The sequence below is a fragment of the Magallana gigas genome, chromosome 6, assembly GCF_963853765.1.
Source record: "Magallana gigas chromosome 6, xbMagGiga1.1, whole genome shotgun sequence".
NCBI classification, from domain to species: Eukaryota; Metazoa; Mollusca; class Bivalvia; order Ostreida; family Ostreidae; genus Magallana; species Magallana gigas.
Genome location: NC_088858.1, coordinates 14,264,597 through 14,552,954, shown reverse-complemented (window position 1 = coordinate 14,552,954; position 288,358 = coordinate 14,264,597). Strand labels below are relative to the sequence as shown.

Below are 288,358 nucleotides of genomic sequence, written 5' to 3'. Positions count from 1 at the left end.
GGGGGTTGGGAAGGTGTCAAATTAACAAATTTTGGAAGCAAAATAAACAAAAACGAAAAAGATACCCGCTCTAGTTTTTGTAAATAATATTTAATATTAATATGTTTTAAAATTTGCATTTGATCTATTTTTTTCTTTGCCTGCAATTTTTGAGAGACTTTTAAAAATACAGGGTGAAAATTGAAATATCAAAATTTAGAAATTTTGGCCATCTTTGAGCCACCAGCTTTAAAATGAACAAGGACATTGAGATTTTTTTTCTCTTGTATCATGTACATCTATATTTCATAATTTGTACTATGTATATTATGTGTGAAATATCTTGAAAATTTATAAATGAGCCTGTCCTGTGACTTTGAGTTTACCTTATTTTCCAACTCAAAAACTGTGTATTTGGGCCCTAAACGAATGAAATTGGTTACCATGGCAACCAAGGTAATGGGCATCATTTTGATGGTGGATAATGTCATACCTTATGAGTATCAATCACCTGAGAAAGTGTCATGAAAATCTGAGATCATGCGTGCCATGACACTATAGTAAAATTTTGGTTTTTACAGAGAATTGATGTTAATATGTGTGACCGTTGGACCGAACGCAGATTTAACACAGTGCAGTTTGATTTATGTATGATTAAATCTATTTAAAACGCACACAGTAGGATCCGCCTCCATGGTTGCCTACTCATACCATTCGTCAAAGTTAAACTAAACGTCGCGTGCTCAGTCTACATTATGACGTCATATTTCAGACGTAAAACGTTCAAGGTTTGTCTTCGGAAATAGCCGATACTGCCTGTAATTTTCTTTTCACAGCAGGAATGGGTCAATATAAGGCCAATAAACAAAAATTAAGAAATATCATAGTTAGATTTAATTTAGGAACGAAGAAAAACTGATTTTAAAAACCAGTATTGTAAAGCACATGTATTTAGAAGTACGTGTATAAACTTGTGTGACGAATCAGGTCGTACCAATTAAATAAAATAGGGTAGTACAGGGTATTTCCATGGTAATAGCCTGTTCCCCCTTGGAAGTAAAAATGGAATGTCTCGAGGCTATATAAACAGCGGTAGTCGGCAGAATCAGGGAGTGTGATCACTGCAGCCAGACTGAGAAGATCTCTAGGAGCATAGAGTAAGTAAAGGATACGTAGGGCTGAAGAAGCTATATAGTATAGGTTGCGCCAGTTGATCAACCACCGCAGCTTTGACACTTGGCAATACAGGCTGAATAAGCCTGTACACCAGTGTCAAAGGGAGCTGGGGAAATCAACTGGTTAGAGACCTCAGGTCAGTAGCCAGAACCCTTGGTAAGGCCAATTGTCTGGGGGCATTGGTAAAGGGGTAGTTTGGTAGCCCGGGCTAATGGACGGGGGAAATCGGACTAAGTTTAACAAGGGGAAACTGGTGGTTGATTTGGGCTTAGGTAAATCCATGTGAAATTAATATTTGATTAAGTGCGAATCGTCGTAAATATCTTGATTAAGTAAATTTATTAAAGTAATCAACGTAAATATATTGATTCAGTTCGTTTTTAGCCTGAAAGACAACAGGCCAATTTAGCCTATGATAAAATGCTCTGCAGAATCCCGGGTGTAACCGGGTACGTGTCCCAATAAATAATAGCAACCGCTCGGCTGGACACACGTTACACTTGAAACCAATTTATTTAAACAATACCCCAAAAAAATGCAGAGAGAAAAACGACAGAACATTTTCTAATATGAAAGGACTATGTGCGGTTTGGTCAATATCTGCCCCCGATTTTAACCAATTTTTAAATAGCGTCGTATAAAAATAAAATCTTCACAAATCATTGTATAGAGGATGTATAGAGGATGCCTATAACTTAAATCTTGATTTTAGTCACCATTGCTCATTGTATCTATGACGTCACCTAAATGACCTAATTCCCGCAAATTTGCAAACAAATGAAAATATTCTCATGTTTGCCCTATATTTAGCATTCGGAAGTATAGAGCGCAGGTCTGCTAAAGTGCGACATTATACTAAAAAATTGTACTTGAGCAAGCCTGCGTTCGATGTTTCCGAGTCGAAAAACCATCGGAAAACACCCATATTTTGCTACAAAACATCAATTTATCAAAATAATGCAATCCTCATGACGTCATTTCTACATTATGACGTCACTGTGGTGATAACCTTTTACACCTTTATTTCCAATATGGTTTTAAATATCTTTCACCTAATTTTTAAAGCTCTTTCTAAAACTTTGTTTTTGGGGGCAAAAAATGCATAAAACCGCACATAGTCCTTTGACTTTTATTTGACAGAAAGGCAAAATAAAATCCAGAATTGGATTTTGTGTGGCATTAAGGGACAGGTATGACCTCTATCCAGCCGAGGACGCTAGAGCAGCGGCCCCACCGGCGAGTAAAGCAAGGAAAAGGACCCCACTCCCTAAGATTGGAAGAATGGCTCCGATGTTTCCTGGCTTTTTACTAGTGGTAATGACCGGCATTTTGGTCGAAGGTGATGTTTCTGGAAGAAGAACAAATTATACTAATTATATACTAAATTCACGATAAAATGAACTTAAGTTACATGTACATGTATATATATACTTACTATATGTATATAAAAATAATAGACTCGAATTGTTTGCCTCTAATAACGAAAACCGGAAGAGTACTCATCTTCCGTCTTATGTTTCATAGATTTTAAACATCATTGGTACTTGAAGATCACCAATATGTTTTTATTTTTTCTCGATTAAGTTTCACTAATTAATAATCAATAAAAATTCCTAAAAAAAAATTCCGGAAATCATCTAGATTTTTTGATTTGCATTACATTCTCGCTAAACCACGGGAGACTCATCACGGTGTTCATATATGAGAAGACAGAAATTTATATATTTATTTGTTATTTTATAATTTCTCTCATAAGAAATCATAAATATATATAAAAAGAATATATCGCAAATTTCCAATAAAGATTTACACATATTTATTATTGTTTCTGAGTTTATCCACTAAAGGCAAAGAAATATTTGGTTCCATGCAAAAAATTCACATGATCATATTTCTAATGAGAATGTAGATAGATAATGAAGATAAATGTAGATAAAAAAAAACAAAAAACTTATCAGAATTTATATAAATCATCTGAAATAAATGTAACTAAAAATGAATTAACCTTTTTCAATAATTTAAATATTCCTAGAATATCTGAACAAGAGACAAAGAAATGTGAAGGTGAAATTAAGGAATCAGAATGTCTTAAAATTCTATCCGACTTCAAACTTAATAAAACCCCAGGAACCGATGGCTTTCAGGTAGAGTTTTATAAATATTTTTGGAGTGATATTAAAGACTTAGTTCTTGAAAATATAAATTTCTCCATTAAAAAAAAGTGTATGTCATATGATCAAAGAAAGGGTGTCATCACTCTAGTACCCAAAAAGGATAAAGACAGAACTAATTTAAAAAACTGGAGGCCTATATCCCTTCTAAATTTTGACTATAAATTAGTGGCAAAGGTGTTAGCTAACAGAATCATTGACAGTTTACCAAAATTAATTGATCCTGATCAAACAGGTTATATAAAAGAAAGGTTTATTGGTGAAAATATTAGAACTATTTCAGACCTTATTGCATATACAAATTTGAAAAATATCCCAGGCTTGATTTTACTAGTAGACTTTGAAAAAGCTTTTGATACAGTTGAGTGGTATTACTTAGAAAAATTTCTTAGTATATTTGGGTTTGGAAATAGTTTTAAGTCTTGGGTCAAAATTTTATATACTGATATTTCTAGCTGTATAATTAATGATGGATACACCTCAAATTTTTTCAATTTAAGTAGAGGAGTAAGACAAGGCTGCCCTCTATCACCATACGTATTCGTATTATGTGTAGAAATTTTAGCAATAGCAATAAGACAAAATAAAAACATAAGAGGTATCAAAATAGGTGAAACTGAATTTAAAATCAGTCAACTTGCTGATGATACAACTTGTTTTCTTAGTGATGAAGAGTCAGGTTATGAAGTTCTCAACATTATGCAAAGGTTTTATAAATTATCTGGACTAAAAATAAATTTGAATAAAACAGAAGCAATCTGGATAGGATCAAAAAGAAATTATAAACCAGGCACTCTGCCAGTAAAATGGTCCAGAGGGGAATTTTTCTCCTTAGGTGTTTGGTTCAATAGTGAAAATGAAAATAACGCCTTCGACAAAAATTTAAAAACCAAATAAGAGGATTTAAAAGTAACCCTTAATCTCTGGAAAACGCGCAATCTATCACTTTTAGGGAAAATTTTAATCGTGAAAACATTAGCGTTGTCAAAACTTGTATTCCTAGCCTCTGTCATTCCAATACCAGAAAACATAATTAATGTAGGACAAAAAGAAATAAATAAATTTATATGGAATTCGGAGATCCCTAAAATAAAATATACTATTAGCTGTCAAAAGTTAGCTGATGGTGGACTAAAACCTCCAAAATTTTGAAATTCAAGTTAAATCACTTCAAATAAATTGGATCAAAAGATTTTTTAGTGAGAGGGATGCAAAATGGAAAAAATTAATTAATGCTTTTTTTTAGTAAAATAGAAATTACTGATCTTCTCTTAACAAGATGTAGTCTGCCAAGTTTTCCAGCTAAGTTACCTACCTTTTATTACAATATAATTACTTCATGGAAAATATTTAGAAATTGTATGAATGAAATCAGCATAAACCCACCCATTTTTACAGAATGCTTGTGGTTTAACAATTTTATATGCATCGACAATAAATCAATATTTTTTTTCTGAATGGTATAAAAATGGTATAATGTTTTTAAAAGATATTATTAACAATGATGGTTCTCTCTTAACCTTAGATGAGTTTTACGAAAAATTTAAATTTAAACCCTCTTTTCTTCAATACAACAGTCTTCTTTCCTCTATCCCAAATAACTGGAAAAAACATGTCAAAGACAAAACACATCCTCCCCATAGCGAAGGGAATATAATGCACTCCTTGTCTGTTCAAGGAAAACTTATACCATTAAGTGAATTAAAATGTAAAGATGCATATTGGATTTTAATTAACAGTTGTAAGGAAATTACTCTCTGTATCCAAAAATGGTCAGATATATTTGCAGTAGAAATTCCAGTCTCTGATAATAAAAAGATATTTAATTTACCTTTTCAGTGTTGCACAATCTCTTCAGCTCAAAATATTACACAGAATCATAGTACATAACAAGTCGCTTTTTAATATGAAATTGATTCCAAGTCCGAACTGTAACACAGACAACTGTAATGAAATTGACACTATACATCATAGATATTTCCAATGTAAAACCATACAAATTTTCTGGAAAGATCTAATATATTGGTGGCAACAACATATAGAAAATGTCAATCACTTAACAATGCAAGATGTCATATTTGGTATCTACAAAGTAAAAAATGTTCCACTAAATTATTGAATTTTACTTGGAAAATGCTTTATACATCTAATTCATTCAAAATCTCTTGGCAAACAAATTGAGTTCATTGCTTTTAAAAATTTTCTAAGAAACAAACTTCATGCGAAAGAAAATTATCTTTGTTCGAAGAATCAAATGCTCATTTTTTACGAATTATGGCAGCCAATATTAGTTAACTTATAAACTGTAGTCTTTCAGTATTATATGGATTGTCTGGATTGTTTGAAGATTGCTGATTAATGCTTTCTACCATGTTAAAAACTAAGAAGCACGTATATTTTAGATCCATGTTAATATTTTAGCTCCATGTCCAAGGTACTCGTATATTGATCTGTTTCCATGCTATTTATCATTTATTCTATTGTGAAACGTTTTGAATTATGTTCTAAAATATATGTACCATAATTGTTGAGCCAATAAAATATTCACTCACAAAAAAAAAAAAAAAAAAAAAAAGTTTCGCTGATTAATAATCAATAAAAATTCCTAAAAAAAAAAATTTCCAGAAATCATCAAGATTTTTTGATTTGCATTGCATTCTCGCTAAACCACGGGAGACTCATCATGGTGTTCATATATGAGAAGACAGAAATTTATATATTTATTTGTTATTTTATAATTTCTCTCATAAGAAATCATAAATATATATAAAAAGAATATATCGCAAATTTCCAATAAAGATTTACACATATTTGTATTATTGTTTCTGAGTTTATCCATGCAAATGTGATATTATGGAAACATAGACTAAAGGCAAAGAAATATTTGGTTCCATGCAAAAAATTCACATGATCATATTTCTAATGAGAATGTAGATAGAATGTTCGCCGTTGCATCTTTGCACTTTTACTCCTTCTCCGCCGCGCCTTCGCAACTTCGCACTCTCGCATCTTCGCCCTCTAGGCGAAAGTGCAAAGGTCGAAGTAGCCCCATCGGAACAACATACAGAATGGTCTTTGAGAAGAAACATTTCAACAAAACCCCGGACTTTTAGTAGTTGTGTAAAACAGAAATGTGACATAGGCATAGGCCTGTTTATTATCAATACTTCATTATTCATTTAATATCGGGCAATTCAGTCATTGCTTATGGAAATCAACAAAGCTTGTTTGGCTCTAGAGCTGTTTTACATGTAACAAGATCCTAGACTTCGGGTAGTTGTGTCAAACAGAAACATGTGACATAGCCCTCTCTATTTCATTGACGGCCATCCAATGTTGGTTCATTAAATTCCGCGACTACGTAATGTGTGTATATTTCGCTAGAGAAAAACAATACTTCCAATTTAGTTTGATGCAAAAAGTTGAATTTTAATTATTGAGAAAACCCAAGGTCTGGTTGAAAATACTCTATATACTAATTCTTCCTTGTGCAATAGTCACCCATGGGTATTATACCCAGTGAGGGCTAGGAATATAGGGATTGTTTTTACCTTCACAATTGGGTCCGTAGTAGCCAATGTAGCATTCACAAGCGGCTCTAATTCGTTCATATTCATCCACAATCACACTGCATTGCCCGTTCACCCCACAGTCATTCTCAAAATTGTCGAACGGACTGCAAAAACCCAGATCTGAAGTAACAACAAATTCCTATATTATACTACACCAAAAAAATCACATCTTGAATGATATCCTATTGCAAATTCTTTATTACAATTTGTTTTCCCTCGGACTGAAATGTCACATTTTCATTGGATTAAACATGGCACATGATTGCCTCATATATCTCTATGTAGGTTCTGTGAGGATTAATATTAGGCAATATGGCCGTCATTGGCCGCCGCCTCACCTATTCATCTCGATATTTCATATTATTTAACACAGAAATCGTGTTTATAGTAAGTCATTAAAATATTTAGAGTAGTGGCCCTTTGGAATTATTTTTTAAATTAGAGTAGTTGCCCTTTGAATATTGACGTCACATTGTTGTGTCTGGAGCAGAACAAAATGGCAGCGTCTAAATTTGCTCAAATCTCTGCAGAAGTTTAAAATTGAATAGCAACAAAACATTGTAAGTAATATGGCTGAAGCAAAGATTTTTTTAAGCGTATTTGAAAGGTGGTATTGATAATTTTGAAGAGTTTAAATGAGTTTAATTGGACGAAATGTAAGGCATCTTGTACATGGCTTTGCGTATATCACCGCTATTTGTGAATGAATATGACGCTTGATAGTCCTCGGGAAAACAAAACACTTATTAGGTTAGTTACTGACTCACTATGGAAATATATTGGGTTGATCAATCTCATAGACGGCTCGGCTTCGCCTCGCCATCTATGAGATTGATCAACCCAATAATATTTCCGTAGTGAGTCAGTAACTAACCTAATAAGTAATAGTATTTGTTTTAGTTTAGGTAAACAGAATTCAAATAAACCGTTTGCCCCCCCCCCCCCCCCCTCAAAAAACGGACATGGGTGATTTAATAAGTTCAACTTACAATAAACAATAATATTCATATTGATAATAAAAAAAGGTCCACACTTATGAGATCGGTTAGTAAATTAATTTAGTTTTAGGGAATAACATTTCATATAGTATTGATATTTCGTCGCTATCAATTACGTACCTGCGCAAATGGTTACGGTTTGGCCATCAGATTGAAATGGCAAATCCACGGCGTCGAAACCATCGTTACATTTACACTTCTTCACTTGTTCAGCAATACCAGGAATAACTTCACATTCAGAATTGTCGGGGCAATTACTATTATCCTGGCATGATTTAAAATACTCCTCTACCGCAAAGGAGTACTTTACTTGGATGGAACCTACAACGCAAAGCAAAACCCATTGTAGTATTTGCATGGTTGGATTACTTTCTTTTCTCGGCTTGCAAATCTATAATATACGATGCGTTAGTAGTGTGAAGATAGGGAGCGTCTGATGAAGTACATGTACATGAAATGTGCAACGAAAGAAATTACACATAATTATATATATATATAAGTGACTACATGTATGCGCACGCAGTTCCGGGTGTTGCTAAAACGCGGTTCGGACGGAAAACGGACAAGAACTATGACGTTTATCGCTTAAATATTGTATAGATTTGACACAAACTTTTACTTTGTAACATTTAATATCTTATGAATGATTATTATCAAAATGTTGCTTAATTATTTTATATCATTCCTACGAATGTCTATCATCTAAACCATTCATATAATAGTGTTGTGTTGTGCATGTACTATGCCTAAATAGTAGTCAGGGTTTGAGACATATAGTGCATGAGCCGGAGGAAAAATCACGGAATGCACGAAATAATCATGATGATGTCAGCCTCAAATTCCCAAAGGAAACGATTTGGCTATTTCTTTTAGCTAGCGTAGTGATGTACATTAACAGTAATGTAGTGAATTAACTTACTTGTTACAATCAATTTATCAATTTGTTAAAAGAAAGATATACATGTAAATGGAACAATAAAATGCTTTCTTTGATAATACATGCGGGTTATGAATTAAGGTAAGGAGCATTGCGTTATTCCGCACCGAAGAAAAATTACATTGTTTAAACACCGGTATATAAATTTAAACTCGCACACTTACACGTTCAAATGCTTACTTTCTCCGATTAAGTGATAATAAACTTAAAACTGTGTAAAGAAAGAAAAAGTTGAAACTTATGTTTCTTCGCCATCAATGAGGTACAAAACAGAAATATTTATAAAATATGCAAATACAAAGTCAGGTAAAGATGAGCATGTAAAACGAGATATACATGTATCTCATGGACTTTTGACAAACGAAGATACAGTACCTGGCCATAATACAGTACGCAAAATGGCCGCCGTAAAATCAAAACAAATATACACAAATTTCCTTTCTTGATTTTTCGGTTGTTGTAGAGTAACAAGTTTTGACAGTCACACGCATCCATACATTAGCGTCATAACTGACGTCACTTGCAATAAGGGTTCCACTAGTCTATTCTTAGAATAAAAAATACGTCATACAAAATGGCTCCCAGAGGGAAAGACCTATCAACAGAGCAAAAGCAGACGATTGTTAGTATGAGTAAAAATGGATTAAGTAGCCGGAAAATTTCAGAGTTGATTGGAATTAGCCCAAATACTGTGCAGAAGGTGCTAAACGGAATTCTGATAGAGGTTCAGTGGAAAACAAGGAAAGATCGGGAAGGAAGAGATTGGTGTCGGACAGGGGGGATCGTGTTTTGGAAAGATTGGTTAAGAAAAACCGGCGACAGACTTTGTCAGATTTAACCAGTGTTTTTAATGATTCTGTACCCGAACAAGTTTCTAGCAGAGCAGTTCGACGTAGATTGAAGGAGCAGTGTTATCAGCGATGCTCTGTTTCCAAGAAAATAACGATATCAAAGAACAATCGTCAATCCCGAGTTTCCTGGTCTCGGTCTAAATTAGCTTGGACAGTTGAAGAAAACTGGTCTAAAGTCATCTTTAGCGATGAAATGAAAGTTGTTTTGGGCAAGGACAAGAAAGTTCATGTTTGGAGGAAACCTGGAGAGCGATTTCAACCCGCTTGTCTTGGTATGTACAGCAGTCACTCCCCCCACTCTGGCATATCAGCCATGTTTTGGGGCTGTTTATCATACAATGGTGTGGGAACTTTGACCGAAGTTGAGGGGAATATTAATTCCGAGAAGTATATTTCTGTTTTGGATAACAATTTGTGGCCAATTGTTGCGAAAGAATTCAGTGACAGTCCGTGGATGTTGCAAGAAGATAACTGCCCCGTACATCAGTCTAGACAGACGGTTGCATGGAAAGATGAAAATAATATAGATACACTTACATGGCCAAGTCAATCACCAGATATTAACATTATTGAAAATGTATGGAGAACAATTAAGATTCGATTAGAACACCGCTTACATGAAATCAAAAATAGACAGGACTTGATTCGCGTTGTTAAAGAAATATGGGCCTCGATCACTTCCGACACTATAAAAAGTCTGTATACGTCAATTCCTAAAAGATTAAGGGCTGTAATAAAGGCAAAAGGATATATTACCAAGTACTGATAAGGTAAGAGAAATTTTCTTTAATTCATGTGAAAAAATAACAAACAAATCTTCAAAATGTGAAAAAGTTTTACTGACATGGCGGCCATTTTGCGTACTGTATTATGGCCAGGTACTTTTCATACAATATAAAGAGTGTTATTTCACTGGAGAGAAATGCATGAACGTATGTTAAATTTTATTCTTTTTCTTTCTTTTTTTTGAGGAGGGGGGGGGGGGTTCAACATGTGACTTCAGTACATATACATACTATGTATATACATAAATGTGACATGCGAAGGGTTCACCTAGTAAAAGACATCCATCAAGCAATATTAAGAAAAGTTGGCAAACCAATCGCAGAAAAATAAACAAGTCAGAAAAATCACCGGAGATAGATGTTAAACTGTGATACGTGTAGCATATCATACAGGTACATGTATGACTAAAGGGTATGTAATTAATCATCCTAGGATGATCACGTCAACACCGGTAGGGGACGTGTATTGCTTATGCAATACTCTCAGAATGCTTGTTATAAAATGACAGATGTCTATGGACCCAGTTTAACGATACTGAGTAGAACTCGTCCCATATGCATATACCCGCTTCGTAGCAAATAAAGAAATATATCGCACTGTATTAATTTTCATTTGATTGGTCTCAAATACCTACAATGTTGCTCTTTTATAATCCAATTTTACCACATTAACTGTTTTTGCAACGAAATCACTGCCACTTTTAACATCACGTTTGAAAGTTCGTTGTTTACGGTCGCCATGTTAAATGCGGTGCTACCGTTCTGGCGAGCGCAGCGCAGTAAAGAATTACACATACCTTGCATCATTGTCAACTTAGTGTGAATTTTTAAGAGAATATTGCTCTACAATTAGTATGCCAAAAGTACTAATTTTAATGATTATGATACATACAGCGCAACCTCCCCCCCCCCCCCCCCCCCCCCACACCCTGAGAGAGAGAGAGAGAGAGAGAGAGAGAGAGAGAGAGAGAGAGAGAGAGAGAGAGAGAGAGAGAGAGAGAGAGAGAGAGAGAGAGAGAGCGGTCCCTGTTTATAGGTGTGTAGTTTCCCACTTAGTTTTAAAATAAATGGTCTGACTTTATGCAATATCTACATAATTTTTTTAACTGTTTATTTTTTTCATTTTATTCCTTTTTATTTAGTTCAAAATGTCCTATTGTTTATTTCCTCACTACTCATAAACTTACTGTACATGTACATGCATGCACAATTACCTTAAAAATGGATCGATATGACAGTAAAGTATGGCTTTTGCTAGTGTATATTTATAGGTATCGCAGTCTATACTGAAATAGCTAGTACACTCATTACAGATGTTTGTTTTGCCTCGGACAAGAATGTCGCGACGTCATTGGATGAAAAGCGTCACGTGGCTGCCTTACAAATTTCTTTAAAAGGCAAGCGTCAAAATTTATAGCGCAACATGGCGGACGTAACGTTATTTGAACTGATTTTCTACACAAACGTTTCTTTACATATCAAACTTTAGGTCCTCGACAAAACAAAACACTTATTAGGTTTGTTACTGACTGTTTAAAGAAATTTGTGGGGTCGGTAAAGTCCATAGAAGGCTCGGCTCCGCCTCGCCTTCTATGGACTTTACCGACCCCACAAATTTCTTTAAACAGTCAGTAACAAACCTAATAAGTAATATTGATCCACCTCTAAATTTATCGCGTGAAATATAGGACGAGAGCTCTGTGACGTCATCCATGACATTATTGGTTTGAACATATTTTATTGTATATATAATATACAAAGGGTTCGAACACTTTTAGTTCTTTCAACTTACTAGGTTCTCACCCAATCACAAGTAATTTGCAATTGTCATAAAACATGGTACATGTATATTTACAAATATACAGTCGCACCTGCTGTTACGGCCACCTGTAATCAGCGGCCACTCGCCATTAGCGGCCAGTTTCAATCCCGTCCGGTTAGTTTTCCACTATTTTTTAACCCATTTAAGCAGCCACCTGTCTAACGCAGCCAGCGGCCAGTGTATTTAGGTCCCGTGCTTTCAACACGCCTGTTTTCAACGGCCATATTTGTTGAACCGCCATTTTGTGTTTTGTCATATGACTTCAGTCTAGCAGTCACGTGACCTCGTATCCAATAGAGAAGCCAAACATAAACAGCTGATAATGAGTTAAAGACCAATAATTGCGTTTGTAGTTTGAAATCTGCTAAGATTTAATGAGATAATTAAATTGTTGATTAAACACCCGCGTTATTCAATTTGTATGCACACACCGTTGCAGTTATGAGACCACATCTTCCAAAAAATAATGATTCAATGCTTAAATATTGAAAAAAATGGTAAAGAACAAAATAGTATACTTATGTAAATCTGCGAGAATTGATGCTAAAGTTCTGCACAGCTGTGAAAATTCTAACATAAGTTTTATAATCTAGGTTGTCATTACCCCATAGTAAAGTATGCGAATCTATAATACCTAAATTTTGTATTTGGAATAGTTCATTAAATAAGGTATTCCTTGCATTAGAAAATAGTTTGCAAACAAATAAAAAATGATATACATCTTCTTTCTTTCCACATATGCAATTTGGAGAATCAACAATATTTCTTATGTGTAAATCATAATTTAGTAAACAATTGTGTCTTAATTTTGTATGAATGATGTTAGCTACTCTTTTACCATGAAGAAAATATTTTGGAATTTTTGAATCACTGCTATTATAAGAGATGCTTCTTTGAAACTAGCAGATGGATGTTGATTTTTTAATATCCGAATTTAGTGAGTTCCATTTGCCTATAGCATCTGGAATAAATGATTTTTTATATGTATCATACTTAACTCTAGGAGGTATATAATTGTCTTCATAACGAGTATTGTAGCGAGAATTATCTTTCCTATAAATGTTAGCAATATCACTAAGATATTGTGGTACAAGATCGTAATGAATTTTGTACATAATCGTCAGTTTAGCTATTTCCCTTCTTTTAGATAGAGAGTCCCAACCCGTTTCGAAATACAATGATTCCCTTGAGGCCAAAGTTGGAAGTCCCGTGACAATTCTTGCAGCGTGTAGCTGTACTTTCTCTAACTTTTCAATTTCAACAGAAGCATATTCTAATATTGGCCTTACAAAAGTTATATATAATTTTGATAGTCTCTGCCTAAAGTAAATGTAAGTTTCTTAAGTAGTCTTAATTTTTTACAAGCGATGTTCACTATATCATTGATGTACACAGACCACTTCAAATCATCAGAGAGCGTTAGACCTAGATGTTTATGACAAGAAACAATATTTAACTGACAATCTTGAAAAAACAGTTCTGGGGTTACACTACGTTTTGATTTGCTAAAAAATACAACTTTGGTTTTATTAGGATTAAATTTAAGTAACCAATCATTGGACCATTTTTCTAATATTCTAAGGTCATGATTTAACACATTTTTGACATTTCTTAAGCTTTTATCCGCATACTGGATTGAATTATCATCTGCGTATAATCTACAAAAGGACAACATATTTTGTGCAACATCATTGACATAAATTAAAAACAAAAGGGACCCAAGTACATGTACAGATCCTTGTAGCACTCCAGCATTAACACTTAAGCTGGATGATAATAAATCTTTATACATCACTTTTTGAGATCTGTTACACAAATAGCTGCTAAACCATTGAAAAAGATTGCCACAAATACCGTAAGTTTGTAATTTAAAAAGAAGCCCTTCATGCCAAACTCTGTCAAAGGCTTTTGATATATCACAAAAAATAATGCAACATGATTTACCCTTATCAATATTCTTAACAATGCTATGATATGTCTCAATTAAGTGGTACACTGTTGAATGACCGGGTAAAAAACCGGCTTGGTATTCATAAAACAATTTGCTACTATGGAAATAATTATAAACATGTTTGAAAACAATTCTTTCCATTATTTTACTTACACAGCTTAGTAAAGAAACAGGTCTATAATTACATGCGAGTGATGGGTCCTCTTTTTTAAAAAGAGGTAGAACATGGGCCATTTTCCAGCTATTAGGAAATGATCGTTCTAAAAGAGACTTATTAAAAAGTAAACATAAAGGCTTGCATATTGTAAACATAGTTGATTTTAACATTTTGTGACTAATACTATCAGGTCCAATAGCTTTGTTGACTGGCAAAACAGATATAATGTCAGTCACTTCAAACTCTTCAATAAAAATGTTGTCTAAAGTTTCATCACATTGTAAGTACAATTCTGGTAAAACCTGACCGGTGGTCAGAATATTCGATATAGATGAAAAATATTTGTTAAGCACTTCTGTCTTATCAACATCAGAAAACGCTGTTTTAACATTATTTTTATCATATGTGTATTGTAAAGTTGGAATTTCACTGGTTGTTTTTGTTTGGAAAACGTCTTTAAGAAGTTTCCAGTATATGATTTTTAAGATTTCTTAAAATATTTTATGCATATTGATGATTTCTGTTAAGTTCGCGAGAGTTATCTTTCCTGCGGTATTGTCAAAGTTATACAGCATCTTCATATATGGACACAAAATCAACGTCGCCGGAGGTAACCAATGAATTTATTCCGCGGTAAAATCATTTTAATAGCGTGGGTTCTCACTTCTTTCAGGACGCCGATAGCTAAGCATTGAAAAATTTCAAAGCGATCTATAAAGCGGTAAGGTTTATATTTTTGTTTTATTTTACTGATGGAGCCCAATTAAGTACTTATATTGGGTCATTCTATTGTACGCCGCTTTCAACAATTCCTAGTAAGTAATGAGGATGTTAGGTACTGTGAGGATCTTGGTCTAAGAGCAAATCATAGGATATTTTATAGAGGAGTGGGAGGTCGCACTATTTCGGGCATTCTCCGCGAGGATGCGAGTTTCATTGAAAAAGTAAAACCTCGTAACATAATTCTAATTGTTGGGGGCAATGATGTTCGACGTGCGACGTCTTCCGAAGAATTGGCAGCAAATATTGAATCTCTTGTATCGGTACTGCACTATAGATTTGGAGTCGCTCAGATCCATGTGTGTAAATTGTTGCCACGATTTAAGCAATGTTTTGATTACAACAGTACTGTGGATGAAGTAAATATCCTTCTCAAATCTTCTCTGCACAGATTTGAATTCGCTTCATTTTGGGAGCATAATGACCTCTTCCCTTCGCCTAAGTTCAAGGCGTGTGACCATAAATTTCTTTTTGACGGCGTCCACCTCAATAAACAAGGCAACGTTCATCTCTATAGAAGTTTGCGCGGACTTATTTTGTCTAGAATGCGTTAAAGTTTCGGGCGATTATCTCTTGTAATTTCAAAGTAATCATATATATATATGTAGATCTACATACATATTTAGTATTATTTTATTTCTTTGTAATAAGCAAGGAATGGAATTCCGTATTTGATATCCATCACATAGTTTTATCATAATTTACTTGTGTTTTCCTGTAAATTTTCAAACTTTTATTGCCTCACTGAGGCAGATCTCATTGCACTGGAATAAGCATAATTTACAAGTGTTTTCATTATAATTTTCATATGTATTTTTTGCCTCTCCGAGGCGGATCTCATTGCACTGGAATCATCACAATTTATTGGTGTTTTCCAGAGATAGTTCATATTTGTATAGCCTCCCTGAGGCGGATCTCATTGCACTGGAATCAATACAATTTACATTGCGTTTTCCCGAGATTTTTCATTTTTATTTGTTGCTCCCTGAGGCGGATCTCATTGCACTGGAATCAACGCAATTTACTTGTGTTTAACACAAATTTATTTGTGTTTTCCTTACATATTTAATTTTTTGTTCTTAACTCACAGAGGTTTATTTTATTACAATACAATGTATTTACCACAATTTTATATGCATGCGGTGTTAGTGGATTTTAATTTTAAATCTACTTTTCATTTATGCTTTCCTTAGGTTTGTCATTTAATAGCGAGCGAAGCGAGCTCTAAGAACCAGTGTGCGCGAGAAAAAGAACGAGCTAAACCTACAGTTCATCAAACAAAATTTTTTGTCTACGCCCATAATGCTCTCTAATCCCAAACAAAAACTTTACGTAAGAAATCATATCAAAATCACTTAAAAATCATATCAAACTCACAAATTCATTATTTTGTTCTATGGTTTAGACAGGATCCATTAAATGAATGATACCAAAATCATAGGTGACAAATAAGGAAGTATGATCCTGATGTGGTTTGTTTTTTGGTTTTGAGTTTGCTATGATTTTCTTGTGATTCTGGTATGTGCTATTACCTTAGAAGGCAACAGAGCATGCGTTTGAAATGATTCGTTAATCTGTTAATTGCCAGATAAACTGACCACTTAAAATTAAGATTTCTGCATAACAGGAAGTTGAGTTGCAAATTTTGAATGTTCATCTTGGAGCCTAAATGTGATGTACATGTCAGGAAAATTTGTTAATGTTGGAAGTTTTTTGGGGGAATATATTCTTATTCACTTGAGGTAAATAATATCTAATTATAATGCATGAATGTACATGCATGTATCATTAGTTCAGACCGAGAGCTACAGACCTGCAGCTAGGTTTTGAAATGCATACGTAATATTTTAATTTGTACAATTCATGTAATAATTGCTAGAAGAGTTTGAAATAACAGTATAATTGTCATCTAAATTATGGAAGACTTTGATCATGTGTTCTAATTCAGATTATATTGGCTTAACAATACAGTTCATGTGACATATATGTATACTATTTTTCATATTTGGTAATTGACAATGTATTTCAAATATTAAAAGACTAGTATATAATTGTCTGTAGCAAATTATAAATGAAGTGGTCATTTTTTTCTTTAAGAAATTATTGTATAATTGTCCTTTAACAGGTCATATAAGGATCATGGTTTTGATACGAGTTGTTATTTACAACAGATCATACCAGGACCATGGTTTTGATATGAGTTGTTATAAGTCTGTCCCAAGTTATTGCTTCCGTCAATTTTTGATGATTTTTAATAAAAATACACATACCTGTGAAAGAAATACAATTGAAATCGATGAAAGGGAATATATCCAAGATATCTTCATTGAACAATTATCCCTTTTCACTCATAAAATTTCACAGGAACGAAAACAAGTTTCTTACGGAGATTTGTAATGGGAAATGTTTACATCTTTTCTCCATTCGGATTTACACACCGGCCATTGATATGATCCCGTAGGCTATTTTTTCTGTTTGGGATGTTTTCACCCGTGGTGCTATGCCAAAAATGGCCGACTTTTAACTCGTAATTTACGGGGACTTGAAGTTTGAAGACACGTTTTGAGTACCGCATATGCTTTGGCGATACTCAAAAGATTTGTTCGAGAAACGTAAACATCATGAATGACGTCACAGTGCACTCGCACTATATTTCCCGCGATAAATTTAGAGGTGGATCAAACATCTGTAATGCGTGTACTATAAAAGAATAGCTATTTCAGTATAGACTGCGATACCTGCCTCATTGACGTATGATTTGTTTTTATTTTTTATGCAAGGTATGTGTAATTCTTGCTGCGCTCGCTAGAACGGTAGCATCGTAAAACATATTATTCAATAAACTACACAATAATTTAAAAAAAAAAAATTAAGTATTCCGGAATTTTCATGTTTTATCATATATTTTCCGATTCTATTCAGACCGGATGTTGACAATGGTTTACTAACCAATATCAGTGGAAAATTTTAGTTATCGTCATCAAGAATAAGTATGCCACCAAAAAGAACAAGCCAAGCTCGCGCAAAACCATCAACTGTCTCAAAACAAAAGAAACACAGGACATCAATGAACTTGGAAGTGGTGTCGCCAGCTGTATCCCCCGATGTACTGGAAACCATTACAGGATTTACAGTCAAGTCGTACACAGACCAACTCGTATACAGGTCAACTCGTATACAAAATTTTCCCCATAAAAAAACCAAAAGTCAACTCGTATACAAAAATTTCCGCATAAAAAACTAAAAGTCAACTCGTATACAAAATTTATTAGTGGATTTATTACATTCATATACTGAATGAAATATTGATATGAAAAATTCAAATTCAAATTCAGCTCCAATATTAATTAGTTTAATTAACCAGTATGTCTTTTTTAAGTAGGCAATAGATTGCTACCCGTATAGCCTATCTGTCTATTTAATTTTTTATTGAATATTACAAAAGTCACATATATATGTAATTACTTAAAGAAATTTCATATGTTACTTTTATATTCACTTTTCATTTTTCACTCATTATATAAATAAACAAATTTTTAACTTATAACAGTTCATTGACAGGAAACACACATGTGTCGTACCATGTTGAAAGAAGTTTGGGAAATGACATATAAATACAATCATATACAATGAATATAAATACATTTATGTTCATTCATATCTTAGATATGTACATGATTATATTGTCTTAATATGTCCACTCACTTACTGCACATTGCACATTTGTATATAATTTTATATGTATTATAATTTGCATTCCGATGAGTTGTAAAGCTCAAGGATAATAAATTGAATTGAATTGAATTGAATTGAAAAAGTGGAAAGTTGGATATATTTTTTTCAAACAAAATAATGAGGGGTATCTTAATTAGCCTTTGAGAAGTCATCCGTTTGGAGAAGCAAGAAACACCGCGCTTGTTGTTTTAACAATTATTGTTTTGATGTGTAGAATTAATTACCAGTGGCGGATCCAGCACCGGCGCGCCGGGCGCGCGCCCCCCCCCGTTTGATTTTTTTTTTTTTTTTTTGTGGATGATTTTTTTCTGATCATATAAAGTCATGCTTTACTTTAATATTAAATTCAATTTGTAAAATTAAAAATACAAAGATTTATAATTTGTAGGCATATTCATGTAGAAGTGTTATTTCATTCGATATAGTTTAGTAATTAAAGAAAAAATAGAAACGGCTCAACTTGTGTACGAGTGGACTTCTTGTGTAAGACTCGGTTTATGTACGACTGACTTTCGGCTGCAGCGTCTGCAAATTGAACATGGATAACATGGAAAATTTTGAATTACTTCGGCGGTCTGTCCTAGATCGTGACAAAAGTCAGTGTCAAGTCATTCATGCACAACTTATCAACGGTATTCGAGATATCATTAGAGATTGTCCCAAAATAGAAATGCTTCAGAGATTGAAAGAAGACACGCTGGCAAATGCACTTATTCCTGATGATAATTTGTGTTACGAAGCTAAAAAGGTTCCCGGTGACGGGAATTGTTTGTACAACTGCGTTTCCATCTTCATAACAGGTAATTTGTTTTAAAATTAATATTTATTAAAATCTGAAAACTTGCTATAGAAAATGAAATAATTAGAAGTGTTTGGAAATGAAATTAAACAAGTAAAAGCAAATTTTAGGCTAGATCTCCTGATCATTTTTTAGAAGCAAAACTTTTAATACCAGTACTATCAATTTATAATATCATATATATTTTTATAAGTTCAAAATGTGTGGCTTAAAAATTACCAGTGTTAAAAAATGCTTGAATTTTGATTGAGTTTCGACAGGACACAGTGCACTGTAAATATTGCTTTAACTACACATATAAAACATAAATAAATAATGCAGTCATAAATATTTAGAAAAAAATCATTTAATTTTGTTTAGGCGATACGAGTCTTTCCTGGAAGATAAGGATTATTGTTGGTAGAGAATCTAAATTAAAAAACTGTCTATCATTTGCAAAGTTGGATATGACTCGCATTACTAGCCTTTCTTTCCGGATAGGCATGGCGTTGCACTGTGTTGACATTGGCATGAGTGACAGCAAAATTAGACTGTTAGGTCGATGGAAATCAGATGCATTCAAAAGTTATATTAGACCAGTTAATCTAGTTTTGAGAGAGCAAAGACTGACTGTGAACTTATGGATATACACGGTTATTCAGGAACATTTATATGTATATTTCTTGATAACTTATAATGCGTTAAAATAATTTGAAATATAATTTGTTATTTTCATGTCAAAGCTTTGAATGGGCTGGACATATGTATGTTCCTACCTATGATTACTATATATTACAAGTATTAGGTTACATTGTACATCTTTTTAGGTGGGGCATATGTATATCCTTACCCATGCATGAATAGTATTTGTATGTGTTTGCATGTGTTTGCATGTATATGGGACTAAGGTTTGTAAGGCATATGAATATCCTGGCAAATATTAGTCCATTTTAAAAGTATAGGAATGCACTTTGCCACTTAAAATTTTCTCCCTCCCTCCTTGGGGTCTGAACTTGATTTAATTAGAATTAATCAAGTACATGGCGCTTTCAGACCACAAGGATTATGTTTTTCATAAATTATCTAATCAATCACATCATTGATTACATCAGTAATGGGAGTTATGGATTATTTAAAATTTAGTTGTAAAATATTATGGGTAAAGAATTAAATATTCATAATTTTATGATTAATTTGATGAACTTATTAATTATTGTTATATAATCATCTATTGTCATTTTCCTAATTATTTCAAACCAAATTTGGTTAACAATAAAGTCACAAAAGTGGCAGAGTGCAACATACCTATGTGTTATGTGATGTTTTACTGTACAAAGATGAAGGGCTCAGGTGGTTCAATTTCGAGCGGATGGAGGTTAATTATTTCATGAGTGAGAAATAATGCTATATGCAGTAATGGTCTATTTTGAAAATTATCAATGATGGATAAATGATTTTTAAGATTTCTTAAAATATTTTATGCATATTGATGATTTCTGTTAAGCTCGCGAGAGTTATCTTTCCTGCGGTATAGTCAAAGTTATACAGCATCTTCATATATGGACACAAAATCAACGTCGCCGGAGGTAACCAATGAATTTATTCCGCGGTAAAATCTTGGGAGCGTCATTTTAATAGCGTGGGTTCTCACTTCTTTCAGGACGCCGATAGCTAAGCATTGAAAAATTTCAAAGCGATCTATAAACCACCTCCACCCCTCCACCTTCCTTTTTTATGAACATGTTTATAAAAACGAAAAATTCTTGTGTATTTTCTTTTTTCTTTATTAAGCATGGCGCTTTCAGACCACAATGATTGTGTTTTTCATAAATTATCTAATCAATCACATCATTGATTACATCAGTAATGGGAGTTATGGATTATTTAAAATTTAGTTGTAAAATATTATGGGTAAAGAATTAAATATTCATAATTTTATGATTAATTTGATGAACTTATTAATTGTTGTTATATAATCATCTATTGTCATTTTCCTGATTATTTCAAACCAAATTTGGTTAACAATAAAGTCACAAAAGTGGCAGAGTGCAACATACCTATGTGTTATGTGATGTTTTACTGTACAAAGATGAAGGGCTCAGGTGGTTCAATTTCGAGCGGATAGAGGTTAATTATTTCATGAGTGAGAAATAATGCTATATGCAGTAATGGTCTATTTTGAAAATTATCAATGATGGATAAAATTTGTTATTGCTTTTACTGGAGTCATCAATAAAAGTTTCAATGTTGTCGTAGTAGTTAGAAAATGCTTGCTTTTTCATGTTGTTAACTTGATTTCGAACTTTTTTATACTTTGACCAGTCACAGATTTTGTTAGTTTTCATTTCAATGTTACGTAGACGATCCCGAATCCTAATTGTTTTACGTAGAGTAGAATCGAACCATGGCTTATCCTTAGGTCGAACAGTAATAGTTTTCTCTGGAAGGCACTCACGTACGCATTTGAGGAAATGAATGGTAAAATTTTCAGCAGCGACAGAGACGTTACTGGCTTCAGATATAAGAGTTGACCAGCTACTATCCTTAATCAAAAGATTTAACCTATCAAAGTCAGCACTTTTGTAATCCCAAATTTTACGTTTGTACGCCCGCTTTAAATTATACTTCAGGACAAGCGAGATATGTGTAGCTTTATGGTCGCTAAGAGTAGAGTCAATTTCAATAGTGCCTGCTTCGCCTACTTGAGTATCTATTGTTGTGAGAATAGGGTCTATAAGTGTGCGTGTCGTGCTGGAAATTCGTGTAGGTTCGTGGATTTTGTTAATTAAACAATAGTTGGACATAACATCGACAATTGGATGTGACTGTGGAATATTTAGAAAATCAACATTTAAATCTCCAACTATGACTATTTTGTCGGATACTTCCCCAACTTTATCTAAAGACCATAAAAAAATTTGTCCAAAATCTATTGTCAGCGTGAGGAGGACGATATATGCAACAGAGGAAAAAGTTACAGGTATGGATTACGATTTCTATCCACAAACATTCTATCCCGACTGGTTCGTATTCAGAGCGTCTATGTACTTGAATGATGTTTGAAACATATATCATAACCCCATCCCCGTAACAGTTTCTGTCTTTTCTATAAATAGTATCAAAACTGTCAAGTGAAAGACTATCGTTCGACACAGTGTCGTGAGATGAGTTTCGGTTAAGCATAAAATGTCGAAATCATGAACCAAAGTATTAAGATGGGCAATTTTGTGTCTGATGCTTCTAATATTAAGGTGAATTATGTCAAGGACATTGTCAGTCATTGGTCCAGGGTTGACCTCAATGTCGCCGGATATCATCAAAATAAATATGAAAAATTGTAGGTAAAAATTGATTAAAACTGCGTTATCCCTAATACGTATTGCAGAATTTGTGATGGTGATGACACAAGATTTGAATATTGAATACATTTTCGAAAACTTAGAAAGAAAAGTGGCGGTCTTTGACAAACATCTGCATGAAAAATAGAAAGAGCCGATTGCAGCACGGTATTGCTCAATGGAGTTAGCCATTGTCAAAATGTTTGGATTTGAAAAATACCGGGTAACATAAGCGGCTGCAATCGGCAGAAAATAATAATGCCTTATAGAAAAATAGTGCCAAATAGAAAAATAGTGCCGGATAGAAAAATTACGCTAAGAAATTAAACATTGAAATTACAGAACATGTACTATGACAATTGGTAACATATTGTTCAAGTAAAGTCTCAGAAAAAAATACAACAAAACAAAAATAAATCGTACACATGTGAAGGTAAACATGGAATACAAAAAAACAAGGAAGTGGAAACGAAACAACTACGTTGGGAACACTCTCCATTTGGAGAAGTACAAAACCGTAATTAGTAAATGAAAAATAACAAAATATATGTACAAAATGTACATGTATGCAGACAGAGAAGTTGCATGAAATATTAAAAGAGTTAATTTGTGTGAATATGAAGAGAGAAGTTATGATGGATAATAGTTAGATTTATATAAATTTGCTTATGTTTTATTTTACTGAATTATAGTGACATATAAATAATGGTACATTGTATGTTTAAACAGGTGTGCTATCTTTAGTTTATTAAGAGGTAGTTTTATAAGAAAATAACACCGAGTTCACTTTCACAAAAGGAGTGGAGAAGATAGAAGTCAGTGTAGTCCATCAGATATCGTCCCGAATGTCGTGCCCGAATTGAACCAGCTCTGATTCCTCGCGAATGTGATATACTTTGCCATTGATGTCTTTGACCGATATTTTTACCGTTCGATGACCACACCTTACTTAGTCGACCGCGACGACACAGTTGTCTGTATAAATGCATCAGTCTGTCTCGGAATTTTGTTAGGTCTTCGTTGATCCTGACGTTCTTCGTGTCGTTGTGGAAACGCAGTTTTTTCAGATCCTTTAGGATTCCAAATTTCGTGTCAACAGATTTCAGTCTCGCAATAATCTGTCGGGGCCCGTTTCGCGGTTTTCCAACTCAGTGGGAATTTATGATGTCGTCTGCAGGTCTGGAGAGAGTTCGATCCCGGCCTTGGTTGTGACATCGATAATTTTGGCTTTCGTGTCTTCAGCTGAGGATTCAGGAATGCCCGAGATTCGGATCAGAGGTCTTCTTCCGTATTGTTCTAGTTCATCCAACTGCATTTTGAGTTGCTTGTTTTCATCACGTAGTTTATCAACCTGGATTCTCTATATTAGAGAGCATTATGGGACGAAGACAAAAATTTTGTTTGATGAACTGTAGGTTTAGCTCGTTCTTTTTCCCACGCACACTGGTTCGTAGGGCTCGCCAGCGCTCGCTATAACTATTAAAATAATATGTAAACGGTGTGCCCGTTTGACCGAGCGCAGATTTAACACAGTGCAGTTTGATTTTTGTAGAATTTATTTGAAACGCACACCGTAGGATCCGCCTGGTTGCCTACTCAAATCATAAGCCAAAGTTAAACTAAACGTTGCGTGCTCAGTCTACATTATGACGTCATATTTCAGACGTAAAACGTTCAAGTTTTGTCTTCGGAAATAGCCGAAGAGAGTTACGTGATTCCGAATTTTTTTAATTTCCTCTTTCATTGTTTATCAATTTAATTCATATGAATATGCCGCTGTAATAAAATTGAATACTTTATTTAGTATATAAAAGATCTGTTCCTTGATGTTAATGTTTTTATTTTCCATCTGATAATTTGATAAGACATACATAGAACAAGTCGTGTTTCTTGATTGAAGCACTATTGATCTTATCTGGTTTCCTTTTTAATTTCTTTTAATTCGAATTACCTTCTATTGAAACACTGGAACTTATTTGATCGAGTTTAGGGGCAACAAACATCGATAAGTACTGATCCATCAATGATCGAACTAACTTTTTAAAAACAAAATGGCTGCCAAGATGGCGGCGCCCAGGGCTGGACGAATTTTTTTTTGGCCTTAGTACCCATGATTCAACTTTCATTTTTCACTGATTTTCTTATATATACGTGTTACCATTAATCCTCGCTGCGCTCGGTAATATGTAAACGGTGTGACCGTTGGACCAAGCGCAGAATTAACACAATTTAATGCAGTTTGATTTTTGTAGAATAAAATTTATTTGAAACGCACACAGTAGGATACGCTTGGTTGCCAACTCAAATGATTATAGCTAAAGTTAAACTAAACGTCGCGTGCTCAGTCTACATTATGACGTCATGTATCAGACGTAAAACGTACGTTTTGTCTTCGGAAATAGCCGAAGAGAGTTACGTTATTCCGAACTTTTTTTATTTCTTCTTTCATTGTTTATCCATTTTATTCATATGAATGCCGCAGTAATAAAATTGAATACTTTATTCAGTATCTAATAGATCAGTTCGTTTTTATTTTCCAACTGATAATTTGATAAGACATACATAGAACTAGTCGTGTTTCTAGATTGAAGCACTGTTGAAACTTATCTGGTGTCCTCTTTAATTTCTTTTCAATCAAATTACCTTCTATTGAAACACTGGAACATTTTAATCGAGTTTAGGGGCAATAAACATCGATAAGTACCAGTCAATCAATGATCGAACTAACTTTTAAAAAACAAAATGGCTGCCAATATGGCGGCGCCCAGGGCTGGAAGAAAATTTTTTTTGGCCTTAGTACCCCTGATTCAACTTTCATTTTTCACTGATTTTCTTATATATACGTGTTACCATTAATCCTCGCTTCGCGAGGCGGGCTTCGCCCGCCTCTCGCTGCGCTCGGTATAAATGCCCCGGTAATAGCGAGCGCAGCGAGGCGGCGCGAAGCGCCGCTCGCGTAGCGAGCTCCATAGACAACGTGTACGAACGGAGGAAATTCGAGTTGAAATCTGCACATTGTTCAAAGAAAATTTTATGAGGCCACGTGAAAACGTTCTACTATCCCAGTGATCCTTTGCGGTGCATAGCAACATGGTGGAACAGGAAGCGTTTCTGAGGAAAATTCTTACCTGTAAATCGCATACATCATTTGCATTTAACAATAAATAATCCTTTTAAAAACATTAAAGTAAACAACACATATGCTTACGTAAAAAACTGTACCTATGACGTCATTTCCTTCCCCGAATTTGTCCGACAATTTACGAAAACTGTCGAGCGCAAAAAGCTAAGTATGACGTCACAGTGATCTCGCGTTTTATATTAGAGGTGGATCAAGCATCTGTACTGAATGTAACGTGTAGGAAGTACTCAGTAGGGAGTCACCAATACTGATACTTCGCTCGCTATTAACAGTGACTCTTTGGCTGATTAGTTTTGTTTTGATGATTTTTTTTTTGCTCAGTAAAACCACACACATGCAAAATTTATTGTCATATTGATCCAATCATTGTATATACGTTAGGTAGGTGACAAAAATTATTAAAAAAGAAAAGTCTAATCGTTATTAGATCTACGTGTAGCCACGTCATTTTAAAATGAATAAATAAAAGAAAAAAATTAAACTGTTAAAATATCTACATGTATTTGTTATAGTTGCATATGTGCATGGTCAATCGCGGCAAACCTTTCAATAATATTGGATATCACACACTAAAAAGAGGGGGAGGGCACATATGTCTACAACGCTTATATAGCGTACAAAAATTAAAAAGATTAAAAACAAAATTGATGTCACAGAGGAAAATAATTAAAACACCGGTAACAACAAGGAACAAAATGAGAAATAACACAGACACACAATTTATTGATTTTAATGATCATTATTAAAAGGTAAAGAAAAGATAAAAAAAAATTGAAAAACCGGCTTTGTGTTTACGGTTCCTTGCGGTGGTAAAAGTTTTCGAGACAAAGCCAAAGTTTTTTGGTTTAGTTAAGTCCACGGGTTACATTTAACAATGATGACAGATGTATGGCTCCTTCTGCGCTCGCCCCAACGGTCACACCGTAAAACATATTAAAATTAATTACTTTATTCAGTATCTAAAAGATCAGTTTCTAGATGTTATTGTTTTTATTTTCCATCTGATAATTTGATAAGACATACATAGACCAAGTCGTGTTTCTTGGTTGAAGCACAACTCAATCTTATCAGGTGTCGTCTTTTATTTCTTTTCATTCAAATTCAGGCACGTAGCATCAGGGGGGGCCAGGGGGGGCCTGCCCCCCCCCCCCCCCCCCCCCCCCACTTTTTCTCGCAGCAACAAATTTTTTGAAATTTACATATAAAAAATGGAATTATCATTGAGTTGGCCCCCCCACTTTTTTGGGAGTATGTAAAAAATTGATTTGAAAATAAGGAAATGAGTAGTGAAATTGAAGTTATATAGTAAGCCAGCCCCCCCCCCCCCCCCCCCACCCACGGATTAGGATTTTGAAGATTTTGGGAAACATAGCATTTTCCTTTTTTTTTTTTTTTTTTTTTTTTTTTTTTTTTTGCTTGTCAAGATTTTTTGGATGAGTCTGCCCCCCCCCCCCCCCCACTTTCAAAAACGATGCTACGTGCCTGAAATTACCTTCTTTTGAAACACTTCAACATTTTAATTGAGTTTAGGGGCAATAAACATCGATAAGTACCAGTCAATCAATGTTTGAACTAACTTTTTGAAAACAAAATGGCTGCCAATATGGCGGCGCCCAGGGCTGGAAGAAATTTTTTTTGGCCTTAGTACCCCTGATTCAACTTTTTTTTTTTTTTTATCATTTTTCACTGATTTTCTCATATATACGTGTAACCATTAATCCTCGCTTCGCGAGGCGGGCTTCGCCCGCCTCTCGCTGCGCTCGGTATAAACTTCTATATTTATCAGTATAAACATTAAAAATGGAAAAATAAAATTTGAAAATTTTAAGTCAAATCGTGTCCAAGTCCCTTTAAAAGCCAACTGCACAAGAAAAAATTGTCATTATTTACATCTGTGCTTGAAATGTGGTCAGGGTCACCCATCTGTAAACTGCTGGCAAGGCCAATTGAAACAATTTTCCAAGGTCCCTTCTATGCTACAGACCCATTCGTCAACTCCCTCACATTCATTTCGCCCAAGACTCTACAGGCCAAATAGACAATAAAGTATACATGGTCTTTGGGAATTAGGCCTTTCCCCAATCAATTAAGACAAATTACAATACTGGCTTTCATTGTACCCCAACCCTTTGATTGCGCATGAATTATTACTTGGATTTAGACATGGGTTTTCATTACAGTATACTGGTCCTCGCATTGCATTATCCTGTAAAAAATTGGTATCGGCCACTGAGCATCAGAATCATCTCTTAACAAAATTACTGAAAGAAATACAACTAGGTCGGATCTTGGGGCCTTTAAAAAAATTTCCCATTTCAAATCTTCATTGTAGTCCTGTTGGGGTTGTACCAAAAAAGCAAGGGGGTGGAGAATGATTATGAATTTATCATCACCAGCTCATTGACAATTAGGCATTAGTTAATGTTTTCAACAATAAGACATCAAAGAATGAAAAAGTGATGTCACTAGTAAGATATCTCGTTTTGATTTGCTTGCAGTTTAATAGGGGTGTGCAATATTATCGATATATCGGTATATTGCAATATTAAACCAAACGATAATATATCGCAATATATTTTTCCAATACCGGTATTTACGATATTCTAACCGGAAGTGTCTAATATACGCTCAATATGGTGTTGAAGCTGAATTCCGAACCAGTAATTATTTACTTTTCTTGTTTGGATTAATTACAGTGCATAAAAAATCGAGACTGAAAAAAAAACGACCAATATATAACGTGGTATTCACTGCATTCTTAAGTTACAGTCACATACAAGTTACTATATAACACTTTTCCGGAATACATGTCGAAACATTTTGCGGTGTAGAATAGTTGTTTAAAATGGCGGACGAGCACAACGCAGACCAAAGTACTGATATTCCTGAATCGGAATATACTTTTATAAAGAATAACAAATTATAACACATACTAATGTGTGTCATGTTTTTTTCTCGCATCTAGTCAAAAAACTGGTCATGTACTTATGTGTTCTTTTACAGTGCACTAATACAATAGATACGTACATGTATTTTGTTTCCACTTATTTAATGTTATGTAATGAGATTGAAGAGTTGTTATTTAACTTTGATTTTAATGATGAAAACATATAAATTAAACTAGTCTTTAAAAACCTTTACGAGAAAAAAAGAAGGAAAATAATATATTGCAATATTTATCGCAATATGCAACCAAATATCGCAATATGATTTTTCTGGCAATACCCACCGCTACAGTTTAATATTCAGGTTAGAGCTGAACATGTACCTGGTTCAAAAAATCAAATTGCTGACTCCGTTTCTCGTTTTCAGTGGAAGAAGTTTCCAGACCTTGCGCCTTGAGCAGACCCTTATCCTTGTCAAGTTCCCACAAAATTTTACCAACTTTTGTTGACCATGTCGAAAAGTTAGTTCAATCAAGATTATCAACTAATACCACAAATGCATATGAAAAAGCAGTTCAAGCTTTTCAGTTGTTTTGGGCACAATTTAGTTTGCAGCATAATTGGCCACCTACAGTTGATCAGTTAATAAATTTTTTGGCATATCTTTTTGCAAGAAATTTAAGTTATTCTACTGCCAAGTCATAATTGGCAGGCCTGAGTTTTTTCTTGCAGTTGCATGGGTATCATAATACAGTTAAGGCCTTTATTGTTCAAAAAATGATGACTGGTTTTACACGGCAAAATCCTACACAAGATATCAGAAGTCCCATTACATACTCAATGTTGAGTAAAATATTGAGCGCTTTAATACCTAATTTGACAAAATCGTTGTATGAAAGTCACTTGTTCGGTGCTGCTTTTTCCCTAGCATTTTTAGCTCACCGAGACGAAGTCGGGGGGAGCTTATGCTATACCCTCGGCGTCGGCGTCGGCGTCGGCGTCCGGACCTGGTTAAAGTTTTTGTTGCAGGTCCTGTATCTAACTTATTACTTGTCCTATCTTCACCAAACTTGCATGAATGATGCATCTGGACCTACTAATGGACTTGAGAGACTTGGATGCTGAATCTGGGCCATGAATTTCAGATGCTGGAGGAGGTTAAGGTGTTTGGAGCAGGTTAAAGTTTTTGTTGCAGGTGCCCTTTGATAGCCATTTCTAAGTTACTACTGGTCCAAACTTCACCAAACTTGCATAGATGGTGTGTCTTATGATACTGATGCACCTGACAGGCTTGAATGCTGAATCTGAGCCATAGGTTTCGGATGCTGGATGAGGTTAAGGTTTTTAGAGCTGGTTAAAGTTTTTGGAGCAGGTGCCCTCTGATGATTATATCTTATTTACTACTGGTCCTTACTTCACCAAACTTGCATGGATGGTGTGTCTTATGATACTTTTGCACCTGACAGGCTTGAATGCTGAATCTGAGCCGAAGGTTTCGGATGCTAGATGAAGTTAGGTTTTTCGAGCAGGTTAAAGTTTTTGTTGCAGGTGCCCTTTGATAGCCATTTCTAAGTTACTACTGGTCCCAACTTCACCAAACTTGCATAGATGGTGCGTCTTATGATACTGATGCACCTGACAGGCTTGAATGCTGAATCTGAGCCATAGGTTTCGGATGCTGGATGAGGTTAAGGTTTTAAGAGCTGGTTAAAGTTTTTAGAGCAGGTGCCCTCTGATGATCATATCTTAGTTATTACTGGTCCTAACTTTACCAAACTTACATGGATGGTGTGTCTTATGATACTGATGCACCTGACAGGCTTGAATGCTGAATCTGAGCCATAGGTTTCGGATGCTGGATGAGGTTTAGTTTTTTTGGAACAGGTCACATGTTTAATATATGTAGGTAATAGCACTATTTCAAACTTGCATATATGATCTAACTATAATATAAATGAATGGCAGAGGTAGCTTCAGATGCAGAGCCTGATCTCCATTATCAAGGATGCTAAAAAATATATCTTAGTTATTTCTGGTCCTAACTTCACCAAACTTGCAAGGATGGTGCGTCTTACGATACTGATGCACCTGACAGGCATGAATGCTGAATCTGAGCCATAGGTTTCGGATGCTGGATGAGGTTAAGGTTTTAAGAGCTGGTTAAAGTTTTTAGAGCAGGTGCCCTCTGATGATTATATCTTAGTTATTACTGGTCCTTACATCACCAAACTTGCAGGGATGATGCATCTCATGATACTGATGCATCTGACAGGCTTGAATGCTGAATCTGAGCCATAGGTTTCGGATGCTGGATGAGGTTTAGTTTTTTGGAACAGGTTACATGTTTTATAGATAATAGCTTGCATAATTGATTTAACTATAATATAAATGAATTGCAGAGGTAGCTTCAGATGCAGAGCCTGATCTCCATTATCAAGGATGCTAAAAATTCTCCTACCTCACTCAAACCTGCTTGATAGATGTGTTTGTTGTTAAATGATTTAACATGATTCCTATGATATAGTATTCTATGATATGATACACTATTGTTTTATATGATACAATGTAATATCATACATTATATTGTAAAAAGTTATATGATATGATATGATATTGTATCAATTTTTTTGTACATTATTATATGATATTGTATTATGATATTGTTATGTATAGTATTGTATATTATTATACAATATTGTAGAATATGATATTGTATAATATATTATTTTATCGAATGATATTGTTTCATATTATATTGCAATATATGATATTGTATCATATGATACGATATTGTATATTATAATTATAGCATATCGTATGATACAATATTGTATAATATGATATTGGTTTATATAATATATTGTTATATAATACATGAAATTGTATTATATGATATTATAAGATATCATATAATATGATATTGTATAATATGATATTGTATCATATGATATGATATTGTATAAAATGATATTGTATTATATAATATCGTACTGTATCAGATGATATTGTATCATATGATATGAAACAATGTTTTATCAAATTATATTGTATCATATGATACAATATTGTGTATCAAATATGGTACAATATCATACAATACAAAATTATACTATATTATACAATAAAATATCATATGTTACAATATTGTGATGTATTATGTGATATGATATAGTATCAAATAATGCTATATTGTATTTATATTAGATATTATGATATTGTATTATGTGATTAAATACAATAATGTATAACACGATACAATGTCATATTATATGTTACAAAATCATATTGCATCAATATTTATTACAGTATTATATTGTATTAAATGATATATATTGTAAGTATCATTGGATGCAATATCATATTTTATATTATTGTATTGATAAACATTGTATCTTATAATAATGTATGAAATGAACATAGGATTATCATACAATTTTTTTACATATGATATACGATATTGTGTCAAAACAGTATCCATGAATATCCAAGATCATTAACTATGATTTTCATATCATATGATAAAGGTGGTTTTAAAGGTGATGCCTCATAATGTTGATGCCTCGTCTCGGTGAGCTTTGTAATCTGTGATTACCTATGTTTTTGGTATGTTCAGAGTTGGGGAGATAACACTGACTCGGCACAGTTCTGTTGAGAAAATACTGCAGTTATCAGATACATACATTGATTCAGATACAATTCACTTGTTTTTAAGATATTCCAAGACTGATCAGTTTGGTAGTGGTACAACTATTACCATCACGAAATCCCAAGAATCAAATGTATGCTTTCAGTTTCTTAACTCTTACTTGCAGTGTAGGCCAAGCCAATTAGGTCCACTTTTTTGTCATATTAATGCCAAACCCTTAACATCATTTCAATTTTCTAGCATTTTACAAAAGTGCCTGAACTTTTTACAAGTTGATACAAAAACATTCAAATCCCATTCTTTTAGAATAGGTGCTGCAACTCATTTGTATATGGCAGGTATATCTGAAAGTCAAATACAGAATAGGGGAAGATGGCAATCTAATGCATACAAACGTTATCTTAGTCCAGAATTAGTTTAATAAATAGGACAACAAATTGTGACAGATGGTTACAACATTTACAATGTACAGTGTTCCTTATTAAGTTTCAGAATACATTTGGATTGTTGGCGTCTTCCATAGTAAAGAGGGCCAGAGAACATATCTCCCAAGATCCTGAATTCAATACAAACTTAAGTACAGACATGAGTATCATTTGGAAATGTGTTTCAGGCCTGATGGTGTAACCTCTTGTCGTCTATCCAAGAATTGCAAGTTAAGTACCCAGTGCCGAAACTTTTAGTCATTCATTGTGGGGGGGAATGACATAGCAGATATATATTTCATTGTCAGGTCTACAAAAGTTCATTAAACGTACCTTAAGGGAAATTTTTGAAATCTTCCCCACTACACGCAAATTTTACCTAGGTCTTGTTGGAGGCATGCTATCTCAAACATCTCTGCAGAAATTTCGAGAAAACGCATTAACAGCTCAATTGCTACATTTGTGCTTAATCATGGTGGGGCATCGATTAAATATCTAGAAATTTCAGCCTTTCACCCCACCTTAATTTTGCCGGATGGGGTGCATCTTACAAATTTAGGCAATTTTCATTATTTAACAACATTACAGAATGCTTTAAAACAGTTTATTCAAAATGGTTCAAACAAATTCCCTAGTTTATAACTCTATGAATATATCATTTTCACAAGTTGGTTAAGCTTCTGTAATTGGTAATTTTTCTTTACTTGAGGCATAGTATCATGCATAAATTTGGTTTGTGGATTGGCATGGTCATTGAATTTGTTGCAAATTGGGTATTTTTATTGTACAAGGGTGTACACACCAAGTCGTCAGACCTCTGATTTGGAGGTCGTTGTTAGAGTTTATCTGAATCTGGCACTTGCTATTATTTGATAATATATACCCAGTAGTTGTCTAGTTGGCATTTTTTTAAAAGAGTGGGCAGGTTGTCGAGTGGAGTAGAGCGAATAAATTTAGTAGAGTTGGTAAAAAATTGGTTAGTCACATAGTTATTGAGTTGGTATTTCTCATTATGCTGGGATATTCTGAGTTGGCAAGTACTAGTATCCAATTTAAAGACAATTTTCAATTTTGATTTTGCCGATTTGGCAAGTCTCCGATTTGGAGGCAACGTTAGTATTTCACATTTTGGCAGGTCTCCGATTTGGGGGCAATATTTTTTTATTTTTTTTTTGTTGTTGCCGATTTGCCAGGTCTCCGATTTGGAGGCAATTTTTAATTTTGCCGAATTGGCATGTCTCCGATTTGGAGGCAAATTTGAAAATTTCTTCAGGAATGGCATATCACATGTTAAGAAAGTGTAATTTTCCTCATTCCTGTCAAAATGCGGCCGCTCAGTTGGCGGTAGGATTTCTAGAAAATCCATTTGGCACAATTTTTACAGTAAAACATTTGCGGTCGGATACTGTTATTTCTAGGTCCGACTGCACTTATATAAACCTTTTGTGCTATTTTACCATTAACACTTGTTTACTTAATCAAAACATTGTTAAGTGCTTTATTTTGGTTAATTTTTGGATAAAGTGGAGCACATAGATGCTAACCTGTTTCCTTTTAAAATGCTCATGTTCAATTTTTAAGACCGAGATTAATTCTAATTAATCCCATAATGTGGCATCTCTGTGTTTTGCTTTTAAGCAATAGTCTTTTTGTAATAATCAAGTTTATCCCTTAAAGATAAACAATGTTATGTAGAAAGACTTTGATTTTTTTAATGATTAAAATCCGGAATATTTGTGTCCCTTCAAACTGTTTTTGACCTTTATTTATCAAAACCTTTATACGCTTGCGCATACTCATCTACTTCCTTTTTCCGCTGTATCGGAAATCAAAACCCACCCTTCCCTACCCCAAATTTTGAATTTTAACTAATTTCAACCATGTTTGTTTCAAATGCTCTGTTTCTGCTTGTGTCTTTTTATGTTTCAGAAATATGCAGAAAAAAGCCATCGTCATGACTCAATTCAGAACAAGCCTGGGTATGAGGAATTGATATGTAGCACAATTTTGACAGTAACACATTTGCAGTCGGATACTGTTATTTCCAGGTCCGACTGCACTTATATAAACCTTTTGTGCTATTTTACCATTATATAAATAGTACCTGTTTGGGAGGGTAACAGTTGAAATTGACACCCCAAGAAAACCATTGTCAACCGACGCGAAGCGTCGGTTGACAATGGTTTTTGTGGGGTGTCGATTTCAACTGTTATCCTCCCAAACAGACACTATTTATTTTATTATACTGAAAGTCAATTTTAAAGAAAACTTAAATGCTTTTCTATAGGAATGACTTGAATTCTACTGCGAACCTTACGCGCATCATTTACGCGCATTGTCGGTTGACAATGGTTTTCTCGGGGTGTCAATTTCAACTGTTACCCTCCCAAAGAGGCACTATTTATATAATGTTACCGGTTGCTAAGTGTGTTGCTAACGCTGAGGGTAATAGAACGGATTATTAACTGCGTCTAAACCAATCAGATTTCAGTATTTAACATGAAAGTATAATAAAAACACTTGTTTACTTAATCAAAATATTGTTATCTAATAAAAGTCATGACATTTCTGCCACCCATGTGTTACGTGCTCTATTTTGGTTAATTTTTGGATAAAGTGAAGCACATAGATGCTAACCTGTTTCCATTTAAAATGCTCATGTTCAATTTTTAAGACTGAGATTAATTCTAATTAATCCCATAATGTGGCATCTCTGTGTTTTGCTTTTAAGCAATAGTCTTTTCGTAATAACCTCAGGAGCCTGTCAACAGAACAGGGGTCTCGCCAATTGAAAACACGCGCAGCTATTTTTTAAATGAATAACTGACAATATTCTATAATCTGATCCTGCATTTCTTCTTACATCAATGACATTTTTCGAAATTAAATGTATCATCTCTTAAGAAATGATTAGTATATATACATATATATATATATGTGTGTGTGTGTGCCGGTATTAGCAATTTCTTTACCGCCATGTTTAAATTTACTGCAGAAAATATATATGCACGTTTTGAAAAATTCGCAAAATTTGCGTTATCCTCCCTCATTAAGTACGACATCGCATTAAACAAACGTAACAACGAGAGACAATTGAATAAGAACTAGCTTGCCAATCGTTGTGAAATAGATAAGTTCAAATTTGATAAAACATCTTTTAAAAAACATCGCTTCTGATTAAAACTAAAGAGAGTGTTCTTCTTGTTGATACGGACCTGTTTCATTAATGTTGAATTATCATGTTCAAAACTTAAGAAATATAAGGAAAATAAATACCTGATTTTAACGTCATTGTATAGACACGGCATATGTGAGAATTTAATCATCGTAAATATAATCCTATACGGGATTAAAGTAAAAAACACATTCCTTCTTTTTTAAAGGATATTGTGTTAATGTTTCCAATAGAATAAAAGAAAATTGATGCATAAAACGAACTTTGAAACCGCGTCACGCGAGATAGTTGCTAATACATGTATGTCTCAGGCTGTAAATAAAAGCATATAAAGTACATGTTAACAATCTTAAAAGTGGAACGGAAATCGATATGCTTTTTGTAAAGACAGAAACCAATACCGGTCCTATATATAGGTCAATTCTTTTGTTACATGCAAATGATCCGTTCCTAACGGGCAATACACTTTAAAGATGAAGTTTTGTTTTACTCCATCACTAGATGTTTAATCTAAGTCAATTTATAACAAAGAAATATTGTTATGAAAGTATCTTTGAAAGGTATACCGGGTATATATGAGAGTATGTGAGTTAAAGCTCTCTGTATATTTAGAAAGGTTCATTATAAAACTTATCAAAAAGATAACAATTACCAGTATATTGTGTGGAAGAGTGTTAAATAACTACTTTTAAAAAGACTTGAATTATTGACGTCACTAAGATGGTCAGACCGGACGTTAATTTCCTTTTACACGCTGTCGGCATTACTGAAATAAAAAAGATAATTGAAATTCTGACCGGAAGTAATGTGTGATGTTAGCTCGATTAAAACGATTTTTGGTTCCACGTTGCTTTAAATTTGGTATACATTAAAGGTTCTTTTGTCGTTTGCAAAGTAAGTGCAAAAACAACGTTAATAAGATGAAGTCGACTCCCAATGACTGTTAATGATTTATTTATGAAAACTATTTTCATTGTTATACTTAAGAAGGTTTATTTTCAGCATTTGATCTTTGTATAAGCACAGAGATCGTTTCTTATTACATACTTGCATAAGGATCTATCAACAACTCTTAAAAACACTTTTCGATGTTTGTTTAGATACATGTAGGGATAATAACATCAGCTTTTGGAAATAAAAACACTACAATAAGACAAACAAAGTTTATGACGTAATACACTACAGGATTGCAACAAATATGATTCTCTTTAAATAATTGCATTTTATCACATAGGTTTGGTATCCAGAATACAATTTTGCGTTTTTCTGTAAACGTTTAGGTAACAGCTTTTCAGACACGTTAGTTTTCCTCTCGGCAAAGTGTTGCATGATGAATAGCACAGTAAAAGTCTGTCACGTGATTGTTTAACACATTGCATCTCCGAATCACAATCACCACGTGTTGTCATAACAACGAGTGAAATTGAGAGGAAGGTCAAGCAAAGGGCAGTAAATCTAAACATCTGAAATATAGAAATACCAGTGGTATAACTAAAGACAATTTACGAAACATTGATGCATATTTATTTAATATATTCGACAATTTGGGTTTTGTCTAATCCGAAACATAAAACTCAATGTTTCAGTAACAAAATCTTTGACTAGATAATTCAATGCTAGCACATTCTGCTGATTTAGGTGGACCTCCTCTAGGAATTTTGGGACTTCTATTTAAACAAAAAAATTTTTTTGCTTGTTTTATTTTGCTGGTAGGTCTTTTAAAAAATGCACCATGAAACTTCAATACACTTCAAAAAGCTCGTTAAGTTAAAAGAGGACGCTTCAAATGTATAATTCAATTACATAACAGCTGATTTCCTGCCTCAAAATTCTAACAAAAAAACGTGTCAACAGTCCTTTCAAAGTAAACGTTGATAAAAAGAAACAATAAATTTTAATTTAATTGTATGCATGAAGTTAATTTTTAAAAACTTTTTAAAGACATGTTTGTTTAGATCCAGTACATTATAGATTTTTCAGTATATTATATAGAAATATTAATATCATTAAATACGATTTACCATAAAGATAAGAACAAAATCATCACAGGTATGTGATCATGCTGCGAAAAATTCAGGTATGACCATTATAGAATCTTATCTGAACTAAACTAATAATATATAGATTTTTTGTAAAAACATCTAGTAAATGGTTTTGCATACTCACCTTTCTGAGCTCAAGTTCAAACATTAATGATAATTTTGTCGACAATACTATAGAAATAAGAGGCATTAATAATCACAACACGTGTTAACACGTGTCGCAGGTGCATCTATGTCGCGAATATTGTAACTTGACAATGTGCTCAGAGCTATATGAGCTAATTAGCCGTTGTTGTAAAATCTGGCTTTGGGTACAATGGTGATTTTGTGTAACTCTAACCATCAGGATTGCAGAGTACACTCGTTTTCTAAATGAAAATATAAATGATATAAGTACATGGTTAAGGAAAGTTTGCTTATTAATTATGAAATTATTAACTGTACATTTCTGCTCTTTCCTTGCAACTTTTTTTTAAAAAGTTAATGAATGGAATGAAATATAACGTTTACTAGATTTTGACCCGTGCGTGCATATCGGACATTTACGAAATGGATATATCGACACATTCATATTGCAAGGTACTTTTGAAATAAACAATGAATGTGAATATGATTATTTTGTTTTTTTAAACTGTTGCATAACGGATAGGTAAAACTAATCATAACACTTGAAAATAAGTCTGCAGCTGCGCAGTTCAATTGCTGTTCTGAGTGATAAAAAAGGCATTGTCCTGTTCTTGTATGCATACTTTTTACACAAAATGACATGTAGGAATATTTATTGCTTTTATATCTTTTGGCAACAATTTTGGACAATTCGGGCAGAAACAGGATTAACAATCTAACTTTAAAAAATACGTTACAGTTGCATCAATACATGTAAGATATGTCTAAATTTATTTGCCAGTGTTTGACTAATTATGATTTGTTCATCTGCATTACATTAACTCTCTCTCTCTCTCTCTCATTCATTAATTAGGCAATTAAACATCTTATAAGATCTCTCTCTCTCTCTCTCTCTCTCTCTCTCTCTCTCTCTCTCTCTCTCTCTCTCTCATGTCATTCATTGTAGTTCATTGTAACACCTTAATTAGAGGTCTATGTTTGTGGCTTTCGTGGGTACCCCTTGTACATGAATTTACATCCCATGAACGTATAAACATTTATTTGTTTAGTATTTATTTACAAAATAGAACTTGTTACCGACAAAATTATGTCCCTAAGAACCAAAAAATTTTGGCTACCCACGAACATTGACCCCCCCCCCTCCCTCCCACGAATAAAAATGATCCCACGGTATTTTGTTTTTTCTTTTCTGATCCTTCTGTCTTACATAAATATTGATTCTGTTATGCATCCATGAAATTTTAATACTGTATATATTGATGACATTTAGAATTATTACTTATGCACAGACCAATACATGCTTAAAATTAAAACATAATTATCAGTTAGTTGACTAAATATAATAGCTCTGCAAAAAAATATCAACTGATTGCCTGATTTTCATTAGTTTAATAAATTTTATAGAGTAGTGCTCTGTCAACAATTTATATGCCACCTGCGGTGTGATACCGGTATCAAATAAATCAATTGTGGTGAGAACTGAATAATTTACAACAGACTAAAAATTGCGTTTGGGATATGATAACTTATAGAAAAAGATTCCTTATTTTGGAGTTTAAGGATTAAAAAGGTTTATGTTGGGGAATATGAGATTTTAATTTTATGTGGACAGTTTATAAAACAGCTGCATGCCAATGACCTATCGTGTCCTAAGTCGAGTCTAGATCTCTTAATATTTGACCATTTTAAATGTCAATAGGTCCTATTAAAAAAATTAACTATCGAAAATCGTGAATAAGAAGACACAAAAGTAAAAGATTTGTTATTGAATATGACATATGTCGGTGAAATGCAATGCTTAATATAAAACTGTTATCATATTTCTATTTGTTAAAGTGGCATACAATTCTATTTTGTTTTTAATGGTACACTATAATTGGCCATCAGTCTTTTTTTTGGAGTGGGGAGGGATGAGGGGAGGGGGGTACCGGAGTCAAAATGGTTAAGAGTTTAAAAAAGCTATCTTATAGTTAAGACGCCCCGTTCTTATGAAGAGATGACAAGCAACCTGGAATATTTAAAGGGTGCTTATGATGCCTCCTTAAATAGGTCAAATGGTTTTTAAAGATCAAAATTGGGGTCGTAAGATTTCTGATAACACCGTTGGGTTTATCACTGGACTGTGTCTATTACGGACAAGGTATCAACGATGTCTTTCGTGAATATTTACGTTACCAACCGACGCTTGGAATGAAATTCAAGTGTACTTTGAGCGAGAAAAGGCTTTAATTTGGTGTGTTGTGTGTCGTGGTTTTTTTGCGCCTAAAAGTTCCCCTTCCTTACGTTGCAGAGAAATCGATAAGCATTCACAGTGTCTGAAGTACACACGTATTGTGTTCCTTTTTCCACGTGGTTTAAAACTCAAGTACTCGGCATGAGTCCTTAGATGTGAAAATTGCAATGCAGCGATCATCGTTCTGGGTGCCGAGTTCTTTATGGTACTCTATAGTCTATAACAGCTCATAATCCTGCCACTCGAATGGGCGGCGACATCTGTCGTCATGTTTACCTCTTAACTGTGCATACATCAAGGGAAAGTTTATTACCCTGATTGGCAAAGGACTGATGTTTTTTAGGATGCACCATTACGAAATCAATGTGGCCCTTTGGATTTTTTTCACGTGCGAAATGTTGGGATTTCAATGTTTTGTTATCATAGATTGTCATTCTAAGGTAACTTTCTCTCTCTCCCTCTGTCTGTCTGTCTGTCTGTCTGTCTCTCCCTCTGTATGTCTGTCTCTCTGTCTGTCTGTCTCTCTGTCTGTCTGTCTGTCTCTCTCTCTCTCTCTCTCTCTCTCTCTCTCTCTCTCTCTCTCTCTCTCTCTCTTCTTTCTCTCTCTCTTGTATAGAAAAACAGAATATCCTTAAAAAGGTCGAATATGTATATTTTTACATTGAGGCTAATAAAGAAATAATGCTTTTTTATTTTTCCACCAGACTGTGAAGTGCACTGGATACAGAGGAATGTCAGGTAACATGCAAATTCAACAAATGACAACCTTGAACCTTTACCAACACTATTTAGATTTATTAGAGTTCAAATAAAAACAAAACTGAGATGGTTATTTTTATAACAATTATGAATATATGGTATTAACTCTCTTTTTAGATCTTCGAAATTGTTTAGCAGAATCCAAATCTAGTGTTTGAGGACTAAGAATATTATTAATGCTGTTAATTAAACTACAGTGAGGACCAAAATTAATACTCTTAAGAGTGAGTTGTGGAAGCTATCGTATGGGGATTTTTTCAGATTGTTCGTTGGCCATCTTGGAGAGAGAGTTTCCTCTAATGTTTGGAGATAACGGAAACTTACTTTGGCCCAGCAGACCCACCAATTTCCGAAATAGTTCCACGAACCTGGCGGAGAGAAGTCTTGTTCTAAGCTGGGAACCGCCACTAGACAGTAAATACATTTATTCCACTTTTTTCTGCGATTCTTGCGTACATAAGTACAATAAATTAAAAACACACACACACACACACACACACACACACACACACACACACACACACATGCACGCACGCAAAAACATGTAATGTATTATGTGTATAATCACCCACATACGATTTTAATTTTTCTGATGTTTTTCTTTTCGAACTCTGAAAACGGTCATGGAACATGAAAGCAATAAAAAGTGAGGTAAATTAATATAATGATATGGAGAAAACGTATAAACAAATTAAGACAGTGGCCCGAAATAATATTCAAACCTAGCATTGTCTTCTAGGTGTATGCCTGCCATTTAGACAGTTTACATTTGAGGACTATTGCATTGCTAATGACGTCTATAGATTTGAAGGTTTTATAGAAAGAAAAGATTGAAAGCAAACATAAACGCAGTGGACAAAGCAAAAGAAATGCAAGAACGAAGGCACTTAATCTCTTAGAAACACCAAACATACATTTAGTGTTCATTTTTTTTAAATCGTTATTCGCAATGAGATTTGGCCTTTAATGGATTCTTAACGAACATAGAATAGTTCGTAATTCTGTATTGGAGAATGGACGGACAAGGAAGTCGTTGCAAGGTACTGATCCTAAGGGAAAAACAATTCTAAAATGCGTATCAACAAAAGTTTAATTCAACGACACATTTGTTCATTTGCGGGTTCTACGTCTTTATAGGACCCGAATTGCACTTTTCCGTGTAAGATTATTTCAATGTCGGTTGTTATGACAACGAAATAGTTATTAAATTGATTTTACTGTCCAAGTGAATGACAAATGATACGATAAGGTAATGTCGCCTACCTTAGTTTTTAAAACCTTTTTAGTAGATTAATCCTATCTTATGTTTGTTAATTTTTATTTAAACATTAAAGCATTTTGTTTTAAGAAGAAGTAGCCTTGACGACAACGTCGAATCAACATTATTACTACTCCATATATTTAGACAAAACGAATATTCAATTTGTACAGGTCTTTATCAATAATAAACAAAATCTCTTTTTGATTATTATGATTATTATTATTGATGATTAAGTGGGTTTTACATGTATACTTTCCTCTAATTAAGGCAGCATCCGTGATGTGCGAGGTTTCTTTATCACAATACACGGCGTGGATGGACTGGCAAGTGGGCTACATCAGTGTATTGTAATACAGCTAAACCAATCCCTGAGTACAACTCACTACAAGGTTAGTCTCACTCTGCAAGATGGTTTCTATAGTGACATTAAAGATGAAATTTCCGCTTTACAACTGATTTCAAATGTATACTTAATTGGCATTGCAGCATTTCTTTCAGAACATAAATGTCAATTGTTTTTCTTTCTTTTTCTTTTCGGCAATATGACGCATGGAAGCATTTTATTTCACATCTATATTTCACCTCTATTCTTTTAAATTCATTTTGTTAATTTAGATGTTTATGATATCATTGATTTTAAAAGTTTAATGGATATTCCTTATGTTTTGTAGACTGAGTTTTCAGTAACGTATCATCCATTGTTTGAGTCCTCCATTTATGACTTCCGGATTAGCTCTCTTCCAAAGATCGACTTGAATTTCAGTTCTGCCGAAGGTACCATGGGAAACCTTATTCGGATAAAAATAGGGAAAACTACAGGTAGTCAAACACAAAACGATAGATTGGACGTCGACAATTATAGTATTTAAACAATTAATGAGGATACACATGTAGTTGAAAGAAGGGTCGCTGTCTATTTTTAGACAAAAACTCGCCTGCTGATTGGACGACTCCAGTGGTCTGCCAGTCAGATGGTACATCTATCACAGCGGTGTTTCGCTGGCCACCGAGACGATTCATGATGTCACTCATGGACGTCACAATTTTACAATTATTTGAAAACCGCTCTCATTTTCGGAACAATTCAACCAGGATTGTTTTATCAGTTAGTGTGTTGATATCACAACAATTTTAGAAAATTTTAAAATCAGTAAAATTTCTTCAACAATTATTGATAGCCGGTGATTTAAATTCTCCAATTTTAGATTGTATGATCGAATATTCTTTCTTTAAAAACTTAATTTAGGTATTTGATTGTTTGATGTATCTTCTAAAATGTTCATTCTGTCTTTTATGAGTATTTCTTTTCTTCATTATTTACATCTCTAACAGGAGGACCAGTATGGACAATTACACAAACTTCAGTGGGTAAGTTTTTATCCAAGTTAGTCTTCTTACACAAAATTAACATGTACAAGTAATCACTTTCTAAGCAGATCAAACTTTGTTTTCTAGAACTATAGCAGTCTCCTTGAACCAGTAGACCAAAGGATTATGATAATGGTATTTACCTTATTTTTATTGAATTTTGTAATTGATTTTTTTTTATATTTTTGATTATAAATACGAATGTAAATACTGGTATTGCATTGTGCCGTGAATAAGACTTCGACAATTTATTAATATTTATATTCATGCATCAATAGAGACTTCTAGAAAATGTGAAAGAAAGTACATGTACCTCTTAACTAATTGTATTAATTATTATATGAAGATCAGTCCAGTTGATATGGTCAAGGGCCTAGGACAATGTGTGTGTTATAACGCCGACTTTCTTTGCTTGGGTGTATGTAAACAGTCTTCGTGCGAGTTGGTCATCGAGCACCCAACACAAGGTATATTTTCTCGTGTCATTTGCATCTACCTCATGAACGTATCATCGTATGTGGTTGGTCTGATGACATTGTTCGATTCCAGACGATGACAGAAATATTTCGTTAAAAATTCAAAGTAGTATAATAACATTCAGTGTAGCAACTGATTCTTTGCTTTGACCGGTCAAACGTTCTGGTATATAAGATAAAGTCTAAGGTCTTCTTTATCAGGTGATGCCGGGACGGTAAAAACAGTCAATGCTTTAACGCATTGAGCCCTGAGATCTGAAGTCTAATAATTAAAATAAAGTCTAAATATGAATGAAAAATCTGAATGGGCGTAAAACAGCAAACAAACAAATCAATCGTCCTTTCCAAGAATTGTATAAATTTAATAGAACTGCTACTACTTATATTTTGATGTTTTTACCTCCGTTTTCGGAAAAATGAAGAGAAAATAGTACAGAATGTCTTAATAAAATCACTGTACCTGAATGTCCGCATAGTTATATGAAACAAACTCAGGATTATTATGTGAAAATCCATTCTGCAAGTGCACGTAAACGAGGGACATTGTATAAATGTACTAATGCGGACATACAGATGATGCTTGAAAAAAAAGTACTAATTCATTATAATAAATTTTTACCACACCCCTGAAAAAAGTTTTATATAGGTAACCAGAATTTGATTTGGTTTAAAGCTTCTATTCAAAATGTATATGCACGTAAGGATTTGCAAAAAGTAACTTGAATAACTGTAAGATCACACAAGGATCAACGTTTACTTTTTTTTCAATTTGTAGAATCTGCTGGACAGTCTGGAAGTTCGTATAGTAAAGATTTCAAAGAGGGAGATCCTGATCCCGATTCAAAAACCCTTCTCCCTGATCACATCGTTGCCATATGTATCTCTCTGGCTCTGCTGGCCATTTCTGTGACGTCAGGAATTACACTGTTCTTTTTTCGTAAACACGTCAAATTTAGAAGCCACCAACAAAACCTTAGTTAGTATCTACAGTATAGTCAAATGAACTCCGCTCCTAGACTATGAAATCTGAGTTATCATTTACCATACATAAATTGTCCATGTGTATTATTTCAGCAGAGTCGGACATGCATCCGAACAACCAAAAAGCCTCGGAAACTCTGACTTCTCCGGAAGTAGTACTTAATTTGGGCCATTCTCGACATCATCCGGATGTCTCTCGCTCACCAGATTGCAGTGATCCCTTTATCAAACCTTCTCCAGAATTAGACGAAGCAAGTCTAACGCTCAGCGAACAAATGCTTCAAATCAACGAGAACTATCTAAATACTGTTCGTCGAACCGGAAGTCAGATGTCTTTGTTCGCGGAAAAAATTAGTCTTGGTGGAAAAAGCGTTTGATCCAAGGTAATCATTAAAAGTACACGTACCTGTTCGATGTAATCTATTTTGCAATTGAGTCACCAATCATCGGACAAGAAAATTCCCTGTTTCTTTTACGATTTTTTGTATGTTAAAAAAAAACACCTGGAAATACATACGCATGATGTATAATAAGCGAAAAAAAGAGATATATTTGCAAAATCAGACTAAAAGACATAGGTGTAGCACCGTGATTTTCGTAGATTTTAAAAATATTATACGGATTGTGTCATACATGTATGATGATAAGTTTGTTGTGTAAAGATTAAAAAGTTAAGTTGCTTTGAATTTGTTGTGTTAAGATTAAAAAGTTAAGTTGATTTGAATATGCCTAGCACTTCAATGTAAATTAATGATCGGTTACTTGTTCGAGCTTTGTGTACGGAATATTACCCACAATCACAATTTTGTTCAGATCTGACTGTATCTATAACGGGGCTAATTGATGCGACTGTTAATTTTGGGGCAAATTTTGGCATATTATGAATGTTTTAACATATTTAATTCCACCATGTTCCCAGCAATGTCAAATACGATGCCAATATAAAAATAGTACAAAACTTTCAAACTTCTTGGAATATTTAAGGTTTTAAAAGAACAGGTACGCCGACAGATGGATTTTGAGGGGGTTCAATTTAGAGTTACTCTCTTTTTATAGAGTTAAAAGAATAGGTATGCCGACATAAAGATTTTGAAGGGGGGGGGGGGGGGGGGGGGCCAAGGCCAATCGTTCATAAAACAAATTTAAAAATTCGTTTTATTGATGTATTTTGAAAATGTTGATTGTTGACCTCTATGAAATCTGTCATCCGGGCTACCTTTAAGTTCAGGTGATATCACTGTGCGAGTGACCCATTATTATCGTTGAAACTATATTTGGTTGACATGTTTCGATATATTTGTTTCAGTTCCTCTTTTATTCCCATTAAGAAGACAATTACTAAAGGAGTATAAAACATCAGATGGGCTGTATTACATCTTATTACCTTTATTAGTTCCAAACTTATTTATTTAGATTATTAATTCCTTTTGCCTCTTTCGTGTATTTGAAACCTAATCGTTTGTTCTCTGATATTAACTTTTGAAGATGTTGGCACATGCGCAAGCAGCCCTAACATGAGACGATGAATACGTGAAATCAAATAAATTCGGAGTATTAATTTACCTGGTATAGTTTCCCCAGCTGTTTTACATGAAATTAATTTTCATTCTACAGTTGCAGATGGTTCTACGTTTGATGTCAATGACGAACACCCAGTAAAATTAGGTTACTTGCAGAACACCCATGTTCTTTAACCTGACCTCGGTCGATTGGCGCAGCTGTTGGGAAAAATAATCAGGGCATCTCAAGCTCCTGGGGGAAGTATCGAGTCCTCTCCATGCAGTGTCCGTGTGCTGACGGGAAATTTCACAGATAGAGATGCGACAGTGACAGAGCTAGATATATCAGAAAGCAGCGTGAAAGTTTTATAATTAATATCTATTACTGCTGCTTTTCTTCATACATGAGTCGATTGTTCGGAAAAATTTGTTTAAATAATAAGACTTAGTTATAATAGATAAGCGTTTGTTTTTCATTACTTGCACATATGATAGAGATTTAAAAATGTAATAAATTGGTCTCATATGTTACTGATGCGGCTTTTTTTAAGCACGTGGACAAGATGTGCATATTATGAAATTCAAACTTTGGTGCTTAATATCTAGGCAGTGGGGTCGGTAGCAAATTGAAAGGGAGGGGGACAAACGGCCAAAAAGTGTGTAGGGGGGGGGGGGGGGGGGTTCGGTCATGGTTATGTTTAACTTTGCCAATAAACCCCCCTCCCCCCCCCCCCCCCCCCCCCCCCCTCCTCCATCTGTTCCGATGCCTATGTTAGATGTATACATATACCAAGGAATATTTCTAAGGTGGTTTTGAAAACCTGATAAAATTCCTTTTATTGAGATTAGACTTTATCAATATATTCATCAAAACATTCATTTAAAAAGTATATATGTGGAATTTACCACAAAAGGACGTATTTTCCTCTTTTGAAGAACATCATTTTCGAATAAAATCTTACAAAACGTTATAAAAAAGATTTGTAGGAAAAAATCTGCCGAAACCTATTGAGTCGAAACATGATTTTTATATCATTTACATGTAATTTCCAGTGTAAACTACTGGAAAAGAGATTACTCTGTAATATTATTCAAGATTTTCCTGAGATAAATATAAAAAAAACTATATTTAATTTTTAAAAAACTTCTTTAAAATCTAAAATGCATTAATCTGCTATATAATTGGATGTCAACTTTGATTCAATTAACTATTAATAATTAAGAATTTTATCATCGTTCCTTAATGTCGCTTGTGTAATTCTGGAGTTGACTTTGAGTGGATTATTTCTTGATCAACCGAAACTATCTATATTGATGGACTGTACTCAAAGTTGGAAGTACATGTAGCTGTAGTACCTTTAGTCGTTTAGATATAAGGTAAATTGACTACTCCTATTCCCAGAATACACATTCTTCACATTTAACACAAAGAATGACAAAATTATGTATGTTGCATGCACATTGATACTGTGGGTGTATTTGTTTGACCGATTAGAGAGCTGCAAGAGTAATGATTATCCTAATTATCTCGTTTGCAGTATGGAGATTTTTGGTATATCTCCATTGTCTACATTCCAAATAGCAGGTAGACAAAGAAGATCTGCTGGAGATAATCAGGGTCAGTTCTGGAGGTAGTACACCTTAAGTGTTACCAAAATATGTAATTAACGGGAGCCAATCAAATTTTGCATAACAATGTTAGTAAAAACAAAATATAAAAATATCTTATCATGAAATATTATTTATTGAATAATGTAATATTATAGTAATAATAGTAACAGTGCATGCACTTAAAAATACTTCTTTGTATCAAATACTTTCTCAAAAAGGTGTAAATGCTCGACAATATATTGTATATTATTATCATAATATTTTTAATATAGGAATAATAATCCTCCGTTTCCTGTTAAATGTACAAAGTTATAAAATTAATATTTTCTACCAAGCTTGTGTCTGTTAGCTGAAGATGAATAGAGTACAATTCTTTACAGGATAAATATATGTTAAGTCAATGAGCTTCAACAATTTAACATGCTAATGAACTTGGTGATAAAATGAGTTTGGATACACCAGAAAGCAAAAGTCATTTCTTTTTTAAAAAAGTAATTAAGCTAAACATACACCATACAATTACATTTATTTATAAACCAGCTATAGTGAATATTGGTCATTTGTAAACACACATAAAAATCAACTGTAGGATGGTGTGAAACAAGAGTTAGAAAATGTACTACTGTACACAACATCATAAAGCACTTGCATGAGTAAATAATGTACACTGTACGTAAAGCAAATAAATGTACATAAATATTCCAATCAACAAATGTACGCTTAAAGCTCTTATTAAATTCCACTGATGAAATTCTGTACAAGACCAGCATTAACACTTGTTCCAATCTCTGAGATTTAGGAATTCTTCTGAGGAATCTTGATTACAACCTGAAAATAAATGTATTTGTAAGTATACAGATAAATGGACAAAAAAGCATGTGAATTTGAAATGCATGAAGTTTTCTAATGTTTAGGAATAAATGTTTGTAGAGAATTCTGCAGTGTCATTCTATTCATGATGTATACATATAACTATGCAGTTGATGTTAATTGTCATTAATCTTAATTTCGACCAATCTATTGATTCTGATATTCTCTCTACAAAAAATTTCTTCTCATCTCCAGAATATTCACTATAGCTGGTTTATATATAATGTAATTGTACAGTATATGTTTAGCGCAATTAATTTTAAAGACGTTAAAGAAATGATTTTTGCTTTCTAGAGGACTTACGGATTTGACTTCTGAGTATGCCTCCAATCCATACTCTCCCAGCTCTCTACCGTTACCAGACATTTTGTATCCACCAAAAGGCATGCTGGCATCAAACACGTCAAAACAGTTCACCCTGTAACAGAATTTACAATTACCTACAATACAGTGTGAGCAATATGAGTCAAATACTTAACATAATTTTAAAACCTTCTATTAAGCTTTTCCTCTCTTAGACTTGTGTCAGTATTACATTTTGAAATTTAAAATGAACAAATCATTAAAAGGGTTTAGTCTTTGTCAACTTTTGTTTTCTCTAAAGGGTGTTGTCAATGAATATACATGTAATTAATATTTATTGATAAATAAGTATACAATTTTTATAAAGGCATGGTTAATCTTTAAATACAAAGTGCAGAACAAAGTATCACCAAGACATCTTCTATTCAAGTGTTTACAGTTGGTGGTGTTTTGGCCTTGACCTCCCTTTTTATTACCCCAATACTTACAGTTGGTGATGTTTTCACGTTGACTCTCTCTATCTACTATCCATAAATTTACAGTCAGTGATGAATTGGCATGGACTTCATCATTTTCTATAAACAGATTTACAGTACCTGATGTTTTGACTTTGACCTCTCTTTCTACCATCCCTGTATTAACAGTTTGTGATACTTTGACCTTCATCTCTCTGTCTAATATCCCTGTATTTGGTGATGTTTTGACCTTGACCTCTTTCTACTATCCCTGTATTTGGTGATATTTTGACCTTGACGTCTCGATATACTATCCCTGTATTTGGTGATGTTTTATCCTTGACCTCTTTCTACTATCCCTGTATTTGGTGATGTTTTGACCTTGACTTCTCTATCTACTATCCCTGTATTTGGTGATGTTTTGACCTTGACCTCTCTATCTACTATCCCTTTATTTGGTGATGTTTTGACCTTGACCTCTTTCTACTATCCCTGTATTTGGTGATGTTTTGACCTTGACCTCTTTCTACTATCCCTGTATTTGGTGATGTTTTGACCTTGACCTCTTTATCTACTATACCTGTATTTGGTGATGTTTTGACCTTGACCTCTCTATCTACTATCCCTTTATTTGGTGTTGTTTTGACCTACCAGACTGTGCCAGCCCTCAAGGTGTTAGAGAGGTGTAGTGCTTTCTCAAGGTCCTTGGTTTGAACAGCAGCAGCTAGTCCATAGATTGTCTTGTGACATCTCTCAATCAGTTCATCCATGTCCTTGAACTTCAAAATGGTCTGCACCGGGCCAAAAATCTTCAAAGAAAGACATGAAACCAAATAATCACCTACATGTATAAATCAACAGTTTTCTGATCTACATGCATCAACAGTTTTCTGACCTGTAGGCATTTTTATTTACTATTCATTACACCATCATGTATACTTACAACATTGATATCATTGCTACATGTCTCTCTGTTAAAAAGTTAAACCTTGAGAATCTAGACATGATTATGGTATTCTGGAAAATACATCATATTTATTTAATTCAAGTTTACCTCTTCTTGAGCAATTTTCATTTCATCCTTCACATCTGCAAAGACTGTGGGTTCAATGAAGTAGCCCTTGTCCCCCATCTTGTTGCCCCCTGCCACAAGTTTGGCACCTTGTTCTTTTCCACTCTTGATGTACGACATGATTTTATCTGTTTGCTCTTGGTCCACCTGGGATCATACAAAATTATCGTTGTTTCTAATTAAGTTTCTAGTCATCATCAAATTCCAAATACTTTTACTTATAGACTATTGTCATTTTATTTTGTGTACAAAATTATTCATTGAAACAACTAAAACAGTAATAAAATATATGTTATTTACTGTTATTTTGAATTTTATTGCTAAAACATAGAGTGATATTAAATGTGCATAGGTGTTTCTCCAAACATGTTATCTTGGGTTCTATAAATTGTAAACTTAGTACATATACAAGTTTGTGAAACAGGGCTATTCTAACAGTAAAAGTGAAAGCATTTTGCAAGTCCCTACCTGGGGTCCCTGTTCATTGGTCAAATCAAAAGGATTTCCTACAGTCCTTTTCTTTGCCCTCTCTGCACTCCTCTCCACAAACTCGTCGTAGATTTTCTCCTCAACAAAAGTACGGGAACCAGCACAACAACACTGTCCTTGATTGAAATACAGGGCAAAGTGGGATGTTTCAACAGCCTGTTCCACTGAAATAGAGAGGAAAATAATAGTCAGACATTGCTATGTATTCAGTCACAATATACGGCTAAATATGAAGGAGATTTCTATGTCTTTATTCAATGAAATGAGAGAATCAAGTTAGATTTTTTTCAGGTCTTCAATAATTGAAAGTAAGACATTTCTATGTTTCATTTAATGACATAATCAGACATTTCTATCATGTAGCTTATTTAAAAATTAAAAACAATTTCTTTAAAATAGGAGACATTTTTTAAAAAAAATTGACAACTAATTAATTAATATATCCATTATACTTGATGCACCCTGTATTATTTTTAACCTTCCTCTATGCTTATAACATGCATCAACATATTGCAAGCTTCCCATGCATTGCACTGTCTGAGTTTTGTCTACATGCTATCCATATGTCTATACTTACAATTTTGTCTGCATACTATCCAGTAAGAGATACATGTATGTCTATACTTACTATCTAATTAGTCACTATCTAGTCAAAGAATCATCTATACTTACTATTTTGTCTACAGACTATCCAGTCAGAGATCTGTCTATACTTACTATTTTGTCTACAGACTATCCAGTCAGAGATTTGTCTATACTACCTATTTAGTCAGTCATTATCGCGTCAGAGATCTGTTTATACTTACTATTTTGTCTACATACTATCCAGTGAGTCAGAGATCTGTTTATACTTACTATTTTGTATACAAACTATCCAGTCAGACATCAGTTTATACTTACTATTTTGTCTACATACTACCCAGTCAGAGATCTGTCTATACTTACTATTTTGTCTACAGACTATCCAGTCAGAGATCTGTCTATACTTACTATTTTGTCTCCATCCTATCCAGTAAGAGACCTGTCTATACTACCTATTTAGTTAGTCATTATCGCGTCAGAGATCGGTTTATACTTACTATTTAGTCTACAAACTATCCAGTCAGAGATCTGTCTATACTTACTATTTTGTCTACATACTATTCAGTCAGAGATCTGTTTATATTTACTATTTTGTATACAAACTATCCAGTCAGAGATCAGTTTATACTTACTATTTTGTCTACATACTATCCAGTCAGAGATCAGTTTATACTTACTATTTTGTCTACAGACTATCCAGTCAGAGATCTGTCTATACTACCTATCTAATCAGTCATTATCCAGTCAGAGATCTGTCTATACTTACTATTTTGTCTACAGACTATCCAGTCAGAGATCTGTCTATTCTTACTATTTTGTCTACATACTATCCAGTCAGATATCCCTCTATACTTACTATTTTGTCTACAAACTATCCAGTCAGAGATCTGTCTATACTTACTATTTTGTCTACATACTATCCAGTCAGAGATCTGTCTATACTTACTATTTTGTCTACATACTATCCAGTCAGAGATCTGTATACACTTACTATCAGCATCAGCCAGAACAATATTGGGACTTTTCCCTCCGAGTTCAAGGGTCACTCTTTTCAGGTTGGACTGGGCAGCTGCCTGAGCTACAATTTGTCCAACCTGTCATAAATGAATCATTTTATACTGATATACATCATTTGAAGCACATATCATACCCATCATATAAAATAGCTAGACATAATTGAAATGGTGACCATCTCCAGTCTTATAATAAAGTCTGAGCATTGAGATAGGTTGATCACTATAGGCCTCCGGCATAATCTGGCCCAAATACGTTCCAATATTTATCACTATTACATCTTTGATTTTAGGTATAATGAATATCTCCAAATAATTGATTCATCATGATATTAATGTCAAATATACATTACTTCAATTAAGTACAACAAACAAATAATATCAGTATAAGTCAAACATGCTTCACTAATGGGTTTAGTTATTCAATGTGGGTTTTATCATACTGTAGTCAGAGGTCACTAATGGAGGTTTGAGTCATGTGACCACATAAGTGTAGAAAGTAGACAGCGATATTGGGTTTTTGAAATAAAATTTTCAGTATTACTAGCGCTGTTCAAATCAATACCTGGTACACTGTTTCGAGATTTGATTACAACTAATCATTTACATGCCTCACAGTTTTTTTTATTGGAAGACCGACATTTCAAAGACCACAAAATAATGAGTTATAACTTTATCATATACTTGGACACCTGGAGTTTACACACGCATTATTGTTTTTTGTATTGAAGACTGACATTTCAAAGACTACAAAATAATGAGTTTTAATTTTATCATACATCTGGACACATGGAGTTTATAAATGCATTATTGTTTTTTGTATTAAATGCTGTCATTTCAAAGGATACAAAATAATGAGTTTTAATTTCATCATATATCTGAACACCTGGAGTTTATACATTCATCATTGTTTTTCGTATTAAAGACTGACGTTTCAAAGACCACAAAAATTATGATTTTTAACATCATTAAACTCTTAGACACCTCGTTGTGCGCATAGAGGACTTACAGTACTTTATAGGAATCCATGTCTTATCAAGAACATCATTAAGTGAACTCTATCTTATTATCTACCTGTATACAATGAACTCTTTGATCACCAATCTGATTACAGTCAGCTGATCTGATACATGTTACCTATTGCTCTTGAACATCTGAATCAACTTGCTTGGAGGTCACATTCAAATGACCTTTTAATAAACCAATCAAATTGTAAGTGGTGAAATTCTGAAAGCAAAATCTGAGCTAATATTAGCATTCAAGGTGGCCACTTCATAAAGAAAAGTACTTACTTTCAGGAACATGTATCATTATGCTACATAAGCATACTATTCAAGTTTTTGTTACTGCAGACATTTAAACATTTCACTGAAAAAGCTTGAAATGAAACAGGCATCTTGTTATTGTTACTTTTACCCACAGTATTCAAGAAACATAAATTTCAATTTTTCGAAAAAGATTATGACCTTTTATTTAAAAATAATTAGATTATTCGAATGTGACATCTACGCAAATTAATTGAGACGTCTGAGAGCAACATCAGACAGCTGAGATGAATCAAATTGTGTGACCACCTGTATACAATGAACTCTGTGACCCCTTACCTCTGTGGAGCCAGTGAAAGCCAGCTTGTCGACATCCATGTGACTGGCGATAGCCCCTCCTGCAGTGGGGCCATACCCTGGGATGATGTTAATAACACCGGGAGGGAATCCAGCCTTTAAAAATAAAATAAAATTAAAGTTCTAAAATGCATATACATGTAGCATGTTTCATCAGTATCTGGTATTATTTAGCAATGCAATTTATTCATCTGGCCAGGTGAGCTATGTAATTTGTACCTATCTGGCTAGATGAGAAATGTATTGTATACCTCTCTAGCCAGGTGACCTTTCTGGCCAAGTGAGCAATGTTTTGACAATTGTTTATCAAAGTTCTAAAATGCACATACATGTAGCATGTTTCATCAATATCTGATATTATTTAGCAGTGCAATATATACATCTGGCAAGGTGAGTAATGTAATTTGTACATTTCTGGCCAGGTGAGAAATATAATGTATACCTCTCTAGCCAGGTGAGCGATGTAGAGGGCGGTGAGAGGAGTCTGCTCTGCGACCTTCATAACAACCACATTACCACAGGCCAGGGCAGGGCCCAGCTTCCAGGCCTGCATCAGCAGAGGGAAGTTCCACTGTAAACAGTACACAAAAGATATATATCTGCAATTTGGATAGTACAGATCTTTATCAACATCTTAATTCGAAAATTGAAATAGCACATCTTCAGAAGAAAATACATATTCAGGTACATCTTTGAAGTGAATTCTACTATCATGGAATAATTTCAGTCTTTCTGTATTCAGATTATCATATATATTCCTGTATTGATAAAAGCAAGACCAAACATACCGGGATGATCTGTCCACAAACTCCTACCGGTTCACGTCTGGTGTAAGCAAAGAAGTCTCCAGCTGAAAACCACAAATGAATCAAATACAGTAATATAGTCTTTAAAAAGTCTACTGGCAGTGCTTGCCAGTAATCAACTCATTTTTTCAATATTTTAACAAAAGTACCAATAAAAGGTTTATTGTCTCAAATAATTAATTTAAGAGTAGAGTTGTAGAAAAAATGTTTTGGAATGAGTTAATAATAATTTCCTTACCCACTGGCACAGTCTTGCCCTCGATTTTATCAGCCCAGCCGGCGTAGTAGCGGTAACATTTGATGACCAGGTTAAGATCCGCGTTAAAGGCCACATGATAAGGTTTACCATTGTCAAGTGTTTCCAAAGACTAATCAAAATACATTAGGATTTCCATGTATGAAATGTCACACTTGCTATTTGCAGGCATTCTAAAATCAATTTTGTTATAGTATGGCCAGAAAACACAGCTGAGACAAGACCTCAAAGTTATCATATTTTGATCTTCTGACAGCTTAACATTTTGAACCCTATAGCCTTTTTCTCCTGTTCTTTTTAATTTTTTGGTACCATGAAATCAATGAATTACAGAAAACATTAAAACAAGAGGGCTAATGCTGTTATATTTACATCTACCAAGTATTATTCCCTCTATTTCTTACGGAAACTTATAGTTAATTCATAGCTCTATAGAAACAGCCAGATTGAAATCTACATGCCCCGTTTATTGATTGGTCGAAATCTACAGCGGCTGAAACTGACAAGAAAGTGACAGGACCAAACTTGACACACCCAGTTTATCGATTGGTCGAGACCTACAACTACCTAGGAAAAATCACGGACTGCACGAAATAATCATGACGACGTCAGACTCAAAGTCTCACAGGAGACGATTTGGCTGTTTCTTTAAGTTAATGTACTTACGTACATTAACAGTAATTTAGTGAATTTTACTTACTTTTCATAATCAATTTATCAATTGGCTAAAATAAAGATGTTAATATAAACAATAAAATGCTTTATTTGATGATACATTTGGGTAATGAAGGTAGCGATCATTGCAGGAAAAATTTACATAACCCGCGTTACCGGGTTATGTATTTTTTCTGCAATGTCGCTACCTTCATTTCCCGAATGAATCACCAAAGAAAGCATTTTATTGTTTAAATAACACCCATGGAATTTTTCATGCAGAATTTTAACCTCTGTGACAGTACAGTTTATTTTTTTTATTTCAATGAACTTGGGGTACTACACAAATTAATACACACTGTAATGTAGACTCTGTCTCTCTCTATCAGGTCTGCCAGCTTATTGAGAAGAACACCTCTTTCTGAAGCATCCATTCGTCGCCATGGTGATCCCAATCGGAAAGCATCTTGGGCTGCCTTCACTGCTAGGTCTACATCTTTCTATAATTTAGTAAAAGATACACATATATATGTTCTGTTGTTGTACTGTTGGTACCAGTGATAACAATAGGTGTGGCCATAGCATCTTACATGTAAACGATAGTACATAATTATTTCAAAATAAAAATTAATACAAAGGTGGCTCACTATTATGCAATCATGTATTTTGTTGGCTCAGAGAAATAACATATAGACTCAGAGCACCGTTGTTTATTCTAAAAAAAATATCATGATGCCATTTTCTCTTTTTCACTTATATTAATACAATATATGTATTGCAGCTTTTTGATCACTGTGAGAATAAAGTACTATTTATATCTGATAGGAAAGAGAGCAACTCCTTAATATCACTCAGGAAACAGAGCAACTCACTAACAAAAATCTGTGCACTCAAGAAACAAAGCAATTCAGTCTATCAGACAGGAAACTTCAATAGCAATTTAATTTACACTGCTATCACACTTTTCATCCTTAAAATTTCAGTTTTGTTGTTTCAGTTTCATTTGATGTCTTATTTATATCTTATTTGGTCAATATAGTGAACAAACAAAAAACCAAGTAATTTATCTTGGTATTTAAGGAATAAAGGAAAGGAAAATCAATATTTCACGGTATCAAAATATTATATATGACACCGGTACATATTTACATAAAATCTGAAAAAAAAACTGTTGTTAAAGTAATTCATTGCTATTTAGTTGGATTTTCCAATGAATAAATTAGAACATGGACCAATGAATCATTTGAGAGCTGGGAGGAGACGAATTTTTCCCCATGAAATCATAATGCTATTTTGTTTGTATTTAGTTCATTTCCCTCAATGTATGAGGACCAAAAATGCTTGTTGGAGCATACAAAACAGTTACCATGATATCAATTTAAATCCCAAACATTCAAATACAAGTCTAAAGCTGGATAAAGGAAATCATTTACTGAACATTCATTGAACTGATGTTCTGAAAATCTTGCAGTTCTTCCATTTAAATGCTGTGGTGTGTAAATTCCCCTCCCCAAATATTTCATACAATGGTGGACTAGAGAGATATTCATAGCAAACATGGATTTAAATAAAAATAATCTCATGAAAGAATAGCTGCTCAGCCATGCAAACAGAGATCTCAAATTTTTAGAATTGAATTTTTAAAAAACATTATGTGCCAAATATGTGTCAAATTTTAAATTCCATATACATGTAACATTAAGTAGTTAAATAGTTGGCATGTGTTCCAAACTCAAACAACCTTGCATCTTATAAATGAGTTGCAACTTTATTTTTGCTATATTTGTCTTTAATACTTCTGTTAAAGTATCACTTTGTGTATTTTATGCCAGTCAAATACATGCACCAATTATGTTCATGGAATTTTAATTAAAGAGGGTCGGTTTATTATTTGGTATTTCTGAGAACTATATTCAATTTAATCTGATTAAAATCAAATCCTCGAAGCTGCTGTTTATATGATATATCACTAGATGTCATATAAATGGGAGCATCGAAGATCTCTTCTTTGCTAGCCAAGGGTTTCTGATCCGCATCGCTTCTCACGAACATGCAACGGTCTGGATCAGAAACCCTTGGCTAGCTAAGATGTGAGGACCTGGCTTTAGGACTGACCTTCAATTTTTCTTCAAGATGTGTGAAATGCAACATCAAACATAATATTTCTTCCAAGATGAAATTCTGTAATTATTGTGGATTAAAAGTTACCGTAGTAAATAGGTTCATGCAAATTCAAAGAAAGAATACTCTGTGGAGGGGATTGATATGATTTTACAACACATCTACCAATGCCATTATTTTCACACTTAGAGTTTGATCAACAAACCAGTTTCCAGCTTTGTTCCTTTTTTGTCCTCATATATCCTCTAAACCCACACTATATATAAGCAAATGGCACTAGTATGTTTCTTGATTAAATGTATAACAAATTAAGGTAAATTTAGGAACATAAAAACACTTTGGTTTGGAATAATTGATGGTTCATCCAATGCTGATTGCAAGAAATAATCAATATTGGATACTCCTAACAGGATCAGCGATTAAAGTAATTATTCTAGCATTCAATTTGACAGCTTTCTCTAGGTCTTCTCACACATCAACTACAGAATTATATCAAGTAGACTAAAATCTAGTTATCTGGAAAAATTCTGTTTGTCAGCTAGTTCATGCATCAATCAACCGAATTTAAGCTGAAAATGACTATGAGCAGTATTATGCATTTTTTGCTCCATAAATTGAAGTTTTTTTTTAAAAAAGCTTTAAAAATAAGGTGAATGATAGTTGAAATCATATTGAAAATAAGTGTAAAAGGTTATTACCACAGTCTTATTTTGATAAACTTGTTTTGTAGCAAAATATGGGTGTTTTCCCGTGATTTTTCGACTGGGAAACATTGAGCACAGGCTTGCTCAAGTACCATTTTTTAGAATGATGTGTATAATTATATGAAGAAAAATATATGTTAAAATCCTACTTCAGCAGACCTGTGCACTATACTTCCAAATGAAAAATATATAAAAAAAAAATAAAAATGACAATACATGTATTTTCATTTGTTTGCAAAATTGTGGGAATTGGATCATTTAGGTGACATCATAAATAAACAGCGAATGAGCAATGATGTCAGACTAAAATCAAAATTCAATTGATAGGCATTTTTGTACAATGATTCATGAAAATTTGTTTTTTATATGATACTTTTTAAGAATTGGTTAAAATTTGGGCAGATATTTGCTGACCACACCAAATATAGTTCTTTGTCAAAATGTTAAAGATTTTGAATATTTCAAAAACTTGAAAGTGACATTTTATATCAAGAGTAGCATGCAAATATCACCATAGCCATGCACAATTAAATGTGAAACTATCTTTTCCTTATACTCATAGTTTAAAATGTTTCCTTCTCGAAGGAAAAAGGAAATGAAACAAATATAAAAATCTCAAACAAAAATCTGTATTAACCATCAAAATCCTTCCAACAGGTCTGTACAGTGAGTGTTTAAGCTGTTAATGACACAGTCATGATTATTAATGACCCTTGACAAAAAGCCTCAGCATTGTGTTCTGTTGAGTTTTTGTAAACAACACCTTAGCTGTCTGCTTAGTGAATGGAGGCAATGAAATGGATATAAAAAACAGAGGGCATTGGCCAATTTCTCTGCTTTGATGTAAATGAAATAAAGTTGAAGATCCACATAGTAAGAAAACGTCCGGATCCTCACCTTATCTCCTTCAGCGACCTGACAGATGACCTCCCCTGTTGCTGGGTTAATCGTTGGGAACGTCTTCCCCGACTGACTGTCTACGAAATCATTGTTGATGAAAACCTGTGGAGAGAACACAACAGATGCAATAAACGGATGCAAAACGAGAGAAACATACCATACCTATCATAGGTCAACCCTCCTTAGGTCACGTACCACTTAGGAATTCTTTAGATCCACTTGAATTAAGAGCCTTCCCTCTTAAATATGACTTATAATTACCTGATGGTCAAGTTTCATTTCTCTTGTTGATCAGTTTACAATGATTTTCAATTAATTATTATCGGGGGAGATCATTATATTCCTGTATTGTAATATAATGAAATATTATTTTTGTGATTACCCCCTTTTGCATTATTGATTAGTGTATTATATACATATATAATGTACAAATAAATATAAATATATATATACATGTATACATGCATGTATAACCTTTCAATGTCATTTTAATAAATGACATTTCATAAAACTTTTGTTTAATTGTGCTGTTAAATATAAAGCAGTGTTGTGATTATAACTATAAGGCTATTCTATTTAAATATTCGAAGAAATCAAATTTCACATCAAAATGTATTACATAAAATTACCTTATGGTTATTTTTCATTTCTTTTATTAATCCTGATACTGCAATGAATTTAATCTTACAATGAATTTAAGTGGCATTTGCAACTGCATTTTTAAAAATTTACCCATTTTTTCTTTTCTTTTATATTTACATCCACTAAGTATTATTCCCTCTATTTCTTACGGAAACTTATAGTTAATTCATAACTTTATAGAAACAGCCAGGCTGAAATCTACACGCCCCATTAATCGATTGGTCGAAATCTACAGTGGCTGAAACTGACAGGACTGAAATTGACATCCCCTGTTTATCGATTGGTCGAAACCTACAACGTCCCAAGAAAAATCAGGACTGCATGAAAGAAGCATGATGATGTCAGACTCAAAGTCTCACAGGAGACGTTTAATTTGGCTGTTTCTTTTAGCTAACGTACTCATGTAATTTAACAGCAATTTAGTGAATTTTACTAACTTTTCATAATTCATTAATTAGTTAAAAGAAAGATGTTAATATAAACAATAAAATGCTTTCCTTGATGATTTATTGGGGTTATGAAGGTAGCGATCATTGCAGAAAAAATTAACACAACCCACTAACACGGGTTATGTATTTTTTCTGCAATGTCGCTCATGCGCGGATCTGGAGGGGGGTCCAGACCCCCCCTGCAAAATTCAAATTTCTTTAAATTACATTGTAAAATTACCAAAAATATGCCTCGGACCCCCTTCCCCTAGCAAACTCAAATAACCGTTGGACCCCCCCCCCCCCCCCCCCCCCGGAAAAAAAATTTCTGGATCCGCGCATTTTGCTACCTTCATATCCAGAATGAATCACCAAAGAAAGTATTTTATTTTATTAAATAAGCATCAAGGGCCCTCAAAAGGATGAATATGGTATTCTGAGCCTATATATACATGTTAATCTGGGTTCTACATAAAGATCTCGATATGGTCAATGGCCACCAACATGATAGTCTTCACCCCATGCCATTACCTGTCCGTGTATCCTATACATCCAGACACTATTCAGCTGCAGCTTTACCCCTAAATGTGACACATCACATATACTCTCTATATGTTTGTTTCATGTCAGTTTCATGAAATTACATTTAAATCTCCATTCCAGTGTGTAGAATGAAAGTTGGTTATATGAACTTTCTAATGCATATGTATAATCCTATATAAATGCATGACCCAACCCTACCCCCACCAAAAAATGAATTATCCAACATTGATTAACATTTGATCCCTAATATGTTACAAAGGCTCATATTATCATGCAACATTAAAAATACAAGATATTTTTTAATTATATATCATTGATAAAGATGTTTCTGTGTGATAATACTGTACATGAATGAAATGCAGGTGCTATAACACTGACATTGTACATGTTGTATGGACTGCACTACCTGTATAAAACTTTATTGTTGCTGTGCATGTGTTTAATGGTCTGGTTCATAATGCACCCTGACTTGCATGAATGCATGAATCAATGATTATTTACCAAAAAACATTGAGTTTAGCTCATTTGGAATTTTGTCAGTGAAGCATGCCAAACAGTTCTATTAATTCCTTAGCAAATTTGTGGCAGCCCTTTTAATTACAAAACAGGTGTAACTGTTACAAATTCATCATTTATTTCATTTTGTATGTTACTTATGAAATTGCTAGTACCGAAGATATAAAACAGAAATTACTGTAGAAGCAGAAATATTTGTTGAGGATTTAATTTCGTTATTTATGTTGGCAATATAAATCAACGTAATTAAATCTATGACGAATTTTTAACCCAAGTATTTATAAATGCAAAGAGATTACGATATGATGAAATTAAAAGCCAATGCAATCTTATTTGGTTTAAAAACAACGAAATTTTGACCCAACGAAAATATATGCTTCTACAGTACTCACCAAATCACATACATTGGGTATAAATGAAAGGACAGTTAAACTAGTTTCATCAGTTAAAGACTGACATTTCAATTTATGCTTGTTGATTTTTCTCATTAGAAACATTTTTAAATTTTATCAACTTAATCCTGCAGTGACTATGTCGACGCTCCCGGATGTTAGCTCTTCATGCATTCTTAGTTCTTGATATCATTATAAGACCATAATGAATGATATATTGTGCATGACTCAAATATGCATGCAGTCTGCATAATTTTGTTTTTCTTTGTTGTTCTTTATATTCAATAATTTGACAATTTATAATGTAATATGTTATCAGCATGCATTTTAAATCAATAAACCATTTTCAGTAAACAAATACATATATGGCACTACCAGTATACATGCATATATAATTCTGCATACTTAAAATTGTGAATATATATGCCAGAAAATTTCATGGTCACTGAAATAATGTTCTTTTGTGCTACGGGACAATATGAATTCTATTTTAAATATAAACGTGTACAGTTTAGGACAACAACATAAAACAAAAAGGTAGTTCTATTGATATGTAAAAGCAGTCTTTGTCAGCGGCGTAGCGTGACCCAAATATAAGTGTAGGCAAAAATTGAAGCCAAATGCTTCACTGATGCGCGAAGTGCGGACGGGGGTAGGTGTGGGAGGGGGTACCCCCCTCCCGCAGGGGGGGGTGGGTTAGGGGGGCCTCCCCCTAGAAATTTTTTTAAAAAGGACGCAGAAATACCACTTTTGAGAGTAAAAAATTGTTAGTTTCAACAAATTAGTTATGAGGGTTTTTATGGAACATTATGTAAATTTAAAATATTTTATTTCCTATTCTCAGTCACTACATTCAATTCGTAATAAAAGCAAACCAAACTTATATTTTTCGTTATTGAAATATACACCGCATCATTAACTATATTCTGCATGTTTTTGTAAACAAAACCAACAACCGTACTATTTCTATATCAACTTCTTTATAAGTCATAACTGATACGCCACATGTACATATATTACTAGGAGTAATAAGTTATTAGTGATAAAAAAAAATAATTCTTGTTTAGCTTTTCGTGGGTTCCAGGCACGGTTTACAGCAATCGCATGCATGCAAAAAAAACCCCGTCGATTGATATTACATATATGACAATTACTGCTTTCGATTTGTTTTATGATTTTTTAACTAATCAAAGTTAATGTCAACTTTGTTTCAAATCAAAAATTGTACACAAATTTTAAAATTTGCTTTACAAAATTATGTGTAGGCAATTGCCTTTTTGCCTCATAGTACGCTACGCCACTGTTTGTTAAACATTGTATTGATCAATAGGGAAGTTAGTATATGCATTGTAATTATATTCAAAACTGCGCAGTATTCACTACATACACGAGTTATGATCACTGATCATTAATATCTGTGGTTTTTGTTGAAAATCACCGTCTTAAATTGTATGTGCGTTTTGAAAAACTGTGAAAGTCTACTGAAATCTACATAATATCTGTACCAAGTAGCTACTTTTCTCGCACCTGTTTACAATTTTAAAAAAATAATAGACGATCCTATTGGTCTGTTACCCCTATTGTGTACATATTTTGCAATCTTTGCACAATATGCTGTATGCCACTTAGACCAAACATTAACAAGTAAATACTTTTAAAAAAAATTTCTATTCAACAGTGTTCAAGGTATGACTTTGCACGAATTACACGGAGATTTACTGCAGCTCTAAATTTGACCTACCTTATTGTATTTGATTTCGGGGTTCTTAATTGGCTGGGGAAGCGATGACATGCAGGCAACATTGTTTCTGAGAGCAGCGGAGAGTGCCCTAAACTTAAGTCCACATCTGAATAACGCCATGTCAAATTTCTTACAGGTGCTTTCCTAAAGTACTGTCAATTCCCCAATCTCCCCTCACAGCAGATAAGACAGTATTCACAGTATTGTGAATAAAAAAAAAATAGGTCGAGAGTACGGTGGCCTCCAAGTGCTATATTTCAATTGCGTAGTACATTTAGCTAAAATGCAAATTCTGCATTTAAATCTAACTTGATGTACAATGTACTACACTACTACACCATTTGCACGGTTCGGTTCGATTCACTTTTTGCACGGCACGGTTCGTTTCTTGCAAATTCGGTTCGCTTCTTGCACGGTACGCTTTGCTAAAATTAGCGGCACGCTAAATGTGAAGGGTTTGCGCGCTGGCCAGAATGCTTTGATTTTTTTCCGATATTTTTTTTTTTATTTTGCCCGATTGACTTTAATAAGATGGTGATTTAGACAAGCATTTTTCTCTTTTAATATAATGTAGTATTTCAATTTAATGAAAATTTGAACTTCTCTATATACCCCGTTTTTGGTACGTCGCGTGAAACGTATCGGAATCCGGTGAGCGAATGGGATGTTTAATTTTGATTAAATTAGTACTATCTGTATTTTATTCATAATTTTTTTATAAAAAGGTTATTATTGCTTAAAGATACTAGTATTCAAGTTCTGTAAATACTTCTAGAACCATTTGAACAAGACCTTGGACTTTCGGTTGGACGTAGCTATCTATTCCTTGAGTCAAAACAAGTAAAAAATGACGTGGTTTCAAGCGAAATATACACCGATTGCGTAGTGCCAGACAAATCTTGTTGATTTCACAGATCTATGGCTGAGAGGCCTGCAATGAAATAGACAGGCCTACGTCACAACGCTGTTTCACACAACTACCCAAAGTCCAAGCTCTTGTTAAAATGGTTCTACTGCTAAAAAATCGCCTTGACTCTATTCCGATGGTTTTCGGCGAGTGGTTTTACAATACCTATTAACAATTCTGGTACAATACCAGAGTCGTATATAGAACCATTTTAACATGACCTTGGACTTTCAGCAGGGCGTAACTATTTATTCCTTGCGTCAAAACAAGTTAAAAATGGTTTGGTTTCAAGCGAAATATGCATCGATTGCGAAATCTTAGCTCAAACGCCATACAAAGCTTGTCAGATTTCAAAGAGCCATGGCTGAGTGGCTAGCAATGCAGCACATTGCTGTTTGACACAACTACCAAAAGTCCAAGCTCTTGTTAAAACGGTTCTAAGATTAAACAGTTTTTCATACTTAGGTAAGAATTAAAATGGAGATGGTAGCACTTATATGTTCATTGTCAATGCGATCACTACCAGGTGATTTAGAATCATTTTAACAAGAGCTTGGACTTTGGGTATATTTCCCTTGAAACCAGCGTCATTTTAATTTGTTTTGACGCAAGAAATAAATCGTTACATCCTACAGAAAGTCCAAGCTCTTGTTAAAACGGTTCTAAGATTAAACAGTTTTTCATACTTAGGTAAGAATTAAAATGGAGATGGTAGCACTTATATGTTCATTGTCAATGCGATCACTACCAGGTGATTTAGAACCATTTTAACAAGAGCTTAGACTTTGGGTATATTTCCCTTGAAACCAGTGTCATTTTAACTTGTTTTGACGCAAGAAATAGATCGTTACAACCTACTGAAAGTCTAAGGTCTTGTTAAATGGTTCTGTTATTTTTAAGTTCACACAAACTGTAAAGAAGGTCCATATCCGCTTCCCTACGTTACAGGCGCTTTTAACAATTGTATTTTTTATTAAATTTTTATTCTTTCAAAATGCATTATAGTTAAAACAAAAACGTGTCACGTGACGACCAAGGAAGTAAAGAAAAAGAGTTTATTATGGAAGGCCATCTTCGCTAGGCAAGAGTTTCTGATCCGCACCGCTCCTCACTGACGTAAGAAGGGGTGCGGATCAGAAACCCTTGGCTAGCGAAGATAATGAAGACACATTACGCAATTAATTTATATAATGGAGTCAGTATTTAGTTGACGTTATATAAGTCTGAAAATTTGTATACGTTGGGTCTAATACTTATAGATTGATACATGTACATGTAGATATACAGTGAATAAACTACATGAATTTCACGAGTTTATGAAAAACTAACCATTTTGCAGATTGCGGAATTTGTTTGCTAATTTCTACAGATCTGACAAAATCTTCCGTTTTTTATTGTCTTCCACTCCATTTCTCCCAGTCTCAACATGGAGACGGTTTCAAATGCAGTATTCAATTAAACCAAACTAAACCTCCGTCCTATTTTTGCTTCGGCAAGAGACGACTTAACATCATACAAACAAAACTTAAACATAACTGTATCTTAAACTTCGACTTTTTCAGAACAAATATTATTGAAAGCCCTAATTGCCAGTGTGGATTTTACCAAAAGATTCTTATCATTTGTTTTTGGATGTAAGAATTATACCAATGCACGAAATGAATTGTTTTCAAACCTTTTGAATTTAAATCAAACTAAACATTATTAATTGTCATTTACTTATGCGGGGAGATGAATCTCTGAGTGTCAATTTAAACCAACGTATATTTTTTTTTAGCTTTCCAAAGATTTATCAGAGATTGTGGTAGATTCTTCTAATTTCAGTCTTACAGCCTAGACCAAATTCAAACAGAACTGTATTTTAATACATGTACGTTTGTTTAATAATTTAAATACTTAATTAACACCCATTTCTCTGTACTTTCCATTCTAAACTACTATACAGTTGTAAATTGTTATACTTGGTAAGAACCTCGTGAGTTGTAAGAACTTGTGTTCGAACCTTTTGTATATGTTTATCCAATAAATATGTTGAAACCATCAAACGACGGTTGCTTGTTGTTTTTAATCTAACTGATATTGTTTTAACTTTTATATGACGTTAATATTTGTACAATTTTCAAATTCCGTTTTAAATAGGTATCTCCGATTTGACCTCCTTGACATCCCGAAAACTTGCTTGATCGTGCATAATCATCGATCATTCGCTAAATTAATGCCAAAAGATTGAATTGAATAGAAACTCTGACACGTTTTTGATATCGCATGTATACCTGATTCACACACAAATTAACAAATTCATATGAAACCAAATTAAGTTACCTCTCTTACCTCATATAGTTGAGGCCACTTTTAGACTTTATTAAAAAAATAACTATTAATATATATATATATTAGTTTACAGCTTAAAGGGGCATGGTCACGATTTTGGTCAAAAATTATTTTTTCGATTTTAATGTTTACAATTCTTCAGTAAGGCATTTTTAATAGGCAACCAAAATTTGGGTGTCATTTGATGAGTCATAAGCGAGTTACAGAGCTCACAATTCATTGCTCTGTAAACAAAGCGTTTGCTTACATTTTGAATGTTGAAGTAAAAATTCTAGTTTTAAAACTAAAATGAATGTGTTAATCGTTAGGAACTGTTTATTTATGCTTAATATGAATAATAAGATAGACAAACCAGCTTTGAAAAGATTTTTTACTGGTATATTGAACGTATGTAAACAAAAACAGGGCACGAGCCTTGTTTACATGACGAAGAATTGTAAGCCCTGTATCTTGCTTAGAACTAAACGACTGGCACCCAAATTTCATTTTGATCATTAAAAAATGCATTCCTAAAGCAATGCAAATAATAAAAAAAGAAAAATGAATTTGACCAAAATCGTGACCATGCCCCTTTAAAAAGGCCGTGGCAATTTTTAGGCTATAACGTAACAGCTCTGTGTAAAGATATAGGAAAATAATAAAAGATGGGGGAATACGACAGTGCAAATGCCCATTTGGTTTAATTGTAACCTATTCTCTCTAATTAAATCTAATTGATGGTATGAATATTACAATACAAGTTTGCAAAAGCACAACTTCTAACTATACAATGTAATACGTTTTGAATGTTTTAACAAACAATAAAAAAAAACCACAGGTTGTGTGTTCGATACCACAAAAACTTTTGAATTTAAAAACCCTAGCTCCATCGTGTTACCTATTGTCTGGTGTTTTATTTTTTAATAAACATCACTTTATGCATTACAAATTAAATTCAAAAACTTTCATGACAAAGGAAATTACAAATGATTATATATCTGGTGTTGTTACCAGTGAGCCATTTCAGTCACAACTAACCCCAGTGTTTATATGCTATATGTGACTTCGACCACGATTTTACGGACTTGTATTATTTTTCTAAAACGTTCAATTGTTGGTATACAAAATGACATTTTTAAAGAAAGTGGGCCATCTCTTCACGTTTTTGTTAATTGAAATCGGGTTGATTTCCTTTAAATCTTGTATGGACTATCACAAAAATATGGAGCTCAGACCCACTCTAAAAAAGGAAATGCATTGAAGTTCTAAAAATGACACTATTTGGGAGGTTTTGATGCGCATACGCCATTTTAAATCAACCTATTCCAAGTATTTAATATTTCTAAAAGTTATAAATCGATGTTATGATAAATATACATTGTTTTCAATAACTTCGACAAAAAATACGACATTTGTTGATATTTTAATTTTATAGTATCTTATGTATCCTCATATATCTTATTATTAGGGTCTTCCGCCATCCTCTTCATTAAGGACAAGATTGGACAAAATTTTGAGAATTCTGTAGATTCATAACTTAATTCCCAGGTCATCAAAATTTAGATTTTTTTGTTGGTATAATTTAATTTAACACGTGTTAAAATCATGTCTCTCAGAAGAATAACTCTCGAGTTGTTGTCAGTATATATTTCCTATAATGATTTTAAATCCTCGTTGTGTCTTAGCTGGCCACTGGGTATCATGATTTGATGAAAATTGAATCTATTAAAATTAAAGTTATGATGTTACATGTTTCATGCTTCTTGAGAAAAACAGATTTTAAATCATTGTACCCTTATTCCATTTCTTTTTTCAACTTTAGTTGGTTTGGTTTGAACATATTTTATTGCATAAACATATATAAATGGTTCGAACACAAGTTCTTACAACTTACGAGGTTCTTCAAGCATAACAATTTACAACTGTAAAGTAGTTTAGAATGAAAAATACATAGAAATGGATATAATTACTAATGAAGTTAAATTATTGAACAAGCGTACATGTATTAAAAACAGTTCTGTTTGAATTTGGTCTCGACAGTAAGACTGAAATTACGAGAATCTACCACAAGCATTGATAAATCTTTGAACAGCTAAAAAATACGTTGGTTTAAATTGACTTTCGGAGATTCATCTCCCCACAAAAGTAAATGAAAATTAACAATGTTAATTTGATTTAAATTAAAAAGGTTTGAAAACAATTCATTTCGTGTATTGGTATAATTCTTACATCCAAAAAACTAATTATAAGAATCTTCTGGTAATCCACACTGCACTGGCAATTAGGGCTTTCAATAATACTTTTTTTCTGAAAAGGTCGAAGTTTAAGATACAGTTATGTCTAATTTTTGTGTGTATGATGTTAAGTTGTCTCTTGCAGAAGCAAAAATAGGACGGAGGTTTAGTTTGGTTTAATTGAATACTGCTTTTATTGAAACAAATTTCAATAAACATAATTACATGTATATGATCGTCAGATATTGACACTAATTTTAATAAAAACATACAAGTTTATTCCTGATGAGTTCAAATAATGCAACCACTATATAAAGGAATAACACAACATTAATGCTGCCATTGAGTGCGCCAAAAAACCTAGCATCTCTTAAAGCAAACATAAATTCTAGAGAAAATTTTTAAAAACTTCGTTTAAGCGATGTCAGTCTTTACATATAATAAAAAAAAATTAATTACAACTTCATTTGAAACACTCATTTTAATTATAAATAACAAATTGTAATTATATCGCTTTATATATGTTTTCAGAGGCACTTGTTGGCATTGAACTCAGACAGTACAGAAATAGATCGAAGCTGCACTAGAGGGACCCAAATTAACCTTTCACCATCGCTGCCTCTCTGATAATGAATGGAATTCTACGATACGTTTATTTACGTTTATATGTCGGAAACACAAAGAAATCATATCAAAATAAATAATAATAAACATATAGAGAGAATAAATGTCAAAATTTACGGAAATTTTTTAACATATTCGACTACCATACAGTACAATAGTTTAGGTTTTTTTTTATTTCGACTGATTCAAAGTAACACACATGTACAATATCAATTCATCATATTTACTAGAACAAGTGTGCTATGTCGTAATTAGTTAAAGTCATCGCCATTGGATATCTACAATTGAGAAAACAAGTAATCAAGACAAGCACAATTCACTCGTCTGTTCGAATGATTTTCTTCGCTGCATTTACGCACCCTACCCCCCCCCCCCCACACCATTACCCTATGACTTTTATACTGTGATTGCACATATGCAAATCAGTACAAAAGGAATGTAAACAAACAGTGATGTATTTAATTGTGCTTACTAAAATGAAATTAAAAAACATTATTCAAAAAAAGGAATTGAGGTCAAAACAATATCTAAATAGATTGCATGGTATTATTGATCTAGGCAGGCCAGCGCTTTGTCACTCAAACATGTTTTTATTTGTTTGGGTGGTGCAAATAAAAACATGTTTTGTTTTCTTTAATGTTTCTTGAGTATCAAAAACAGTAGTTATTAGAACCATTTTAATAAGACCTTGGACTTTCAGTAGGACGCAGCTATCTATTTCTTGCGTCAAAACAAGTTTAAAATGACGCGGTTTCAAGCGAAGTATGTAACTATTGCGTTGTTTTAGCTCAAACACCAGACGAATCTTGTTGATTTCAAGGGGCCATGGCAGAGTGGACAGCAGCAATGAAATAGACAGGCCTACGTCACAGTGCTGTTTGACACAACTACCCAAAGTCCAAGCTCTTGTTAAAATGGTTCTAAATAGACTAAAATATAGAACCTTAACTTTTACTATTATAGAACTGCCAAAAATGTTAACGCGGATTTATAACAAAATCTGCAAAATTTAGTACGAATTTCCTCTGTTTGGCTAAAAGTCTATTTTTGTTTGAGCATAATTCCAGTATAAAGTAAAAATGTCGAATGTTTTGTCAATAATGATTCATTTCATTGATACTTTTTCTGTTTAGAACAAATTTTATTCATTACATTGAACTTTATAACAATGCGAATTTGAGAACTCAAACCCTGAGTAAACAACACCCTTAAGAACGGGTTATGAGTAAGGATTAACCACCGACATAGGTTAATTTCAAGTACATTATTTAATTGATTACTGGAAGAAGGCCCAATTACCCCTCATCTTTCCTTCCAAAACATATGATATTTAGCAAAATGGAGTAAATGTTTAAGAACGGAAAAAGAAATACATTTTCTTGTCAGATAAGTGTAGTAATAATGAAAAAATCCCATAAACCCCCTTTTCAAATTCTAATCAAATAATCCACTTCTTTGTTTAAAAAAGTTACATTGAAAAATATTAAACTAAAAATTCATAAACCTTAAGTAAGCTTTAGAGTGTGTTTTTTTTTCTCTCGCACTGATGTTATAAAAGATCATACTGCTTTTGATAAACATAACTAAGTTAAACGTATCCTTTTCTTTCACATCATGTTTGTTTATAAGAACATGCAATTCAGGCCAGTTGAAATATGTTATACATTCATCTCTATTATCAATATATTAAAATCTTTATCGATTCTGGCATAGCCCAATGTACCAGATAACTTAAATTGAATCATATTGCACATACAGAAAGGGAAAAGGCAATGCAGTGCATGTCATGTTTGGATAATTCAAATCTCCTGAGATGTTCTTTATGTGTAAATTGTCAAACTACGTAAGATTGTAAAAAAAAAATTTAAAAAATCCCAATCTAGAAACTGTTTATCAATTTAGATGAGAATATATTGTGTTCTTTCCTAAATATATCCCACTGAGCTAAACAAAGTCAAAACAACACTTTATTGTATATAAGGGTATCAATAATTTTGACCAACTCTGAACAATTTTTGTTCAAAGGACGATATCAACATATTTAAAAACAAATTTATTTTTTTCGAAGTATGTTGACTTGGTCCAAAAATTAGATCTAACGCACTCTGAAAAACATTTTTAAAGTGCGTTGTAACATTGTATATGAGATATTTGTGAATATTTATTAAATAGCGCCTCTATTTCTCTTTATTGGTCCAATAAATACTACAAATATAATGTAAAACATGTAGGACTCGGTTTGACGATTGTGACCTGAGCGTAGCCTGGCCACAATAATATTATAATATTAACCTGACAGATTACCTTAAAGTGCACTCGTGTATCTAACGTAAACCAAATGCAGAAAGTGTTTATGATAAATGCAAATATACTTATTTTTTCTACAAGCCAAAGTTTGACAGTTCCCGCCAAAATTTTACAGACGTTCAAGAAGTTACGATAAAACTACAGAAAGCTGTCAAACTCAAAGTAATATTTCTCTTCAGCAAGAATATATAATAAATGAAGTTCGTGATATCGTAAACACACGGTAAGTATATGCACCACAGACGACGATTCATGCTGAATAAAATGCTCGTTTGTATGTTCACACAAAGAAATGGAGTTCCATGTGTGTGGCATCAGCTCAATGAATTCTGTATCATAGCATTCAAAAGATACCGCGAAATTGCAACGTCGATGGTTTACATGCACACATACTGCAAAAAATACAATAATGGAAAATTTGAGACAACATTGGAGAAATTGCATGAAAAATTGAGAACTCGACCATAAACTACAGGTATATTGCACACATGCTATTTTGTCAACTTGAAACACTTTTAAAATCACGTTCGAATGTTAGAGTCAAACCAAAATATTTATTCGTTAGTGTGTAGCAAAAGTGCTTCACATTTGTTTCAAGTTCATTTTCTGCGCAGACTTTAGGGAACCATAAAACACACGAAAAAACAAAACTCATAATTCAGCAATTTTTAATCCGAACTTTAATTTACTTTTATGCTACTTGAGATTCGTCCGAAATCCCGCACTCAAGTACACGACACAGCAAAGAACATGGATCTAAGGACAGTGAGCATTGTCATTTATTAGGTTTGGTGGCATTAACAGCGCTGGGCACTAATCAGCACGCTGTACAAGACACCAGGTTTGAATATTACTGATTACATCTAGTTAATTAAATGTGATTAATTAGGTGTCCCAAAATCGGTCAGGAATCAATGTACTTTTTCTTTTGATGGTGACCGTAGCTACCTGATTAGATTTGATAAAAATTCATTTTTATATCTAATTTCTTTAGATTATTTGTGTAGAGGAGTAGTGTACTTGTAAAAATATTTTTCGAAAAAATCTAATGCATTTGTGAACCAAAAAAAGTGTCCTGGCTTCTTTCCACCTTTAGCACATGATGACCATTATGTTGATAGATGTGAAAACGTTATGTACACTGAGGGTATTTTAGGGAAGGGGATTTAAGGTCGAAATAGAAAAATTATATGATATTACATTCATTTATAAAAATACCATTTCTTAATGTCATTGCTATGTTAGCCCCCATTGTTCTTCGTTTAGTCGCGGTAAACATTCGGCGATAGTTTCGCGGCTTTGACTTCGCCATTGGCTAAGGTCTCCCCACATGTTTCTATAATGGTAGTCGTGACCCTCGTTAATTCACACCTTGTTTCAAATGAAACGTTACACGTGTAATCGACGTTGACAGCGCATGAAAAACGTTTGATGTTTGCGCAGATTTGGGTGCTGTCATTTGGAGGAATACGACTTCCGCTCCGGGCGGATTTTCCGCTTACCTCCCGGGAAGCCTGGGCGATGACCACGTGATCAAGGGAACTGTCACTTTGACTTTGTGTTTGATCGTTCATTTCGCGTTCACAATATCATTCTAATTATAAAATTGAAACCTGTGTTGTTGTTTTTTTGTTCAAAGTATTATAGTCCTCTTAAAGGCCAATGATAAGGTAAGTTTTAATCTCTTGTTCTTAATTATTGTGTATGTTTCAAATGAACTGGAAATGCACGTTCGCAAAGTCAATTTGTTTTTTGAAATTGTGTCCATAAAACTATAAAACATGCTAACCAGTTCAGAGAAAAGACAAACTTATTGAAAATCTTTGTTCTGTTTGTAATGAATTAGTCAGACACACATAAGTTAAACGTCTCTCATTTCCAGTGTTACGAATATTCAATTAATTAAAACCAACATTGCTTTTCATCATTCTTTTCTCTGTAAGATAACTGCACCTTTCTAATGAAGGATGATACCTTTTTATGCTTGACATACTTTTATGTCCATGTTAACTATTTTGGACTCCCTTGTAACAATTTGGAAAACTTCACAATACATGTACCAAAAAGTGTCCCGCTTGACGCATGAGTAACACGAATGTCTACACTTCCACTAGATTTGTGATAGAAAGCGATGAAAAATGCGTTGCTCTGTAAAGCCTTGCTATGTAGACCACACATCCGAGCAAACATTTTCCTGTTGTCGTATGTACATGGATGTGTTGGTACCAAAAAAAAAAAACCAATTGAAAATTTAATGTTTGGTGTGCTAATAGTAACATGTACTTTCACTTCTGGGCCAGCATCGTCTCCGCAAAATATGGCATTTTTAACTATGCCATCACGTAAATTACTGACTCACCCCCCCCCCCCCCAAAAAAAAGAAAAAAGAAAGAAAGCAAACTGCATTAAGGCATAAAAAAGATATTTACTGCGAGTGCCACAACTGTCAGAAATACACCTTCAGTCGTTGTCGTTTCGATAAAACCATTTTAACAAGACCTTGGACTTTAAATGGGACGTAGTTCTTTATTTTTTGCGTCCTATAAAAGCTAAAAATGACGCGGTTTCAAGCGAAATATCCGACGATTGCATAGTCTTATCTCGAAAGCCAGGCATATCTTGTTGATTTCAAGAGCCATGGCTGAGTAGCTTGCAATGAAATAGACATGCCTACGTCACATTGCTGTTTGACACAACTACCCAAAGTCCAGGCATTTATTAATATGGATCTATCACAGACAAGAACTTATAAACCAACTAAACCCCATCTGAGTTAGAATCAGTTTCTATAGTTAAATAATGTTTTTAAAAAGACTGGAACGAAATAGAAATAAATCTAGGATTTGTGTCAGTATGTGATAGTCTTCATACTAAAAAAACCTTGTATCCTCCAGATCAGATGCTGAGAAGTGTAATTGTCTTAGGTGCTACTTGTACAACGTACATGTTCATGTAAATGTTAATTCACTCATTAGAACAACAACCTTTTAGGAATGTTCATCTTGTTTGTGTAATTTCAGTGTTTGTACGATTCAAGTTTTGAGGAAACTGTGTTTTTTGTGTTTTCTGAGGTCGCACAATGTCTTTGCCATTGCATCTCATGTTGTTTGACAAGTGTTTAATTTCTTGTTAATTAGATTGTACATGTAGCTGCAACGATGTAAGCTTTTTATTTAATCTGACTCAAATGGGGGAGATGGCTACGTTATTGCAGCTTAACAAATAAATTGATTCCAACTCTTCATTGATGCTTAGACTGATTCTGACAAAATGCCTTTCGGTTTGGTTGAAATATTTGTTGATAATAGTACTTTTATCAACATTTTTATAAACTGCGTGAACTGTTGTAATTTTTATTGTCACTTCAACAAAGCTGTATATTTGTTAAAAATTCAAACGTTTTTCCTTTTTGATATATTCGTATAAAGTAACTTTCATGTAGTACAAAATACATAGACCAAGGTTTTCCAAACATAATTTATCAAAGCTTTGCTATGGTGTTTTTTCTTATATGCAAAATGCGTTTATGATTGCAATAGAAAAAAAATTGTTCATAGCTGGTTAGAAATTATAAAACTCTGTTTACATCTGATCAAGTGTAATATGATACATCATCATTATGGATGGATTTCTGAGCACTAAATACATGTACGTTTGATGCATGACTCTCATTCAATATTGTTTGAATAAGATTTACTGTGCAAACAAATGTTTATGGAAGTTAACATCAGGGAGTTATAGTGTTTGACTATTTCTGCAAATTGGGAACCTACTGTATATGATTTACAAATTGACTCTTATAATAATGTCTCATTATTTATAACAATTGTTTGCGCTAGGTGCTAGCTATTTCAAGAAACCAATTCTCCAAAATAGCCTACATTTTCCCCACTTGTTTCTTTTTTTAACAGAAAAGTTGAAAAATAAAAACCCACACAATAAAAACTAGAGAGGATTGAGATTACGAAATAAATTTGATCAATTGGCGCTCTCCATAACTCAGGAAAACGTTGGTTTTTCAAGGTACCACAGTCTCCTTATTTCCCAAGGATATCCTTAAAGTAAAAATAATCTGACATACACAATACAGCGAGTGTAAGACCCTAAAGCATTAGGATCGAGTGATCGATTGGGCTCATCTGTCATCTAATTCATCATTTTATATCAATAAAGCCAATATTCTGCTGATTCTAGTAAAGTTCAATTAAATAAAAAAAAACCCACACCGAACGCTATGAATAATTATGAATGAAATATCGATAGTTGTGACGAAGTACAATTATTAAAGAGTGCGTTTGATAAACATGCAGTGCAAAATAATAATTAAACAAAATGATCATGACGTATGCAAAACGGGCCTTGATAAAGAACATGCAGGTGTAGATGTTTGAGCAAAATGTCTGTCATTCACTGTCTGTAAACAGTCATAATCAGAATGAATTGATTCAAGGAAAATTTGGGAATCTTTTTTTTGCTTTTGTTAAAAAGGGAACGTTAATGTCTTAGTTATTTCAGTTTTGTTTTTATTTATGTTCTGCATGATTTTTAGTAAAATTGTTTTGTTTTTTTTGTCAACCAAGACTTTTCAAATTTATTTCATTTTCAGAAATGTCTTGAATGTCATAAAGTTTCTAGACAAATTACCAGCTATATATATAGTCAGAGCAGATGATAACAGCTAAACAATTTTAATTTAAAACAAAGTATTTAAATATTTACTTTGAGATGCTAAATCTTTTTCTTTTGTAGATTGAAAATTGCTTCAAGTCTTTTTTCATATAAATTTCCAAATAAAGTTTGTAAATATTCACACAACACAAGTTGACAGGTACACTAGCACTTAATTAATCTGTGGTCTATACTTCAACTTACTGTTTTGATAATTCGACCATGCTAAAAAGATATATCGTTCATGTTGCCTGCACAGTGTATGTGGCATTTGTCAAATATATAAACCAACTTCGCGCGTCAAAGGAGTTAATTAATCTTAAGCTGTTGAAAAATATTAAATTACACAGCTTATTTAAAAATGTAAAATATTCTTCATTCCGAAAAAAATAATAAAATTAAATGGCTTTATTTCATCTTTAAAGGGGCATGTTTACGATTTTGGTCAAACGTATTTTCCGATTTTAATGTTTACGATGCTTCAGTATGGCATTTTTAATAGGCAACCAAAATTTGAGTGTCTTTTGTTGAGTTATAAGCGAGTTACAGAGCTTACAATTCTTTACTATGAAAACAAAAAAATTGTTTACATTTTGAATGCTGAGGGTAAAATTCCAGTTTCAGACCAAAAATGAATGTGTTAGACGTTAGGAACTGTTTATTTACGCTTAAAATAAAAAAAAATAGACAAATCAGCTTAATTTTTTTTATTTGCATCAGTATTGAACAAATGTAAACAAAAGCAGGGTACGAGCCTTGTTTACATGACAAAGAAAAGTGAGCCCTGTATCGTGCTTATAACTCTACGACTGACTCTCAAATTTCATTTGCTCATTAGAAATGCATTCTTAAAGTATTGTAAATAATATAATCAGAAAAATGGACTGTTTCCACAGACCATGCCCATTTAAATTAATTATAAACATTGCAGGATGGGGGAGGGGTCCAGTTGGCTTTAAAGGATGAGATTAGGAAACATGTTATATTTTAAGGGCTACTTTAAAAGCATGAGTTTTTTCTTCATAGAAAGATAAAACTACGCCGTACAGTATAAGGTTCCTCGTCGTCTAATAAATCAATTGAAGCGTCATGCCAGTTCCTGAGAGGCAAAGAATCTGAACTATTAAAGATTAAAAAGAATACGAATACAAATCTTTATTTAACAATGCTACAACGAAATCTGATCATGAAGTATAATTATGTTTTGATGATCACAATTCTAAATATTTTTGATTGGATCTTGGGTAGACTTTGCAATAGACAGAATCTGTCATCTATAGATAAAGGAACGTAGTAACCTGAAATACACACAAGTCAGGTAACAATAAGTGATAATTTTCAATACATGCACAAGAATTTTATTGTGTCTTCATTCATATATACATATAAAACACATATATCATTGTACATGTATTAAGTGGACTTGTACATGTATTAAGTGGACATTACAATTGTCATAAGTGGGGATCTTACATTTGGAGTGTCTGTCCTTCGAAAGGTATTGACCGCCATGGTGATTCAAACATATTTTTAGTATCCATGGGATTATGACTAGGAAATAAGGAATAGATCAGCAATGAGTTTTCGGTGTAACGAGAGACTTAAATCATTTGTCGGGTTGTCGAGGATGTCATTTGTTATTACATTGGTATTTAGCAAGGGGCAGTGTTATGAGTTTGCCTAAACATGGATGACACATAGTGTGTCATTCATTGTTTGATGATCGCATAAAGAATTACTTAGTGTAGAAACATACAAGCATAAAAAACTACACAAACAAAAAACATGTAAAATATCAGCTTACCATACCGATATGTCCCGCTTAAATTGTTTTGTTTGTTAGTTCTAAGTTACAATGAAGTTATATTAGTATTCAGTTTGTAAAACAGTAGAAAGACAGAAGAATCGGCTTTTAACAGACTGTTGATTGATATCAATATATAATTATATATATGTAGTTATCTATTATTTCAAATGAATACAAGTATATGTCGAGCACTTTTGTTTCATCTACTGAAGGTTCTGTTGTTTTCCCTGTGTTTGAAGCCTTATACTTGAATGTGCCAATGTATTATGGAAAGGTTTTGCTTAGTAGGCTTCGCATGTTATCCAATCAATTTGACTATCAATAAGATATGCTTAAAATAAAAAAAAATCTACATTATCTTTATTAACAGTAAGGATAAAATTCAGTTATATTTAAATGACCAATTACATCGTTCTTATCAAATTGAGGAAATATCTTTTAAAAAACTTTTATTTAAAAGTTTTAAGTTCATTTTTTTTAAATATCGGTTTTTGGTAAAAGACAGCACGAGACAAAAGTAATACGAGGCATAATGGCCCCGACATTAGCACACTGAAAACAAACTTATCAAGGTCTCCTAATTGTTTTGGCCTGCTAATTAATAATAAATTACCTGTGCGACAGTAACTCTTCCTAAATGCTGTGTTCCTATTGTTTCAATGATCAGCTGTTTGACAAGGAAACTGACCATGAAATGATATTTTAATTTACAAAACCCATTCTCTTTATGAATAAAAAACAGGTGGGTAAACCCCTCGATGTCGGTCTAATTTATTATTCACCAATGGTATTCGATGTGCTGATTCTACAGTAGATATAGCATTAAAATCTAATTTCAGAAAAATAAGGATTAAGGTCAATTTTTTTTTTTGGGGGGGGGGGGGGCACTTAAATGACGAGAAAATGTATTATATGTATGTTCATATCAACTTGGCTATTTACAAACATTTTCTTGTGCCAAAAACTGAGTTTATTTGCCTCTATTTTTCGGTTGTTGAAATAGTATAACTGTATAAAAATTATTAATTGCAGTTAAACAGTTCCAGATAACTTTAAAAACTACATGTTATAGCAAATATAAGAGCGTTTTACAAATTGACTGATAGGCATATACAAGAGTTTGTTGCAGATGCTTTGATACAAGTTGTATAATCTTTATGTTTTATGACCCAGTTCTAAGAACAGATCGCATGTGACGGATGAAAAATTAGGTTACAATGATATGCACAAAGCAAATCCGAACATCACAAAGTCATGTGTAAAATGACCATTCATCTACTCTCCGTATATACAGTTATATTTATCACGCAGCGTCATTTTTAGATACAAGGGCCATCTTTGTTCGAAACGAAGGGGATTTTGTGGTAGCTTGCAAAATACCCCGTTACAAATTTTCTATTTCATCCTGTGACGTATTTTTTTTCGAATATAGGCGATGTGTCTTCTGACGTAGCAAAAACTTCAACCAATTGTTGTGACATTGCTCTTTTTTTCGTTTATCTCTTGACACTTTATCAAGGTGATCATTAATTACGGAATTCAGTCAGTTAGTGTATATAAATAACCTGCTTCTCTTAATTAAACAGAAGTTAACAACTGGATATCTTCTGAAACATATGCAAGTATGTGATCATTTTTTATTTTTGCATTGAAATAACCTTAATTGACGAATAAACTTTATAAAAGTAATCAGCATTTTAAAAATATAAATAAAACATTCACAACAGGTGTAAATATATAATAAATTTCGTGGTAATTATTTGCACTAGAAGAAAAAAAAAATCACCAAAGTGTTTTTATTTCTTATTATATCTATATCCAGGCCTACACGTGCCACAGCGCGTGTCTAATTGTCAAACATTTGCTCAAAAAATTAAATTTAAAAAATGTATAAAGTTTTGGTTTTTTTTAATTTTGCGTAACAAAATTTCAATCCCTCTTTAAGGACCATGTACGCTCGCTATAGTTTTGTGACATTTATTTGTCGTACAAAAAAACTCGACCACAGTTGTCTCTTTAGTATGCATGATGCGTTCGTCAGGTTTGTAGTCCAACCTTTTTTCTGCCGTCAAGGTGTGGATTAATAAAAGGACAGGTAGATGGCAGATCAATAGTTGCCGATCAGCCCCGAGAGTCAGGCCACACTCCGCTCTTTCTCTGACTGCATACAATGTCTTAATAGGAAACTTGCTCTCCCCGCGATCTTTCTTTTCACCAGCCGTGGTTTAACTACATTTTGTATACTGTTAATTTAATACCCATCAAAATAGAAATCGTCCAAACAAATCAGGTAAAAGAAAATAGTAATTCTTTATTTAATCATTTTGCTTCACTTTTTTAAAAATGCTTTTTAGCTTTTAAGAGGACATTAGCGCCAATGCATTTTGTGTCTTTTTTTTTCAGAATGGACTCAAAGTACTTCCGCTATTTCGTGTTATTATTGGGATACTTCTCCTGCGTAAACTTTACTGTCACCGGGACCCACCAGACTTACCACAACATTCTTAGGAGGATCAACCCATTCCAAAGAATGTGCCTCTGTAACCGGTGGACGCGGAGACTCCAATTAGACCGAATGATTCTAGAATTGTACCCTGGACTGTTCAATACACAGAAGAGTCTCCGCTTTATGCCCGTGGTCAAGCCCGTGGGTGAAGGGTCACATGTACATGGCACGGGTTCCTATGTAGGAAATACTGTCGGAAATCTAAACGGGAAACCGGAAACACAGTCCTGTTGTGGAACGTAAGTGATTTCCGGATTTTTTTCTTTCCACATTTTCCATTACAATGTAGTTCCAGAAATTGATATATTTAGTGGGAGATAATTTAGCTTTCAATGACATGGAATATAGTTATTAATTACTTATCATTTAATTTTTTTTTCTTGTCGGCATTCAAATGTCAATTATTGCAAAATCATGACATTGTTCAACTGATGATACATTTGGGTGTATCTGTAACTTCCTTTTCGCGCATTTTAAATTAAATTACTAATCTCAAAACCCCTTTGTTTATGGTATGTTCAATAACAGACCACAAACATGAATAATACATATGTAAACAACAAAGTCAATTGAACAGGATGATCCTACAAATTTCATTTTACGCTTTTTCCGCGAAAGATTGCGCATTTGTTTACCAAATATCTCTTTTTAAAAACCTAGAGGAAGAGGTCGTGAGTAATTACAGCAAATTCTTGCTCCTCCGACATCTCTTCCTGTGACTGCTTCACCGCAACATCTGTTTAATTGGAAAACAGTACAACTTGTAGTCGTAGTTGTAAGATCTCGCAAAGTCTTGAAACGCAAAAAAAAAATTTACCTTGTCTGATATGTAATCTACACCCATGGAAAGAATGATTCACATTTAAATGTAGAGAGAGAGAGAGAGAGAGAGAGAGAGAGAGAGAGAGAGAGAGAGAGAGAGAGAGAGAGAGAGAGAGAGAGAAATGGTGTTTGGTGTAATTAATATCAATATGTAATTTTTTAAAAAGAATGAAAGGCATAGCATAAGTGATAATGAAATTATTTACAATGACAAACCATGAGATTTATACCATTCAAATGTAAAATATACTTCAAGTAAAAAAGAGTGTAACTTTCTAGATGCTGCTAAGACTAGTATCTTTGCCTACTTTAAATTTGACATTACAAATCGCACATTTGTTGACTGTGCACTTAAACATCCATTAAACATTCTTGAGTTAGATTCCAAAGTATTGTTGACCGCGAATCATTGTTATTTCAGTGCGAATTCTCTTTTTTTAGAACGTCACAGTTTTAGGATTAATTAAGATCCTATACTAACTAATAAAAAACCCTGGGTTCACTCGATGACACAAGTAATTAAAATCTCGACCTGTCCTACCTACATTATTTATTGATCAAATTTTCAAGAATAAAAAATGCAGAAGGGCAATTTCCTTTCCAGTTTATAGCTCCCTGTAGGTATTCATTACAGCCATAAATGAGACCCGTCAGGATTTTTTATATTTTAATTTCTCTAGACCTGCTCCATTCTAAATTGTCCTATTTTAGTCATTTATTTACTCCAAAATCTGTCAACAGAAAGCGTAAAGTGCATGAAATAAATAAATTTAATTATACTTGTTTATTCATTATTATCAAATACATGTAAATTATGATTCCTTAAATAAACTGCTTGATATATTTAGTTGTATGCAAATGCCGTCCTCTACATAAATTTATTTATGTCGTGGTCAAAATTCATGCAGTATATCAAGAATCTAGAAATGTTTTGTAAAGGAAATCCCCGCCTCCCCCCCACCCCCCCCCCCCACACTTCTTGTATTTGATTTTTTTTTTAAATTAACTGGAATTGATAATAACAATGAACTACATATACATGTACTACTAAATTATAAAGCCATACTTATATATACATTAAATGTATTGTTCTTATCTTTTTCTTTATCAAAGCTCCGATTATGTTGTGTGCATGATAAGAAAAAATGTTTATACTGAATCAACAAATACATTTATATGTAAATTTGCCATATTGTTCAAAATGTCTAAATTAATACATTTACCCCTTAATTTAGTACGGACTGATCATGAAGTTTTATTCCTTAATTCGAAACTATTCTTGAAATTAAGTTTAATATAATATTTTTATTAAAAATTTAGCAATGCATAGAATGATTTACAATTGAATAGTTTGAAATCATCAGCTTTAAATCATTTGTTATGCGTTTGATACTCAGCTATTTTTGCTGAAAGTCAAATCTTTAAATTCGATTGACGCGTGCTTCTGTGTTTAAATTTAGCGTATAATGCAAATCCCGTGAAAGAATGTCTTTGAAGAACCTTGATATGTAGTAAGAATTTATATAAAACAAGTGACCAGGCTGACCTAACACTAAATGACCCGTTGATTTACTGGGACATATGTACTGAAATTCAGCAGTCTGATACAAACTTAAGGTACATTACCATCTCATTAGGTGCGGTCTGCATGCTGATCAGGGCGACTGGCATGCCACCTTCAATATTAATGCCGTGTATTGTCCTTAAACTCCCTGTTATTGAAATGTTCAAACATTATTGCTTCCTTTGATATTATTTTTTGCCTCTTAAAAACAGTCATTTTTTCCCAACGATTTGTTACCCCTCCCTCTTTTTAGATAACTTAATTTTTAAAGTTCTGTTTTGTTTTGAATAATCAGCATTTGATGTGATCAATCGTCAAAAGAAATTATTCATTTCAACTTTATTCACAATATTTAATCGATACGATGTTGAAAAGAAATAAAGATATTGCTGCTTTTATCATAATAAACTAGAATTTAATATAGAAACAACCACAATATATTATTGTTTGAATAAATGTGCGTTCAATTTTGATTGATTATAACGCTAAAACACAAGTAATGTTTTCCGCATTTCAACAATGTGCTTTCTGTTTTCGAATTGACTAAAATATTTTTCGAGATCTAAAACCTTTTAGTGGGTGTTTTTTCACTGTCGTCGCCAAGATATTTTAAAAATAGAACTATGGATGTTGTACATGTACATTTATATGGATATATTTCCACTGATAACATTTTTTTCCTCATTAAAAAGAAGTGTTAAAGAATAAAGAATGAATATATTTCTGTATTATTTTGTAGAAATTATGCATATGAGATACTCAACAAAACCAAGGAGAGTGGACGAGAGCTTAGGGTGGTTCACTTTGATCATCAATACCAGTTTGTGCCCGTCGGCCGCTGCGAGTAAGTATCCGAACACATTTTTAACACCAATATGTACAATTTTGATAGACAGCTTACACTTTTTTTTTAGTATATGATTACTTAATTTGATGCAATGTTCATTATTTCAGATCTACCACGCCCGGGCAGTGCGGTCGAGGATCGTGTTTACAAATGTACAGACATTACTGGATGCTAGTGTGGGATGACGACTTGTCTCATTTCCCGCCAGTCAAATTCATCCCCGTGGAAATTCCATCCCACTGCGAGTGTGTAAATGTAGGAAAAGCACAGAAAACATAGAGCCGCAAATACTAACAACCCAGCTTTCAACATGACCAATGGTCATGTGTTCGAAGCCAACAGACTGTCCAATAGTGTGACTATGTTAGCAAAATTCTGACCAATAGTGTGCTAGTATTTGTCATCATTGACGACGTACTAGAAGACAGCGGGACAGGCTTCACTGCAATAAACCCACGAAATGTGATTACTCTGCACTTTAACTCTTCCGAGATAACAAGAGTCTACCGTTCATATTTTGACCTTTACTTTTTTGTTGTGGTGAACTTCCTGGCGCATGTCAATTCACTTGAACATTTCCGTCGGCTGCTAACCATGAATGGTAGTTTTTTTTAATGATTTTATGAGGAGAGTTGCGTTCTTAGGCTGTATTTGTGATCAGAAATTACGACATGACGTTTTCTCTACACAAGTCCGTGCCTGAAAAATGAATCTGAATAATTTAGTATTTTTCCCCCAGTGACAATAATTTATTTTGTTGGGCGTTTATCATCAATGTCTTTATCTACGAAGTTTTGTCGATTCATTCCTTGTCGATAAATCTGGCTGTGTTGTCATTTAACAGGAGTTTGGCGTGTCGACAAAATAATTACACATTCAAATCACTCTGCCATCAACATTTTCGTTTGATGAATAGCAAATGTAAGATAAGTTTCATTGCATCAATGTGCGTATTTCTTTCTTTCTTCTTCTTCTTCTTATTTTTTTTAGTTTAATGTTAATATATATACATGTACTAATTCTACACCTGATGTATGTAATGATATGTTTCTTTTTTGCGCTGGGTGCTTAAGCACCATTTTTTATGCTTATAATGCTATTTACATAGTTTATTATATATAATAAACTTGTGATGTTCAAATTTATATGAAAAACATGTTACTCTACGATGAAAAAACACAATAAAATGCTAAATAAATGGTTGAACATAAAATAGCACGCCTAGTCATTTGTAAAAGAAATAAAAAATGCATCAATATCCGTTTTAGTTGCAGCATGTAAGTCAAGCAATATTTGTTTTTGATAAACAGAAATATAAAACTGAAAATTGGCCATTCATCAGAAAATATTTAAAAAGAGGTGGGGGGGGGGGGGGGAGGGAGAGGTAAAATCACAACCCGAACGTAACACAAATTTTTGCAATTCCAAATATTGACAAATTTTTGCAATTCCAAATATTGACAAATTATGTAAATAGTCTTTTATGGAATTTCGTTTAATTTAATTAATACTAGTTTTTTTTCGACACAGGAGTAAAACACAAATTCTTTGGTTTCGTAGATCACATAAATCATTGATATTACGATTTCTTGACGATTTTTGACGTGTTCGTAATGTTTTCAAATACGAGAGCTACAACATTCCTTGTAGCCATTAAAATTCCTAAAATATTACTGCTTACATTGATTAACCATAAATATTTCAGGGAACTACCTTTCCTTTAATTGTTTTTACTACTTCCTTCCAAAAGTGTTTACACAGCAAGTTACAAATGTTAGCTATGCGGACTAAACTGTGGGTTTTTTTTCAATTCTTTCAAATTATCATATATTTATTAATTTATATTATAATGTTTAATGATATATTAGTATAATCTATATTAATTGATTTAAAATAATCATGTGATATTCTAAATACTGACTATTAAATATCAGATTTATCAAACTGAAAGTTTACAAAGTAAATACAATGGAGAGAAGAAGTTTTAAAGAAATTCAATTGTCACATTTTAAAAGTCAAATCAAAATCAGGAGTTATCTTTTAAAAAACCGCCCAAATTTTCATTTTCGAAAGGATGACTGTTCTACTAGTAATCAGAATGGGTAAAATAGGACCGATGTAGAAATGTTAATTAGCAATGACATATAGAATTGATATTATTGAATTGTTTACATGTATATTTCGAATTTCATATTTGTATTATTAAGTGCTTAATTGATTGATTGTTTGATTGCATGAACAAAAATAGAATGCCATGATTTCGTTTGCTCTCTATTTGTTTGAATTAAAATGTTCAAAATTTATGTAGAACTTATGCTGTTATGCTTTATATTCAAATATTTAAAATGCCAAAAATACAAACATATCATTTGAAATGTACTTTCACTCTACATGTATATTCCATACAATTGCGTTCATAACTTTATAAATGCGATTGTTCCCATCATAAAATTTTAGGGAAGTTAAAACAACTTGAAACAACAATGGCATCATGAGCTACAACATTAGCTATGATAAATAGAATGTGCCAAACGAAGAACTATAGTTCATATTACTAAAATACGTTGTTAAATGTTTAAATTATTTTTTCGAATTGTTGATATTCTTATAGTTGGTCCTCTAAATCAGCAATTGAATAGTAAAAAGCAAAAACATAACCAATATATATATAAGACTGTTACCGAGCAAACATGTTTGCACCAATTCAGGCGTTTTTGTAATTTTTAAACAAATGAAATGCTTTCGTTGTTTCTCACTAAAAGCAGAATAATTAACTTGATTTGGAACATCCATGAAAAGAATACCGATTATGGATATCGATACAACGTCTTAATTATTTCTTCGTACATGTCACCATACATTGCACTCAAAGTCCGTTCATGATAAGATAACAAGACAATCGTGTCAATGTGTCGATGATAACTGAACATTACCCGGTGTAATACCTAAACAAGGAATTAAAAGGATGTCGAGCGAATTCACTCTTTGTCCAGCGTGTGGCAAAATGTTTGAGGAGCCAGTAACGCTCGCCTGCTTTCACACGTACTGTTTTCAATGTGTGTCTAAACCAAACGAAAAATATGTCTGTTCTATTTGTAACTTTGAGCAAAATGGTAGCGGGGTCAATACGGACAGTTTCACTCAAACATTTTGTGATGTCATTCGGACGGAGAGAAAACTAAAAGATGCTTGTTTTGGCTGTGCCGAGAATTGTGCTGCCAACTACTGCTTTAATTGTCAGGACTCCTATTGTTCGAAATGCTCAAAAAGTCACCAGGAAGGTGTCGGCAACACACATGAACTCGTATCGTTTGCGTCTGTTCTTGAACATGGCTTCGAAAAGAGAAAATCTATCTCGCCTCTTTGCCAGTTCCATGGTTTGAGCCTCGCTCAGTTTTGCATGACGTGCAAGAGACTTGCGTGTGGTGATTGCGTGATTTCGGAACACAAGGGTCATTGGTGTCTACCCTGTCAAAAAGCATTAACCCAGTCAGCGGGTGACATTAAGACAACCTCGAAATTTCTAAGACGTTTTCATGCTGAGTATCATAAACAGTGTCTCCTCGTACTGGATTATTTAGAAAAAGAGAAAGACCGAATCAAAAACGAAATAAGAAACCTATTCTTAGAGATTCGACAAATTTTGGAAAAGAGAGAAAAGACTTTGATTCAGAGTGTTGACGAAGTATTTGACGAAGAAAAGAAACGTTTAAAAGAGAGAGAAAGGGTTTCTTCTCGAATGTGCTCTTCGGCGGCAGCTGCAAGCACAAAACTCACATTCATCAACAAGTACGGTACCGCGACCGAAATGTTGGCATATCATTCCAGAATCAAAGAAAGCAAGCTGTCGGCATATTGTGCGACTCATGTGCAACTTCTCCCAAAAGCTGTCGTGAATCAATCATCTTCGCTGATTTCCGAAATCGATGGTCTTCTAGAGAGGTTGAACTGCACCATCTCTCACCAAAAGGGAGACTATGTGAAGCGATTACTAAACAGGTAAAGACCCAACGCCTGCAATCCATCAAGCTATCAAAATTATGAATGACACATCTATTCGTTCTCATCAAAATGAATGGGTTTATTTCAAAATGTAAATTATTTTCAATTTAATTCATGAAAAAAAAATCACATTCACATTTCACGATTTTGAACATATATAAGGAGTAGTTCAATATAGTAATTCATGACCGAATTTTAAGAAAATACATGTATACAGAATATCAAATGTAGTATTAGTACTCTATATGTATGAGAATGTGAATAGTTTTTAACAGTTAATAGCGTATTGCATCAATCCCGTACTATCTTTAACAGCGATACCTCTCAGTCGGATCAAATGGTCTTGGAGATTGTCTGGTGTTTGTATCTCTAGCATCCCCTTTGTGGCTGGCACAACTTGCTTCGCGACAAGGCGTGACATAACACTGTATGTGACTACCTTTTTCATTTCAGTTGCAGTGTTCAACTGAACGATACTTGCGCTTTCAAAGGCGAGGCCCAGTGATGCATCATGGTAGAAACCCATTCGATTTCCCGTCAATCATACTCGATCGTCTGCTTGTCGTCAATGGTCGACGGATAAATCCGTTCCTGGAATGGCTAATGGAATCTGAAGAATCAACAGACCCGTTGACGGACGGTGTTCTCATATGGGGTCCACCATTCATTGGCTCAACCGTCTTGACTCGAGGGGACGCTATTTTTGGCGAGCGACATTTTGATTTGAAGAAAGACACAATGAACACTAGAATAAGCGTTGCCGTAGCACCACAAGCACATCCTATTCCAATTCCTAACATCAGCTGATCTGAAGAAAACAAAAAAAGTACCTATAACTTCTATATATAGTAAACTGAACCAATAATGAATTGTTTTCTATTACAGTTAAATTTCATTTTGCAAGAGGAAGATATGGCGATTTAGGAGTCGCATTGCACTTTCTAAGTTTTGCCTCTGATAGAAAGGTTATTCATAGTACACAGGGTTACTCTTAGACCTTGTTCTAGAACTTGAAATCTTATATAGATGATTAAACCAAGCGGAAAGTCGACACGTATTTTACTATCAAAAGAAAAATACCTACTATAGCACTATTGCATTATAATTCTGTAGTTCAATGTCGTCATTCAATTTTTAATAACCTTCAGTTGGAATTGTAAACAAACTTCGATCATTATTTTGTAGGGGTTTACTTTTTTATCATATCTTATTTTTCTTTCAAAAACATCAATTGTTAACGCAGATGTCGATTGAACAACACATTTATATTTTCTGAAAACAGATTACGAAACAAAGATTGATTGATGCTTTTTCTATTCATGTTATATATGCAAATCATAACGGGTCATCAAATAATGTATTGATTTGACTCGATCATTAATTGACTAAAATCTTACTATCACATTGCAATATATTTCATTTAAGTTTTTTTTTTTTAAATTCTCAACAAGCTACCGGTATATCAATCATGCCAATCATTGAACCATATACCTAAAGCGTTCACCCCGACACACTGAAATCACAATTAAAAAAACACTATAATTCATCACACATTACATATATATATATATAGAAATTTAATTCCAATTCCAACAAATTCAAACCATCTTGTACCATCCCCTTAGTTATGTTTAATGAATAATTAAGTTAAATGATAAACTTTGTAAACACGTTTTTGTACATGCATGAAAACATTAAGTTATACTGGTGAATCAGAATTAAAATGTTCGTCGTCATGATGCATTTGGACTTTTTTAATCCCTTTATAATTAAAGACACTTCCAAAATATGTAAAATTATACTAATGCAGATAAAGCAACTTGTCTGACTTCTTTTGAGAAAATAAATATAATGTTTCGGAAATACAATTAAATCATAGCAGGTAAAATGATGCTTCATGGGTCCATATTTTATTGGATTGGTAGTACAATATAAGTAATACAAAAGAAGTTCAACAGTCAAAATCTGATGGTATTTACTGTTTAACACCCGGGACTTTGGATTTATACATTCATATTTTAATTATGACCTCGAAAAATCATGACGATTTTTTCACGCTCGGATCTTTTGTAAACAGTTTGCAATGCAACGCGCGACAACGTAGCTATATCCTGTGGTTACGCCGAGTTCTTTGAAAGCTAACCCTTAACATAATCGAATTACATGGATTATTATTGCTGAACAGATTAAATCCTATAAGATTTTTCATTAAAGTCTAAGAAGATTTTTGTGCCCAGTACACAAAATCCTCTGGGTTTTCCCATTCATTTATTTTTATTGTTTGTACTATTGAATTTCAAATTTTGCCATTCAGGATTATATTTTACATACACATAAATACGTTGCATTTTTATAAATCGCTAATTATCTATAACGTAGATACAATGTATATTCATCTAATTTTTTATGATTTATTATGGTTGGCTACTAGTGAATTTTATATCTACAGTGTATATACAAAATGTTTTATAACTACAGTGTATACACAAACTATAATATTGCACAACATCATAGAATTCTTACCAAAGTTACCACCATTCTCTAAAATATTAGGCATGAAGCATTTTAGTAAATGAACATGAAAGTGAAGAGTATTTAAGGCATGAATAAGATTCCATCTCCAAAATGATTATTACTGTAATGAAATAAGTATTGTTAAACCGTGCGATAGAATAATTGTTCGTAAAAATAGGTAAGCTAGTACGTAATAGTTAAGGTTGTTTACCATCTGATGACGTCAGTGGATTTGATGACACAGCTTCCTCCACCTGGATGAATTTGATGAGGTACCCGGTAAAGCTCACCGAGCCATCGGATTTAAACTTGAGCAGGAAGCTGGTGCCGTTACTGAGGTAAGTTCCGGTGATGCCGCTTGGGTAGCGGGAACAAACCGCGGCTATTTTAGTGTTTTCACACACATAGTCACCTTTAGAAATACACATATCATATTTTAAGAATCAGGCATTTATAATCCTCAAATGTTATTGCAGTTGATAGTCGCTATTAATGTTAATAACCTATTTTCTATAAAAAATCTTTTTAGCAGGCTGGTATTTACTTTCTGATTAGTTCATACTCTCCTGCAAAATATAGGATTTATAGTATATCAAACACTTTATCGTATATTTAAAAATCCTAACTTTTGATGTACTTGTATATATATGCACTTACTAGCTATTGCTGAATAGTAAATGTTAAACCTACCATCATAAATTTCTAAGGAATCAAAAGCACAGTTAGCGGAAGTCTCGATGTCGCTGTAAATGATCTCCACCTGTACCCGTCCGGCCGGAACCGTCAGGACCCATCGACAATTAGAGCTCCTACAACAACAACAATAAAAGCCTCACCCTGAGAACGCCGTCAACTGTTCATGGAACACGCCGATGGGGCTCTACTATCACGGTTCATCAGAGAAAAGAAATTAATTTCCGAAGGTTTAGTCAAAGTTTTAAGCAAAAAGAAACTGAACTGGAACACTTACACGTCATAAAGACTTGGGAAACTTGGTGACGTCACATACTGTGGGGATGTGGTCGGCGTCATTGTTTGTTCCGATGTACATCCTGTTCCGGCTAATAATCAACAACAAGCCAATTATTATCTTAAATAAATAGCGATGCTGATATTAAAACTTAAAATACTCATCGAAGCAAATATAATTATAATGGTATAATAAATTCAAGATCAAAGGCTTATTTTAAATTCCGAATGAAGAAAAGAGAAACAAATAATTTACACAAGTCCGTCGCTGAAAAATAGGCAGCTTCAAAGCCCACCGATTGGTTGACAGCGTCAGACGTAAATCTTAGCGTCATATATTGACCCGTTGACGTCACGATCTTGTCAGAGGCACCACTGCCACAAATGTTGGATTTTAAAGCGGTTCCGGATACAGTATTTCCTATTAAGATTAAATACAAGTAAATTTTTCTAACATCTTTGTTATTGAATATAGTAAGACACTGTTTCTTAATTTTAAGCATACATGTAGTAACTTTATATTTTGCAAGTACATGCATCTACAAAATATATTTCAACTTCAAGTAACTTGTTTATTTTGGGTTCTTCTGTGCCATTTTAGTTTCATTAACTATTACATCCAATCATTTATTTTCTTCATTTCACCAGTATTTTGATTTATTCCTTTAAAAAAATGTTATAAATGAAGATCATATATCATTTAGCTATAATATTAATGATTTTGTGGTTCCGAGTATTTTTGACCTTTATTTTCTTTATCTTTAATACAGCCTGACAAGTATAGGTTTGCGCATATGTAGTTTATCATGTTGAATAACCAGTGTTTAGGACATACCTTTAGTGGTTTTCTGACATGGACTAGTCCTTAGCAGAAGATATTTGTTTTTCAAATTACGTCATACCTTTTTAGACCTGGGCCACGTAAGTCATATGTTTGCACTATGGATATGGGTAATGAGTGGAAAAATTATTTTTACTTTTTGAATTGTTGTTGAATAAAATGACTGGCATGCTTTGATTTATGTAATATTTTTATCAGAATGTTATTATGTACCAATTATTAAACCTCCACAAGGTTATACTTCTAGTGTTGTGATTGACGTGTTGCAAGAAAATATCACGTGAATTTCATATTTTAAAGCATTATAATAGAAAGCAGGTGTAAAAAATACAACATTAACGTGACATAGGCAACACATTTAGCAAAATATCTTGTAGAAATATTATATTTGAAATTAAATACCGGTAAACTATTGTTTGCATGTTTCATATGGCAATAAAAAGAATTATGTTGATTAATTAAAACAAACAAGTTTTAAGTTAGAAAAAAAAATTAACAATTACATAAGCCTGATTAAAAAAAGTATTATGCAATGAATTTAAAATTTAAAAAATATACTGTATCTAGTATGAAGTATTGTGAGACGGTTGTTTTATTGTCTATGAACGCTTTGTAATTAAAGGTACACAATCATCCTCTTGTTAATTTTAATTATGCTTGAAGCCGTGTATCAACTGTCAGTGTGGTAATAGTTACTACTTTAGTCTTTTAAACCTCTATTGCATGCCTTGTTAAATACTTTCTCGCTTCAAATTTCATATCTATAAAAGTGTAAAAGCAAAAATGGCAACATAATCCCATATATCGTATCTGACTAACACATCAATTAATAAGTAATAAACTCTCTCTCTCTCTCTCTCTCTCTCTCTCTCTCTCTCTCTCTCTCTCTCTCTCTCTCTCTCTCTCTCTCTCGTCGGTTCAAAAACAAATGTTTTCGCGGAGCTTAAAAAAACTGGCAACTGAAATGTCAACACACAATTTCTCATGTGAATGATAATTTGTCATCAAGTGTTACAGCTGGTGTCACTTTAAAAAGAATAGGTAAGATTTCTGAAAATGGGAGGCCTGATTGTCAGTATCAAGGTCATTGCACACCTACTTGTTGACTAACATGTTATGTATTTCAAGGTTATGGGACACACGTTACCTCTCGGTATCGTGTTACCTCTCAGTTAAGTTTTACCCGTCGGTAACGAGTTACCTGTCAGTAACGTGTTACATGTCAGAAACATGTTACCTCTCAGTAACGTGTTACCTCTCAGTAAAGTGTTACCTGTCGGTAACGAGTTACCTGTCGGTAACGAGTTACCTGTCAGTAACATGTTACATGTCAGTAACGTGTTACCTCTCAGTAACGTGTTACCTCTTATAGTAAAGTGTTACCTGTCAGTAACGTGTAACCTCTCAGTAAAAAGTTACCTATCGATAACGTGTAACCTCTCAGTAAAGTGTTACCTGTCCGTAACGTGTTACCTCTCAGTAACAAGTTACCTCTAGGTTACGTCCTCTTACCATCGAAGATGTTGATGTTGTCCCCACTGCAAGCCACGTTGTAGTTCTTCAGATAAAGGATGACTTTGTAGCTTGCATCATTGCTATCAATGATCCACTGACAATCTAAATTACTAAATAAAAAAAAACAATTAAAGTTCCTAATTAGTTGATTTTTCATGTCTTGAAAGTATTTTGTTTATGGTGAAACGAATTTTATTTCTCATCGTCTGTTGTCCACTGTCAAATGATGTTGTTTTATTTCTACTGTTTACTTTGTTTCTTATTGTTGAATTGTTGAGATGTTGTTGGGTTTTTTAAGAAATGCTAATTTTCGGGTGCTCTCTGCTTTTTACCTGCTGTAGGTCCCCGCCCCATTGTTGTAGTCCGGTGAAGTGAAGTACTGAATACTCTGACCAGCCGTCAGAGTCTGCGCCGATCCACTGCATTGAGAGAACACTGAAACACCGAAACATTCCGAATGGGTTAAGGTTTCTTTCCTCTCAATATGTCCTCACACTATTACAGGAAAATGTGAAGTTTATTTCCAGCCACTGTATCTTTATAATATGATCAAAAGAATAGGCAAATTGGATAATGTATGTATAATTATATCAACGCCTTATTTTAGGACTTGATTTTTTTTAAAATTGAAATTGTCATGAAATTTGAAATTATAGCATTTTATTTGTTTGTATAGAAAATTATAGAAATACATTATTCAATACTTTAATTACAGTTATTTTATAGTTATGACAACTTTTATAAAGTGAATATAGCTGTAAAGAAAACGAGCAATTGATACTATTAGTCCAACATATATGTCTACGTTCAGATTTTCAAAGCTTATTCTTGTACAAGGTAGCCACTGCGTAGTAAAGTTGGAAATTTGGAGTTGTAAAGTTGGAGTTTTCAACAAAGAAATATTATTTCCAAAATTATTTCAACCACACTTGATAGCACCATCAAAAAGCTATGGTTACATTTACAAGCGCTATTTTGGTTCTTTTTTGGCAATAAAACCACCGAGCATTTTGACCTTACCATAACCAAAGAGGTTCAGGAGAAAAAGGCCGACGATTATTTCACATTTGCTGTAATTGAGGCTAAAGGACATCTGTGATCTGAAAAAAAAATACAACCAAAAAAATTGTAAAAATAAAATTACAAGCAAGATAATTGTTACAATGCTACTGAATAATGTAGAACATCCCACGTTCATTGTTTAGGTACAAAAAGCATGTGTTCACCGACTTTTGTTTACTAAATACTACTGATCATAACTTCACATGAGACAGGCTCATTTGCGCTGTTTTTATGACGTTACAAGATTTGGGTTTGCCGACCGTACATTAACTTTTTGCACTTACATTTTTCCCTGACATCGGCATATCGGAAATTTAGTTTTTGTAAATTCGATATATTACTTGCAGATAGGGTATATTACTTGCAGATAGGGTAAGGAAAATGTCCTATCTGCGTAAAATTCAATGTTTAATTTCATAAGATTGACAAACACCATTTAGATAAGGTCGTTAATTTGCTCTTCAAAAATAAAACCTTTAATCATGCGGTGTTACGCTTTTAGAAGGCTTTGACGAAGTGTCATGCCAAAGAAAGAGTATAGAAAAAGCCACAGTGTATCAAACGTTTCCATTAAAGGAATAACTATAAATGATATTTCAAATAATTTTTGTCCAGGAATAATTGATATATGCACGTGTTCAACCAGTATAATGTACATTTTCTATTTACTATTTGAAACTTTCACATTTATTTGTCTTGCCGTCGGTGTGACAGATTTCCACTTAAATTTTAAATACTAGTAGTTAAGACCAATGCATTGACCTTAACCTCTGGTTACGACCCGATACTTTGACCTTTGCTAAATATCACAAACACTTCTGGTTTGATTTAATTTTGCGCAGAGGTTTTTGATTGTTTGAAGTTGCTGATGGAATTGACATGACACTCATGGAATAGAAAAATTATATCAAATTAACATTTTCTTCGGATTGCTTAATATTTAAAACGATGTCGAGGACAAAATAATCGGCAAATTTTAAGTGAGTACAACCTGTCTTAGAGACAATGCAGCCATCAGTATTCCATCGGCTGTAGCTGTTGTCTCAATGATCATTTTGGCCTTGTTAAGTTTTATTTCTTTTTAAACAATCACTAAAGATTAATATCACTCACGAAAAAATTGCTAATCATATTAAGCACGCGCATAAAAATACAAATTTAATGTTTTGTCAACGTTTCGTTGCGGGTAATTGATTTCAATCGATGTTGACTAATTTTATCTGTGCTTTTGATGAAAAGACATGTCAGTTACGAAATGTTCAAAATACAACCTATTTTTAATTATTTCGTTATTTTCAAGTTATTTTTTTTCATCAGTGTGAACACTTGAAGTTTTGTTGAGTGTGTCATGATATGCAACGCCTTTTACTTTTGTTTATGAATAGACTTTATACACCGAACGGACAAGGGCAGATTGTTGTTGCATATAATTCTTTTAAAGTCAGCAAACGCAGAAAACCATGCACTATTCCTATATGTTTACATAGCAAAATGAAGTTTTTAACAAGGTATGACATGTGGTCTGTTATTTTTTACATTTCTTTGAACGAATTTTTCACTGTCACAAAAAATCCTGATAGAAATGTTACAAAATTAATTTGAAATTTGTCAAAATGACCAAACTTCATAAAGAATTGCGAAACATTTTTTTCTAGGTAAAATTCATTAATTTTTTCAAGTTAACAAATGATCAACTTCGATTTTTTCAGTGCATATGTGATTTAATATCAAATGACCAACTAAAAGCCCATCGATCAAATATGACAGGGGTCAAAAGGTTTGAATCCCACAAAACGAATTTGACACGGGCTATTTTTATTTGATAGAGAGGTGTACATAGACCAATTGAACATGAATCAATTTTCGTCTGGCATTCATCGCTGTATTTAAATTAGAAGCCATATTGCCATCTTCAGTTCTTTTGAGGTTTTTTAAAAATACGGTCCATAATCCCGTATCATTAACCTTCATTGTGAGTGTGAGATTTTAATTAACCCGTGTGGTTTTACCTTAACGTGACCCTCATGTCGGTTAAGAGAATGATTTCTATATCGTGACAGAATTTGTTATAAATCAGCGACATTAGTGAGGGGCAGGGTCAGTAGAACCCGCTTCAGAGGCAGTCTGATGCATAAGCATGCATTTGAATTATGCAATATGATACAGGGGAATAAACAGGAATTTTAGGTTCATCATTACTGCTATATAGGTGCAGGCAAATCAAATACACATTTTTGTCTGATATAAGAATTAAAATTTAAAAAATATAAACAAAATTAAAGTGAAGATTTTAATTTAAATCTTCATTCATTAATTGCTTCAATACCAGCTGGCAAATAATTAGACTTTCTTTAAAAATGGCATTGGAAAGCAAAGTGCAAATTGAATGTCATTTCAACTTCTACGCCAAAAGCACATCGAATTTTTATCTTTTTTTAATTGTAAAACATTTCTAATATATATGAAATGCAATTTTAATTTCTATTTTGAATTTCAAGCATTGACATATGCTAATTTCCGGGGAAAAAATAAATATCAAATTTCATAACGTGTTCATTGTATTATTACAGTCCATATTAAGTAATATTTTAAATCAAAGAGGATAAAAACACAGCGTGCGTCAATCTGTAAAGTGTTGAAAAATTTAGCGAAGGCCACTGATAAATCTTATTACATCGAGAGGATTCTACTAATCTTAATAGCATTGGCTTTAGCATTTTATCCCCTTGTACTTGTTCAGTTTATGCAATGATGTCTGAGATCGTTGTTAGATCATCCCCGTTTTAATTTATATGAATGCGAAACCAGTTTCAATACGGTATTTATCGTCAATTGAATTGTCTTTTTAAAAACTGCTTGTAAAATTTGATTGATTTGTATGGATTAATTAAGTATGTTTGTTTTAAAATCATTGCGTAGTTACGGTGACTGAGGTGTCACACCCATTGTGTGGTGCCATGCCCAGTTGACGCTGTCGAGTAAATTTTGTGGCGTTATTTGTGTACAATTGTACGTATCAGTTTCAGTTTGTGGTGTCAGAATCGTTCAGCGCTGTTGATTTCATTCACGCTTTGTGGTGTCTTTTGAGCATCGATGATTTTCTCTTTAGTGTCTTTCGAATATGTTGTGTGGTTTTTTAGTGTGTAACTTTTAGACTCATTTTTTGTGGTGTCTTTTGAGTATGTCAGACTCATTTGTGTTGTCTTATGAGTATATCAGACTCGTTTTGTGGTGTTCGTTTTTGTGTTTGTCAGACTATTCGCAGGGCAAAGACATCAGTCCTATTCCTTCGGCACAACAAAAATTAAAAATATTTCTGATAGAGAAATCAATGAAAGAGTAAATTTTACGTTTACACAATATTTTCGTGTTCAAAAACTATATGTATTTTATTTGCATCTAAGAGGGAAAAAAACCTTTAATTTTCATGTCATCTTAATCTGCTTTGCCATTTGTCACTTTTAGATTCACTGTGTGCAGTCTATCTCATTCCATGTCAAAAGTCCTGGAATGGTTTTATTAAGACTTTGTGTGAGGTTTAGTATAATTTGCTTTTCGATGTCAGAGTTTTTAATTGGTGCCATTATTTTTCTCCCTCTCTAGTCCCTTTTTGGTGGGATCGTGTCATTTCTTTGATGTATGAGTATGTTGATCTTGCATGTCAACCAAAAGTTATTAACATTAACTGTCAGTTAACTGTTCAATATCAACTGAAATTCGTACATGCATAGTAAAACTCGGTTTGTTCAAACGCGGATCTAGGGATCTAAAACAAATGATATTTAAGTATATATAATATAAACTATTGACACAAAGAAAACTTTAAAACCCATAATATTAAGACATGATGGTGTCAGATGTATTAAGTCTTAAAGAGGCTGGGTGGCCAATAAACTTCCCATCAGTTGATCACCCTCCCTTATCTTTTTACAGAGCTCTTCTTCTAAAGGAGGAAATATTGTCTAAAATTTGCCGCAACCATTCAGCCATCTTAAAGTCTTAAACACAAGTACTACAAGAATTATCACAGTCCGCTATGGAGAACGTACCATATTTGTGATATAATATTATGTACACGCAATGTAAATTCATATATGTATAAAAACAGGAGCAATATACCAGCCAACAATTTTCGTTAACGAATACAGTGAACTGTATAATTTACTAAGATTATAAGATATACATAATTATATGTATTGTTAACAATGACCCAATTTTATTAAAATGGAGAGAACTAATATAAGCTATTGTTTGCCTGCTGTTCAATCCATATTCATTTATATACCTCTCTGTATATTTCTGAATAAAATACTTCCTAAACTAAACTAAAGTTATCAAAACTTCATCACTATAACCAGTAAAAGCTAAATGAGTGAAATTGCAATTTACTACTAAAATTACAAGAAACGATAAATATAGTTTAAAAACTTCGGTTAGTCATATTTTGGTGGGAAAAGCAAGTTAAAGGATTAAGAGGCCCTGATTGTCGTCCTTTACAAAAACTGGTTTATTATATATTCCCTAGAAATTGTTTTTCTAAAAAATAATGATTTACAATAGTCTTATATATCATATTCAAGGTTTTGCAGCAATATCAGAAAAACAGGTTTTTGCAGCGAAATAAAATTCTGAAAATTTCAGCTAATATTGCAATAAGATAAAACACCGTTATTGGTTATTATTATTTTTTTAAATTTACTTCCAGAAAATGTATTTCAAAGGAAACAATTTTCATACACAGGAAATGGATTTTGCAAATCTTGACCCAGTGATGGGAACCTGTGAAGTGAACATTTAAATACGTGTAGATTGGAAATTGCTGATAATTTCATCAATCTATCATCAAGGAGGCTTGCAAAACTCGAAAAGGCTAAGTTCGAAAAGGCTAAGTTTCTTTCTGAAACTAAGATTGAAAATACCTAAAGGGAGACAATCCCTAAGACTGACCATGTTTGTAACTTTGTGCTTGTATCAAGAGAAGAAAACTCTGCTTAATCTTATAAAAGTTGTCTCAGAATTGATGCATACCTTATAGCGCACATCCAGAAATCACAATCGAGTTTTTTCCAGTCAAAGAGATCATCTACCATTCACGCCATAGAATACGAATATCCAACTCTCAGACAGCAACTGAAGAAATGTCATGAAGTATAAACCCATTTTCAGAATCGTTCAATCAAAGAAATTCCCAATGAAACCAACATCTGGTCCCTGTTCAGTTCTTAGAGTACAAAGCAAAGAAAAAACAAGCATCCTTTTAATTGTAGACCGGTGTCCACTGATATAGCTTAAACCCAACGGTCAACAAATTGTATTCAGCCATAAGAATCTTAAAGTATCAATTTATTGCCAATTTCGTGATTTTAAATATTATGAAGTATGGAATGATCTAAAACACTTGTTTTCAATGAGGAAATATTGGTTCTACGGTTTAACGCTTAGAGAGGAATAAGAAAACAAATTCATGTAGCGAAATTTCGCCGATCATTATAAGGCGTGATTTTTAAATACCGCAGAACAATTTGTTTTTGTATTTGCTATTAGAACGTTTAGGGGTGCTACTTCAGGACATAGATCAACATACCTGGAATAATTCCTCGAACGTGTTTTTCCTTTCGTCATGAGAACCAGATTACAAGACAAAGTTTTGTTGACGTAACGAAGTGCTTTTCTGAATCAGTTTCGAATATTTATAGTAATTTGTTTGGGTTGTTCCGGGCAGTACAACTCTCACTTATTACTGGATTGTAAGAGGTGATATGGATACATGTATTTGTTGAAATAGATATACCAGTATTGTTATCTAAGGGATTACTTTTATTAATGTGCAATTATCAACACTACATGAAGGCGTTAAACATTGACACTTGAAAACTAAATTTGTCTATTAATATTGACATTTTTATTTTTGAATATCGTAAGTTCAAAAAAGTCTTTTAAATTCCTGCTGTCTGATAACTTGAAGATTATTTCTATCCATTTCTTTACTTTACTTAATTAGAATTTCAACAGTTTTCACATGTGGGTTGTTTTCGGGGGTATGGGGTGTAAGTTTTGTCAACTTGTTTCAACCACAAATTACAAAATATATATTATGCTACTAAATGTATATTATTACTCCGGATCGGTATGATAGTAAAATACAGCGTTACTTCGTATGACTGGGGTAATTATTGCAACAGGGACATTAAGTCAAATACACCAACAAAAGAATGACATGTATTAACAACCGTTGCAACAGCAAAAGATAAAACAACAGCAAAAGACAACACAGGGGCAGGCGATGAATTATTAATCAAAGTACTGAGAGTACTGAAAGACGGGGTCTTGAAATTGTCCTGGATTTCCTCGAATATGCTTCCAAAATTTATGAGTTTGAATTAGCTGTTACAATCTATGTCAATTCGGCTTTTTTGCTATTGTCTGATACTTTGTCTAAATTTTACTCAATCCCGGCCTTCATAATTGTAGAAAATTGACACAACGGTATATTATGTAAAATAAGACCCAAAGGAAAATTTTTAAAAATTACTACTAACCGGGAAAATCAAACAATTATATCAAAGTAGATAATTTTAATCATTAGATTTATTCAATTTTGTGATCCAAGGGAAAATCCACAAGTCGGACGGTATCCATAGTAAAAGTTTTAAGAAAACCCCGAAAACTCTAAAACTGCTGAATTAACAAACAAAGTGAACATTTGTATACCGATAACAAACACAGGCACCTGACGTTAGAAATATTTTTTTTACAATAAGATTCCAAGAACTTTGACAATAAAAAGATTTGTCACGGTCGCCATTTTGATTTTTAAGACCGACTTATCTGACACGATTTTCTTCATTTGCGATTCATGCAAAATTAATAGGTACATGTAAAAATAAATCCGTTCGCCACGTACTACTTTTTTGTGTAAACTCGTGCATCACCTACACGAATTACGATACAACCGTTCCTTTAATTAAAAATCATACTCCGAAAATCAGAGACATAAATAACAGATTGTCAACTCCGCCGTGTAAATGTTACGAGGCCAACCTTACTTTGAGAACTACAAGTGCAACAGCAATCTTGTATAAGTCATTAAATTTGAACCTGATAGTGAACATGGACATGAATCTGTAAATATTTTAAGCATGTTTTATTTATGAAATATTTACAAAAACTCTTTATTTAGTTTTTAAATTACTTTTTTAAAACTTATTATTGACTTTTCACAAAGTAATGGTAATGCATTACTTTACTCATGTAATGGCAATATAATGCATTACTTCAAGAAAATTAAGTATATAATGGTAATGTAATGCCCTAATTCATGAAGTAATGGTAATGTAATGCATTATTTTACAATGTAATTCACCCCAAGCCTGATTCCAACTAAGCCGGAAAACATGAACATTAACATTTAACTTGGTTCTTCAATCGATAAGATTGCATATATTATATGATGTATAAGTCTTCCAAAATGTATAATCTATTATAGATTTTGCTTACAATGCATTGTTTAAAATTTAAATTCAGTTTAATCAACTAAAGAGCCAACGAACGAGAAGGCAAATTCAGACTTGTTTTTATTTTCTTTGTACAAAATTCCTTTAGAGACGAACAGCAGTCATACCGCAAGTAGACTGGAAGCCAATGAAACACATACCTAATTTGTAAAACATCTGTGTATAACCCGTCCCGATTTTAACTTCGGCTTGCGCATGAAGTTTGGTAGTATTATGGTGAAAGATTGTCAAAATAAAATTCACAACTTTTCAAAAATGGCACATTGCGTTTGGGAACTTTAATTTCGATTTATTTACCATCAACCTCTTCTATTGATAAATGAGCTCTTACACCAACTGAATCATCAACGGCGCTGTGCATTCAGTTACGTAACTTATTCCACATTTGAACCCGAGCAAGAATATTTTGATCGATAAAACTATTTGTTTATTTTCTAAATAGAATTTTGTTTATACACAGAGGACTTAAAAAGATTTAATGCGTGTTTTTACAATACATATTTACTGAAATGCACGAAAACTTTCTGCACTATTTTCTTACGCGTAGACTCAATTCATGTGTTCTACGCGTGCCTTCCGGTTTGAGGCTTCGGCTGACAGTAAACTAATAGACGGGGTCACGTGACCCCGTCTAAAAATGGTCAAACAGAAAAGGGTATGCAACATCACCAATAACTAGAGCATCAACATCTGTCAAAAAGTTAAACTTCAGTAGCAAGTGCATGCAATCATACAAGACAACATTGCCAACAATTTAAGTACCAACAAGGAGTATGCAAAACGTGTTACTTTAAAAACAAATGCACCCCTATAAAGCAATATCACTATCTGATCAAACATCAACAGTAGCCCAAAAGGGTAACATCAAAAGCAAAATCAATTATCACTGTTAATTGGAAGTATTTAACAATAAGTGCGTACATGCATTGCCAAGATATGTGTACCATATAAATATGACTATACAATATCTTTGGATCAATGGACCATTTTTATAATTCTACAATTAATGAGTCTATGTGATGAACAGCTTTGATGCACATGTAACTATTTTCTACGACAAAAGCTTCTGCTTTCTATTGACATGCATATGCTGTGTGGGCTCCTAATATGTTGTCAGTTTCAAACTTTGTCCTATTTCTTTGTAATGCTCTTAACACTTCTTGGCTGTTTTTTAACAAATACAGCATTACCGGAGACGCATACTGAATGCACGGGTGATGACCTAACCGAACTTAATTAATCCTAGCTGTCCAGTTGCATGGGACAGTTAAGGTCTTTAGACAATATTGTTTGCTCTTCCTTTGCTGGCAATTATCTATCATCATCATTTGAAATCAACAACAAAGGCTGATTTGGTACAAATAAGAAAGGATGGGTAGTCGTTTGCAACAATGTTTTGTCTACATGTACAGTTTATTCAGATGGCTCTGATCAAAGTTTGCTGAGATTAGATCATAGCTTACGGTAACTCACATTTCGCTTATTTTTTTTTTTTTTTGGTTTATTGATAAATTAAAGGTTATAGAATAAATCGCTCATTACTATACAAAGCATTTCTCTCCTTAAAATAAAATAATTTATAAACTTGACATCTATGTCAAAGTTTTTCTTCTTATACGCAATTCTAATTAAAACAATCAGCTCAAAGTTATAACAATGCTCGAATGGAAATCTCATTCAGTTACTTCTAATCGTTTTATTACATTAGTACATTGACTATATTTTGTACATACATATGTATATATTAGTTTAAGAAATCTCTATCTTAACCCAATTCCTATCAATCCTCTCACGTCTGATTTAAATAATGCAATACGTATTTTGATTGAACGTTAAGTAAAATATATCTCACTTCCAAGTTTTCTAAACCAAGTATCGGAGCGCGTTCGTGTAAAGGCATATTATTATCAGAAACTCCATGTACAAGATTGTAGAAGAATGGCTGAAATGTATATGATCCTTTTCGTTTTAGAACGCCTTTCTCATCACTAAAAGTCATGCAGAATGATTAGAACAATTTCTTCTTTTGCCAACCAAATGTTGTAACATTGTCCTCTGTGTAACAGAGAAGACCAAAAATATTGGTAGATAATACAAAAATGGGCACGCATTTTTTACTGCAGACCTCCAACTCTAAGCAAATATATTCTTGTAACAGCTTACATACAACTACGTTACGTATTACACAGGGTTGAAGTTCATTTCTGCGTCATTATAAGCTCATTGCTATATGTTTTCTATGGAAACCAGATACTATAACCTTTGACATATACAAAGAGTGCATGGTGAAGACATTTCGCAATGCTACAAACTAAATTCAGTGCATAGCATTTAGTTACAAAATATATAATAGTAATATGCATGCTTGATCAATACTGCATTATTTGCATGTATATATATGTAGCAATGCTATTTACCTATCAAATATACTTTATATAAATCTTTCGAGAGTCAAAAACCTATTATTTGGCGTGTTTTGTCTTATTTCCAAATTAATATCGCTTTATAATTTTCTTTAATAGCCAATTCTAACAATATCTTACAAGACTAACCTTTTTTCAGTCGCCAGAAAAATGCAAATTTTCGTTACGTTTTTAGTACCATTTAGAAATCCGTTAGGTCACATACAAACGTGTATAACATCCACAGAATCCATCATAGAAACGTGCGTATTGGCGCAAAGTTTCACAGGCTTCAGATTGTGCGATCCCAAGATTAAGGCAGTAGTGACCTAAGGATTAAGATTAAATCTGGCAAAAAGAACAGATTAAAGACCATGTAAATACATAACAATCAAATAAATAGGCTTGAGTGTGTCGTAATTGACACACGGGGAAAGTGTGAACGAAGAGTACTGGGTATCTGCATCACGAGAGCAGATTTGAATGCATTTGTATTGTTTATTTATTTGCGCAACAATAAGAAGACGTGTTTTAAGGTCTTTTTCTACTTAGTTGTTAAGAGTAAAAGGTAGTAATAATAGTTTGCTAAGATGGGCATTATAAAATGTAAAAAGAGATTCGACTAATGCTCTTAAAAGTAGATAAATCTTTGCGTTATAATTTAACACCCGAAAGACTAAACATTGGCAGACCAAATCAACTATGTGTACATGTATACCTCTCCCAACCCAAACGAAAAGGAATGAAAAAAGCCCCTCCCCAAAAAACCACAGCAGATGTATGAAAAGATACTAGGAGCCAGAGACTTTCATTCTTTGTAATGCATGTTCACAAGTTTGCATAATGGCTTTTTTGGTAGAACAGACGACAATGAGAAACTCTCTTTTTAAAAAAGGGGCCGTGATCAGTCACCCTTCGGCTAATGATGGGTCGGTATAAATGGAGGGGATTGTTCTTGTAGTGGAAAGATCACGAACACGACTGATTTCTGAAGTCCAACTATTTTAATAGCTGGCATTAACTGTTTACATTGACTGACACAATGCTCATTCTTTATGTGTGTTCGGTGTTTTAAGTTTGTTTTTTTTTAAAGTGGGAAGGGAGAAAATAAAATGAAATATTTGTTCTATTTATTGTGTTTGTAGAGTCAACAGATAATGATCGACGTGTGACAAAGGGAATACTTTAACAGAACAGGTCAATTTCACTGCAAAAAGCTGCATTAGATAATTTGGATTTTAATTGCAGTTGTAGGTCTTTCTAGTAAAATACCTTTGATTTATCAAGATATTCAAGCATAGCAGGTGCGTCATACTCTTGGAATGAAAAATGTTGAGTGAAATACAAACTTAAACAAAGTAATTTAAGCCGTGACAAAACCTTGACACAAATTGTGTCTAATTATCTCTCTCTCTCTCTCTCTCTCTCTCTCTCTCTCTCTCTCTCTCTCTCTCTCAATTGGCAAATATATATATATGTATGTGCATAAACAACATTTAAGTAAATAATGTATCAAATAAAATACAATATAAAACCTCATGTATCTTGGCCATTGATCAATTACATCTTTAGTTCTGAACGAATAAAATTTACAAACGTGCATACTTTGTTAAAAAAAATAAATTTCATAAATAAGTTCAGTGTAAATGTCAAAACATTGTCATTTAAACATAAAGTTTGTGATTTCTGTGAGGATTTCAATGGGAATGGATCACGATTTATTCTGCTTGTTAATAATGATTTTGTTTAATCAAACTTAAAACAATAATGAAAGCATTGTGTATAGAGAGTCAAAATAGAACCGCTTTATCATTTTCGGTTCGAAATGATTATGCTTGTCAAAAATGATTTATGAAAACATACATTTGCTATAATTGAAATTCAGGATTTTATTCAAGAGATATTATATGCGAATTCCTGTTAAAAAGGGGATTTGCAAACTTACATTTTCCTTGATTTTGTTACTTATATAAAAAAACAACTGAAAAAAATATTGAAAATATTTTGAAACTTTACACACCATTTATTTGAACTTAGTGTGAAATTGGCATTCGTCAATAAATTATTTGAATTTTAACGGGTCAAAATATAGCGTGAAATACGGTTTAAAAATCACTTGGATTAATTTTTCTTTCATAGTGCGGTTTGGATAAGGATTAATCTTGTTCGAGTTCTGGACTTTTATAATTAGTCTGAAAAAAAATATCGCTAATCATTGAACCCGTGTACCGGTGTTTATGACTCAGACAGCTGAGTTGTCTCAAGTGGTCTCTGCTAGCAGTCCCCTAATCTACTGCACCCCAGACAGAGACATTATGCACCGTTTCTACTGACCAGTGAAATTAAGGTTACCTTTAATGTATGAAATTTCAACATACAATGTATTGTCTATACGCTCTAGTTTATTGACATGGAATTATTAAAAACGTAATAAATGCAACAGCAATATAGCATAACGGCCTCTATTTTCTTTATATCTCCATGCATGATATATCTTGTAATATGATTTAGGATCAAGTGTTCAGTGGGCAAAAAAAAAAACCAAATCAAGATTAGGTGATAGTTTTGGAACCAAATACTCTTGATTTCACTTACAGCAGATTTTTTTTTTTAGTGAAGGGGGGGGGGGGGGGGGGTTAAACCCAACAATGCTTAATTAATAGTCTATTCTGATATTTAAATTCAAAACAAGAGTGACTAGTTAATTTTTTTTTTATATCGACTGCACACATTTTGAGAGAGAGAGAGAGAGAGAGAGAGAGAGAGAGAGAGAGAGAGAGAGAGAGAGAGAGAGAGAGAGAGAATAATCTTTAACTATATTCTACATGCAGTTAAAGTTTTAAAGTTTTAATATCAACTACACGCACAAATTTTTAGAGAGAGAGAGAGAGAGAGAGAGAGAGAGAGAGAGAGAGAGAGAGAGAGAGAGAGAGAGAGAGAGTTTTTACCTTAAACTACATTCTACATCCTTGGTTCATGATAACATTCTTTTACACGTGTTCGTTGACATGGATTTCATTTCAGTATTACACTACTTCTAAATCTGTATTACAATTATTGAACCTTAACCATGTACAATGTACGTGAAATCGTGGGCAAAATTTCACCACTTTTTGTAGAAGAACAATGGGCATGATCTTTAAAACGGTAAATAATTGGTGGAGATTTTTTTCTTTTTAAAAGAACAATGGCATCGATAAGTGGGGAAGATAAAAAATACAAGAAAAGAGGGTAAGAGTATTCGGGAAGAATGGAATTTTCTTATCCCTAGATTGGATGAAATTTAGACACAGATTGACTATCTAGTCTGATAGAACCTATTGTTGTCAGTGGTGTTGGTCACACGAGTAATTGGCGTTTTCCAATCATTTAAAAGAAAATTTTAACACAGTTTAAACTTCAATCTTATCATTTGTAATTCAAGTATAGAAATATTAAAACATGTGTTAAGGTCATTATGCATAATGTGTACTGAACTGATATTCAAAGTTAACAGATAATTTGCCAATTTTTTTTTTTACAAAAGTTTTCCCTAGATTAATTCCATATTTTACGATTATATATGCATCGATATTAATCATTGATTTAAAAAAAAAATAAATCTAAGCTAACCACAAAAGCGTATTTATATAGTATATGCATTTTGTCTTTTATCTGATTATCTGGGACGAAAAACATCAATAATAAAATGATCTATCTGGGACGGAAAACGTCAATAATAAAATGATCGGGTTCGACATTCTTAAAAGATGTAACCCAAATATACACAAGACAGTTGAAAAACCTGAAGACAGGTATCTTATTCTTTTTCGGGGTTTTTAATCCCTTCTTTTCTTTCAGCTACGAATTATAACTTCTTATTTTTGTACTTTGAATTAGCATTACATTATAAATGCTTTGATCTTTGCTAAATCAATTACATGCAGCATACCAAGGGTAGACCAAACTATTTGAATATGGATAACATCTCAAGTTTTATCGCAATTTTTACCATAACATTGTCTCTTTGTCAGTTTTCTGATGGACCCCAAGGAAGTTAAATCAGCATTGAAAAATGCTAGAGAATGTATAAAGAATAAAGACTACAAAGAGGCTCTGAGACATTGCAAAGTAAGTGATAGAAAACAGAAATTAAATCACTTTACTTTGTGTTGAGTATTGTGGTGATTAGAAACCCAGTGTATAATTATTTAAAAAGAAGTATATGAAGAAGTTGATTCTATTTAAGGATGGTTCGAAATATGTTTTATTTTTAAAACTGAAATGGAGATCAGTGTGAAAGGGGTCGGACCGTCCAATTGACATTTACATAATTATAAAAACTTTCCCCCAAAATTCAAACACCCAAGATATATTTAAATCATTATAATTTCTTTTTGTTTGTTAGGGAGTTTTGGCACAGGACAAGAGCAATTACAATGCCTTTGTATTTGTGGGGGTGGCTGCTGATGGGCTTGAACAGGCCGATCAGGCTGTGAAGGCATACAGACGAGCCACAGAGGTTGATCCAGAACAACCACTCGCATGGCAGGTTAGTTATGGTTAGTTTGTAACAATATCATCTAAGAAGGATAAAGGCAGAGGTTTCCAAAATGAATGATGTCCAGACTTTTTTCAAACAATGAATTTACAAAAACTGTGAAGAATAAGGTAGCTCACACTTATGTTTAATATAGTTTTCAGTTTAATTACATTTTAACTGTTTACCCCTTAATGCCACCTTTTGACGCATAGGCCATATCCTTAACACTCTACCCTGGGCTACCCTTAGAGTGTTTTCAGATGAACTGAAAACAGCTGGTGTGTGTTTTTGACTAGACTTATTAAAAGTCTTAGCAAATCAAACACATAGAAAATTATATATCAATGGATTTGTAATAAATTAAATTTTTAATATTCATTGAAATTTTTTTTATTTAAGTCACTATTAAAACAATTCAGATGCTAACAGGTATATGAAAATAAAACTGAGTGTTCTACATTAAAGCTTTATAAAGAATAATCTCACTACAGATACTTGATAAACATATTTTAAACTGTATGTATTACAAATAATTATAAAATAATTTTTGTAGAAAGATTCCATTGTCATCATGGAATTCGTTTTTTGATTAAATAATTTAATGTACCTGTGGTTGACTTTTCAATTCATGTCTATCGTTTTCAGACTTATATTTACGATTTTTTCCAATAAATGGTGTAAGAGGATTTGATAAATCTAACATGTTAACAAAATAAGTGTGTTAACTTTTTGAAAATTCAAATTTACCGGTATATTCGTGTATTTAGGGGTTGCAGGTAATGCACACCTTGTGTTCCGTTTTCTGTAAATACACAGATTTTTCCACAAAATTTTGCATGAATTTGACATCTGGCTTTCATTATTCAATCTCACTACCAATAAATCTAGAAAATTCTGCCTCTAAACTTGATTATTAACATAAAGTGTAAACATGTGCGATGCCCGCATCGTAGTCCGCCATCTTTGTTTATTGTAGTAATGCATCACGCCACCATACACAGGTAAATCACGTGATATCTTTATTTAGAATGAGTGAACAACCATCCGTATACATGGCCAGGTGTATACCAGTCAATGTTTATAATAAGCAACAGGTGTTGAGGGGTTTAATTAAGAGCTGTATATAGGGTGCGTCAAAAGTCGTCATTAAGGATATGGCCAGGGTCGTCAAAACGCGTCATTAAGGGTTAAAGGATAGAAACCTCTAAGGGGAAAAGAGTTAAAAGCTTGTCTTTTTCATAATTATACTGAAGTGGAAAACACCATGCAGTACTATATATGACATTCCATATTAATTGTTACACAATGTTCAGGGTCTGAGCGGTTTCTATGAGAAGCACCCATCCTCTGAAAATGACAAGGAACTATTGCAGGTCTATAAAAAACTCAGAGGACTTTGTGAAAAGTAAGTCCCAAAATCCCAAAACCTTATACTCATCTACCCATATATTTTGAATTGTCTATTGGCTCTTCATTTGCAGTCTACCAAATTGATGACAATGTGTTTTTTTTTAAATACATAATTCTAATTCTTGAATTATGATCTTTTTTGACAGAGACAGTGATAAGAAAATTGAGATTACAAAGAAGCTTGTTCATCTACACATTAAGCTTGGGGAGGTTGTTGAGGTACGTATCCTGTGTGAATTTTTTTCGCTGCAAATCATTTTGTACAGTTGACTATGGAACCTCAGTCTTAGTTTGTCCTACAGGGTGTAGATCTGTACATCAAATTGTTATCCGAGGTGTCAGATGACTCCATTAAATGTAGTCTACAGACAGAGTTATTGTCCTTGCTGTCCAGATTGCCTTCCTTAACACAAGATCAAGAACAACTGGTTAGTAATATAAGCTGCTGAACTGCTTTAATTTTATTTTTGTAAATTATTTGAAGAAAAGGTCATATTAATTAATTGAACTCAGAATACAAATGTTGATAAAACTAATTGCATGTAAGCAACAACAAATTTTATGCTTTTTCAATGTGACCATTATTCTGATAATTAATGTCAATGGGTATTTCAGCTGGTAGATATGGTTGAAAGTGTTCTGAAGATGGACTCACCACTAGAGGAGGGGGTTGTTGGGCTCTACTTGGATGTTCTTATGAAGGTAAAATTATATTTTGCATACTTGCTGTAATTTCAGGGTTCTCATTACGGTAACTTAAGAATCTCTATAAGGGACACAGCAAAATTATTTAGGATGCAATATATTGATGCAAAATATATCAGGATTGGTCCCCCCTACACATTTAATGGAATGCACACAAGTGTACTAGATGTGGCAATTAGTCATGTTTCCAACAATAGTCATGTTTGCTTACCTTTGATATGGTTTAACCTTTCTAATTTTGCTTTAATCTTAAAAGATAGGCAGAAAGGATTTTTGTGTCCAATATTTTTTATTTTTTACATTGTAGAAAAATGATGCACCCAGGTTGGAAAAGTGTTGCCAGCTTGTTTGTAAAAAGTATCCATCAATGAAGTATCCACTTGAAGTCAACATACTGTTATATATGGATAAAGCCTTAGGTGAGTAATCTTACATGTTCTCTTGAAAAAAAATTGGTAATTTAAATTAAAAGAAAGCGAAGTTTACAATTTGATACAAACACTTTTTACTCACACAGGTTCTGAGTCCCTTCTGCCTATAATGGAGGCTGCTCTTTCTGATTTGATGACAAGACTTGCAGAGTTAGACAGTGCGAGTCAGATACTTACAGCTGCTCAGGGTTTTGAGTCCCTCTGTAACAAAGAACTGATCAAGGCTAGGGACAGCTTCCTCAAAGGTATCACATCAGTTTTTCTGGTATTTTTTTTCTTCTATAAATTAATGTACGGACATTGTGATTCTCAACAAGATATTTTATAACGATGGCTGTTTTTTAATAAATTTATATGTACCATGGTTAAATGAGCTTTGGTTAAAATTGGTAGCTTCTATGATAAGAGTGAATTTCATGGAAGTGAGTAGCTAATTGTGTTTATACAGCATTTCTTTTACCTACTCAGAGAATGTTAAATAAATATGAAACTTGTGTCTCTTTCTTTGATTTGTCACTTGGGTATGTTATGTTTTCTAACAGTTTGTAGAGACTTTTGAATTACTGTGTTTCTAATTTCAAACGCGTTTTTCAGGTTTTAAGTGAGAGTAGCTGTAGTATTTGCTCTTTGTTTCAGTGCTACCAGACCTGGAGACCACAGTCTGTGTTCAGTATTACCTGTCACTCACCTACTATCTGCTACATAAGCTGACAGACGCTGAATCTACAGTCAAACAGTGTAAGTACATGTACAACAATATTACTGTCAGAGTTCTGATACCCTGTAACAAACAAATCTACAAAATAACTTAGGAAATTGGACTTGGTTGAGTATTGCATCTCTGTGTAAAAAAAAAGTGTAATATATTCAGATAGAGCATTGATACATGTATTAAATGGTAGATAATTAAGTAAAAGGTCCAGTACAAAAATTCTTCTTATCTAATTTGTAAAATGTATTATAAATAATTTTTTTGATTTTCTTTAAAGCGAGTGTCTTTTTTGGCAGGTGTCCTAACTCTGGGGAAGAAGACGAGACGTCTGACCGTTGCCAGTGGTGCTGTATCCAGGGCAGTCAATGTTCTAAAAGCCAGGATCCTCCTTCGCACGGGGACCCCCAGCTCCCTGCAGACTGCCCTAACCCTCACCCAGGAGGTAAGGCGGTCAAAGAAATGACTGTGTAGCCAGACTGCATTTCTATTTAGGTCTTTCCACCTTTCAGGTGAAAGACCTTTTGTTTTTCTTATGTTTTTAGGTCTTTCCACCTTTCAGGTGAAAGACCTTTTGTTTTTCTTCTGTTTTTTATTTTTTTTCTTCTCTTTTTTTCCAGGGACAGCTTTTTTGTTTTAGGAAATATTGAAGCAATTTTTTCTTTATGTGATTGACCATTAAAAGTTATGGTACCAAATGACCCTTTGCTCGATCCCTCCCAGAACTTACAAAGTGATTGCCCTTTGTGTACGAAGTGATTGTTATCGCTACTCCTCTGAAACCATAAGGCATAGAGACTTGAAACTTTTACTAACGTCTGTAGTTCACTTAGACGCTCTTTCAATCTATTCATACCGAAAGGTTCCGAGACCCCCTTCTATCAGTTATTGCCCCTGAAAGTATTTCAATTTCCATAAAATCACTTCCAACTTTTTTACTATTTGTCACAGAGACTTCGGACCACTTGGGATGGAAGCGTCTTCCATGGCCGATCAAAATGACGTAAGGGTCAAAGGTCAAGGTCATCTGAAAATCTGTGTATTCATGAGTTTTCGTATCTCTTTTGTTTAGGGTGATATAGAGAAATTTGATCAAGGATGTAGTAGGACGTCTTAAGACATTTCAAAATGTAGCCCTTCAGCTCCCATCTTGTAATAGTTAGTGAGTAATTGCCCCTTTTGTACGAAATGCTTGTTATCGCTACTCCTCTGAAACCATAACAGGCAGAGACTTGAAACGTTTACCAATGTCTTCATTACACTTAGAAGTTTCTTCAATCTATTGATCCCAAAAGGGTCCAACGTCCCTTTCTGGCAGTAATTCCCCTTTCAATTTCATTGATTTCACAAACACATTAGAAATAAACAACCCCCCCCCCCTTTTCTTATATTAATGTTTGACCTTGACCTTTGACCTTGACCTTTGACCTTGACCTTTGACCTCTTAGGACTGGTGTGTTATAAGTATCTGCAACATCTGTAATATCAGATTCATTTATATGTACGAATAGCTCTTTTAAACACAAATTCACCCCCCCCCCCCCTTTTTATTTTTAGGTTTGACCTTGACCTTTGACCTGACCTTGACCTTTGACCTTGACCTTAAAGGACTGATGCGTTACAAGTATATTTAACATATACATTTCAGATTCATTTATATATGCAATAAGCTCTTTAAAACAACCAACACCCCCCCCCCCCCCTTATTTTTAGGTTTGACCTTGACCTTTGACCTTTGACCTGACCTTGATCTTTGACCTCTTAGAACTAATGAGTAATAAGTGTATGCAACATATATATCAGATTCAGTTATATGAACAATTTGCCCCCCCCCCCTTCTTTTATACAAGGATTGAATTCTTATATGAACATGACCCTCGTTATTTGAACTTGAAATTTAATATTCCTTTTTAAAATAAAACCTAAAAAAGTGTTACAACCGTTTGTCAGAATTTTTTAAAAAGGTGAAACACTGCCTGCCATTTGACTCCAGACCGCGTTTTAGACTACGCCTCCAAATAAAAATTCCAGCTCCAGTAAAACTCTGTAGAACTTGGCGAAAATTCATGGGACTGTTACTCACACCTGAATCTAATTGCCTGCCAAATTTCAAACGAAATGAACCCTATTGAAGAAAGTTATCTACCTCAGCGGCATCGAACCATCATCCCGAGAAACGAAATTTCAACGCTTCGATATTTGTATCTAATAAATTCACGCTCAAATTTCACTGAAAATCTGTGTTTACATTTCTATCGGCAACCTGTGACGACTTGTGTTGAAGTGCAACGAAAGATAACTCTTCCTTCCCAGACCCCGATTTTAGATGAATTAAATTTACATTTTCTTTCAGTTTGTTTATTTCCCGACTTGGCTGAAATACATGACTGGCCTCAATTCAGTTCCGATTTTCCGTACTTGTAATCCACGAATGCATGACAGTTAATCGATTTCTAAGCACGTGCATTTCAAATCACAGGGAGAATTCGCATCAGCTGAGCAAAAGTGACGTTCCCACACCTTCAAATACCCGCCGGCGACCAGAGTTTGACCTGGCCTGTTGATTTCTTAGTCAACGCTATCCGGCCACATTGTTTACAAGCAGCACTGATTTTTATGAATGAACTGGTGAACAAATACTGCCCTCCCAACCAATCGCTAAGCCCCTATCTATTCTAAAGGTTCCTCAGCGTTGGGTATCAATTTTAGATGGACAGAAGAACGCTTCATCTCTTCTTTCTATCATCATCCAAATTCACTACACAACTCAACAAGTTTTACCTTCGATCAGATAACAAGCGAAATAGCGTAGTGGCAACACTCTCGCCTACGAATCTAAGGGTACTCGGATCGATACCACTGTGCGGAACCCCTTTTTTTTTTTACTTTTTTTTTCTTCGTAAATTGATTTTTCTCTAATTACTCAATAATGATCAACATTTTCGGGAATTTTTTTGAATCATTATGGAAGGTGGAAAGGCCTCTAATTGTTCCGTGAACAATTAGTCTACTAGTGTAGAAACTAGCCTTACTTTTATTAGGTCTTTCCACCTTTCAGGTGAAAGACCTTTTGTTAGGTCTTTCCACCTTTCAGGTGAAAGACCTATTGTATTTCTTATGTTTTTTATTAGGTCTTTCCACCTTTCAGGTGAAAGACCTTTTGTTTTCTTTATGTTTTTTATTCTTATTATTTTTCTTTTCTATTTTCAAAGGGACACCTTTTTTATTATAAGACATATTGAAACAATTTTTTCTTTATGTAATTGACCATTTAAAGTTATAATACCAAATGACCCTGATCCTGATAACCCCCAGAACTTACAAAGTTATAGCCCTTGTTTACGAAATGCTTGTTATCGCTACTCCTCTGAAACCATAAGAGATAGATACTTAAAACTTTTACCAATGTCTTCAGTACACTTAGAGGGTTCTTCAATCTACTAATACCGAATGGATCTGAGAACCCCTTCTATCAGTTATTGCCCCTGAAAGTATTTGAATTTCCATAAAACCACTTCCAACTTTTTTATTACTTATCATAGAGACTTCGGACCACTTGGGATGGAAGCGTCTACCTTGGCCGAACAAAATAACATAAAAGTCAAAGGTCAATGTCATTTAGAAATCTGTTAATTAATGAGTTTTTCGATCTCTTTTGTTAAGGGTGGTAGAGAAAAACGTTTTCATGGGTGTATTAGGACATCTTAAAACATTTTAAAATATAGCCCCTCGGCTCATACCTTTGAATAAACACAAAGTTATTGCCCCTATTGTACGAAATGTTTGATATCACTACTCCTCTGAAGCCATAAGAGATAGAGACTTGAAACTTTTACTGATGTCTTCAGTACACATAGACGGTTCTTCAATCTATTCATACCGAAAGGATCTGAGGTCCACATCTAGAAGTTATTGCCCCTGAAAGTATTTACATTTCCATAAAATCACTTCAAAATTTTTTATTACTTATCATAGAGACTTCGGACCACTTGGGATGGAAGCATCTACCTTGGCCAAACAAAATAACATAAAGGTCAAAGGTCAAGGTCATTTGAAAATCTTTTAATTAATGAGTTTTTGTATCTCTTTTGTTTAAGATGGTAGAGAAAAACTTTTTCATGGATGTAGAAGGACATCTTAAGACATTTCAAAATATAACCCTTTGACCCTTACCATGTAACAATTATAGAGTTATTGCCCCTATTGTACAAAATGCTTGTTATCGCTACTCCTCATTAACCATTAGAGATAGAGACTTGAAACTTTTACTAATGTATTCAGTATACTTAGACGCTTCTCCAATCTATTCATACCGACAGGGTCCAAAGTCCCTTTCTAGCAGTTATTGCCCCTGAAGGTTTCGAACATTCAATAAAGAAACACAAATAACTTTTGAATCAATAATCATAGATACATCGGACCATTTGGTTTTGAAGCGTCTACCTTGTCAGATGAAAATGACATGAAGGTCAAAGGTCAAGGTCAAGCATTAAAAAGTTGCAAACTTAATCGTTTGACACTTTTTTTTATGAAGTAACGCAGAAAAAATAATTTATTCTATTGAAGCAATCTTATTTCAAACATAGAAAACAAAGAGGTGGAAAGACCTCTAATTGTTCGAGAACAATTAGTCTACTAGTTATTAGGTCTTTCCACCTTTCAGGTGAAAGACCTTTTGTTTTTCTTATGTTTTTTATTATTAGGTCTTTCCACCTTTCAGGTGAAAGACCTTTTGTTTTTCTTATGTTTTTTATTATTATTTTTCTCCTCTATTTTCCACGGGAAAACTTTTTTATTTCAAGAGATATTGAAACAAATTTTTCTTTATGTGATTGAACATTAAAAGTTATGGTACCAAATGACCCTGTGTCTAATGACCCCAAGAACTTAAAAAGTTATTGCCCTTGTATACGAAAAGCTTGTTATCGCTACTCCTCTGAAACCATAAGAGATAGAGACTTGAAACTTTTACTAACGTCTGTAGTTCACTTAGACGCTCTTTCAATCTATTCATACCGAAAGGTTCCGAGACCCCCTTCTATCAGTTATTGCCCCTGAAAGTATTTCAATTTCCATAAAATCACTTCTAACTTTTTTACTATTTGTCATAGAGACTTTGGACCACTTGCGATGGAAGCGTCTCCCTTGGCCGATCAAAATGACGTAAAGGTCAAAGGTCAAGGTCATCTGAAAACCTGTGTATTCATGAGTTTTCGTATCTCTTTTGTTTAGGGTGATATAGAGAAATTTGATCAAGGATGTAGTAGGACGTCTTAAGACATTTCAAAATGTAGCCCTTCAGCTCCCGTCTTGTAATAGTTAGTGAGTAATTGCCCCTTTTGTTCGAAATGCTTGTTATCGCTACTCCTCTGAAACCAAAACAGGTAGAGACTTGAAACGTTTACCAATGTCTTCATTACACTTAGAAGTTTCTTCAATCTATTGATCCCAAAAGGGTCCAACGTCCCTTTCTGGCAGTAATTCCCCTTTCAATTTCATTGATTTCACAAACACATTAGAAATAAACACACACACCCCCCCTTTTTTTATGAGTGACCTTGACCTTTGACCTTGACCTTTGACCTTGACCTTTGACCTCTTAGGACTGGTGTGTTATAAGTATCTGCAACATCTATCATATCAGATTCATTTATATGTACGAATAGCTCTTTCAAACACAAATTCACCCCCCCCCCTTTTATTTTTAGGTTTGACCTTGACCTTTGACCTGACCTTGACCTTTGACCTTGACCTTAAAGGACTGATGCGTTACAAGTATATTTAACATATACATTTCAGATTCATTTATATGTGCAATAAGCTCTTTAAACCCCCCCCCCCCTTATTTTTAGGTTTGACCTTGACCCTTGACCTTGACCTTTGACCTGACCTTTGACCTCTTAGAACTAATGAGTAATAAGTGTATGCAACATATATATCAGGTTCAGTTATATGAACAATTTGCCCCCCCCCCCCTTTCTTTTATACAAGGATTGATTTCTTATATGAACATGACCCTCGGTATTTGAACTTGAAATTTGATATTCCTTTTTAAAATAAAACCTTAAAAAAGTGTTACAACTGTTTGTCAGAATTTTTTAAAAAGGTGAAACACTGCCTGCCATTTGACTCCAGACCGCGTTTTAGACTACGCCTCCAAATAAAAATTCCAGCTCCAGTAAAACTCTGTAGAACTTGGCGAAAATTCATGGGACTGTTCCTCACACCTGAATCTAATTGCCTGCCAAATTTCAAACGAAATGAACCCTATTGAAGAAAGTTATCCACCTCAGCGGCATCGAACCATGGTCCCGAGAAACGAAATTTCAACGCTTCGATATTTGTATCTAATAAATTCACGCTCAAATTTCACTGAAAATCTTTGTTTACATTTCTATCGGCAACCTGTGACGACTTGTGTTGAAGTGCAACGAAAGATAACTCTTCCTTCCCAGACCCCGATTTTAGATGAATTAAATTTACATTTTCTTTCAGTTTGTTTATTTCCCGACTTGGCTGAAATACATGACTGGCCTTAATTCAGTTCCGATTTTCCGTACTTGTAATCCACGAATGCATGACAGTTAGTAGATTTATAAGCACGTGCATTTCAAATCACAGGGAGAATTCGCATCAGCTGAGCAAAAGTGACGTTCCCACACCTTCAAATACCCGCCGGCGACCAGAGTTTGACCTGACCTGTTGATTTCTTAGTCAACGCTATCCGGCCACATTGTTTACAAGCAGCACTGATTTTTATGAATAAACTGGTGAACAAATACTGCCCTCCCAACCAATCGCTAAGCCCCTATCTATTCTAAAGGTTCCTCAGCGTTGGGTATCAATTTTAGATGGACAGAAGAACGCTTCCTCTCTTCTTTCTATCCTCATCCAAATTCACTACACAACTCAACAAATTTTACCTTCGATCAGATAACAAGCGAAATAGCGTAGTGGCAACACTCTCGCCTAGGAATCTAAGGGTACTCGGATCGATACCACTGTGCGGAACCGATTTTTTTTTTTTCCTTTTTTTTTTTTCGTAAATTGATTTTTTTCTAATTTCTCAATAATTATCAACATTTTCGGGAATTTTTTTGAATCATTATGGAAGGTGGAAAGGCCTCTAATTGTTCCGTGAACAATTAGTCTACTAGTTAGGTCTTTCCACCTTTCAGGTGAAAGACCTTTTGTTTTTCTTATGTTTTTTATTATTATTCTTATTTTTTTTCTTCTCTTTTTTTCCAGGGACAGCTTTTTTATTTCAAGAGATATTGAAACAATTTTTTCTTTATGTGATTGGCCATTAAAAGTTATGGTACCAAATGACCCTTTGCTTGATAACTCCCAGAACTTACAAAGTTATTGCCCTTGTGTACGAAAAGCTTGTTATCGCTACTCCTCTGAAACCATTAGAGATAGAGACTTGGAACTTTTACCAATGTCTTCAGTACACTTAGAGGGTTCTTCAATCTACTAACACCGAAAGGATCCGAGACCCCCTTCTAGTAGTTATTGCCCCTGAAAGTATTTGAATTTCCATAAAATCCCTTCCAACTTTTTTATTATTTATCATAGAGACTTCGGACCACTTGGGATGGAAGCGTCTTCCTTGGCCAAACAAAATTACATAAAGGTCAAAGGTCAAGGTCATCTGAAATTCTCTTAATTAATGAGTTTTTAGATCTCTTTTGTTTAGTGTAGTAAAGAAAAACTTTTTCATGGATGTAATAGGACATCTTAAGACATTTTAAAATATATCCCCTTGGCTCTTTCTTTTAAATAGTAACAGAGTTATTGCCCCTTTTGTACGAAAAGCTTGTTATCGCTACTCCTCTGAAACCATAAGAGATAGAAACTTGGAACTTTTACCAATGTCTTTAGTACACTTAGAGGGTTTTTCAATCTATTCATACCGAAATGATCTGAGCCCCCCTTCTAGTAGTTATTGCCCCTGAAAGTATTTACATTTCCATAAAATCACTTCCAACTTTTTTATTACTTATCATAGAGACTTTGGACCACTTGGGATGGAAGCGTCTACCATGGCCGAACAAAATGACATCAAGGTCAAAGGTCAAGGTCATCTGGAAGTCTCTTAATTAATGTGTTTTTGTATCTCTTTTGTTTAGGATGGTAGAGAAAAACTTTCTCATGGATGTAGTAAGACATCGTAAGACATTTCAAAATATCACCCTTTGACCCTTACCATGTAACAATTATAGAGTTATTGCCCCTATTGTACAAAATGCTTGTTGTTGCTACTTCTTATTAACCGTTAGAGATAGAGACTTGAAACTTTTACTAATGTATTCAGTATACTTAGACGCTTCTTCAATCTATTCATACCGATAGGGTCCAAAGTCCCTTTCATGCAGTTATTGCCCCTGAAAGTTTTGAACATTCAATAAAAAACACAAATAACTTTTGAATCAATAATCATAGATACATCGGACCACTTGGTATTGAAGCGTCTACCTTGTCAGATGAAAATGACATAAAGGTCAAAGGTCAAGGTCAAGCAATAAAAAAATTGTAAACTTAATCGTTTGACACTTGTTTTATGAAGTAACGCAGAAAAAATACGTTATTCTATTGAAGCAATCTTATTTCAAACATAAAAAAAACAATGAGGTGGAAAGACCTCTAATTGTTCGAGAACAATTAGTCTACTAGTTATTCTTATTTTTTTTCTTCTCTTTTTTTCCAGGGACAGCTTTTTTATTTCAAGAGATATTGAAACAATTTTTTCTTTATGTGATTGGCCATTAAAAGTTATGGTACCAAATGACCCTTTGCTTGATAACTCCCAGAACTTACAAAGTTATTGCCCTTGTGTACGAAAAGCTTGTTATCGCTACTCCTCTGAAACCATTAGAGATAGAGACTTGGAACTTTTACCAATGTCTTCAGTACACTTTGAGGGTTCTTCAATCTACTAACACCGAAAGGATCCGAGACCCCCTTCTAGTAGTTATTGCCCCTGAAAGTATTTGAATTTCCATAAAATCCCTTCCAACTTTTTTATTATTTATCATAGAGACTTCGGACCACTTGGGATGGAAGTGTCTTCCTTGGCCAAACAAAATGACATAAAGGTCAAAGGTCAAGGTCATCTGAAAATCTCTTAATTAATGAGTTTGTAGATCTCTTTTGTTTAGTGTAGTAAAGAAAAACTTTTTCATGAATGTAATAGGACATCTTAAGACATTTTAAAATATATCCCCTTGGCTCTTTCTTTTAAATAGTTACAGAGTTATTGCCCCTTTTGTACGAAAAGCTTGTTATCGCTACTCCTCTGAAACCATAAGAGATAGAAACTTGGAACTTTTACCAATGTCTTTAGTACACTTAGAGGGTTTTCCAATCTATTCATACCAAAATGATCTGAGCCCCCCTTCTAGTAGTTATTGCCCCTGAAAGTATTTACATTTCTATAAAATCACTTCCAACTTTTTTATTACTTATTATACAGACTTCGGACCACTTGGGATAGAAGCGTCTACCTTGGATGAACAAAATAATATAAAGGTCAAAGAACAAGGTCATTTGGAAATCTCTTAATAATGAGTTTGTAGATCTCTAATGTTTAGGATGGTAGAGAAAAACTTTTTCATGGATGTAGTAGGACATCTTAAGACATTTCAAAATATAACCCTTTGACCCTTACCATGTAACAATTATAGAGTTATTGCCCCTATTGTACAAAATGCTTGTTATCGCTACTCCTAATTAACCGTTGGAGATAGAGACTTAAAACTTTTACTAATGTATTCAGTATATTGAGACGCTTCTTCAATATATTCATACCGACAGGGTCCAAAGTCCCTTTTCTAGCAGTTATTGCCCCTGAAAGTTTCGAACATTCAATAAAAAACACAAAAAACTTTTGAATCAATAATCATAGATACATCGGACCACTTGGTATTGAAGCATCTACCTTGTCCGATGAAAATGACATAAAGGTCAAAGGTCAAGGTTAAGCAATAAAAAATTGCAAACCTCATCGTTTAACACTTTTTTTATGAAGTAACGCAGAAAAAATAATTTATTCTATTGAAGTAATCTTATTTCAAACATAAAAAAATAATGAGGTGGAAAGACCTCTAATTGTTCGAGAACAATTAGTCTACTAGTTCTTATTTTTTTTCTTCTCTTTTTTTCCAGGGACAGCTTTTTTATTTCAAGAGATATTGAAACAATTTTTTCTTTATGTTATTGGCCATTAAAAGTTATAGTACCAAATGACCCTTTGCTTGATAACTCCCAGAACTTACAAAGTTATTGCCCTTGTGTACGAAAAGCTTGTTATCGCTACTCCTCTGAAACCATAAGAGATACAGACTTGGAACTTTTACCAATGTCTTTAGTACACTTAGAGGGTTCTTCAATCTACTAATACCGAAAGGATCCGAGACCCCCTTCTATCAGTTATTGCCCCTGAAAGTATTTGAATTTCCATAAAATCACTTGCAACTTTTTTATTATTTATCATAGAGACTTCGGACCACTTGGGATGGAAGCGTCTACCTTGGCCAAACAAAATGACATAAAGGTCAAAGGTCAAGGTCATTAGGAAATCTGTTAATTAATGAGTTTTCGTATCTCTTTTGTTAAGGGGGGGTAGAGAAAAACTTTTTCATGGATGTAATAGAACATCTTAAGACATTTTAAAATATAGCCCCTTGGCTTATACCTTTGAATATTTACAGAGTTATTGCCCCTATTGTACGAAATGCTTGTTATCACTACTCCTCTGAAACCATAAGAGATAAAAACTTGGAACTTTTACCAATGTCTTCAGTACACTTAGAGAATTCTTCAAACTATTCATACCGAAAGGATCTGAGCCCCCCTTCTAGTAGTTATTGCCCCTGAAAGTGTTAACATTTCTATAAAATCACTTCCAACTTTTTTATTATTTGTCATAGAAACTTCGGACCACTTGGGATGGAAGCGTCTACCTTGGCCGAACAAAATGACATAAAGTTTAAAGGTCAAGGTCATTTGGAAATCTCCTAATTAATGAGTTTATATATCTCTTTTGTTTAGTGTGTTAGAGAAAAACTTTTTCATGGATGTAATAGGACATCTTAAGACATTTTTAAAATATAGCCCCTTGGCTCCTTCCTGTAAAGAGTTACAGAGTTATTGCCCCTATTGTACAAAATGCTTGTTATCGCTACTCCTCATTAACCGTAAGAGATAGAGACTTGAAACTTTTACCAATGTCTTCAGTACACTTAGAGGGTTCTTCAATCTATTCATACCGAAAGGATCTGAGGCCCCCTTCTAGTACTTATTGCCCCTGAAAGTATTTATATTTCCATAAAATCACTTCCAACTTTTTTATTACTTATCATAGAGACTTCGGACCACTTGGGATGGAAGCGTTTACCTTGGCCGAACAAAATGACATAAATTTCAAAGGTCAAGGTCATTTGGAAATCTCTTAATTAATGAGTTTTTGTATCTCTTTTGTTTAGGATGGTAGAGAAAAACTTTTTCATGGATGTAGTAGGACATCTTAAGACATTTCAAAATATAACCCTTTGACCCTTACCATGTAACAATTATAGAGTTATTGCCCCTATTGTACAAAATGCTTGTTATCGCTACTCCTCATTAACCATTAGAGATAGAGACTTGAAACTTTTACTAATGTATTCAGTATACTTAGACGCTTCTTCAATCTATTCATACCGACAGGGTCCAAAGTCCCTTTCTAGCAGTTATTGCCCCTGAAAGTTTCGAACATTCAATAAAGAAATACAAATAACTTTTGAATCAATAATCATAGATACATCGGACCACTTGGTATTGAAGCGTCTACCTTGTCAGATGAAAATGACATGAAGGTCAAAGGTCAAGGTCAAGCAATTAAATATTGCAAACTTAATCGTTTGACACTTTTTTTTATGAAGTTACGCAGAAAAAAATACTTTATTTTATTGAAGCAATCATATTTCAAACATAGAAAACAATGAGGTGGAAAGACCTCTAATTGTTCGAGAACAATTAGTCTACTAGTTTTTCTTCTGTTTTTTATTTTTTTTCTTCTCTTTTTTTCCAGGGACAGCTTTTTTGTTTTAGGAAATATTGAAGCAATTTTTTCTTTATGTGATTGACCATTAAAAGTTATGGTACCAAATGACCCTTTGCTCGATCCCTCCCAGAACTTACAAAGTGATTGCCCTTTGTGTACGAAGTGATTGTTATCGCTACTCCTCTGAAACCATAAGGCATAGAGACTTGAAACTTTTACTAACGTCTGTAGTTCACTTAGACGCTCTTTCAATCTATTCATACCGAAAGGTTCCGAGACCCCCTTCTATCAGTTATTGCCCCTGAAAGTATTTCAATTTCCATAAAATCACTTCCAACTTTTTTACTATTTGTCACAGAGACTTCGGACCACTTGGGATGGAAGCGTCTTCCATGGCCGATCAAAATGACGTAAGGGTCAAAGGTCAAGGTCATCTGAAAATCTGTGTATTCATGAGTTTTCGTATCTCTTTTGTTTAGGGTGATATAGAGAAATTTGATCAAGGATGTAGTAGGACGTCTTAAGACATTTCAAAATGTAGCCCTTCAGCTCCCATCTTGTAATAGTTAGTGAGTAATTGCCCCTTTTGTACGAAATGCTTGTTATCGCTACTCCTCTGAAACCATAACAGGCAGAGACTTGAAACGTTTACCACTGTCTTCATTACACTTAGAAGTTTCTTCAATCTATTGATCCCAAAAGGGTCCAACGTCCCTTTCTGGCAGTAATTCCCCTTTCAATTTCATTGATTTCACAAACACATTAGAAATAAACAACCCCCCCCCCCTTTTCTTATATTAATGTTTGACCTTGACCTTTGACCTTGACCTTTGACCTTGACCTTTGACCTCTTAGGACTGGTGTGTTATAAGTATCTGCAACATCTGTAATATCAGATTCATTTATATGTACGAATAGCTCTTTTAAACACAAATTCACCCCCCCCCCCTTTTTATTTTTAGGTTTGACCTTGACCTTTGACCTGACCTTGACCTTTGACCTTGACCTTAAAGGACTGATGCGTTACAAGTATATTTAACATATACATTTCAGATTCATTTATATATGCAATAAGCTCTTTAAAACAACCAACACCCCCCCCCCTTATTTTTAGGTTTGACCTTGACCTTTGACCTTTGACCTGACCTTGATCTTTGACCTCTTAGAACTAATGAGTAATAAGTGTATGCAACATATATATCAGATTCAGTTATATGAACAATTTGCCCCCCCCCCCCCTTCTTTTATACAAGGATTGAATTCTTATATGAACATGACCCTCGTTATTTGAACTTGAAATTTAATATTCCTTTTTAAAATAAAACCTAAAAAAGTGTTACAACCGTTTGTCAGAATTTTTTAAAAAGGTGAAACACTGCCTGCCATTTGACTCCAGACCGCGTTTTAGACTACGCCTCCAAATAAAAATTCCAGCTCCAGTAAAACTCTGTAGAACTTGGCGAAAATTCATGGGACTGTTACTCACACCTGAATCTAATTGCCTGCCAAATTTCAAACGAAATGAACCCTATTGAAGAAAGTTATCTACCTCAGCGGCATCGAACCATCATCCCGAGAAACGAAATTTCAACGCTTCGATATTTGTATCTAATAAATTCACGCTCAAATTTCACTGAAAATCTGTGTTTACATTTCTATCGGCAACCTGTGACGACTTGTGTTGAAGTGCAACGAAAGATAACTCTTCCTTCCCAGACCCCGATTTTAGATGAATTAAATTTACATTTTCTTTCAGTTTGTTTATTTCCCGACTTGGCTGAAATACATGACTGGCCTCAATTCAGTTCCGATTTTCCGTACTTGTAATCCACGAATGCATGACAGTTAATCGATTTCTAAGCACGTGCATTTCAAATCACAGGGAGAATTCGCATCAGCTGAGCAAAAGTGACGTTCCCACACCTTCAAATACCCGCCGGCGACCAGAGTTTGACCTGGCCTGTTGATTTCTTAGTCAACGCTATCCGGCCACATTGTTTACAAGCAGCACTGATTTTTATGAATGAACTGGTGAACAAATACTGCCCTCCCAACCAATCGCTAAGCCCCTATCTATTCTAAAGGTTCCTCAGCGTTGGGTATCAATTTTAGATGGACAGAAGAACGCTTCATCTCTTCTTTCTATCATCATCCAAATTCACTACACAACTCAACAAGTTTTACCTTCGATCAGATAACAAGCGAAATAGCGTAGTGGCAACACTCTCGCCTACGAATCTAAGGGTACTCGGATCGATACCACTGTGCGGAACCCCTTTTTTTTTTTACTTTTTTTTTCTTCGTAAATTGATTTTTCTCTAATTACTCAATAATGATCAACATTTTCGGGAATTTTTTTGAATCATTATGGAAGGTGGAAAGGCCTCTAATTGTTCCGTGAACAATTAGTCTACTAGTTAGGTCTTTCCACCTTTCAGGTGAAAGACCTTTTGTTTTTCTTATGTTTTTTATTATTATTCTTATTTTTTTTCTTCTCTTTTTTTCCAGGGACAGCTTTTTTATTTCAAGAGATATTGAAACAATTTTTTCTTTATGTGATTGGCCATTAAAAGTTATGGTACCAAATGACCCTTTGCTTGATAACTCCCAGAACTTACAAAGTTATTGCCCTTGTGTACGAAAAGCTTGTTATCGCTACTCCTCTGAAACCATTAGAGATAGAGACTTGAAACTTTTACCAATGTCTTCAGTACACTTAGAGGGTTCTTCAATCCACTAACACCGAAAGGATCCGAGACCCCCTTCTAGTAGTTATTGCCCCTGAAAGTAGTTGAATTTCCATAAAATCCCTTCCAACTTTTTTATTATTTATCATAGAGACTTCGGACTACTTGGGATGGAAGCGTCTACCTTGGCCGAACAAAATTACATAAAGGTCAAAGGTCAAGGTCATCTGAAAATCTCTTAATTAATGAGTTTTTAGATCTCTTTTGTTTAGTGTAGTAAAGAAAAACTTTTTCATGGATGTAATAGGACATCTTAAGACATTTTAAAATATATCCCCTTGGCTCTTTCTTTTAAATAGTTACAGAGTTATTGCCCCTTTTGTACGAAAAGCTTGTTATCGCTACTCCTCTGAAACCATAAGAGATAGAAACTTGGAACTTTTACCAATGTCTTTAGTACACTTAGAGGGTTTTTCAATCTATTCATACCGAAATGATCTGAGCCCCCCTGCTAGTAGTTATTGCCCCTGAAAGTTTTTACATTTCTATAAAATCACTTCCAACTTTTTTATTACTTATCATACAGACTTCAGACCACTTTGGATTGAAGCGTCTACCTTAGATGAACCAAATGATATAAAGGTCAAAGGTCAAGGTCATTTGGAAATCTCTTAATTAATGAGTTTTTAGATCTCTAATGTTTAGGATGGTAGAGAAAAACTTTTTCATGGATGTAGTAGGACATCTTAAGACATTTCAAAATATAACCCTTTGACCCTTACCATGTAACAATTATAGAGTTATTGCCCCTATTGTACAAAATGCTTGTTATCGCTACTCCTAATTAACCGTTGGAAATAGATGCTTGAAACTTTTACTAAAGTATTCAGTATATTGAGACGCTTCTTCAGTCTATTCTTACCGGCAGGGTCCAAAGTCCCGTTCTAGCAGTTATTGCCCCTGAAAGTTTCGAACATTCAATAAAAAACACAAAAAACTTTTGAATCAATAATCATATATACATCGGACCACTTGGTATTGAAGCGTCTACCTTGTCAGATGAAAATGACATAAAGGTCAAAGGTCAAGGTTAAGCAAAAAAAAAAAATTGCAAACTTAATCGTTGAACACTTTTTTATGAAGTAACGCAGAAAAAATAATTTATTCTATTGAAGCAATCTTATTTCAAACATAAAAAACAATGAAGTGGAAAGACCTCTAATTGTTCGAGAACAATTAGTCTACTAGTTTATTATTTTTTTTCTTCTCTTTTTTTCCAGGGACAGCTTTTTTGTTTTAAGAGATATTGAAGCAATGTTTTCTTTATGTGATTGGCCATTAAAAGTTATGGTACCAAATGACCCTTTGCTCGATTACTCCCAGAACTTACAAAGTTATTGCCCTTGTGTACGAAAAGCTTGTTATCGCTACTCCTCTGAAACCATAAGAGATAGAAACTTGGAACTTTTACCAATGTCTTCAGTACACTTAGAGGTTTCTCCAATCTATTCATACCGAAAGGATTTGAGGCCCCTTTCTAGTAGTTATTGCCCCTGAAAGTATTTACATTTCTATAAAAGCACTTCCAACCTTTTTATTATTTGTCATAGAGACTTCGGACCACTTGGGATTGAAGCGTCTACCTTAGCCGAACAAAATAACATAAAGGTTAAAGGTCAAGGTCATTTGGAAATCTCTTAATTAATGAGTTTTTAGATCTCTTTTGTTTAGGGAGGTAGAGAAAAACTTTTTCATGGATGAAGTAGGACATCGTAAGACATTTTAAAATATAACCCTTTGACCCTTTCCATATTACAATTATAGAGTTATTGCCCCTATTGTACAAAACGCTTGTTATCGCTACTCCTCATTAACCGTTAAAGATAGAGACTTGAAACTTTTACTAATGTATTCAGTACACTTAGACGCTTCTTCAATCTATTCATACCGACAGGGTCCAAAGTCTCTTTCTAGCTGCTATTGGCCCTAAAAATTTCGAACATTCAATAAAAACACAAATAACTTTTGAATCAATAATCATAGATACATCGGATCACTTGGTATTGAATCGTCTACCTTGTCAGATCAAAATGACATAAAGGTCAAAGGTCAAGGTCAAGCAATAAAAATTTGCAAACTTAATCGTTTGACACTTTTATATGAAGTAATGCAGAAAAAATACTTCATTGTATTGAATCAATCTTATTTTAAACATAAAACAATGAGGTGGAAAGACCTCTAATTGTTCGAGAACAATTAGTCTACTAGTTTATTACTGTTTTGCATTTGTCAAGAACAAACATGTATAGAAACAATCAAATATACAGATTGAACAACATTCATAAATTAAAAAAAATTTAATACAAGTATCATCAGTTCAGTCCTTTTTGTGGTTCATTTTAACACTTTAGGAGAAAATTTTAAAAATATGTTTACTTTATAAATGCAGTTTGACAGGAAACAGAAATAATTCCTCAATTTCTGTCTTTTAGCTGTGTACAGAAATATCAAGTCCAACAGTTTTATCTCTGCAAGGGCATATTTTGCTGAAGTTGAACAGAGTAGAGGAAACAGAGGTAAGCCTGATTTTATATGAATTGGAATACATTGTATTGTTAGGGATTTTATAATTCTTCTTTTAACATGCAGTAAGTCATAAACACATTCTCTAGCATAAGAAATTGACATGAAATGCTTTACATAACTGGTCCATAAACTTAAAATGTCTAGTTTGTTTTCAATACAGAAAATGTGATTTATATACATTCTCTGTTTTAAAACTACACAAATATTATTATTATTATTATGACATTTATATAGCGCGAAATATAATAAAATTACTCTAAAGCGCTTTACATAATAAGTTAAAACTACACAATGAGCATACACAAATAAAATTGAGTTATTATAGGCATATAAATCTATAAAAAGAGGTTTACATATAGAAAATAGGCTAAACAGTTTTTAAAATATTCATAAAACATTTTCAGCACAGATTAAAGACTGACGATCTATTTAAACTGATAAAAGGGTCAATTATAAGACGCTAATTTAAAAAGATGTGTCTTGAGTGACTTTTTAAAACTGGTCAGATTTTCTTCGAGTCTTAAAACTGCGGGAAGACTGTTCCAGAGTTCAGCTGCACTGACATCGAAATGCCGATATTTGTATACTATATGTCTATATTTCTTTTCCATAGGAGATAATTGGTAAGCTGGATGATGGTGAGAATAGAATGGCCTTGGAGGGACATGTCAAGTTTTATCAGGCAGAATTCACCAAGTCAGCTGTCATGTAGGTGTTACTTATTTTAATATTAACATTTGTTGTGACTCTGATATTTTGTGACAAAGCTCACTCTTACCGGTACGTTATAATGTTAGTTGACATTGGTTGTAGATTTTGTGAGCTGATGAAGAAGGTCAGTACAAGCAGTGAGTACCACCTGATGTATGCCAAGTCTCTGTGGTACGACAACAGTTCACTGTCAAACAACCTCCAAACATGCTACACTGCTCTACTAAAGGTAAGCAAATCATCTATAGTATATGTGAAAATTTCATGGTAATTCAGAAACCTATCAAATCTGCCATTTTGAATCCACCATTTTCTTTCAATTCATGAGAATATAAAATTCATAACTGTCAGAAAAAAGCAAGATTTTAAAATCTGAGATGGATGCTTCTTTTGATTTTGTTTGCAGATATTAATTCTTGTTTGATTAGAAACTTACAGTATTGTACAACTTCTTTTATTAACTTTTACTGTTCATGTACATTTGTAGTCTGCCAAACTCGACCCCTACAGCAGTGAGCCGTTTGAGTACTTGGGGAGGTTTTACACTGAGATACAAAAAGACAAGGGGAAAGGAAAGCGCTGCTATCAGAAAGCGTTCGACCTGGACAGGAATAATGATAAAGCTGGCGAGGCACTATGTGATCTAATGACTGAACTGGGGGAAGAGGTGAAGAAATACTTTTTAAAATATTGTGGGGCCTTGTTGGCATTCAGAATGTGTGTGTACATGTATGGATTTATATTTATATAAATACTCTTTATTTTGTAGGAGGATGCCTATCAATTGTTATTGTCTGTGACAAGCAGTGCTAGTGCTGGATGGTAAGTGCTCTTTCGTTAGTCTACTGATATTTCCATGTTATTCATTAATGATATGTACATGTATGTAACTATGTTTTCATTATCATCAAGTTTACAAGATTAGTTTTCTCTCTATTGACAGCTGTAAGTGGGCGTGGCTGAGGTTGGGTCTTCACCAGGTCAAACATGACACAATATCAGCGGCCATCTCCAGCTTCCAGTCGGCTCTGAGGGCCGATCCTAAAGACCCGTAAGTCTTATCTCAAAAACAGATGCAGTTAACAAGTCTACACAGGGATTATGATTTGTAGGACTGTAATTGATGCATAGTTTTTCTTTTCAGGCATGTGTTTGAGTGTTTGGCTGAGGCCTACTATAAGAGAGGAAGCTACAATGCTGCCCTCAAGGCCTTCATAAAAGCTTCAGAGGTAAAATATCAAGTTAGAAAATATTATTGTAAAATGATATGATGTTCTCCGTTATTTTGAACTATTTTATTAAAATATATATTTAATTAATAACCAACAAATTTGAAGGATTCTAATGAAGGATTTTAACTTAATCCATCAATACAGTAACAGAGGTATAAATTTTGAGAAATCATTGATTTTTTTATTTGTTTTCAATGAAATGTTTACACAAAGTAGATATACCGGTAATCCTTTTTTGTTTCAGTTGAATCCGAAATCTTTGTACAGTCTGTTCATGTAAGTGGTTTGCTATGAGCTTTAAATGATAGTTAACAAATTGGTTGACTTCTTAACATGTTTAAGACATTTGGTCTTGTCACAAGTTCATAACATCACACCAGAATGACATGTATATTGGCATTCCAGGATTGCTTGCATTAAGCAGACCTTAAGGGTGCTGAGTGAGGCTGTAGATGATTACAAGCAGATACTGGAGGGCTCGCCCAATTACGTACCAGCTCTGAAAGGTGACAGCAATAGATATAAAAAATATACAGTCTAAAGCTACATTGAGTATATTTTAATTTAAAAGGATGGACGATGAAGCTTATTTCTATATAGATATAGAGTTAAGAGGATAAATCTTAGATTTTACGTACATACCTGTTTTGTGTTTTTCCTAGGTCTCGGGGAGACGTATGTACTGCAGGCCAAGCATCACCTCTCTCAGGGCTTTAATGGGCGTGCCAAGCTGAACTGTCAGGATGCTCTTCAATGTCTTACTAGGTACATGTATCTGATTCATTTACTTATAAACTCTAACTTTGTTTAGATGATCATTTCTAAACTCTGTAAAAATATTGCTAGAGTTGTTGTTCTTGACTTAACAGTAGTGTCACACCTTTACTGCTACTTTGCAGACTTGTGAAATATATTAAATTATGTTGTGTTTTTGTTTTTACAGTATCATAATTTTGTGCAAGTATTTTTGAGAGTTTTTGAAATACAGTAAAACTTTACTGTTATGCTGCTATTTTATAGTATATGCACTGTAATCTACAGAGTTATATACATGTAATGCTTGTACTACAGTAAAACTAAAAGTTTTTATATTGTGCTGTTTTATAACAGTATATTGTAAAATACATGTAACTGTAAACCTTGGTGCTTTAACTTACAGGGCAGTGTGCCACAGGCCTGATTTGTCCTGCCTCTGGAAGTTGATGGGTGACTCCTGCACAATCATTCACCCCCTCCCAACAAAAAACTTCAGGTCAGTAGCATCAGTGAACAAGTGGTGTTGGTTCCAAAAGTACACATACTGTATTAACCTGTATGCAAAGTACAGTATTATCATACAATATGTTCTGGGAAAGTAAAGATGACAGCTCTGCGCTCTTTTGCAGTTTTGTAGTGCCTGAAAATTTGTACAAATCCAAAGACTCAGAAAACAGTTGTGAACTCAACTTACAACAGACTCTACAGCTTGGAGCCAGGTAGAAAACATTTCAACAAATATAATGTATACTGTTTTTTAAGAATGCTCATCAGATCAGATAGGAATACCAGGTATGTTTTCTCTCTCTAATGAATAGGTGCTATGGGAGAGCTCTAAAGCTGTTACCGGAATGTGCTCAGCTGTGGCATGATCTGGGGTTCAATCTGTATCAGCAGAGCCTGCACTCGGAGGATGAGAATGCAGTGGGTGTGGCCGAGAAGTCAGCAGAGGCCCTTAAGAAGGGGTTGTCCCTGGAGCCTGCCAATCATCAGATCTGGAACACACTCGGTCTTGTTTATTGTCACTCGGGTGAGATATTAGAAGAAATAAATGATTATATTATAACATCTCCCTCCCACCGCATGAGAAGAATACCCAAAAACGTAAACATGTAGATGAAAGACGATTTCATGCGTTTAATTTTCTCTTACCAGGTCTGAATAAACCATCACTTGGGCAGCACTGTTTTATCAAGTCTATACAAGCAGAATCTGAAGTAAGTTGATGTAAGATATATGGCAATTTTAATTTATTTCTTTATAATATCTATATTTAATTGCAATTTTTTTCCCTTTGATGAGTGAGTTTTATCTGTTTCTAGAATGTGGTAGCATGGACAAACCTAGCAACACTTTATCTTGAAAAAGGAAACATACAGGTAAATCTGCTTTTTATCTATAGTGTGCACTGACATGCATGGACTGTGAATTTGGAAAAACTTAACTCAAACATCAATATGTCACTGTGGAGGAATGTGTCTGCAGAGCAGATCAATCATGTATTTATTTGTATGGTTAATGCTTCACTGTCTGGTAATAATACACAGGTCTGGAGAAGGCATATGGTGCCAGTCTGTTTGTTAGAAGGGAGGAAATGTTTGTCAGCTGTTTAAAGTTGTATTTGAGAGCTTCAATATATTGTGTTTTTGTTTCAGTTAGCTCATGAAGCTTTCAAAAAGGCCCAGAGTTTGGACCCAAACTATGTGTCCTGTTGGATTGGTCAGGTTTGTAGAACTTGATACACATTGTAGTTTTCTATGATCACAGTACAAGACATTTTATTTTTAAAATACTGGTACCTGACTGTTTCTACTCTGTAATCCCAGGATCAGTGGCCAAAAGGGCAAAGCATATATTTTCCATAAAGATTGAATTATATTCTTTTATCAAAATTACATGTACATGTAATATGAGAGACCCAGGATACATGCATTTAAAATGTTCTATAAGATAATAATGCTTTTAGAAAAAAAATTGTTTTAGATTCCATAGTAAGAATTTTTGAATTAGAGGAAGTCATTCATACCATTGCTGACAGTCATTGATTTTTTTTATTGTAGGCCATGATTGCAGAAACAGTGGGAGATGATGATGCTATGGATTTGTTCCGACACACTACAGAGTTATCTCCCCATGTTTGTATATTTAAATCTCATTGAGTACCTCCCACTTTCATCTTCTAATTTTTATGAATTATATAAAATAAACCCCAGTACCAAGAGTTGATGTCTTCCCCTACAGGTTGAGGGTTCCATGGGGTACGCCCACTGGGTGTGTACCTTACTCAAGGACAAAGCCAAGCACAGCACGGAGATGTACCGCTACGCCATTCACCAGATGGCGGCCATTCCGGCCGCCTCCGACGCTCTGGCCAGATATCTGGGTAAAAACCGTCTATAGTGTTCATGTTCTTATAGCCATAATATGATGATTGTTTTCTATAATGCAACCTTAAGTTTTATAGGAAATAAAGTTATTGTGTGATTGTGTGTTTCGATAGACCTTGTGAAGACAAACCCTTGTGCATACAACATGTATGGGCTGCTGATGGAACAACAGGAACTTTACAGATCAGCAAAGACGGCCTTCATCAGGTATCACATTTACATCTAGTTTACACTGTCATCTTACATATCTGTAACAAATATTTTACTCAATAATTTTAGATGATGTTGATGCTAAAATTGTGATAAATTTATTTGATAAATTAAATGGATGTTTATGGAAGGTCTTGTGGATGATTTTTCACCTCTGTTTTACAGGTCTATTAATCTACTGGAGCCGAGTGACATTCTCCTGAACCACGTCAAACTCAACCTGGCCAGAGTACTGTGGTAGGTCCTTTGTTTCTGATGGAAACTGATAACCTCCACTCAAAAAGAGTTTTTTATCGTCTGTCGGTTTTCTTTCATCATGCTATTTTGAAACTACTGGAACATGTACCATATTTTTGTCCAATCTACGTTGTTTAAATAGTTACAATGTAACAGGAATTGATGATGTTTCTTTGGGTTGTTTAAATAGTTACAATGTAACAGGAATTGATGATGTTTCTTTGGATATTAATAGCAAACTCGGGGACTACTCTGGTGCGGTAACTCTGTACACAAAGTTTGGAGAACTGGACTCTCTGCAGGATCTGTGTCACATGGGCCTAGCCTTCTACAAGTCTCAGCAGTACACAGAGAGCTACCAAGGTCTCTATCACATGATCCTAATGTCCAGGAGTGAAAGTTTTGTTTTATCCTATAGATACAGCGTTTTGTCATGATATATGATATTGTTTTTGGTTTTTCAAAGTGGTACTGAATTTTGACAGCTTATGACAAAGCCCTAGAGGTCAGCACCAATGACACAGATAGTTCACAGATTCACGCTGCTTTGGGGATGGTGGCTTATAAGTTTGGAGACATAGATGGAGCCAAAGCTTCTCTCTTTCAAAGGTTGGAAATTTTAATCTTATATTTGGTCATTTATTATAAAATATTTTACAAAAAATGATATGTCTAATAGGGTTTATAACATGATGATGAACATTTTAAAAAGAATTACCTTTAATCAAATAGATTGAAAGGTTTTTGGATTTTCAATCTTTAATCCTGCCAATATTTGTATATTGAAACAGTTCCCAGCTGCAGCCTGCCTCTCGCCATGGACTTGAGGCTCTTTGTGCCCTTGGTCTGAAGTCTCGCGATGTGACCTTGACCCATGCTGTCCTTCAGGAACTGGTCGGGACAGAGATGGACAACTCTGGAATATATTTCACTGTCCTTCAACATGGTCTTCTAGAAGAAAACTGGGAGCTTGCAAAATCATTCCTAGAAAAATGTATCCACTGGTTTCCAGATAAATATAAACTCTGGAGGCTTTTATCAAGGTTACAGCTCAGACATCACCATGGTAACAAACCCTCCACTGCAGCGATGTGTATGCAGGCAGCGATGAGTCTGGAGCCCAAGTGTCAGGTTAAAACCATTCAGACTCTGTTTGATAATTTGATTGATTTTTGAAACCCTAACACTATATAAGACACTTTCATAATGTGAAATACAGTTAATGTCTTGTTCCATATATTATTTTTTGGTTCAGCAAGAAATGCATTTACCGATATTCCTTGCTTTTCATTACTATTCTTCAGTAGTTTCTAGACTTTTTGTTAGAAATATGGATCTCAAACACAATTCAATTTTTACTCTGTAGGAATTGATGACAGAGGTCGCCATGGGACAACTACTGGACGGCAAACATGTGTCAAAGGACACCAAAAATAACGCCTTACTGAGTGCACAAAGAGCATTGCTCATCAACCCAGGTCAGCTGTCTGTATATGTACATCTAAGATGGAAAAGATCCTGAAATTTTCAAACAAGACATTTATTTTTGTGTTTGATGTTTACAGTAAAAATGTATGTAATACATGTACATGGAATTTTGTTTTAGGTAAATTAGGCAACTGGTGCTCTCTGGTCTCCTCTGTTCACTGTCAATCAGAGCTGGAGGCGGAGTCTGAGCGAGTTCAGGCTCTCCACAAGATAGAGGCCCGCTACTTGACATGGCTGATGTCAGCAGAAGGTACTTGCAGAAAGCAACTTTTATGGTCGAGACAACCTTTATCAGTAGGCCAGAAAATCTATGCAAAGTTTTAAATAACATCAATATAGTGAAATTTTCCTTGCCAGGAAACAGTCTTTAATGTATTAAAGATTTGTTTAATAAAAAATTAGACCATGAAAATAAGCTATCAGAAACCAGTACTGATAATGTGAAATAATGCCAACACAAATAAAAGTTGGTTTAGAGTAGTTTTTAAATAATCAGATGTTTTGTTTGGTAATGATTTTGGATATACATATAGCTTATATAGACTTTTGCCTTGTCACCATAGAGTTATCCGAAGACTTGAGAACTTGGTGTGTAAAACAGCTGACTGCTGCTCAGTTACTCTCAGGGGAAAGAACTCTGGTAAGAATCTGGATTAACTATGCTAAAAAGAGAAATGAAGATATTATACATAGTATATATTTGTATGTGAATTGAATGACAGACATATTTTATGTCTTATTTTAATTTTTTAGGAATCTCTAAGTGGTGAATTGAAGGAATATATTGCAAATCTACTTCAAGATAAATCATTGTAAGTGGAACAATTGAAGAGATTTTAAATACTATTCATCTACTTGTACTTACATCTTATCTTTTTAAAAGGTTAATAATTATCAGCTTTATTTAAACTCCATGTTTTTGTACCGTTATATCTTATTTCTGACCTTAACCTTTACAGACAATCCAGTGATGTACAACATGTCTTCAGTCTGTACAAGACTCTGCTGGTGAGTATTTAGATACATATGTCACTCAAACAGTAACTCCTCCCATTGGCCTAATGAAAACTATTATTTCATTTACTTTTCAATCTGATCTGCATATTAATCTAATTTAATTGTGGTTGATTGATATAAGATGGAGCACATTTATCTCAAGACTTAATTCTTCGTTGTTTAAATGAAAGCATAGAGTTGTTGTATACGATACATAACTCAGACTTTAGATCCCTGGTACACTCTCTTAGTCTTCCTTTCAGAATGATGGAGGAAATGATGAGGTTACCAAGAGCTTCTCCAGACTGACAGATGACCTGATAAAGAAGACCTCTTCACCAGACCCCCTCATAATGCTGATGAGAGCTATCATCCTTATGAAGACTAACCCAAAGTAGGTTATTACAACCAAGAAGTTGTTTTCTGGCTTCGAAGAACTTAATGGTTTTTGGTTGGTATATTAAATTAAAATATGGTAGTTAGAGCTTACTCTTTGCGGAAGATTCTGCATACCCAATCTCAACGTTTTAGGAGTGAATTTTTTTTTTTTGGGGGGGGGGGTGAATATTCCATAGCACTTACTACTGTACCATTTATATATTTTTTTTCATCAAATCTTCACAAACTAAGGGGAATATCAAATATCATTATAAAGAATCAACTTCTAAGGATTTGACATCAGCAGATCTAACTTATTACTGTCCTCGGGTCAAAATGACAGGTCAGAATGACCTGTCTGGTTATCAGGTTGAAATGATCTTTACTACTCATTAGGTTAAAATGCTGTTACTGGTTGTTTAGGGGAAGGTCATTGAAAGTCCTTTAGATTGCCATAATATACATGTATATACAATTATCAACATGTGAAATTCCAGGTTCCCTTCAGGTTTTCATTCAACATTTACTTTATCTATTGCATTTTATGATATTAGACTAAAAGCGTTTTTATTTCATAACGAAAGTTCAAAACTTAAACAAAATGAACAAAATTTGATATTCAGTACTAAAAGTTGTCTTTAATTTAAAACTAATCTAGATAACAATGTTCCTGTTACAGACTGGCCAAGCATCGACTGGTGGATGTTCTGTTGGCCGTCCGGTCGGAGCGCCCCCAGCCTCTCCTCCTCCGCTCCGTCTCCCGGAGATGTCTGCTCAGCATCCTGCGGGAAAGTCCAGACAAAGACTCAGAACTCATCCAGGTACTGGTATCATCCAAGGTCAAAGTTCTACCTTCTCCAGAATTTAATTTAATACTTCATTGTATGGTATTTTGAGTTGATGAAATTCTGTTTTATATAGATTTATCAATACATGTACATGTATTTTATTGTGAATCAGATACTACAGTAGTATGTAGAATTTATGCATTGTTATATTGTCATTAATAATGTACATTGATAGATCTGAGCAGAAGGGAGAGCCTATAGAAACTGTTTCTCATTGACATTTTCATATTGTATATCCTTTACTTTTAATTTTATAGCTGATTCTGACAGAGGCAGAAAATGATGGCGATGATGAAACAGTGAACTTTTGTCAGCAGTTTATCAAAGACGCTTGAAGATCATTGTACAAGACTGTTACGAAACTGTTCACACCTCCCATTATAAAGAACTTCATTTCTTTATAACTATTCTTTGACCGGGTCATTGAAAAAGTTCAGTGATATTTGTATAATATTAAACAAATACCACATATTTGTATTATTTATCAAAAAAGTAAATAAAACCTTTAAGAAAACAACGCACGGTCATTTTCATTTGGTACACACCGTTAACAAATCGTAAGTCGGTTTATTTAACCAATCTTTTGTTTTACTTGCGATACTGGGGGTGATTTTCCTTATGTCAGCCCAAGGAACTATTGGCTCATTATTACTAGTGCATAAACCTAAAATGGTAGAGATAAGACAAATGAAGAGAGATAAGTTTCTACCAGCGGAGGCTGATATTGCAGACGGCTGTCCAGCTTGAGCAAACAAAGCTGCAGATTTAAATACACAGCCAGGGGAGAGCGGAAACTCGCGTCGCACTAGACTTTTGTGATTGGAACATATGGGCAATAGCCGATTAATCTCTCCTAGTGAGGGTATATTCAAAATGATTCAGTTAGCGGTGGGTCAGTTTCCATAGTGCACGCGGGGCTCTCTAACCCTCGCGCAGGGAATGTTCACACAAGACTATCGCTGTCGTTAGAAGACGCCTATAGAAATGGGGTATTACGTTGATTAACCGGGCCCTTATCATCAAAGATTTGTTGGAATTCCGTCACTCTATTCACCGAGAGCCGAATAAAAAGATTATTGCTTGACATTCCTAATTTATGTCTATTAGTTGTTGCCAGAAATAATGCCCAAGATTTCGTTTTATTGACGGCTTGTTCGGAGTTCTCGGAGAATTGAAGTGCTTACGGCCACAAAAAAGATCTCCCCAAACCACAGAAGGTAAATTAAATTGTTGTCTTCTTAATCATCCTTGGTAGTAGGAATTGGTCGAAGTAGAATAGTTCCGTAAAAGCTCTTTTAAAAACCGAGAAAATTAAGCTTTTTTTAATTAAATGTCTAATGACGTCACATCGTGTGTTCGTCATGATTAATATCTTGAAAATTGGACGATTACAATCTTTCTTAAGAAACAAACTGTTACGTTGTTCTTGTTAAAACTATAGGACCATAGAAATGGATCGGAAGTTATACGGTAACCGTACACTTTCTCCTTTGTTTCAGACCACCACGAATCGACCATTTGTCTTATGCCTTGTTTCCCTACGACAATTAGCACGACAGGGCTTGAAATTGCACGTGAAAGCCGTCTGCATAGATAGCATCTAGAAATGTCGTACGAAATGACATTTTTGAGCACCTTGATGAGAGAAGGTAAATTTTTAGGCGAGGTTTTTATCATTAAATGTAGCTACATTTAACGGAACGCTAATCATTGAGACAGTAATTCCCCCACACCGACTAAGGCCTACATTTACAACACTACCATTAGAATAACAAGTTTATTAAAAGTTAAGTGAAAGTCGCCATCAAATGCAGTTATGTATATTAGTAAAGTACACTTCAGATTTTATAGACTTCGTTGAAATGCGACACTGCTCTTCATACTTTATTAAACTATTAATGTAGCCTTTTATTATCCCTATAATAAAGATAACTCGAATCTGTAAGGATGTAATAAAAGTCTTGAAAAAGAAAATTACACCGAATATATAGTACATATAATTCAAATTCCACCAAACCGATCTCATACCAGCTGTAGTGGATTTCAGAAGGTACGTTTCTTTTTCAAAAATTTCAAAATTTTACATTTGTGAAAAAATCCAAAAAAATAATTTTGTAGATGAAGTCGGTGACAACAACTTCTATATAGTATTTCTGTTGTTTGTCTAGGTAATACACCACATGGGTGTATATTTGAATTTCTTGTGAGGAATTATTCTTGTGAAAAGAGGTTTGAAAACAGATCTGCAGACTTTACCGCTCTTGTATACATGCGAAATCCCAGAGGACAAAGGTTTCATTTATTTCTCTTCGGAATTTGAGCAGGTTCTTCGAGCTTTGGGGTTTAAAAATCGACCATTGATGGCTCTGAAGGGTACAGCAAAAATTAGGAATATGACACCTGTTGTCAAGGGTGTAGAGAAGGGCGATATAGAATAAGTCTACAGAAAGTATGCTAACACAGCATTGCAGCGGTGCTGATAATTATGTAAAACAAACAAAGAAATCGTCTTACAGAATAGCTATTCAAGACTTGTTTAGTTTTCACTAGAGGTGTCTAACCGGTGATGACTAAGATTGATAGCAGGGTAGTTTTTTATGGAAATGATAGCGGTGTTTAAATTCTCCTTATTCTTTGTAGATGTGTGTTTTGCTTGTATTCCGGTTTTGAAAGAATTAATTTGCTTATATTGTGAAATACAATGTGTAGAATTCATCACAGGGGGCGAATTTAGTGCATGTCCTCAACCAAGACCCTTACATCCAAACTGGCATATCCTACTCCGGTGTACATATTGCGCAGTATGTATTGTTAATACAATTTTATATTTCATCTCAGGTGTTTAATTATAACAGGGACAACTTCGTAATTTGGCTGGTCACCAGGTTTTCAATGTTCCAATGTAGCTCTGATTTTGCTTTGCAACCGCAGACCAATACACTATTGCTCCATCGCCCTTTAGGTTAATATATATATATACGCACCCCATTCTGGTTCAATAGAGAGGGAGAAAAAAGCCCATAAATCCAATCAGGGCATTCGTCTGAGATTACAAAAATCAAAGGAAGGAGAATTATAGATGAAATTTGATCTTTGTACAATTAAATGGCCGTTTGATACAGTAAGGCTATGAGGCAGGCACGGGCCCCTGGTCCTTTATATGCCACACGGGCGATCAATATCGCAGTGTTACAAACGGCGCCAATGGACCGAATAATATAAGGTATTCTTCACAAGATAAGACTCCTATCCAGCGCCAGATCGACATGTTAATCGCTTTAATTATCTGGCCCGTGATGTTAATTCTAGAAGTGTAGCAGAAAATCGTTCTTTAAAAGGAATTTTATTCAGAGATGATAAAAATACCTCGATTCCAAGAGGGTAAGTATTTACAAAATGCTAATTTTTTGCATATGTTAGTGGTAGTTTTTTCGTGGATGTTCGATTAGTTGTCTGCTAAACGTTATACTGGAAAACTGTAAGTATTTTTGTTGAACTTGTTTCTTCATTCCTTTATGTCATATTTTAAATTACTTTTGATTTTTTTAATGATAAAATGTCTCAACTGGTTTTTTTAAATAGTACTACACGTACCGATAACATCCGGTTATATGCTTTATGTATTGCGTTGATCCGAGCCATGGAAGTGTTTTAATGATTTGATTCATTGATAAAGAAGAATATGTGAAAATGTACCTGTATTGCGATCAGATGGTTGTGTAAAAAATGACTCTTCCTAACGATAAGGCACCTAAAAATTGTTAAATCGTTAAAAAAAAATCTCAGAATTACAATCTATGGATAAAACCAGTCTTGTATGAAATTGATGACTTCAATTTTTATGGTGCATAGACTTATCTAAGGAGCAAATGCGATTGCTGATGGAGTTTAAGGCGGCATTATCTGTCAAAAATTGATTTGATGGAAATTGCTGCAGCATATTTATTTCTTTTAATGATAGCCGTAATGAATGAACTCAACGCTCAACCAATTTTTACCCACAAAGACTGCAGCTACATATTTGTTTTCGTTGTCTTAATTACTTCAAGCCTGCAAGCTAATAACTGTACCTTTTGTATTTCTTTACAATTAAAAAATGCAGATTTTAGAGTTACATTTAGTTTTGTAGTATTGTTAATTATTGGTTGCTAGCCAATAATTGTTCCTTATATATTCTTAACACTAGAGGTGGTTATTTAAAGTATCGTTATCAAGGTTCTCTTTGTATTTTAGCGAAAGAAATTTTTTCATAGGTCATTAATAATATACCGGTATATCCCTATACAACTCTAAGATTTTGGTGGAAACGGTTGCCATCTTTTTTATACTGTCCACGCTTCTGCGCTTACGATTAGTTCACATGGATGTATATGGAAACATATCTGCTAGAGATGTAGTGCTGAAACACTAAACACAGGGTCTTTCTTGCATCAACAAGACACAAAGGGCTATTGTGGTACCACAAAGCTTCATTGATTTCATTTCTCCCCTAAAGACTTTGGGAAAAAAACGAAATGAATAATCGGGAAATTAATATTTGATGCAACATCCTGTCGATATTTTCCGTTACGAGAGTTCCTTGTAACATGCAAATATTTGTTTCTGCAATGTGGTGTTACTTTGTTGCTATCATTAATGCTAACATTATGGCTGATTTATCATTTGTAGGGGTTTAAAAAACATTTTGTTGGATGAAATCTTTATGAGAACCAAATCGATGAAAATAAATGCCAGTCGAGAGGTGTCCTTCGTTTATTTTTATTCTTTTTTTTTTAATTTTTTTTTTTTTTTTTTTTTAGGTTTTTTCATTATTGCGATCCCTCCTTGTTCATAATTCTTCGTAAAGGTTAGCATCAGACACTTCAAAGCTTTAACATAACAATTAGGTTGCGCAGAGAAATACAGTTTCAAAATGTTAATCCATCCTCCCTGTGCTTATCAAAATATATAAGAGCAAAAAATGAATACTTTGAAAATTCATGACATATGCATTAGTGGGTTTGGTGACACTTTTCATGAAACCTTTTTCCCTTTTCGATTTGTGTAAACGCGCTAATTGTCATTACAAATTAGATTTTGCACGCAAGCAATCGGCATCTACTTATACTGGTCAGCCAGTAAAGGATTTTAGTCCAAATATAGAACTATAAGAAGCAAACGGTAAAAAATGCATAATTTCTATTTTTTAATTTTTGTTTCCTTTATTTGTGAGTACTAGTATCATGTAGCATTGCAGCAAATATTGTACGATTGAAATAAGTTAATTATGAAGGTTATAAATTTCCGGAGTTAAAGAGTAGGTCACAGAATAGGGAATAGGAAAAAAATTGTGAAAATCCATTGAGTAAAAGAAACTTCCTTTTCTTCTAATCCATTTCATCAGGCGACCATTTAGACCCATAGGCCTTTTGTTTTTCTTTGTCGACCATATCCAAATACTTTTATTAACCCCTGCAGCTCCACTTTTCTTTGTTACTTTTAATGAATTAATCCAGCGACGCAACCTTCAGACTTAATCCTTGAAGATTTTAATTACAGATGTGCTTTAAATCGACAGGTTTTTCCAGCTTCATATTGTAACCAAAAGTTAATCTCCGAGGGTTGACTGTATTTATAAATCAAAGGTGTTCTAAAGAACAACGCGGATGGCGTTGTTCTGTAAAAGAATAACATTAACAAATCCGGTTTGATTTATAAGACGGCTTAACTTGTGGCATTTGCGAAACCCTAATGAAAGTAGAAACTGTAGTGAGAAGCAAGCGAGGGGTTCTTGGTGATTTTCAATTGCAAGGTTGCTGTGCTGCCGTCTGCTTTTATTTTCTAAGTGCTCCTGTGTGTTGCGCAGTATTACAGGTGGTAATGTAACTACTTGCATACCTTTTGACGCTGGCAAATCGTTAATGTGTGCTATTTGTGACGACTGAGACTTCAAAGAGCAAACATGACCTTATTGATTGCGGTATTGAACATCCATGAGTTCCTCAGCAAGGCCCGACAACGTCTCCCATTCCATTGACACCGCTGTATCCTCACGCGACACGGGGCTTTATCCAGTCTGCGAGTGATACCCCGAACTCTCCCATTCACGGCATTGTCGTGAACCATTTTCATTTAAAGGACCCCATCAAGGCCCACATTGTGCAAGTGTTTGCTTATGGACTTATCTGTAGAAAATCTTTCTTTTAAACGGATATAATAATCTCCCAAGATAGATCTAGGCGGTGCGAGTGTCAACAAGGTTTTTGGGACTCATGTACACTTCTAATAAATTCCGTATAAGCAAGCGGTTAATATCATTGTATCGCCTCTATACACCAATATAAGATCAGGATATCTTTTGTGCACGGTCTGTAAAACAGCATTAATGATTTGAACGATGGAATAATTGAGATTCAATGGAATAGATTTATAGTTCTCACGGCGGACAGGAAACTAAGACACGCAATATATTCTGAAGAAATGAAAGGAGAAAGGGGCTTCAGAAGAGGTAAGACCTCCAGCTTTCACTCCCAAAGAAAACCTCAGGTAGAAGGGACTCTACGCAATGTGTCCTTTGTAAGGTCTTTGGTGGTGTTTCGTTTTCAATTAGTGAACTAAAGGCAGAAAATCCTGTCCTTTTCGTTTTGCATTTGGGTTTTATAATTGAGGCAAAATATTGTTGAATTTTTAATGATTCTATAGATTTTATAATTACGTTTCTGCTCTTGGTGAGCATGGTTTATTTATTATCTATTTAATATGGCTAGATCGAATTCTATATTCATTGCAACTATAGGACTAGTTTGTTACATTGCTCTCTCTCTCTCTCTCTCTCTCTCTCTCTCTCTCTCTCTCTCTCTCTCTCTCTCTCTCTCTCTCTCTCTCTCTCTGAGAGTTATTGTCGTGCTCCAAGCTTTAAGCTAACTAAAGGAAAAAAAACCCCACGGTTATAACAAAACCAAAGAGGGATCAGAAATTACAACACCTATCTATAGGCGGCGCAATAAGTTTAACAATTTAAACCGCAGTCTTTTGTACCAAGGAACATTGCCTAATTCAGATGACATCAAAGATTTAATATTCGTATCTATTTCAAAGTACAGATAAAATGTTTATCTCTTTGTAATATTCAGACACCGCGGTATCGCTGAATTGTTTGTTTAATCTGCTACCTGTATTTGACCAGATGTTAAATGTCATATTACGGTTCAGACCCGTTTTTATAATATTCAGGAGGCGCTGAATGCATTCGCGGGCCGGAGCCAATACACAAACCTCAGTCAGAAGGAGAGTTTCAATAGGGCTCTTTCATGGGGATTTTCTCTTTCAATCAAGAAATTACAGCTGCGAAACTCCTTTCCGCGAATAGAATCAATGACAATATATTAAAAATGTTTAATCCATTTAGAGGAATAGGGATTGTGAAGTACACAGGTTCCTATGGTTTTCAACAAACATTCACGCTAGAAATGAAGTAAATTTGTCAATTGAATTTCATAGGAGCGATTATTGCTTCTGTCATTATTAAATAGCTGTTTTATTGCATTTCGTCCCTTTAAACATTGAATTGCTTCGGCAAATAAAGTATGTGGCGTTTTTATGATTAGTCAAACACTCGACTTGTCTGTGAGTTTTATATTTAGATAAGTAATAAAAATGAACAATGGATGTTGATCGGTTTCTTTTTTTATCCATTAAGGTCTCGATATCTGAGCAGCAGTGCATTCTAATTGGCCGTGAAGTAGTACCGAGTCAATGCGCCAGTGTAACTTATACCAAACATATACTCTCCTCCCTAAGTAAATAATGGTCCCTAAGTCTGGTCCTAGCACTGTCAATGTTTTGTTTTGGTTTAACTCCAAGGAACCAGGAGCAAGGTGCTTGTAAATAGAAAGGAGTGGTCTGGACTTCTAAGAGTTGAAGCGAACTTAAAATCTTGTTGCTAAACAAAGTATTATTTTCTATTCTGGTGTTTACAACACGTTTCATAGGATCGCTCATACTCGTCATGTAAATCACTCTCTTGAATCTCATTAGATCTGTCCCTCATAGACCCGATCGCCGGCTCTACAAGACTTAAGCCCAAGTTTTTAAAAAGGTTTAGTCCAGATTACCGCGACCAAAGCACGTCGAAAAAAATACGGTGACATTCATGAATCAAATATTCTGACCCCAGTACATGACGGGTGATAAGGAATATTAAAGAAAGCACTTAAAGTTCGACGGGATCGAGTGCTCTGATCTCTTTATTAATCATCAAAGTCAATACATGTTTATTGATTAAAAATATGGCGTGTTACGACACAAAAAAAGCTTTTTAAACTGGAATACAACCCGATAGAGCTATAACTTCTCAGATGTTGTCCACGGCTCTTTTCTAAACCTTAATCTGAAAACAAGTTAAATTACTTCCTTTTCTGGTATATTGGTCTTGCTCCCAAATCGCCTCCAAAATTAACCTTATTAATTAACGTTGATGTTATCGGGAAAAATAATAAAGGATTAGAATATTTGAAAGCTAACGATAACTTCCTCGAGCGTTAGAGATATATCATCTCTAAAAAAAAATAAGCCATACTGTCAAAGCTTGCCATCCCCTTGATTTGTTTGGGATTTCAAAATAAGCTGATTTTCTAATCCTAAATCTCAACAATCTGACTAATGTATTATCTGTGTAGATATTTATATAATCTATCAACTATGTAAATTTTAACGACCGTCGTTATATAGAGTCTGTTGTTTGTTTGGGGACCTGTGGTTCAAGAGAAGTCGGAAATTGCAATAAATGCAAGGGTCTTAAAGTAGTCAATGCCCTGTCTTTATTGGGTGTCTGTTTGTATTATTCCATGTCTGAAAGTGTCTTGGCGAATAATGAACGCGAATTTATATTGCTAAAAGCCAGATATACAAACTTTTCAAGACGCCAATAGAGGAAAAGTTGCTTAAACAATTTCACAAAGCAAAAACTTTTCATTTCAAAGGTACATTTGTGTCAACAAAATGATTCAGAATAGAAGAGGCCTTACGGATAATCTGAGTCGGGATTCCAATTAAAAGTCGTAGGACACTTGAGATATTTCAATATTTACCCATTTAATGGCAATGTTAATTACTGAATAGTCACAGTGCGAGGGTGTCGTAAGAATTCATGTACTTACTGGTCACCATTACACTCAAATACAGCGCAGGCAAAATCAATTACTATCCTTCTGTGTTTGCAGAAGAGAGTAGATCTGAGTAAACGGGCCGTATGTATAGATGAGAAGTCCTCATTGTCAAGGTCTGATTTCTGATGGTGTTTTGATTTCGACACAAGACAGATAATGAAAAGGTTCTGTCTGCAACGTGCACAAAGCCGGGTCGCTGTTCTTCTGACTTTCTCTTTTGTTTTCTGGATGTCATGGCAGTTGCCATTGTACATAGTCAGTTGAATTCTCTGTAATGACAATATAAACCGATTCTGTGGAATTTATAATTGCGGCCATACGCCATGGAGATGGCATCAAGTTCAGGTATGTTTTGTTGGGGAAGTAGTGAATATCGTTATAGGGCTTAATAAAATTCTTCTTATTAAATTACCCGTCGTTGATGTATTGGATGTAGATGAAGGCTTGTCAAGGCAATAAAGCGGCGATATACATTCCAATTTATATCAATCCAAGCCACGATTCATCAATATTGAAGTGTAAGCTACTTAAGGCCACGGCGATGTTTGCGCTTTCATTATGGAATGTTTTCTTTTTTCTTTAATCAGGGCAATCAAAACTGTTTCATTTCACGTTTTTGCAGGTGCCCGGCCTCGCTCTCGCGCAAGGAGGTCGGATTTGGACCGGCTCTGTGATTCCCCTCCCCGCGCTCCCTCCGCCCTCCCGGATCGTCTGGTGAAGAGTCCGACATTTATCAGCGAGAAGACGTATAAACCGTACAGCAGTAAGCGACCCTCCACATCCCGGACGTACCTCAGCTCGCTGTCCAACAACCATGTGGACATAGACGTCCGTGACCCCGGGGTGAAGGTCAAACAGGAGAAATCCTCCCTCATGGACCAGGAGCCTGCGTTTGTTGACGTCACGAAAGACGTTCCGGGTTTGACCGTCTGGCGGTTGGAGGTATTAATTATACTACTGTTTTCTCTCATAATTTGACCCTATCAGTGGTTACAATTCGAAATTTAGAAATGATCGATTTCTGACTCACTTGTTTTTGTTTAATATGTTCTTACAGGGACGTATATACGTCACTGTTTATTAAAAAATCGTCAATTGTGCAAATTTTGATGTTGTTATAAAGTAAATCATGTATTACATGTATATATAACTTGAATATTCAGTTTGATCGAAATGAGCTTTACAAGCTACCCTTTGGTATACATCTAAAGAATGAATTACATGTATAAGGTGCATTGAGTAAACTGTTATATATTTTCTCCTTGTCACAGGGAAAATCACGACTTATTCAGACAGAGGAACGAGATATCGGATTCTTCCACGAGGGTGCTACTTACATCGTATTGCAGGTAAGCCGATTCGTCAGAAAAATATTTAGAATTCCCAATTCAACAGAACTGAAAAAAAAAGTTGGAAGCAGATTTATTTCGGTTTGTGACAGTACAATATAGTATATACATGGAATACTTCGTTGTAATTTTTGAAATAAGAATTATGTATCGGATTTGTGACACCATAAAAGAATATCAATATATCTAATGATGTTGTAATATTTTATTGATGCATTTGATATAATAACAGGCGTTTGTGTGATACCAAAAGAACGTACAATGCGTTTTAAGACAGTACAATTAAACATATAAATCACTGGTTTGACATTATAACAGGACATGTCGTACACTGTTGAGACATTACAAAAGAACGTTAGAACAAGATACACTGTACGTGTTGTTTTGACATTACAATAGCACAGGTAGTACAATTAAAATTACATATAAATGACAGTAAATAAAATACTATTGTTGCATAGTACTAGTAGTTATAAATGTAATACATGTACGATATTGTGACATGATGGTAGAGAATTTATAGAATGGGGTCATAATTTTTTTGGATATGGATATAAGACAAAATAATATGATATAAATATGATACATGCAATGTTTTGTTATAATAGTGCTTGTGATACGGTGTAATGGCCGAACAGTAGTACATGTTATATACGATATCTAAACTCAACCTTTCAGATCAATGAGGATGGCGACGCCTCGCTACATTACTGGATCGGTGCTTTTGCGAATGAGGTACTTCTAGCTGATTCTAATTCTTTACGTAATAAGAATAAAGATATTGGTCTGCAAACATTCAACTTTCTAGCAATTCTTCATGTAAAGAGACTTTTAATCTGTAATCATTTTCTTAAAAACAGGACCACAAAACAGTTATAGAAGAAAAAGCCCATGAACTGGATAGAATAGTGACACACGCGGCTATATTCTCAAGAGAGGTAGGTTTCCAAATTCAATGATAATGCAAACAGTCAAACCCAAGGCATGCTTTTGTCATTTGATTGGTTTGCGCTCATCATTTTGAATGATTTAAATCTTACATTACAAAGAGTTGTGATTGTAGCATCATTATAAAATAACTCTTTTGTTCGTTGTCAGAGTCAGTACCACGAATCCTCGTGCTTCATGCGACTTTTCCCGGACGGCATTGTGTAAGTTAAATATTATCTGTGAATACTCACCTTTCAATTTGAGTTTCAATTCCTTCCAACAGCATCAAATGATCAATTTTTTCTATCAATTATAGATACATTGAATCAAAGCCCAAGACTACCGTTAGTCGCGCCAGTGTTTATGCCAAGAGAATGTACCGGATCACGGGCCGGAAGTACATCAGAGCCGCATGCGTAAGAAGCAATTAATTCCATTTAACTGAAATCCTTCAAAAATCTATCTCTGATTTCATAATAGTTGAACTCATTCTTATCTCTGTCAACAGTCAGAACCTTCCTTAGAGGTGTTGGATTCCGAAGCCGCCTGCATTTTGGACGGATTTCCCCGGATGTACGTCTGGATTGGTCGCCATTGTAACTACGCACTCAGAAATAAGGTGCAATTCCTATACAAAACTAGACCTTATCAGTTTTACAATATACATGTACAAGCTTTTGAACAATTTACTTAAGATTTTGTCATTCTTTCTTAACGTTGCAACTAAGTTTAAATATGTCTCTTGTAGGCAATCCACGTTGCAAAGAGAATCCGGAATTTGCAGCGTGAAGGCATTTCGCACATCATTGTCGTAGGTGAGAATACGGCGGCTAGCCTTGCAAAAGCTTTGTTACACTTTAAATTTATATAAATAGACAAATCTGGTTGTTAAAAAACTCAAAATGAGTTATGGTAAAATTGTAGACGAAAAAGACGACGTGATGAATGAAGCTTTCAAAAAGAAGCTCCACAACAACACTCAATTCTCTGAGCAGACCCAGTGCTGTAGACCAGGGGATGTGGACCCCGAGAATGCCGACAGGAGAATGCACAGGTAAAGAGGACAAAAATATTGATCATTATTCTATCACTTGTACCCAATTTACAATAAGTTGGGTTATTAAATAAGGTTGAACCTTTTGTTTATCCAGAGTAAGCGGCGATCACGTGATGTACAACATGCCGGAAGCTGCCAAACCCCCGTTTTACCAGAGATACTTAGTCCAGCGGGTAAGTAGTCCAGTAGAACAGTTATATAAGATATCGCACGATTCTTAGTCAGATTGCATCATCTGATTGATTCCTGAAAACTAGGCCAATTTTCTGACACGGGATTGATATTCTAATTGATTAGGACTGTTACCTGATGGACCGAGGTGCCCGACTTCCGTTATATGTTTGGGTCGGATCCCAGGCTCACGAAAACGAAATACTCTACGCAATTAAAAGGGGAAAGGTAAATTCAATTAAGCTGATTACATTGTTCGACGAATTCATTGAATTATGATAATGATTCAGTTACTAGTATATAACAAGTAGCTAAAGGTGAAAATTAATCCATTGTTCCGTCCCTTTTTTTCTTTTAGACATTTTGCCAACACAAACAGTATCCGGAAGTTATTCCCATATGTAGAATAGCTGACGATTCTGAACTCAACGATTTTAAAAAGAACTTCTATGATTGGCGGGAAAAAGATACAAAACACAGACAACTAAAGAAATTGTACAGCATAGGAAATATTGGTGAGCCATCAGCTAAATCATGATAAAATTCGACAAAACCTTCTTACCTAATATACACACCTTCCTTGTTTTGAGTTTTAGTTTAACCCGTTTTCATCATTATGAATTTTCGATTGACACAGAGCGTGCACTGTTTTCCCGCCGAGACCAACGAACGGTTGCCAAGAAAAACGAACTGTGGTCGTCTGACACGCTACCAGACGGCGAAGACGAAACCGAGGTAGGTCAAGGTCATCTCGCAAATGGTGAATTACGACTGATTGCTAAAACACTGTGAGATTTACGGAATTTTGCAATGGAAAGATGATTCGTTTTATTCTATGATTGTTATGAATGTAAAATTATGAAAACCCCATCGACCTAGCTTAAAAAGAAAGACAACTCATGATTGGCAATGTTAATTACTCAATAATTTGGGTTTTACAACTATTTTTGTAGATTTGGAAGATAGATGGAGACAAGATGATAAAAATGGACAATGACCAACATGGGATATTTAACAATGGTAACAGTTACATCGTCCTCCATCGTATTCGAACCGGCAGCTTCACACAACAAGTGCTGTACTACTGGCTGGTAAGTTTTTTTTTCCAAATATCTATAAATCAAAAGCATGTGTACCCCTGTTGTTTCTTCTACTTGTTATGAAATTGTGGCGTTCACGTCGTATTTTCTGAACACCTTTTCAGGGTTCAAAGCTTGAGAACGATAACCAGGACAGTGTTCTAGATTTGGTGCTATCCATGAACAAGACATTGAACAACCAATGCATTGTGGTAAGTTCAATTCATAATGTTCGATTCATTTTGATTAATAACATTTATGAAAAGCATTAATTACTTGCTTGTTTTACTACTGACATTTAAGCTACAATTGCAAACTCTTTTTGGTCACAGATTCGAGTGTTTGATGGACGAGAGCCGCCTCACTTAATGTCTGTTCTTGGAAACTGTTTGATTATTGTAAGTTTTATACCAAGAAAATTCAAAAAAAAAGTTTTACTTTTGCTTTGTATCGACTTAAAGAGAATGATCTGGAACCTTGTTGTTTCAGTATGACAAGGAACTAGAAGATAGCCCGGATGTACAAAGTAGTCGGATGTTTTGCATACGTGAACACGATCCAGAGAACTGTAGTATGAGAGTACAACAGGTGAAGTAGACGCTTGAACACGTCAGATGTTGCTTAACTAGGATATATTATTATTATATAACGCGTAAAATTTAGATAACAAAGTAATTTCAGATTTTATAAACTAGATCTTTAGAAATATGTAGGAAATGATACATAAATGTATTCAGATGCCTTCTGTGCCGTTAAAGCAAAATGTAAGAAAGATTTTGCATACAGTCATTAAAAGTCTTGTTTTTGGTATATACAAGTGTACTAGTATTTTACATTTTTGGTAATATTGCATCCATAGAAATCATAGCCATAAACTTTTCATTTACTGTAAGACTTGTGTTAAAGACCCCTATTTTTGCTCCCTCTTTGACACTTGTGTACTATCGCCAACAGGTGCCTGTGACCCCGTCCTCTCTGAACTCCTCGGCAGCCTTCGTCCTCCACACCCCCTCACAGGAGTGCTTCCTGTGGTACGGACAGGTATGGGTATTTCTGATCTAGTTCAAGTAATATTATTGCAATAAAAGTTTTAAACTGCAATATACCTTCCATAATTCTCATGAGCTACTTTTATTTTCGTTTTCTTTAGAAATCTCGCGGTTCTGAGAGGGAATACGCTAAACAAATGATAGGATATATTTCTCCACTAAGGTAAGATATCATCTCGATTTTAATAACCGGCAGAAGATTTTGTAATTATCTGCGTAAGTGTAGATTAGACACAGTTTTCACCGTTTTCGTCACTTGGTATTTCAGTAAATACGATTACTCCATAATAACAGAGGGCAAAGAGAGTAAATATTTCTGGAACCTGATTGGTCAAAAGCAGAAATATCCACTGGACTTCCATATTGAGGTAAATTGAATTGATATACATGTACATATTCGAACAGTACCACATTCAGTATAAACTGGTGGACAAGATAAAAATGTTGTATTATATTTCAGATCTTGGATCGAAGACTCCCAAGACTTATAGTATGCTGTTTAAACAAGGACCACGTTTCCTTTAATTCCATTGAAAATTTCCAACAAGAGGTACAAACAAAGTTCTAAATAGATGGAAATATCTCTTTCCAATCCATCTTCTCAGTCTCTCCTGCGTCCTGTCAAATTGTACACAGAGTGTTTTTGTTGTAGGACCTGTGTGAGAACGAGATCTTCCTCCTGGACTTGTACGATCAGATCTATGTATGGACAGGATCAGAGGTCGTGGAGAGTATGCAGAGACAAACGCCAGTCTGCCTTAAGGTATAGAGCCACTTATAGTTAACCTTATTATAGGCCTTTAGTTTACTTTAGACGTACTTCAAACTAGTATATGGGTGAACCTAACGCTCTAGATTATTAACCAACCCGCGAGCTGAATATTCACGTTTGGTTAAAACTTCAAATGCGCTTGAGTAGATTTCATTTGAAGATTATTTATCATTAAAATAAGGTATGGAACTGTTCAACTGATATTTAAAGAAAGTCATACACAATATAGAAATGCATGGTCAGTTGTGAGCATCATATGTTTCGTTTCTATTGGAAGATCGAGTGATCTCCGAGTTCAGAGTGATCCATTGAAGCGGCTAATAATCTTTCTTTTTTGATGTGTTACAGTAGATTACTCAAAAAAGTAAATATAAAGTCAAGTTGAGCCAGTGTTTAAAATGTCTTTTACTGCATGCAAATAATATTTTCTGTTTCTTCTGGATACAAAATTACTAAGATCACACAAATTCCTTTTTAATCTACAAGGAAAAGGTATTCCACTGGCACATTTAACATTAAAGCTAATATAGCGTACATTTATTTCAGCGTTATATTGCCACCGACCCTGCTGGAAGAGCAGACGAAACCATTAGTGTCTGGTTTTTGACGCAGAATAACGAACCCGATTCATTCACCAAGTTCTTCCCCTACTGGACAAGTGATGGAATATCGGTAATTGTCTCCCCTCGTTTTGTTTCAAAGCAATGAAAAGCTTTTTTTGGTTACACAGTGAGTAAGAAAACAATTATAATTAGTTATATTAGAAATTTTTGGGTCCAATTTTTTTGTACATTCTTGCGCTGAATACAAGGCAATTATATGGCAAAAACATCATGTCATAAATTTTAGTAATAATCTATTTTATTTCATAGGGGGAAAAGTCGTATGAACTTTCTCGGAAACTGATTCGACAAGAGAATATGAAGGTTGACATAGATAGAGAGGTATGTAATGATAAGTCATAAGTCGATTTACACGTATTTTTGAATCAAATTCTAGTTCATAATGTATGGCTCTCCGTCATTTACATAATTTTAAAGTGACACAAATCACGTGAAAGCCATTTATTTGAAGATCAATTACATTCTGAATACAAATGTTTCAGTACACATGTAAAAAGTTTAAAAGTTATATTACCTCCTCATTTTTTCGTAAATTAATACCAATGACATCAGCCATTTGTGTAACAATGTTGAAAAGCGATTAATGCTACTGTGTGGTACTGTGGCGCTTGTACACGGTAAAACGCTCAAGGAGAACCCTGTATTGTATTTACTAAACCTAGCAATTGATACGATAATTGTGTTCATTTAGATGGTGGATCGGACCTATGTTGGGAGGACCAAGTACTCGTACAAGGACTTGCTGAAGAGGGAACTTCCAGAAGACGTGGACCCCCAACACAAAGAGGTTAGAGAAATATTTGAAAAAAAAAATAGAAATTATAATTAACGTCACCAGTAGCCCCATTTTAATGGTTGAATAAAATGTTTTGGACTCATTTTACTTTTCAGCATAACCTTTCCGAGAAACAATTCAAAGAAGCAGTGAAATATCCACGTGACCAGTTTTACCGACTCCCTCTGTGGAAACAAGAACAATTGTTTAAGTCTGCTCGACTAGGACACACAGGGACTTCAGAAAATCCGTACAGGTTACGAATAGAAAGCCCCGAAAACCACAACCAGTGAACAAACTACCGACCCCACTCCAGCTAGTTTTCCTTTTTTACTTGTTTATTTATTTTATTTACAGAACCTGTTGTTGTTGATTTAGAATTGACAAAATATATTTCCAAAAAAAGAGAAAAAAATGTGTTTGTTTTATTATTTTTTTTTTAGAAAATCTGAGTAGAGGTGTGCACGTATTTGATTGAATTCAAATATAGAATAACAAAAATGTAATCGGGTTTAATGCCTGGCTGGATCTAAGTATCGATTTTTTCTTCTTACTATGTAAGTTTCAGTGTAATCTATTGCGATATCTACATAACTTAAAAATGCCTATGAATATCCAAAGGGTGATCCAAAAGTAATGTCACATACACTTCTCATGGACTCTGAATGATAGAATATATATATATATATATATATATATATATATATATATATATATATATATATATATATATATATATATATATATATATATATATATATATATATAAAGTTTTGCCCAATCTAGTTTTAATTTTAACTAAAAAGATAATTAAATTTCGTTGAATAAATAAAGAGATATAAATGGTCAAAACATATAAATACGTGACATCGCCGCGTAACAGAATAACGTCGCCAGCGTACGGCGACTATGTTTACACCACGCTCTTTAAATAGAACCATTTTAACAAGAGCTTGGACTTTGGTAGTTGTGTCAAACAGCGATGTTACGTAAGCCTGTCTATTTCATTGTTGGCCACTCAGCCATGGCTCTTTAAAATCAACAAGATTTGTCTGGCTTTTGAGCTAAGACTACACAATCGGTGCATATTTCGTTTGAAACCGCGTCATTTTTAACATGTTTTGACGCAGGAAATAGATAGCGAGCTCCTACTGAAAGTCCAAGGTCTTGTTAAAATGGCTCTATATTGTTTTCAGCATTTACTATCCTTATACGTTGAAAATTTCAGATACGAATTGTTATCACTTAACGCTGATTTTTTTTTATGATTTTGTCGCATCTGGGAAATTATTGTAACAGCCACCATTTATTGTTTTTGCTCTTGATATTGGTATCAAACAGAGATGTCAATAAGAAAAGAAGACAAAAAGTTTCCGTCTTTTTTATTTTCTCAAATTCATCATGCTATACATGGTTTGATTCTCTTGCTTTCTTTTCCTATTGGGCCAAGAAATCTAAATTGTACATATTTAAGTAATGAACAGCTTTTTTGCTAAAATGAGAGAAAACGAAAAAAAGTCTGTCCATTAATAGCCGCAGGTCTTTAATGCTATACTGGAGAAAAAGACGGAACCATTTGATTGGTAGACACCATTTTGAAAAGCACATTGATAAACTTAAAATCTTCACTTTGATTTAAGATTCATGGAAGTGAGGTAGGATTATTCCGTACTGAAGAATTCTAAAGCAATGCTCGGTATAATCTGTACAATGGTCTGGCCGTCACAAAATCTCCAAAAAACACTTCTATATATAATGTTCCTAAGTAATGCATGTTCCACAAAAAACAACACATTCCGAAATTCGTCGATATAGCTGACAGGTTTGTGACACATCTTGACCGATTTATGGCCGGGGCGCCGTCCGAGAGGACACCACAAGGTCTCTGTCAATCGGATGCCACTCATAAACCCGGAAACCAAGGGGCGGCTTGTACAAAGGAAACATCGACAACAGGTGTGCAGGTACATGTCAAACTACCTGCAACAACATGAACATCCCGCTCGAAACAATGTCTCAAAGATATCCAAATTCATTTCCACTCCCTCTTTTCCTTTTGTATCGTTTGATCTGTAGGATAAAATAATATCCGCATGGCCTTGCATTCCCGCCAATTTGTCAAAGGGCTTTCATCTCGCAAAGGTCTCCAAAAAAACAAAGCACTGATTAATCGTTGGAAGAACCAATTGTATCGGAGTAAGTTGTAATAAGCGCGCTCAAGGCCCGGATTCTAGCTTTGGTAGTCGCTGATAAACGGAGAAGCCAATCACGCAGAAGATGAAGAGAAACATGGAGACGGTGATGATCGTGAATCTCCGTGCACAGGCTTCATCAGAGATCACGTTCTCCAACTGCTTAGAGACCCTTCTACAGCAGCGCCCAAATCCAGCATGAATGGGCACATTTAGCTCCTCGCTCACATTCAACAACCGTGAGCAGCATGTCCCTCTACAAATCTGGAACGATCCGATGGAATCCCTTCTTAAGGGAGGAGATCTTGGTCCCCGTTTCGAAGAATTGGGTTTGCTAAATGCAGGCGGTTGCCCATTTGTAACTACGGAGGAACGTCTCCTGTTACTAAACTGCTGCAACACGTCCTCACCCGCCATCCCTATGCTCGATCGTCTGCGATTTAGTAAATTGTCGTCTGCGCTGTTGAGATTGACACTAGAGCGACGACGCTGGAGAAGAATGTTGGGATTCCTCATATTTGCGCGACCGTCTGTCTCAAAGCGCTGTCGCGTGCGTGTGTAAAAGAGCGAATACGGACGGGACCCCTGTCAATTACGGATCTCCCAACAAAAAAAACCTCAGACTTATCTGTCAATGACTGGACAATATCAGCTAACTGACTCGGTAACACCTTACCGCCATAGAAATACATGCCGCATATGGATTTTATTGTCCATGCATCACCTATCATCATATCTGCATTGCTCAATAAACATAAATCTTGAAATCCTCGAAAACAACCCAGGAAATGGATAATTACAATGGAAGTCTTCATATACTTGCATTTGCACTTAAAACACGCGCCTGAAGTTAGTTTAACGCTGCAATTATACGATGAAAGGTTCCATACGGTTTTGAAGTCGTAACGACCATATAACTAACGGGCAAATAAAAGCAACGCCATAAGAACCGGAAAATATTATCTTTGATATTTTTTTCGATTTCTGTATAAATCACTCAGACGTACATCATTACTTAATCCCAGTGACGTACGTAGTGAAAGTATAAGGGTTTTACCAAGGTTTCGTATTCAATGGTTTTTGTTTGAATCAATGGAACTTGTAACTGAAGACTGTTCGTACTTATTCTTTTATAGTTTTGTTTACTTCCCGTTAGTTTATTTATGTGTTCAAAATTTTGTGAAACAAAGAACATTTTTGAAAAACAATAAAAAAGGTGTAGTGCTTATTATTTCTAAACCAACCGAAGAAAGATGTTAACATAATCTTTCACGAAAATTTTTTGTCGGGTTGCAAAGGAAATACAGAGCGCGGGTGCAAATGAAAAAAATTATCCGCATTGTTTACTGATGCATTCTTCAAAGAAAAGAAACTGTTCTATACACATAGGTTCTTTAATGTTTTAGCAACTACTACATGTAGTATGTCAAATCTTATAATTTACGGGCGCAATTTTAATATTTACCCCTTTGAGGAGGCTGGTAGGTAAAAAAAAATTAGCAATCAAATCTACTTTAAATTTTTATTAGGTTTTATTAAGTAAAGATAAAATATACTTTAGCTTTAAATTTGAAGTTTTCTAAATCTAGCTGTTTACAGACCTCTTCTTTTTAAGGAGATCAATATAGTATAAAGATGGTCACGGCCATCCAGTTCTCTTGAATTTGACTTCCTCTTGGAAAGGTTATATAGACGCATTTTTGCACATTATTTTTATTCAAAATTATTTAGCTGAGTTGACTGATTGAGAAAAAACTGTAATGCTTAGATATATATGAAATAAAAGCGTCGTTTTACAGTGTCCATATATAGAATGTAATCAATCAGATGAGCAGCTTAAAAACAAGATTTAACAGCGAACATGTAAATTAAAGTTTAATTTATTATTTGAATAAATGTATCAATTGTGCATATAAAACATGCAGTTTTTCAACAACAACAACAACAACAAAAAATGGTTTGAACGTTAATTTTTTATAATGAAAAATATTTATGCATTGGCTGTGTGTTGTTCAAACACATGGGATAATAAAAAAAATGTACCCAAGATATGTGCTATAAAATTCTTATTTTTCTTAATTCACAAAATATACTTTATTCTTTGATAAAATGAAAAACAAATCACGATAAAAATCACCAGGCCCAGTACTATAGAGAACACGGTGAATCTCCACGTGGAATCCTGATAGGAACGAGACGGTGACGTAGGTAGGGTCAGGGTGACCTCTCTTTCGTCCGTGACGTCACCGAACACCGAGGAACGCCGACGTGAAATGTTCAGCTTTTCCTGAATTTGATGTCTCTTGAACGTAGAAGAAGAACTGGAGCGACGGGAACGCCACATGATACTTGTAGCTGTAAGTACAAAATGTCGAGTAAAATAGCAGGATATTCCACATGATACTTGTAGCTGTAAATACAAGATGTCGAGTAAAATAGCAGAGTAAACCACATGATACTTGTAGCTGTAAATACAGTATATGGAGTAAAATTGCAGGGTATACCACATGATACTTGTTGCTGTAAATACAAGATGTCGAGTAAAGTAGCAGGGTATACCACATGAAATTTGAAGCTGTAAATACAAGATGTCGAGTAAAATAGCAGGGTATACCATGATACTTGTAGCTGTAAATACAAGATGTCGAGTAAAATAGCAGGGTATGCCACATGAAACTTGTAGCTGTAAATACAAGATGTCGAGTAAAATAGCAGGGTATACCACATAATTTTTGTAGCTGTAAATACAAGTTGTCGAGTTAAATAGCAGGGTATATACCAGATGATACTTGTAGCTGTAAATACAAGATGTCGAGTAAAATAACAGGGTATACCGCATGATAGCTTTAAAAACATTACATCAGGACACCACATGGCAACTCTAAATACACCACGTGAAAAAGCACAGATAAATACAACACAAAACAACACGTGAAATAGCATAGGAAACAACTTAGCAGCTAGAGGTAAATACATCATAACATTTGAAATAAGGAGGAAAAAACATCACAGCTACAGTTGTAAATCGCCACACAAACTGCAAATTTTAGCAGCAAAGGAGATTGTATTCCTGCTAATATCAAGACTAACGATTGTTCCTTTCAGAGCTGCCCTGCAAGACATACGGAAATCGCGTGCATTTAAAAAAAAGTGTTACCATTGTATATGAAATATTAAAATAAAGTTTTGTAGAGAAAAAATAAATAAATAATACCCGTATTATATGTGTGTAAAGAGGAGCGTAATTCCACTTTAACTCTTTAAAATGTCTATGATATGAAGTATTAAGAGGCATTTCGCGCAAATCCCGTATTTTGAATTAATTTAGATTATCAGATAAACATTGTACAGGTGATATAAGTGAACATCGCCTTATTCTAAAACCCAGATATGAAATAGATTTGGAAAGGCGCAATTTTTTTTATTGAACAACTGATAACCTCAACATGAAATGTATCGGTCTTGCACGTAGCATTACAACGTTCAGCATGGTTATAATACATTATTATTTGATCGTTTGAAACATGACAACAATAACAACGACAACTGAGCATCAACATTACACAAAATACTGCAGTAATTATTCGATATGTTGCATTTGCATGGGAATAGAAAGTTTGTCAAAATTTAAAGGGTGATAAAACTGATCATTTTACAATATCAATTGACGTATAATTTTGAATTAGTTTATCTCAAACACACTCATATCCACGGCTATATGGAGGGTATATTCCCCTATCAAATTACATGTATTGAATATTTTTGAGAACGATTTATGAATTATGTAGGACAATCTCTTGCGCCAGCTGCCACGGTTCAAAGATCGTTATGTTGTTAAGTGAAAGAAAACTGCCGTGAGATATATACAAACATCAGTTTATTGAAATTGAAAGCTTGGTCAATCAAGAAAATAAATATACGTGAGATGATCACAAACAAGCAAGAAAAAACTCTTTTAAACGAACATTCATTCATTGGCAGTTGTAACCGAAATATTAAAAAAAACTCAATTAATGGGTCATATAACGACATGTCCTGCTTATTAAGATTTGATTAAGCAATAGTAATTAATAAAGCCTTACCATGTGTTTTCACGAGCTTGCAGTTTACAATGGACCCCCTCGGATGCTGGTCTTCAGTTGATCAGACATGGTGAAATGATGTGATTGTCCTTTTTTCCTACATCCGCTTTTTGTTATTGTTAATCCCAATCCAGCTTCACAAGCATCAGTTGTACAGTATCGATTAATTCACCGCAAAAACCATTCAACCGTGACATCGTATTCTCTAATCGCTATTTTGCATCATCTATTTTTTTCTCAAGCGCAGAGATTGTTTTCACATTCCATTATATATTCATATCCTCTAACATGTTCCGGAGCTACTGATTTGCCGGTTGTTTTTTATTTTGGTATTTATAATTGCTTTTCCTTGTGAAGTGCTTAAATCTGAGTGCAATCAGAATAAACTCTCGACTAGATTCTCATTTCTACAGGCTATTTCGAAAGGATGAGATTTGTATCTTATCATAAATTCTTAATGCCGTCTATCCCTTAGCAATGTTCGATAACTCTAAATATTTATTTCAAAGAATAAACAGATAGACAAACTGATCAAGCGGTACCGCGAGGGTCAGCATATTCTCTACTGATTTCGGACTGGTGCCGGGCTTACAAACCTTGCCCTGGGCGTCCATCTAGGTGCCCTGTATTTTGACGTCATCATTAATGTTGCCCGAGAGACAACTCACGTTTCACGTTGATATCACTGACGTTCTAACGTTATTTTACCGAAATCAGTTAATTGAAAAGTATTTTATTCAAGTACATATAAATGCATTGAAAATGATTGAATTGCAGGCAATATGCCGTAACGTTTTTTCCTCCTATTAAATACGTTATAATAAATGATAAATAAATAAGCTAATTAATGATAACACAAGCGCACCCAGGGGGTAACTTTTATTACGATAATGCTAACATTTTAGATGAGACACCGGCGCTTGATTAGTCGAAATTTGTTTTAGATTCCAGCATCGAATCTACATTTTTCTGCTGACTCAGCAACATTTAAAGGGACATGATCAAGATTTTGGTCCAAAATTATATTTCCATTCTTAATGTTTCCAATGCTTCAGTAAAATATATTTATAATATGCAACCAAAATTTGAGTGTCATTCGTCGTGTTAAAAACGAGATACAGAGCTCACAATTCTCTGTCATGCAAACAAAGTTTTTGTTCACATTTTCAATATGAAATTAAAAACTTAATTTTTAGACCTAAAATAAAAATGATAAACGCTTGGAACTATTTACAGATGTATTTAATATGCTTGTATCGAATTAGAAGAGAGACATCAGCATAAAAAAGAATTTTTACCCGTGAACTGTATCTGCAGTCATTGTAACAATTCTACTACTGATTACTAATTTTACGCGAGTATTTTAAAATTACTCGATTCAACTGTTCTGCATCAAATTGCGAGAATACTAAATCGCGAACGCAAAATTTTCATCATATTATCATATTGTTTCAACTGTCCAAATAAAAGCTAGATGTTAAAGACTGCGATAAATGCCTTTCGCGATTATTACGCGGATATTAATTCCTAACGTTTAAAAGGTACCCACAGTATCTACCTAGCCATCTCTCAATGTACGTGTTTATAATTATATGATATTTAAAAGAAAACCATCGATTCTATGTGGAGGCATCCTACATAAAATGGTACATTTAATACTCTTGTTTTAACCAATATTCTTTTTGAGTTATCGTTCTTGTTACTATGATCGCATTCTATGCTAGAGGAACTCGTACGTTATGAAGTTCGTAATATTCAGAGTTTGAGTGTAGAAGGGTGTTACAGGGATTATTATTTCTGACTTTTCGTGGATTTATATTGTATATACTCGACACTTGTTTTCCAGTTAAGATATCTACTTTTTCTAACTGGAACCAATTAAGTATGAAGGATTAGGAATGAGTAGTGAATGTTATTATACAAATTAAATGCCCCCCCCCCCCCCCAATCCGATTTAGGAAATTTGTGGTCTTTAAACGAGTGCATGAATTTGAAAAGAGTTCTTATATTAAAATTACCATTTGTTTTCTATGAGACGTCACACACAGACCAACACACCCACCTCAGCTACAGTTCTCCTAAAAACAAATGATAATTCAAATTTGGGTTATACTAGTATCAGATTTGAACTTTGGTTTCCAATTAAATATGCAAAGGCTTATATGAATTCCATGGACTATGATCAACCGCTAAAAGGCCATATATTAAATTTCACTGAAGGTTGAGCTTTGGTTCTTCTATAATGCTCTGACGAGCGGATCGGACGATTAGCCATAACAAGACCATTGTCTAATTGCAGGGCTCCATTCCACGCTCAAGTTGTTTTGATTTCCGTGTCTCGCTTTGAACTATGGGATCGATGAGAGTTCCTAATCACTTTAGCCGCGGAGCGATGCGTTACTACGGACCTGTCACAATCAATAGCAGAAAAATGTCTCCTTCCGCCAGGGATTATAGGGTTAAGGTACGGTCAACGACGGGATCTAGTCAGCTTAGACCCTACACCCCCACCTCGCGTATGGTCTCTATCAGTCTATAATAATGATAGCATTAAATTTACGCGGACTTTTATGAGCTTTTTACTGTTTCATGAGAATTAACAAAATTGTGTTGATTTGAAAATCATAAGACACTATGATAATACATATAATGCATTTTGCAAATAAAATCAGTTGATGCATTAAAGCTATAAGTTGATTTTAAAATATTTGATATAATTGGTTTTTTTTAAATTTCTTCAGAACGTTTACCCTCTTCTTTCTTTTCATATTTAACCATTATATAAAAAGCTAACTTGTTATCTATTATAAAAATCAGACAATGTTACAAATCACTATGATGGTGTTTCGTATTTTTCTTTAACTTGACATGTGACAAATTTTGACACTTTCAAATAACATAATTATTTAGAAACGATGTTTTTATTATGTTTACATTAAAAGTCTTATGGGGTCGACTTTACTTTATTATCAAAACCGATTTGGTTTGACTTTTCCTATAGCGTCACGATCATTTCTGTCAGCTACGTCATGCATAAATTATACACCCTGCCGGTGTGAAAACTATATGATTGGTTAACTCCTATTTTTAGGCCGAGTTATCAGTATACGCTTATGCAATGCCAGAGCTGAAGGATTTCTCAGAACAGTTTATTTCCCCCCAATATTATTCATTCAAAATCGACTATCCTGTATGTTTAAATTCTGTGCTAAACTCTCTCTCTCTCTCTCTCTCTCTCTCTCTCTCTCTCTCTCTCTCTGTGTAAACGGGCGTTAAACCATAGCCTCAAGCTACGGTCCAGAGTACGGCGTTATAAAAAATATAATATTTAAAAGTTGCATGTGCTAAGCGTTCATTTCATTTAAATACCGTAAATGTATAATGCACATGTATTACCTACTAACTTGCCAGTCAAAGTGATAGGTATGAATTCCTCGATTTCTACACCTTTCGATCGGCAATCGACAGTCAATAAAAGTATTGAACGATGGTGTGAAAGAACGAGACGGAAGTGGAGAGTGCAAGGAGGTTTGTACATGTGCGTCTTCATTAGGCAAGTGTCCGATTCGTTTCTCTTCTGTTGCCCTATCACTTTCGGTGTAAATATATATACTAAAATATCCACAAACCATTTACTGCAGATTTCTTTATTTTACCTGTCTCTGAACCCCCGATCACCCGCTCCATACATGAACACTAGTTTGTTTACATACATAAAAAAATACAGTTCTTGATCCGCTTTCCGAGTACGGTTAAAGGTTGTTTAATAGGAGAAAGTTTGGGGCGGGTAAAGCTACAATTATTAACAGTAGTAAACTAAATGAAGAACTATTTAAATGGATTATTTGCACAAAATGTGGTACGGTATGATGTAAATATTTTTAAAAAGTAGTGTTATTTTTATACGCGGCAAATTGCCGTAAAGTTTTTTTGTACATGTAAGTATTGTATGCACTGTAGCTTTATATTTTCTAACCCAAAATTTATACACAGAGCTACAGCTATATATGTTATGTACCGTATGTATTGTTTTATCACAAGTGTACACTTTCGAAAAATAGCCCAATTTCGACAGTCACGAGTACCCATGTGAATTTTTCATTCTCTGATATGTTGTTGTTCTGTCCGTGCATAATTTAGTCTTAGTTAACCAGCAGCCAATCAGCGGTAAGCTGAATCCACCAATAAAAAAACTGTGGTTAAGGTGCGGTTATTGTTTATGTATGACGTAGCTGAAAAAGTTGAACGCGACGCGATCGGAAAAGTCAAACCAAATCGGTTTTAGTAATACATGTACATGTATCTCGTTTCTAGGCTGAAATGCCCTTTAAATTCAAAATTCCCTTTAAATCCCCCTAACGTTTTCATGGGATCTCTATCGGACATTTAAAATTGCCGGTTAATTTCTTTCCCCAGTGTCGGGTTCGAATCCGACCAGACCAATCGGATTAGTTTTCTTCCATTTATAAATCAAACCAATATCTATAACACCATCGTTTAGATTTTTTTAATACAGCTGTTAGAAAGAAAGTTATATTAAATAATACTACTGCGTTGTAATTAATTTTTCTTTGGTGTCTGTAATTGAATTATCGTCTTTTGTTTTACAGCTCTAAATGATATCAAACAGAGTTTGAGTTCCAAGTTTCGCTGATTTCCCGGCATAGTTTCCGTGACCAGAAATACACCGCCATAAAATTACACTTCACACGCATTTCAATGTATTATTATTACACGTAAACGACCGGTCAATTTCGGCGGAAAAGACATAAAAAATAATAAGTGGATTTTCTGACAAGGAAATTGCAAAATTCAGCAGTCTTAAAAGAGTTGAATTTCAGCATGTGTGAGATTTATCAATGTTGTTCGCTTAATCTCGTCATCATTAAAACTACACTCCATGCCAAGCGAACGTTGGAGAGAAACTTCAAGATAACTCTCTTGAACCCGATTGTCGTTACTAACGGCGATATTTCAAAGTTGCTCGGTCCGATTTTATTGCAATTAAAAGTGTTATTACTTAAACAATAAAAAGCTTTCTTTGGTGATTCATGCTGGATATGAAGGTAGCGATATTGCAGAAAAAATAGAACCATTTTAACAAGGCCTTGGACTTTCAGTAGGACGTAACTGTCTATTTCTTGCGTCAAAACAAGTTAAAAATGACGCTGGCTTCAGGTTAAATACACACCGATTGAGTAGTCTTAGCTCAAAAGCCGGACAAATCTTGTTGATTTCAAAGAGCGATGGCCTACAATGAAATAGACAGGCATACGTCACATAGCAGTTTGACACCAACTACCCAAAGTCCAAGCTAAAATGGTTCTACATGACCCGCGTTAGCGGGTTATGTAATTTTTTTCTGCAAAACAGTTAAACAGAGCTAGTCAATTTCAGTCCTATCACTTTCCCGTCAGTTTCAGCCACTGCAGATTTCGACCAATCGATAAACGGGGCGTGTAGATTTCAGTCTGGCTTTTTCTATAATATTATAAATGATTAATTTTTACATTCTAGACGCTTTTTTTATGGGAAAAAAAAACTACTACATCCTTCCCAAATAATACCCAAGAAATAATCAAGCCGTTTTCAATGTAAACGTTGAAATAAAATGTTAAGAAACACAATTATTTAAAGGGGTTCTTTAGCGTAACGCATCACAGGCACTTGTTTCTGAGAAAAAAATTTACCCTATAGTATAATAATTATACTATAGGGTAAATTTTTTTCTCAGAAACAAGTGCCTGTGTAACGCATGCATAAAGGATAGTAAAGGCAGAACAAAATCCGTGCCCCCCCTTTTCGTCGCAAATCTAAATGCAAATATTTTCGATAGTTTGTTGTTGATTAACACCGGTCCTGTTATGAAAAATGCATTTAATTAATTTCTATCGACAAAGCTGCCTGTATTCTATAAAATATTTACGACCTACTCTCAGTCTGTGCAAACAAATTAATTTTGTGAATCTTTTTTTTTTCTTTACAAAAATATTAATAATATACGGGAACAGAAATACCAGTGTTCTTAGTGTAACAATAAAATTTGATACCAGCTAGAAGCTTACAGTTGAAGCAATTCATCATAGAAAATGATTAGCAGTATTTTTATATTTTACGATGGGTTTCTTACATGTATTACCACATAAATAAGATCTGTCTGTTTTATTGCATCGATATTCAATTTTATTTTTTTTTTTACCAAAAAAGGACTATTTAAACCCCCCTAAATTATGATAAATCTATTTTACAGTCTGCAATGATAGAACAATCATCAGCACTACTTGCTGAGTTGTCTTTTTTGTGTCAAATTTTCAAACACACCAGTAGTTACATTTGTGTATATTATTGTTATATGTGGGTTTTTTTTGGTTTTAGTATTTTGTCATCGACACACAAAAATGATTTCTGTATTTCCATGTGATAATGGGACTGGAACAAACATGGAATACCACAGACCCTCTCTTTAGTGTTATTGAAGTTGATATTTCATTATTGCTCGGTAAAAAAAAAGACAAGGGTGAATATTCCACAGGTTAATTTATTGACTTCAATAACTATCAAACAGTGCTGAAAACCTTCGACGATTGGGGTAATTAGACCGATCGCAGCAATGATGTCGTCTCCGCCGGAAGTCACGACGGATGAAATCGACATTACTTTTGACTGGCGTCCCAGAAGGCCACTGCGAGAGACGAGTTAATTGGGGGTTAATTTCCTGTATTGCTGTTTTATTGTGAGTCTTATAACTTTTTGTGTTAGAGCTGTCTTAAAAGGGTCCGAACAATCGCAAACATCGATAATTGGTAGCAAACAATGCAAATGCAGTGTCCTATTTACTATTGGTGTGTTGATGGCTTTTTTGCGCAGGGAACAGTTCAGTTGCAATGCGCAGAGAAGAGTTCAGTTGCAATATCATATTAGAATTCTCTGGGGTATTTTGATACCATTTCTAAGATTTACATGCTCAATTTGTCTACATAGCTTGTCGTATTCGATCCTGTCGCATACATGAATGTGCCATGATTTCAACAGACGTTATTCATAAATAAAATACATTGATGTTCTTTCATTGAGGTAATTCTGTCTGCTATATGCTATCATTTGGGTGATAAAAGTTTTGTAATGTTTGAATTCTAAAAATAAAAGTGGATCTTATTATTTCTTTATAAATACGGAATTCAGTGCCGAAATAAAGTCACTAATTTTCTTCACATTTGAAAAGTTTGGTAATAAATATAAATAGGACTCTCTTTACATTGTTGCTATGTAACCTTGTTGCCATGGTTACATGGCATCGATTAAGAATTCAAATTAAAAGGGATTAAATATGGGTAAATGAATAAATGATGGTAAATTAAAAACTACATCGGATGTCCAGAACTAGAAGTATTTCAGTTTTTCTTACCATAGAACTTTTTGCATGCAATGCAATTACTATGCATAATGAAAATTATTAATGTTATTTGTTGCCATGGAAAGAGCTTATATATCACTTAATATTCGGCGGTTGCCATAGTAACATGTCTAAATATTGATTCATTTACTGATATTTTTTTTGGATAATTAGAAAAATTGAAAACATTTTAAATTTGAAATCTTCATTGCGCTGTTTAGCATTCTTTAGCTGATAATTGTATGACACCAAATGCTCTTAGACAAATTTTTGTCTTTTCTACTTTTTAAAAAACATCAATATATAAATGTACAGATGTGCAAAAAAAACCAGGCCCTGTGCGTGCTTGTAATGCTTAATAAAGTTTTTTCTTTAAAGAAATATTTATGAGTTTAGATTAAATTGCATCGGTTTAAATGAACACAATATAAATGGTAAATGAAAAACGTTTATATATAACAACGATGTGAAAGATGCAGAGGACAATTTTGTTTTTGAAAATCTGGTTTGAAGTCAATGCCTTTTTAATCCGCTAAATCAAATCATCTCATCAGTTCTTTGGAGAATACCAGGCGCACGAACATTAATTCCAATATGATGGGGAAAAATCAAAAGGGAATTAAACATGTTGAATATTTGGGCCTACTTGAATTTGAGCGCCTAAATTCTGAAATATATATATAAATCTTTGACTCTTAATCATTTTATTTTGCAGTAGAAGGACTAAAGAACAAACTGTAATTCTCGTAGCATTACATAAAATAAAAGCTAAAAATGGAACATGATAATTTTGGTAGACACTTCAAAAATTCCCTAGCGAAATATTTCGACGGTGTTTTATACATGTCGAATCATCAAATTAAGAAACTAGAGTCTACAGGAAAGCCCAGGAGACCGAACCCTTTATAAACTGATCGTCTTAAATCTTAGACTGAGATGTCAAGATCCTGATTTCGTCGAGCAAAGAGAGGATTTATATAACTTTGCTGTATTCAGTATTATTCTCCACTGAATAATTACATTTTCACTCTAAGAAATATAATCTTTTTTGGAACCCGGATGTTTAGAAGTCGAGAACTCAAGACAATGTCAACGCCGTTAATTTGTCTAGCTCTCATGAAATAAAATAAGCGTGGACTCTTCAATCCGGATAACGACAAATCACTGGATAATATAGAATAAAGGAAAGATACAAGAGGAAGCGGTTGTTGCGTTGCCTTTTGGTCATTTTCCCCATACTGATGACAAAAGATATATCAGAGAGATATGAGAGGTATTGGGGTTTCTTTTTGCACTGTTTCGTCAGTAGAAGCCAAAAAGTCTGTCTGAATGAACGAGGTTCTATACTAAAACTGTCATATTGTGTCCCCAATGATGATGTAACACATCAACTGAAGCTGTTGCTGTAAAGTTGGACAACCTGGGAAGCCAATTAACAGTACGTACATTAAATCACACACAAATTGAGTCGTTCGAAAAGAGCGGTTAAGTCTAGATTTGGCCCAGAATATTTGAATGACTACATAGTACAAATGGCTATCCGTGGAAACATTTGCGGAAAGAAATGTTATTTTTGTCTAAAGCATGTTGAGCGATATGGTAATTTTCTCACCTTTGATAAAAATGATTTATATTAATTAATTCTATCTAAATGAAGATAACCTTAAGAGTTGGTGAAACGTGCGCATTAATTACGTAAAAGCAGACTGCAGCAAGTCGTAAACAGACTGAATTTTATATGGCACCGAGTTATCAATGTATTTATGTGCGATAAATGTTTTTAACTGAAAAAACACAACCCAATAATGATTTCACGTTTTTAGAATAATTTGACAAGGTTTTTGTAGTTCATATGCATGAGAGTTTCATAATACTTTCAGTACTCGCAAACAAACCACAATACAGGACAAAATCAAATTCAAACTAGATGCTATTTATCAAATATTAATGAATGACTATGCATTAAACATGCAATATTTTGAGCGCTGGATGCGATTGCAATTTAACTAATTCAACCAAGAGGAAAAAGCCAAGTAAGACAAAAGCGCTAATCCAATTAACATATATTGCTGTCCTTCTTTTTTTTTTTTTTTTATATCTTGTTGATACCGAATTACCAAGTGTTACACTGAATGGTTTACCTTTTACCTAATTTAGACATAAACTACTTTGAAGTTTGCACTTAAAGGGACAAAATATTACTATATATACACTTCGTGAATATTTGAAAGGCCAATGACTCTATCTCTTACTGATGTATAATTAAGAATTGTTCTTAACGAAGCAACGCTAAAACTTTTTCAAGTTCCAATCACGCAGGGAGTAAAAGAGAGAATGGAGACGAAAATTGTAACAATAAAAAAGTGTACAGAGGTTCGTGTGCATTAGTATAATTAGCGACTCTGTGTATTGGGAAGGCTTGCCTCTGCTTTATGCTTTGTTTCCTGTGGAGTCACAAACGAAGAATGCGTAACCGTCTGCTAATGCCGCGGAATCATGGCTTGTTTTATGATGGGTGAGATGTGCGGATATCATTTTGCCCTCTTTAAATTGTGAAAATGTTTCCAGTGCTTAACTCTATGACAAGATAATGCTAATTTATCACAGAATTAAGATGCCACTTTGTTTTTTCTTCCTCTGTGAGGTTTCCTCATCCTTAGTGGGGTGATTAAACTACTCGCTATGTAACTACGATATCAAGATAAGAATCAAAATTTAAGTCGGATTGTACAGCTTACCTTTATCGTAAATGTAAATATATATGATATTTTCAATCAATTCTTTTCGGTTTAAGGGTAAGGTCACATTGAGCACAGTTTACATCTAATGCATTTAATGGATTGGAAAAAGTTCTATCGTTAAAAAAAAAACAAATAAAATATTAATGAACTTATGTTTTGCATATCTTTGCAATTCCAAACCTAATTTTGTTAGTAATCAATACTTTTTTTCAGAATTATTTCCTTAGAAGTTGACTATCACATTGACAGAAATATAACAATTAAGCGACCTCGAAGGGAATCGCGAGGCATTTAAGTGGGTTATAAATATTTTATAAAATTGCAAATTTGAAAGGTTTTTCCCCGTAAATAAATTTTGTAAAAAGTAATCAACTGCTTTAACAAATGGGAAGAAGAATGTTTCAAAACAAGTTCAGATGAAATTAGCTTAAAAAATGAATTTCAAGGTTATTTTCGTCCAATAGATTACATGGTAGTAGATTGGACACAAAATTGCTACGCATTAAACAATTTTCAATACATTGTGGGTTTCTTTTTTTGTACTGGGGTTTCATCAATATTCGTTGAATACCAATTTTCGTGGATTTCGTTTTTAAGTTTATTTATGAAAATAAATGTTCATTGAAGGGCAATTTCTACTAACATTTGGTATTGATAGGATCATTGGCCACGAATTTACGCATCCTTGAAACTGTCTTTCACTTTAACCACGAAAATTAATACCCTTGAATATTAATGAAACCAGAGTATGTAATGAGAAAGTGGTGAACCCAGTTTTTATTAAAATTACATAAAATACATAGCATAGTTTTGAATAAATAAACGAATCAAATATTCATTTTCAAGTGCTTTGCCTCGTTATTCACAACATGCAATTTGATGTCGAAGTCCACTGTTACGCGGTAGGCGCAATCACGATAAAGACCCCCCTCCCCATCGTTCAATGAAATTGAGCAGTCTAAACTTCGGGTTTTTTAAATTTCTTTTTTTTGTGTTGATAATTAAAAATCATTATAAAATAAGACAATTTGCTTTGTACTCGATGCTTGGAGAAGATGTGTTTAACTAGCCTGAGCTGAAATAAGCTCAGTACAGCAGTTTTTTTTAAAAAAAAATTCTCTGTTTTATAGAACATAAATTTTCTTTCTAGGTTAACAGGTGAAAATCTTCATTCCAGTTTTATTTACATACGGACCGAAGCGGACACAAGATCAAAAATATAAAAGTCCAATGTGTCCGAAGAATAGTGATCTCACAAAAAAATATCAGTTATGATATAATTTGGACTGTTGACATTGATAGAACATCCGTTGAAGGATTGTTACAGATAGGTTTCCAAGAAGCATGTGACCAGCTTTAGGTTACATATAACTGGTATCAGGGTATTTTAGTGAATCAATAGGCCTCTTTAATTGGCAACTTTTTAGCTTCCTTGCAGTTGTCAATTTGCATATAAAATGTTACTCGCTCAAGAATCATCGACGGTCCTATTGATTCTTATCATCCTGTGGAAGCAGCTGACAAAAGGCTGCACCAAACGGACGGTTTCTGTGGGAATTCTCCTTAATACTGTGTTAATGGCTCCACTCTCAATGCTAGGATAAGATCCGTCCGTCAGTCTGGATATTTATAATTGTTGTCCAAGAAGACATGCATTCACGAGGCCGTCAAACGAATACAGAGAGTGGGATATTTGTATAGTGCACTGTTGTATGAAGTCTAGATGAGGCATGGAACTTCCTTTTTTTAGTTGATTACATTTAGTTTAAATTGCACGTGCATTCTGTCCAATTTGCATTTTTTTTTTGTAAATGATGCTCGCATAGATAAAAATAAACAGTTCTCCATACTAATTTTATTTATCATGTCACGAAGTCCATTTTCCCGGTTTTGATATTGTTATGGCTATTCAGTTGTAATCAGTGTAACGATACATGTAGCTCTATAAGGCGTTATATAGCAAGCGCGGTCGGGTTAGAACCCAGTTCGCGACAAACTGGAGTAGACTTAAAGAGAGCTGCCCCTTGCTGTTGTAGGGTCCGCAGTTACGGGAAAGAAAGATACAGATCTTTCGGACAAGAGCTTAAAACGAGGAACTTATTTCGCTTTGAAAGAGTAACAATAGTTTGATATTCAGAGGCATTAGCGCAGAACAAATGACAAAAAGGACCCCCTCAAAAAAAAAGAAAAGAAAGAAATGCACAATGCAGACACCATAAGCTTGATTTAGATGAAAGACCCAAGTGCATTACACGTATTTCCACTTACATATAAACAAAACAAATATCAGAAACCCTTAAAAATAATATTCAATTGACAAAGTGAATTCAGATACGTTGTCAATAAAAAAACGAAAGGTTACAGATTTATACGTATCAAATGCAGTAATGAAATTTTATAGTAAGTAGCTACTGTAAACGAATGTAACTAGGTAAATAAATCCAATCTTTACAAAAATTATGGCAAATTTGAACAATGTCCTACAAAAGCTCCATAACTAAACATATCCGATATATGTATATTTTTATTTAGGTTTTTGACGATTTGAAAAATTATACCTTTGTTTTTGTATAGTATATTAAGAGTCATAAAAATTTGCAGGAACCCTAAAATTTCATATATTTCGTAAGATAAAACATAACAAGAGATGTTTGTGAAACATTTATCTCCCCTCCCCTGGAGACCTCTGCGAAGAAATTGTTTGCCCTATTCATTTGTGATACATGTAGTTGGAAAAATTAAAAAAAACCTTTAAAAAACCTCTGAGTATTTCCGGTTTAAAATATGGAAAAAAAACAAACACTCAAGCTTTTAAATTAAAGATTCAATTTAATAACTGATTGAATAACTGATTAAAACATTCTTCATAAAACATAGAACACATAAAATGTAAAAACATCTTCTACTGCGAATAAAAATAAAAGTTTTACGAAGTTTTCACTATTTGGTGAATATTACTGAATGCAAAAAACCAACGTCTACACAATACCAAAACTTACCGCCCTATAACAAAACCTATATTGGTCGCGCCGAGAAATGGTTCATCATTATCATGACGGCACACACTTTCAAAAACAAACGAAAAACTCAAATTGTAACAAACTGTCTTGTTGAAGCCCATTGACATTATCATATATTCAGGCTTAATATATATACATGAAGTTTGTAATACAGTTTCATTTTTGAATGACATATTGCTGTATATACAATGAAATCATATACTCCAACACACAATCATGCTCTTGATTTTTAGAAAAATATTCTCTCTCTCTCTCTCTCTCTCTCTCTCTCTCTCTCTCTCTCTGCATGCCTCAAGGAAACACAAGATACAGGATGGACGGACAAAGTTTTCCCGCCATTACATCAATGAACGATATGTGAAATTTTCTAAATCCATTTTGGACATCTCTGTCCAAATCAACCCAAAACGAGGGTGTAAACGACAAGAGCCCGTTTCTCCGCCATGTGCTTGGTGTGGTCAAATCCTTTTACCCGTTAGCAAGGATACGCTGTCTCCACACTAAAACAAAGGTGCATCTGGCCTATCCAACCTTGTGCTAATAACACGTATTTGCTTCAAGATTCAATTACGTTCACCTTAAAACAGCAATCGCAATCAAAAGAAGTGCAATGTTTGTGCACAAGGAAGCCTTCACGTGACTAGACCCATTTCTGTCAGACTGTCCTGCTTTAGCCATGCCTCCCCCTGCAATTTAAAATAACCAATGTGAATGCGGAAAGCGAAAATCGAAGTTGTCCACCTATTCTAAATTTACGCTGTAAAAATCAACGTATAAACATATAACAATACTTTTCAACGAGAAAATTTATAATTTCTGTTTTTACATGATTTCCTACATCTTTCATTTATTTAATTATTTTATATAACATGTATTCATATAAGCTAGAAAACAAATTCCTTTAAACATTAACCCAAATCATAAAGATAATAACTTTTATGATAATGACATCTGAAATATGAAATACTGGAATTGAACAATTTTTACCAAGAGATAGCAAATATACTTCTGACATTTAAAAAATAAAATCGTGCAAATTGAACATTTCTATTAATTTAAAATACCATCAAGAGGTAGCAATAATGCTTATATCTAATAAAGAAAACCTAGTGATGTATTTCTGCTGATAGGCAACAAATTAATTGCAGAGGGTGATAGGTGTATATTCTGCAGAGACCCCTATTGCCACAATTAATCGGACCGATTCCTTGAGGAAATGGGTATTCATTTTTGGCAAAAACAACGTGTATTTACGTGTGTTATTTAGATCTCCTTAAATCTCTCTATTCCGCAACATCATGCAGTTGCCGATAAGAATACATTTTCTAGAATTATTAACCGATTGATTTTGATTTGGAATCTATATTATGGGATGAAAAATGAGTGAAGAGATTTTCACAGAAAAAAACAAACAACATTCCTGTTCCGTGGGCGGTGCGCGCACCTGCTTCTCTCCGAAATTTTTTTCTAAAGTTTTAAAAAAATATCAATCCGAAGTTATCTAAGAATCTGAAATTATTTCCATTTCGCAAATTTTAAAAACGCTTCAAGAAATTAATAACGGATGAAACTCCTAATTGATGCTTTTGGCTTGAAGAATAGCTGCACCTGTATTCTCTTCTAGATACATTGTACATGCACGTTTTTGTGTGGTTTTTCTCCCAGAAGATGTCAAAACTGTTGTTAATTTTTGCGAGTAATTTATAGCTAACGGCTAAGACTAAATCAACGTGATCAGGCTTCTATTCTCATTTTCGACCTACATTTCCAATGACAAACGTGTCTACAGGAAATATAGACACACATCCAGAGAGTGAAAAGACTAAACTAATCAAAGCCCCCCCCAAAAAAAGGTCAATCAATTTGTGAAAGTGTGTGTCAGCCGAAATACTCTCAATTACCTTACGCGAAGTTTCTCAGCACTTAAAGAAATATACAAATGAAAAATTTTGTTGACTCTCGTACATCTTTTTGCAGAAATGTACAGAAAAGTAGATTTTTATCGATAGAAATTCTTTGTGTTAAGTCATTTTCTGTGCGGCAATACATAGCCTCAAGGGACTCGTTATTCAGTCTCATTATCATGTTTTTGGGATATTAAATTTCCAAAAGAATGTTCAATTATGTTTTGTTCTGTTCCCAAGAATCTTGTACATGCGAGCACTGTCAAAACGGCAGCGCGATTTGTAGTGATCCAGTGCAAAATATTACACTCCGAGTCGACACCCGGTGTCCCACTGATGCAAAACCGTGCACAATCAACAATCAGGAACCGGGCCAAGAGTACCAATCAACAAAGGAGCTCTTCGGAGAAAACATTGACGGGAAGGAAACCAGTTTAGTTACGAGCACTGTCACAACACTGCAGTGAAGCAGTCTTTTAAAGTTGATTGGACAATCCCTCAGAGAGGATGTGTAAATCAACGGCATTCCAAGAAAATCTTCCATGATCTGATTCACGTGTCTTTCGTTAAACGCCGGTTTATGCATGGTCGCGTTAGTTTTGCAATAGTTCTTAATTACCCAACCACATTTATGCAGAACTTTATAAATATGGTTTGCATAGAATGGATGAAATTTTGACAGAGAATTTACAAAGAATTTGCTCGTGAAACAGTTTATCCTAGTGGCAAAATATCGCTCAAATGTATACATGTTTAATATATAAAAACTCCAATTAGCGTTAATAAATCATATAAGACATAAATACTGACTACGTTATAACCAAACTAAAATACAAGATACTTGATTAAATTTAATAGGACGTAGTTTTGCAAGAGTACGAAGCACCTCCGAAAATTCGACCAAAATGAACATTAAATATGCACTCGTAAACAATCGTTAATTAGAGCTAATGCCAGTAATGTGTAATTTTTAATTCATTTAATAACATTCCCGTGCCCTCCCAATAATGACCAGGGTCGGTGTGTGCATGTTTTGTTTCGTGCTTGTTTTGCCAAAGAGAAAACGTCAGATAGTGCAAATATAATGTACGTGGACTCACCATCATGTATTCCAGCTGAAAAAAAGTATAAAAACGATTAAATAATTTGTTTAGCAAAATTTACTTTTAAATTTGTTAAAGACAGAATAATGTCATAGAATTCCCGTGGGTCCGATTGGTGTCTGATTATGGCTTAATGCCACATATAATATACTGAAATATTCACCTCTTTAACTATAGCGGTGCTTATCGATGTCTTGGGAAATTTTAACGATATTTTGTTTATTCATTTTTGACAAATATAAATCTAAAAATCTATATTTCATGTAAAACTACTTTAAAAGCGACAACATTAATGCAACTGCGCAGACAAAGCTATGAGGAACATGACATATTGAGCTAAACTGGAGTTTTTGATATGCGCTTTGCGAAAAATGTTGTACTTTAAACGGGAAGGGGGGGGGGGTGTATTTAAGAAATAATCAGCAATTTAAAAAGTTCACTGGGATATGAATTGGTTGACAACGTGATCAAATCCTTTGACGCCTGAAAGGCTTCTCAGAAGATTTGATCATTACTAACCAAGTTCATATCCCTGTGTACTTTTTACATGTAACATTGCTGTTTATTACTTATAGTTACGTTTGAGAATGGCAAATCGTTCAGAATCGTCAATGCAACGGGTATTGCAACCGCTAAGCGATAAGTTATTGTTGTAACCTCGTGAAAAAGTTCACACAGAATTGAAAGTTTTCGCTATTCTATAGGTTCATATAAGGAAGCATATTTGCAGATGTAAATATGTATTGTTGATGTAAACTTTATAATGTGTTTTTGTTAATAAAAGATGCATTCAAATTAGAATGACACAACTTACCTTTATCGCCAGTTCTTTTAGAAATATCTTTATTTGCTGCTAATCATATAAAAGAAAATTATATTTTATAAATCTTGCAATACGATTATTTTGAACACAATAAACAATTGAAAACAATTTCTTTTCTTAATGTAATAGTGTAATTTTTTAACCAACATAATGTTTAAAAAAAAATGTCCCATTAATTGTGTAACTGGGTCATGTAACGTTTATTTAACATCACATACAAGCACGAAACGAACTAACTAGTAAGTGTTTTTTAGCCTTTAATAAGTTTTTATAATTATTCATTACGTTAATTCATAAGTCATCACTATAAGGCTACATATTATTACTTATTAGGTTAGTTACTGACTCACTACGGAAATATATTGGGTTGATCAATCTCATAGATGGCGAGGCGAAGCCGAGCCGTCTATGAGATTGATCAACCCAATATATTTCCGTAGTGAGTCAGTAACTAACCTAATAAGTGTTTAATTTTTCCCGAGGACTCTCAAGCGACATATTTATTCACAAATAGCGATGATCTACGCAAAACCACGTACAAGATGCTTAACATCTCGTCCAATTTAAGTTAAAAACCCATACACACAGTGTGACGCTCTTCAAAATTTTCAACCTCACCTTTCAAATACTCTTTAAAAATCTTTGCTTCGCCCATGTTTACTTACAATGTTTTGTTGCTTTCAATTTTGAATGTATTTTCCCTTTTTCTGCAGAGATTTGAGCAAATTTTGACGCTGCCATTTTTTCTGCTCCAGACAAAACAATGTGACGTCAATATTCTAAGGGCAACTACTCTAATTTTAAAGAATTTCAAAGGGCAACTACTCCAAATACTTAAGAACTTACGGCATGCTGTTTATGTATTAAATATACTATGAAATGTCGAAATGAGTAAGCGAAGCGTCGGCCAATGACGGCCATATTGCCTAATATTATTATTTTTTACCGAACAAATATAGAGATATATGAGGCAATCACGTGCTATGTTTAAACCAATGAAAGTGTGACATTTCAGTCCTAGGGAAAACAAATGTGATTATACGCCTATACTTCCATTCTTTTTTTGGATACTTACTAGTGAGGACTATGACGTCAATGCTATCTGTTTCCTGTCGGTCGTTGACGTAATTAGTCGTCCTACATACGTAACGTCCGTCGTCTTCGTGCACGCTGTGCGTTATCCGTAACTCGCTGATGATCGTCCGACCGTCTGAGGCGATGTATTGAGCGATTCGGAGCCGGTTCGACCAATGGGAATCGCTAGATTTGATGATCTGACCGTTATGGAACCAGTCGACCTGCGCACTCGACAGCGCATCCCTCCCAAACGTCGCATTGCACGTCAGGGTTATGGGGTCGTATAAATTGACGTACTTTGTCCCACCCAACTCAATGGCTGAAAGGAAACGAAAAAGTCAGGTTGTAGTTTCTGTCAAGAGCGAACACCAAGGATAGGGTAGATTTTAGGCAGTTTTATTCCAACTTTTGATAGATAAAAGTCCAAGCAAATAAATCACCGATATATAAAAATAAATGAATGAACCACCATATATATCGATGATTCACGAAAATAGATTGAGAGGGATAATTACTAAATGCAAAAAAAAAGTGAGAAGAGGGGATTCCAAAATGGCTACCTTGGATTCCCCTGATTTAGGACGCCGATATATATATATGTAATGTAAAGATTCGGCGTATTGGAAAACATGATTCAGAAACAAACTAGTGCTGACTGCAGAACATTTTACACGAGGCCTTTATTTCGAGTACGCCATGTTTCAGTTACTATTTTCAATCACCAAAAGGTTTATTACATAAGATAGAACAATGATTTAGACAAGATCCCCCCCCCCCTCCAATTTTAGTAAATGTAGGAAAAGTAGTTTGGGGAAATCAATCCGAATTATCGTAACACAATCAAGAGGAAAAAATAATTCAGTCAGCCCTTTTTATTCCAGAATTAGATAATGCCGTGAACAAATCCTTGATGGTTCTGATTTCCATGCACAACGGAGTCATATATTTTTGAAGTGGCACGAATAACGCATAAACACTACACACACACACTTCTTGTTCTCTGAAAAAAACTCATCTTTGTCACCAAAAAAGTGTCAATATATGACGTAATACACATTTACAGCTTCACGGTACTTTGGGGATGCATTTGTAACAGTGAGAAATCTTGTATTCGCCGCGGCGTTTTAAGATTTTTGTACCGTATGACATCCCTTTATTTCAATTTAAATTCTTATCTTGCAAGTTTGAATGATTATGCTTCCATTAAATTTTTTCTGATTTTGATGACATTATTAAAAAAGATTACGTGGAAGGGATTTCTACCAATGATTAGCAAAATTAACATTGTTCGATCAACCACTGTCATATTTTTCTGTCGTTCTTGGGTGATTCATTGCGGGTTTTAGGAGAAACCGAGTGTCATTATTGTTCCCATTTGGAAAGGAACGTCAAGGATATATATCCGTTATTGTAACGACTGAATGAGGATTGGTGTAAAAAATGGCTTTCTTAGCTTTGGAAAGCAGGGTTTTTCTTTAAAATCTAATTATATTAACCTAAATAACGTGTATGATCTCATCTTGACAGAAAAATGCACTGTTCCTTTCTTATTTTAGTGGGTATTAATTGCATTACTTTGAATAATAGTATGACAGTAAGGGGGTTGTAGTGTTACAGTGTACAAAAGTGAAATCAATAATTACATAAAATACTTACCAGATTCCACTCCAGATGGTGAATCTGCAATGTTAAATAAAACCAATTAAAGTTCACCCCAAAATACGAGTGAGAAAAGATTACCAATTAGATAAGTTTTCTGACTACTAGATGACAGTTTGAGACAATGAGAAAAAATGAAAAAAGAAATAAGAAAATGAATAATAGTATATGAGGAAGGGCAAAAGACAATATATCTTTTCCTTATAATAGAAAATAACCCCCCCCCCCCCCCCCCCCACACACACACACATAAGAATATACATATACCTGTTTTATAAGGTAGGGAGTAATTTTATTAAAAGAAAAAAATATTTAAAATCAAATGCCTGTGTATATGAGAGTTGAATAAGATTTCTTTTCTATCGGATCAACCAAACACCTATTTCCGTTTCACATATCACTGTTTTAATAAGATTCGGTCTGAACTTGGCCTTGTGTATCGCGTCTCAATCAATGGAATGGTCTGGTCCTAGAGATTTCGATTCCTGAAGTTTGACAAATAACCGAATCTTTCTTTGACGTTTAATTAAAACGCTTGATTACATGTAGAACACTACGTTTTTATTAAGCTCACAAGCTGTGATCAATACTTGTCATTGGTAGAGGGGGTTATTACTAATCATGTGTCATTCATCGGTGTGTATATACTAAGGGTCTAAGGGAACAGACAAACACAGCTTTCGTCGAGAAAGAGAAATTAGTGTTGTTGAAGACCAATATTTTCAGCACAAATTGTTTCGTATCGTAGAAAACCAATCTCCGCAATATACCTCCCCTCTACAATAAACATGATTTTTTGATAAAAAATATAAATCCTTTATTGTGTATTTGAATATCTATCGACAAACTTTTAAATCAGAATAGGAAGCAAATTTGAATATTACTGTTAACCATCTACTAAATATCATTCCCGACGACTTTATTTCGTGATTTACCATAGATTAACTGGTTTGCAGCGACTGATTTTCGCGACCATGCCTTATCCACACCTGGTTTTTTTTGTCGTTACAACTGTATGGCAAATACTGGTCCGGTCCGCGTTGAGAAATATTTGCGACAATAAGGCTCTCGCGGACCTCGCAAAATTTTCTCGCACGCGAATAAAAGTTGGTTTACAGTATAAAGTTTCTTACCAAAAATGTCAAATGCGTATTTTTCACCCCATGGACGACATAATGCAAACGAAAGCGATTCGATCACAAGACCACCTTAGTTTTTTTTTAATACACGTAATCCACTCGTAATGTATCAATACATCACACTAACACCTTCTTCTCGACAGTAGCACGTCCAAACATTCACCGACACCTTGATTACCCCTATCAATAAATCTATTAAGTGATATCAGCTTTATGCAACCTTTGGGGAATTGGAAAAAATACTTTTCATAGGCTGCCAATACTGGTAATGTTTTAGCGTAAATGCATATTCATACCAGACATGTAAAACCCATTGCCCAAGTCGATACTTAATCATGAACAAGCAGATTGAAAAACATGGCAGAAAATCCATAGATAGATATAATACACCATTTTTATAACAAGATTTTTTCCTGTACAGGCTATAGCTTCCATATCATTCGCATTATTATAAAAAAAAAGTTATGATGGGGCATTTTATTTCGATTCACACACTCATGATTGATTATGACCTTTTTTGATATTATTTCCATTCAATTCCTCACTTCATGAAATTCTTGACTCCTAATGGAAATCCATGTAAACCAAGAAAACACTAGCCAATGTCATTATTCCGCTTACAACAGAAGAGAATTCTAGGTAAAATAAGACATTGTTAAGTATGGCCATTTCAGTGGTATCCCATAGAATAGACCATATTATCAGACACGTAGCATCAGGGGGGCCTCCCCCCCCCCCCCCCCCCACCTTTCTCGCAGCAACTAACATATAACGCTTGCTTGTCAGGATTTTATGGATGAGTCTGCCCCCCCCCCCCACTTTCAAAAACGATGCTACGTGCCTGATCATTGCCTGTATGTAAAAGTATAAAATGAGTAATATTAAACCAAGGTATTTACCGAGTACGTGAAGATGGACGTGATGGGTGAGGACATTGGTGGCGCTGATCTGACACTCGTAAGTTCCGCTGTGTTTCGGCTGCGCACGTTTGATGACGAGGTTCCACTCTGCTACGTCACTAGACAGTGTCTTGTGGTCCACGCTGATGTGGTCATCTTTCTCGAACACGAACGTGCCCACAGTGAGGGGATAGTCCATAGAGAGCTTCCGCCACGCTACCTACGTCATAAAATACGTCATTATAGATATTTGTCTTTTGGCGGGAGTTTTTCATTAATCAGAAACCAAATCGGCTATATTTATCTATTTTTGCCCCCAAAGATCAATGGATGCGTTATGATTTATCTACAGAAACGGTGATGCTGTGCATAGTATCAATATATTATTTACACTGATGTAAGGAAACGAACGGGATAAGATTGGATATCTAGTTAATGACAAAAAGATCATCCATTTTTACCAGCCCTGCAGTCTGATTAAGATAGTTTGAACTCTATGAATGGTTTGTTTGAGTCTGAGCTTCGAAATTATCAATCATTTTATCAACAATAAAGTTATCACAATTTGCCTCTCTGATAGCATAAAAAAGAAAGTCCCAATGGAGTCTTTCGTTAGTTCAAATGGAGCATGCAAGTTAATTGATTGGTTTATCCCTCTCCTTTTTAAGCATTTAATTCTAACTTTGTACCCTAAGTGGATTCTCTGCAAAATTTTAATCAATATCTGTTTAGAAATATATACACGTAGAACATACTTGAAATGATAATTTTTTTTATGTGAACTTTTCTCCACTGATGTCTAAGCACTTTAAAATTGTTTTTGCATAAAAATAATCATTATACAACGAACTCACTACGCGAGCAATTATCAATGAACTAAAGGGCCGTCCTGGGAAACCTTTTTCATTTGAGATGTACACCTTGCACGCCAGTTACCTTCAACTCTAAAGGAGTTTGAATTCCTCAAAATTGATGTTTTTGCAACCTACGGAGGTAGCCTTTTATCTGATGTGTAGATCATTTGAATGATGTAATATAGATTATGCAACAAAAATTAATTTCATATTCGAAATATGAGATCTTGTATAGGTGTCTGGAGGAATAAACAGTTCTTGCCAAATGTACAGTTTGATTGAATTATGAACGGATACATATGCCGGCAATGCGATGATAACGATAGGTTTCATCAACACGACAGACTTTATACCCATTTTACTGGATATAAATCCGATTTAAACCCGGAAGTTATTTATACTATGTATGTCCAAAGAGGGTTGAAAAACGAGGATAAAATCGCTCCAACTAAGAAATAGCTGAACATGCACAAAACAGCAATGCCACATGCATTTATCGTACGACTCATTGTGTTACGTTTATTTCTGTTGTCCTCGCAGACACTGATGATCCACTTAATCTAATCAGGACGACATCAGGGTTCGATCCTCGATCAGTGCCACACTACACGGTGGTACAACCTTGTCTTATGGCTCTAAATCAACTGGCGACAAATCTTCTTTGATACTTGTCAAAAATGTCTCCGAGACTAACTCATAAAAATCAATTTAACGCGACAATCAGATGGATCAGTTTTCGGATAATTTGACGAAATGACAGCGAACACAGAGAAAAATGTTAATTGATTCTGCTTCAAAACTTGGCGTAAAACTACCGATTAATTCATATAATTCAATACAGGCGGACACCTTCCATACAGTGTTCGAATTTTCTCCTGTTTTTTTTTCTTTTTATTTCAAAAGGAGAAGAGGCAAAGAAAAAGAAAATGCCAAATATTCACATGGAAGGAATTATCTAATTATCTAATAAAAATATTTAACCCAACATTTCTTTTGTAGAACACTATGTATCTCTCTAAAATCGACGTTCCTGTTAACCGAAAAATATCTTTTGCATCAAAGGCGTGCTTGATTTTTTTTCATGGTTTGCATCTTATGTACTTTCATGTGTTAAGACTTTGTGTTCCTCATTTAACTTGTGTTTACAGACACTGTACACGTAATATTACAACATACAGGTGCCATAGCACGTGTATCCTATACTTTATACTTTCATCACTGTGTTAGTTCTACAGAACGACTATCAAGGATATAACTTTGCAAAAGCACTCAAGTACACGATGAAAACTGGAGTGTTTTTATTATTATTATTTTCTCTACCTTATAAAAGAAGAGCAATATCGTAGATATACAGGATTCAACATTTTATAAAAAGTATCTCGTATTTATCTACAATATACAACTCTTAACATAGATTTATGCACATTCTATCGTTAATTCTATTTTCAGTGCAAACACTGCATTTAACACTTGAAGTCATTTAAAATACAAGATTACAAAAACAATGTTATAATGTTTACAAACCTACAATTTTTTTCCGAAATTTTCACCACGTTAGAGAATTCGGTCTCAATATTTGGTTACTATTCTCCATTATATGTACAGCGGCATGCCGAGTTTTACCTACCTCTTTGGGACCCAGGTTCCTAATTCTACATCGGAGCTCGGCCAATCCCCCCTTAGCCACTGTAATGTTACGGCGGCCAGTGTCCAAAAAGGTGGGACGCACCTGTCTCTTGTAGTTATAGGCACGCACTGCAAAAAAACAGTTTAACTATAGGTCTACCGTACAAACCTGCAAAAAAATGACACGTTTATATTGCACGTGGATTTTATATATAAAAAAAAACCAACTTTACCAAGCCATGGTTTGTCCGAAATTTACATACTTATTGTTAATTATTGTTCCAAACATTAACCTTACCAGTATTTGAAAAAACACAAAGTTCTACTGCGGTTTCATCGCAATTCAGTATGATTTATAAAAAAAATAAACTTGATTCTATAAACCATTTAAATTTAAGTTTTAAGCCCATGCAGGTTAAAGAAGAATTTCTTGAATGATGCTTTTTATCACTTGGCAAAAGTCTATTACACAACTGCAACTGAACAAAGTCATAATATTCTTTTTACATGTAATAAAGCATATTCATTATAAATTAACAGATAAAACCCAATTGATGTTCAAGTACATGTACCATAAACAATAATTTTTCTCCTGAAAAACTGTAGGCTTGTTGATGACCCCTTCCTCCCCAATCACAACACTCACCCCCCAAAAACCATTTCTTAAAAAATTAAAACAATGCACTCGCTCGAGAAATAAGAAAAGCAATGTTACAAAGGATTTATAGTTGCCCGCAACAAGCAGACACAAGATGTCTCTCCCGCGGCACAAGTATCTGTGATTGTCAGAGAGAGCCGAAGTTTATGGGGGAGTCAGTGTGTATGCCGACGTAATATTGGTGTGGCCCTCCCCGTTCCGTGATGACACTTGACACCACGTGATTGTCGTGTTCCCGTCGGTGATACACCGGATGTGATAGCCTGGAAAATCATTACGAAACTACGGCTTGTCGCAGTCAATTTCAACTCACAACTCCGAAGACATCCTTCTGCAAGTGATTATAATGTTATGCAGCAAACATATCGCGGAAACAGGTTCTTTGTAATCGAGTTTGGCTTTTACAACCTAATAGAATGTAGTTCAGAGCCAATGACTGATTCGCCCATCTGACGTTTGGGGCCCATAGATCGGGGAGAGAGGAATCTCTTAGTGATAAAACAAACCTAGGGAGGCGAGCAAGAAAAGAACACAGGACCTTATAGCAATATACATCGCGTCTCCTACATTAATACAGCAAAAAGTAGGTTACTAGTATGTCATGCATCCAGTTTGTGGAAGGAGAAAAGGTCCATTAAATCATGAACATGTATTTAAATATTTTATATCATGTAGAATCAAGTTAGTTGCCAGATACTAAGTAATCTCATGATGGTTTACATATCTTGTATGTTGGTCGGTAGAGCTTCCTCTTTTTAAAACATATTTTGGTGTAAAATGTATTACTTTTATTACTCTGTTTGATGTCCCTTTGCATAGGAAAACATGTACAGATTAAAAATTAAATTAAAGATAATACAAATTTTCAATTTTTTCAGTGATTACTGACATCCAACGACGCTTATTAATTTCCTTGTATTCTTAAAAAGATAAACTTGTTATGAAAAGTACTCTAGCCGAGAAACTACTGTTTATCCCATTTACTTTAGTTAGAGCTACTAAATGTACATGCATGCACGTAGATTTGTGCTGCAGATATTATATGTCTATGACAATTCAAACAAAACACAGACTGGACACAGAAAAATATAAAAGTAGTTCATATTATAAACATTTTGTCTCAATCTTGATTTAAAATTAAAGCATTTTTTTTTTAATTTTTATCTCCTGTGAGTAAAATCGTGATAGAACTGTTAAAAAAGAGAGAGAGAAAAAAATCAATTTGTGAAAAAAAGTCACTGGTATGAAGTGTAAATCTAATAATGGATTGGAGACGATTTTAAGTTAGAGATGATTGAAAATATATATATACTATTCCTATGTGGAAGTATATAACGTGAACTTAAATATTACAGGTCCATTGGGTGTCTCCATTGGTATACGTACATAATTATATAGAGTATACCAACTCATACAGACTTTGACAGCTTTCTGTCACATGCATACTAAACTCAAAGAACGTAAGTTAAGCTTTTAAAATTATACGAATTCAAAGCAATGTTGATTCAATTAAGCTAATTATTATTCCTGTTCTGAACAGATGCAAGAGCAACTGCCGCGAGTTTGGGAAATGTTTATGTTTTTCTGCATCATACATGGTAATTATCTGGGTATCTGTGTTTTGTTTTCATCAGTCGTCTTTATCTTATACTTACATAGACACCCGCTGTTGTACATTGTAAACTAAAAATTTTGATCATAATATATGATTAAATACTAGTAATCAATATCATCCTTTCACCAACATTAACACATTTTCTACCCCACTTCCTGTACAGTTACCTGCAGAATGTTTCGTTTAAAACAAATCAAATTGCAAATATTGTTTTATTTAAATGTTAACATTATAGTCTGTATTTTTTTTATGTGTGTAAAAGGTTTTTGTTTGGTTTTGCGAATTTTTTGTTTAATGTACAAATGGAAATTATTACGACAATAAAAAAACGTCCGTGTGTCATTATTCTATATTCTATATACATGGCTTTCATTAAAAAAAAGATTTAAGTGATTAAGTATATAATTGAAATAAGAACACAGAAATATCGCTTGAGTAGAGTGCACGGTATTATGGAGAGAGAAAAGGCAGGTTGGCTCGACAGATCATTTCATCCTATTTCTTTGAAGTTTGGATTATCAAAGAAAGATTTTTCATGTTACATTTCAAATTTATTGAATTCGACTGCATGACGTCTTGCGATTTCTTAGATTGCGTCAGCCCATTATATCGAATACAAACTCTGTTAAATACCAATGAACCTTTTTGTGCAGGTTTAAAAACTTTTTTTCTTGCTTTTGTTTCTTCCGCTCTACAAAACAAAATATATTTAGATCCTTCAAATTCGTCTTATTTTCGCACGATATAAAAGTATCACAACATACTCGGCCATTCATGCTTTTCTGAGAGTCTTAAGTATGCTTAACATAGCGTCTGTTAAAACAGCACACCATAAAGCTTATAACTGAAGCGACACGACAAGTGGAGAGGGCCTTTTATTCTGTGGTTGTTATATCATTATTAAGAGTTTCCTTTCAGATTTTTTTTTATATATTTTTTTTTCTAATCTAACCACTTTAACCTATCAATGTCAGACGTAACAACCTGCCATAATGCAATCGCGTGGAGGATGTTTGAATGATTCAAGAACCTTTGAATAATATGTCTGTCTGGCGCTTTCAACTTTTTAACATGAATGCCGTCGGCATCCATTCGCCTCTTTTTTAAAAGACCTATGAATAAACGACGTTTATAAACATATCCTGGAAATATTTTTAATTATTCAATAGATTTTTCTTATTCTCTCGAAAAATATTTTCTGCAATAGGCAAAAAAATACTACCCGGTAAAGTGCAACAAAAATGGCCTCTGCTTGAGAAAGATAAATTAGTTTCGCTAATATAACTTTGCATAGTTTCTAGACAGGGCGAAAAAACTTTATTGACAAATTTATGTGTTTGCCAAGAAACAAGAAATAATCCCTGAAAAACATTTACGAAATCCACCGAGAGACGAGGAAACAATCCGCGAATTCTCGCAATATGTCCGTTGTACGATTCGTCCATTCTTAAATTTCTACAAATGACTTTTACACGCGCGTTTTTGGTGCCGTTTTTGTGCATTTAAAATGTAAAAACTATCATAATTTAATCTCTTCGATTAATTGCAAACCCCCAAAAAGTGTTATCGAATAATATTGTTACATTAAAACGTAGATCTTTCAGATTCACTGACGATAGTGGTGGACGTGGATTCAGTATGCGTCTTTACCCTAAGTTGTTAAAAATCTATCTGCTGTTACAAATTGAAGTCTATAATCTCGTAACCTGAATCTGTTGCATGTGGGAATTTTTCATCGACATCTAATCTTTTCTTTACATTACATTGATTCAGTTTCGTAGTATACAAAAGTAGACAGAATGCGAATTTTGTACAATGAAAAAAAAAAAGAACGAAAGAAAAAAAGATAAAATGATAAACATGCATTGCATTCCAACCTATTGTTTAATCACACAAAAAGTAACAAATATTTAGGGCGACATCTTGTGGAGAAATAATAAAAGAAGATTTCCGGATATCGACAACCTTCTTATCATAGAACCTGTCAAAAACAACTGACGGTTTTAAATAAAAGAGACTCATAATTATAGATTTAAAGAAACACAATATGCCTAGTTAAACAGACATGCGCTTTTTCCAGCGGCCCATACAATAGTTCAGCTTCAGAATCTTTGAGTTTTTATCACTTAGTACTCGTTCATATTAGCTATTCTCATAGAAACTGCGTGACTCGTTAATACATGAATTTTAAAGGAGGCTGTTAAACAGATTGTTTAAAGTAAGTTCCAATTTGACCGCGCGTAAGGTGTATAGGGAATCGGCGACATTTCACGTGCGATGAAGCGCGTCGCCGATTCTTGAATTTATGGGTTTGTCAAACGTTCACATAGCGAAGTGTAAATCATTTCTAAATAATGTTTAATTTGATTGCATATCAGATAAATATGTCATCTAAATATAAATGTTTTAACAATCCCTCGAATTAATATTGACTTTTAAAACCTGTTAGAGAAGCGACTCGGCTTAGCAAAATTGGTTGTATTCTCTAGAGACTAACCGTTAGTTCGGAGGTATGGAAAATATTTGTGTAGGGTCAAAACAGTTTTATCCTTAACAGATTGTCTTTACGCGGAAAAATATCAGCTGTAAAGTAATGTTTTGTAAGATTGTTTATTATTTCGGGAATACAAACCAACCTTTGGGATTATGATGGCTAGTAACGTAAAACCAATGCTTGTGTTGTTTGTCTATTGAGTCAACCAGTTATGTGTTCTTATGTACATGCCACAAGTATCAACATCTGGCGATACAACAAATTCATTTCATCTTCCAAATAAACACACACTGAAGCGAGAATAATTCAATATGCCCTGGCATTGTTGTTGCAAACAAGATACCTTCAGATCTCTTTTATTAGTTTTCATATCGTAAGGAGATTATTGACATAGTTAAGGTACGAACGAAATCAATTAAGGTTCACATGCGGATGAAATAGACAAGGAAAAAATCAGTTAATATGTGCTTATGTTGTGGTTATAAAACCTTCCTGTGTTTACGTGGATGCTTCAAGATAAAGTAAATATATGTCGACGAATTTATAAACAAATGAAATAAAAAAAAATCTTTAACATTTTGTTAATTCTATGGGTGTAGGCAAGCTCATTAAAAACTCATTTTGATTTGTTTGTTTCGATGCTAAATATAGATTTGGCAAAGATTAATTAATGCATTCTAATTAGGTCAGGAAAAATTCGAAATATTCAAAGATATTTAAGACAGATAAATAAAGGCGCGTTCGTTTCCCCCCTGAAATCGATATATTTAAACGCCAGCTATTCATTTTCATTTACAAACGTATATAACACATTCTATTTGTGCCTCAATTAATTACATTCATCAAAGGATAGTTTATAAGAAGTGTTGAACACATTGATTAAAAAAATATACGTTCCCACAGAGTCTGATCGAAATCCCTTGTTGCAAATAAATTTAGTTGTCAAAAAAGGGCATGAAAACCACCCAATCGATACGGATAAATTAATCTTGTTACTGCTTGCCACCAAAGTCATGATCTTAAATAAAGTAATGAATTTTAAGTTGTCAGTATCAGTACTTGAAACTTGCCATAGAACCATAAGGTTTTTGACATCGTTTGACTAAAACTTTGCAGCGAGAAAAAACACGAGACTTACCTGAAACTAGAAAAGTCAAAAACAGCACATGAATTAAATCCTTTTTGTATATAAGAAAGCGAATTGCCATGATTACGTAATCCGAATTTTTGTTACATATTCTCGGTGTGTGTCGCTGTGGTCATATGTAGACATATTGTCACAAAATAATCACTTCCGTTCAGAACTCACGGCTGCTGATTCTGAAACAGACTCCAGCTGAGAGAATCTGAAAAAAAAATAGATAAAGGAGAAACAGTGATAACGTCTGAGTAAATCCTTAAGGAATATTTCAGTATGTCTTTCATAACTGTGTCAATTCAGAATTGCTGAACTGGTGCGCTTCAATGAATGCCAGTGTCATTTTGACACTCGAGGTTTTTACCTTTTAACTTTCTGTAGAATATACCTACTTCAAATGTTTTCGTGGTGATAGAATTAGAGCTCCTCTTAACCACAGACCTATCAAGAAAGGGCGATACTATATAACGGTACCTACGCCTACCAAACTAAAGTTTTAATCGCTTTTGTTGATCTTAGTCTCAGATCGATTCAGTCACCATCATGTAGGTTTGAGTCTTGACGCCATACACATAAAACATCATAAAATCTCTCACGGTGCGGTGTTGACGTTACATCGTGATGTCATAAAAACAAAAACTGGTTCACTGTCCGTTATCCATAAAAAGTAACATCGTGACGTCACAAATACAAAAAAACCTGGTTCACTGTATATTATCCTTACAAAGTTATACCACTGGTAGCTTTGGTCTACTTTGAGCTCTGAACGTACGCGGTTCAACCATTGCACGGACTAACTGGGGAGGAGACAAAAAAACCCGCATGCAGGTGAAACTGTACAGAGTTTAAATGTATCATCTTCTCCTCGTGGGAGGCCACGAAATGTTACAGATCAGTATGCAGACGGAGAGAGGCCGTAAACGTACACGTGTGTCTGTTATGAAATTAATTTATTGCTCTGTTATTTTAGGATTCTTTTTAACTTTGCAACATCATATACTCCAATATGCAGAGCGCTTTCTAATGTTTTTGGAGAGGTAGTACTTTTCTTGACTCTATCGATTTCTACACCCAAGTTTCGATGGCTGTTGGCACCCTGTCATTTAAAAATCAGATTTGAACAAACTGTTTTTTGGTGTCCTACATATAATTGTCCGTTCAAATTCTAATTCAAAATAAAAAATTTGACTTTCAAGTGCAAAAAAAATTTCACAAGTTTACCATTCAAAGAGATATTGGAACATAATTTAGCGTTCGAATTAGCATAATTGTTTTTGTGTGATACTTAATGTATTCAAGGTGTTACGAATCCACAAATAATGGACGACCTTTGGTGACCCCCGGGAAGATCAAAGCAAGTGTCCCTCAACACAGCGAACGATGACTCCTCGGTTAACCCTTCCCCCCGCCCGTACCTCCACACAACTTTGTCAGCAAGAACCAGCCCAAAATCGATACTTATTCACAGAATGACAAATAAGTAGATCGAGTACAAAATTTTACCACCCACTACCTTCCCGTATGCTTTCCGTTTTTAGTTATTTATTATTTTGAAATGTACTATTTATATCAAAATACATCAACTACGATGAATTTAAAAGTTCATACGGTAACCAGCACAGCTGACTTTGTTTAGGTTTCGGTGGTAGCAAGTTCAATTCTTTCTTAAAAAGGGTATACAGTTGATTGATAACCGACATTTGACGAGTAGTGAAATGGAACACAGCAACAGTCAACTATTTTATTCATACGGCTGCCTGCCATTTTCAGCTAAGTCTGTATCAATTTTGCTAATAACCTTTACTCGTCGTTTACTCACGAAGTTTGTCTATTAAAGTTTCAGGATCCAAACGATATATTCTTTAACCTTAACACAATAAGCTCTTAGCATCAACAGTAAATCATCAAATATTAATCATTTATAGAGAATTACTAAATGCAAATTTGCACAAGTCTTTTCGACAGTAAGGCTAATGAAATATTAATCCGAGACGGAATATTTCTTTTCGGCTTAACGACCCCCTGTGCACTAATGTAGATATTTTATTTATAACTCGAATTTTTTTTATTACATAGCAGCTTCCCATTTTATTTCTTTAATGATGATCAAATGATATCAAAGCTTAGCAGGAATATACGCTTTATTTCCTCCCATAAATTCTTCGACTTTAAAGTTAGAGTTTATATGTATATCCGACTCCATCAAATTTAATGCATTTTTGTTATAACACTGTAAATTACGTCCCAAGTAAATAAAACCTAATAAGACAGAGTGCACAAATACAAAACTTATCAAAGACATAAAACAAAGAGGGTTTCTTACTCGTTTCTCCAATAACCCCCTTCTAATCCTGCAGTGTTATTTTTCAATGTTCCCATGCATTTTTCATACGCTTATCTAAATGAATTGGCGCTCACACGACATAAAACCGCCACCCCCTGTCCCATGGAAGACCATATGTCTAATTGGAAATTTACAAGGTTAGGAACTTCGGTAGCACGAAGGGGCAAGCTTCTGATGTTGGACGGTCAATTTATTGCCATTTCATTACCGTAAAACACAGAGGGCAACCGAGTTCAACCGGTCATCTTTGGATACCGCGGTACATGTAGTTCAAACAATGCAATCATCGTCGGACTCTCTAGATCTCTCTCTCTCTCTCTTAATTAATACCCGAAACACTTTTGAGTGCGAGAGACAATGAAATCTGGGATAAGGTTATGAATATTTTATATATTTGTCTTTGTTTCAGTAATACAAAGTTCAGTGAATCTATCAGTAGACATCACTGAAACAGGCCTCTTTTCATCTTTTTAGAAGAATTACAAACAACGTGTACATGTACCGTCTACAAAACATAATCGCAACTTGTTTCATTTTCATTATCATATCTTATTAATGAAAATAATTTTTTTTTACAAATATAGTTAACTTAAAGGTACATGTACGTTTTAAATCATAGTTTATCCACATTGGTACAAATAATGCACAATGTATACTTCCAATTTCCATCATTATTCAAAGATTCCTATTTTCGAATTTTGCAAAACAGTACACGATTTTAAGGAAAGTTCTTCATATTTCATTATTAAGATGTCCCTATAATTAACATGATAGGTCTGTTGCTAAGAATAATAAAAACAGAGAGATTGATTTTACCTATTTCAAAACTACCATGAATTGGTTAATAGGGTTTAGTTTATACAGGTATATCTTACAGACACTATATTGCATTAAGCCAATTTTTCATGATCACTTCTTACACTTATTTCAAATCGTTCATAGAGCAAACATTCTTAAGTAATGTTTATACTAATTTTCTTGTTTACACAAAAATGAGATATCACTTAGTGCAGTGTATATATATATATATATATACATACATCTCTCATTGCAAGAGCTGAATTACAAACTCGGCTGACTTAATGGAATAGTTCGTATAAACCCCACGGCTTCCTCTAGGCATATTGCAGAAACGAGAGCATAAAACAGTACATTGGAGCACGCCCACCCCTTGTCTTTACTCTAATTAAGCCCCTGTGTTACCGTAGATTTCACTTTCTGCACATCCCGGTCCGTAACGAGAATCAAAAGAGAAGACCTTAATTACAATCAACCTAACTGAAGTCCCATCAAATGGAGAAAATAAAAAACCACCATAGTATCTAGAGGATAGGAGTTCCGGGGCACAATCAATCCGTCAAATGACTCGATTCGAGGTGGAGCCGCTCCTATGAGAGCCGATATTAATTTTTGGCATGCAAAAACTGTCTTAATTATTCCAAACGATCGTCAATGATAATTGCAGAAACCTTTTGAAAAATTCAGCTCAGTACGAGTTCCACTTGTATAGATGTACTCCCCAATGAGTGTCCAAGTATCGACGGTTTACAAGTCCCCATGTTCATCACGAAAAGTGACTAAAGGCCCAATTCAAATGACAGTTATACATTCAAATTATGCACAAAAATAACATACATGCCTGGAGTTATTGTAAACAAAGTGATATTATCTTAAAGAGGCATATTTTCAATACAAGGTTAGGTAAAATCAATCATTTTTCAACTGCGACTAAGAACTTGAAATTAGCAGTTAAAAAAACCCTAGGCCTGTCTTTTGACTAAGTGCAAATATGATGAAAAAATATCCTTTTGATAGACACAGTTAATACCCATTCACTGAACATGTGTATCAACAGTAAAGTTTGTGCCTGCTATTGACGAAAGGTATCAAAAGTTATAAATACATACTCTAAGTGTAGAAAAACAATAATGCTTTAAGTAGTAAAACATAGCACAGTAAAAATCACAGGAATTCAAGTACGCACAGTGTGCATGTACTTACCAGAAGAATGAATGAAAACAACACAAAAAGATATGTCCCACAAACAAAAACTCGGTATTAATTAACTAATGAATTACTTCTGTTTTATCATCAATGTAGGTAAAGCAATAGATGTGCACGTTCCGGATCCATGTGGAGGCCCCTTCCGTTTGATGCTACTGATCACTGCACCTGATTGCGAAGGGCGCTACACAGATCTGGGGCTCAACGGGATCCGAACATCGATCTACTGACAGACAAGTCATGTAAAAAACCCGAGGCCTCCCGGGGGCCTGCATACTTGTAATTTCTTTGTCATCACCGTTTTGTTTGCGATGCAAAGAATTATAGATGTATCTGATACATACACAGAACCACCATAAGATATCGAATTAACTATTTTTTTCTCCACCAAGAGATTCTAGGCTTTATTTTTGAACGCCGTGAAGCTTCAGATAGCGTTATTTGAAATAGTTGCTTAATGCGGGTGATTTATGCCTCAACGCTGTATCAATCACCTCATGAAATGATCCTAACTTCAAAAGAATATTTCTTTATCTATTACGATTATTTGGCGAAGAAAAATTATATCATTTCGAAAATTGGCCACCAAATTAACAGCTTGTTTCTGTGAACATAGACTATCTGCCCTGTGTGATGGAATGGGAACAATGCTTAAAACGTGATAATGGTGCCCAGAATCCTATAAACCTCTCTATCTTGGGGCTCTAGATAAACCCATTGTACATTTCATATTCCAAAAAAGGAGAAAAATGCGGTTTCTGACAATACTCTGTCCTTTGTTCTCTTTTATGTCAGTAGTATTTTGTAATTTTGCGATTTTGTTTAATCGAGTGACCCGTAGAGTTTTCTTTTTCATGATGGTGTATTTTTCTTTTGTGGTGGTGGTTGAGGAGGGGGGGGGGTGTAAGAGGTTAAAGCAAGTACCTTTAAATGTTTTACAATACTATGAATTATATACTTGGCAAGAAAAATACATGATAGAAATGAAACTTTTAATATTAAAAAATTATTAAAATAACACAGAAAAAAACCATATGTCTAGCTTTTTGAAAGAGACGATCTATAAGCTTGATTTTCTGAAGGAGGCCAGATAGTCAACAAAGTACAGATCTACATGTACCCTGAAAGTTTTAGGATTTTTTTTCGCCAAAAACTATTATTAATTAAAGAAAAATTCCAAACTCATAAAACTTTGAAATTTGAAAAGTGTCATATATCTTTTTTTTTTTTTTTACAAAGAGATTTTCTTTTCCAGGAGATTGATAAAGTCAAAGAATGGCTAAGGCAAGCCCTCTTAATCAAGAAAGCGACGACAATCCTATCGTCAACATACATGTACACCTTCTCCCAACTGTCCTTGGAAGAAAATAAGAAAATTGTTTACATTATTATTTTAACCAATGTCTGAAAAACAGAAGGATGATTGGGCACCGCTGGGAGAAGAATAAACACAGATTGAAGACCAAGTTTTAAACGAAGCATGACGATTTTCACGTGGAGATTTGATGGTTTATTCACGTGGCGCTGCTCTTCCATTCAGACGGCCTATTACTTTTACAATACTTTTGCAAAACATCGAACAAGATTAAGCATTTTATTTTTTTCTTCTGATTTTTTTTATGTCAAGTCATTGTTAGTTGTTATTTAGATAAAGATTGCTGCATTTGATTAATTCCTGTTTCGCTAGCTAGGAAAGTCTATCGCAACTTCTCAGACCTCTAGCGGAAAGACCCGAGAAGAAGTTGCGTTTGTCGAAACGTTTGGAGTCGGGGTGACGGTAAAAACCCGAAAGCCCAACGGATTAATTAATCTACAAGATGACTCGAGTTCGGTATTGATCCAAATTAGAATAGTTTGCACGTTGTAATGATGTTTACGCATTGACTTTATACGCTTCTGTTTGTTTGCCAAACATTCCAAACTTTCCTCGCTCACCCAGACCAGAGATATTTATCGTGGAAATTAATAACTTCAACAAATAATTATAAAAAACAAGAAAAGAAAAGAAAAAATATGCCCGGTATACATTTGTGAATATAGCGCTGGGTTCCAATCGTACGTTAATTAGTATTATTTGATAATTGATGAATTATCCCGTGCAGATTTGTATATTTAATGTAAAAGTGTTCATTACGAACTCAGCATTCTCTCGATTGAATTTGCCCCCGGAAAAATAAATATGATAATCGAGCCCAGGATATTTGCTTTATTTGCCAATTCATTAAAATTCGATATTACGCATGCTCCATTGTGAGTTGATGAAAGTGCAGGAATATTGCATTGAGTCAAATGACAATACCCTGAATCATACTAAACATGATACTCCCTACTCAGTATCAGGTATTTGCTTTTTTAGAAAATAATTACGTAATTATTGAGTTTTACTTCCGACAAAATTTGTCGTTGCTAGGTTTCTTTTTAATTTAAAAAAAAAAAATGAATTTTATGTATAGAACAGGCTATAAATAATTTGTACATCTTCTTATTATTGTGTTGCGACTGAGTCGTTTGAAACAAGAATCTGATGTTTTGTGTGATAAACGTAAATAACGTGTAAGTTGAGAGAGAGAGAGAGAGAGAGAGAGAGAGAGAGAGAGAGAGAGAGAGAGAGTAAATAAAAATATGTTTTTCCTTTTTTCACACAGCGTACTCTGATGTACAGTAGCAATCACCAGACATCTTCAAACGTGTATTCTTATTTAACTTTACACTTATTCATTCAACAATAAAAGGAAAGCAGATGGTTAAATTAGCAACAGTTTGAAATTGAGATAATATTAATCGAAAATAATAACAGACTCTAGCAAAACTTTGGATGTTGCATAAATGGGCAGATAGTTATATATTTCGTGAGTACTAACGAAACCACAACGGTATCATGATATTCAATTACACATTGCAAACCCCGAGGGACTCCGGTCGGTTTGATGACTCGCGGCGGAAGGGGATTCCGATAGCTTTGATGACGCGCGACAGAGATACAAAATGGATTACAATTTCGTTCAGTTTCACCTAATCAGTTTTGCATCATCCAGTGGGTGACAATTATGTAATGTTTTGAAATTTCATGAGTGTCCTATAATTGGAAATACGCTGAGTTGTTAACGCTCGACGTCGACAATTGACAATAACCAAACAGCGCCTGCATAATGAATACCCCTCCATTGTCACCGAAAAATGTCACAAAGCGTTACTAAATTCTAAATGAAACGTATCAAGTTATAATTCAAAATGGAATAATGGATTTTCCGTCTCGCTAATCGTATCAATGCCGTTAATCTCTTCATCCCGTTTTATCGTTCTCTGCCAAACAATCGGAATCCCCTCGCTTTCTCCCTTGGCGCGTGTCTTCGGAGTTGATGACAGTCTAGCGCGGTCTCGATCCGCTAAGATACATGCTAATGAGGAGACTGGAACAGACCAGCTATATGAGAGTTAGATAAGGCCGCTGACAGGAGAGATGTCACCGGAGTTTCCGATAACCGTATCCGGATTTTATAAGTCAACCCACGAATTTTGCTGCCAAATTTTTACTACATGTATCTCAATGATGGGTGTCGATTTTGCATTAATATCCACCCAGTAATTGCAGTATTTATGTACATGTATGTCAAAACTATTCATATGCCAACTCCTAATGCGTGTCCTATGACATATACTTTCCCCCCGATTCCAAGTATATTCACGATTAACTTGAAATCAAAGAAATATACATGTACATGACTGTATATAGTTATGCTACTAGTATCCTTGACATAAGCCATTCATGTTAAGGTACATTAATTAATTTGTGGAACTTGGATTAATCAGTCCAAAACTAGCGCAATTTTTCGTGCGACGTAAATTGCAACTTTTTAACACGTACGGAACTGCAACTCCTGGGTCGTCCATCCGAATTTTTCAGACCGCGGACTACAGACCTGCTGTCCTTTCTGATATATATTATTTTTCAAATAATATCTGCACAGATATTATTTGAAACATAATATGTGTCAGAAAGCACGCTTCGGCTATTGTTCAGATACATGCATCGCATAACACACGCCCATTCGTACCCGGTCATGTCCCAGAACTGTTGTTTAAATTACTTAATTGAACAACATATATCTCATTGTCCCCCCTTTTATTGTGGTGTTTAAAATTCATGAAGGGGGTGATGTATAGGAGACAACACACGTAATGTACTAATATCAAAGGGTACCTTCGTCGAGAGGATGCAAAAGCATAATTACAGACTTGTCTTATTAACACAAGTGCTAATCGCAGTACCACAAAAATACACGCTTCTCTGACAGAATTTTAAAGCAAATTAAACAGATCGAAATTCTTTAAGTAAAAAAAAACCAAACTGGACTTTATTAGAAAGTTAAGAATACATCGGGCCATTATGGTTTGAAATGGTTACATGCACAACATGTACAATGAATGTGCAAGATTTGTTTTCTTGCATCTCACCAACACGTTAAATAGTTGCGTTTAGGACAAGTCAATTTCACCTAAATAACCCACCCACTCAAACGCTCCCCCCTCAAGGAGAGAAAAAAAGGAACTTACAAATAAAACCCCCGCTGTCACAAAATTAATCCTTGATTGCGGAGAGTAAAACATCAATATAGTGTTTTGTTTACGGGCGGTGTCCTGCCGAGTGCTATTGGCCAATGATTGTTTGCCAGGGTTCGCCGCGGGCTTGCACACACTGCCTCGCCTAGCGTACATCGTGTCGGAGAAAAAGCACCCTCAGAAAACTTCATAATTTGTAAGGAGCTTAATGAATACCGCTAAATATTGGCAGCTCATTTAATTACTGAAGAGTTGATGAATACTGTACTAACGTTAATTTAAGCGTTATTGTCTACTAAATTGAGGATTTTATTATTTGTAGCACCGCGTTCTAATGCTTTGAGGGCAGGGGTATCTGGCGTTGAAAAATCACTACCATGCATGCATGTTGCAGAGATAAATTAATGATACTCGTTTGAAGTCAAAAGAGATCTTCATTTAATTAGAATTATGGTCATTTGCCAAGATAATGTTCAAGTGCTGTAACGATTATTAATCCGATAAGGCTACAAAAAATATATATGTGCATCTGGCTCTATTATGTAGAGTCAGGGGTAATTTGTTCTTTAATCTCGAAATCCGATTTTTGATGATACACATCTTCTTAACAAATAGCCTGGACAACCGCAGCGATTGTAATTAAATATCTTGTAGAATATCGGACTTTCCGTTATGTCCACTTTCAGATCCACTTAAACAGAAATGGAGAAGTAAATCAAAAAAAAAATAGTGAACTTAATTAACTTTTCCGTTCACTTCTCGTCCACGTACATCAATAATTGCCTATGCGTCTTCTGGATGTAAGCTTTTGACCTTTCGGATAGTCCTACAACCTAACAAACACGAACAAATGAAGCCAATAATCCCGGCTTACATTGGAGCGGGGAGTCTAGACCCCGTCTCTCGCTTCTTGCCGAGTTTGACATTAAAACCAGAAGGGGCTAAACAAAAATCCCAAAATTCTGCTGCTTTCTTTTTGGTAGAAAAATCTGAACTTAAAAACAAGGCACAATTATCTTTTTAACTGGACCTGGTAAAATAATTTTCTTCAAAGTGCATTCCATTTTTTGCGACAAGGTCCAGCATCTGATGGCTGTTTCTTTATCAGTCCTTGTTATTTTTTCCTTCCTTTTATATGTGCACATTACCATAATGATGTGTGTCCATGCGGACCATCTTTGAGGCCTCTGCCTCAGACAATCTCAGTAATAATCTCATTGTCGGGTTGTTAAATGGTTAGCAAGCTTTCGGGCAGATCAATATCGTCATATAATGTTGATATTTTCCTCGAATAACCCGTCAAAATCTGCACCTCGGTATTATTTACGATAAATAACAAAAGTATTTACTTTCCAAATATCTTTTGAGAAAAGTGCTTATATTTTTTTCTTCTTTCTCAATCAAAAGAATTTGAAACAAGGCACCAAAATAGCTATGCATTGCTTTTTATAGATAACAATCCTTAACACTCAATCATTTGCTGAAAGTGTCTCTAATATCTGGCTAAACTGACTTCTGTTTCCTAAACTAATGATTTCGTTGCCTTCAATTTTATAGCAATGATCACGCAACGGCATCATAAAATGACAAGCGTAAAAAGATAAAATCTCACCTGCTCATCCTTGCTAAATTCCCGCTAATGACGATTCGGACGCAGTTCCATCACTCGCCTCACTATCTCAATTATTTACCACCGTATCGTGTAAAATATCCCTGTAAAAGTTTCTGGTCATTAAATATTGACAGTTCTCTGCGTTTACTCTACCAGATTTTCTTCGTTTACATCCAACGCTGATGAATTTCAATTCAACTGCTGACGATGGATTGCACGCGACCAAATTTCACGCGCTGTGCGGCAGACGACCAATAGAAACCCCCGTTAGAAAAGCACGTACATCTCGGAATGAAGGGTGATGTGGTTACCATCCACGTGCTGCGACTGAAACCCCCGGCACGCCAATCAAACACACCTCAATTTAAAAGTTCCTTCTTCTTCGTGGAGAGATTCATCACATGGGGTCTGGTCTGAAATTCTCCGACAGGGAATGAATTGGATTGCTTTGAAAAATTAATTAGGCGCATTAAGAAATAATGAAGAATGAGAATAGACGGGACAACAGTTTGCAAAGAAAGAGAGGTCACACACTGACAAAGGAGGGGCGTGACCGAGCGTTTGGGCTCAGCAGTACCATTGAGAACTTTTGAAATGGCGACCATTTATTCTAAAGTTATGCAATGAATGATTATGTCCAAGCATCTGTTTCGAAGGAAACGAAGAGGGAGGGGTACATTCCGAAAAGTTCTGTTTACCGCTAATCATCTAAAACAAGTTTTAAAGTTGAGACAAATAATGTACATTGATAAATAAAATACCCGCCGGATGCTCTGCTTAAGTATTGTGTGTTCAATCTTCACAGGGATAGCTCGATTTGTTGTGTCCTCCCCAGCAGGTGCTTGCTAATAAGACCACCGTGAATGGCCGTGTATTACAAAAAATAAAAAATAGGATGAATGAATTACAAACCCCCTATCCCAATTGATTAACATTATGAATTATGAACAAAACCAAAGAAATATTCTATCACCAGAATGTCATAAATATGATTTTTATTAATTTTTAAGCATAGCTGGATTTGTCATCAAAATGTTATTTTTCTATCAGTTTCAGTAAACAAATATTGTGTGTGTTTGTATATATATATATATATATATATATATATATATATATATATATATATATATATATATATATATATATATATATATATATATATATATATTATTCACCAATCAAGGGCCCTCGGGGGGGGGGGGGGGGGTATGCATTATAACAATAAAACAACATGTTTATAACAAATAACGGATGAAATATATAAATATTGTACTGTTAAGTAAGCATAGTTACAATGGGAGGTACATTTGATATAACACACATCAAGTTGTCATACACATATGCAAGGGTATACATTTATTTGCAAGTCCACAATCCCTCAAAGCAATGTGTTATTATTGATACAAACACATTATATACAGCCTCACTTATGTATTCGTATTCTATATACAATTGTATGTAGACATATTATATAATTATGTAATATATTATATATATATATATTCCAGGTCAATCAACTTGAACAAAGTCATGAATTACAGCATGTAACATAGTGCAAGTATACCAGAGCATATATGCCTGTTTAAGAATAATTAGATGTAATATTTAATCTTTCATGATTGGTTTGATACACCGATACATTGTTGATATTAAATGTTCTTATGAGAAGCAAAGAGAAGCAACCCCGCATTAAGGAAGAACTAAACCAAGATAGCGGTGTTACAACGCACTTTGAAAAGTTTTTTTTCAAAGTGCGTTAATTTTGGGACCAAGTCAACGCACTTTGAAAAAAAATTATTTTATTTCAAAGTGCGTTGATATCATCGATATTAACGCACTTTGAAAAAAAAATGTTCATGGTTTAGTGAAAATAGTTGATAGTTTTATATACAATAAATGATTGTTTTAACCTTGTTTAGCTTCATGTGATATATTTAAAAAAATAACTCATTGCACTCTCAGCTAACTTGATAATTAGTTTCTAAATGAGAATTTTTATCTTTTCTCATAAGACAATATCAACAATTTACACAGAAAAAACTATTCGGGAGGTTTGAATTATCTAAACATGACATAAACTTCATCGCTTAGCAACTGCATTTTCCTTTTTTTTTTTTTTTTTTGAATATGCAGCAAATTTACCTCTTATCTGGTATATTGGGCTATACCCGAACGAATATGATTTATACATGTGAATTATGGAGATCAATGTATAATATATTTGAACTGGCTTATTGCAAATATGATGTGAAAAAAGGATACCTAAGTTCTGTTTATCAAAAACAATATGATCTTTTAGATCAGTGCGAGAAAATTAACCCACATCCTAATGCTTGTTTTAAAGTTTATAATAATTTAATGTTCGTTAATATTAATATTCTTTTATTGAAGTGATTTATTTTTACAGAGCAAATTTCTTTTTCCGATCTTAAATGTTTACCCAAAGTTGCTGAATACTATATGTTTTGGAAGGAAAAATGAGGGGTAGGGGACCTTCTTCTTGTAATCAGTTAAATGATGCACTGGTATTTGACCCGTATCATTGGTTAACCCCACCCCTACCCCCATCCCCGTTCTAAATACGGTAAATTAGATTCACGAGTGTTAACAAATCATCATACTATCAACAAATTGGAAATTCAGTTTCAGAATTTGTGATATAGAAATATGTTTTCAAAGTGCGTTAAGAGTGTCGATACTAAAAAATGCTGATGTACCTTCATAACGCATTTTGAAAAAAAATTTCAAAGTGGGTTAACTCGGTCCAAAATTTAACGCACTTTGAAAAAAAAAATTTCAAAGTGCGTTGATTTTGTCCAAAATTTACGCACTTTGAAAAAAAAATTTCAAAGTGCGTAAATTTTTCAAAGTGCGTTGCCACATAGCGGGCATCGCTTGTTAGTAAATGTCGACTGCACGTTGCAATGAATAAAGGAAGTCCGGTAAATAATGAACCTGCAATACCATGCACATCACTGTCTCTGCAGGTCATTATGCAAGTGCAAAGGTGGCACATATCTTGGATGCAGTTTCTTAAAAGTTAATATATGTACTAACCTAATTTGTTAAGTGCCATATACATGTATTATTGGTAAGATATTTATCTTTGACAAAAAATATCCCATGTGATTTTAACAATTTACAATTAATGATTTACTTTCTTTAATTTCAGAATGAATTAAATATATCGTACCGTAGGATTTTAAAAATAAAAATAGAGAATTTATTTCCTGGACTATTTTCTAGAATAATTGTTTCAAACTAGCAACTCTTACAGAAAACTCAATTTCGCTTCATTATTTAAAATTCTTAATTCTTTTTCTTCAACCCCTGTAAAACGTCATTCAATTTAACATATATGGTGTATGGCTTTTTAACGACTTGCAAACATTTCCTCAAAGAGTGCTAGGTTTTATCCACGAACCATGCTCTTAAATTTTGAAGGATTATTCTCTGTTGGCTGTAAAATACAAATAATCTCACCGATATTTGAATTCTAATAGTTCAATTCACCTTTCAATCCATAATTTTATAGATTATTGGTGGGTTTCTTTTATTGTTAACATTGAGTAAACGATTTCCAATAAGTAGCATGTTTATATTTTTCAAGATTCTTAACGTGAACAACTCCTCCATACATTTCACGTTATAAGTCGCTGTCTGTGCAGTTGAACTGATGAGCAAAGACTGTAAAACTTGCACTTTCTAAGAATCGTTAAAGTTCTGTAGCAATAAAGTTAAAGGATTGCTTTCACTGTTAATACAATTATTACTACCAGGGTTTGTTACATACCTTGTTTTTTATTGATCGTAAATCATTTAAACTTCGCAATTATATGTTTTCATTTAAATCAAATATGTATTTAAAAAAACAAAAACGAAATAAACACATAGTAAACAAACAAATAACAAACTTATACGCATATCAAAATAATCAGCACCAATAAATATTTTCTTTTTCGATTATATGTATATTTCCCCCTTTATTATATAACAGTAAATCACCGACAAAACAAAAATCCAAAGACACAACACAATAAAAAAACTTACAACCAAATCCCCCGATTTATTTAATTAAGCAACACGTTCTTATACTTTTGATATTGTTAGATCAACATAATTTGACAGAACTTATCCAGTAGCAGTGATTATCTTAGACAAAGTTTTAGAAGAAACTATTTATATATTTATTTTATTTTTTTATTGATATTTTATTTTTGCTGATCACATACTAAAAGATCTTTTTTATAAGTTAAAGTCATAAGTAATGATTCCTTATAATTATTTCTTTCAAATCTCTATACAACCATTGAAGATTTACTGAAGATTTTACAGATATGTACAATTAAAAAACAACCCTATGTACTAGTATATGTACAGTGTGAGTGACACAGTGTCAACGAGGAAAAGAGAAAAGGAAAACACAATTGAGATATTAAGCGGTTGGAATTTTAAGTTGGACCGGAACTTCTGAACGACATTACGAACTACTACATCATATCGATATTCATGTATACTATTATGGTTTCATGTATGTTCCCCAAAACACACGCACTCTGAAGCTGCTTTTATATGAAGTATATCACCAATGATGATGAAAATCTCACTGGCATTTTTTCTGCTTTTGGCAATAACGGTGGATGCAGGAGGTAAATTATAAAGTGTAGATTTTTTTGTCAAATGATCTTGTCTAATGATAAAGCAAACGGTAGTCTTATTTGTCTTTGATCAGAATAAGAATGGAATTGCTTTTCGTTTAGAGATTGTGGCGTTGGTCGGGGAAACATTGTCTTTAAGGTGTACTGTTACAAATTCTTATCAACAGGTAAGATTTTACATTATCTTTCTTACATTCAGACAATTGTCAAAAACAACCAACAACTGCATTTTATCTGTTTAAGTTAAACTCATAAGCAATATCACAAAGATATTTTACTTTTAGCCACCATAACAAATTTAAAAATGATAACAAAAAAAGAATACCAATATCGCTTTATCATTTTAATGATAAATTGTTCAATTGACATTAGATACAGTCTGACGTGTTTGTAATGTAACGTAATGCTTATTACATAATACATTTTGAATTATTGTAGTTTTTCTGGATCAAAGATTCAACAGTACTTGCAAAAGGTACACCAGATGGCGTAACTTTCGATCCGAACAGGATGGGTATTCGCTATCCCTCGGCCGAGGATCGAGAACTCACTATATATGACGTCACAGAGAACGACGAGGGGACGTATACCTGTCACGTGACTTTCAAAGATGGAACCACGACGGTGTCTTCAGATCAAGTCAGAGTGGAATCACGGATCGCGAACGGTATGAACTCGAATTTTATAGTCGTTGCGATTTTCATGTAAGCCGTAAATGGTCAAAACGTAAAGAAAACAACTGGAAAATCCGGAAAGGTATTTCTCACTCAATATTAGATAACTTTTTCCAGGAATTTGTTAATGGTTTACTACTACTTTGACAAGCTTTCTTGCAAAAAATTAGGGTACCTTACCAGGCATTTCTGCAAAATACTAGACTATGCAATTTCCTTTATAATCTTCTTGAAAATACACTTGAATTGCTGATATAAAATAAATACATCTACAGCACAGCAAAATTCACTAAATTAGAACTATATCTCCGCCGGGGCGGGGCTTTGAACTCACGACCTCTAAAACCCATACGCTTTTGGCAGAGAACGGCCACGGTTCTAACCACTCGACCATGTACACATATAACCAAATTCAAGTAAATTTTGATCATTTTTAAAGTAATTATAAAATTAATATTTTTTATTGGAACTCTTTATTACAAGGAGATACAAAAAAGATTCTCGAGGAACGTGTCGTCTGACCTTAATACATTTAATTAATCATTTACCTTTTTAACCACGCATAATTCGGCCTCCTAGAGTATCTGTTATATTGACTTGTAATTATAAGAGTTTAAGCAAAATATTAGGCTAATAATGCGTCAAGTTAAGCGTAAATAGAGTTTTCGAATTGAAAATGATCTGCATGAAATAAATAAATTCTCAGTAATGCTCATTGGAGCAAGCCTCGTGATTTTAACAGGTGACAGTTTAAAAGATAAATTCTTTATCAACTAGGCATACCACGCAATATATTTTGAAATTAAACAACGACATATTTGAAATAAAAATTATTTACAAAAGATTTATTTCCAAAATATGAGCTTCATGAGAACATGAATTAATGCAAAATAAATTGTAACAAAAAAACCTCATAAAATACAAAGGAACGTTACAAAAGAAACAATTTAGATTGTTTATATACATAAATGCATAATAAATATATGCACACATCAGGTATATTGTTTCAATACAACTATCAATTCAATTTTTCAATTCAGTTTATTCGCTCAAACCATGAAATGGTACATGAGGTCAATCATCATATACAGTTCAAAAGTCAGAGCTACATTTTATAATTGAATAGATAAGTAGTAGATAAATAGTAAAGAAGCATAAATGTACAATATATACAATGAAGATAGGAAAAAGTATAGCAATGGAGGACAGACTATTTTATTATACTTTTATGTTAAATACTGAAATCTGATTGGTTTAGACGCAGTTGATAATCCGTTCTATTACCATCAGCGGTAGCAACACACTTAGCAACGGGTAACACAACGAATTGTTACATGCGCGTAAATTATGCGCGTACGGTTCGCCGTAGAATTCACGTCATTTGTATATAAAAGCAGTAAAAATATTCTCTAAAATTAAGACATTCAGTATAATAAAATAAATAGTGCCTGTTTGGGAGGATAACAGTTGAAGCGGAGGTTGACAATGGTTTCCTCGGGGTGTCAATTTCAACTGTTACCCTTCCAAACAGGCACTATTTATATAATATCAAACTGTATATTTTGATAATAAAGTAACATAATTTTTTCAGGTTTGTTACATTAGAACAAGACATAAGTTCACAAAACTTAATAGTATTTGGCGCTGACCAGTATTTATCATCAAGATATTTACATCTAAATGTCAATAGCTCTTTACATTCAAGAATATAATGGAATTCGTCAGCAATTTGACCTGAATTACTCAGTTTACACACTTTTTGGTTTAAAGGAGTATTGAACCATCTCCCAGTCTCCACTGGGAGATGGTGATTTGAGGTTCTAAATTTCATAAAAACCTTTCTGAGCTTATGTGGCAATATATTAATGTAATTTTCATAACTAACATTTTTCTTAAAAATCTTGTAAATTTGCCCTTTTGACGAGTCATTAATTTCACTAGACCATTTTTGGATATATTGGTCTTGTCACATTTGTTTTACAATTGCAGTTCATCAACTGATGAACAATTACGACTCCAAAACTTGAATTCAAGTATATTTTACATAGCGTAAGGCAAAGGTTAACAAGTTGGTCACAGTATGAGTAGATCAAATGAATTTAAATTTCAAACAGACAACAGTATCCTAGGGTTTTGATTTCAACCATATACAAATGTAATCATGTTTATTGAACTAATATAAAGTATCAAAATTTAGTACATTACACTTTGATCAATGGTAATATTGAATAAACAGTGAGTTAGCCATGTTTATTAAACGCGTCATCAATTTACAATAGTAGTCATCTCAGAATCGTTTCTTGATCGTTACAATCTATATATATACCTAAGTAAAATTCAGTAGGAGCAAAAAATGATACATGTACCGATAATTCACAAGTAAATTCAAATTGTTCAGCCTTAATTAAGCACAATTTTTTTATACAAGAAAATAATGATCTAAAAATATCTTTGTATCAGAATTAAATAAAGATTTATACAGTTTTAAAAATGTACAAATCTATCGTTCATAACGTACACTGAAGTAAGATGAAATATAGTACATGAAAGGTACGTTTAGTAACACGGTCATTTACTTGATATGTTTGAAATAACAGTAAAAAGCTTCATTTTTATGCATTTGACTTGCTAAAAAATCGTTTTGATGAGACCTTAAGTTGAACAATCATTTTGAAGTCGTTAAACTAGAACCATTTTAACAAGAGCTTGGACTTTGAATTGTTGTGTCAAACTGCATTGTAACGTCGCCCTGTCTATTTCATTACTGGCCACTCAGCCATGGCTCTTTGAAATCAACACGACTTGGCTGTCTTTTGAGCTAAAACTACGCAATTTATGTATATTTGACTTGAAACAAGTGTCATTATTAACTTGTTATGATGCAAAAAAATAGATAACACGTCATGCCGAAAGTCCAAGGTCTTGTTAAAATGGTTCTAATTCTCTTATTAGACTTTACGACATCTACTACCGAGGTTACAAATGCAGATCAGGAGAGAGAGGAGGAGGAGGAAAGTGCCATTTCAAATGTTGGTAGGTGAATGTGCATGTACGTGTACTTTATTTAAATCAAGCTTTTCCTTTTTCCATCCAGCTGATTCATTGTAACTATAAATTACTTATGTAACTTTGTGATATTTTTTCTTCTGGTACCAGAAGTATAAAATACTAGGACTGTTATCTGTTTTCTAACCTTTTCCATTATTTTAAGGATTTTTTGAATATTTTTTTAAATTAATTTTTCAATCTGCAGTCTTCTTAAATTTTGTAATTTTCTTGCAGCGTGTTTTAAATAAATCACTAACTACTTTAATTGCATTAAATTAGAGCACATTGTAAGCTTAAAAATTTGCAGCCAATACGATGTTTTCAGATTTTCCGAATAAAATACACAAACTACGAATAAAGAGACAAACAGACAATCTTCAGAGCTTATATTGTATTTTTTTTTTTAAATTTTGAAATCACGTTTCCACAGAAAGATCCATGAAATGACATATGGATGTGTTAATTAAGTCACCTTAAACGAGCTAATAAGGCGATTTTTCGAGTTTTATCATATTGATATTACGGGACAAAAGAAACCACAATGGGAGGGAATGCCTGCCATATTTTTACTTTTTTCGCCATGACATTTATTAGTCAACCTGCGTTTTTGGTCATTCCATATTGGAAAGTTCTGTTCCATTCTTTCAACAGAGGTCGTGCTTTGCAAGCATTCTATCCATCAAAACTAAAATCTCGCAATCTGGTCCTTTACAACCCTTGGCTAAAGAAGATGAGGAACATTTTTATTTTATTTATTCAACATTTGTCAAATTTTAACTTCTATGTATGCTCAAGTAAGTTCCCGCAAATGTATTCACTCACTCCGTAAAATCAATATTATTTCATTGCAAGTACACATATTTTGAAACTTATTACTACTGACTTGGATCCGCCAAAACGTGTGCTCCACCTTACTTTCATTTTTGCTATTCTTGCCTTGTTTATCGAAAATGAAAAGTAGGTTTTTAATTAGTTCTACAATAATTACCCATCAGGTAAAATTCTACAATAGCTTTTAATTCAGGATGTTCCGAAGTAACCATCGAGCTATATCTTAAGAAGTGTCCTAATAAGCTGATCTTAGGATGCATTAAGCTTTTTTCTTAGATTATATCGTAGGAACGCACTTAAGTCATATCATTTCACCCGTGTTGAACTACCAAAGGTGTAAGCATTAACTCTGGTGCAGATATTGTTTAGTTTATAGACAAAAAATTTATAAGTATATAGATGTATTTGAAAATAAAAGTTTCTCTATTCTCTTGAGTCATGAGTCAGAGGAAATTAGATTATAATCTTGGATTCTCTCCCCGACTCTACCAGATACAACTAAAACAAGGACTTTTCAAACATTTTATAATGACAGATCATTGTTTATCGATAACTTGTTTACATACTGAACTAAATTGTGTATTTTATGTAAAAAAAAAAAAACCCACATATTTTAAAGGCTTTCCATTCATAAACTGTAGAATCTTAAATCTTTGATCGTTGCTACATGTATAACAGTCATCTGATATATTATGTCATACCTCTATTCCCCAATTACATGTAATATTAAGGAGGCTAGATGATCAAGGTCATATTTAGACCATTTTGATCTCCTTTAGGAGAAGAACCATTTATATTATTAAATACATGTCTATAAAAAATATTAATTTTTTAAGCTTAAATATATGGCGTTTTTAAATTAAACAATTCAATTTTGTAATATATCGTTGACTGACCAGGCAGTCTCTTTTACAAGTTGCATGTTGCAAGAAGCTAAGAATATTTCACTTATGTCAAGGTCTCTTTCCACAGCTGAGCAGACCATTAGGGTGGGTGACGAACTAACCCTGGTGTGTCCTTTTTACATGGTTTCCGCAAAGGTAAGATAAATTTAAACTGCTCCATCAAGTCATCAGTTGTTGATTTCAACTCCCGGCGAACCCTGATATAATTTGTAAATTCTTGTTTTTGTACTGATCTTCAGTATAACTGGCAAAAGGACGGAGTCCCAATCGCCTACGGTCCCCCAGACACGGTCAACGTAGATGCCGGGAGAATATCAGTCAATGCTAGCAGCAACGGGTGGCTATTGCTGCATATAGACCCGGTCCGACTACAGGATGCTGGGACGTACCTGTGTGTTGTGGATATTTCATTCGGACCACCTTTCCAGATGTCCAAGAAAGTCCGTGTGTTAACTGAAGAGGAGCAAGGTACATACATCTATCAATAAGGCGTAGTTAGGGACCTTTCATATACAACGTACGGTAACTTTTTTTATTTGTTTGTCCACTTAGAAAATTATATGACTCAAAAGTGTACATAATGAGTATGTCTATTTGATTTAAGATATACATGTATTGGACGTATCCTAATACCCAAGGAAAAGTCTGTAAACATCGCAGTACTGATTGATAAAACTTTTTTTTTGCTTCTTTAAATGCATAAAAAATTTCAATCTTTATAAATGCGTGATTTATATAGTACAAATTTTGTAAAACATTGTAAATTAAAACTCATTTCTCAATTTTACACAAAATTTGGACTAAGTGTAGGCTTAAAGAGGTCCATTACGAATTTTCAAATATAGATACTTAATATTTTAAAAAATATATAAATTGATCTGGTTACATTGATTTTGTACCCCCCCCCCCCATTAATGTTATATTACGTAACTATTTGATTTTGAGTATCTTCAAACTTCCATCACAATCATCTTTGAATAAGGGATGCTTTGTTTTCAAAATATAAAAAGATTTTGATATCTTAATAATGTATTCAGTGTAGTAAGATACAAACGAGTATGTCCAGTTTATCGATAGTTTTTGGAGAGGGACGAGACAATATGATGCTCTAAATAATTTGTTTAGTAATAAAGTAAATAGCAAATGTATTAACCGTTCAATTTTTGGGAGCTGATTTTAATCAACTCTCCTATGCAGTTACTCTGGCAAACCGAAAGTGAAACAGTGTTTGGACCTAAGCACAAATCACCACCGCTGAGAAGACTTAGTTCTTGAAAATAATAGAAAAATTCGATGTAATGTATGCTAAAGCATTGTTTTCCAAGGAAACTTATCTATAAACACTTTGAAAATAGTCAGATTTTATAACATACGAACAAGTTAGATATTTTTGTAGTCTCATGTATTCCTACGCCAGAGTTTAATATATTCTGGTTCAACCAAACGCTCGGCTGTCTCCGTAAATCTCCGACAAGCAGAGAGGCTCTCTTGCTTGTCGGAGATTAACAGAGACAGCCGAACGTCTGGTTGAACGAGACTAGAGTTCGATATCAATAGTGCTTGGATCCATACAATTTTTAGAATTTTCCGATTACTAATACATAGTTTAAAATCCATCTTTAAATATTACACAACATGATTCATATTGGGTTTCTCCAAATTCTTGTCAGAAAAGTCTACAACTTCATATTATAAAAAAATATAAAAAATTCAAATACAGACTAGAAACTAATTGCCACGCAAGATAATAAATGATAATCGATAAAATCAACTCCCGTCAGTACTTCAGTACTTTGTTTTTACAATATTTTGTTAAAAAAAGCAGTATCAAAATTCTTACTCACTCATATATGTACATGTATCTGTGTTGGACTCAAACTGATGACTTTTCCAGTTGAATTTATTAATTTTACAAACTCAATACATACAGATGACGCCATAAGGTACAAGTATGCTGTTTGATAACAAAATTAAGTGGTTTTTTTTTTAATTTTAGCTCATCCTAGCTGAAAGCTTTTTAGCTTTTCTGGTCACTATCTGTCCTGAGTCCGTCTGTAAACATTGTACATTTTTTGACTTCCTCTCCAGAATCATTGAGCTAATTTCAACCAGACTTGGCACAAAATATTACCGTATTGGGTGAGGGAGATTTAAGTTTGTTTAAATGAAGGACCACGCCCTGTTTATAGGGATATGATAACGAATTTTTAAAAATTTGTTGGCATTTTTCAAAAGCTTGAACTTATGTTGAAGCATCCTCAGTTATGGTAGTAGTTTGTTGAAATCATGATCCTCGGGGAAAGAGAGGGGCCACAATTGGGAAGGGGGGGGGGGGTGTCGAATATTTACAATGGAATTTATAGAAAGAAATCTTTAAAAGTCTTCTTAAAAGCCAGGTGGCCAGAAAAGCTGTAACTTGTGTGAAAGCATTCTTAGGTAAATTCAATTTTGTTCAAATTATGACTTCGGGGGTAGGGTCAGGCCACACATGAAAGAGGGGGATCAAAATTTAACATAGGGATATATACATAGAGAAAAATCTTTATAAAATATTCTTCCCAAAACCAATCAACCAGAAAAGCTTTTACTTTGTTTAAAACATTTTCAGAGAGTGTAGATTCAAGTTTGTCAAAAAGTGATCTTCGAGGGTAAGATTGGGCCACATTTGGAAACCAATTTTACAAAGGAAAAGAAAATTTAAATTATTTTTAACAAATTATGTTATGTAAAGTATTAGGTGATATGCAAGCATATTGACATATTGTTCATTCTTAATTGTTTAATCTGTGGCCCAGGGACAATTCTTGGACCCCACAAGTGGTTCAAAGTTTGATGCAAGTTCACATGTTTAAGATCTCTTTAAGAACTGCAATGCTTAATATGTGATATGACAATGAAATGTTACAAAAGGGACTCAATTTTCAACGTAAGTAAATCCGGAAAAAAATATTGAAAATCCTTTTATACAAGATTTATTCTACTACTCTGTACAGATTGTACATACAAGTAACTCCATTACGCTGATTTTTTTCATGACTGTTGCTGCTAAAGTGTGCGATGTAGCCCATGGACCTCTTGTTTCATGTTCGTCAGGAAGTATACTCAATTTGAGCACTATGGGCAAGTGAATTAGAACCAGTTAAAGAATTGCAAGGAAACAGCCAGTAATCCAGAATCTAATTTTTAACTTATTAGGAAGTAAAATTTGTTCTATTTATAGTAACAACGACACGTGATATGGGGACTACATATTTAGAAACGACATCACTTGTTTACCTGTCGACTTCTCAGAAAGGTAAAGAACAGATAAAGTACACTCTTAATAATATTTACTTATTGCTTCCATAATATATCGTAATATAAAGAACTCTTTTGATAATTATTTTTATTTGCCCATACAAAACTCTTAAAACTGTTTTATGATTTTGAGGATTTGATTAAAAAACCGACTGTATGGTTTTTTTTATATAAAAAATATTTATAAAGTACACAAACTAGTTAACACTCCGAGAATTGATAAAAGACTCGTGATATACTATAATGACTAATTGTCAATTTGTTCATTCTATTCTCATGAATCACATGGAGCACGCGAATCGACATTCATATGACCATGTAAGTGCTACTTTCCTTTCAGAAACCTTGTTAAATCCATCAACAGATGTGAACTCGTCATCCCCTAGATCGTCTGCTTCAAGAGTATTCCGGTCCTATGTACTCTTCATCGGAATAATATTCATTCATTTTCTTCAAGCATTGTTCATGTAATTTATAGCTGTTATATATAATTTATCCAATAAAATATTCAAGAGGTGGAGTTTTTTTCTTACTTTCTGCATAAAAAAACCAGTTAATTGTGGTCCCGGTGCGCAGCCATATCTAGTGCGCTGGGCCTTGTACATAATTTACATACAGTATTGACTCGTATCAAGTGGATGCGAGATAAAGTGAAGTTTTGCAGCCTTGAACTCAGTCAGAGATCGACATTATCTTGGATTTCATCCTTTGTCGAGAGAAATGGCGGACACATCCCACAGGAGAACGTGTGTGATCGCGGTGGACGGGAGCAAGTACGCCAATGATGCCGTGACGTGTAAGTACAGTAAATAGATCGACATAAATGTAAACACGTATTATACACATATTAAGTATACGCCGCCTTAAAAATGCATCAATTATTAAAAGGCTGTTAAATGCGCAGATGCAGATGAATTAATTGGAGACCCCCACCCACACCCCCGATTCCCCACTTTTTGTACAATTCAGAATATTACAGTACAGTGTACGGTTGTACGTGTACGTATAAAGTATAGAATTAAAGGATTCTCGGGTGAATGTTAATGGACCCATGATGATGAAATGCTTTCTTCTTGTTGTTTTTAAAATATTCTGGGGGTCATGCACATCTAGGTCATGTCACAGGACCTGGTTGTTTCACTTTAACCCAATGCATTTAAAACTGTAACACACAAAACACAGTATTTATATAGTATGCTGTTTCTCCATGCGATAAACGATGAACACGTGCATTAGCGACAGAAACATCGAATGTAAACTTTGACCCATTCGTGACTTAAATGCATACTTCTTCATTTTTCTTAAGTTAGAAATGATAAAAATCGATAAAATTACTTTGTCTTTCTCTCTTTTTCTCTCTGGCTTAGGCAATGAATATGAGCGAAATCGATTTCTTTAAGCGGTGTTAACGTTAGTAAGTTAAGATTCATTCAGTGGCGTTGAATTGATGTATAATGTGCCAAACCGAATTTCCGTTCAATTTTGTCGGATTAAGATAATATAAAATATTACATGTCATCATCAACATGTTCAGTTAACAAAATATTTTTATCATTGTATCAGACTTGATCCGATAAGCATGTTTACTTACCACCATACTATACCTCTTAACCAACAATTTAAAAATTTCGTTTTAAATTCATGAGTGATTGGTGAATAGTTTCTAGACTAAGAAAACTTAATTGTCGATTGTTGGAAATATTCGGACAAAAACAATCGATATATAATACACAAGATAAATAATAAATTGTATTCAATACAGAAGGTAAATATATTTGTTAAATATTTCAATCTTTTTGAAATATTAATAATTCGAAAAAATACATGTACACGTATTGATTTTGTTTTCATTCTCCAATTTATACACAATCAATAATTAAACTATTAACAAACCCTACTTAAAAACATAATAAACGATGCATAAAGTAAAATAATCTGCTCAGTAAGTGTATGTGTACTGTATACGCTGTGTTAATATTCAATTCATTTTCAAGGGTTTAAGAACAACGTTCACAAGCCTGGGGACCGTGTGCTATTTGTGACAGCAATTGACCATCGAAAGCACATGCAGTACGGATGTAAGTGGTCGAAAAACTTGCCTTGTTACAACTCTCACGCATATAAAAGCTTCATTATAGAAGCTACACGTACAACACAATAGAAAACATAATTATACTTCTCTCTCTCTCTCTCTCTCTCTCTCTCTCTCTCTCTCTCTCTCTCTCTCTCTCTCTCTCTCTCTCCTAATATTTTCAAACTCTATAACAAGTCAATAAACCACATCAAAGTCTATGAATATTAATTCAGTGCACGTTTCCCCAAAAGCTGTGACCATGACCCCCGGTAACCCGGACTCCATTACTCACGCCTTTGCTGCCGAGGACAAGAAGGCCAATGAGGTCTTGGAAAAGGTCAAGGCCGCTATAGACGGGTCAGGGGTGAGCATTTGATTATATAGCAAATGTACTGTAAATTCCTTATTTTACGCAAGTACTTAATTCTGCAGTTTTCTATCAAATCGCATGAATATAAAATCGCGAACACCATTTCAAACTGCCCGAAAAAGAAAAAAAGCGCGATTTTAAAACCAGCGAGGGTTCCTTCTCGCGACTTTACGCGGAATCCGATATAAATTCCTTGCGTTTAATAGGGATGGAGCAGTATTTGGAAAGAATATTCTAGACAAACCAAAAAAGAGCGCAACGTAAATTATTTTAATAATATTTTATAATGCATGTATATTAATAACTATCGTTGAAGACATACCGTTAATCAACACATTTTTATTTTCAGATGGAATGCGAATTTTTCAAAATGTCCGGTGATCCTGGTGAGTGTATAGTTCAGAAAGCCAAGGACACAGAGGCGGATCTAATCGTCACGGGGTGTCGAGGACTGGGAACAATTCGTAGGACATTCATTGGTAGTGTCAGCGACTTCATCATTCACCATTCCGATTGCCCCGTGTTTGTGTGTCGTCATTGAATGTAACGACATCTATCGGCAGTCCCGTTTATCACAGAGATATAATCACCAAATGCATGTGATAGACTAATAGTTACGTATAATACTATATGATTCTTAAGAGAGTGAAATAGATTATATTGTGCAATAAATTTGTTATTCCTGATATTAAAAATACCACACTTTTAAAAATCTTTAAAAGTAAACAAATATTGATAGACATTTTTTCCATTTAAACTTTACGAGTAATTCTAGAAATAAAGTTATTACATGTGTGAATATATTTAACAAGGCAAGAAAGTACTATTTGATTTTAATAAATCGCAACAGAATGAAGCTTACTGCAGTGTGTTCCTCTGACTTCAAATAACAACTAGTGGGTATTGTTTTTTTTTGTTTTTTTTGTTTTTTTTTTTTTACAAAAAAACACATGTCTCCCCTTCTCACCAAGGAGTGTAATATGGGGCAAATTTAACAATTGAAAAAGAATGATGTCAGCTATATGTTATCTAGACTCAGACAAAATTTTATTATCTTTTTCTTAATTTGACCTTGAGCAAAACAAGGTCGAGGTCAAATATTATTCAATAGTACACCTAAGTGTATTATTATTGTTCTTTGTTTAAAGTTTGAAGTCCTTCTGTCAAAGTATAATCAGGAATTAAAAAATGATGTTTTTTCTAATATGACCTTGAAATTTTTTTTAAGGTCAAGGTCGGAAATTTTGGTAAGGTTCAACTAGGTTATTTACCGTCTATCTATGATACAAGTTACAAGTCTGTATGTTAAAGGAGTCTTGTGTTATGGTCCGGACAATATTTTTTATGAAAAGCTTGACCTTGAAGAACAAAATAGGTCAAGGTCAAAACTGTTGGGGGCGTGCACTCCTTCTCAATACCATCTACCTATGTTACAAGTTTGGAGTCTTAATGTCAAAGGGTATTAAAGTTACGACCCAGACAAAATTTTATTATTTTTTTTCTTAATTTGACCTTGAGTAAAACAAGGTCAAGGAATATTCAATAGTACACCTAAGTGTATTATTATTGTTCTTTGTTTAAAGTTTGAAGTCCTTCTGTCAAAGTATATTCAGGAGTTGAACAATGAAGTTTTTTCTAATATGACCTTGAAATAAAAATTCTAGGTCAAGGTCAAAAATTTTGGTAAGGTTCAACTAGGTTATATACCATCTATCTATGATACAAGTTAAAAGTCTGTATGTTAAAGGAGTCTTGTGTTATGGTCCGGACAATATTTTTATGAAAAGCTTGACCTTGAAGAACAAAATAGGTCAAGGTCAAAACTGTTGGTGGCGTGCACTCCTTCTTAATACCATCTACCTATGTTCCAAGTTTGAAGTCCTAATGTCAAAAGGTATTAAAGTTACGGCCTGGACAAATTTGGATGAAGAAGAATAAGAACTAGACACGATCTCGTTGCGAGCAACGAGGAGGTCTTCCGTACCATTTTTTGAAGGTTATATGACCTTGACTTTGATATTTGACCCTTTATTTCCTTATCGGGGCAACAACAAAAAATTTTGATGGTTGAATAATGTTAGGAACGTCATTCTCAGCATTTTTATTCTATATTGATTTTCAGAATGATGCTTTAAAAATATTTGTACTGTTTGAGATATGTTATCAAAGTTTTGGACTTCTGGCCCCTTAAAACCCCTTAAAAACCCCTAATTACGGAACACATGAAACAATAATTATAATTTATTGTTGAATAAATGTGAGATGAACATTATTGCTTCCTAAACATATAACAAAAATATTTTTCAGTGAAGTGCTATAAAAGAAAGACTTCAGAGCCTTTATGGTCCCTAAAAATAAAAAGATAGGTCTTTTGATATTAAATATATTTTGTTTAACAAGTGTTTAGAAATTCTAAGCCGTATTTGAGCTATTTTGTAAAGGCCGTTTTAGAGGCTAACCCCTTCTTTCCTTATTGGGGCCGTATGACAAAATTTCGATGGTTGAATATTGACAAGCGCATCATTCTAAGCATTTATTATTCAATATTGCTTTTCAAAATATTTCTCAGTAAAGTGCTATGGAAGAAAGACTTTAGAGCCTTTTGGCCCCTTAATTTAAGGGCCAGCCCCTTTTTCTTGACATCATTTGAAAGGTCTTTTGATATTAAACATATGTTGTTCAACAAGTGTTTAGAAATTCGTTGCCGTTTTTGAGTATCTGGGATAGTATGTTTTAGAGGCCGACCCTTTATCTCCTTATTGGGGCCAGATAACGAAACTTTTATGAGTGAATATTGTTTAAAACATCATTCTAAGCTTCTTTTATTCTATATTGCTTTTCAAAATATCTGTCCTTTTTGAGATATAATTGGTCAAAGTTTTGGACTTCTGGACCCTTAAAACCCCAAATTACGTAACGCATGATAAAAATTTTATAATGTTTAGTTTTATTAGTAAAAGATGACCATTTTTGCTTCTTATACATATTACAAAATATTTCTCAGTAAAGTGCTATGGAAGAAAGACTTTGGAGCCCTTTTGACCCCTAAATTGAAGGGCCAGCCCCTTTTTTCTTGGCATCATAAGAAAGGTCTTTCGATATTAAAATATTTTGTTCAATAAATGTTTAGAAATTCGTTGCCGTTTTAGAGCTATCTGGGATAGGACGTTCCAGGGGCCGACCCCTTAACTCCTTATTGGGGCCAGATAACGAAACTTTTATGATTGAATATTGTTTAAAACATCATTCTTAGCATCTTTTATTCTATATTGCTTTTCAAAATATCTGTCCTTTTTTAGATATAACTGATCGAAGTTTTGGACTTCTGGACCCTTAAAACCCCAAATTACGTAACGCATGATAAAAAATTTATAATGTATAGTTTTATAAGAGAAAGATACACATTTTTGTTTCTTAAACATATTACAAAATATTTCTCAGTAAAGTGCCATGGAAGAGAGACTTTAGAGCCTTTTTGATCCCTAATTTGAGGGACCAGCCCCTTTTTGTTGATATCAAACAAATGCTCTTGTAAATATAAATTTTATTTACTCTATATCTTATGGTAAAATGTTTTCAGACAAGGAGATAAGGAACGAAAACCATTAAAAATCACGTCGTTTTTTCAAACTCGATTTTCGGGTCCAGGCGAGCTTCGACGCCTTTGAAGCCAGACAACCATAAATGCCTTTGAACACATCTATAATCTTTCGTCTACAATCCCTGAAAATTTAAATTTAATATCTTTTTTCGTTTAGGAGGAGATAGCCGGAAAAACCAACCCTCTAAAAATGGCTAAAACGTCAATATCTCCCGAACAGAAATGACGTCATTAAAATAAAAAATTACACATAAGTTTTAATCAGTATCCACAAGATCTGAAATTTTCACGAAAATCGGTCGAGTCGTTTTCAAGAAATCGCTTGTACAAAAAAGCGTAAGAAAAAAAAATAATAAAAGGGAAAAAGAAACAAAGCAATAACAATAAGGTCTTCCGTTGGAAACGGAAGACCATAATAAGAAGAATAAGAAAATCGACAAAAACAATATGTCTCCCCTTTGAAAGAGGGGACATAATTTGAATATATGGAGTATATGTCGAACACAAAAGCCGTGGTCGTAACCAAGACAATAGTAAACATTACTTATGTGACCAATGTGATGATAGTTCTAGAAGTGTGATTTACTTGCTTAAACAAAATTTCAATTGTCTGAGAAAACTTACGTTATAATATCCTATATCGCAACGTCGATGCATAAAAGTGTTTCCATTTAAGAGCATAACTCTCTTTAAAAAAAATACGGAACTGATTTGCCTTTGTATTAATACAACCATATCGTTTAGAAAGATTGCTGAGCTAGCGCCGTAATAAAACACCAAAGTTGATTTATCAACCATTAGTTTAATTTTCTGAATCGACTAATTATTAAAAGGAAGGCAAAACATTGCACTGAAATTGTGTTGTGAGTGGGGTGGAACAATTTAGCATGGTGAATCTAGAGTTGGCCTCACATCGGCACAGGCATTGTCATTGACTGTGCTTTAATCATTCTGTATCTACTCTAATTTAAACCAATCGTATCTACTCGGGCCTTTTTGGAAAGCTCGAAAAACATATCCGAGGTTGTTTTCCGAGTTTGAAGCTGGCTAATAATTCTAATATTGAAATTACTAATATTCTCTATACAATGAAAGTTAATTTGGACCTGTTTTGCAAGCCTAGTTTTTAAAGAGGGTGGAGTATATTGACATTACGAACCTAAATCTACTGCACACAGATACAGAGGACGATGCCCTAATGTGATTTTGTTTAATAATTTTATTGTTTTTCATCCACATACATATTGTACTACACTGATACCTTTTTTCCTTTCAAAGGTTGTTTTTTTCAAACTACGGATTAATTTATGCCAGATATATCCCTTTATGTTGATTGTTATTTCTTCCTGTATTGCCGTCTTAAAACATGGTGCTGTGCATCAGCGTGATTTACTCAACTCTGACGACGAACAGTGAAATGAGGATTAAAAATCACGTCGACACTTTGCAAGTCAAATGCGCCAAGAATATTAATTCTCACACCATTCTCGAGTACAAAATTTCATTTTCCCCATCGACAATTGACCATTAAAGGAACGAGGTCACTTTTTACTAAAAAATTACAATTTAACAGGATTTTCAAAAGGGGAGGTATAAGAAAAAACAAAACAGAACAAAAAACCTAAATAACAATTTCTGCCATTTTCTGTTAAAGTTTTCAAATTTACGTTTTTTTGTATCAAGGTAGTTTACAGTGGTGAGATGTGTTCTAATATCTGAAAGTAATCCTTTAATTGTTAGGGTTTCATTTAATCAGCGTTTTCTATAGATATATGATTTAATGACCATTGATATAATATTTTCTTCTTTGGCATATGATGCAAGATTTACTAAAATAAATGTAAAACTGTTTGTGGCATAGTGTGCGCTGTTATCTAAGCAATGATTTTTAAATATAGATAGGTACAATCCCACATAAAATGTTTTATAGTTTCATCCTCTAGGTTGCAAAATGAGCATAGTTTTGTATCTTTTTTGCCATATTTATAAAGAGTGGTATTGGTTGTCAGTATGAACTGATTAATTCTGTATTGTAACCATAGGAGTTTAGAGCTTTTTGTACACTGAAAAGGCATACCATAGATTTTTTTCCATTGATAATCATTAATTACAAAATGTTTTTCCCATTACATTGTCCAAATGGTATAACTTGTCCTTTACATAGAATGTTGTACATAGGTTTGGTTCCTTTCTTTGAAGAACAAAATGGTACAATATAAGATGGTATACTGGGTTTAAGATTCTCACTGCCGGGTTTAATATTCAAAATTTTCATTTCACCTTTAATGGCTTTATGTAAACTTGCATTATTGAGGAAATTGGTTTTTAGGTCAAATTTTGTTTTAAGTTCGGCACTACTGTATATTATACCATTTTCATCCAAAATATCAGATATAAGTAATATTTTTTTCTTAAAGGGACTTGGACACGATTTAAGATCAAAATTTTTATTTTTATTTTTTATGTATAAAATGGTGAACTGGTGCATTTTAAATGATTGACCAAAATATTGAATGTTAAAGTCAAGTTACAAGCGAGATGCAGAGGTAAAAATTGGTTTTAATGTAAACAAAGCTCGAGTTTTATAGTTGTTTACAAAAAATGTAATGTAGAAAATTACCATTTCTTAGACAAAATGACACGTAAAAACAATTTAAACTAATTCATTATCTTCATAAATACTATTATCAACAAAAGAAAGATACATTTGATTGAAACTTACACCAATACAACACATATGTAAAAATTGACAATATTGAGCTTTGTTTACAAAACAAAGAATTGTGAACTCTGTATCTTGCTTATAATTTGATATTTGACTTTCAAATTTTGACATAGCATTATAAACTTCTATATTTATCAGTATAAACACAGGGGCATCGTATCCGCTCTACACTCTAGGACATATATATAATAATACACAAGGGAAGAATCGAAAGTAGGACACGAATTGTAAACAATGTCAAAAAACAACTTACTTCACAAAAGTTACGCAAATCCTCGCACACATTGTTGCAAATGTTGTCAAAAAACACGTTCACACTCAAATATTCCTAATAAACTCGGTAAAAAGCGTTTTTATCCCATTAAAACCGCTGTCTGCTGCAGAAACCCAATCTCTTCGCCCAAGAAAAGATAACTCTGTACTTTCTCTCTCTATATGTTCAGTAATGATAGTAGAAATTTCGGCGGTAAACTGTAAAATGTCTGGGGAAATTTTAAATATTTTTTTCTTCTCTAAAATGTTAATGGAAAACTACGTTGGTGTTCACATAAAAAAAAATTATATTATTTTTTTATTCAATAATTAAAATACTCATAAATAATTTTTTGTCTTTGCAATTATTCCAATTTAAACCTTCAAAATTAATTGTCGTTGCCTAAGAATTTCAGCATTGTTTTAATTGTCAATATCAAATTACTAGCCTAGTATATTTACGTTTCTACAAAAGATTAAATGATAGGAAATATATTAATTTGTTTTTTAAATTACGCTAATTAAAGTACATGCCAAATATATTGGAACGCATGTTAACTTATTATGCTTACGGTAGTAACATATACGACGAAAATTTCCCCAGACATTTTACACAGTTTACTGCCGAAATTTCTACTATCATTACTGAACATATATAGAGAGAAAGTACAGAGTTATCTTTTCTTGGGCGAAGAGATTGGGTTTCTGCTGCAGACAGCGGTTTTAATGGGATAAAAACGCTTTTTACCGAGTTTATTAGGAATATTTGAGTGTGAACGTGTTTTTTGACAACATTTGCAACATTGTGTGCGAGGATTTGCGTAACTTTTGTGAAGTAAGTTGTTTTTGACATTGTTTACAAATCGTGTCCTACTTTCGATTCTTCCCTTGTGTATTATTATATATATGTCATAGAGTGTAGCGCGGATACGATGCCCCTGTGGTATAAACATTTAAAATGGAAAAATGAAATTTGAAAAATTAAAGTCAAATCGTGTCCAAGTCCCTTTAAACCATTGTTCATAGAAAAGAGGCTTGTTTCCTATTTATATATTTATATTATACCACATTGGCTGGTTGATAAATTCATTCCATGTTGTTATTTCAGTTTTCTCTTGTATATTTTGGAAGGCTATTAATGTGTCTTTCCAAAAAGGATTTTTCAATTTCTTTAATAATGTATTCATATAGTCTGAACCTAAATGTAGGGTTTTATCAAGATTTATTTGGTGTTCTTATAGTTGTATCCATTTTGCCTTGTTGCCATTTACAATTCGTTTGATCCATGAGGATTTCAATCCTTTAATATAATTTTCTATATCAACCATTTTCAGTCCCCCCATTTCATATTCTCGTGTTATTTGCTTTCTTTTAATTTTATCAACCTTGGAATTCCAGAGAAAGTTAAAAAGTATTTCTTTTAGTTGTTTTAGAAAATAACTTGAGGGAGTAGGTAATGAGATAAAAAGATGATTTAACTGTGAGATTAATAGAGATTTAATAAGTGTAATTTTTCTTAGAGGAGTTATTATTCTCTTTTCCCAGTATTTAATTGTATTTTTAATTTTCACTAGTTTTTTATCATAATTCATTTTTAGGATTTTTGTTAAATCTACATCAAAGTGTATGCCTAGAAGTTTAAAAGTTGTTGTCCATTTGAGGTTAATGTTTTTGCACATTTTCTCTATTGAGTACTTTTTACTCCAATCCATGTTGCTTGAGTTTTTGATAGATTAATCTTTACATCCGATAATGCATAAAACATGTTTAACTCTTTGATTGCTTCATTTAATGAATTTTCAGAGCCGTCTAAGATTAAAACAGTATCATCAGCATATTGAGAGATAAGATATTCAGTATTGTTTATTTTGATGCCTTTTATGTTTTTATTATTTTAATTTTTATTGACAGAATTTCTGCACAAATAAGAAATAGATATAGGGATATTGGGATTGGGTCGCCTAGACGACATCCACGTTCGAGTTTGAAAAAAATTGACAGACATCCTGCCTGTGTTACTGCAGATAATGTTTTACTTTGAAAGACAGATATCCATTTTTTGATTGATGGACCAAAATTAAAAAAAGAGAGAGCTTTGTCTATGAATTTCCATGAAATAGTGTCAAAGGCTTTTTGAAAGTCCACTTACAACAAAAGACCTGGAATATTATTTTCTTCTACATTATGCATTAATTCAAATATTAACCTAGTATTTTCTCCTATGTATCTCCCTGGAATAAAACCTGTCTGATCAGTACAAATAATTTTCTCTAATATATTTTTTATTCTCTGTGCTATACAGCCAGATCCTATTTTATAAACTACGTTTAATAATGTTATTGGTCGCCAGTTCTTAATATAGAATTTACTTTTGCCTTCTTTTGGTATAGATGTTATAATTCCTTGTCTTTGTGTTACAGATAATTCCCCCTTTTTATATCAAAAATTTAATGATCTTACAATAAAATGCTTTAATTGTTTCCAAAAAAATTAGAAAAATTCTGTTGTAAATCCATCGCTTCCTGGACTTTTATTGTTTAACATATTTATCAAAACAGAGGCTGCTTCTCTGTGGGTAATTTCACCCTCTAATGATATCATTTCTGCATAATTAAGCTTATCCACAGTTGTTTCTACTTAAAGTTCATTAAGATTATATTCATTGTTACTGTAGGTATTTCTTGTGTTAAGAGTTTTATAAAATGACTCAACTTCATTTAATATTTCAGACTGTTCAGTAATATTATCCTTGTTGTTGTCTTCATTTATAAGTTTGGGAATGATTTTGTTTGTATAATGTCTGTTTTCTAAGTTTAAAAAGTAATTTGTGGGTTTTTCACCTTCGTCTAACCATTTTGCACGTGATCTTATTATATTTCCCATAAGTTTGTGATTTCGAATATTTTCTAATTATTTCTTTTTGTTCTGCATAGAGTGTAAATTTCGTTCATAGTTTATTTCTAATTTAGTTATTTCTGTAATAAGGTTTTTTTCTTTTTCATTACTTTTCTTTTTTTTATAACTTGAGTAAGATATAGTTTTTCCTCTAATTTCTAATAGCAAAGTCTCAAGAAAAAGTTGATCGTCTATTATGAATTGAATTTCTTCATCTGTAATATTCTCTATATTACTTTTGTTATAGATAGGTAAGGAGTAATATGCCTTTATATTCGAAACTATCTGCTGAATTGCTTCTATATATTCAATGTCCTGTAAAAAAGAGCTATTAAACTTCCAAAGACCTTTACCATGTTTAAATTCATTAAATTTCAGGTTTAGCATTACTGGAGAATGATCAGATCTGTAACTTGTTAAAATATTGCACTCTTCAATCATACTTAGAAGAGATTGGGATATCAGAAAAAAATCTAAGCGTGCTTGTTTAAAAGGGTTTGGTTTTCTCCAGGTATATCTAAGTTCGTCAGGACTTATTTCTCTAAATACATCTAGTAGATTATGAGTAGAAACCATTTCTAGTACCTTTTCGCGTGCTTTTGGGTTATTAATGTGCAAATAATTTGTGTAGTCTAGATCTGGATTTATAACTAAATTAAAATCACCAACAACAATAGTGTGTCTATTGTTAAATTCTTCAAATGTGCCTCTGATTTTTTCATTAAAATTGGGATCATCTTCATTAGGTCCATATAATGTTATTAAACTTATGCGACTATTTTCAATTGTAAGATCCAGAGCCAGAAATTTACCTGTATCATCAGATTTTTTTTCTATGTACGATAAAATCAAAGTTATTGTTAAAAAGTATTGCGACACCTCTTGATTGCGACGAAAAGGAGTTAAAATAAGCAGAAAGAAATGCGCTAAATATTTTATGTCAGAAAAAAAATTAAAAAAAAATTGAATATATAATTTTGATATAAATCCCAGTGTTTGTTGTATCCGGATAGAAAGCGCAGGAGGTGATGTAGAGAGGATATTGGTGCACTTTATATAACTATTAAACATGTATATATGTCATACAATGCATAGATGCGACAGTTTCAGGAGTATAAACGTTTTTTTAGGTTCCTATAAGACAAGAGAAGAAAAGAACAGCACAAAGTATAGCAGGTCACATTTCTCTAGTCACTGCCTAGGTCGTTTGCCAAATCGTTCATCAACGATTCCATAATTGTGAATCTTTGGGGACCGATGTGACCATCTCCCATCCATCTGGTGACGACAAATGCCGAATTATGGATCTCGCTTTCCTGCATATACCGAAGAAACCGACGTCCAGCACCGTGCTCATCATCGTCATGGTAGTTTTCCACTGTTTTGCCGTCTTCCCTTCTGAACCTGTAGACGAGGATACGGCTATTGGCGGCGGCCGTGTACGGATCTATACAAACTTTGCGGTACATATTTTGCACATCCTCTACCGTATGCACTATGACGCCGATCGCGGAGAACTCGGGCCCGTCTTTCACAACTGGATCAGTAGATTTAACTTCAAAAGAGTCCAGGTCTTGCGTCTGCTCCGGTGTGATCTGGAGTGCGTCAGCATTTGTGATGATTGGAACTTCCTCTTTGTAGCTAGAACCGTCCCCCAAAAGAATGTAGTCTCAGTGCAACTTTGCAGAAATATTCTGCCTGCGGAGAGAGTTAAATTTGTCATAAGTTTTGTTTTTTGTGGCCACTATAGAATGTGGTTGCTGTGGGGAAATAAAGAAGGGTAGTTTCTTTTTTTCGTTTTTTTTTTTTTTTGGTTTTCATGAAGTATTTCATCTTTTTTTGAGCGGTCAGACAATTTTGCCGTTATGGATACAGGTTTTCCGTTATGTTGTGCCCTTACACCATTTCTGTGTATACGTACAAAGTCCACGTCTATCCCAAGGGTTTCTCGGAAAATTTTAGGCATCGTTACAGCCAGGTTCTCATTTGGGGTGTGGGGATAAAAATATTGTCCTGCACGGATCTACTACGGAGGTCCGTTATACCGTCATCTAATACTGTCATTCGTCGGTCCATCCTGATAACTACGGCTTTAAGCAGATCCAACTCCCTCCTAAGCTGTGTATTTTCTATACGTAGAGCTGCAATTTCTTCATAGGTGCCCTGATTTTGTTTGGAGATTGATTCTAATTGGGTATGGATACCCGTATTGTTTCCCCATTAGTCGTTTTCAATCGTTTCAAAAGAGGCCTCCAAATCGTCAATTGAGAGCTTTGGTCTCGTTGGTTGATTGTCTAACGGTAGTCCGGGACTGGGTGCTTTGTTACATGTAGCAGCCGGTGTTTGTCTCGGTGAGCACTTATCATGAGTCTTTTTGTTTGTTCCACTACCCCTGGTTCCGGCATTTTTAACATCCAAATACTCAGAATGCAAACACAATTTCCACAGATCGCTTTCTCTGTACTACCACAAGTCCCAACAAGAGGCCCATGGGCCACATCGCTCACCTGAGGAACAATAGGTATGATAAAATCAGCTTAATGGAGTCATAATACAAACTATCTGGACAATATACAATAATACATGTAGATCCTGTATAAATAAAATCCATTTTTCCCCCTGGATATTCTTATGTTTATAATCATTCGTCCCTTTTCTAACAGGCTGATTTTATAGTCATATCACATTATGAGTATTGCAGTTCTCAAAAAGATCCTTAATAATTGTTTATATATGGGATATAAAGCTACATCGAACTCTGAACCTTCTTGTGAGGCCGAAGAATTGTCCTGGAGCCAAAGCCTTATCAATTATAAAGAATCATCTGGCTGATTAGTTTCTGAGAAGATTTTAAAAGATTTACTCTATATATTCCTATGTAAAACTTTGACCCCCATTGTGGCCCCACCTTACCCCCAGGGGTCATGATTTTCACAATTTTGAATTTCCACTACCTGAGGATGCTATCACACAAGTTTCAGCTTTCCTGGCTGTATGGTTCTTGAGAAGAAGATTTTTGAAAATTTCTCGAAATTTTTCATTAATTTCTAATTATCTCCCCTTGAAAACGGGTGTGGCCCTTAATTTTCACAACTTTGAATCCCCTTTGCCTAAGGATGATTTGTGCCAAGTTTGGTTGAAATTGGCCCAGTAGTTCTTGAGAAGATGTTGAAAATGTGAAAAGTTTACGGACAGACGGACGGACAGACGGACGGACAGACGGACGTCAGACAAAATGTGATCAGAATAGCTCGCTTGAGCTTTTAGCTCAGGTGAGCTAAAAATGAATTATAGGCCAAGATAAACGGATACGATAGTGATAAATTTCATAAAACTGGCCAAAAATGCAAAGCTTAAATTTAAGCTTCCATACTTGAACAAGGTCACGTGATCTCTCCCAATATTACTCTTTCCTATTGTTCTAGATGGTACTTGACCTTACCTTAACCTCAATTCTCTTCGCCCGAGAAGGTACATAAGGCTTGGACATCGTCTTTCGATAAATGCCGGTCTAAGATTGCACGGCGTGCCGAATTCCACGAGCTCCAGCCTGCATTGTTCCACTCAATCTCCACCATCCGCCGCCATGTTGATTTTGGTCAGCCTTTTTCCTTCTACCCTTAGGCGTCCACCCGAGTGCCACAGCACAATCATCCGTTGGATCCTTTCTAGGAACTTGACCGATTCAGTTCCATCGCCTCACCCCACAACTAATGTTTCTGCCTCTGTCATCTCAAGGACTGTCTTGTTAGGAATATGTTTGTTCCGACTTGTCTAAAGAACTCTTCCAAGGCACCTGGTCTGAAAGGTGTCTATCCTCTTTTCTTCTGTCTTGGTGAGCTTCCAAGTATCACATCTATATATTAGCAATACGGACACGACCAAGCATTTGAAAAAGGAGATTTTGTTATTTCTACATATATCCGCGACCTTCGAGATGTTTTCTAGCCTCCTGAAGGATGCACCGACCATCGCTATTCTCTTCCTGAAGCCTGTCGTGCTCTCGCCAACCTGACATTGGGGTCAAGGTATGTGAAGCTGTAAACTTCTTCTGCTTCTCTATTTCCCACTCTTCTGTTCACTTTCAACACTTTGCATTTCATGGCATTCAGTTTAACTTCAACATTTGCTGATTTGTCTTCCAGCTTTGGTGTCTTGGGTTGAGATGGTTCATTATTGATGACAGAAGGGCATATTCGTCTGCAAAATCAAGGTCTTCAAGCATAGTAGTGAAGTTCTTGCGAATTCCTGTTCTCTGTTCATTGACTGTCTGTTGCATTACCCAGTCTATGATGAGGAGGAACAAGAAACCTGGCATTCAGCAGCCTTGTTTGACTCAGTTTATTACAGGATAAGGGCATGTGATCTCGTTGATCTTAACTACGTAGCACTGAAAATCATCATGCAGAGCTTTGGATATCTTAATCAGTTAATTTTTTTTTTTGGGGGGGGGGGGGTTCTTAGGCTGTCTCCGTGTACCGATTCGAATGTTTTCTCACAAAATGGATGTACAAGATGGCATTCTACTCGTTGGCTTGCTCCAGGATATTCTGGAGGATAAAGACCTGACTGCAGTCCCTCTCCCTCCCCGGAACCCTGGTTCCTCTTCCTAAGGTTTAGTATTCTGTTGATGAAGATTTTTCCTTGTCGCACGGTCTGTATTCTGTTGATGAGGATTCTGCTAAGTACTTTGCTGGCTGGTGGTAGTAAAGTATCCCCATTCCAATTAGTGCATTCCTGTAAGTTGCCTTCTTTGGAAATATTGGAGATCAATCCGTTTGTCCATTCCTTGAACACCTTCTTCTCCTTCCATGTAGTCAAAGGTGGGTTTCAGTTCTTTGTTCGTCTGGTCAAGGACTGCCTTGAACATTTAGCATGGTACTTGAAAGAGAGGAAATACAACACCGATATCGAAAAAAGAGCAAAACCAGGGTGAAAGACATATGAAAAACATAAGAGAAGGGAAGAGAAATTACAATGTGTTCGCCACGGGATATCGGATCACGACTTAAGAACAAGTATTCCTTTAAAATGAATGATCAACAGGTAATATCATCTGCCAGCTTCATGTTAATGTAATGCGAAAGTGTTATGGCACATCCAATTGACATGATAAATAGGACAAAACGCACCGTTTTGTTGAATTCCCTAAAGCAAAGACATAAATACACATAACTCTTAGTCAGCGAATTGTACTTCCGATTAATACTCTTACGCATGTTAAAAATAACGTGATTTGAATCTTTAAGTAACTGTATATCTGTTTTAATATCAGAGCAAACGCAATAGAATATTGTTTTAAATCTAGTAATCAAAGATTTACATGAATTTACATGAAGTAAGAATCAGCGATAAAGCAATGGATGAAAAATAAAAATCTAATATGTACGGATAACTTTGTTATGTTGTGTTTATCTAGATCAAGCTCAGATAAAAATGCGCGATGAGATGATTACTACAACCAAGGGAAAACAAAGAGGAAGACCCAGAAACGGATCCATTCATGAAGCTCCAAATAATACTATTTCAAAACGCTGGCTTGTAAAATTCATATTGTCTTGTGTTAACTATAATTCAGAAAATATGGTTATCATCCTAATTATATTTATAAAGATTGAATGGCGAGATGAAAAAGCGGATAAAATGTTGTGTATAGTTTCCCATGTAACTGTAAATCGTAGCTCTGTCTCAATGCGTTTTTGTTTTATTTTTGTATGTGTTCAGAAACGGGACAAATTACTCCATCATTCTCATTTAAAATGTATATACTGTATGTACCTAGTTTGTTCCTCGCTTAAATGTCAAAAAACAAACGGACATTTTCGGTAGCATACAATATCATATTGTTAGGTGTGTGTGTGAGAAAAATATCAATAAAATTATATGTATATATTTAAAGTTGTAATTTTAGCATAATTTCGTTTTGTTGGTTTCATGTCATTATCATGCTATCATTCGTCATTGAAATACTCTCCTTTACGTATTTGTATTTCATTATGTTGTATATTTTTATCAAAGAAAATGATTTTTTTCAACTCAGAATTTACGAAATATCAGATACGTGATTAAGCAATTGTGGGAAAAGGCACTACTGTAACATTGTTTTAAGTAGACCCGAAATATGAATAACATTGAAAATATCAAATATGAATATTCAAAATAATTTACACTTTCAAAATAATTCTCATTAGTTTAGAAGATAATGTTGAACAGAATATTTGTTGTGAAATGAAGTGCATTAACTATAGTATGTATAAATGTTAATATCAAGTAAATATGTTGTTCATTGTATTTCAGAAAGTAATGAAAAAATGCACCAACGTCCAATTGTTTAAACTTTGTATATTTTACATATCCGACTGCTAATAAAAGTTTTTACACGACAACACGAAAAGCAAAGCTAGAATCGTGAAATAATTAATTTACCCTTTTATTGCGTATCGACTCGTTCTGTTTTTGACAGATTTCTTCGCCAAATCGTAATTACATGTCTTCAAATTTGATCCCATATACGTTAGTTTATCGCGGTTAAAATTGTGGTACCTGTTTGTCTCATTCTGTTTGTCTTCTTTTTTAAAAAACCGTAATGAAGTAAACTTCCCAAAGTTAAGGTCAAGATCTAGTAGGCCTAAATGATTCCAGACTGTCTTTTTGGTGCTAGGACAATTATGACGTCACAATTTACTTGATGAACCTTTTCCCGTATTTTAAGGCTTTAAAGGAATTACGTAGAAAATAAACCTATATTTTGATATTCTATATTTAATTACGGGAAAAGTAATCCCGGTACCTATATACAATTTGGCATCATTTAAAGAGGAGATCAAGAGTTTGTTTAATGCCGTTTTTGGAGAGACTAGGCGTTCTAGATATATTTCATTAGACAAAACTCCAAGATTTGTTTCTTTTATCCTTCATATTTCATAAAAAAATAGTTGTTTAAAGCTATTGTTATGAAGCATCATTAAAAGAGCTTATAGCTTGAATATCATAAACCTGAAGGCACCTTTCATTTACTAGATCTTGACCTTATTTTTAAAATATTTTTTATTTTTTTATAATTTGTCTGCACCGCTTGGTGTGTCATAGGACCGACGACATCCAAAAATTTTTCATACTGATGTCTATTTGTATGAAATATTGCGTATCGCTGCAATATAGCCATTATTTACGCTCTTAGTTAGTGATATTAAACATAAATGGGACTGCCATAAAAACATGTCATTTAGTTACATGTACTTCCGCGACAAAAAATATAGTGACAAAATTTATGGAGAAAATCTTTCTTATTAAGGAGTATATATATTAATGATCGTTTTTCAAAAGTACATATCAAATTGGATATATAAGATTCAAAGTTTTTTTTTTTTAAATTTACAAAAAAAGTATCCTCAAAACACGTGGAGACGTTTATTTTTGTGCGCATGGCGCATGAATAAGCCAGTGGTGTTATTATAGAAAATTGAACGTCGTAGATTTCCAATGCAAACATAAGGGGAAATATTTACTGATTGTATTTGATGTTAAGCTAACGAAGGACTCTTTACGGAAACGGGTTTAGATTTGTTTCAATATGGCAGTTTGAAACTAGCCTGTAATAAAGTTGGAATAACCCTACGTTTTGGCATTAAAAACATTGTGAATAGCAAATATTTGGAATAAAGTTCATGCTGCATAGTTGAAGCGGGTTAGACATCTGGATATTTTTATTTTAACTGCAACAAATTACTGAAGTCGGGGCAAATTTTCAACACAAGATTCATGGATTGTAATATGATACAAGAATGAAGGATATAACCCATTAATAGAAAAACAACACAAGTAAACCTTATCTATAAGTAGTATTTTAAATATAGATGTGCACAATATGCTAGCAAAAACTTATTATAATGTGAAAATTTATTCATGTACATAACTATATAGTCACCATCATATTGATAATCCAATTAAAGCACAAGATGGTTTTTTAACTGATTACCACAGCAAAGAGAGAGACTTTTATGCACCACGTAAAACCTCATCTAATCTAAGATACATACAAACTGAAGCTCTTTCCTTGCTAATTTTTATTCCGCACATGCAAAATCTTGTTTGTTACTATGCTTGAATTGCGTTCTAAATATGCTTTTTTGACGCCCGAGAAAACTTCATCTTCGTCCATAGATAAAGCTACTCACTGTGGCTCATGTTCCAAGGATCTTATCTCGTTATGACTTCCTTCCGCAGACGCGGACATGTTCTCCGTAATCAAAACCCAACGTACATGATTTGATTCCACGATCAATTACAGAACATTACGGAAGCTTGCGATTGTGTTCGGGCTTGTTATACATGCACCGGCGGAAGATTTGTGGAATTCCTTTTTAATTTTATTTTATGGTCATTTTAACAAAATCATTAAATTTGGGTAGTTTGTTTATGTAGTTTTAAGGGGCATGGTCACGATTTTGATCAAATTCTGTTTTTCTGTTTTTATTATTTACAATGATTTAGAAATGCATTTCTAATGATGAAATCAAATTTGAGAGTCAGTCGTAGAGTAACAAACAAGATGCAGGACTCACAATTCTTTGTCATGTAAACAAGGCTCGTGGCCTGTTTTTGTTGATATAGGTTCAATATACCAGTAAACAATCTTTTTCATACTGATTTGTCTGGCTTCTTATTCATGTTAAGCATAAATAAACAGTTCCTAACATTTAACACATTCATTTTATGTCTGAAACTGGAAATTTCGCTTCAACATTCAAAATGTAAACAAAGGGTTTGTTTACATACATGTAGCAAATAATTGTAAGCTCTGTAAATCGCTTATAACTCAATTCAATTCAATTCAATTCAATTTATTTTCACTCAAACCGTCAACATGACGGTACATGAGGTACACATATATATATATAAATATTTACAAATGTATGTATAAAGTCAGAGGTACATGTACAGTACAAATTAGAGAGAAAAAAAAAAGTATGAGAAAAAAGTACAAATGTTCAAGGAGGACAGACTGATTCAAAAATTTCATTTATAAATAAACAGAGTTTTTTGAGTTTTTTAAGTTTTAAAGTGGACAATAATTCACAAAATTTAAAAGTGTTTGGTCTTACACAAAATCTAGGTTCCAAGTATTTTTGTCTAATACATGAAAGAGCATTACATTCAAATATAAAGTGCATTTCATCGGCTATTTGATTTTTATTACATAATGTGCAACATCTTTCATTAAGAGGAATGCCTAACCATCTACCAGTTTCTACAGGAAGTCGGTGATTCGACGTACGGAATTTAACAAGAATTTTTCGAAGTTTTGATGGCAGAATACTCAAATATTTTTCATATCCAAAAATAAATTTGAAAGTTCTATATATATGACCTTTTGAAGAATTTGCAATATCAGCCGACCATTTCTGCACAAACTGGTCTTTAAGCCTTTGCTAGACAGCATTTGTAATCCAATTAACATTTACAGTACATTGTTCATTCCAAATGTTTGAAAAACCACACTTATTAAAAATAGAATGTATACAATCAATCCATGGGTTTTTAGAAAAGTCATTATTACATTGATTCAATAAGTATTTGTAAAGTATATGAACAATTTTATTTTCTGGCCCGGTGAACAATTTTGCCCAGTATGAAACCATTCTAGTATATATATTAACAGATAACGGTTTCTCCATAAACCATGTATGATGGGGTACAGCTTTTTAAATTCAGTATATGTTTCAAAAATTTCAAATGAATACGTTCTATAGTTTCTATATTTTCAAAGCCCCATACTTCACATCCGTATAATAATACCGGCATTACTACTTTATCGAAAAGGTCTAACTGACACTCGACAGGTAAATTAAATTGCCTTATTTTCCTAATGACCCCATACATAGCCTTCTGTGCCTGTTCGCAGAGATGTGTTTTTGCTTTTCTGAAAGACCCTGAACGTGAAAAAACAATTCCAAGGTATTTAAACTCTTTCACATTTTCAATTATTTCATTTCTAAAGTAAAATTCCCTTTTTATCATTGGACCTTTAGAAAATACCAATATTTTTGTCTTATTTATATTAACCGTTAACTTCCATTGCTCACAGTATAAATGAAACTCGTTCAGAGCATTTTGTAAATCATCAGGCGTTTCAGCAAGAATTACAGTGTCGTCAGCATAAAAAAGAATACATAGTTTAAAATACATAAAAAGTTCATCCTCTAAAGGTTTGGTAACACTCTGTAACCCAATTATATTTTTATCAATCATGAACTTTTCTAAGTCATTAATATATAACGAAAATAAAAATGGCGACAAATTTTCACCTTGGCGTACTCCAACATTACAGCTGAAAAATTCGGAAGATAAGCCATTCATACTAATTTTTGACTTAATCTCCATGTACATGTTTTTGATATAATTAAAACATTTCCCATTTATTCCATTTTTGATTAACTTACTCCAAAGACCATTTCTCCAGACAGTATCGAATGCCTGTTTAAAATCAACAAAAGCACAAAAAAGTTTTTTTTTCATGGACATAAGAGTATGGGATAAAAACTGTAGTGTTATTATATGGTCTAGAGTTGAATAGTTTTTTCTAAAACCTGCCTGGCTTTCGCTGATAACGTCAATCTCTGATGCATATATCTCTAATCTATTGCTTAATATACAAGTAAAAAGTTTTCCTAGGCAACTTAATAATGTAATCGGTCTATAGTTCTCAGGATGTGTTGGGTCGCCTTTGTTTTTATATATGGGTTTCACAATACCTACAAGCCATTCATCAGGAATAAAACCATTGTCAAAAATAATATTAAACAACTTGTTATATAAAGGTAGAAATAAAGAAACTGTTGCCGAAATGTGTTCATTAAGCACCTCATCATACCCAGCGGCTTTATTATTTTTTAGTTTCTTTACGGCTTCTAATATTTCTTCATCTCCTATGGTACTGTTAAGAATAGCATCAGACATTTCGATTTCAGCATTCGATAAAAAATCACTATATTCTATATTGGGTTCATCGTCATTTTCACAATCATTAATACCTTTTAAGTAATCAAACATATTATTAATATCAACAGCACACTTATTCGATGATTTTGATGTATTTAAGATTTTCCAATATTCCTTGGAGTTTGTAGAGCGCAAGTTCTTAAGTTTTCTAGTTAAATCCGTTTTGTAACCTTTGATGCATTTATCTATTGTGTGCTTGTATTTTTTACTCATTTCTTTAAGGCTGTCTTTGTTTTCAGATGACTGACATTTTTTATGAATACGTTTAGCCAAATGAAAGTTCTTCCTTGCTGCTCTACATTCTCCATTGAACCATGGTTTCTTGTTCACTGTATTTGTATTATCCGACGAAAAGTTTTTATTATATTTTAAGCCAAATGTTATTCTAGCTGCTCCGGAAAAAACGTCACATAATTCTCTGGTAATATTGGTAATATGGCTTCGGCTAATGTTCTCGCCAAGCATTGACAAATCGTGTAATTTGTTATCAATAGATATTACAGCTGATCTATCGATATTGTTACAAAAGTCGTCCGCTTTACCTGGACACCATAATTTTACACTTGGGTGATTTTCACCTATACAACTGTGGGTTGGTTCCTTATTACAATATGAAAAAGAAAACGATATAGGATTGTGTACATCTGAATAAAAATTGCAAAAATCAGTGACATCAAAGTTCTGTAAAATTCTAAATACATTCGTAGTAGCTAGAACATAGTCCACAGTACTACTGTTTTTACAAGTTGTCCCGCCTATATTTTTATCACTGCCAAATCGGCTATTAACAATGTAGACTTCATTATTTTTACAGAATTCAATTAACTTATATCCATAATTATTCACAATGGTATCTTGAACAATTCTCTTAAGCGGTATATTATAGCTTTCAAAGACCAATGCCCGTTCAACAATATCGGGTTGAAAAATATCTGTACATCCATTTAGATGCGCTAGAAAATCATCAGAAATGAAGAAATCATTCAAATGACCAACTCTGGCATTAAAGTCGCCCATAAGACAAAAACATTTAGATTCATTTGTAATATTAATTAACTCTTGTTCTATTTCTATAAAACAGTCGGGTGATGCATATCTACTACCTTCAGGCGGTATGTAAACAACGCCGCATAATAAGTCGTCAGTGGAGTTTAGTAACATTTTGTCTAATTTAAACCAAAACACATATTTACAGTCTGTGTTCATTATTTTTATATACTTAACAATGTTATCCCTGACCGCCAAGATGATTCCACCAGAGCGGGTATTTGTAAGTTTACGTCTGTTTTTCATGAATGTTACATATCCTGGTATTTGAATATTATCACAGTCGTCGGTTTTGGTTTCAGTGAAACCTACCACATCATAATTCGTAATAAAGTCTGTGAATTCTTGATAATTTAACTTATTTTTTACACCACATACGTTTAAGGAAAGAAACTTAAGATCACTCGTCGCAGTCCGTTCTCCCGCGGGTCCCTATTTACCAGAAGGAGTTGATCCTTGGCGTTGTCTTTTGTTTGGCTGTCGGTCACTTCGGGGTGTCTGTTGACTCGCATGGCTTGGTCCAGTCTGTCGCGTAGATGCTGTTTGACGGGCGGATTCCACAGGTGAAGTATAAATCTCACCCTCAATGTACAGGACATCGCGGACCAGCTTTGCGCGTTTTTTCTCTTTCTTGGCCTGACGCATGACAGGGTAGAGCTTTTTTCTCCTCTCTTCAATTTCCGGGGGATATTGTTCATTCACCCAGACATTTGATCCTTTCAGCTTCTGTGCCGCATGTGTTCGGATGAACTCCCTATCCTTGTAATATGTAAATTTGGCCACAATATTTCGTGGGTGTTCATTAAATTCGTTCCATCTGCCCATTCTGTGAACACGTTCAAAAGAGATTTCGTACTCGAGCTTGTATTTTTTCTGGAGGAAATCCTGTAGCAGGGCCTCGGTGTCTTCCCCTCTTTGTTCCGGGATTCCTGAGAACACGAGGTTATCCCTCATGGACCGCGCCTTGAGATCCGTCACTGAGTTTTGTAACTTTTCATTAGCGTCTTCCATTCTTTTCATTTTATCAGCCATAATATTTTCGGAAAGTTGTTGTTCTTGTCTGTACTGTTCTAAGCTTTTCCTGTTGTTGTTTATTACGGTTCTATTTGCTTCTGCCGTTTCCTTAACTGAATCGAACACTTCTCCTAAGGAGCTCACATTGGTTTCTAGGTTTTTGAATTCGGATTGCACACTTTTTACATCATTATCTAGCTTCTTTGCGCGGGATTCCATTGCGTCAATAGAGCCCCGAATTTCTCTTAAAGACAAAATTTCTCCCTCAATCGTGTTCAAACGATTTTCTAGATTATCGTTTTTTAAATCAATGCTCGTAAGTTTTGTGTTCATTTGGAGTAGGAGGGTATGAATAGATTCCAAAGTCACATCACCCTGAATATTTACTGTTGGCTGACCATATATGATTGAGTGACTTTCCTCAAGAAGTTTTGACGTGTTCATTTCAGACATTGTTCAGTTGTAGTAATTCACTTTAATGCTAGTTTGTAATAAATTGCATTTGTACAATCAGACATAAGTCTACATAAGTTTCAGGACACAGGTTTCGAGACCACGGATCGCTGACTACTACACTATTCAATACGGCACAAACAAGACGTGGGGTGAGTTGATCTCACGGACACACACACAAATAGATATATGTACTTGTGTAGAAAGTTTTTGATAGCATAGGTAGTTCTTACAACCTAAATAAATTCAATAGTTTCAACAGAGTTGGGTCCTCCTTCACAAGACATATGCATATGCAGATTTACAGTTCTCTTATAGATGTTTAAGACTTGTTTTTTTAAGTTTTCACCGGAGCCCAAAACAACAACGACTTACCGGCTCGATGACCTCTGACTCCGCTCAACGAATGACATTTAAATTTTGATTGCCTATTAAAAATGCCCTACTGAAGCATTTCAAATATTAAAATTGGAAAAATATTTTTTTTACCAAAATAGTGACCATGCCCCTTTAATGTTATCCAATTATTTAATTGTCGCTCATATAATTATTAGAAAATTGATATTAGTGCGTTTATTTCAGTTATGAGTTCCATGTGTTTTTAATGTTTTTTTGAACTGCAATGCCGTAGTTCTGTTAAATATGGATACGAATAGTTTAAACAGGTATGGTGTAATTTAAATGTAAGTTTGTTTTAAACATTTTCATTTTAGGTTAAATGATTAAGATATCAGTTGTTTATTTTCTCTTAATCATAATCCTTGAAGTTTTATTAATTTTTATGTAAATTGACCAAGGAACAGTACAAACGAGTTAACTAGCCATGAACTTGAATAAAAAACAAAATTGTAATTCATTAAATCGACCTTTGGAGATCTATTAATTGTTTATTAAATCTTTTAATCCTATGAAACTTTCTTTAGAAAATACTCAATTTTGAAAGAAAAAAATGGATAGGTAATTAAACTATGAAAAAATTAAATCAGAAACAGAAGTTGTGCATGGTTTTTTGGTTTTATCTCTATTAGATAATGGACTTTTGCCCAACACTACAGATTTCTTTTCTCGGAAACGACTAGATTGGCCGCTTATATACACATGTAGCACGCTGGGTAATAATTAAAAAGAAACTCGATCAGTTGTTTATCTTGAAGGATATAAAAAAATCATTTTATTGTGAACAATTCACACTGATTGAAAAAGTAATAGAAATTGACAAAAACGCTCTAAACTAATGCATGAATATGCAACATTTAAAAAGACCATTCTGTAACATGGGAAATAGGCGTTATATAATTTCCTATCATTGAAAAAATATCATCTCGCATAATCGTTCCCTGTAAATTTCTTTTTCATTGAAAATCTTGTTAATAGGTGATACAAACTGTTGTGCTGGAATAAGAAATGTTCAGAGTTTTTGTTATTTCTGTTGATTACACATACAAATCGTGTACATCTTACTCAACCTATGTGAGACGGCCAAAGATTTAGTGTCCTGTAATTTTGTGAAAACCTTTATTCAAGTATATACGTATTCCCACACTTGAAAAGAAAAGGATTTTTTTTTATTGCGGTACACTTTAAACTTTACTTTGCTCTTAATTTTTTGGATAAAAGTACATGATAACTAATTTTGATAGTCTACTTAATATGTTACCACAATTGCAAATTATATGTAGAAAGAAGTGTACCTTTATATTTCTTAGAGAAAAATAATAAACGAACAAGAATAATTGCTCACTTCACTTTTTATCTTGCTACTGCATTTTGAAAAACGATCCTACGTGTTTTTTTGCATACAACCTCCCAAACACACAATCACCATTCGTAAGGGATGATAAAATAAATCGAAAATTTATTTTTAAAAAAATGTTCCAGTCACAGATGTTTTCCAATATACCAAAATTGCCACATTTAAACACGCATAGATAAGTGGCTCATACAGCTTCAAAACTAAGTGACAGTGAATTAGGAAACCCCGGAATTAGCACAGGATATTAGCTCTATTACAATACATTTTAAAGACAACAAGGGACGTTATTGGGGTAATTTGGTCAAATCTTGAAAACAATAAGGTTTTATACTTATAGTCATGGTTGAAAATTTTATCTTTCTAATGATACATAACATGTCTTACAATCTGGATTTTGTACTTGGTGCAAATGCGGTGTTTAGAAATAATTACGTCAGTTTTGACATTCGTTCTATTCGACACAACGTCTTTTATGCACACACGAGGGCTGTCCTATAAGTTCGTGTACATCGCGTTTTTGTCATTTTAAATAGGTTTATATATACATATTCAATACTGAAATGTATATCATAAAATTTCAAATCAGATTTAAGTATTTTTCTTAAAATTAAACTAAAATTTTGCTGTATTTAAAGGTCGCGGAAAGTACGCACAGTCCAATGTAAAAATATAACAGTCTTTCATCCATAAATAAATGATAAATGTAGGTGTGTAAAAATATTACATAAAGCTTAATCTATCTCTGCTTAGAATAATTTATCTTGATGACCAAGAAGAAATAAATAGGAAGATCGATTTATTTTACCACTAAGACTGCACCATAAAACGTTCGTATTTTAATAACAACTCTCTCTCTCTCTATCTCTCTCTGTTAAACTGAAGTTACCACTGTATTTTCTGTACTTTATATGACTTTACTATCCATCTTAATACGGTAGTACAAAAAACAATATCTGCTGTATTTTTTAAGTTTCAGATGTCAGCAGTGTGTGTCTGCATTATCTGTAATCAGAGAAAGTTTTATGTCGTTATTTACAAATTACAGAAAGTACAGTGGTAACTTCCGTTTAACAGAGAGAGCGAGAGAGAGAGAGAGGGAGAGAGAGAGAGAGAGAGAGATCCTCAATTAACACCAAGGTGTATCGTTTATCCTTTCCCCTCTCCAGTTTGGGATACCCCTAATACATACTGGAAGGCTTTCTTACACCTGTGGTGTATACACGAGAGCTACCGTTGGCGCGTATACACTAACAACAATACACAGGGCACGTCATCATTAATGTGACGGAATTCTTACCTTACCTTTAATCGATATTTGGGATGAATCACAAGGTGTGATTATGAATAAAAATATTTGTATTTTTAAGGCATCTAATCTATTCTTCGCCTATATTACATTTATTGCAAGTTCAATTTTCAAATTTTCTCTGGCTGTATTATAAAATATTAGCTAGTTTGTACATTAGTTTAGAATTTTTCATTCCTTTCCACCCATAAATTGGACAAGTATGTTAATATACGTGTTTTTTCCTATATCATAAAAATCATGACCCTTAAGGGGTAAGGGTGGGGGTAGCGTAGAGTACCCATAACTTCATTTACTTCCTTTCGATTCAATTTACCACAAGTTCCCGAAAAAGTGTGGGGGGGGGGGGTTAAGCCAACGCCACGATAATTCACTTTTTATGTACATTTAAGAAAAAATGTTTGCTGCGAGAAAAAGTGGGAGGCCAGGCCCCCAATACCCCATGTACCTGACGTTTATCTTATGCTGTAAAAATTAAATCTGAAATTGATTGTTTTAGATGAAGAAGTTTACGAATTGCAGTAGAACCCTCGCTATAATAGCGCTATTTTAAAATCCCCATAGTTCACAACCATTTGAAAAAAGGATGGTACAATCTTTAGTTATCAAACAAATCTAGATGACACTTTTTTCTTTAAATTCCCTTTTCTGGTCTAGATTCTATTGACATTGGTAATATTGAGAGTTGATCCCTTCTTTTGTTTGTTTGGTTTTTTTTCTTCGATGAATTAGAATGAGCGCCTCAATTCCCTTGCGCAGTAATACTTTGACTGATATAAATTTCAGATTCTATTGAACAAAGTGCGTTCAGGGTTCAACAGATTGTTATAATTGGCATGTTAGGTCACCAACGGATGCAAATGGTTGCAATCGGTAGCAATTGGTTACCAACGTGTACCATCGGTGTACTTTCGATTTTAAACGAGGTCACCAAATCTACAGGCAGCCTAGAGCTTAGGCAAGTTTGGTGCGTGACGTCATCAGAAGAGTTCAACATGGCGGGACTGGAGAAGTCACTAGGCCTCGGCGAAGATCTTTTTTCAATTGTTATTGATATAGACGACAGAAAACAAACATTTTTAGTCAAACAGTCGGCAGCAGCATTCATTTCTGAGAGTATGTATAAAGTATTTTTACTTTCCAAGTTAGCTACGGTGTTTATGTTTGTAGGCCAATACATGAGTTGATTTAATCCAAGATTCCTCTGATTCTAACCCCTGAAAATGGGATTAGAATCGGAGGAATCTCTGATTAGGGTAGATCTGGACTATGTGTTATGAACGCTTTTAACTCCATAAATGATCTGACTGTAGATATATCTGATGAGTTATTCACATACAACACGTGCACGTTTGTTGACAGACTACAGAACTGTAACATATGTCCACGATTTTCAATTTTACACATATATTAATCTTAATTTTTAATTAAAAACAAATCTTTTGTTATTAACTTGAAATATTAATTTGATGTAATTTGTAATAAATGTATATACACACACTCACACACCCCTTATTGTATGTTGATTAAAATTAGCAATATATGATTAAATAATTTAAGCTATTTTATTATTTCTGCTACATTTTACCGTCAATTCTACTAATATTTGCATGCTAATCTTCTGTCTAGAAACTAGATATGAAATTGTTTTGGTCTCTATTTCTTGTAGATAATTATTAGGAAAGGCTGGTTATATTAGATTGTTTACAAAAACATCAATGCCAGTGGTGTTTGGAGTAAACTTTATATTACCATGAATTTTCATTTCTTATTTACAGATTATGAGGATTTCAAGAAAGCCATTCAAAACTATTTCTTCCATAAAAAGGAAAGTGCATCCCTCATGGAATATCTCAGAAATGTGGAAAGTTTGACGAAAGAGTACCTAGACAAAAGGTCTGCAGGTCCAAGTACCAGCAATGAGCCCACGCCTAACAGCAACACTAGCAAGGATGATGCATGTTCATCCACCAACCCCAAGACCAGGATCAATGAATACGATGATACCCCATGCTTTGGGAATGACTGCAGTGAGGACAACGCGTACGTGGACACAGAAAAGAAGGGAAGACTAGAATGGGGTATCTACATGTCCAGAAAACTTCTTTCCATCTACAAGGAGAATGCAGACACATTGCAGACAACCAGAAACAAAAAGAGACCTCCAGAAATATTAACATCACAGGGGAGCAAGCAAGAGAAAGGTTTTATACTTTGAAAAGAGGATACAGAAAATATGTTTTGGAATCAAATAAGTCAGGAAACAAGAGGCCACGACCTTTCCTCCTTGAAAAAGAAATGGAAGAAATTCTTGCGAAACACCCAACATTTGCTCCAGTAGCAGCTAGAGTCTCTCTTACTAAAACTGGCACTGAGGATTCAGATGAGGAAGAGGATGACGAACCACAGGTTAACACAACTCCGCCCCCAGAAAAAAGGAGGAAGAAGAACAAAACAGAGGAATTGCGCAAAATCTTAGAAGAAAGGGATGACAAGTTTTTGAATACTCTCCGGGAAATGCAGGAATAGCAAAATGCTGTATTGAACAAAATAATTGAAAAGCTTTCTTAAGCTGTCAATTTGGTAAGATGCATGTACGAGTAATTTGCAATGCCCTTTACTAATTATTTTCCTGCAGAGAGGAAAGCTATTCTAATTAATGTTATACAGTGTAAAGTGTTGCATACAATCGATCATGTTCATGAAATTTGTTCATCTTTTATTTTTGTAACTTTATTTCCTGATAAATTTTGTTATACAAAATTGTACATGAAACTTTTAACAAAACATATGTTTTCTGTTTTTGAAACAACACATCATGTCTATTGTTGAGTGGCTAACTCTAAAATTCAATTTAATTGAACAAGATGCTGCATTATGTCATTTCGTAGTCGTACACCATTCATTTGATAGCCACTAGGTCTTGATTCTGCATTATCACAAGCATGGTTGTCGGTGTTATCGTCATCAAACAGATTAAAATTTTCCACATTCATTTTGATGCAAATATTGTGTAAAACACAAGCTGAAAGAATGGTTTTGACAATCAAGTTCATGTCGCAAGCATCAAATCTAAGCAGACGTCTAAATCTGACCTTTAAAAGCCCAAAACCTCTTTCAATAACTTGTCTAATCTTGCTGTGACACACATTAAAGAGACGTTGGCCTCTTGTTAAGTTACTTAAGTCTCTAAATGGTGTCACAAGCCAGCTTAGGAGTGCAAAAAGCTGAATCCCCTAGCAAATAGAATCCTGGATGAAACAGATCATCCAACTTGACAAACAATTCTGATGATCTGAGTACAGACGCATCGTGGTTGCTGCCTGGATTGGCCGTCCAAACATATGTGAATTGCAAATTTGCATCACATGTAGCTAAAAGTACCACTGAATGAAACTTCTTTCTATTATAATACGCATTAGGATTTTCTCTGGGAGCCTTAATAGGAATGTGCGATCCATTAACTGCCCCAAGTACATTGAGGAATCCCGAGATCTCTCCAAATGCATCACTTGTCTCGTGGGCTTTTGCACCACGAGGCCACTGTATAACAGATGGCATTATTTCGTCCTCTAATGTTCTTGCAACTCTCGAAATACTCAAGTGAAAGGAACTTTTTCCTACGTCAAACCTATCCGTCATTGACCGGAAACTCTCCAGATTACCTATTGGTGGATGATTGAAAAAAAGATGTAGATTTCTAGATTGTACAAATGTTTGTTAAAGGCTTAGACAATATATTTCAATTTATCTTAGTAACAGAATATAAATGATGATAATTACTTGCATTGATATAGCAAATTGTACAATTTCAGAACCCACCTATGTACCATAGGAACATTAGAGTATCCTTAATAGGGTCAACTTCTGGCCCATGTGGCTTGTTGTACGTTTCACAATTGCCTATTTGCGTCGATAAGCAATCAAAAGAATCTCTTGTAAGTCTGAAATGACTTCTAAATTCATCAGGCATATACCTTGGTATAATTTGGTCATAATAGTTTCTTATTCTTGTGATCTCCTCTTTTTGTTGTAGAAAAGTTTCTGCAAGTATGCTTGTGGTGCTAATATGGTTAATCATTGCGAAATAATTTTGACCACTCTGTGTTTGTAAAGATGTTAAAACTGCTCTAAGAATTAACTTATTTTTGTCCTCCATTTTTCTTATTTCATGGTTTAAAATGGTAACAATTGGTGACCAACTGTAACCAAGGGATACCATTTGTTTTAATTTGACCAAATGTCGTTCATAGTTCTACAGGTAAAAATTGCTACAAATGGTAGCATTCGGTTACAATTGGCTACCATAGTTCACCGATGGCAACCTAATGCTGCCAGCGGTCGTTTCCAAATCCACCAATGGTACAACTCTGAACGCACCTAGTGATATTTCTTTGGTCGAGGAAAGTTTCGACCAATCGGTAAAAGGGGCATGTAGATTTCAGTCCTGTCAGTTTCTTCAGAGTCATGAATTACAATCAATTTCCGTAAGAAATAAAGGGATGCATTCTTGGTGGATATAGATATATTGTTATGCATATGATTTCAAAAGTCAAATCATTCTGGACATTCATTACACATCATATTAAAGAGAACTTGGATGGTCACGTGAACAAATCATGTGAAGGCTGAATGGATTCTCATAAGATTTAATTTTAATTGGCAGTTGGTAATAGAGTTGGAATAACCCTATGTAAAAAAAAACAAAACATGGTAAATGTTAGCAAATATTTGGTGAAGTTGAAGCGGGTTAGTTACATGGATATTTTGAGTTTAACTGTTACAAGCTAGGACTTTGACAATTTCAATATCAGAAGGAATGATATGACCCATTAATGGTTAAACAACATTTATAAGCCTTTCTATAAGTTGTATGATAAATATAGATGTTGCGTAAAATGTTAGCAAAAAGAAATAACTTTTTAAAATGTGAATTTTTTTTTTATGTTCATAACTATATAGTCAACGTCATAAAGATAATCCACTCAAAGCACAAAATAGTTTTTTAACTGATCACCACAATAAAGAACGAAACGTTTATGCATGTTAAGCAAGCCTATCCTTATCGAAAACACAAATGGACACCACGTGAAACCTATTACCAAAAATATCGATACAAAGCTCTTTGTTAATTTTTTTCCGCACAAGTAAAATATAGTTACCATGGTTGCTTTGTGCTCTATTTATTCTCTGCTCGTTGGAATATAATTTTGACGCACAGGAAAAAAATTAATGTTGGTCGTACACCACAGATAGGGATACTGTGGCTCCTGTTGCAGGGATCTGTCTTGTTATGACTTCCTTCCGCGGATGCACACTCATTCTCCGTAATTGAAGCCCCACGTAGTTGATTTATTTCCACGATGTGTTTCAGAACATTACGAAAGCTTGCGATTGTGTTCGGGCTTGTTATACATGTACATGCACAGACAGAAGGTATGTGGAATTCCTTTTAAATTTTTTTTTGGTAGTCGTTTTAACAGGATCATTAAGAACTGTTGGTAGTCTGTTTCAGCAATTTATTGAAATCCTGTCTATTTCATTGTCGCTTATTCAAACATTAGAAAATTGAAAACAACAAAATTCTTTGCAAACAATATTAAAGCATTTATTTCAATTAAGGTTAGTATTAGTTTCATATGTTTAGAATTTTTATATTAACTGCAAGTCCGTTGTTCTGTTAAATATTAATACGTAAAGTTTATTCCATATATTATAACAATGTTTAAAACAACTTGCTTTTAAAAGTTTTTTTCTTGTTTTATGTTTAAGATACTGTGGAATCATTTAAATTAATGGAGGCAAATTTTCGTTGATTGAGTTTTTGCTTATTCGTGGGAATGTAATTTGAAGGATGCGTCGGTTTTTAGTTTCAATAAGATAACAAACTCTTTCAAAATTTGGTTTCGTCAGGGATGTAAATTCGTGGAGGAGGGTAACCCACAAATACCATGAGAATTGAGCCACCACGAATTCTAATGATTTCACAGTATTAGCTTTAAATTCTCTTTCGATTATATAATCTTTAAAGTTTAATTTCTTATGGATATTGAACAAGGAACAGTACAAACGAATAACATCTGTTATGGACTTCAAACAAACCAAAATTGTAACTCATTTAATCGACTTTTGGAAAATATCTGTTATGTAAGGGTTGTTACACGGTTGCCTCGGGCGCGCAAAACGCGTCCTCGTCAAGCCGTGTAACAACAAATTTGTCGCATGTTCTTTGTTTCTAGATTGAAAGATAAACTTATCAAGGTTTGATTGGTAAGAACCAATTGGGTCAACAGTAAGATATACATATGCATTCACTCTGGTCAAATCTTTAAGCGGTTGACGAAATGGCAGAGGAAGCGGTTTGTTTTACGGACATACAAGAAATAGAAGTGTGATAAATAACACAAGTTCAAAAAATCCATCCTATGACAAAGTTTATCGTATGGCTGACCCAGGTGATTGGTCAAATGACTAATCAATAGACACTTTTCATTCAAAAAGACATGTGCAGCCATCAATGATATACCACAGGAAATCAAATAGAAATTGGTGGTCATTAGAGTGGAACCATGCGACAATTATTAATAATTATGTTTTAATCTAATAAACCTTCCTATAGAAAGTACTCAAGTTTTAAAGAAAATAAATAGGAAAGTAATTGAAGCACTGTACATAATGTACATGAGAGTTAAATTGGAAACAGAGGCCATGATTTTTTGTTTTCATCTCTATTACATTTTTACTCAAAGATTTCTTTTCTCGGAAACGACTAGGTTGGCCGCTTATGTAAACGATGTAACGCCTTGGGTAAACATAAAAAAGAAACTCGATCAGTCTCTTATCTTTGCGGCTTTAAAAATCACGTCATTGTAAACTATTTACACGTACCCATATTAAAATCGGCCGACTTTGCTGCTTCGTCGCAAACCAGGCCACATCTGGGCAAGACAATAAGATGATGAAAAAATAATTACATTTCATAAGAAATAAAGGTTTTGTTTTTGATTTTGTAAAACAGATTAAATTTCTCGCATATTTCAAAATCACTGATTGTAGACTCTATAAAAAAACATTATACATCAGTGTCTATGATTCAATACTTAATTTTGCAAAAATTGCATATGTATTCTGCTTGTTCAAAGCTTTTTTGCGTTCAATAGATTAGAGGTCAAAAAATAAAATTGGAAACGTTTTATTATTCTGTTGCACTTAAAATGTGTAAGAACCAGCTATTTGTTCCCTCCACTTTTAAACTAGCTACTCAATTGTGTAAAACGATTCAACGTCCATTACTTTGAATACATGCCACTTTCCAAACGCTCAACAGATAAGTGGCTAAGTGATGGTGAATTTTGAAATACCGGTGTTATATAGTGCCTTTTCCCCCTAGCCAACTTTCCCCCCGGAAAAATGGCTATATAGCAGTTCTTCCCCCCGGAAAAATGGCTATATAGCAGTTTTTCCCCCACGGAAAGCTGACTATATAGTGGGGTTTCTCCCTTTTTATAGCCAGATTACCCCCACGGAAAACCTACTACATAGTAGATTTTCCCCCTTTTTTACATTCCGGTCATGTTTATGGCGGACCATTCTTGGCAATAATTTACAATAACTGATATGATATTAATTTCTTATAGTAAAGGATAATTATGGCATTTATTAATACACAGAATAAAATACATGGTTTTTTTCACCCCTGATATAAACAAAGGCACGCGCCTTCATACCACTCCTGTGTCATCACCTTTTTGAAACACCTTTTACATGGACTTCGGAATACCTCGAATCATTTTCATCTAATCGATGCTTATCTACAGTTTAGACTTCGACGCTATGACATTGACATTTTTCACATTCACAGAACACGTCAGAATACATTTGAGTGAAAATACACCGGTTTGGATCTTTAATTTTCCCATGTATTATCATCTATGTATAAGCTTCTCCTACGAAACTAACTGACTAATCTTGACTTAATTTTGTAGAGGAAGGGAATAAGAAGTGGAAATGTGTTACTCCCTTCGTCCAAAGGCTATTAATTTTAAATTAATACCGTTAGAATTGACGATCTTATAATTTATATAATCATATATTTCTACTTATAAATATCAAACGAGAGACAGCTAGGGTGCAATGATATGATGAGAAACTGAAATGTTTTACTTCGATTGATGGGGTTCTAATTCATGGGTAAGGGGTGTTATAATTGATATAGTATTAAAGGCATGTGTAAAGTTAGTATTTACAATTTTGTTTTAAAGTCCCGCATATTCATATTCACGTTTTTAAGCACATTTTTAACGAAACGCAAGGTTTTATGATGTAAATATTTTTTCAAAAAATGAAATGGCTTAAAAAACAGAACAAAGTCGATATCTTTGCTGGTTACTTTGGAAAATGTGAAATGGAGCCCGAACTAACCTTATGTATATATCATAATTCACTACGTGCTAATTTTTCCGCTTTTTTATTTTGCAACGTGATTTATAAATATACAATTTTGAAAACGATGCCATATAAAACAAGATATACAATTCACTTACCTAAAAATCGTATACTAGTACTTAATTTATTTATTTCATATTTTTGCAATAAAGATTTACTTGTGAACCATATTATTTCTTCGAACAATGAAACAAGGGTAATTAGAAATAAAAACTAACACATTTTTTGCGATGAGCTAACTTATTCTTTTAAATATAAGCTTGTTCTTCTAATCAATTGGCAAGTAAAAAAAAGTCGTATATCAAGTGCGCTTTTGTTGGGTATTTATTTTTGTTTTTCGGTTGCTACTTTTATGAAAAAAAAGAAGATGGATGGATAAGGCGTGTAAAATGCCCATACACGGTCGGACAAGCTACTGAAAAATCAAAATATCAATTAATCGAGCTGATATTTTTTCAAACATTTTTTTAAAACAATATACGTTTTTCATATAATTGCTTTTTAACCTATAAACATTTTCAATACTTGGAATATGTTGACTCAAACAGGCGTATACTTATCACAGCCTGCAAATATTGCAATTCTTTATTACCTCAAGGCATTTTCTTTTATAGAGTGGGCCTGTGCTCCATATTTTTCTCATAGTGTAATTAAGGTCTATTGGAAAACAAACCGATTTCAATCAACAAAAATGTGGAGAGATGACCCACTATGCATTAAAAATATAATTTTGTATCCCAACAACTTACCGCTTTGAAAAAATAATAGAAGTCCGTAAATTCGTGGTCAAAGTCACACATAATATTTAAACAGCCCACTTTGTTGTGTCTGAAATGGCTCAGTGGTTAGAGTACCTGACATAAGCTAACCTTATATATCTAGGGTTTTTATGTTATGGGTTCGATACCACAAACATTTCTGGCAATATTTTTTTCTTATCTTTTTGTTTTAAAATATATTTAAAACTGAATATAGTTAGAAATTGTGCTTTTGCAAACTTGTATTATAATATATATTAATCGATTTAAGGTGGATCTCTACACCAAATAAGTGTAGGAGATTTTTGTTGCATGCATTTGTTACCAATACTAGGCACATTATTCAACAATAATAGACCTCAAAATACAATACACTATTTTCTAGAGAATTTTTAAAATATCAGTCTGGTTCCAGATAACCCCTTATTTATTAAAATTTTAAACATTTCTGTTTTAAAATTCTTATGAAAGTGAAATGTTATTAAGTTTAGAAATGAAAAACAAAAAAATCATGAATAAAGTTTGTATGATTTTTATTGGAATCCACATAAATATGAAACTAAAATATAAAAAAATTCTTTTAAGGCAAACTGCTGGACAAAATCCCACAAAAGCCTGAAAATATAAACAATATTCGTCGGTCAATGGGATGAAGAAAAGAAATTGAATGAAATTGAAAAATTAAAGGAAATACTTAATTATTGCAAAAATCTTGGTATGAAAGATCCTGTTTAAGAGTTGTCTTTCTTTATTTTACATGGTCTCAAACATCTTGGGATCAATTTTTTAATTAATAAAAATCACGAAGAAAAATTAAAAAAAGGAACAAGTCTATGCTAAATATGTAGATATAAGATTAGTAGTGCTTCTGATAATGTTTGAAGCTGAAAAATTATACTTTTGATGAATGCATTATATATATTTAACTCTTTAAAACAAAATATTAGTAGTTAATTATATTATAAATTGCCTTTTACTTTTTTATATACAGTAGCAATTATAAACAACAACCATACGCATATTAATACATACATTAGATGTCCATAGTGATACACATGCATGTGTGGAAATGCTCCTTTTCAGACTTCTGTCTTTCCCTCATTTGGCTTGCAAATCCGGGCTTCCACTGCTATTGCTACCTAGCTGTATTTATGTTAATCAAAATACATTAGTTTAATGTCAGTTTCAATGAAAGTCTTTTACTGCAAATGTTTTTTTTTTAATTTGGAAAGTTAGAATCAATTCAAGAGATCATACTACGGTACTTTCGTTTTATATTCATCATACATATATAGTTTAAATGAAAATTTGACATCTGCTTACCTATATCGATAATCCGTCACATATGTATGATCGTCTGTTGCAGATGACATGACAAAAATGTATTGCCAATATAGCAGCAGAGCAGTGAAACTGTATATTATTTAGATTCCACGTTTTCCGTACAAAACAGCTGATAATCAATGTTAGTTAAAAGCTTTAAAACAGGAAGAAAATTGACATATTTTCTAAGCGTTTTGGCGATTTCCTATCTTATCTCCTTAGTTAGAAGAGTTCAATTAAACGGTGTATAGCTATTTTGTACCACGACATAATGTTATCAATCCGGAACACAATGGCGTTTCGAACGGAAGTCAGACATGTTGTGACGATGTAGCCTTCCACCTTAATTGGGAAAAAATAAATTCAAAATTGTATTTCACTACTAAACCGAATGGGCATTTGCGCCATCTAATTCCCCCATCTTCTTATTGATTTATTTATCTAGTTATTTATTATATCATTAGTCATCTTATGAATTGATTAAATGTTTTGAAGAATAATGAATTTACCCGCGCACCTTTTTTAAAATTTTTGTTCGTAAATTTAAAAAGAAAAGCAGAATTAACCGGAATTTTCAACCATTTTGATAAAGAAATATGTGAGTGAGTGTGTATTTTTAAATGATGTTTTTACTTTCAAATGATTGTAAAAATATGGTGATGTGGTCATCTTTAGTGTTTGAGATAAGGGGCCCTAGAAAATACACTATTCATTATAATTGGATTTCAAACATCGGGTTCGGAAAGATCAAGGGCCCCTACCATGGGGGCTAAAATTTTCAGGGTCATCTACTAGTGGTTTACCACTACCACTGTAAAGATATGGTTAGTGGTCATCTCTAGAATTTGAGATTATGGCCCCCACTTACAGAACGCTTACTATTCAATCATTATAATAGGGTTTTAAACATCGGGCCTTGAAACATCGAGGGCCCCTATCCTGAGGGCTGAAATTTTCAAAGTCATCTACAAGTGGTAAACCACTGCCACTGTGAAAATATGGTGATGTGGTCATCTCTAGTTTATGAGATATAGGGCCCTAAAGAATATAATAGAATTTTAAACATCGGGCTCTGAAAATCGGAAACAAAATTTCTCTACAACAGATCGATGTTTAGCCTGGATAAAATGTGCACAAACAGACAGACGGACTGATAGATTTACATTGTGTATTAAAAAATTCTCAAAACATTTTTCACTTACAAATTCAGAACACAGAATTATGCATATAAGTGTATATCTTGTAAAACCAAGTACTTTTTTCAATTAATTACCTAAATTAAGTTCTATGTATAATTCTATTACACACATGTTCAATTTTCAGCATTGTCTATAAAAAGTGATAAATCGGCAAAACGAAACTTAACCTGTACAGATGAATGCAGATATATGCAACCTGGGAGTGTAGAAACATTGATTTTAATCCATTCTGGGTTTCCATACTGGCACTGTACCAGTTATCGACTGAAATTTAACGTTTTCTTTTCGTAATTCCTTATTTCTTGATATTTTTGGATAAAACTTGACATACTTTAAAAAGTGAACTCCTTATTTATCAATCTGTTAGTTTATATCATTTTTTAGAACCCAAAACATCTTGTTTTGTGCTTTTAAGCACGCCCCGAATTTGCCGAGATTTTACGATTTACTGTACCAGTTATCGGCTTCGTGATAATAACATAGTAAAAATTCGTGTTCATGTTGATTTTATACTCTGCTAAATGTAGTTTGAATTATGCCCCTTTGCTAGGTCAGACTAAAGTATTCGGGGTCATGATACATTATAAACAAAACTCATAAAATAATTCGTTTATTATCATACGGTAATACACCAAATCGTATACTATTCAATACATAATTGTGCAATCAGGCGTTCAATTGCGCTACGAATTTCTCGGAAATTCGTGAATTCCTTTTGTTTATACATGTTAAATGTATTGATTTTATATGTCAAATCAAAGAAGGGATATAATAACGTATCACAAGGAGGTAATATTCTATTTTTAACTTATTACGTCACTTCCCCCACTGCTGAAAGTGCAAAGATGTAAAATCAGCGGTAAACAAGGATCGTTTAAGCTCATGTATAAAACATATTCAAGAAAGTTTTCAAGCAAACTTACTTTTCTTTAATCGAAAAAGACGACTGAATTAAAAATCTTGGATTGTCGCGTGCTATAAACCCGAACTCTCAGTTTAGCCGATAACTGGTCTTAGCCGATAACTGGTACAGTACCAGTAAATATTTTGTATAAAATCTGAACCAAAAACGTGAGGGAGAAACCCTACTATGGGGGAAAAGCTACTATATAGTGGCTTTTCCCCCCGAGGGGAAAGGCTACTATATAGTAGGTTTTCCGGGGGAAAAGCTACTATGGGGGAAAAACTGCTATACAACACCGGAATTATGACAAAGGGCTTGGTCTATTTCAATGTATTGGACAAATAAACTTATTTTTATTTGTTTGAAGAAACAGTATACGATATAATGTGGGTTGTTTCATAATCCAATTTCCAAAGATGACCATGGGGGTAATTTTCAACAGCAATACAAAGTTAAACACAGTTCCAAACAACGGTTTTATACAAAGAATAGGAACTTCTACATCGTCTTCTCCAGAGTCTATTGAGATTCTCCTTGTCTTCTAATTGAGGGACGGCACCCTTCAGAAGGAATGAAAAATGTATGTTGAACAAACGTAAGTTCACATATAATTACTCAAATCAAAAAACATATTATCAGTACACGTAATACTTCTGAATCTTGTTCTGATATCCTTTTTATGTAAGGATCCTTAAACCAATTATGTTTCATGATATTTCATCATTGAAAAATTTCCCACATCTTGGCATATGTGTTTAACTAATTAAATAACAGATGTTCACATTCACATTCGGCAGACACATTTTCCACTTACAGACACTTAAATCATTATTGAGTGTACTGTAACAGTTTTATAATTTATAATCTAATTCAGCAACTTTCACATCATACATGCATTTTAGTTGTTGATCACATACATTTTCCCAAATGTTTCTTGCCGATATACCAAACAATTTGCCCCATCTTTTTCATATACAGATATCTGAAACTTCATATTCATAAAAATAAAATAGCAAAAATTACTTTTTAAACATTTTGTATTCCTACCATTGGGTATTATTGAGTATTATTTAAACACTAAAGTGCTTTTATGGCCTCTAATGCGGGTACGAAGGTCACTAGCCTTGCAGCCAAATAAATGTTTCACAGAGGGAATAGCTCATAAAATTCAGAGGTTTTTTTGGCAATAAATAATTATTACATGTATATTCATAGTTTTCATAAAACCCTTGTCTCTGAATCATTTAATCAAATATCAACAAATTAGGGAGTTAAAGTGAATTATCGATATTGTCGACCAACAACTTACACAGGAGAAACAGCCAATATATCCATAAAAGAAGATTACCATAGTAACTACAACTAGTTGAAGTCTCATCACAGAATTTTCTGTCTGCCATTTTCTTTCAGACTTTTTCAGTCCGTCTAAGTTCGTGAATTTCGTGCTCATGAATTGCATTTAATTTAGATAAGAATAGAAGAAAAAAGTCTTAGTGAATGCATAATTATACTGTAAAGTATATATTGTTAAAGTATTTTGAAGACTATAGGTTATTTTATTTCATAAGCAGATATTTCAGATATACCAAAAGGTGTGGCTTATTGATGACAAGATCTAGTATTTCAGGGGAACTCATGATTTATCAAACTAATGTAAGGTTCACCTAATTTTTTCGAAAAAAAAAATATTGCAATTTTATCAGCTGAGTAGCTGAGTTATTCATCAAATTTTTGCAAGTTTGATAAAACAAATTTCAGATAAAGGTTCATATTTGTGAACATTCCTGAATGGTATAATATGGGACCTTATCATACATGTAGGTATTTTATAGAGATCAATATGATATACATGTATATATTAACATCATAGGCATGTTTCACCTAGGATGTAAATATATACATGTTTCGCCGATATAAAATTTGTTGCAACCATCACATATAAAGGTATATATTAAATTTTTGGATTGACATGACATGTCCAAATTTATGCAGAATCGTTTTCCCCTGAAGTCAGTCGAGCTGCCTTGAGAAAAAAAAAAAGAAAAACATTTATTCAAACTTTAAAACCTTGCCTCAACAGACTGCTATAATTTAACTTTTTTGTGCATTGTGTATATTTTTCATTTAATGAAGGAGTCTTCTCATTATCAAACATACTTCTTATAATAAGAAATTCATGAAATTTTGACACAGTCAAACGGATCATATTACCAAATGATTCTATCAGTTTAATCAAATTTGACTTTTTTGTTTTCGCATAAAGGTCAGGTCAAGGTCACTACCTTTTTCCTAAACATAAAGGATGATAAAAATAAATGTAGCTGTTTGTAGTTCTGTAGACATTTGTTTAAAATTTGAAGATTCTATTCTTCAATGAAATGATAGAGTATCAGAATGTCTATCAGCTTATACTACTAAATTGGAATAAATATTTAAACTAAAATTGATATTGCTTAGCCCGCATTTCCTCTAATTTTCTTAAATTTTAAAGAAATTTCGATTATTTTTTTATGCTTCCAATAATAAAATATTTCTGATTTTTATGTATTAAGAAGATATAAATTGACAGAAAAGCTAATATATTGACCATTAAATAAAAGAGAAAAACTGATTTAAGTGATTTTTTCGCAAAAAACAACGTATAGAATGGGCGTTTTAAAAAGCTTATAAAAATGTAATTTGATAGGCAAATCGTATTTTAAAAACATATTCTGAAACTTAAGTATCATATTATTAGTTTACATTAAAAACGTAAAAAAAATCCAACATTAATGTTACTGTTTTTAAAACGCTAAAACAGACTCATTAATCTGCCGCAATTCTGAATTGCGAAACATGTGATATTTTCCTACGCCAATATTACGCCAAAAATATAGTCCTTGTTAGATTCTAAACATTGATTACTTTTTCTATGCCAAGTTGTATGATAGTAAAAAAGAAAGAAAAATATTTAATCTTGATTAAATGAAGAATTAATCAAACTTTAACTATGACGTCATTGTATTGATGACGTCACCAAGAAACGTTATAATTGTTATTTTAAAAACGGCTGAAGATTGAATGAAAGAGCTAACGTTTTACTCTGTGTTGTCTTTCATTTTTAAAATTTTATTTATATAAAACCGGACACTGTGATATTTTTTGGATTTAACTATATATAAAGTGTTAAAGACGTGATTATGACGTCGAAACATAGTGACGTCAAAACATTTGTATAACGTTGTCTATTTTACATGCAAAAAATATTTAGAATGTATATATGTACATGTGTATATATATATATATATATATATATATATATATATATATATATATATATATATATATATATATATATATATATATATATATATATTTTATTTTAAGTATTTCAAGTCGGAACAACTCTCAGGCTTTCTTGCAACGTACCTGAGTCTTTCTCGAAGGTAAATTTCCTTTCTCTTTTTTCACATGTTTATGCAATATATAAAGACACGATCCGTTAGATAATAACAATTGTATTCATCTTAGAATGTATTCTGCTTCATATTTTCATACGGTGCCTGAGCACGTGCACTTGTTGTAATAAATTTTTTAAAGTTTACCCTACATTATTAATATTTAACTATATTGTGAACATTTTTTACAGAAGTGTGTGTCTGTCTGCGCACGAATTCTGTGTTTCCAAAATTATAAATATCTCTTCGTCTTTCATGAATGCATATATATTACACGGTTGTGTTATGTCAAAGATAGAGAACACAAAGAAATGTTTGTTTTATTTCGTAACAAATCTAGTTCACATGGGAAAACTCTGCAACGCTGTTAGCGGAAGTGGAGAAAGGTAGTCCACAAATGACGCCCTCGGACCCAAGAGTTAGCGTCGATACAAACGAGAATTTTGGGGAATTATCCATCCGGAACATTCTTGAACACGATGCCGGGGAGTATTCTTGCACCGTGGAGTTTTCTGATCGACGGCCCCAAACCACTACATATACAGTCTGCATTGTTGGTAAAACTTTTAAAGGTTTTGACATGAATTTAAGATTTAGAAAATGCATAATGATTTTGACCTTAAGATAAACAACACAAACGATTGCTGATAACGGTTAGTGAATGATTCTAAACAGTCTTTTTGGTGCTAGAACCATTATGACGACATAATTTATTTGAAGTATCAATTTCCCGTATTTTACTTCTTTAAAGCAATTATGTAGAAAGTTTTTTGACATTCTAAATCAAATCATGGAAAAAGTAATTCCAATACCTATATTCAGTTTGACATTTTAAAGAGGAGCTCAAAAACTTGCTTAATGCAGTTTTATAGAGACTGTATGCATTCTAGATATATTTCATTAGTCAAAAATGAACAAAAGTTCGAGATTTGTTACTTATTTCCTTCACATTTCATAGAAAAAGACAGTTTTTAACATGATTTTTCCTTGTGTTTATCAAACATTTAAGCCCCGCAACGCCCTATTGTTTTGCCTCGGACTCGAATGTCTCGACGTCATTGAATGAATCGAGTCACGTGATTGCTTCATAATTTCTTTACACGGCGGACGTCAACATTTAAACGGCAACATGGCGGACGGAAGATATACACAGTGAAAAGTGATAAATATTCAATCTGTCATTTTCAATGAAGGAAATAAGGTACAAATCAAGGAATATTTTTCTGTTTTAGACATATGAAATATACCAATAATGCTCAGAGTCTCTCTAAAAACGGGAAATAAAATGTTACTGGCCTCTTCTTTAAAATGATAATAAAAATGAATATAGGTATCCAGATTACTTTTTATAGGATTTCCAATGGAATGTCAAGGAAATGTTTCATTTTCTCTATAATTCTATCTATATATATACCGGTAATCTATTAATTATTGTCAAAAAGTACGAGGGAAAGAAATATCAAATCAATTATAACGTCATAATAATTCTAGCACTAAACGACACTCTAGAATCATTAAAAGTTGACCTTCACCTTAAAAAAATTAAAGTTACATTGGTAAATGACTCCAGAGTGGAAGTGGAAGATGAAGTTTTTTTACATTTCAGTGTAACATAGCGGTTGGGGATGGGTCTTCTTTTACATTTAGACATCCCGATTGATTAATTGAATGCATGTACCTTTAGTTACATTTACATGTGTTTTAGATCACTTTTATTAATCAATTGCTTAAACTGATTTTATCTCAAGCATGATAACTGGGGTTTTTTTCAGACTCAACAAGTAAACCACCGAGCACGACTACGAGTACGAGAGTGGCTCAAAGTTCGACAGTCTCGACAGACGCGGGTACTCAAAGCACTACTGGTAAACCGATCATGTTTTTTTTTTTTGTTCTTTTTTTTGTGTTTTTTTTTAAATATCAACTGACTGTTTCAATCCACTTATGATGAGAGATTGTGCATCTGCTTTTATATAGATATCAAACACTTTCCTGCAGGCTTTTGTGTGTTTTAAGGGAAATGCAAGTACATAGTTATTCTTATTGTAGAATTAAACAAAATATAGATGAGAGTTTTATATCTAAGAGGGCTTGATGGGCGGGGCCATTTTTTACGCTATATTTACTTCCTTTAGACGAAGAGCTTTAAATTATATAAAGATATTGGAAAATGTTCAATTCTTAAAGCTAATTAAGATATTTATATATTTTTTATCTTTATACTGATTTCAATTTACTAAATCCTTTATCCAAACAATCGTATTTTAAAGTTTAAGGCAGAACTGATGGTAAATTTGTTGATTACCTAGCCTCCTTAGAGGACATATTGTAAAATATTTTATATTATCATCTTACAATTCATCTTCCTTATAAATTCAGTAGTTGAATAGTTGACCTTTGTAAAAAACAAAATCAAAAGTAAACAACAGTTACTACTCTGGACAACGACCTGTAGAAGGCTTTATTTTTACCGTCATTTCGCAATTATTTTTAGGGAGCGTTGACTGAAAGTTAATTGTCTCTACTGATTTTGAGGTCATTAGGTCAAGGTCAAACTACTCTGAAAATCGAATAGCTTAATAGTGTTTTCCACCCTATAATATTGGATCTTTGCTTGATAAGCGTCAAATCTGGCTTCAAAGAAATTAATATCAGGTTATGATGCCAAAAGTCAAATCATCATAGATATTGTCCGTTCGATATTGTTATTTTATCTTTACTGCTTAGTATTGTTATTCTTGTAAATTAGTTGATTCTTTAAAATGCTCAAGAAGGACCGTGTTGCCAAGATTTTCCGAAACTTTTTTTATACTTGTAGACATTTCTGAAATAAAAAGTATTTTGTTTCATTTTTGTATTTATTTTTTAGAAAACAGAACAAATGGTGCTGATCGTATGACTCCTTCATTCAATTTATATGCATGTATTTATATGTGGATTGTGGCGATTCAAATGTTACTGGCTAAATCGTCAAATTTAAAGCAGATTTGTTATTAGTTTAAGGTGGTATTGGACACCTGTTGAAACTACATTAAAATCAGAATACATCTATTTTAAAGCTCCAGCACAATTCGATCTCATAACTCACAGATACGTAGTCAACCCATTGCGCTACGCTGTTGGGTAACAATTTTCGGAAAGAAAATTTATAAAATTATACTTAAACTTATTTTTTTTTATCGGAAGTACGTCACAATATGAAGGTGTCCAATACCACCATAAATGTTCATTTTGCTTTGTGACTGAGAGAGATAAAGAATTTTAAGAGAATGTATGGTAATGTAATTAAAGGAAATTCTGATTATGTTTTTAAAGTAGTATTTTATGAATTAATCCCGTGCAGGTTTCTAGTCATTACCATGTCATTATCATGTCACTGAAAAACTGTGACGTCGTGCACATACTGGTGTCATTAAAAGAGACAGTACAGCTGACAACATATGTGTAAATAACTTCAGATTTACCTATTGTATCGTTAGGAAATAAGAAATAAAGTTGATTGTAGTAGTTGAAATACATAAAAATCCCTTTCACATACTTATTTATTATAACGTAATTATGAGCTTCCGGAAATTTATGGGTCGTACAAACCGGAATAATCTTATATCGTTTATTTGTATCACGTGGACTTTGATTGACAGTAATTGACACGTGCTGAAAACTACAAGATCTTCGTCCGATTACGGTCATCATGGTATACGAGGTTAAAGGGACTCTCTAAACGGAACAGATTCTCACTTACTCGATAATTTATAAATGGTTTACCAAACCACTACATATACAGTCTACATTGTTGGTAAAACTTTTAAAGGTTTTGACATGAATTTAAGATTTAGAAAATGCATAATGATTTTGACCTTAAGATAAACAACACAAACGATTGCTGATAACGGTTAGTGAATGATTCTAAACAGTCTTTTTAGTGCTAGAACCATTATGACGACATAATTTATTTGAAGTATCAATTTCCCGTATTTTACTTCTTTAAAGCAATTATGAAGAAAGTTTTTTGACATTCTAAATCAAATCATGGAAAAAGTAATTCCAATACCTATATTCAGTTTGACATTTTAAAGAGGAGCTCAAAAACTTGCTTAATGCAGTTTTATAGAGACTGTATGCATTCTAGATATATTTCATTAGTCAAAAATGAACAAAAGTTCGAGATTTGTTACTTATTTCCTTCACATTTCATAGAAAAAGACAGTTTATAACATGATTTTTCCTTGTGTATATCAAACATTTAAGCCCCGCAATGCCCTATTGTTTTGCCTCGGACTCGAATGTCTCGACGTCATTGAATGAATCGAGTCACGTGATTGCTTCATAATTTCTTTACACGGCGGACGTCAACATTTAAACGGCAACATGGCGGACGGAAGATATACACAGTGAAAAGTGATAAATATTCAATCTGTCATTTTCAATGAAGGAAATAAGGTACAAATCAAGGAATATTTTTCTGTTTTAGACATATGAAATATACCAATAATGCTCAGAGTCTCTCTAAAAACGGGAAATAAAATGTTACTGGCCTCTTCTTTAAAATGATAATAAAAATGAATATAGGTATCCAGATTACTTTTTATAGGATTTCCAATGGAATGTCAAGGAAATGTTTCATTTTCTCTATAATTCTATCTATATATATACCGGTAATCTATTAATTATTGTCAAAAAGTACGGGGGAAAGAAATATCAAATCAATTATAACGTCATAATAATTCTAGCACTAAACGACACTCTAGAATCATTAAAAGTTGACCTTCACCTTAAAAAAATTAAAGTTACATTGGTAAATGACTCCAGAGTGGAAGTGGAAGATGAAGTTTTTTTACATTTCAGTGTAACATAGCGGTTGGGGATGGGTCTTCTTTTACATTTAGACATCCCGATTGATTAATTGAATGCATGTACCTTTAGTTACATTTACATGTGTTTTAGATCACTTTTATTAATCAATTGCTTAAACTGATTTTATCTCAAGCATGATAACTGGGGTTTTTTTCAGACTCAACAAGTAAACCACCGAGCACGACTACGAGTACGAGAGTGGCTCAAAGTTCGACAGTCTCGACAGACGCGGGTACTCAAAGCACTACTGGTAAACCGATCATGTTTTTTTTTTTTTGTTTTTTTTTGTGTTTTTTTTTAAATATCAACTGACTGTTTCAATCCACTTATGATGAGAGATTGTGCATCTGCTTTTATATAGATATCAAACACTTTCCTGCAGGCTTTTGTGTGTTTTAAGGGAAATGCAAGTACATAGTTATTCTTATTGTAGAATTAAACAAAATATAGATGAGAGTTTTATATCTAAGAGGGCTTGATGGGCGGGGCCATTTTTTACGCTATATTTACTTCCTTTAGACGAAGAGCTTTAAATTATATAAAGATATTGGAAAATGTTCAATTCTTAAAGCTAATTAAGATATTTATATATTTTTTATCTTTATACTGATTTCAATTTACTAAATCCTTTATCCAAACAATCGTATTTTAAAGTTTAAGGCAGAACTGATGGTAAATTTGTTGATTACCTAGCCTCCTTAGAGGACATATTGTAAAATATTTTATATTATCATCTTACAATTCATCTTCCTTATAAATTCAGTAGTTGAATAGTTGACCTTTGTAAATAACAAAATCAAAAGTAAACAACAGTTACTACTCTGGACAACGACCTGTAGAAGGCTTTATTTTTACCGTCATTTCGCAATTATTTTTAGGGAGCGTTGACTGAAAGTTAATTGTCTCTACTGATTTTGAGGTCATTAGGTCAAGGTCAAACTACTCTGAAAATCGAATAGCTTAATAGTGTTTTCCACCCTATAATATTGGATCTTTGCTTGATAAGCGTCAAATCTGGCTTCAAAGAAATTAATATCAGGTTATGATGCCAAAAGTCAAATCATCATAGATATTGTCCGTTCGATATTGTTATTTTATCTTTACTGCTTAGTATTGTTATTCTTGTAAATTAGTTGATTCTTTAAAATGCTCAAGAAGGACCGTGTTGCCAAGATTTTCCGAAACTTTTTTTATACTTGTAGACATTTCTGAAATAAAAAGTATTTTGTTTCATTTTTGTATTTATTTTTTAGAAAACAGAACAAATGGTGCTGATCGTATGACTCCTTCATTCAATTTATATGCATGTATTTATATGTGGATTGTGGCGATTCAAATGTTACTGGCTAAATCGTCAAATTTAAAGCAGATTTGTTATTAGTTTAAGGTGGTATTGGACACCTGTTGAAACTACATTAAAATCAGAATACATCTATTTTAAAGCTCCAGCACAATTCGATCTCATAACTCACAGATACGTAGTCAACCCATTGCGCTACGCTGTTGGGTAACAATTTTCGGAAAGAAAATTTATAAAATTATACTTAAACTTATTTTTTTTTATCGGAAGTACGTCACAATATGAAGGTGTCCAATACCACCATAAATGTTCATTTTGCTTTGTGACTGAGAGAGATAAAGAATTTTAAGAGAATGTATGGTAATGTAATTAAAGGAAATTCTGATTATGTTTTTAAAGTAGTATTTTATGAATTAATCCCGTGCAGGTTTCTAGTCATTACCATGTCATTATCATGTCACTGAAAAACTGTGACGTCGTGCACATACTGGTGTCATTTAAAGAGACAGTACAGCTGACAACATATGTGTAAATAACTTCAGATTTACCTATTGTATCGTTAGGAAATAAGAAATAAAGTTGATTGTAGTAGTTGAAATACATAAAAATCCCTTTCACATACTTATTTATTATAACGTAATTATGAGCTTCCGGAAATTTATGGGTCGTACAAACCGGAATAATCTTATATCGTTTATTTGTATCACGTGGACTTTGATTGACAGTAATTGACACGTGCTGAAAACTACAAGATCTTCGTCCGATTACGGTCATCATGGTATACGAGGTTAAAGGGACTCTCTAAACGGAACAGATTCTCACTTACTCGATAATTTATAAATGGTTTACCAAACCACTACATATACAGTCTACATTGTTGGTAAAACTTTTAAAGGTTTTGACATGAATTTAAGATTTAGAAAATGCATAATGATTTTGACCTTAAGATAAACAACACAAACGATTGCTGATAACGGTTAGTGAATGATTCTAAACAGTCTTTTTAGTGCTAGAACCATTATGACGACATAATTTATTTGAAGTATCAATTTCCCGTATTTTACTTCTTTAAAGCAATTATGAAGAAAGTTTTTTGACATTCTAAATCAAATCATGGAAAAAGTAATTCCAATACCTATATTCAGTTTGACATTTTAAAGAGGAGCTCAAAAACTTGCTTAATGCAGTTTTATAGAGACTGTATGCATTCTAGATATATTTCATTAGTCAAAAATGAACAAAAGTTCGAGATTTGTTACTTATTTCCTTCACATTTCATAGAAAAAGACAGTTTATAACATGATTTTTCCTTGTGTTTATCAAACATTTAAGCCCCGCAATGCCCTATTGTTTTGCCTCGGACTCGAATGTCTCGACGTCATTGAATGAATCGAGTCACGTGATTGCTTCATAATTTCTTTACACGGCGGACGTCAACATTTAAACGGCAACATGGCGGACGGAAGATATACACAGTGAAAAGTGATAAATATTCAATCTGTCATTTTCAATGAAGGAAATAAGGTACAAATCAAGGAATATTTTTCTGTTTTAGACATATGAAATATACCAATAATGCTCAGAGTCTCTCTAAAAACGGGAAATAAAATGTTACTGGCCTCTTCTTTAAAATGATAATAAAAATGAATATAGGTATCCAGATTACTTTTTATAGGATTTCCAATGGAATGTCAAGGAAATGTTTCATTTTCTCTATAATTCTATCTATATATACACCGGTAATCTATTAATTATTGTCAAAAAGTACGGGGGAAAGAAATATCAAATCAATTATAACGTCATAATAATTCTAGCACTAAACGACACTCTAGAATCATTAAAAGTTGACCTTCACCTTAAAAAAATTAAAGTTACATTGGTAAATGACTCCAGAGTGGAAGTGGAAGATGAAGTTTTTTTACATTTCAGTGTAACATAGCGGTTGGGGATGGGTCTTCTTTTACATTTAGACATCCCGATTGATTAATTGAATGCATGTACCTTTAGTTACATTTACATGTGTTTTAGATCACTTTTATTAATCAATTGCTTAAACTGATTTTATCTCAAGCATGATAACTGGGGTTTTTTTCAGACTCAACAAGTAAACCACCGAGCACGACTACGAGTACGAGAGTGGCTCAAAGTTCGACAGTCTCGACAGACGCGGGTACTCAAAGCACTACTGGTAAACCGATCATGTTTTTTTTGTTTTTTGTTTTTTTGTTTTGTTTTTTTTTAAATATCAACTGACTGTTTCAATCCACTTATGATGAGAGATTGTGCATCTGCTTTTATATAGATATCAAACACTTTCCTGCAGGCTTTTGTGTGTTTTAAGGGAAATGCAAGTACATAGTTATTCTTATTGTAGGATTAAACAAAATATAGATGAGAGTTTTATATCTAAGAGGGCTTGATGGGCGGGGCCATTTTTTACGCTATATTTACTTCCTTTAGACGAAGAGCTTTAAATTATATAGAGATATTGGAAAATGTTCAATTCTTAAAGCTAATTAAGATATTTATATATTTTTTATCTTTATACTGATTTCAATTTACTAAATCCTTTATCCAAACAATCGTATTTTAAAGTTTAAGGCAGAACTGATGGTAAATTTGTTGATTACCTAGCCTCCTTAGAGGACATATTGTAAAATATCTTATATTATCATCTTACAATTCATCTTCCTTATAAATTCAGTAGTTGAATAGTTGACCTTTGTAAATAACAAAATCAAAAGTAAACAACAGTTACTACTCTGGACAACGACCTGTAGAAGGCTTTATTTTTACCGTCATTTCGCAATTATTTTTAGGGAGCGTTGACTGAAAGTTAATTGTCTCTACTGATTTTGAGGTCATTAGGTCAAGGTCAAACTACTCTGAAAATCGAATAGCTTAATAGTGTTTTCCACCCTATAATATTGGATCTTTGCTTGATAAGCGTCAAATCTGGCTTCAAAGAAATTAATATCAGGTTATGATGCCAAAAGTCAAATCATCATAGATATTGTCCGTTCGATATTGTTATTTTATCTTTACTGCTTAGTATTGTTATTCTTGTAAATTAGTTGATTCTTTAAAATGCTCAAGAAGGACCGTGTTGCCAAGATTTTCCGAAACTTTTTTTATACTTGTAGACATTTCTGAAATAAAAAGTATTTTGTTTCATTTTTGTATTTATTTTTTAGAAAACAGAACAAATGGTGCTGATCGTATGACTCCTTCATTCAATTTATATGCATGTATTTATATGTGGATTGTGGCGATTCAAATGTTACTGGCTAAATCGTCAAATTTAAAGCAGATTTGTTATTAGTTTAAGGTGGTATTGGACACCTGTTGAAACTACATTAAAATCAGAATACATCTATTTTAAAGCTCCAGCACAATTCGATCTCATAACTCACAGATACGTAGTCAACCCATTGCGCTACGCTGTTGGGTAACAATTTTCGGAAAGAAAATTTATAAAATTATACTTTAACTTATTTTTTTTTATCGGAAGTACGTCACAATATGAAGGTGTCCAATACCACCATAAATGTTCATTTTGCTTTGTGACTGAGAGAGATAAAGAATTTTAAGAGAATGTATGGTAATGTAATTAAAGGAAATTCTGATTATGTTTTTAAAGTAGTATTTTATGAATTAATCCCGTGCAGGTTTCTAGTCATTACCATGTCATTATCATGTCACTGAAAAACTGTGACGTCGTGCACATACTGGTGTCATTTAAAGAGACAGTACAGCTGACAACATATGTGTAAATAACTTCAGATTTACCTATTGTATCGTTAGGAAATAAGAAATAAAGTTGATTGTAGTAGTTGAAATACATAAAAATCCCTTTCACATACTTATTTATTATAACGTAATTATGAGCTTCCGGAAATTTATGGGTCGTACAAACCGGAATAATCTTATATCGTTTATTTGTATCACGTGGACTTTGATTGACAGTAATTGACACGTGCTGAAAACTACAAGATCTTCGTCCGATTACGGTCATCATGGTATACGAGGTTAAAGGGACTCTCTAAACGGAACAGATTCTCACTTACTCGATAATTTATAAATGGTTTACCAAACCACTACATATACAGTCTACATTGTTGGTAAAACTTTTAAAGGTTTTGACATGAATTTAAGATTTAGAAAATGCATAATGATTTTGACCTTAAGATAAACAACACAAACGATTGCTGATAACGGTTAGTGAATGATTCTAAACAGTCTTTTTAGTGCTAGAACCATTATGACGACATAATTTATTTGAAGTATCAATTTCCCGTATTTTACTTCTTTAAAGCAATTATGAAGAAAGTTTTTTGACATTCTAAATCAAATCATGGAAAAAGTAATTCCAATACCTATATTCAGTTTGACATTTTAAAGAGGAGCTCAAAAACTTGCTTAATGCAGTTTTATAGAGACTGTATGCATTCTAGATATATTTCATTAGTCAAAAATGAACAAAAGTTCGAGATTTGTTACTTATTTCCTTCACATTTCATAGAAAAAGACAGTTTTTAACATGATTTTTCCTTGTGTTTATCAAACATTTAAGCCCCGCAACGCCCTATTGTTTTGCCTCGGACTCGAATGTCTCGACGTCATTGAATGAATCGAGTCACGTGAATGCTTCATAATTTCTTTACACGGCGGACGTCAACATTTTAACGGCAACATGGCGGACGGAAGATATACACAGTGAAAAGTGATAAATATTCAATCTGTCATTTTCAATGAAGGAAATAAGGTACAAATCAAGGAATATTTTTCTGTTTTAGACATATGAAATATACCAATAATGCTCAGAGTCTCTCTAAAAACGGGAAATAAAATGTTACTGGCCTCTTCTTTAAAATGATAATAAAAATGAATATAGGTATCCAGATTACTTTTTATAGGATTTCCAATGGAATGTCAAGGAAATGTTTCATTTTCTCTATAATTCTATCTATATATATACCGGTAATCTATTAATTATTGTCAAAAAGTACGGGGGAAAGAAATATCAAATCAATTATAACGTCATAATAATTCTAGCACTAAACGACACTCTAGAATCATTAAAAGTTGACCTTCACCTTAAAAAAATTAAAGTTACATTGGTAAATGACTCCAGAGTGGAAGTGGAAGATGAAGTTTTTTTTACATTTCAGTGTAACATAGCGGTTGGGGATGGGTCTTCTTTTACATTTAGACATCCCGATTGATTAATTGAATGCATGTACCTTTAGTTACATTTACATGTGTTTTAGATCACTTTTATTAATCAATTGCTTAAACTGATTTTATCTCAAGCATGATAACTGGGGGTTTTTTCAGACTCAACAAATAAACCACCGAGCACGACTACGAGTACGAGAGTGGCTCAAAGTTCGACAGTCTCGACAGACGCGGGTACTCAAAGCACTACTGGTAAACCGATCATGTTTTTTTTTTGTGTTTTTTTTTTGTGTTTTTTTTTAAATATCAACTGACTGTTTCAATCCACTTATGATGAGAGATTGTGCATCTGCTTTTATATAGATATCAAACACTTTCCTGCAGGCTTTTGTGTGTTTTAAGGGAAATGCAAGTACATAGTTATTCTTATTGTAGGATTAAACAAAATATAGATGAGAGTTTTATATCTAAGAGGGCTTGATGGGCGGGGCCATTTTTTACGCTATATTTACTTCCTTTAGACGAAGAGCTTTAAATTATATAGAGATATTGGAAAATGTTCAATTCTTAAAGCTAATTAAGATATTTATATATTTTTTATCTTTATACTGATTTCAATTTACTAAATCCTTTATCCAAACAATCGTATTTTAAAGTTTAAGGCAGAACTGATGGTAAATTTGTTGATTACCTAGCCTCCTTAGAGGACATATTGTAAAATATCTTATATTATCATCTTACAATTCATCTTCCTTATAAATTCAGTAGTTGAATAGTTGACCTTTGTAAATAACAAAATCAAAAGTAAACAACAGTTACTACTCTGGACAACGACCTGTAGAAGGCTTTATTTTTACCGTCATTTCGCAATTATTTTTAGGGAGCGTTGACTGAAAGTTAATTGTCTCTACTGATTTTGAGGTCATTAGGTCAAGGTCAAACTACTCTGAAAATCGAATAGCTTAATAGTGTTTTCCACCCTATAATATTGGATCTTTGCTTGATAAGCGTCAAATCTGGCTTCAAAGAAATTAATATCAGGTTATGATGCCAAAAGTCAAATCATCATAGATATTGTCAGTTCGATACTGTTATTTTATCTTTACAGCTTAGTATTGTTATTCTTGTAAATTAGTTGATTCTTTAAAATGCTCAAGAAGGACCGTGTTGCCAAGATTTTCCGAAACTTTTTTTATACTTGTAGACATTTCTGAAATAAAAAGTATTTTGTTTCATTTTTGTATTTATTTTTTAGAAAACAGAACAAATGGTGCTGATCGTATGACTCCTTCATTCAATTTATATGCATGTATTTATATGTGGATTGTGGCGATTCAAATGTTACTGGCTTAATCGTCAAATTTAAAGCAGATTTGTTATTAGTTTAAGGTGGTATTGGACACCTGTTGAAACTACATTAAAATCAGAATACATCTATTTTAAAGCTCCAGCACAATTCGATCTCATAACTCACAGATACGTAGTCAACCCATTGCGCTACGCTGTTGGGTAACAATTTTCGGAAAGAAAATTTATAAAATTATACTTAAACTTATTTTTTTTTATCGGAAGTACGTCACAATATGAAGGTGTCCAATACCACCATAAATGTTCATTTTGCTTTGTGACTGAGAGAGATAAAGAATTTTAAGAGAATGTATGGTATTGTAATTAAAGGAAATTCTGATTATGTTTTTAAAGTAGTATTTTATGAATTAATCCCGTGCAGGTTTCTCCATGTCATTATTATGTCACTGAAAAACTGTGACGTCGTGCACATACTGGTGTCATTTAAAGAGACAGTACTGCTGACAAAATATGTGTAATAACTTCAGATTTACCTATTGTATCGTTAGGAAATAAGAAATAAAGTTGATTGTAGTAGTTGAAATACATAAAAATCCCTTTCACATACTTAATTATTAATTATTATTAACGTAATTATGAGCTTCCGGAAATTTATGGTTTGTACAAACCGGAATAATCTTATATCGTTTATTTGTATCACGTGGACTTTGATTGACAGTAATTGACACGTGCTCAAAACTACAAGATCTTCGTCCGACTACGGTCATCATGGTATACGTGGTTAAAGGGACTCTCTAAACGGAACAGATTCTCACTTACTCGATAATTTATAAATGGTTTACCAATTTCGGTTCATTTTAAAATGAACACACATAAATATGTCAAATAACCACTCAAGGGGCCTCATTTACAAAAATGAATTTAGGTTGTAGCAACTCCTATGATAAACACGAAAAATACATGCTTACAAAATAATAATTGTTGTTATTTTGAAAAACCTTGAACAATTATGACCTGGGAGAAGTAGAACAGACATATTTTTATCAACAAACATGTTCAGAATAATCTTCGCGAGCCATTCATGTGTTTTGTTTACAGTAAATACGCATGCGTAATAGTATACAGAGACATAAATAAGATTTATGTCTCTGTAGCATAGAAGGCTCAACGCCGTAACACGTTGCGATGTAAATATGTGATAGGTTATAAGTAATTATTAGTTTTAATGAAATAATTAGATTTATTTCATGGAGATCTTTGTAATTTTCTGAAAGTTAATACATTCATGGGTAGTACAAAAATACCGAACCCAATCGGAAAGATATTTCAAGTCGGTTTTTTGATAGGATGCGCCGTACTGTCTCTTTAACGTTAATGTTTTTTTTATGAAATCAGGTTTGTGTACGTGTTTTTTATTTTGTCAAATCGTGAATTAACAAAATATCGGACATACATTTGAGTAATAATGATTAAGAGACAGTGGCGTCGGAAGCAAATTGAAATCTTGACAAGCAATAAAAAAAAAAAATAAATTCCCAAAATCATCAAAATCCTAATCCGTGGTGGGGGTTACCTTTAGTTCCAAAAAAATAAATTCTTACCTACAAATTTACAGATTACCTAGGACTCCACCTTCTCTTCTTCTTTGTATGTGAAATTGAATGCTTGTGCATGGTAAATATGTCTAAATGAACCACAATGTAAATGCTGTTGGATATGTTAACTGGCTAATCCAAGAGAACATTGTACATCTTTAAGAAATGAAACTATGAAACTTTAAGCCCAACTTTTTGAATTTTGTAATTGTTCTAATAAAAAAGTTACATGTGACAAAAGAAGTGTTGTTCCTCATGTGTTGCAAGCGAATATATTCATTTTTTTTCTTTTGCTAAGATTTGAGCTTATTTTTGGACTGGCTTCCCCAAATCTCGGGACAGACCTTCATTAATTTTAAGTTTGATCTCCTGTCTGCAAAAAGACCCAATTTCGGGAGTTTGTTTGTCTGTTGCCAGTAAAAAATCAGAATTCAAGTGTATGTCTCGTAGTTTCAGTTTTGCAGCTGGAACATTCTTCTATGGTGTGTCCCAAGATAATTATGCAGCACATTTTCTTATTTCTTCGATATCTGTAAACACCTTAGGGTTTAAACGATGTCCATTCAATAGTATAGAGAAATTGAAGATTTCCTTTTTGAAAAAATAAACATAGGTACATCACTTTTATGAGACTACTTTTATTAAATTATATGAAAATCATAGTTAATGATCTTGGATATTCATGGATACTGTACTGTAGTGTGGTTTGACACAATATCATGTTAATAATTTTTTTTAATAATACGTAAGTTGCATCCGGTTTAGTAAGATACAATGTTAATCAATATGATACAATATTGTGTCATATGATACAACAAATCATACATTATAATACTGAATATATGATACAATATAATATTTTGACATATGATATAATATTATGATATGATACGTGTAAACAGATGACTATACACTGACCTTGATAAGTACTATTAAATGAACACGTAAATAATTATATATACAAGCTGCGCAATTATTAAGTCTATCAATCACTCTGTTGGAAAGTCTTTGGGAAATTATAATTGGAATTTAAGGAAGGAGTCTTTTCTGATTATTGACTTGTCAAACGTAAATTTGATTGATTGTTCATTAAATCAAGATTAAAGGAAATTAAAATTGTATATTTTTCTTTATTATTTACTATCATACAACTTGGGATAGAAATAGTAATAAATGTTTAGAATCTAACAAGGACTATATTTTTGTCGGAATATTGGCGTAGGAAGATATCATATGTTTCGTAATTCAGAATTGCTGTAGATTATTGAGTCTGTTTTAGCATTTTAAAAACAATATACTTAATGTTGGATTATCATTTTTTAACTAATGATATGATACTTGGGTTTCAGAATTTGTTTTTAAAATAACTTTAAGATTTGCATATCAAATTTCGTTTGTATAGGCTTTTTAAAGCGCCCATTCTATATATTGATTTGTGTGAAAAAATCACTCAAATCAGTTTTTATCTCTAATTATATTAGATGGTCAATATATTAGCTTTTTTGTCAATTTGTATCTTTATATGAATTCTTTATAATACGTAAAAATCAGAATTATTTTATTATTGGAAGCATAAAAAATAATCAAAATATCTACATAATTTTAAAAAAGGGTAAGATATATCCATTTTAGTTTCAATATTTCCAATTTAGTAGTATAAGCTGATAGACATTCTGAAAATCTATCATTTCATTGAAAAATAAAGTCTTCATATCTTAAACAGGTGTCTACATAACTGGAGAGAACTACGTGTATTTTATCATCCTTTAAGTTGAGGAAAAATGTAGTGACCTTGACCTGACCATCTATGCAAAAACGAGGAGGTCAAATTTGATTAAAATGATAGAATCATTTGATGATATGATCTGTTTTACTGTCTCAAAATTTCATGAATTTCTTATTATAGAAGAATGTTGGTTAATGAGAAGGCTCCTTCCTTAATTGCGCAGCAGCATGATCTCATACATCCAGGTATGGGACAGTAATACTCTATTCGTCATAATTACAGACTCTATGGAGATCTGATATTGCATGCTTGTCACAAATTACATGTTTTCTTTTAACCTTTAACCTATATTCATGTTTGTGTACTGATGCGGGAGATTGTAAGCCCGTATCCCCCAACGCTGTGATGGACAGTTTGACAGTTATGATACTGTATTTGGAATTAAAATATTGTTTTTGAATTTAATCACTGAATCTACATTCGTGATCAGCGCAGCTGGTCATGAGTAACCGAAACTGTCGGTCCCAGCCGAAAGGGTATATTTACTCATGTCAATCGTTAGCAATAGAGACCGATTCAGATAATAACTGATGTTATATAACTATACGACACAACGTAATTTTGTAAAAACTCTCTCTGGACATTGACTTAGTCAATAGCAAAGCAGACGGGGATACTTTTGTGGTAAACGTCTTACATCCGGTATTTTATCATGTTATATATTATTGTATTTGATCACATAATAAAATATCATGACATAAAATATGATACAATATAGTATCATATAAAACAATATCATGTCACATAATACATCACAATATTGTAACATATGATATGATATAGTATGGTATTGCTTTATAAATTATGGTAATGTATCATATGATATTTAAATGTATGATAGTGTATAATATATGATGCGTTGTAAAACATTGTGTCATATAATACTATGCTGTACCATATCATATGAAACAATATCAAATGATACAATTGTGATACAATATATCATATATTACATTGTTATACTTTCATGTTAAATACTGAAATCTGATTGGTTAAGACGCAGTTCATAATTCTTTCTATTACCCTCAGCGTTAGCAACGCACTTAGCAACGGGTAACATTAAAAAATGTTACATGCGCGAAAATTATGCGCATACGGTTCGCTGTAGAATTCACGTTATTCCTATATAATAAAACCAAAATTTTCTTAAAAATTAAGACATTCAGTATAACAAAATAAATAGTGCCTGTTTGGGAGGATAACAGTTGAAATTGACACCCCTCGAAAACCATTGTTAACCTCCGCTTCGCGTCGGTTGACAATGGTTTTCTCGGGGTGTCAATTTCACCTGTTACCCTCCCAAACAGGCACTATTTATATAATATCATATAACACAATATTGTATCATACTATATTAAACATAACAGTATCATATGATACAATGACTTATCATTGTATGCAAAAAATTTGATACATTATCATATCGTATCATACAGTTTTTGCAATATGATATTAGATAATATAATATTGTATCATAGAATACAATAGTGTATCATATTATACAATACTATATCATTGGAATGTTGTTATATTATTTAAGAACAAACGCAACTATCAAATTTGAGTAAGATAGGAGTTTTTTTAGCATCCTTGATAAAGGAGATCAGGCTCTGAATCTACCTCTGCAATCAATTTATATTATAGTTAAATCAACCATGCATTGAGTTTGTAACAGGACTCTAATGAATTAAACATATAGCCTATTTCAAAAAAATTTCAGCATATCTGCAACCTGTTGCTCTGATTCAGCATTCACGCCTGCGCATGCGGAGTGCATCAGAATCAACTTACAAGATGCATCATCTATTCAAACTTGATAGATATTGAACCAATCTATACTACTATATTAAAATAATAGACTCGAATTTTTGGGCTTTAATACCGATAAATCAGGAGAGGGCTGTCTTTTGTTTTATATATTTTAAACATCATTGGTACTTGAAGATTACCAATTTGTTTTTATTTTTTCTCAATCAAGCTTCGCTAATTAATAATTAACGAAAATACCTAAAATAATTCCGGAAATCATCTGGATTTTTTGGATATTACAATCTTGCGCATGCGCATTACATTTACGCTAAATCACAGGATGCTCTGTATAAAGTTTATGTTACCACAATATCACATTTGCATGGATAAACTCATAAACGATAATACAAACACGGTTAAATTTTCATTGGAAATCATTCGTCAAATAAAATACGGGAGATAACTCTAACACTGTGCATTTACTAGGAAAAATCCCGAGAGTTCCGAATTTCAACTTGAATCGAGTAAAAACGTTGGTGAAAAGTGCTGAATTCTTCAATGATATAAATGGAATTTTTAGATGAACGGTATTTACAGCCTCAAAATGGTTTGTTATGAATAATTTGACTGTTATTTTCAATGCAACTTCATTTAATTTTCTCTAATATCGTTACGGAGCGATTCTGCAATTTTCTGCTACATTACGGGTATATCAGCTGTATATGGGTGGCATTTTAACTGTGGTGAAGGCCTGTCCCGAGACAGATTATTCTAACAAAGCAGAGTGTAGTGAAATTTAAAACAGCATTATTGTAGGTTTAAAGCTTGGTTATGTAAATGTCAACAATACGGTGCGTCGATGCATCTATTTCGTAAATGTCCAGTATATGCAATACCAACCCGTGCATGCACGGGTCAAAGTCTAGTAATAACTAATATTGGTCTTTCAAAGGGCACCTGCTCCAAAAACTTTAACCAGTTACAAAACCTTAACCTCATCTAGCATCCGAAACCTGTGGCTCAGATTCAGCATTCGAGCCTGTCAAGTGAGTAAATAACATAAGACGCACCATCCACGCAAGTTTGGTGAAATTAGAACCAGTAATAACTAAGATAAAATCATCAGAGGCCACCTGCTCTAAAATTTTAACAAGCTCCAAAAACCTTACTATCATTCAGCATCCAAAATCTATGGCTCAGATTCAGCATTCAAGCCTGTCAAGTTCATAAGTATCCCACGACGCATCATTTATGCAAGTTTGGTGTAATTAGGACTAGTGATAACTAAGATATAATCATAATAGGGCACCTGATTACAAACTTTAACTAGCTCCAAAAACCTTAACCTCCTCCAGCATCTTAAACCTTTAGCTCAAATTCAGCATTCAAGCCTGTCAAGTGCAAAAGTATCATAAGACGCATCATTCATGCAAGTTTGGAAAAGTTATGATGGTAGTAACTTAGAAATGGCTATCAAAGGGCACCTGATCTAAAAACTTTAACCTGCTCCAAAATCCTTATCCTCGTCCAGCATATGATTTTTGTGGCCCAAATTCAGCATCCAAGCCTTTCAAGTCCACAAGTAAGTCCAGATCCATCATCCATGCAAGTTTGGTGAAGATAGGACAAGTAATAGCTTAGATACAGAATCTGCAACAAAAACGTTAACCAGGTCCGGACGCTGACGCCAGGGGTATAGAATAAGCTCATCCCGACTTCGTCTCGGTGAGCTGTAAAGTCTACGAATTTTTGCATTACAACAGACATGAAAGTACCCGGATGAAAAATTATAATGTGACAATGAAGATACCTTGTACATTTTCTCTTTCGTCGATTTCAATTGCACCTTTTTCTAGAGTTTTACTAAAAATCGCCTAAATGTGATGCATGCATATCTTGGGATTTACTATGATTATGTAATTTCAATAAAACTTCATTCCGCATCCAAGTGTATTTAAACTCCCACAATTTATCCCCATAATCAGAATAAACACACCAGCGTGTCCAATTTTACCCATCATCCTCGGGAAGTTTGTTGTCTGTTCACAGGAATGTTTATTGATGTGTTGTTGTTGCTTCAATTGGTATAAAGTGGGCAGTTTAAATCAGACTAATAACCGACTAGCTGATAAAATTGTTTAAATAACCCTATAAAATGACCAAAAAATGCACGTTAGATAATAGTCTAGAAATTTTTTAGAAACAAATTATGCTGCAAAGTTGAATGGGCGAGCCACATAGGAATTTGGTATAAACAGCGACATGTTTTCAAAGTCGGGGCAAAATTATGAGACACGTTTCATAAAGGACTGCCTCAAGAATCGATGAAAGCGTCATTCCAAATATTACGGAGCTCATCTGACTTAAATATTATATATAATACGATGTTATCAATACAGAATCTATATTACTATCGAGTCGAATCTTGACAGGGAGGGTTAATTTTCATTGGTCAAAATCCAAATCTAGCGTCATTTTCTGTAACAAAATAACTCATTCATCAATAACAGTTTTTAATCAACAATGATGAATCGATGATTGACATAAAAAATAAGAATCTAGAGATGTAAATTGTCGAATGTTTTTATGAGGATATTTTCAGATAAATAATATCATTCACGATATCATTCGAAAATACTGTTTTAACACAATTTGACAAAAATGATTACTATGAACATTCTACAAGTGTGTACTTTAAGTACCGGTATAATACAAGTCTCTGAGAACGATCGTTTTTTGAATGCAAATAGTTTTTACGTTATGACATTTAAATCAGATTTTGGTTCGAATGTTGGGGCAATCAAGTACAGAATGAAATATACACACAGAGGCAGAAATATCACAACAACGCAGAATGTCCATTCGAACACCACTCCAGCCAGTAGGGCGTAAAACTCGTATCTGCAAATTTTTTCCGACCAATCCGTGTCTGATAAATGATATCGGTAAACACATACAAATGTCCCTACAACAATAAAACAACAAAATGGTTCATATTCCGGAAAGATATATATTGATGGATCAGTGTTTGTTCTAGAGTTACTGTTATCTGTATACTTGTGTAAAATTAGCAAGCACATCCAATAACTTTATCAATTAATTCTCAGCTACGGTATTACAAAATTAATAAGTTTAGCAAAATAATTATATGATATATATATATATATATATATATATATATATATATATATATATATATATATATATATATATATATATATATATATATATATATATATATATATATATATATATATATATATACGATAATGAGGGTACGTTACCCGAAGCTGTTAAAAGGATTCTGAAAACCAGCAAAGAAATCCAAAATGATCCGGATTCTACTTTTTCCTCTTGTCCGACACAGCCACCGACGCGTTTTGTCCATACCATGACGAGGATGGGAAACACAAAAACCGAGAGGACACCATCCGCAATCAGGAAGTAAGACACCAGAATTTCATCCGAACAGTTTATGTAACAGACAACACCTAGAACGAGACAAATTGCATTGAAACATTCACTTTTCATTCAATTATTCAAAGTTTATCTAGTATGTACGGAAAAAGAGAGATCACTCTTTGCCAAAAAAAAAAAAAAACTCTAAAGATTTTTTTACTACAGTCATACAATAGTAAACAAAATATTATGTATCACGTGCAAAAATTGTCTGATGATCAAGAAAAATACTTGATTTAAAATGCTGTTATAGTAGTTATTGAAAAGGACGATAAATGTTGATTTGTAGGTACCAGAGCAGGAGAGAAATATCCCAACCAAGAGGTAAAGTCCAATGAAGACTGTACTTTCAAATCTGCAACCTGTTAGAAGTAGAAAAAATCTTAACACTGTATATAAACTTTATTATCGCAGTATATTTATTCTAATGATATGAATCAAACCTAAATCATAATCACAAATGTGGCTATTATCCAATCCAAAAGTTTAAATCAAATGGAAATTTATATAGATCATTTTTCCTACAGTCTAATCATTTTGGGAGTATTTTCTCAAATGTGCATGCATTGTCAAAAATGAAGAATTGAAGAAAAACCAAATTAAACTAACACATGCAATATCGGTGATGAATAGAGGTTCCTAACCGTTCCCGGTACCCTCGGAACCCCTTGGACCCTTTCCAGCTTCTGTAGACCATTGACGAGAAGTTTTGGGATAAAACGCTGTCCTGTCTTTTAAACGATCTCCGTGATTCCTCCGCCTGTGTTAAGGAGGCTTCCATGTCGTCAGCATTTTCATCTGCAACACAATGAAAACTACAAGGGTGCAATTTTACAATCGTTGATAATACTATGTCTGTATACATTTCTATAAATTAACCTCTAAAAATAAAAATTACAACAAAAATTTTCAAATTTTAGATATTGCAATATACAGAAATTACATAATCAGTAGAAAATGCCTGAAAGTCATTATTACTCACAGTTTTGATAGAAGTGGCGTAATACAAGATCCCAGTAGTCAATTCATTGTTACGTTCCAACAATTTAAATTTAATCTTAAAAGTGTATTGATAAACATAACAAACACACACTGACATAAATACTGCTGAATACCTACACAGGAAAGAAGACATTATCACGGCTTCTTGCTTTAGTGTACGTAAAACGTACTACCTTAACCAAAGGCAATTACGCCATGAATGACTTGTACGTCATACTGAACAATTTTCAAATTCAGCCACAGGAGAAATACTGATTAGAACACCGTTTAAGAGCAATCAAATTTGAACAGAATTTACTTCGTTCTAATTATCGAATCTATAGAAAGAGTAGATATCTGGAAACCGTTTTCAAATGTGGTAATAAGTCAAGTGTCTCAGCAAAACTCAGGACAGTAGAATACCGGGAATAAAGGTAAACTAAGGGTTTGCTGTAATTACGAGAAACACCCCAAACCCTTTTGCCCTAGTCAGAAACGTTGCTATAGGTTAAGAATCAAAGTACTGAAAGTACTGATAGACGGAGGCATCATTTCGGAGGAAATTAAACTAATGAAATTTTATATGATTTTTTTTTATTCAAGGAAAAACGAAGCGGTTTAGTATTATGGCAATTTAAGGTCGCGAGGATATTTTTCAGGTTCACATCAGAGTTAGGTAGATAATAATAAAATAATTAGTGTTGTTCTCTTATTTTAACCTTAAAAGCTTGTTCTATTACTTCCTAAAGGTGTTTATTCTTTACAGAAAAGGAAGAAGGAAATTACTTTGCATCACAAAACAACATGGGAAACTGTACATGTTATTAAATGCATACAACTCGAACTCGAAAAATACAATGCAAACTATTAATGTACACATTTCTTTTCTTGTGTATATTTAGTTTAAGTCGATATTATTTCCTGTGTATAGTGATTTGCAAACCCAAGGTAGAAAACGGCATATCCTAGAAGTTTCCACACCTGTTCAAGACAAAAAATAACCTCTAAATTGCAAACTATTTTGTCAAACTGTACAACACCCCCCTCCTTTTCTATCTTGCAGAAGGGGTTTCTTGATTAATGAGTGTCGTCGATCCAGATATTCTCTTATTATGATCGTTATATGAGAGAGAGAGAGAGAGAGAGAGAGAGAGAGAGAGAGAGAGAGAGAGAGAGAGCGTTCGTTTAGGCGTAATTTTACGTACATTCATTTGAAATATACTAATATTGTATTCATAGAATTAGTATCCACAAGAGAATATAGTCTTTGTGATTGAATCCAGCATGTAGTTTCAGTCCAAGTCCACGTGTTACCCCTGTTAATCAAATCAACGCGCAAGGTGCACCACGTGTTCCTTCCAAGATAAGGGGAAAAGTTTCGCTCTAATAGTTTTCATTTCAAGTAAGGAGAACAGAAGTATGCCTAACAATAAAGTATTCTACACTGTTTGCTATGTTTGATTTCAAGTAAAGAGAAAGGAAGCATGCCTATCAATGAAGTATGCTACACTGCTTGTGATGTTTTGATTTCTAGCAAAGAGAAAAAAAGTATGTCTAACAATGAAGTACATGTATGTATTCTACATTGTTTGTGATGTTTGATTTCAAGTAAAGAGAAAGGAAGCATACTTAACAATGAAATAGTATACACTGTTTGTGATGTTTGATTTAAAGATTGATATACTGTGTTTGTGAAGATTAATTCGTATACCTCTTTTTTCTCAACAGAAATCTCTCTCTCTCTCTCTCTCTCTCTCTCTCTCTCTCTTTCTCTCGAGGGAGTGGAGAGTGTTTTATCGATAGATTCGTTTGCTTTTTTATCAGTACATGCTTTGTTTTACGGTTAAAATCATATTTAATAATGATAAGAAGAAGCTTACGGTTTCAATATTCCCTTATCAATATCTTTATATAGCTGATATTTTGTCGTTGATTATACAAGTAAATGAATTATGATCAATATATCTTGCTATCTCTTGGCACTAAACCACCACCAAAATATTTAAACAGTTCCAGACCTAATACAGATACCGCTGGTCCAGGATAAGACTGCTGACGTAGAAATCCGGATTTACTCTGATGCATGGACAACTTCATGTGCTGTTTCCCTTCTGTTTCGAAAAGTTCGTCAAACGTGGGGAAGTCAAATAGTGGTGTAGAAGGGGAGGAGCGGAGGGAAACCCCGGAGATATTCGACATCTTCCGAAGAATTGATCGCTTCTTTTTGACGTCATCTGATGACGTCGAGGTAGGAGAAATCGGCGGTTCGTCCTCATTCTGGGAGGATGATTTGACTCCACTGTCTGAAATAGTTGTTGTACAATGCTTCAAATTCAATCAACAAATATAAACATTACTCCTTTTGGCCCTTTCATCTACAAGCATTTACTTACTAATTTATTAATCATAATTATGTACAATGTACAGTTTGTCCTTTTTATGTACAAAATTTAATTCTTAAGAAGTTTTACGATTTGCGTAAAACAATTTTATTTTGGAAAATAATTGTCATGGTTTTATGCTGCACGCTCTGTTTATTTTGCGTGTCAATGAACTTGACAACGAACCTTCTCTGCATATATTATACAAAATTATTTATATAATCATTAACAATATGGAATCTAACGACATGATTGCATATCACTGACAAACAATGGAAAAAAGAATCAATGACCTTAAAACACAAAACAAGATGGCTTCAATAAATGCCTCTTGTACAGGCAATATTCTGCTTTTGCGTCTTAAAGTTCTAGCGGTTCTAAAGAGTTTAGAAACCTCATACTTCATTTACAATACCTCCATACAAATAATGTCATTTTGACAAATGTTTCCACTATATATGTAAGTTTTGAAAAAAACCCATTCATTTAAGGGAGCCATTACCTTCCGATTCTTGACTTCTGGAGTTTGACAGCCAGTTGTAGGTGGGTGATTTGAGATTGGGGCGGCATGGCGACGGTCCATTCAAGTTATCGTCTGCGGCAAAAGTCCATGTGACCCCTGACTGGTTCGGTGTTTTCACAAAGTCCTCGCGATGGGTAGCTTCTGAAACTTGTAAAACTCCTGACATGGTGGAATATGACAAAAAATCAGTTTGCAGTCATGGTACGTTTTAGAATATTAAATTTGACAATTACAAGGACTATTGCGAAGGCAGATAGCTGTCAGGGTCGTGACAATACGGAAATTTACGGGACGAAAAGTGTAAAATCACAAACCATGTCGGTTGAACTATATAGAGGGCGGTTTTATTTTTCTTAAGTTGCATTTCAAAGGCTATAAACATCTTATTGTAAGGTTGCTCATGAATAAAAATATATCAGGATTTCGCAAAAAGTTATCTTCATTTCTTCTATTAATCTCTCTCTCTCTCTCTCTCTCTCTCTCTCTCTCTCTCTCTCTCTCTCTCTCAAATTAGCAAACCGGTACATGTAACGTTATGTGTCGAAAAAGCCTACCATTTTTATAAACCTCACAAGCAAGATTAGATGAAATTATATGTGTATTTTTAATGAATAATAAATGATTTTAATCCACTGGAATGAATTTTAAGACCCCAAAAACCCCCCAAAATATTGGTTCTTCTTTAATACAATACACAAAAGGTTTTTTTTTTTACTTTTCATTGGTCATATTATAAATATATATGCAATTAACAAAACCATCATGTTGATGGTGCTATGTGTTGCGATGTCAGCAAAATTGTGTCAGCAAAAATGAGCGTCTTCTTAATCACAAAAGCCGACATTTAGTCTGTGTACGAACTCA

At 33.7% G+C, this 288,358-nt stretch overlaps 14 protein-coding genes and 2 long non-coding RNA genes across 34 annotated transcripts; 8 read left to right on the top strand and 8 right to left on the bottom strand.

The window, feature by feature from the left end:
* Nucleotides 1-2,008: 2,008 nt before the first annotated feature.
* LOC105331880 (uncharacterized) lies at nucleotides 2,009-8,342 on the bottom strand. The gene is made up of 3 exons (XM_034470328.2): nucleotides 8,017-8,342; nucleotides 6,878-7,018; nucleotides 2,009-2,503 (listed from the first exon to the last, which is right to left on the bottom strand). Exons 1-3 carry the CDS (start codon nucleotides 8,252-8,254, stop codon nucleotides 2,355-2,357), a joined length of 528 nt encoding a protein of 175 aa, XP_034326219.2. The 5' UTR covers nucleotides 8,255-8,342; the 3' UTR covers nucleotides 2,009-2,354.
* A 22,121-nt stretch (nucleotides 8,343-30,463) lies between these two features.
* Nucleotides 30,464-31,714, bottom strand: LOC136276455 (uncharacterized). Its single transcript, XR_010714896.1, has 2 exons — nucleotides 31,328-31,714; nucleotides 30,464-31,043 (listed from the first exon to the last, which is right to left on the bottom strand). It is a non-coding gene; the product is annotated as an uncharacterized lncRNA (long non-coding RNA).
* Nucleotides 31,715-40,524: 8,810 nt separating this feature from the next.
* Nucleotides 40,525-47,687, top strand: LOC105344401 (uncharacterized). 2 transcript variants are annotated; one of them, XM_011452189.4, is made up of 12 exons: nucleotides 40,525-41,144; nucleotides 41,409-41,442; nucleotides 41,725-41,877; nucleotides 42,992-43,113; nucleotides 43,396-43,543; nucleotides 43,648-43,829; nucleotides 44,057-44,092; nucleotides 44,180-44,227; nucleotides 44,439-44,559; nucleotides 45,344-45,544; nucleotides 45,646-45,932; nucleotides 47,164-47,687. In XM_011452189.4, exons 1-11 carry the CDS (start codon nucleotides 41,037-41,039, stop codon nucleotides 45,924-45,926), a joined length of 1,434 nt encoding a protein of 477 aa, XP_011450491.2. In that variant the 5' UTR covers nucleotides 40,525-41,036; the 3' UTR covers nucleotides 45,927-45,932; nucleotides 47,164-47,687. The 2 variants fall into 2 exon arrangements, with proteins under 2 accessions (XP_011450491.2, XP_011450483.2); XM_011452181.4 differs by having other exon boundaries at nucleotides 40,527-41,144; nucleotides 45,643-45,932.
* Nucleotides 47,688-48,773: 1,086 nt separating this feature from the next.
* Nucleotides 48,774-64,996, bottom strand: LOC105344389 (aldehyde dehydrogenase, mitochondrial). The gene is made up of 13 exons (XM_011452173.3): nucleotides 64,769-64,996; nucleotides 60,504-60,608; nucleotides 57,141-57,281; nucleotides 56,110-56,239; nucleotides 55,854-55,915; nucleotides 55,508-55,636; nucleotides 55,048-55,161; nucleotides 53,422-53,524; nucleotides 51,828-52,012; nucleotides 51,342-51,506; nucleotides 50,939-51,096; nucleotides 49,833-49,947; nucleotides 48,774-49,487 (listed from the first exon to the last, which is right to left on the bottom strand). Exons 1-13 carry the CDS (start codon nucleotides 64,886-64,888, stop codon nucleotides 49,455-49,457), a joined length of 1,560 nt encoding a protein of 519 aa, XP_011450475.1. The 5' UTR covers nucleotides 64,889-64,996; the 3' UTR covers nucleotides 48,774-49,454.
* A 16,111-nt stretch (nucleotides 64,997-81,107) lies between these two features.
* LOC105344375 (uncharacterized) lies at nucleotides 81,108-87,665 on the top strand. Of its 2 annotated transcripts, none has more exons than XM_066087766.1 (4): nucleotides 81,108-81,247; nucleotides 82,029-82,370; nucleotides 85,257-85,361; nucleotides 85,472-87,665. In XM_066087766.1, exons 2-4 carry the CDS (start codon nucleotides 82,030-82,032, stop codon nucleotides 85,641-85,643), a joined length of 618 nt encoding a protein of 205 aa, XP_065943838.1. In that variant the 5' UTR covers nucleotides 81,108-81,247; nucleotide 82,029; the 3' UTR covers nucleotides 85,644-87,665. The 2 variants fall into 2 exon arrangements, with proteins under 2 accessions (XP_065943838.1, XP_011450455.3); XM_011452153.4 differs by lacking the exon at nucleotides 81,108-81,247 and adding an exon at nucleotides 81,588-81,915.
* Nucleotides 87,666-88,299: 634 nt separating this feature from the next.
* Nucleotides 88,300-89,956, top strand: LOC105344356 (E3 ubiquitin-protein ligase TRIM33). The gene is made up of 2 exons (XM_011452120.4): nucleotides 88,300-89,363; nucleotides 89,820-89,956. The coding sequence occupies exons 1-2, from the start codon at nucleotides 88,330-88,332 to the stop codon at nucleotides 89,869-89,871; spliced, it is 1,086 nt and encodes a 361-aa protein (XP_011450422.3). The 5' UTR covers nucleotides 88,300-88,329; the 3' UTR covers nucleotides 89,872-89,956.
* On the bottom strand, nucleotides 89,421-109,268 carry LOC105344363 (exoskeleton protein RP43). Of its 5 annotated transcripts, none has more exons than XM_020073675.3 (11): nucleotides 109,132-109,268; nucleotides 106,334-106,512; nucleotides 96,226-96,305; nucleotides 95,538-95,640; nucleotides 95,203-95,315; nucleotides 93,106-93,270; nucleotides 92,851-92,941; nucleotides 92,571-92,689; nucleotides 92,092-92,292; nucleotides 91,890-91,907; nucleotides 89,421-90,174 (listed from the first exon to the last, which is right to left on the bottom strand). In XM_020073675.3, exons 3-11 carry the CDS (start codon nucleotides 96,296-96,298, stop codon nucleotides 89,876-89,878), a joined length of 1,182 nt encoding a protein of 393 aa, XP_019929234.3. In that variant the 5' UTR covers nucleotides 96,299-96,305; nucleotides 106,334-106,512; nucleotides 109,132-109,268; the 3' UTR covers nucleotides 89,421-89,875. The 5 variants fall into 5 exon arrangements, with proteins under 5 accessions (XP_019929234.3, XP_065943836.1, XP_065943837.1 ...); XM_066087764.1 differs by having other exon boundaries at nucleotides 106,334-106,531; nucleotides 109,132-109,246; XM_066087765.1 differs by having other exon boundaries at nucleotides 96,226-96,307; nucleotides 106,337-106,531; nucleotides 109,132-109,246.
* Nucleotides 109,269-109,902: 634 nt separating this feature from the next.
* LOC105344506 (tetratricopeptide repeat protein 37) lies at nucleotides 109,903-141,039 on the top strand. The gene is made up of 42 exons (XM_011452290.4): nucleotides 109,903-109,977; nucleotides 110,197-110,293; nucleotides 110,571-110,714; nucleotides 112,019-112,110; nucleotides 112,262-112,334; nucleotides 112,418-112,543; nucleotides 112,731-112,817; nucleotides 113,128-113,239; nucleotides 113,338-113,496; nucleotides 113,888-113,989; nucleotides 114,260-114,405; nucleotides 131,186-131,269; nucleotides 131,893-131,987; nucleotides 132,093-132,219; nucleotides 132,478-132,657; nucleotides 132,760-132,812; nucleotides 132,934-133,041; nucleotides 133,135-133,219; nucleotides 133,467-133,498; nucleotides 133,628-133,728; nucleotides 133,885-133,987; nucleotides 134,382-134,474; nucleotides 134,608-134,697; nucleotides 134,797-135,008; nucleotides 135,134-135,195; nucleotides 135,301-135,357; nucleotides 135,634-135,702; nucleotides 136,039-136,113; nucleotides 136,220-136,361; nucleotides 136,479-136,572; nucleotides 136,741-136,812; nucleotides 137,048-137,175; nucleotides 137,298-137,421; nucleotides 137,604-137,943; nucleotides 138,179-138,290; nucleotides 138,419-138,550; nucleotides 138,864-138,940; nucleotides 139,054-139,112; nucleotides 139,260-139,308; nucleotides 139,560-139,690; nucleotides 140,354-140,495; nucleotides 140,780-141,039. Exons 1-42 carry the CDS (start codon nucleotides 109,907-109,909, stop codon nucleotides 140,855-140,857), a joined length of 4,515 nt encoding a protein of 1,504 aa, XP_011450592.3. The 5' UTR covers nucleotides 109,903-109,906; the 3' UTR covers nucleotides 140,858-141,039.
* A 347-nt stretch (nucleotides 141,040-141,386) lies between these two features.
* Nucleotides 141,387-157,891, top strand: LOC105344333 (advillin). 4 transcript variants are annotated; one of them, XM_034470332.2, is made up of 28 exons: nucleotides 141,387-141,739; nucleotides 142,022-142,171; nucleotides 150,291-150,610; nucleotides 150,940-151,017; nucleotides 151,696-151,752; nucleotides 151,878-151,955; nucleotides 152,116-152,168; nucleotides 152,264-152,363; nucleotides 152,456-152,566; nucleotides 152,696-152,762; nucleotides 152,872-153,001; nucleotides 153,099-153,177; nucleotides 153,302-153,403; nucleotides 153,534-153,690; nucleotides 153,813-153,910; nucleotides 154,129-154,266; nucleotides 154,380-154,466; nucleotides 154,587-154,652; nucleotides 154,744-154,842; nucleotides 155,209-155,295; nucleotides 155,405-155,466; nucleotides 155,572-155,671; nucleotides 155,764-155,853; nucleotides 155,956-156,066; nucleotides 156,622-156,747; nucleotides 156,948-157,019; nucleotides 157,390-157,485; nucleotides 157,590-157,891. In XM_034470332.2, exons 2-28 carry the CDS (start codon nucleotides 142,129-142,131, stop codon nucleotides 157,764-157,766), a joined length of 2,784 nt encoding a protein of 927 aa, XP_034326223.2. In that variant the 5' UTR covers nucleotides 141,387-141,739; nucleotides 142,022-142,128; the 3' UTR covers nucleotides 157,767-157,891. The 4 variants fall into 4 exon arrangements, with proteins under 4 accessions (XP_034326223.2, XP_034326225.2, XP_034326224.2 ...); XM_034470334.2 differs by lacking the exons at nucleotides 141,387-141,739; nucleotides 142,022-142,171 and adding an exon at nucleotides 143,688-143,903; XM_034470333.2 differs by lacking the exons at nucleotides 141,387-141,739; nucleotides 142,022-142,171 and adding an exon at nucleotides 146,060-147,009.
* An 18,799-nt stretch (nucleotides 157,892-176,690) lies between these two features.
* On the bottom strand, nucleotides 176,691-204,797 carry LOC105327018 (zwei Ig domain protein zig-8). 7 transcript variants are annotated; one of them, XM_011427287.4, is made up of 9 exons: nucleotides 204,411-204,797; nucleotides 193,891-194,098; nucleotides 187,987-188,114; nucleotides 185,506-185,725; nucleotides 183,465-183,488; nucleotides 181,807-182,127; nucleotides 180,723-180,767; nucleotides 179,906-179,920; nucleotides 176,691-177,587 (listed from the first exon to the last, which is right to left on the bottom strand). In XM_011427287.4, exons 2-9 carry the CDS (start codon nucleotides 193,958-193,960, stop codon nucleotides 177,475-177,477), a joined length of 936 nt encoding a protein of 311 aa, XP_011425589.1. In that variant the 5' UTR covers nucleotides 193,961-194,098; nucleotides 204,411-204,797; the 3' UTR covers nucleotides 176,691-177,474. The 7 variants fall into 7 exon arrangements, with proteins under 7 accessions (XP_011425589.1, XP_011425593.1, XP_011425592.1 ...); XM_011427291.4 differs by having other exon boundaries at nucleotides 180,723-180,758; nucleotides 204,411-204,791; XM_011427290.4 differs by having other exon boundaries at nucleotides 180,723-180,761; nucleotides 204,411-204,787.
* Nucleotides 204,798-208,899: 4,102 nt separating this feature from the next.
* Nucleotides 208,900-221,128, top strand: LOC105327019 (uncharacterized). Of its 2 annotated transcripts, none has more exons than XM_066087772.1 (11): nucleotides 208,900-209,059; nucleotides 209,171-209,235; nucleotides 209,507-209,735; nucleotides 212,695-212,775; nucleotides 214,594-214,661; nucleotides 214,766-214,994; nucleotides 217,747-217,821; nucleotides 218,164-218,619; nucleotides 219,818-219,901; nucleotides 220,149-220,261; nucleotides 220,617-221,128. In XM_066087772.1, exons 1-8 carry the CDS (start codon nucleotides 208,999-209,001, stop codon nucleotides 218,292-218,294), a joined length of 939 nt encoding a protein of 312 aa, XP_065943844.1. In that variant the 5' UTR covers nucleotides 208,900-208,998; the 3' UTR covers nucleotides 218,295-218,619; nucleotides 219,818-219,901; nucleotides 220,149-220,261; nucleotides 220,617-221,128. The 2 variants fall into 2 exon arrangements, with proteins under 2 accessions (XP_065943844.1, XP_065943845.1); XM_066087773.1 differs by having other exon boundaries at nucleotides 220,131-220,261.
* On the top strand, nucleotides 218,544-220,808 carry LOC105327017 (universal stress protein Slr1101). Its single transcript, XM_011427286.4, has 4 exons — nucleotides 218,544-218,619; nucleotides 219,818-219,901; nucleotides 220,149-220,261; nucleotides 220,617-220,808. The coding sequence occupies exons 1-4, from the start codon at nucleotides 218,544-218,546 to the stop codon at nucleotides 220,806-220,808; spliced, it is 465 nt and encodes a 154-aa protein (XP_011425588.1).
* Nucleotides 221,129-230,927: 9,799 nt separating the features above from the next.
* On the bottom strand, nucleotides 230,928-234,610 carry LOC136276140 (uncharacterized). The gene is made up of 3 exons (XM_066087229.1): nucleotides 234,489-234,610; nucleotides 233,752-233,940; nucleotides 230,928-231,381 (listed from the first exon to the last, which is right to left on the bottom strand). The coding sequence occupies exons 1-3, from the start codon at nucleotides 234,608-234,610 to the stop codon at nucleotides 230,928-230,930; spliced, it is 765 nt and encodes a 254-aa protein (XP_065943301.1).
* A 16,864-nt stretch (nucleotides 234,611-251,474) lies between these two features.
* Nucleotides 251,475-276,845, top strand: LOC105324993 (uncharacterized). 2 transcript variants are annotated; one of them, XR_010714773.1, is made up of 11 exons: nucleotides 251,475-251,750; nucleotides 262,310-262,368; nucleotides 262,721-262,937; nucleotides 264,153-264,245; nucleotides 265,250-266,176; nucleotides 267,392-267,484; nucleotides 268,488-269,414; nucleotides 270,630-270,722; nucleotides 271,729-272,655; nucleotides 273,872-273,964; nucleotides 274,968-276,845. XR_010714773.1 is itself a non-coding variant. In XM_066087906.1 (7 exons), the coding sequence occupies exons 3-6, from the start codon at nucleotides 262,860-262,862 to the stop codon at nucleotides 268,515-268,517; spliced, it is 294 nt and encodes a 97-aa protein (XP_065943978.1). In that variant the 5' UTR covers nucleotides 251,487-251,750; nucleotides 262,310-262,368; nucleotides 262,721-262,859; the 3' UTR covers nucleotides 268,518-269,414; nucleotides 270,630-270,722. The 2 variants fall into 2 exon arrangements, 1 of the variants encoding a protein (XP_065943978.1); XM_066087906.1 differs by lacking the exons at nucleotides 265,250-266,176; nucleotides 271,729-272,655; nucleotides 273,872-273,964; nucleotides 274,968-276,845 and having other exon boundaries at nucleotides 251,487-251,750.
* Nucleotides 256,034-257,183, bottom strand: LOC136276477 (uncharacterized). Its single transcript, XR_010714932.1, has 3 exons — nucleotides 256,841-257,183; nucleotides 256,550-256,660; nucleotides 256,034-256,132 (listed from the first exon to the last, which is right to left on the bottom strand). It is a non-coding gene; the product is annotated as an uncharacterized lncRNA (long non-coding RNA).
* Nucleotides 276,846-282,650: 5,805 nt separating the features above from the next.
* LOC105339394 (uncharacterized) lies at nucleotides 282,651-287,741 on the bottom strand. 2 transcript variants are annotated; one of them, XM_011444916.4, is made up of 6 exons: nucleotides 287,474-287,715; nucleotides 286,609-286,893; nucleotides 284,219-284,407; nucleotides 283,903-283,971; nucleotides 283,435-283,641; nucleotides 282,651-283,115 (listed from the first exon to the last, which is right to left on the bottom strand). In XM_011444916.4, the coding sequence occupies exons 1-6, from the start codon at nucleotides 287,658-287,660 to the stop codon at nucleotides 282,904-282,906; spliced, it is 1,149 nt and encodes a 382-aa protein (XP_011443218.3). In that variant the 5' UTR covers nucleotides 287,661-287,715; the 3' UTR covers nucleotides 282,651-282,903. The 2 variants fall into 2 exon arrangements, 1 of the variants encoding a protein (XP_011443218.3); XR_004601501.2 differs by lacking the exon at nucleotides 282,651-283,115 and having other exon boundaries at nucleotides 283,466-283,641; nucleotides 284,254-284,407; nucleotides 287,474-287,741.
* Nucleotides 287,742-288,358: the final 617 nt, after the last annotated feature.

Coding starts and splice junctions, on each gene's coding strand:
- LOC105339394 (XM_011444916.4), bottom strand. CDS start 287,660: ATGTCAGGAGTTTTACAAGTTTCAGAAGCTACCCATCGCGAGGACTTT. Junction 283,972..284,218: donor TCATCACCGATATTGCATGT/GTTAGTTTAATT, acceptor TACTTCTAACAG/GTTGCAGATTTGAAAGTACA. Junction 283,116..283,434: donor AATCCTTTTAACAGCTTCGG/GTAACGTACCCT, acceptor TTATTGTTGTAG/GGACATTTGTATGTGTTTAC.
- LOC105344506 (XM_011452290.4), top strand. CDS start 109,907: ATGATCGGGTTCGACATTCTTAAAAGATGTAACCCAAATATACACAAG. Junction 113,240..113,337: donor ATATATGGATAAAGCCTTAG/GTGAGTAATCTT, acceptor TTACTCACACAG/GTTCTGAGTCCCTTCTGCCT. Junction 132,813..132,933: donor AGCAGTGCTAGTGCTGGATG/GTAAGTGCTCTT, acceptor CTCTATTGACAG/CTGTAAGTGGGCGTGGCTGA.
- LOC105344356 (XM_011452120.4), top strand. CDS start 88,330: ATGTCGAGCGAATTCACTCTTTGTCCAGCGTGTGGCAAAATGTTTGAG. Junction 89,364..89,819: donor GTGAAGCGATTACTAAACAG/GTAAAGACCCAA, acceptor TTTTCATTTCAG/TTGCAGTGTTCAACTGAACG.
- LOC136276140 (XM_066087229.1), bottom strand. CDS start 234,610: ATGTTCAAGGCAGTCCTTGACCAGACGAACAAAGAACTGAAACCCACC. Junction 233,941..234,488: donor CTCCAATATTTCCAAAGAAG/GCAACTTACAGG, acceptor TTGATTTTGCAG/ACGAATATGCCCTTCTGTCA. Junction 231,382..233,751: donor TACCTTGACCCCAATGTCAG/GTTGGCGAGAGC, acceptor GGACGGTTCTAG/CTACAAAGAGGAAGTTCCAA.
- LOC105324993 (XM_066087906.1), top strand. CDS start 262,860: ATGCCGGGGAGTATTCTTGCACCGTGGAGTTTTCTGATCGACGGCCCC. Junction 262,938..264,152: donor ATATACAGTCTGCATTGTTG/GTAAAACTTTTA, acceptor GGTTTTTTTCAG/ACTCAACAAGTAAACCACCG. Junction 264,246..267,391: donor GGGTACTCAAAGCACTACTG/GTAAACCGATCA, acceptor GGTTTTTTTCAG/ACTCAACAAGTAAACCACCG.
- LOC105344375 (XM_066087766.1), top strand. CDS start 82,030: ATGGACTCAAAGTACTTCCGCTATTTCGTGTTATTATTGGGATACTTC. Junction 82,371..85,256: donor ACACAGTCCTGTTGTGGAAC/GTAAGTGATTTC, acceptor ATTATTTTGTAG/AAATTATGCATATGAGATAC. Junction 85,362..85,471: donor GTGCCCGTCGGCCGCTGCGA/GTAAGTATCCGA, acceptor TCATTATTTCAG/ATCTACCACGCCCGGGCAGT.
- LOC105331880 (XM_034470328.2), bottom strand. CDS start 8,254: ATGCAAATACTACAATGGGTTTTGCTTTGCGTTGTAGGTTCCATCCAA. Junction 7,019..8,016: donor AACCGTAACCATTTGCGCAG/GTACGTAATTGA, acceptor TTGTTACTTCAG/ATCTGGGTTTTTGCAGTCCG. Junction 2,504..6,877: donor CTACGGACCCAATTGTGAAG/GTAAAAACAATC, acceptor TTCTTCTTCCAG/AAACATCACCTTCGACCAAA.
- LOC105327018 (XM_011427287.4), bottom strand. CDS start 193,960: ATGGCAATTCGCTTTCTTATATACAAAAAGGATTTAATTCATGTGCTG. Junction 188,115..193,890: donor TTTGACTTTTCTAGTTTCAG/GTAAGTCTCGTG, acceptor GTTTTTTTGCAG/TGCGTGCCTATAACTACAAG. Junction 182,128..183,464: donor ACCATCTGGAGTGGAATCTG/GTAAGTATTTTA, acceptor GTTTCCTTTCAG/CCATTGAGTTGGGTGGGACA.
- LOC105344389 (XM_011452173.3), bottom strand. CDS start 64,888: ATGGCGTTATTCAGATGTGGACTTAAGTTTAGGGCACTCTCCGCTGCT. Junction 57,282..60,503: donor AGGTCGCTGAAGGAGATAAG/GTGAGGATCCGG, acceptor ACTAAATTATAG/AAAGATGTAGACCTAGCAGT. Junction 53,525..55,047: donor CTTTCACTGGCTCCACAGAG/GTAAGGGGTCAC, acceptor CATTTATGACAG/GTTGGACAAATTGTAGCTCA.
- LOC105327019 (XM_066087772.1), top strand. CDS start 208,999: ATGATGATGAAAATCTCACTGGCATTTTTTCTGCTTTTGGCAATAACG. Junction 212,776..214,593: donor AAGTGCCATTTCAAATGTTG/GTAGGTGAATGT, acceptor CTCTTTCCACAG/CTGAGCAGACCATTAGGGTG. Junction 217,822..218,163: donor CCTGTCGACTTCTCAGAAAG/GTAAAGAACAGA, acceptor CTTTCCTTTCAG/AAACCTTGTTAAATCCATCA.
- LOC105344363 (XM_066087763.1), bottom strand. CDS start 101,357: ATGGTAGATGATCTCTTTGACTGGAAAAAACTCGATTGTGATTTCTGG. Junction 93,271..95,202: donor CAACATCAACATCTTCGATG/GTAAGAGGACGT, acceptor TAATCTTAATAG/GAAATACTGTATCCGGAACC. Junction 92,690..92,850: donor TTCCCAAGTCTTTATGACGT/GTAAGTGTTCCA, acceptor TTGTTGTTGTAG/GAGCTCTAATTGTCGATGGG.
- LOC105344333 (XM_034470332.2), top strand. CDS start 142,129: ATGTCGTACGAAATGACATTTTTGAGCACCTTGATGAGAGAAG. Junction 152,567..152,695: donor ACTACGCACTCAGAAATAAG/GTGCAATTCCTA, acceptor TGTCTCTTGTAG/GCAATCCACGTTGCAAAGAG. Junction 153,911..154,128: donor ACGGCGAAGACGAAACCGAG/GTAGGTCAAGGT, acceptor CTATTTTTGTAG/ATTTGGAAGATAGATGGAGA.
- LOC105344401 (XM_011452181.4), top strand. CDS start 41,037: ATGTTTTTTAGGATGCACCATTACGAAATCAATGTGGCCCTTTGGATT. Junction 41,145..41,408: donor TCATAGATTGTCATTCTAAG/GTAACTTTCTCT, acceptor TTTTTCCACCAG/ACTGTGAAGTGCACTGGATA. Junction 41,878..42,991: donor CTGGGAACCGCCACTAGACA/GTAAATACATTT, acceptor CCTCTAATTAAG/GCAGCATCCGTGATGTGCGA.
- LOC105327017 (XM_011427286.4), top strand. CDS start 218,544: ATGGCGGACACATCCCACAGGAGAACGTGTGTGATCGCGGTGGACGGG. Junction 218,620..219,817: donor CGCCAATGATGCCGTGACGT/GTAAGTACAGTA, acceptor TTCATTTTCAAG/GGTTTAAGAACAACGTTCAC. Junction 220,262..220,616: donor CCGCTATAGACGGGTCAGGG/GTGAGCATTTGA, acceptor TTTTATTTTCAG/ATGGAATGCGAATTTTTCAA.